The sequence below is a fragment of the Bubalus kerabau genome, chromosome 10 (genome assembly GCF_029407905.1).
Source record: "Bubalus kerabau isolate K-KA32 ecotype Philippines breed swamp buffalo chromosome 10, PCC_UOA_SB_1v2, whole genome shotgun sequence".
NCBI classification, from domain to species: Eukaryota; Metazoa; Chordata; class Mammalia; order Artiodactyla; family Bovidae; genus Bubalus; species Bubalus kerabau.
The window spans coordinates 107560307-107827369 of NC_073633.1; the positions used below are offsets into that span (position 1 = coordinate 107560307).

General features: G+C 44.2%; 2 protein-coding genes and 2 long non-coding RNA genes across 14 annotated transcripts; 3 read left to right on the top strand and 1 right to left on the bottom strand.

Annotated features, from left to right (window-relative positions):
• Positions 1 to 3302: 3302 nt before the first annotated feature.
• On the top strand, positions 3303 to 6545 carry LOC129620707 (uncharacterized). 6 transcript variants are annotated; one of them, XR_008698689.1, is made up of 3 exons: positions 3303 to 3483; positions 4047 to 4131; positions 6309 to 6545. It is a non-coding gene; the product is annotated as an uncharacterized LOC129620707 (long non-coding RNA). The 6 variants fall into 6 exon arrangements; XR_008698687.1 differs by lacking the exon at positions 6309 to 6545 and adding an exon at positions 4573 to 5340; XR_008698686.1 differs by lacking the exon at positions 3303 to 3483 and adding an exon at positions 3554 to 3716.
• Positions 6546 to 32017: 25472 nt separating this feature from the next.
• Positions 32018 to 33235, top strand: LOC129620708 (nuclear distribution protein nudE homolog 1-like). Its single transcript, XM_055536459.1, is given in 2 exon segments — positions 32018 to 32981; positions 32983 to 33235. Coding segments are annotated over 2 exon segments (1038 nt in total). The 5' UTR covers positions 32018 to 32091; the 3' UTR covers positions 33131 to 33235.
• A 3261-nt stretch (positions 33236 to 36496) lies between these two features.
• On the bottom strand, positions 36497 to 232033 carry RPS6KA5 (ribosomal protein S6 kinase A5). Of its 6 annotated transcripts, none has more exons than XM_055538921.1 (17): positions 231784 to 232029; positions 169021 to 169092; positions 150125 to 150343; positions 123839 to 123954; positions 120886 to 120993; positions 81244 to 81327; positions 78994 to 79097; positions 63471 to 63621; positions 59167 to 59328; positions 56888 to 57013; positions 56371 to 56504; positions 55632 to 55725; positions 51949 to 52119; positions 48340 to 48531; positions 42220 to 42379; positions 40568 to 40731; positions 36497 to 37213 (listed from the first exon to the last, which is right to left on the bottom strand). In XM_055538921.1, the coding sequence occupies exons 1-17, from the start codon at positions 231857 to 231859 to the stop codon at positions 37190 to 37192; spliced, it is 2157 nt and encodes a 718-aa protein (XP_055394896.1). In that variant the 5' UTR covers positions 231860 to 232029; the 3' UTR covers positions 36497 to 37189. The 6 variants fall into 6 exon arrangements, with proteins under 6 accessions (XP_055394896.1, XP_055394895.1, XP_055394899.1 ...); XM_055538920.1 differs by having other exon boundaries at positions 36497 to 38350; positions 231784 to 232026; XM_055538924.1 differs by lacking the exon at positions 231784 to 232029 and adding an exon at positions 217923 to 218074 and having other exon boundaries at positions 36497 to 38350.
• Positions 112814 to 132551, top strand: LOC129621916 (uncharacterized). Its single transcript, XR_008699814.1, has 3 exons — positions 112814 to 113003; positions 125986 to 126196; positions 132437 to 132551. It is a non-coding gene; the product is annotated as an uncharacterized LOC129621916 (long non-coding RNA).
• Positions 232034 to 267063: the final 35030 nt, after the last annotated feature.

Below are 267063 nucleotides of genomic sequence, written 5' to 3' on the forward strand. Positions count from 1 at the left end.
CATAGGTTCTGTCCCTGGGTTGGGAAGATGCCCTGGAGAAGGAAATGGCAACCCACTCCAGTATTCTTGTCTGGAGAATCCCATGGACAGAGCCTGGTGGGCTGCAGTTCACGGGGTTGCACGGGCTGGACACGACTGAGCAACTTAACAAAATATCCATGTTTTAACAAGTCCTCCCAATGGTTATGATGCACCCTCAAGTTTGAGAACTGATTTACTACTATGATTTCTTTTTTTTTTTTAACTCTTTACCTAATTTTTTTAAAATTATATATTTTAATTGAAGTATAATTGCTTTACAATATTGGTTTGATTTGTGCCATGCATCAACATGAATTAGGTGTACATATGTCCCCTCCCTGAGAACTGACTTTAATCAGCTCATCATGACCCTCGAGATGGTCTCAGAACAATCTGGAGAGCTGCTATACAATCCACTTGCTCCCATGGTCTCAGAACGTTAGGGCTAGGTGGGCCCGTGGTCCGGTCCTTCTGGGGGAGATAATTCTGGAACATCTCCCCTGCTCTCACCCTGAAACTCCTGGGCTCCTCACCAGTGCTCCTCACAGCTCCAGTGGTTTTGGCTCTGAGTAACTAGACCACCTGACCGGCCTCTTGAGAAACCTGTATGCAGGTCAGGAAGCCACAGTTAGAACTGGACATGGAACAACAGACTGGTTCCAAATAGGAAAAGGAGTACGTCAAGGCTGTATATTGTCACCCTGCTTATTTAACTTCTATGCAGAGTACATCATGAGGAACGCTGGGCTGGAAGAAGCACAAGCTGGAATCAAGATTGCCCGGAGAAATATCAGTAACCTCAGATATGCAGATGACACCACCCTTACGGCAGAAAGTGAAGAAGAACTAAAAAGCCTCTTGATGAAAGTGAAAGAGGAGAGTGGAAAAGTTGGCTTAAAGCTCAACATTCAGAAAACAAAGATCATGGCATCTGGTCCCATCACTTCATGGGAAATAGATGGGGAAACAGTGTCAGAGTATTTTGGGGGGCTCCAAAATCACTGCAGATGGTGATTGCAGCCATGAAATTAAAAGACACTTACTCCTTGGGAGGAAAGTTATGGCAAACCTAGATAGCATATTCAAAAGCAGAGACATTACTTTGCCAACAAAGGTCCGTCTAGTCAAGGCTATGGTTTTTCCAGTAGTCATGTATGGATGTGAGAGTGGGACTGGGAAGAAAGCTGAGCACTGAAGAATTGATGCTTTTGAACTGTGGTGTTGGAGAAGACTCTTGAGAGTCCCTTGGACTGCAAAGAGATCCAACCAGTCCATTCTAAAGGATATCAGTCCTGGGTGTTCTTTGGAAGGAATGATGCTAAAGCTGAAACTCCAGTACTTCCCACCTCACGCAAAGAATTGACTCATTGGAAAAGACTCTGATGCTGGGAGGGATTGAGGGCAGCAGGAGAAGGGGACAACAGAGGATGAGATGGCTGGATGACATCACCAACTCGATGGACATGAGTTTGAGTGAACTCCGGGAGATGGTGATGGACAGACAGGGAGGCCTGGGGTGCTGCAATTCATGGGTCGAAAAGAGTCAGACACGACTGAGCAACTGAACTGAACTGGACCAGAGATGCACCGGTGAGAGTCCTTTCCTAGAAGAGGCTGAGGTGGCTTCTATGTGTGCCCACATGCCGAGGGTGAACCTGGTACCCAGGGCAGCCTTGTCCTGCCCCACGGCCTGGGGAGCAGAGGAAGCTGGTCTGCAGGAGGACTGAGGCAGACACAGGTCCCGGGATGGGAGGCGGGAAGGGAACACGCCCGAGGCCCTTCTGGCCCTGCACTCCCTGCCCCTGCCTCCCTCCCACTGGCACTGCTCACGGGACTCTGTGAGCTAAAGAGAGGATCACTTGCACAGCCTACCTGGGACCCTGCTGCCTTCCAGCCCCCGGAGAGTCCCAGCCTGACTTCTCTAATAACAGAGACTGGCTCTGTTTTGCTATAAAATCCTCCCGGCTAACCTGTGTGGATTCCTCAGATTTGCCACCAAGGACTCTTGAGGGATTCAACTTTGTTTTACAGGCAGGGAAGCAGCCTCAGGGACCTGCCCAGGGTTCTGTGAGCCCTGAGCTTGCGGGCCACTGCTGCAGGAGACTCACCCTCATGACCTTGGGTCACAGCCCAGGGCTCTCCCCGCAGCAAGGCAGTCAACCCCAGGCCTTTCTTCCTCCTCTTGTAAGCTTTTAATAAATCAGTTTCATTTTCAAACTACTGCCCAGAATAGTCTGTGATCAGTAAAAAGATGCTGACAGCGCTGTCTATTCTAGGAAGTTATTTTATTTTCTGATGAACTGTCGTGGGAATGGATGGTTTGAATGTTTCTGTCACTGAAGGAGCCTGACAGATGTTACTCTGGTCCTCACCCCACCCAGATTTCTTTTGTAAGAAAGATGATATCATTTCACCATGATATGATCCAGTAATTCCACTCCTGGGTATTTATCTGAAGAAAATGGAAACACTAATTAAAAAGGATATATCCACCCATGTTCACTGTAGCGTTATTTCCAATAATAACTAAGACATGGAAACAGCTTAAGTGTCCACACACAGATGAGTGGATAAAGAAAATTTTAAAATGCAAGATATAATGTGTGTTATATATTATAATATATATATTACTCAGCCATAAAAAATTATGAAATTTTGCCATTTGAAACAACATGGATGTACCTCAAGGGCATTATGCTAATTGAAATGTCAGACATAGAAAGATAAATACCATATGATGATCTCACTACTACATGGACTCTAAAACAAAACAAAGCTCACAAACAGATGGGTGATTGCAGGGCTGGGGATTGGGTGACACCGGGAAGGGGTTTGAGGTAAATTTCCAGTTAGATAAGTAAGCCATGGGATGTAATGTATGATACGGTGACTATGGTTAATATTGTTTGTGTATTTCCAAGTGGCTATGAGAGTAAATCTTAAAAGTTCTCATCATAAGAAAACAGTTCTCATCAGTACTTTGCCTGAGTAACTGTTATCAAACTCAGAGATCGTGCTGGTCAGAGAAGGCAGGGAGCAAAAAGAAGAGAATTACTAGCTGCCCTTGCTCCTGGGAGGCAGAACTGCTACTCTGCGTGCCTTTTGGCCACCTGGACCTTTCTGTGCCTTCCTGTATTGGGGGACCCCCGCCCACCATGAGGTGGAACTGTCCTCCGACCGGCGAGGCTGAAGATGGCCAGGCTCTCACGGTGCCAGACTCCCCCGCGACTGCAGTGAAGGGGGTCACCCAGCTCTGCCGGCCGACGCCCCGCGGAGCTCAGGGGCGTCCTGACTCCGCGCGGTTGCTCCGGCAGCGGTTGCGGGGCGGGTCCCGGGGCACCTGGCGCCCACACCCGGCGGCGCAGCCACGCCTCCTCCTTGCCAAATGGGTCCTGGGGAGGACTGCCAGCCTCTGCCGCTAGGGCCCCGCTTCCCAGCCTGGTCTGCATCTTCCCAGAGATTGTGAGCCACCTGAGATTAATTCCATTTCTGCCTAAATAAGCCAGGGTTGGGCTCTGTGGCTTCTAACAAAGATCAGGCCTGAGGGGTGAAGCTTCCCAAAGGACGGCGGGTCCTGGTGGCGCTAGACGAGGGGCAGGTGCCCAGGTGGAAGAAGGGCACTGGGGCAGGAAGGGGGCCCGCGCACGTGGGCCTTCAGGCCGGGTCTCCGCGCGGAGGAAAGAGCCCCGCACAGGGTTAGCAGGGATCAGAGCAACGGCCTGGAGGGTTTCCTGCGAGTCTGGCTTCTTTCCTGTGCTGCTTTCTGAGCTTTTCGCTTAAGAATGCTGGGCTTTTCCTTTGTGGAAGCGGAGGGCGGGTCCGGAGGGGAGGTGAGGCTTTCAGAGCTCTGCATGGGCAGCTTCTCGGGAGCCTCAGGGCGCCCCTGCTTCCAGCCCCAAGAGCCCAAAAGTTTAGCCCTGCACCTGACGTGTCATTTAACTGTGGATGGGTTTCCTTTCTTTCTTTCTATCACGTTCGTTTCAGGGGTACAGCATAATGATTCCAGGGTTTTTTTTTCTTTGCAGATTGTATTCCATTATGGGTTATTACAAGACACTAGATATAATTCCCTGTGGTATGCAGTAAATCCTGTCTGCTTATCTATTTTAGGTATGGTGGCTTGTATCTGTTAATCCCATACTCCTAATTTGTCTCTCCCCACCTCCCTTTCCCTTTCAACAACCATAATTTTGTTTTCTGTCTTTGCGAGTCTCTTTCTGTTTTGTATATAGATTCATTTGTATTATTTTTTAGATTCTACGTGTAAGTGATATCATATAGTATTTCTCTTTGTCCGATTTATTTCACTCAGCATAATATTCTTAGGTTCATCCATGTTGTTGTAAATGATATTTTATTCTCTTTTATGCTGGGTAATATTCCATTGTACATACATATATCTTTTTTATTGTGCTTATTCTTTTTGAATTTATTTTTGATCGATATATAGTTGAATCACAGTGTTGTGTTACTTACTGCTGTAAAGAATGTGATTCAGTTATACATGCAGATGTCCCTTTTCACATTCTTTTCCATGACGGTTTATCACAGGCTACTGAGCAGTTTCCTGTGCTCACAGGAGGACCTCGCTGCTCATCCATCCAAGCAGGATACACCAGTTTGCGCCTGCTCATCCCAAACAACTAACCCAACCCTCTCCCACCCCCCTTACCCTTGGCAACCGCCAGTCTCTTCACTACGTCCCTGATTCCGTTTCTGTTTCATAAACAGGTTCCTTTGTGTCGTATTTCAGATTCCACATATAAGTGATGTCATGCAGTATTTGTCTCTCTGACTTACTTCACTTAGGATGATAATCTCTAGCTCCATCCATGTTGCTGCAAATGGCATTATTTTATTCCTTTTTATGGCTGAGTAGTATTCCATTTTATATATGTGCCACATCTTTTTTATCCATTCATCTGTCAATAAACATTTAGGTTATTTCCATTAGACGATTCCAGGAATCTAAGCTACTGTGAATAGTGCTCTGAAGAACATAGGGGTGCATGGATCTTTTTGAATTATAATTTTGTCCTGATATATGCCCAGGAGTTGGGGTGCTGGATCATATGGTAATTCCACGTCGAGTTTTCTGAGGAACCTCCATACTGGTTTACACAGTAGATGCACCAACTTACATTCCCACCAACAGTGTAAGAGGGGTCCCTTTTTTCCACACCTTCTCCAGCACTTGTTATTTGTAGACTTTTTAATGATGGCCATTCTGACTGGTATGAGATGGTACCTCATTGTATTTTTGATTTGCATTTCTCTAATAATTAGTGATGCTGACCATCTTCTCCTGTGTCTACTGGTCATCTGTATATCTTCTTTCAAGAAATGGCTATTAAAATCTGCCCATTTAAAAAAATTTTTATTTTCTGTAGCATTGCCTGAGCTGTTTGGAGAGTAAGTCCTTGTCAGTCACATCATTTGCAGGCATTTTCTCACATCCTGTGGTTGCCTTTTTTCAGTTTTCTGTTTTTCCCAATGGTTTCCTTTGCTGTGCAAAAGCTTGTACGTTTGATGAAGTCCCATTTGTTTTATTTTTGCTTTGGGAGACTGATCTAAGAAAATATTGCCAGAATTTCTGTCACATCATGTTTTTTCACCTATGCTCTCTTCTAGGAGTTATTTGGTGTCATGTCTCAATTTAGGCCTTTAAACCACTTTGTGTTCATTTTCGTATGCCGTGTGAGGCAATGGTCTCATTTCACTGATTACACGCAGCTGACTATGAACCCAGCTGGAGCCCAGGCCCTCACCCAGGAGCCGACACCACCCGGAGAACCTGTGGGCCCGGCTGCCCCTTCCACAAACATATCGGTGCTCCTTGCACAGAGACTGCAGCTCAGGCTCCCTCGTTCCCTTACAAGCAGGGGAGCGTGAAGCCTGCTCTGCGTCCCAAGCTTCCTGGGCTCCTGGAGGTGCCTTCATCTGGCCTTCTGTGGTCGGAGACCCAGGACCCCAGAGCACACAGGGTTGTTTCTGGGCCGGCCGGGAGGCAGAAGTACCACTTTTGTCCAGGCTTCTGTCCGCCTGTCGCAATGCAGGAAAGCTGCAAAGCCCCCTCCTGACAAGGGTGGGTGCCGCGGTCAGCATGGACCAGCTTCACGGAGCCAAAGGATGCGCCACTGGGGCCTGTTAACAGACGGAATCAGCCCCAGGCCACCCTTCATCCAGAAGCTGAGCTCTAAGTCACCCATGCTCCCCTCTGTGGCATATTCATTTGGGATGTCTGTATATAAGGCTGGGAATGAGGTCTGTCTGTTTCTCTCTCTTAGGAAAATTTCTAAACAAAAAGCCGAACATCAACAACAACAACAACAAACCAAGATGATGTCCAGGGCAGCCCTGGCCCTGAGCATCTTTCTACCAGACTACGCAAGTCAGTTGATCTTTCTGAGCCTGTTTCCTTGTAAATATTTCCTGACCCCAAAGTACCTCAGAGTGGAAGGGTCCAGACCCCCCTTTCTGCTCAGCAGCCAGCTGCACAGTGTCCAGAAACTCAGCTGCATTGAGACTGGGAGCCTCCCCTGCCATCTGGTAGGTTCCACGTGGAGGGGCTGGCTGCCTCCGTGACATCACAGAGAAGCTCAGACCCCAGCCTAAAACGTCAGGAAACATTCATTTATCAAAGGACAGTCATCAGGGAATAGGGTATTGTTCGTTTGTTTGAAGTGTGTGGTTTTTTTAAAATGCCTTTGAAAAGAAAGCTATAAACTGCACGATGACTCAGGAGTTTGCCAATTATCCTTTCATGCTCCTGACAATAGTCTGAGTTTGATCTTTAGCTGTTTCACACATAAGAGGCAGACCGTGTTTATAAGTTCAAGCAGTGGCCTTGATTTCACAGAGAAACTAGGAAAACTTGCTAGCTCACACATGGCCCACGTTGAGTGGATCAGCTCGCTCCTGTGATGCTGGGTCTCCTGGGAGAGGGCTCCTCAGGGAGCCTGCATGCACTCCTAATTACAGCAGCTACGTGATCACTGCTCCCGAAGTGCAGCGCACAAATGGCTGGGAGATGGGATGAGACCTTTGAGGCAGTGAGTCATGTTCTTTCAAGTTGGGAAGGCGAAGACCCATGGGTTTGAGCGTCAGTAGACTGGTGAATCAACAGGACTTGGCCGTAGCTTGCATTCCTTTCTTTCTAAAGGATGGAAATTAATATCTGGTGCCTATGGGGCCTTTTTTCAATCTCTTCTCAGAATAAAACCCTCATTGTTGGATTCCTCGTCTTGACGGTCATTCTGCACCGCCACAGACAGTCACCCAACCGGGGGTGGGGTGGGGCGAAGGTGCGGGGAGTAAGAAGGAGCTTCAGAAGACAAAGCCAGCTTGAGAGCCTCACTCCTCGCCACTTTCCCTCAGTACAAAGAAGGTGCTTCGCAAAGATCTGCTCTCCCCTCCTCCCCGCATGTTAGCAGGGCCGCCGCCACGGTGGGACTCCCCGCTCAGAGGGGCCTGGGGATGGAGTCAGGCCACAGGTCACGGCTGCAGGCCCCCGACCCCCAGAGGCCTGCTGGCCCTCGAGGGCACACACAGCTCCTCAACGAACTCGGTGCCCGCTGCTCACTCCCCGTTGGGGTCTGGGGTAACAACGCCATCCTGGGGGCCTCCACTCACCTCCGTCATGCTCAGGGCAGACTGTCTGCCTTTCCAGTTGTTCAGGGAACGTTTTGAATCTAGTTCTAAGGAAGCGTGGGCGTGCCAGTCTGCTGTCCTGGCGCTCCTCTCACGGCAGCTCTGTCCCTCTCTGCCTGGTTATGACATCCGGATTGAACTCATGGGAGGGATAAATTGGGAGACTGGGACTGACATATGCATACTGCTATATACCTATATATACCCACGCATACCGCTGTATACCACACATACCGCTATATACCCATGCATACTGCTGTATAAATACAAATACTGCTATATACCTACACATACCCCTAGATACCTACGCATACTGCTATATACCTATATATACTGCTATATACTATATATACCACTATATACCCACGCATACCACTGTATACCTACGCATACCACTATATACCTATATATACTGCTATATACCTATACATACCACTATATACCTACGCATACTGCCATATACCTATAGATAACGCTATATACCTACGCATACCGCTATATACCTACGCATACCGCTATATACCTAAGCATACCACTATATACATATACATACTACTATATACATATAATAACTAATAAGGACCTACTGTATAGCACAGGGGCTTCCCTTGTGGCTCAGCTGATAAAGAATCCGCCTGCAATGCGGGAGACCTTGGTTCGATCACTGGAGAAGGGAATGGCTACCCACTCCAGTATTCTGACCTGGAGAGTTCCCTGGACTGTATAGTCATGGGGTCGCAAAGGGTCGGACACGACTGAGTGACTTAAACAGGGAACTCAATACTCTGTAATGACCTATATGGGAAAAGAATCTAAAAAATAGTGGATTTATGTGTATCTGGCTTTCCCTAGTGGCTTAGACAGTAAAGAATCTGCCTGCAATGCAGGAGGCCCGGGTTCAATCCCTGGGTCGGGAAGATCCCTTGGAGAAGGAAGTGGCACCCTACTGCAGTATTCCTGCCTGGATAATTCCTTGGACAGAGGAGTCTGGTGGGCTACAGTCCATGGGGTTGCAAAGAGTCAGGCACGACTGAGTAACTCACACACACACACACACACACACACACACGGCTTTTAATAGATGATAGAGAAATAGGTAGATATGTGTGTATATATTTATGGAAACATCAGAGTTTGTGCGTGTGTGTGTTCACCTGTATTCGTAGATGTATGTGTAACTGGTTCACTTTGCTGTACAGCAGAAACTAACATGACATTGTAAATCAAGTATACTGCAATAAAAATTGAAAGCAAAGAAACAAAGCAAGATGCAAGCAACTCTGCAGTACAAATATATCTTTAAATAAGAATGGACTGTACTTTGCTGGTGGGACTGGGTCTATGATGTTCTTTAAAAAGTCATTAAGGAATATTTCTGATATGTAAAAAGGCACAGGGAATGCCACAGTGAGCACCTGTGTGCTGCGACTAAACTCCAAAAAGAAAACATCAGAAACACCACTGCAGCCTCCTGCTTAAAGAGCCCCAAACGCTAAAGCAGAGCTTTGCCATTTGCTCCCTAGCTGAGGTCAACAGCAGTTTGTGGGGTCACAGTGAAACACAGCTTCTGAATTGGATCTGGTAGGACACCGCAGAGCTGCTCTGGGCCTAGGAGGCTGCTAACAATCATGATCTCCATCATTGCATCTTTCTGCATCCAAAATGGGGCCCCGGTTGCAAGATCGACACGGGGAGGCCTGTGTGGCCTTGGGATCCTGACTTCAGCCCACCAAGCCCCCTTTTCACCCTAATTATAACTATGCCTCGAGGTGGGGGCTGTTGTCAGGCCCGAATGGTGACATGTCGCCCAGGCCCACAAGCTTCCTCTTTGCCCAGACCTCCGTCCGCGCCACCTGCCCAGACTTCAGGTCAAGCTGGCTCTTCTCCCTCTAGACTCCCCTTCAAGAGCGTGGTATACTGTTGACCCAGCCTCTCCTTCAGTGGTCAGCGCCTATTAAGAACTGCCATAAATTTTGAGCACCTCAACTGCATCAGATATTGTGAATAGGCTTTACAGCATAAAGAACTGTCCCCAGTCTTCTGTGATGAAAGGATAACCTTAGCGTTACACTCATTTGCAGGAGAGGAAGCTGAGGCCTGGACAGCGTGGGCCTTGCAGCGGTCGGAACACGGGCAGTGCTGAGGGGCCACAGCAAACATGCTAAGAGGGTGGGATTTGGGGCACAGATCGTCCCCAGACCGTCCACCACAGGCTGACTGTTTTCCCGCCAGGCTGGTCCGTCCATTTATTTGCTTGTCTTTTAGCCACTTGTGGTCAGACCACACTGTTCAGCGGAGGGACCCAGGGGAGGCCCTCATAGGGGTTTCCTGTGGGTTCCACAGCAGCGCGAGCTGCAGCCTCCAAGCACCACAAGGTACAACCTTGGGGAAGCGCTGCTGCGTTTGCTGTATCACCCGTGAGATGAAAGTCTGATGGAATAAACACATTTACTAGAAACATCCATGGATGCTTTTGTGCTGTGTGCTCAGTCAATAAGTCATTTCCAACTCTTTGTGACCCCATGGACTGTAGCCCGCCAGGCTCCTGTGTCCGTGGGATTTTCCAGGCAAGAATACTGGAGTGGGTTGCCATGTCCTTCTCCAGGGGATCTTCCTGACCCAGGGATCGAACCTGCGTCTCTTGCATCTCCTGTAACAGTAGGCAAATTCCACCTGGGAAGCCCATGGATGCCTTACATACATTATTATCCACCTGGCATTTCACCTTTAATCTTTTGTTAGTAAACTTCCCTTTCACAAAAAAAAAAAATAATAATAATAATAAACTTGACTTGGCCCCTGCTTTGGCTCAGGATTGTCTGCAGTCAAACCTCCTGGGAGGTGATCACGCAGACAAGGACGGCAGCCAGCCTGAGCCGCCGTCTGGGCCGTTGGGTGGCCTCAGGGCTCCCCTCCGCCCCACAGCGCTTCCTGGCAGCTTAGTCCCCAGCCTTTGGCATCACTCACCTGGGGATTACTTCTTCTTTGTCTTATAAACAGCCAATCACATGCCTAGGTTAGTTATTAACCCCGAGGCTGGCTCTGACATTTCAGAACCTTGTCTTCCTCAGATTGAGCACACAAAGCAGAGCTGACCAAAGAAACACACACACACACAGACACACACACATGCACGCACACACTCACATACACACAGACACACAGAGACACACACGCACACACAGACACGCACGCACACACACAGACACACACAGACACACGCGCACACACAGACACACACACATGCACGCATACACACACATGCACGCACTCACACACGCGTGCGTGCACACACACACTCATACACACAGAATGTGAAGCGCAATCTAGTTTTGAAAGTGTGGCTGGATTTGAGAACTGGTCAACGAGGGAAGTGTGCTGAGACCAGCCCTCACCACGCAATCCTGTTCACGTGTGTGCGCGTATGCTCAGCCGTGTCTGGCTCTTTGCACCCCCATGGATTGTAACCGCCAGGCTCCTCTGTCTATGAAATTTTCCCGGCAAGAATACTGGAGTGGGTTACCATTTCCTTGTCCAGGAGATCTTTCTGACACACAGAATCCTGTTTATATTATCCTGTATAATATACAGCTCTTTTTAATACCCCTCCCGCAGTGGAAGCCTTCACCGCTCTCTGCTCCCTAGTAATTCTTTGTGATGAAAGGAAACTGCTTCCATTTGGTGAGGGGGGTTTCAGTGCCCAGATAAAGAGAGCAGAAGGAGATAGGAATGGAGAACAGGGCTCAGAGCAGGAGGGTGGGCTGCAGTTTATTTCCAAGAAATAAAAAAGGATTAAGGTACAGAAAGAGCGGCGCCCCCGAGTCAGGAACACTGATAAGAACGTTCCTTCTCTACGCTCTTTTTTATTTTTTCTGCAACCAGTTTAAAACAAAACCTTAGGAAAAAGTTCCTACAGTTTTCAACTTGATGCAAATTATAAACAAATACTATACTGGACACAGCCCAGCTGCAGGGAATCCAAAAGTCAGCTGTAAACAAATGAAGCTTTACTCTTGGGCCTAATAAGAACCCAGGCTTCTAAGCTGAGGACACCTTGATTTCACTTGTAAATTTTGGTTTTAGCTGGCTGAGCTCAAGAGCAGAAGGTCCTGAGAAAAGCCTCCAGGGCTTGTCCCAGGCTGAGCCCTTCCGGGAGGCTGGTGGGAAGGGGAGCGCTTCGTCCCCTCTGCGGGTGCTGCCCTGCCTTGTCCGTGGTTTTTAAAGGAGTTTCCTGTGTACTGGGTTCATTTGGTGTAAAGGAAAGCTTGTCTCACCCAAGCTAAGGAAAAAGACACCCCTCCAAGAGGCTGTGCGTCACCCAGGAGCCAGAGGCAGACGCTGGGAGAGCATGCCCTCAGGAGGGAGACGGAGCAGAGAGGTCACGGCCGAGACCGCGCGGCTGGAGGAGCCATTCAGTCCTGCTGCTGCTGCGGCAGCCGGCACGGACACGGCGGCTCAAAGTGACGCAAGTTTACTTTTCGTTGGTTCTTTTTAAAAACGGATTTATTGAGATACAATCACAGATCATACAATTCACCCACTGAAGGCGTACAACCCGGGCTTTCAGCAAAAACGCAGGCATGGACACTGTCAGCACAGACAATTACAGAACATTCTCGTCGCCTCAAAAAGAAGCCCCGTACCCTTTTCTCTCAGCCCCTTACAGCCCTAAACCCCTGCTCCCAGGCGAGCTAGAACCTAGTTCTGTCTGGGGTCGGGGACCGAGGCGGGCCTCCTTCAGAGCGAGGTGCGGCTCCGGGGCTGAGTGGGGTGGGGGTGCGGGGCGCGGGCTTCCGAGCCTCTGCAGCAGGGAACTCGGCCACAGGCGTCCAGCAAGACCAGGCCTGAAGCTCTCGTGCCCCAGGACCGCGGCGGAGCGCCCCCCAAACGGGGCGGAAGGAGGACCAGGCCCCAGCTCACATCTGCACGTGCCCAGAACGTGGCCTCGGCAACAGGGAGCTGGCGCGGGTGGAGAAAGGCTGCCTCCCTGCTTCTCCTGGGAAGACAGCCCCTGGAGCCGGGAGAGAGGGGGCCCTGTGCTCTTGGCCCCCGCGTGCTGGAGGGGGTCTCATCCTGCTGAGCGGGAGTCCTGAAGTCCAAAGTCAGTCTCGCTGGTCTAAGTCAGCGTCATCAGAGCTGGCTCTTCTTGGAGGCTCTGGGGAGAATCCATTTCCTTGTCCTTCTGGGGGCCACCCATGTCCTTAGGCCTGTGGGCCCTTTCTCCATCTTCAGCGCCAGCAGCATAGGGTCTTCTCTGCTCTCTGAGCTCCTGCCTCTCCCATGGGGACCCTTGTGGTGACATAGGCCCACCTGGACCATCCAGGTTGCTCTCCATTTCAAGACCAGGAAGCTTCCTTTTGCCGCATAAGGCACCATATTCTGAAAGTGAAAGTCGCTCAGTAGTGTCTGACTCTGTGACCCCAGGGACTATAGCCCGCCAGGCTCCTCTGTCCATGGGATTCTCTTGATCAGAATACTGGGTGGGTAGCTGTTCCCCTCTCCAGGGGATCTTCCAAAAGCAGGGATCAAACCCAGGTCTCCGGCGTTGCAGGCGGATTCTTTACCGTCTGAGCCACCAGGGAAGCCCCATTCTGAGACTGGACGTGGCCAGGGTCCTATTGCAGGATGAGCAGTGGGAGGAGGATGAAATGGGCCCCACTCAGAAGCCGCTCTGGAACCCTGGGCCCAGCGTGGCTCCTGCGCTGACCAGCGGGGGCAGCCCCTTGCGCTGTGGGACTCCCAGGGAGCGCCTTTCCCGAGCACTCACTTAGCACCACGGCGGGGGCCCATCCTACCTGGACCCTCAGCAGAGACTGGCCCTGGCCTTCTCCCCGAGCCCGGGGAACAGTGACTGCCACTCACGGGCCACCTGCAGGGCCTCAGGCATGGTTTGAATCTGTATGTGACCCTTTGAGGAGACGGTTTTGTTCTCATTTTAAAGACGAAGAAACTAAGGCTTCAGGAGGTAACTCATCCAACATCACTTAGTGAAAGAGGGGAGATTTTAAAATATGTCCACAAATTCTTTAGTACTTCCCTTCAAAAGGGGAGTCTAATTCTCCTGCCCTTAAGAGTGGCTGTACTTGGCTGCCAGCTTCTAGAGAATGTGATGTCTGACATTCGACACCAAGACCCCAAAGGAACCATGACTCCCTCCTTGCTCTCTCATAGGTACTGAGCTGAGGGGGACCCAGTTGGCATAGCATAGGGACACTCAAGAGGCCCTGATGAGAGCCCAAGTGAGCCGTCCTGGGAAAGATCAGCCAGCCCTGGTTTAATTAACAATCAGAGGACAGCAGCCCAGACACCATCCTCCCGCCTGAAGGAGGGGCTCTGGTCTATCAGAACCACCCAGTAAGCTACTCCTGAATTTCTGACCCATAGGGACTGGGAAATGATAAACAGTGGTTGTTTTTAGGCCACTGGGTTTTGGGGTTATTTGTTATGCAGCAACACTAGCCAACACAGCAGCTGAACTTACACTCATTCCATCATATGCTGCTGCCTCCAAGAGAGTCTAGTTAAGGAACTACTGATATTTCTTTGGAAGACTGTGTGGAGCTGGCCTTGAGGGGTGGCAGGCGGGTGCGTTTCAGAGGATAAAAGGGAGGGGTCAGGGGCCGAGGGGGCAGGGGAGAGTCGCAGAAGGTTGGGCGGGAGGCGGCCAGGGAGGCAGGGAACCCGCCGCCAAGGGCCGTGGTAGCGAAGCCCCAGGCGTTCTCTCCCCGAGATCTATCAGGGGCTGGTCTCTCCTGGAGTCTTTGGATCATGACTGCCGGACCAGACCTTTAGAGAACTGCGTGCCTCGGAAGCTTCCCCCGCTGTCAAGGGGCGCCAAGCGGCGCGGCCAAGTGCAGGAGGACAGCGGGTGCCGCACACCCTCTGAGCACAGCAAGTCCACCCGAGTCGCTCCCCTGAGACGTGGACTCCTGCCAGCTCCGGCGGGGTTGCTTTAATAGCCCCAGTTCTCGAACCAGCACGCTGTATATGGACCACGCGGTCTGCCGCAAGCCACCCCACACACCCAAATCCGGAATCCTGTGTCCACACGCTCACAGGTTTACTTTTTTCTTAAAGTTGAACAAATAATCTTTACACACACACAAGTTGACAGAAAGTAAGCCTTACTGCTTTGTTAAAAACAAAACCCACATATAAAAACCTTGAGGCCAAACTCCCAAGGCAAGACGATGCCGTATTTCCACGCTGGGCTCACTTTTTGATTCCTGTGTGTCTTCCAGCGACAACTCATTCAGATCTGCCTGAACAAAGGGGAGATGAGCTGAGAGACGAGGGGGTTAAAAAAGCACACGCCTCTTACACAAGCAGTATGGGGTTCTGAAAATTCTCCGTCAATAGCTCTTAGTATACAAATTCTTAACTCCTTATATTTTACCTTTAATCAATAGCAATACCAGTTATCACTGTTATAAAGCATTCAAATAACATTCAAATAACTATGAATATTCATAGCAACAAAAGAAACGTGTAATGCTTAGTTCTTCTAAATTAATACTTGAAGATTCTAGCCCAGCTAGAATTAATCAATTAAAAAAATCCTACCATGAAGTATTATATGGGATTCAGGAAAACAGCTATAGAAAAGCTGCTACACACTTACTGTGGGAGACAGCCAACCACTCCCTTTGGGGAGGACTAATACTAGATTAATACTAATAAAAAAATTAAAAATGGCACAAAGGCACATATAAGAGAAACGCTGATCCTTGATGTGAGGATAATTTTATTTCTTGCATTGTCAGAATGTCTTAAGTTCTTCTAGAGTCCTAGGAAAAAAATCATGCAAATAAAATTGTAATTGCATGCCAGTTAAGTAACTATGTCAAAGGTTTGCCCTGGAAGGGCTTTTTCAAAGAGGTTAAAAACCCGTTATAATTGCCATCCAAATTGAGGTTTACAACCCAAAGAAGAAATTATCTAATCCCAAAGCAAACCCTATTTATAGATTTCACATAAAAGGACTTTTTGCTTCTTTCTAGCATAAAACAGGAATTTTTAATATTGGAAAATTGGGATAAAGGTGAGAGAGAGAGAAAAAGAGACAGATATGCAGGTAAAGAACCTCATTAAGGCAAGCAGACCATGACAAAGATCAAGCAAAGAAAAACACAAGCAGACATCTGCAAATAGAGCAGCTCCCCTCTTTGATGATACATGAGTCGCTGGTCCCAGCTGGAGAGGCTGCGGGCTGCCTGGGGTCTGAGTGGAACAGCTGCTCCTCCGCGTTCAGGGGAGGGTGACTCAGCCGCTGCTTATCAGGCAGTCACAGAGCCAGCAACAAAAGGCTGCAACGGCACCCTCAGAAGCGACCCTTTCGAAGTGGCAACCAAAGTTTTGACCAGGGATGAACATGCCCCCATATGTCTGAAAAGAGAAGTTTTTTTGAAGGAGGTCATTAACTACAGGTCTTTTATTTTAGAAGCACACCCACTCTGGCTGGCGATTCTTCCGCCTGAAGGGCCACCTTAGACGGCTGCATAGCTGATGTGATTGGATGGCAAATAGTTGTTTAAAAGTGTCTCAAAGAGTTAACTTGGTGGCTACCCACTGATAAGCTCTGTAGAGGGTCTGGAGCCCGAGGCTGCTGAGCTGGTGACCTGGAGGCCAGTAAGAACAAGAACAGCTTCCTTCAGAAAGGTGGGAGAAAGCAGAGGGATCCCGCGGGGAGAGCGAGAAGGAGAGTGTGAAAGGAGAGAGAGGAGCAGAAGTGAAACCAAATGAAAAGATACGACTAAAGTGATTTACTTTACTGATGCACATTTGCGCCAGAGTGCAAAACAAAGGTACTGTCATTTCCCAAAGATGGGACAAACGGGAGGATTTAAATATCAAAACTAGGTATGTCCTAAGCCTGACCTGTGAAAGCAAGATGGACACACCATCTCAGGCTGCCCTACCTGGCAGCTGGTGCTACACTGGAATGCCTCGCCTCTGCCACGTGTCTCTGTCTTTGGAAGCGTGCTCCGGAGAAGGAGCCTTGGCTGCAGGGCGCTGGGACACTCTACTCTGAGGTCCGCTCAGCTCCCCTTCCCCAGAGTGCCTGACGCTGCTTCCCAGGCACTGCCCTCAAAGGCACGGCTTCTAGTTTTGAAGGACCTTTTAAAATAAGAGGTGCTTATCAACTCAACTGCCGCAGGAAGCCAAGGACAGAAGTCAGGGGTTTAGCCCATTCAAAAACCAGACATCCCTTCCCTCCTTGCTCACCATAAACGCCAAGTGGAAGAAGATACAAATAAAAGGGGAAGAATATATGGTCAAATTATTAAGAAAATGGAGAAAACCACCCAATCAACGATGAAACCAGGTCGAAAACAATGGGGAAAACCACGGTGAAAACAAAAATGAAAGAAAACCCAGAAAATGATGCCAACCCGGGCCCTTTAAATAGGGACGGTGTTCAATACAAGATTGTAAATGCTTGCATTGTACTGGAACACACGACTAGTTCCAAAGTTTTAGGGAATTCTTGAACAAAAGGGGCACATGGAAGCAGCGAGGAGGCAGCACAGCCCTCCTGCCCCAAACCGTTTCAGGAAGGGGCTGCGCCAGCGGGCAGCAGCGAGGTCACTGGGACGGAGCGCGGCTTCCAGCAGGAAACTGCACGGGATGGGCGCCAAGGTTCCTAGATTCTAAGGTTCCGGGATATGCTGAAAATACTGCTATGACGATGGTCTGACTGATCAACTGTGCAGGCGTCTGAAATAACCAAGCCAGCTCAAACAGCAAGGCAGTCTACAAATTAGCTGGGTGTAGTGTTATGTTCTAAACCCACACTTGGATCTATAGCATACACTCGAAATTTCCCCCAATACTACTATTTGATGACCTTAAGTACCGGGGTCCAGCCTGGCTGGATTCAGGGATTCCCTCGGGAGGACGGCGTTGGCGAAATGATAGATAAAAGGAGAAAGAGACAGGGAAAGAATTTTGCAGTTAAGAAAATAGAGGAGAGAAAAGAGGCTGATATTCTTTGGTTTACGCAGAAAGCCAATAAAGCCCCAGCACGGGACTTGCTCTGTTCACGTAGGCCGCAGGTGCCCTCTCGAATCACGGAAGGTACCCCACCTTAGGCACCTTCTCCAGTGGGTCTTAGAAGCCCAGGCAGGAAAGTGAACGCAGAGAGCCCCTGCCCTCTAGGGAGATCAGCCTGAATAGGAAAAGGAAAGAGAAAGAACGACATGGGGAGACCAAGCTTCGGTGAGCAAGGCCCACACTTTATTTTCCAAAGCATATATTTTTTATACCTTAAGTTGTGCATAGAGGATAATGGGGGAAGGGGTAGAGTCATGCAAGGACAGCAGTCCCTGATCCTTATCGAAGACAGGCTTTCTTCCTGCAAACTTATCATATGCAAAAGTTTTAGGTGATTTACATCATCTTCTGGCCATGAAGCCTGTTAACATTTTATGACCCTTTCCTCAGAAAACTTATTTTTCTCTAAAGGTGATTATTCTAAAGTCAGGCGCCACCCTCCAAAAGCGTTAGATAAAGTTGCATTCATATAGGGCAAAAGTGTGGTGGGCTATAACAAGCAAAGAATTAACTCAGGGGTCCAAGGTTGCAAACATTAAAGCTACTACTTACATTTCTATACACCAACTGTATTAATCAATACACTCCCAGGGACACAGTAGGTAAGGGATATGGAAACTTGGCAGCAAGCATTAGCTCAACAAAGAAATCCTCTACTAGTTCTATTTTAACTATTTTAACTCTCTGAGAAGCTCTGCATTGTTAGAATATCTTAAGCTTCCTGTGCCTCTCGTGGTTGGGAGGCTGTGAATCTGAACAAACCTGTCAGGCAAGCTAGAAAGTCATCAGAGGGGTTTGAATTGAAACACTCCTATTATGCCCAGGAGACTTATTAACTAGAGTTTTAAGTTGATTTTCTTACAGAGAAAGGTGGTCGGGGATAGGCCCCCGTTAATGTCAGAAGAGTTGGTGAAAGTCGTGAAATAGTAAAACAGACAGATTTTGGTTTTGGGGTAGATGTTCAGGGAGGCCCAGAGGGGCACCCCTCGAGTTCTGGCTCGCCTTGCCCACCAGAACTCTCCGCACCAGAACTCTCCGCATGACCTTTGCCATGGGTGGGAACTCCCATGCTGGCTCCCGGCATTTAAGTATTAAAAATCTATGTAATTAAAAAAACTCCCTATTATCAATTTCCACTTCAAAATGCTAACTGATATTCACTATACAGAATCAAGCAAAGACACAACTAAATTGCTATGTAACAAAGTCGTCATTATTAAATAACAGCTACATCTATATTCTGTCCATCTTTGGGATCAATGCACCTTGGATTTTTTCCTCTACTTTAATTGATCTTTCACTGTGCTGCTGAGGCAGGGGAGGACAAGTATAGTTATTCTCATTTTACAGAAGGAGGAGGAGGCACACAGGGGCTGAGGGTCTGGCCGTCTGGAAGTCCAGTACTTAATTGCCTTCCCACCTGTTTTTGCAAACTCATCAGCAGTACTCATAGAGAGTCAAATGTAATCCATTTTACTCTTCAGTTAAAGCCAACGGTTCAGGAAAGAGCGAAAGAAAAAAGAGAAAGTGAGCTCTTTTCTGGTAACCCTGTTTTCCTTTAAAGGACAAATGTGCCTAAGATGCGAAAAGTGTAATTATTAAAAACTGACACTGGGAAACAAAGCCGGGCCCTGACTAAGCTGCGCACAAATGACGGGCTCTGCGCTTCATCACTCACAGCTTCCTGAGGCTTCGGTTCTCCCAGGAGGCTCAGTGGAAAACAGTCAACTTTGCAGCCAGCTTCAACACAGTGTTCCTAATCACCTCAGAGCTCTTTTGAACAAAAAGAGCTAATTTAATAACATGTTGGTCAATATTAATAAATTATTATTATTTGGTAAGAGTCTTAGAATATAGAAACATAGTATTATACCTAAGCAATTCATCTACAAAAAAAGAATGGAAATTTCATCTATAATGGTTCCTTAAATCTATGGCTCATAACCAAACCATTAATTTCCAATGTCTAAATACCTTAAAAGGAAAAAAATATTCATGTATTACTCCTATCATATGGAATCTGCCCAAATAAGATTCGAGAATGCTCAATGTACAGTGCTAAGTTTAATGAAAAACTATAATTTTATAGTTTTTCATATATAACTAAAATGCAAGCTGTTAGTATGGTTGGTGATGGAGCAATGATAATTTAGAGTTGCCATATGAGAGGCATATGTGCAGCTTTTATGTTCTCCACATTAAAAATATTTCTTTAAATACAAATAAATTCCAGCCAGCCTCTTATCAGAAAGGAACATTATTAAGTTTGCAAAACAGTGACAATGAAAAGAATCCCAGAATATTAGCAAAAACTGCCAAATATGTTTGCCTTTCTATACATAAGATTCACTGTGAAAAAAAAGAATTCACTATGATGCTCTGCTTAATTTGCCTACCTCCCAACATAGGCTTTGAAAAACTCCTCTAAAGCCACAACTTTATAAGGGACATGTATAGTTTCATGATATTTCTGCTGCAGAAACTCCTTAGGTTATCACCTCACCCACAAGAAACCCCCAAACCAACCAACCAACCAAACAAAAAATTCAAAAAAAAAAATTCAAATACCCAAAACTCAGTGGAAAGAGTTGACTAACCAAACTAAAATTTCCCATGAAGGCACCAACAATGAAATAGCTTAAAAAAAAAAATCACATTTATAAAGTCTAGATAAAAATCAACCAAGTAAACAAAATGTATTCTTTACTTAATCGTCAAAAAATAAATACCTATCTCTGGGTGTTTTAAACACCAAAGTTTAGGACTCTGAAGTTGTTGTATTAAATCCAAATTCTAGCCATCTTTAAAGCTATGTTAAAATAATCCCAGAACTCTAGAATGCTATTACCTGTTATAGCTCTATGAGTTTTTTTTTAATATTTATTTTTATTTATTTATTCGGCTGTATTGGGTCTTGGTTGTGGCATACAGGCTGTTTATTTGCAGTGCATGGGCTTAATTGCCCCGCATGGGATCTTAGTTCCCTGACCAGGGATCGAACCCATGTCCCCTGCATCGCAAGGCAGACTTTTAACCACTGGACCACCATGGAAGTCCCTATATTAGTTCTTTAGGAAACCAAGCTGGTGTTACTAGTTTTAACTATGTGTAGCCTTCTCTTTCATGTACTAAGAAACAAACACTGCACAGGTATCTCATACTCGATGGTTGCTTTGATCACTGGTATCAGAGAGTACTTCAGCATAGGCTAGGATCCCAGCAAAGCACAGAGTCCATTTAAGGAACGAGTCTTATTAATTAGGTGTTACAAGCTCCAAATATATTTCACTGAACTATTCAGTAACTAGCGACAAGTGAATTGTTAAGTAACTAGACAATAGAATAGTATTTTTCCCCTCCAAACTAAGGTATCTATTTAGACTATTAATACAGACTAATTTTTAAGTACTTATAATGCAAGTATGAAGATTTGACATTATACTTTATAATTTAATGATCCCTAAATATGCCACCAGATTTAAAACAAAACCCTTTACTATAGCCACTGTGATCTGCTAATGTTTGAAAAACTTAACATAAAACCACTGCAGAAACTAACTTAAAGAGCCTACATAAGGAAGATTATGCAGTCCATGGGGTCGCAAAGAGTCGGACACGACTGAGCAGCTGAAATGAACTGAACTGAACTGAATGAAGATTATACATTAAGGAGAATAGTCACAAATAGTTAGCTTTTTAGCTTTCATAACATACATATCGGAGAAGGCAATGGCACCCCACTCCAGCACTCTTGCCTGGCAAGTCCCATGGGCGGAGGAGCCTGGTAGGCTATGGTCCATGGGGTCGCTAAGAGTCGGACACGACTGAGCAACTTCACTTTCACTTTTCACTTTCATGCATTGGAGAAGGAAATGGCAACCCACTCCTGTGTTCTTGCCTGGAGAATCCCAGGGACAGAGGAGCCTGGTCGGCCACCTTCTCTGAGGTCGCACAGAGTCGGACATGACTGAAGCGACTTAGCAGCAGCAGCAGCAACATACATATGGCTCAAATGAGTCAATTTAAACACTAATTAGAATTTTGAAAGATTTGAGTTTTTCACTGTATGTATTTACCATGAGAAAAACTTTTATGAATTGTTAGGGGAGTAGGGTTTTTCTGACATTAGAAAGCCAATAAGAGTCTCAAAAGCAAGGGCACCAAAAATTAAAAAAAAATCTGGACTGCCTTGCCAGTAGACTTTACTCAAATATCTAAGACAGAATTACTCAGTAAAACAGTGTACTTATTACAAATAATTTTTATCTTCCCAGCCTACTTTTGTTTTAAAACATATATACAATTAGATTAATGATAAAACAAAATAGTTATACTATACATACTACATTATAGATGTGCTTTATTCTATTAAAAATATTTTAAGAAAAAAATTTTAATGTACCATTCAAAAATACTTTCAAAACATTCACCAAAGTTTATAAAAAGTACTGATTTTATTGTGCTGCAATATATATTCTTCCCATGAAAATTATATGTAAAACAATTTGTGGTTTGAAACACCTTTATTTGCATTTGCTATAAAAGCATTTTGACACTTTTAAAGTTGAATTAATTTTCTTCAAAATAGTTCATATCTTTGCTCGGAAAAAAGAAAATTTCTTGTGCTGTCTCAATTGGTGAATAAAAAGGTTCACTCTCATGTTGATAAAATCTTTGCATTTTATGAGTATAAATAAATTGGTAAGGTTAAATATATTTTAAATGCATACAGTGGAGTTGAGACAGTATAACCTCTGACAATAGTAGACCTTTGAACAACAGGGGGTTTAAGGGTGCCCACGCTCCATGCAGACAAAAACCTGCGTGTAACTGCTGGCTGACCCTCCTTTAGAGGAGGATCTCGTGTCCTGATTTAAGCAGCTAGGGCAGCGCAGTACTGCAGTGTGTGAAAGTGAAGCCGCTCAGTCGTGCCCGACTCTCTGTAACCCCACGTTCTATGCAGTCCATGGAATTCTCCAGGCCAGAACACTGGAGTGGGTAGCCGTTCCCTTCTCCAGGGGATCTTCCCAACCCAGAGATTGAACCCAGGTCTCCTGCCTTGCAGGCAGATTCTTTGCCAGCTGAGCCACAAGGGAAGCCCGCATATAAGTGGACCCGTGCAGTTCAAACCAGTGTTATTCAAGAGTCAACTGTACTTTCAGTAAAAAGGCACAGTCTTGAGTAGCATGATTTTCTGGTGCTTCAATGGAATTGTGTTTGAGAAAAAAATAACTGCTTCAAATGACTTCATGATGCAAGAAAATACTTTGCTGCACAAATGAATCTGCTTCTGAGAGAAAGCTAACATAGGTAGGATTAGATATCTGAGAAAAGCACTCACCAAAGAAAAATGTATGTAAAACACAGAGCTGGTGGTCCCTTTATGACGAGGCCAAAAGTGAGGGATTCACTTCAGAGCAGATAAAGTACAGTAACGAGCAGCTGTATGTAATTGCTGGTAAAACGTAGGGCACATCAGTATCCATCCAACACTACCCAGCGCTGGGAAAACAGGGTCCGAAGGAGGTGCCCTCTGTCAGGCTGGGTTTTTGAGGTTTTCCGCAAGAAGCACATTCACTTTGAACCCAAGGACTTAAGTTCTGTTCTAAGAGGCTTTCCAAACATAGTATCAATTGTGTTTCAAATAGAGTTGCTGCTGAAATAACGAAGGCCGGGAAGGGTATTCTCTGAACAGCAAGGTGTTAGAACTGGCTTTCTCAAAATAACTGTTTCCTCTCTGGCTGGTAGTTCTTCTAGGTGTATGTGATTTTGAAAAAATTAAGATAACATTCATAGAACATAAAATTCACCATCTAAACACATTATTGACTGAGGGAGTTTTGCAGAAACTAATGTCTGTGGCCATCATACATCTCCGGTCAATACTGTGCTGAGCGGACAATCCGGTGGTCTCTAGTATGGTCACAATGCTGTGCGACCATTACCACTAATTCCAAACGTCCTCACCATCCCCAGACCTTACCACCCACACACAGGCAGTCACTCCCATTTCCCACCCCACCATCCCCGGGAACCACTGATCTGTGTCTATGGATATGCCTATTTGGAACATTTCATATAATTGGAATTATACAACATGTGGCTTTTTGTGTCTGGCTTCAACTTTTTTAAAAACCTTTTTATTTTATATTGGGGTACTGGGGCTTCCCAGGTGGCGCTAGTGGTAAAGAACCGCCTGCCAAAGCGGGAGACGTGAGATGAGGGTTCGATCCCCAGGTGGGGAAGACCCCCTGGCGGAGGGCCTGGCCACCCACTGCAGTGTTCTTGCCTGGAGAATCCCATGGACAGAGGGGCCTGGCGGGTTAGTGTCCATGGGGTTGCACAGAGTCGGACACGCCTGAGCGACTGAGCATGCACAGCGGATTAACAGCATTGCGGTCATTTCAGATGAACAGCAGAGGGACTTGGGCTTCTCCTCCTCTTAACTGGTGGTTCTTAGACCATTCCAAAAGGGCGGTGATTCCAAGGACACTAAGCCAAGGTGCTGAGGACTTGTGGCCTGTCCTGACCGCACTTTACTTTCTGGGTCTTAGCCTATCTTCTCTGGTGATGATGTTCTAGCTCTTCGACTGCCTCTGATCACGTGAAAATGGACTGTAGTTGGAGGAACAAAGGGTCATCTCTGGAACATGTCTTTGGGATAGAAAATAATCCATTAGGTAAAATTTCTAAAGTGGGAAAGAACAGCAAAGGACAGAAGAGTAAACTTTTTTATTTGACCATAATATCTTAACAGTGCTATGCGCCCAGGTTAAATTTTTCTCAGTGACATTTTAGCTATTCTGGAAGACTGAGAACACCAGGCCGTTTTTCAGCCTCTCAGAGCATTTGGTGAGTGCTCTGCAGCATGTGAAAACTGAAGTGAGGAACGACAGGCGGCTGGTTCTTTACCAGACTCACGGTAACACTCATGGAAAGATTTAATCTCAGAGTTAAATTTGTTCTCCATAAGTCAGTTCCTGGAGCTTCAGCTCAAACTGTCATATAATCGTGTTTCAAACTGAGTTTTTTACATGTTTATTTTGTCTGCATGATGTGAAAACTCCCAGGTAGAGAATTAAGCACGAGGTCCTAGCTTTGCAGAGGCGGAACGCTGGCGTACTGCGTGTGCGCCGTGAACTGAGTCCACCTCAGCGGGACGTTTTAAAGGGCTAAAAACATTTGTATAAAATAGGAAGGTGCTGTCATCCAAAAGGTCTTAGTCTATCTTCCTCTCACCTACGGGTAAGCAAGGTCTTTAATTAGTACAAGCATGACACAGAAGCCATTAAGTAGCCTTTATTTAAAACAATAGGCAGAGATCTTATCTAATTTACTCTTATATTACTTGTTTCTAAAATAGTACCTAGCCTGAAGCAGGAGCTCAAAAAATGTCTAGTGCATGAAGGAAAAATGAACACACGTGACCCTGTGACAACCGAGTTCTCACAGCAGGAGCCACTGTGGGGAAGCGACAACAGGGATTCAAAACGACCATTACCCGTCTCTGCTTCGGCCACAGTGGAGGAGCCAGTGACCGGGACGAGCTCTCCCAGTGAAAACAACTACGAAAGCTGGATAACACAGGCAATCTGCTTACGGACGTCACGGAGCAAGCCAGTGACGGCAGGTCCCAGGAGCCGTGGGCCCTGAAAGAAGCAAGCACACGGGGGTGAGCTCCTATTCATTCTGCCTCCTCTGGAGAAACTGAAAATTCAGACAGAGAGCAAAGCTGAGCAGAGAGCAGCCCGCCTGCCCACGCGGAACACGCAGGTCTGACCCCTGGGGTGGGATGGCTCCCTGGAGGAGGACCACCCACTTCAGTATCTCTTCATGTATATATACAACATACGTTCTATAAATAATAGATATGGTGGTATATGTGCATGAAAAGATACAAAAAAAAATCTACAGAATTATAAAGTGAATTTAGTAAGGCTGCTGGATGCAAAGACAATACAAAAATTAATTTTATTTCTACATGCTAACAAAAAGAATTAGATAATAAAATACAAACATCAAACATCTAGAAATTAAAAAAAAAACTAAAAATAAGTCTAACCTCTACACGTAAATCTTAAAACATTGCTGAGACAAATTCAAGACGACAAGTAATTAGAGGGATATACCATGTTTATGGATTGCCAAACTCAAAATTGAGAAGATATAAATTCTCCTGAAATTGATCTAATTTTTAATGCAGTTTCAATTAAACCCTAAGGTACATCTACACGGTCCCTTAGGGAAACTGAGATGCTGTTACTAAAATGTGTCTGAAAGTTCAAAGGGTCAAGAGTAGCTAAGACCATCCGGAAGAAGATCAGAGGTGTCAGAAGTCTTACATTATCATATGCGAAGACTTAACAGTTCCAACTGCGATGCACCGAGCTGTTCAGTATATTGGGCTGGGTCAAGTGAATACTCGTACAGAAGTAAATGAACTTTGGCTGTTTCCTCACCACATACAAATACCAGCACTAGGGTAACCATATGCCCAATGTGAGTGATAAAACAAGCTTTTAAAAAAATTTAAGAATATTTTCATAAGATTGGTGTAAAGCTTTATTAAACAGGACACAAAAATCATTAACCATAAGAGAAAAGATTGGTATATTGGACCTCATAAAAATTAGTGCTTTCTGATCATCAAAGGTCACCATTTGGAAAGTGGAAAAGCAAACCAAAGAGAAGGTATTTATAATAATATATCAGACCAAAACCTCATTATCACTAAAACATAAAGAACCCCAGCAAATCAGTAGGAAAAAGACAGACAACCCAATAAATATGAAAAAGTAACTTGAACAGGCACTTAACAAGAGACAATTTCCAAACCGCTAACAAAGATATTAAAAGGTATTCCATGATACTGCATTAAAAGATGTTAAAACTGCGATCGCTACTTATGTAGTCAGCGCTCCATCTTGACTGATCCTTTTGGCCACAGAATGTCAGGGGTCTGAACAAAAGGCAGTAGGAAAAGTCTGGAAGGACGGAGGTAGGGAAACAGAGGAAAAAGTTATCAACGGGCCCTCTAAAGGAAAACAGCCACCTTACAAAGCCTGTACCCAACAGGTTAAATAAGTTTATCCACACAGTAGACAAAATTATTAAAAGGTGTTTATCCATATGGTCATTGAAATATCGAGAGCACTGCTATGCAGTAGCCCTCTCCACGTTCATACCAAATGTTTGCATCTCAGAGTTGTTCGGCTGCTCACTTTCTCATGTAGCATTATCATTTCCCTATTCCTTTACAATTTCCATCCTCAAATTTACTTCTCTGCCCCAATCAAGTCTTTATGTCTTTGATCTTAATTATAACCTATAAATGTTAGTCAAAACATATTAAGAAATAGTAAGTGAAACACCAGTGTTCAGTTCAGTCACTCAGTCATGTCCAACTCTGTGACCCTATGGACTGCAGCATGCCAGGCCTCCCTGTCCATCACCAGCTCCCAGAGTTCACTCAAACCCATGTCCATTGAGTCAGTGATGCCCTCCAGTCATCTCATCCTCTGTCATCCCCTTCTCCTCCTGCCCTCAATCTTTCCCAGCATCAGGGTCTTTTCAAATGAGTCAGCTCTTCGCATGAGGTGGCCAAAGTACTGCAGTTTCAGCTTTAGCATCATTCCTTCCAAAGAAATCCCAGGGCTGATCTCCTTCAGAATGGACTGGTTGGATCTCCTTGCAGTCAAGGGACTCTCAAGAGTCTTCTCCAGCACCACAGTTCAAAAGCATCAATCCTTTGGTGCTCATCTTTTTCTACAGTTCGACTCTCACATCCAAATATGACCACTGGAAAAACCATAGCTTTGACTAGACGGACCTTTGTTGGCAAAGTAATGTCTCTGCTTTTTAATATGGTGTCTATGTTGGTCATAACTCTCCTTCCAAGGAGCAAGCGTCTTTTAATTTCATGGCTGCAGTCACCATCTGCAGTGATTTTAGAGCCCCCCAAAATAAAGTCTGACACTGTTTCCACTGTTTCCCCATCTATTTGCCATGAAGTGATGGGACCAGATGCCATGATCTTCGTTTTCTGAATGTTGAGTTTTAAGCCAGCTTTTTAACTCTCCTCTTTCACTTTCATCAAGAGGCTCTTTAATTCTTCTTCACTTTCTGCCATAAGGGTGGCAGATCTGCGTATCTGAGGTTATTGACAATTCTCCTGGCAATCTTGATTCCAGCTTGTGCGTCTTCCAGCCCAGCATTTCTCATGATGTACTCTGCATAGAAGTTAAATAAGCAGGGTGACAATATACAGCCTTGACATACTCCTTTCCCTATTTGGAACCAGTCTGTTGTTCCATGTCCAGTTCTAACTGTTGCTTCCTGACCTGCATACAGATTCCTCAAGAGGCCGGTCAAGTGGTCTTGTATTCCCATCTCTTTCAGAATTTTCCAGTTTGTTGTGGTCCACACAATCAAAGGCTTTGGCATAGTCAATAAAGCAGAAGTAGATATTTTTTTGGAACTCTCTTGCTTTTTCGATGATCCAGTGGATGTTGGCAATTTGATCTCTGGTTCCTCTGCCTTTTCTAAATCCAGCTTGAATGTCTGGAAGTTCATGATTCACATACTGTTGAAGCCTGGTTTGGAGAATTTTGAGCATTAGTTTACTAGCATGTGAGATGAGTGCAGTTCAGTTATGTCTGACTCTTTGCAACCCCATCGACTGCAGCACTCCAGGTCTCCCTGTCCATCACCAAGTCCTGGAGCTTGCTCAGACTCATGTCCATTGAGTCGGTGATGCCATCCAACCATCTCATCCTCTGTCATCCGCTTCTCCTCCTGCCTTCAGTCTTTCCCGGCATCAGGGTCTTTTCCAATGAGTCGGTTCTTTGCATCAGGTGGCCAAAATACTGGAGCTTCAGCTTCAGCATCAGTCCTTCTAATGAATATTCAGGACTGATTTCCTTTAGGATGGACTGGTTTGATCTCCTTGCTGTCCAAGGGACTCTTGAGAGTTTTCTCCAACACTACCGTTCAAAAGCATAAATTCTTCGGTGCTCAGTTATAGTCAAACTCTCATATCCATACATGACTACTGGAAAAACCATAGCCTTGACTAGATGGACCTTTGCTGTCAAAGTAATGTCTCTGCTTTATTAATAAATGCTGTCTAGGTTGGTCATAGCTTTTCTTCCAAGGAGCAAGACTCTCTTAATTTCATGGCTGCAGTCACCATCTGCAGTGATTTTGGAGCCTAAGAAAATAAACACCAGTGTAGGGATACGTTAATGTGTATCCGTAGTCTCGGAACTGGAGAACAAAACCAGTGCAAGGGAAGCACAAGTGCTGCAGTGCGCGAAGACAGTGGAGGCCGCGGTGGACGCCAACGGCCTCCCTGTGAGCCGTGGCTTGCTAATGCTTTTACTCTTAGCTGTCCACATAGAACTGAGGGGGAAAAATGTTTTTCATCTTTTTCTTTCATTTACTTTCTAGGGACAAAAAGTCTTATCTTTATGTAAAGTTGTGGAAGAATTTACATAGTTACATAGATTACTGCAGTTTAGGTTACTTCAACACGTGTTCAGTTCCACACCTAGAGATGCATCACCATTTTAGGCCGCGGCTGCTGCTAAGTCACTTCAGTCGTGTCCGACTCTGTGAGACCCGATAGACGGCAGCCCACCAGGCTCCCCCGTCCCTGGGATTCTCCAGGCAAGAACACTGGAGTGGGTTGCCATTCCCTTCTCCAATGCATGAAAGTGAAAAGTGAACGTGAAGTCGCTCAGTCGTGTCTGACCCTCAGCGACCCCGTGGACTGCAGCCCACCAGGCTCCTCCATCCATGGGATTTTCCAGGCAAGAGTACTGGAGTGGGGTGCCATTACCATTTTAGGCAGAAGTACACAATTAAAATACGCTTGCTCCTTGGAAAGACCAACCTAGATAGCATATTAAAGCTTGCTCCTTGGAAATGACCAACCTAGATAGCATATTAAAAAGCAGAGACATTACTTTGCCAACAAAGGTCCATCTAGTCAAGGCTATGGTTTTTCCAGTAGTCATGTATGGATGTGAGAGTTGGACTGTGAAGAAAACTGAGCACCAAAGAATTAATGCTTTTGAACTGTGATGTTGGAGAAGACTTTTCAGAGTCGCTTGGACTGCAAGGAGGTCCAACCAGTCCATTCTAAAGGAGATCAGTCCTGGGTGTTCTTTGGAAGGAATGATGCTGAAGCTGAAACTCCAGTACTTTGGCCACCTCATGCAAAGAGTTGACTCATTGGAAAAGACTCCAATGCTGGGAGGGATTGGGGGCAGGAGGAGAAGGGGACAACAGAGGATGAGATGGCTGGATGGCATCACCGACTCGATGGAAGTGAATTTGAGTGAACTCTGGGAGCTGGTGATGGACAGGGAGGCCTGGTGTGCTGCAGTCCATGGGGTCACAGAGTCGGACACGACTGAGCAACTGAACCGAACTGAACTGATACAAGTTATAAATTAAAATGCCAGCCTTTACAAAATTCCTTTATGTATGAGTAAATGTGGTTTCGTCTTTTTTAAAATTCATGCAATCAAGTTTTTAAGGGTATTTTTCAAAATTTTAGTACTAAAGCAGTACCTTTATATGTGACATAGCACCTTTATATTCCTCTTTTTAGCCATCAGAAGTATGAGAATTATTGTGCATTTAATCTTTCCTTTTACCAATATTTGGGGCTTTCATTGTATCTCAGCTGGTAAAGAATCCGCCTGTCATGCAGGAGACCCTGGTTCAATCCCTGGGTGGGGAAGATCCTCTGGAGAAGGGATAGGCTACCCACTCCAGTATTCTTGGGCTTCCCTGGTGGCTCAGCTGGTAAAGAATCCACCTGCAATGTGGATTCGATCCCTGAGTTGGGGAGATCCCTTGGAGATGGGAAGAGCTACCCACTCCAGTGTCCTGGCCTGGAGAATTCCAAGGACTGTATATCCATGGGGTCACAAAGAGTCGGATACGACTGAGCATCTTTCACTTTCACAGTTATTTATAATCTGAGCAGACGGGGTAGCACTACAGGACCTAAAATACACTGTCACGATGATCAAATGTCTACCACGGCAACAGGTCTTTAAGGAGGATTGTTATCACACATCCATTCCTACTCAACAGCGCCCATTTAGACAATCAGGCTCTTACAAAGTTAAAAATAAAGCCGCAGTTAAGAATGCCAAGTTCCTCAACCATGCTGAATTTTAAAACAAATAAAACATGAGCAACAATGATTTTCCAAACTATCTATAAGCAGAAATGCCAGGAAGTAAACCTGAGCATTTTGTGCATACAACTTAAATTTCCTTTTCTAAGTCATGACATTTTGGAGGGTCGTTCTTTTGTTTTATTCTTCTTTTTCTACATAGGAGGACTTCAAAACCTGAAAGATCAAAACTGTTTTTGTTTGTACGGAAAGGAACAAGAATGAAAATGGAATTTTAATTTTTTAAGTGAAGAGACAAATTTTATAAAACTGTATAAATTAACAATGCAACGTTAAAGGCTAATGGAAACCACGTAATGCTAAGAATTATCCCCGTTTCCTGTGCTCTGGGGAAAAACTGCTGCATTAAACACTGCGTGACCAATGTGAAGTATTAACTCCTTATGACAGCCTACACACTATTGTATTAATTAAGTAGAAAAATATTACACAATGTCCTTCTACCTATTCTGTCAGAAATGCACCAGGAAAATTAAGCCTGATGAATAAATACCAAGATTCCTGTCTTTTAATTCAAGTCTCCTTCTAGATACAAAACAGCAAGGTTTCACCATGTGTTCAGAGGAATAATGGGAAGGAAATGGCTGACAATGAGCAGTACCTGTTTTGCACTAATATGAAGAAGCCAAGACAGGCAGACTGGGGAATCACTTTAACTTTGGTCTGCTGCTGCTAAGTCGCTTCAGTCGTGTCTGACTCTGTGCGACCCCATAGATGGCAGCCCACCAGGCTCCCCCGTCCCTGGGATTCTCCAGGCAAGAGTACTGGAGTGGGTTGCCATTGCCTTCTCCATAACTTTGGTCTAATAGTAGGTAAATATAAAATACAGATACCTGCTTAACTCACAAATTCATGAACTAAAAAGTGGACAAGCGCCTTGGGGAATGAAAGCATCAATCACCTAATCACATAACGGGGAACTGGGCACACAAAGGAGGGGCTCAGGAGGAACACCGTGAAAGTGCAAAAGCAAGAAATGAGACAGAACAAATGCTTTTAAGATGAAAAATGCTGGGGTGGGGGCGGGGGCCGGAGGCCCGGGGCTGCACCGGCCCCAGCCCCAGCCGCCGCAGCCCCAGCCGCCGCCGCTGGTCCGCAGAGCCGGAGCCGACATTATGCACCAAGAGGAGTGAACTCTTCCCCCCATTTCCACAATGGCAGACTCGGGCAAGACCTTCAGCTCCGAGGAGGAAGAGGCCAACTATTGGAAAGACCTGGCTATGACCTACAAGCAGAGGGCAGAGAACACCCAAGAGGAGCTCCGGGAATTCCAGGAGGAAAGCCGGGAATACGAGGCGGAACTGGAGACACAGCTGCAACAAACTGAGAGCAAAAACAGGGACCTGTTGATGGAAAACAACCACCTTCGCATGGAGCTGGAGACCATCAAGGAGAAGTTTAAAACACAGCATTCTGAAGGCTACCGGCAGATCTCAGCCTTAGAGGATGACCTTGCCCAGACAAAAGCCATAAAAGATAAACTGCAGAAGTACATCAGAGAGCTGGAGCAAGCCAACGATGACCTGGAAAGAGCCAAACGGGCCACAATCATGTCACTGGAGGACTTTGAACAGCGTTTGAATCAAGCCATAGAAAGAAATGCCTTCCTGGAGAGCGAACTGGATGAGAAGGAGAATCTCCTTGAATCTGTTCAGCAACTAAAGGATGAAGCCAGAGACTTGTGGCAGGAATTGGCTGTGCAGCAAAAGCAGGAGAAACCCAGGACGCCCATGCCCAGCTCGGTGGATGCTGAGAGGACAGACACAGCGGTGCAGGCCACTGGCTCCGTGCCGTCCACCCCCATAGCTCATCGAGGACCCAGCTCGAGTTTAAACATTCCTGGGACCTTCAGACGTGGCCTGGACGACTCCACTGGGGGGACCCCCCTCACACCCGCAGCCCGGATATCAGCCCTCAACATCGTGGGAGACCTGCTGCGGAAAGTGGGGGCCCTGGAGTCCAAACTTGCTTCCTGCCGGAACTTCGTGTACGATCAGTCCCCAGGCCGAGCCAGTGGCCCAGCCTCGGGGCGGGGGAGCAAAAACAGACGGCGTGGACAGGCGGCCCGGCGGCAGCAACGTGCCTCTCGGCGACAAAGGGTTGGGAAAACGCCTGGAGTTTGGGAAGCCGTCGTCGAATGTTTCCTCACTGTCGCTGCCGTCAGCCCAGGGTGTAGTCAAGATGTTGCTTTAGGAAAGCCACGGAAGCCGAGGCGAGCCCTTCCCCTCCTTCCCTCCTTAAACTAGGTTTTGGGTGTTTTTGGGTTTTTTTAAGTTAGTTTGAGAAATACGAGCAAGCAGTCACGCAAAGCCAAGTGACCAAGGCCATCGCCGGTGGCCCTGGGTTGTTGGCTGCAGGAAATGCAGTCCCTTAACCCCCAGCCTCCGTGTTGGCGTGTACAGCCGGGGGATGGGACCAACCTGACCCTCTGGAAAGGGCGACGTGGGTGCCAAGGCCACCCTATCCTTGTCAGCTGAGCTGAGTCCCAGTTGGTCTTGAGAGGTGTTTTTAATGACTGGAGACACCTGTGAAGTGGAGCCTGAGCCCATCCTAGGCGCACCCTGCCCCACAGCTGGTGCTTCTTCCAGAACAACATCTCCAGTGCGCCATGGCACGACAGGGGTCCTGCCCTGAAATCACTCCTGGGGTGAAGAATAGAACAGGCACGTACCTTTTATTTAAACTGTGGTGTGGTATACCTCCAAGAGCTTTTTTTTCTCCCCAAAGTGGAGTATAATTGCTTTACAGTGTTGTTTAGTTTCTGCTGTACAGCAGAGTGAATCAGCGACGTGTATACATGTATCCCACCCCTCTAGGTCGTCACAGAGCACCGAGCTGAGCTCCCTGGGCTACACAGCAGCTTCCCACTGGCTGTTTTATACACATGTGCCTCCAAGACTTTTTAATCTGCCTGTCGCTGAGGCTTTTAGAGGCATGCTTGAGTTTCAGTGTGAATTTTGTGGGGACCAGGTCAGTGGAAAATCTGTGTCCTCTTTAGACCTATCCTTGTCCTGAGCCTCCCACCCTGGTCTGGGAGTGACCTCTGCTTCTGAGGGTTTCTGGGGGGTGATGGCCTTAGCGATGCAGCCCCTGAGAACAGGACTTCATTCAAAGCCTTGATGAAATAATCAAGCTGACCTTCAGATAAGATGAAGCCAAAGGGTTGCATTGGGAGCATCCTTATTAAAGAAGAAATGAACCCAGGATTTCCATGCAGACAGCATGTGGCTCCTCCCTGCTGGTTTGGAACAGCCGCCTCACACTTTGGACACAAGTAAAAAGAACATGGGAATTCAGGCATATGCATGCAGCCTAACAGCCTTCTGTTACTAAGTTATTTTTCCAAAAGAACAGCAAAAATATCCAGTTGAAAACAGAACTTTTCAAGTGCTACTGAAATTCAGCAGAGAATTAAACTCCAGTGCTCACCTCATTACCATGGCAACACTCTAACCTGTATCTCAGAAGAACAATAAAATCAAGAGAAACTGAAAAAAAAAAAGATGAAAAATGCTGCCTCCTTGAAAATACACTTTTCCCCCATATAGAAAAAATTTTAATAACTACCCTTTAGGAAAACATTCTAAGAAATAGCACAATTTGGAGTTACTTAACATGATAGCAAATAAACCTTCATGCCGCTGAAGCAGCTCTTTGGACAGATCATACTTAGAAACTTTCTTGCATCTGTTATTTTATGACTACTTTTACTTTCTTTGAGTTTGACAATAACTTGAATTTAAATTCTCAATTTCATTAAAGCCTGACACATAACATTTTCATGCCAGATAAAGGTATTAAATAAAGGTTGACTCCTGCATGGTGTAAATAAATTAAAGGCCAGAAATTGGGATGTTCTAGTGTAAGATATTTGAGGGTCCAAAACTCAAAACAATTTAAAGATATTTCACTATATTACAGTAAATCATCTATAATTATACTGCTCTGGTGTAAGCAGCATATCTGAATTTAACTTATTTACTTAGATCTTAATATTAAAAGCATGATCACACAATCACCAAATCATGTTCTTATTACTGATCATTAGGAGAACACACAAAGTAATCAGGTGGTCTCACACACCTGTAAGTTCAACAGTGTAGAAATGTTCACCATTTTGGAACCCTGTTCTTAACATATGACAATAACAGGTGTTTGGAATGAGGGTAAGGTAGGTAAGTAGTCAACTTGTATACTTGTATAAAGCATTTGAAAACATACTTAAAAAAACTGAGATACAAAAGGAATTCTCTTATTAAAAAAAAAGTCACAGCTACCCTAGTAGGTGTTTTTTTTTTTAAATAACTTACCTTATACAAAGCCATTTACACAGTTATTTAAGTTCTCAGCATATCACAGATATTTAAGAAATCAGCAGTAGTACAAAAAAATAAATAGAAGGCGGTCTTTCATGGGTAAGTGAATCTGCAATTCCAAGAGAGATCAGAATATTGAAATTAACTCTGGAGACTTGATTTTCTGTTCCAGTGGTTCAGTGGTTTATTATTTTATAAAGGGTTGGAAGAATTAATGAATTTTAAAACAGCTAATTTAACTCATTCAGCACAGGATCCGGCACAACAGTTAGAGACCGGCTTTTCAATGTGTCTTTCCTCTACTGCTTCTGCTTTCTTATCCCTGCCTCTCAGCCACGGACAGTTACAGATACAAGAATCAGAGCGTATAATGGCATGAAAACTGCACACCGTGACCAATGAAGGAAGCTGGGAAGCAGTGATTTGGTTCTATCTCCAAAACCATTACGTAGAGAATTTAATGTTCACATTTGTCTTAAAGCTACTTCTCTTCTTCTCCTCATACCAAAGAGGAGTCCTTTCATTTAACGTTTTCCTATAAAAAGTATTTTTAAGGTTTTTTGATGTGACTGCATGAGAGCTTCGTGAATTTTACAGCGTCGTTCATGGACACCGATGGCCTGCGGCGTGCGGGTGGGGACGGGCCCTGTGGGCCCTGCTTCGAGCGCTCCTCAAGCCCACTCGAGGTTCCGAAGGAAAGCCCAGCAGCTGATGGACCGGCTTTCTCTTTCCTTCCTCGTGCGCTGCCCATTTTACCATTTCATTTTGTCAAGTCCTCCAAGGTGGCAAAGGTAATAAATGTAGGTGAAACCCATGAATTTCCAAAATTCACAATGCATCACTTATGCCATCAATCATGAGGGTATACCCACTATCTTTCTGGATCATTTTCCCTTTGCAACAAAGCCTCTATAGTTTATGCTTTATTAGTATTTTCTCCTAGAATGCATAGTTTTAAAAATGTATGGCGCTAACTCACACATTTCTAGATATAGTCGACCTTCCTATAGATATAAGTGGACATTTTCTTGGTTATTTTAACTCTGTGCCTGATGGAATCCCAGTCTGTGAATTAGCTTGAGTTCGGTAACAATGTACCTCAGATTTACGACCATTGCTAAGAAGGACCAAAAGCTAGAAGCACAAAATTTTCATTGACTCAAGAATTATGCAGCCATCTGGGCCACTGAAAAGTATAAGTTATTTCTGATAATCACTGTGAACAAAAATGTGGACAGGATAATACATTTTGAAAATAGTTTAATATTTGCCATTTTTGTTGCCTGTGCTATTAATATATACATTGGTTCAGTAATAAATATGCTATTACATTGAGTGCAATATTTTTAGTATTCATAACTGGTTGAAATTAATGCTGTATTATCTCAAGAAAGGAATAAATAAATATCATGCCCGATTCCAAACTAACACTCAAGAGGTTATTGTTAACAAAACTGACAACATAGACATACTGGGCATTACCTTTTTAAACATGATTCCTGTAAACACAGCAGAAAATCACTTTTCTCAGTCCTGACATTTTGTGTGATGGCTTAAAAAAAATATAACACACAAATCCTACCACTTCCTCTCTTGCATAGGGAATGAATTAATCATATTTCAAAATGCAGTGATCATTCAGTGAAATGTCTTCAGCACACAACGCTTGTTTTCGGTTATGAACTCAGAACTTTTGAGCTATACAAGTGCTCTGCATAAGTTTATAAAATATGCTTTCTGGATTTAAAATTGAACAGAAAAACTTCCAAACAAGTCATAGATATGATTCTAAAATATTATGTACATAATATCTGACTACAGGAGGAAAAGCCTCACCGCAGCACAGCACAGTGTGGCCACGAGCCCAGTGTTCAGCCGGATCCCACTCAGGCTCTCCTCTCGTCAGTGCCGCAGGGGCCAGTGACGACGCCATACCTCACAGCCCCTTCCATGGTGCATCCTAAGCAGAAGGGGGTGTGAGGGTAAGTTTAAAGTAGATAATGGGGGGAAAAAAGGCAAAAGTACAGTACATATGCTTTAAAGAGTGCACTTTATAAAACAGATTGCTTTATTCCTATTTTTTTTTATAAAGTGCAATATTACTTAAAACAGAGACATGTACCTTAATATTCTGCAGTAACCATGAAAACAAACTGCCAGGAAAGAGCAGTGCAAAACTAAAAACATATGTAGCTTAGCATGCATCTCAGTGAGGCCCCAGTACACAGCGTGGGACCTGCGTGTGCCTTTTATTTGACTTTATAGAAAAAGATTAATAATCGTAGGTTATCGTCATAGGTAACCATATTTTAACTAAAATAAAAACAATAAGTTAAAGTCCTCTCTCAAGAAATAAGTATACACCACACATAAAATTCATGACAGAATCTTTTGGAAAACAGTTAGACCTTTTTTTTTTTTTGCTGATAAATCACTGTTCAAAGGACGCGTATCTCTTAAAAACCCACAATACCCACAAGGTGAAGCAACAGGTATCCTCACAGTCCTGGGAACTCTTGCTGGCGGACCTCTGACGACCCTGTGACTTACTGTCAGCGGCTCAAACCTCACCGGTCGCCACTCAGATGACAGAAAGCGGTGCCCTATCAGGAGCAGTCGCGCGGGTGTCACCTAGGTCACTAACAGCATCCCGTGCGCTCTGCTCACAGTCCCAGTCTCCGCCCGGTGCTTCTGGACGAGGATAACCAATTGGGTTTTCCTGGAAAAATTCCCTACGGGGCAGATGCCAACGGATCCAGCGGGGTGCGGCTTCTGAGACACAGAGCCCGGCCTCCAGGCAGGCCGAGGGCGCTGAAGGGTTGGCGTAGCCTGGCTCGGTCCCCAGGCCCCCAGGCGCTCAGTCCTGGAACTGGAAGAGGCTTTCGGGGGCGCCGCCGTCGGCGGGGTTGCCGGGCTGCAGCGCCCTTGTGGGCGTGCTCTTGCCGTGCGAGTGGGAGGATGAGGAGTGCGAGCTCTCGCTGGAGCTGCTGCGCGTCTCCGTGCTCGTGCTCGTCTTCTTCATCCTCCGCCTCTTCGCCAGGGGGGCCTTATCCACGTTCTGGAGGCAGAACCCCTCTCTCTTGTACTTGTTGAAGGCCTAGGGGAGAACAGCAAGGTCAACACTCACTGGAGGGACTGATGCTGAAGCTTTGGCCACCTGATGCGAAAAGCCGACTCCCTGGCTAAGACCCTGATGCTGGGAAAGATTGAAGGCGGGAGGAGAAGGGGACGACAGAGGATGAGATGGTTGGAGGGCATCACCAACTCGAAGGATATGCTGCTGCTGCTGCTGCTAAGTCGCGTCAGTTGCGTCCGACTCTGTGCAACCCCATAGATGGCAGCCCACCAGGCTCCCCCATCCCTGGGATTCTCCAGGCAGAACACTGGAGTGGGTTGCCATTTCCTTCTCCACAATAGACATGAGTTTGAGCAAACTCTGGAAGGCAGTGGAGGACAGGGAGGCCTGGCATGGTGCAGTTCATACGGTTATAAAGAGGTGGACACGACTGAGAGACTAAATAAGAAGGGAAGAAAAAAGTAAGGGGAATGCCACAAAAGTGAAAGGGCTGAAGCTCCTCGCAGTGTGACTGACAGAGGACAGGCGGTCGGCAACCACAGCTCCAGCTCGTCCTAGGAAAGTGAAAGTTGTTCAGTTGTGTGTGGCTCTGCGACCCCATGGACTATACAGTCCATGTAATTCTCCAGGCCAGAATACTGGAGTGGGTAGCCTTTCCCTTCTCCAGGGGATCTTCCCAACCCAGAGATCAAACCCAGGTCTCCCGCATTGTGGGTGGATTCTTTACTGAGTATGAGGTAAGCCACAAGGGAAGCCCTAAGAACATGGTCCTTAAACCACTGTATCTAAAGCTCCAGGAGGGGTACAGAAATCAATGGGGAAGGGCTTCTGAGGGCCCTCTTGAAACCCACCAGCGAGGGTGTCCAGGAGTCCCAATTCTAGTCAATCTTTTGAAGAGGGGAGTGCTACCTCTCAATTAAAGGAACCACCGACTGACTGGAAATTCCTGGAGAATGTCAGCAATCTCACTCCCTTCCCCTCATTACCTGACTCATCCTGAACTTTAAGATTCCAACCACAAAGTCCCAGCACAGAGCCCCTGACCTCCACGCCCACGTCAGTGCAGTCTGGGTACGTCCTGGACATGATAATATGCAGAGATGAGCTCCAGAGACCTCAGTCTGGCTTCCTCCTCACAGCAGCCCATCTCTACTTTTCTCAGATTCAGGCATAGGCATTGCTGAGGTGACAACCTTGCCTCATATGCCACTGAGAAGATCTGGATCATCTGCAAATGCCTGCAGTTAATCTCTTCACGCCTCACCAGATCCCAGTTCATTAGTTTTTTAATCCATTTCTGCAGCCAAGAGGAAATGCTATCCTGTCTCCTTCCTCAAGATAATCCTCTCAGAAGTAATGTTATTTCTAACTCCTCTGCTCCTTATACAATTATCTTAATGTACTTGCATCTGTTTGGCACGAGTGTGCCAGAATCTACATTTATTACTATGTAGTCTCAGCCTTTCAAGTATACAATATTTACTTAATACTAATTAATTTACTTTTTATCCCTTAGGTTCTAGAACAATAAAATTATGCACAAAATGACTGTTGAAGGGACGGACTTTGACACGTGCCTAATTTCTAGTGCTTATTTATAGTTTCTACAGACAGCGGTTTGGCTGATTTGAGAGAGAAACGCGCTAGTACAGGCGCATGGTTGCCAAGAGGGAAGGAGGGAGGGGCAGGGGCGGACTGGAGTTTCGGTTTATAGAAGCCAGCTGCTATACATACAGAATTCAGTCAGCAACAAGCTCCTGCTGTGCAGCACAGAAACTACATTCACTATCCTGTGGCAAACCACAATAGAGCAGAGCGTGAGCGCGAACGTACAGGGTGTGTTTACACACGTGTGACGGAATCAGTCTGCTGCACAGCAGAAATTAATACAACATTGTAAAATCAACTAACCTTCAACAAAATAACGTTTTTTAAAAAACTCTAATAATATGCATATTGCTTTCCTTAGCAACTGAAAAACTTCAACTATTCAAATATCAGACCACTGCCTCATCTCAAATGTCAAATAAATATTTTGTGGGTTTGTGGTGACTCTGGTCCCTATGCCCTTTCTGTTTAGAAATGTGTTTATGTCATGAAGGGATTTATAAAAGCATATCTAAAATTAAAAGAACCCATTTTAAAAACTGTCTGCCTAAGAGTGTGCCTCTGAGGTTACAGAGTAAGGACGTGCAGTCCCTTCTCAAACCGCTCAGGAGTGCACAGCTGGAGCCTTACATGGAAGGTGGCTTTCACACACGTGTGCACCGCAGCTCCTGAAGAGCCCAGGATGTCTGGAGTCATCAGAGGATTTGAGGACAGCTGACTGCCGTCTTGAAGCCATTCATTGTATCTCAAGTCAGGCATTTTAAGCCTTTTGTTTGGATCGACTGTGAGAAGTCCTGTGGGAATAAATAAGATATTTTTATTTCATGAGCTGTCATTTCAAACATAGTTTAAAATCAACCTCAGAGATCTCAATTATGTTCACAAGACATGATGGTTTCTATATGGCATCAACCTCCTACAAGGATAATTACCTCCATTTTCATCTACACTGAGATTCCCTGGTGAATCTGGCTGCTCATAATAAAGCCCACAGCAGCCTGCTTCCAGAAGGCTGCAGGCTCATGGGGCTTCCCGTCTGGGGAAGACCACCACTTGAGACAAGGACTCCCACCAGGGGCCAGGAGAGCCCCTGCAAACAGAGCTCTGAGATCTACTTGACGCACTTACAAACATCTTCCGCAGGTTAGGGAACGTGCAGATGGAGGCTCCAGGAGGAGCTGTGTGCGAGGTCTTATCCCGTCTGAGGACACGTGCACAGCAGGCTCCAGGGAAGGGCTCCCCCCTGGGGGATGGGCACCCTGGGGGCTTCCAGGAGATGAGTCCTGGGGGATGAGCAGGGCTCGATGACAAAGTAAGCCCCAGGATTAGGATGAGCACGAGTAAAGGTGAACAAAATCTAAAAACTCAGCACATTTGAAGAACTCAGGTGCTCCACAGTGCCAGTCCATCCTAAGGAAATCAACCCTGAGTGTTCACTGGAAGGACTGATGCTGAAACTGAAGCTCCAGTCATCTGGCCACCTGATGTGAAAAGCCAACTCATTGGAAAAGACCCTGATGCTGGGAAAGATTGAAGGCAGGAGAAGGGGACGACAGAGGATGAGATGGTTGGATGGCATCACCGACTCAATGGACATGGGTTTGGGCAAACTCCGGGAGATGGTGAAGGACAGGGAGGCCTGGCGCGCTGCCCAACAACAGCTGCTGGAGTGAGGGTGCCAGGAAACAGAGGAAGGTACAACCGGGCCGTGAAGGCGCCACTGGGGGGTCTGATCCAAAGCTCACTGGTGTTCCTTGGAGAACTTTCAACAGAAAAAAGGCATGACTGCATTTGGATATTAGGAAGCTCACTGAGCCGATGGACGATAGACACACAAAGCCAGAGCAAGTAAGTAAGTTGAAAGCATGTTATGGATTTTAGGAGAGAGCTATGACCAGACCTCAGATGAGAGCCGTGAGAATGGGGAGGAGGGCAGCTGGCAGCGATGCTGAATCCCAGCACCCAGGGCCTGGCTGCAGGAGGCAAGGAAGGTGGTGGGGGTTGAGGGTCTTGGCCACGAAAACAAGAGGGAGAGAGGAGCACACATGTGCCTGGGGGAAAGGAGAGGAAAGAGAAAGCGGTTCTCTTTGAAGGTATGATTGTGAATGTGGATGAGATTGCCGACAGAGGGTGTCCTGATACTAAGCTGAAGCTGAACAGAGTAGCCTGAATCCTTAAACACACAGGGATTCTTGAATAATTCACAAACAAATATATGTATCTCGGGTATGGTTCCACTTCAATCGCTACACATCATATAAAATTTTTCATTAGATTCTTACCTTGGATCAAATCTTTAGCCTCTTGGGATACATTCTTCCAGGCTTCTCCTTCAAAGGAGAAATCTCCCTTTTTAATTTTCTTCATGATTTCCACTGCACTGGTGCATGTCAGACTTTTATCATGAGACTGAAATGGAACTTGCCCTGACAACATTGTATACTATCAAGAAAAAAAGAGCAAAACAGAATGTCTGCCAAAATCACCATCAAAGCCAATCTGGTAATTTCATTACTAACTTCATCAGCATAATTTCCCAAATATTACAATTAACATTAGTAAGTTTAAAAGATTACATGACTTTGATCACTGAAAGAATCAAAGCATTGCAGACTCGTATATGAAAAGATATGGCTTATTATGATATCAAGATTTAAAACCATTTTTATAGCCGTATTCAGGACAAGAAGAATAAAAAAGGGATAATATAATCATTTCAACAGGTGACATTAACAGGGGAATGTGCATATCCCAGAGGAGCCACGGGCCTTGGCTAAAATGGCCCCGGAGGGGTCAGGGACACAGAACAGAATGGATCCTGAAGATGCTGAACTAGGGTGGGCCAGTGGGGCATGAGACCTGATGGAGAAATTATTGCCACGGAAACACTCATCTGAAACTCAAGACTCAACATCCTGGCAAGGATGCCTGGAGCCAGTGAGCGTAGTCAGCTGAAATGCTTCCTGAAGCTCGGACGAGCCGACGCCCTGACTCCTAAAGCTGCTGCTGCGGCCACTGCGCCATGCCGCACGCTCAGAATTGACCTGAGGAGGCCCAGAGGTGCTGCAAGTTAGCGCATGGGTGCATGTCACCTCTCTGGTGCACCGAGGCCTCTTCCTTAACTCACACTGATGACCTCCTTGAGGTGGGATCCCAGTGATCAGCTGATGAGAGAAGAAAGGAAATCGGGCCTGCTTGTCAGATGGACTGGCATTCTTTCACCTGGGCAGTGTCAGAATATGAAAAGCTCGGTGAAGACACCAGCTCAGGATGAGACCCTGTGGGGCTGGAGCTCTGTCCCTGAGGACCGTGCTGAATCAGTGGCGACCCATCGGGGCTGCGCTCCCCACATCTAGGTTCTGCAGGCCCAGGACTCACAGATCACGTTTCCTGTTCCTGCAGCCGCATGGCCTGCGGTTAGAGGTCTGTTCTGTGGGCACACCTGCTCAGCTCCACCTGGTGCCAGCAGGTGGCGACTCACGGTGCGCCCGCTGTCCGCCTCTTCCCTGCGTCCCTCCTGCCTCCCTGGGATTCCGGTCCTTAGTGAAAGTGAAAGTCGCTCAGTCGTGTCCGACTCTTTGTGACCCCATGGACTATACAGTTCAGGGAATTCTCCAGGCCAGAATACTGGAGTGGGTAGCGTTCCCTTCTCCAGGGGACCTTCCCAACCCAGGGATGAACCCAGGTCTCCCACATTGCGGGGGGATTCTTCACCAGCTGAGCCACCAGCGAAGCCTAAGAATACTGGAGTGGGCAGCGTTCCCTTCTCCAGGGGACCTTCCCAACCCAGGGATGAACCCAGGTCTCCTGCACTGCAGGCAGGTTCTTCACCAGCTGAGCCCCCAGGTCTGGTCCTTGGGAACAAGAGAAAACGTGCGCTTCCACTTCAGGCTCTGCTTTCCGGGGGAACCCAGACTATAATGCCTTTCTCTTGCTGATGAGCATTTGACTTGTTTCCAGTTTGGGGTGCCCTGAAGCCTGCTGCTCTGTATGTGTCTCTGCGCACATCTCCTCTGGTACACAGAAACAGGCCTTTCTGTCGGCTGCCTCCCTGAGATGGAGACTGCTGGGCCATTTGGTCTGTGTGTTCAGTAGATACTGCCAAACAGTGTTTGAAAATCTGCTCCCCTTCTTAATCTTACCCCACTTCCTAACACATACATTGATGACTAAATATAAAAAAGTATCCTTTATATTAGCGTTTTCTTGCTGTGCTGTGTAATAATTCAACAAGCTGTTGGGTGGAAAGATAAATTCACCATCTTTGGAAATATTTAAAGGAGAGTGGTGATAGGGACTTTATAGAAAGATCCCTTTTCTGGAAGAGTTAGAATTAGACTTTAGGCTCCTCTCAACTCCAAGATCTTAGAATTTAGTTGATTATCCAGGAATCAGCTTCTGTTAAGACTAATTCTGTGTCTGCAAACTGTTGGCAAAGGTTATGATAAGAGAGTATCTATATACATAAAGATATATGTGTGGAATTGGGGAGAAAGCAAAAGTAAATGTGGCAACATGCTAAACGTTCACTGTGTTATTCTCCCCAATTTTCTCTAGGTCTGAAATTTTCAAAACAAAATTTTGAGAAGAACGTGAAAAAATAAAAAATCCTGAATAAAGTGAAAAAATATGAAATCCCAAATAAAACACTTGGAAGAAATATGTTTTAACTGTTATTATATTCCATCCCATGGGTATTCTATATATACCTATGGAATAGCATATAATCCTATGCTACATTTTCTAAACACTGTCTGTTAAGCTCTGAATTACTGTGTGCCTTAAAAATTCATGTGCTGAAAAGTCACACCCACCCCAACATGGCTGACTTGAGGACAGGACCTTTATGCAGGTAAAGGTGATGGGGACCTGGGGGCCTTCACCCACGAGGGTGCCCTTACAGAGATGCCAGGGAGCTGGCCCGGTCTCTCTCTGAGCTCATGTGAGGAGAGGCCATGTGAGGTCGCCGTGAACAGGTGGCTGTCTGCAACCAAAGGGGAGAGCCCTCACCAGATTCCAACCTGCTGGCACCCTGGGACTGGACCTCCCAGCCTCCAGAACTGTGAAATAAATGTCTGCTGTCCAAGTCGCCCAGTCTGTGGTATTTCATTATGGTGATCCTGAGCAGACTAATCACCGTGTAACTTCTATTTTAATCAGAGTCCTGAATGTGTCCAATGAACTGCTCATCCATGAGGTAAACTGAGTTGTAATCAAAGCCACATGTATGATGCGATGCATCTTTCTCAAGTATTTGTTTTACCCAGTGACAATAACGTAAATTATCTTCATATTAAAGCATCCATGTTCGTGGATGGGCACCGTGACACAGGCAGCGTGTCCCAGGGTCGCAGGTTCTAAGGCAAAAGCTCCAAGTGCATCTTGTGCCGACTATGGGACAGCTCAAATCCAGATCCTCTGGAGAGAAGCACGCATTTATATGGAAAAGTTTACAAGGCATCCTTTTTTTTTCTTGGACAGTTTAATGCAGGCGCTAACTTAGCTTTCATATGTAAGTATTGGAGTGGCCAAAGACTTCGTTAGGGTTTTCCATGGGCTGTAACAGAAAAACTCAAATGAAATTTTTGGCCAACCCAGTATTTCATTTTGTATCTCTAAAAGGCAAGGATTTGTAAAATCCCACAACAACCTATGATTGCACTTAAAAACAATTAGCAGCAATGTCTTTGTATCATCCAATATCCAGTCAATAATCAAATTTCCCCAATTGTGTACACACTGTATAATATTATAATCACGTCTGTATGACAGAGTTTGAATTTAACAAATAGAGTTAAAATTAGGACCTGTCTGAATTAAAGCACAGTGACTTCGTTTCCTAAGTGTCTTTTATCTATGGGCCCCAGCCTAGTTTTTCTCGAAACTTATTTGGTGGAGTCACCAGGTTGCTTGTCCTGTAGAACTCCCGCAGTGTGGACATTCTGATGATACTCGTGGTATCGTTTAATCTGTTGTTTCCTGTTCCTGTTTAAGAGTTGACAATTACATCTAGAGAGAAGCCTGGCTTCTCTCCATGCCATTATACGAGGTTATTTCCATAGATAGGGCATTTGGAGGCTCTAAAGTACCTGTCTACATGTCTAGGAATGCCTTCTGAAACCTTAAAGAGCATGGTGATGACACCTGGCCTGTATCTGAGCAAAGGCTCTTCTACAAGGGCGCGCTGCTGTGGAGGAGGCTCTGTTCATCTGATGAGGGCTGTAGGAGCGCGCTACTGTAAGCACTTTAAGTTGAAGAGAACTCAAGTCTACAGAAGTTAGCTGCTTATTTTTATTTAAAATCATACTCATAAATATGTAATTTGATTTGCAAATTGTAAGTGATGACTTAAAACTGCTGAAGTAAAAACCTATAGCTTAAAAATAAAAGAACCATCCTGCAAGGACAACTGGCTGCCATCGGGGGAAAACAAACCAACACCAAAATAAACCCCAGATGGAGTGCACAAGCCCAAGAATAAAATACAATCCTGGAGGAAAATTTAAGAGAATATTTTTATAATCTTGGGCTGGGGGTGGAGTGCCAATCTGACATCAAAGCCAGAATACCATAAAGGAAAAGACCGACATATCTTGTGTGAAGTCTCTGCAGTCGTGTCCGACTCTGTGACCGTATGGGCCGTAGCCTGCTAGGCTCCTCTGTCCACGGGATTCTCCAGCAGCAATACTAGAGTGGGCTGCCATGCCCTCCTCCAGGGCATCTTCCCACCACGGACCGACCCGTGTCTCTTATGTCTCCTGCTGGCAGGTGGGTTCCTCACCACTAGTGCCGCCGGGGAAGCCCGACATACTTGAATTTTGCTTTTAGACGAGTTTAATAGATATGTTTTTTCATTTTTATGTTGTCACATAAAATTTTTTTAAATTTCTCCATTAAAACATAAGCATTTAAAAAGTTTATTTAAATCTCTCTAAAAACAAAATCAAAACCTCATATAACTGTGAACAAAGTTTTCAAAAACATGACAGACCAGAAAAGGCGTTTCGAGTGTTGGTGTCTGACGAAGGGTTAGAGCCCTGGAGAGGGCTGTGTCAGTGTGAGGCTCCCCTGGAAGCGGCCAAGCTCAGAGACCGCGGCTCACAGAAGAGGGACTAAATGCATGACAAGACGCGCACACGGAGTACGCATCACGGAAAAGGCACGCAAATTATAATGACCATAGCAATTAATTTAGATTGAAATGGCTAGTATCCAATGTATTCACATACAGCTGATGAGAACACGATCTGGAAACCTTCTAGAAGGAAATACAGGCATGTATGTCAAAGTAAGGACGTATATACCCTTCTCCCAGGAGTCTAGTCTAAGGAAATAGTGAGATCAATGCGAGTACATATATCAAAAATATTCATTTGTGTAGCTTATAATTAGTGAGAGGCTAGAAAATGCTAACTGCTCATTAGTAAAGAAATGTTAAACTCTGGAGACTCAAACTACATATCACATAATCTCATTTGTTAAAAAAGCCTGAATATATATACAAACACATAGGAAAATGTGTAGAAAGATACACAGCATGCGTAACATGGGGGAGGGTGGATGGAGGGGAAGAGGTCAGACAGCATCGCCTCTGTGTGATGAGACTCTGAGTCATTCCACCTTGTTCCTTGTTTCTTTCTCTGTTGTCTGAAAACTTCTCCCTATGATTATGCATTACAAATTGTATGCAGAAAAAATAAAGCTATTTTGAGGAAAAAAAAAAAAAACACACACACTGAGATTTTTCTAGCTCATGTTCTGTTTCTGATCCTGGCTGCCAAGGAGATATTGTGAAAAGCATGCTTACCATGATTACTGTAAGTTACTATAAATATTTTAAATTTTATTTATTAATTTGTTAATTTATCCTAAGTGATATTCAATTGCTTTTTGGGTTGAAAATCTCAGAGAATATACTTTTAAATATTTTTGATTAATGAGTCACTTTGCTAGTTTCATATTATATCTAATATGCATAGCTTATGAAAATAGACTATTGCTTCTTTAAAAATACATATATATAACTGTAATTCACATAAAACAGTTGCCTTAAATATTCCAAATAAACCAAAATAAAAATTCCTACATTTTCTCCAATATAAACTTTAAGAAAGGGAAATAGTCTTCAGTCAGGCCTTTTACTGTTTGTACAGAAAAGAAACCAATTTGCCAATTTTTTTCATGAATTTAAGAAAAACCTAGAGGGGTGGGATGGAGGTGTGAGAGGGAGGGGTGATGTATGTACACATGTAGCTGATTCACCTCATTGTATAGCAGAAACTAGCATGACATTGTAAAGCAATTATATTCCAGTAAAAAAAAAAAGACAGACAACAAAGGGAGAGACGCAGAGGACAGAGAGGACTGACTGGGTTGAATGGAGTGGCTGATAACGAACTCACCAAAATGACGCCCAAGCTCCAGAGGTCGCAGGACTCATCATAGCCGCTGTGATTCAAGAGCTCTGGGGCAGCGTAGTGAAGAGTGAAACAAGGTGTCTTCAGAGGCTGATTATCAGGGGGCTTCAAGCGTGCAAACCCAAAATCAATGACTTTAATTTCCAAATTGTCATTTTCATCAGTGAACAGTAAATTCTGCAAGATACAAAGTTTCTCATTAGTTTCTCATTAAAATGTCAGGGGCCTTGGAGAGGCATTTTGCAACATTATCTATTAACATTTACATTGGACTCAGACACAGAGATCTGACGCGGAGGTTGGGAGCGGGATCCTAGCATCCACGGCTCTCTGCTCTAGCTTTCTGGACCACCTTGGGTTTACAAGGTCACGAGGGACACTCCCGATGGTGTCACGCCCCTTCTGCGTCTTCTGCTGTGTCTGTCTTCTACTTATCCCACCAACCTCCCTTCCAACCCGGCTCTCAGGCCTCTAATCCTACTTTAGAGATGTCACCAAACTGAAGGTGGAAGCTATTGTATTTACTTCTAGCTTTTACTGTTCTTTTCTGGCATTTATCAGCTCTGCTGATAAATTAGACCACAATTCCATGAGGCCAACAACTGTGTCTATCTTACTCATGACTTTTTCATGTAGCAAGTGGTTTGGTAAATATTTGTCAGTTGAATGAAATCAAATAAAATAGTTAAATAATATCTAGCAAAACAGTTAACAGTATTTAGTAAAACCTATTAAAGAATACATGGTGGAGCCATGCATTTCAGAAATATTTTTTCCAAAACAGTTAATACTTGAACGTTTTTTGATGCTTATGGAGATTATCCCTCTATTATTCAGAAAATGTTACTTTGAATCATTTTCCAAGCCTTCTCAATCGCTAAGGTTTTACTGATTATTTGTTTTTTATCTGCACCATGCAGCATGCAAGATCTTAGTTCCTCAACCAGGGATCGAACCCATGCTCCCTGCACTGGGAGTCCCCTCTTGACCACTGGGCTGCCCGAGTAGTCCCTGATTACTTGTGTATTTATCACTTGTTTAAACAGTCTAACTGTACTGGTGTGCAAATCATCATTTTTATTAGTACATCAAACTAGTACCCCCAGTAAATGAAGCTGATTATACTGTCTTTAGCCATCCTAATAACATCTAGTATGCCTTTTTGATCATTAAATTATTCCCCCAGCTCTAGAACATCATTTGCTTTTTAATATTATTCAAAGTGAAAGAAAATATATCATAGAAGGCTTCATTGATATAAAGAAGAAAAATCTTCTAGGCCCCCTTTCAAAAGTTAAAAATGAATGAAGTGGGAGGAAAGAAATAAAAAAAAAATTAGCTGAAAGTGTTTCTTAAATTTTCTATCATACTAAATGCTTAGTCCTGAATTTTTGATGGAATTTAAATGTAAATGTAATTCAATGGAAGGCCTCGCCACAGCTGAAGTCATGCTGGAGTTCAGGCAGGAGAACTTGGAGAGGGCCCAGCAGATGGCCCCGGGCTCTCCTGTGGCAGGAGGCGCTGGGCTGCAGCACAGCCGGCCTGCCCCCACTGAGCCTGCTAGTCTCTGGAAAGGACTTCAGTGTCTCCTATACCAGGACTGGCTAAGGACTCCCTTGTTTGCAGATCTTGAAACGGAGGAGGTGTGGCATTCCCCTCTTCACTCCTCTCCCAATTCTCAAAGTGGAGCTGGGCGTACATGGTCAGGAGTGGCAGGAAGTCAACACTCAAACCACTTACATCCTTGTCTCAAGCTGTGCCAGGAACTAATTCGATAAAATTTCTCAATCTTTCAAGAATACGGGGATCAGTTTGAAAAATACAAAGCAGCCTACTAAAGAATGTCAGCCAGCTTCTAAATTTATTTGATTCTCACCACCTAGAAATTATCTTGCCTGTGTAGAATATGAATACCACATAAATATCTATCAAAAGAGACATAAACAGATCTTAAAATGCTGTCAAGGTGAAAGGGATTAAACTTTTAGCTTGAAAATAATATAATCAGCCACTTAAAAGTCAAAGTGAAAGCCATTCTATTATGACAGTGTTAGTGCAAAGGTACACTTTCACGCCTCCAAAACACACGCTGCTTAGGCCTGGCACAGTAGCAGGACGTCCTATATAAGGAGACAGTGCTTTTCAAACGCCTAGTTGAAACAAAATCTTTTTAACAGATAAGAACAAAGCTATGTGAGTGTTTTTTCAACCAGTAAAATCGGAAGGCAAATTTAAATTTTGTTGCAGAGGACAGTTGCCATCGTTTGAGACTCATGACGGGACAGATGGCCAGTTATCAAAGAATAAAACATGTGAAAATGAATTCCAGACAGTCATGGAACAGATCTTTTCAATTAAAAAAATTACATGCTTGTTCCTTGTCTATCAAAAAAAGCATTTAAGTGGTATGTGTTCATATTTAAAAATAGACAGCTAATCTCCAATGTACGGAGCGCCATATTTTCAGTGGGCGTTGTGTGGGAGACTGAGAACTGTGATGCAGGAAGCAGAAGGGCAGCTATCATAGCTGCCAGCTCATAAAACACAATTTGCTTTTGATTAATTACGAGTAATAGGAATAACAATAATAGAAAGTACACAGAAGTTTAAATCCTTTAGGAATCAGTCAGTTATATCCAAAGACAGAGAATTCCATTTTCAAAACATCCTCTTCCTACCAGTAACCTAAGGTACTTAACCAAAAGGCATAAATGGTGCTTTTTGAGAGATTTTTTTTGTAGTCTAACACAAAAATAAACACCAAATTATTATTTAAAATACACTTGAAAATCCATTACAATCACATAGCAATTAAAACTGAAATTCTATTTTAGAGAGTAAATATATATAATTTTGCCTATGGTAAAGGATGATTCATTGTTATCCTTTTATAAAGTATTGGGTTTTGTTTTTCAATTTGCATTATTATTTTGATGATTTTCTAAAAGGGAGGAATTTTCATATTTTTGATACTAAAAAGGGATTATTCTAGAGTTAGAACCTTCTTTCTTAACCTTTTGAAAGAAAAAGTATATTAAAAGCTGCTACTTCTGCACTGCTACACAGTTCTATAAATACTGCAGCACATGAGCAAAGAAAAGCACATGTAAAGATCACATAACTAATTAAACCAAGACAATGCTGTAGATATTCAAAACAGGATTATATACGTTCCTATTCATGAGCTAATCAATTTGATTATGAAAGCAAAAGATAAGCTTTCAAAATACACCATTAAAAAAAAAAATCCCTCTAAAATGGTATACATATAGGAGGGATATTATTTTCTGCTACAAAAATTTCCATTGCTATTTTTAGTCCACAACTGTTGCATAAAGTATTTCTTCCATAAAAGGCTCTCACACTTACAAATATAACCTCAAGATGATCAGCTGGCAAAAAAAAGAAAAGACAGATTTATTTTAGACTGAAACAGAAACGGAAAAAAATCCAAGGAACATGGTATTTGCAAGTAATTTATTTAGAAAAAAGCTCTGAAAATAAAAACCAACCTCCCCCCCCCAAAAAAAAAAGCCCACACGTGTCTAGGAGACATTTAATAATGATGCCAGATTGTGTCAAAGGATTTTATACCTCGGGTTTCAGATCTCTGTGTACCACTCCGACGTCATGCATGTGGCTTACAGCTGAAACCAGCTTCCGCATGATGTAGCTGGCTTCCGTCTCACTAAAATGCTTCTTTCTCTTAATGCGTTCAAACAGCTCTCCCCCATTCAGAAGTTCCATCACGAGAAATGTGTGAAGCTAGAAAAGAAAGAACAATGTGGAGGGCCTTATTGAAGAGGAGGAGAGGCTGATCCATGCAGAAAACATTTACAGAAAGAGCAATGTGGAGGGCCTTACTGAAGAGGAGGAGAGGCTGATCAACGCAGAAAACATTTACTGACTATGAACTGTAACCGATAAATTTAAATAGTCCCTTGTTAAAATAATCAGCGGTGATCCTTGCATTTTAGAGCAAAGAGTTGAAGGATAATGTGTCTTTTTTAGAGTTCTATTTCGGTAATGGAAAATTTCAAGCACTGCAGTGAAATCCTTATGTCTCCTTTCCTCGACGAATTTTTTCAGCTGAATTGCATTCCAACCCTCTCTACCGAGTTTACATATGTTTCTTTTTAAAGTGTGACCTCGTACCGATAATAATGTGAAATTGGCTGCTTTAAATAATATAGACAATTACTGATGGAACACGCTGCCCATGAGAGGCCTGACACACACATTTAATGGCAAATTTACCTTTTAAAAAAAGGCATTATTGGATGATGTCACTTTAAATCTTCTCTTAGGGCTCAACAGATTAGTTTCAGGGTTCCTGTTAATTCCCACGGCAAACACCCATAACTCACTATGGGCTTTTTAAAGACAAAATTGCTTTTGATCCCAAAGGCATTATCTTAATTAAATGGTATCAAAAGTTACATACTTACTATATTTTGCCTACATTTCCATAAAGAATAACATAGAAGCTATTGAAAAACAAAGGAATTATATCCACTCTCCAATGAACACAAATGGTTTAAAAAAGTTATCAATAATCAGATTCAAATGCTATGCCTTATCACACCAATGTCACTCAACAAACAAAACAAAGTATGCTTCCCTTTGAATTAGCAAAGTCTGGAAAAACGGCATCATAAAAAAGATGGTTATAAATACATTCTCCTGCACACAATGGGCATACTCTAGAAGGTGAATAACCCTTTTTATAAAAAAGAGAATTGCTCCCAGGCTACTGGAGACATGCTAACTTGAATTTCTACATCAGCCAAATTAGGTCAAAGCTAAATGCTACAGTGTATGCCAGCAAGCTTTCAACAAAGGAGAGGCAATGCCTAGAGTGATTTAAGAAACAGGCTTTAGAGTCCAGTCTGCATCTGAATGCCATTTCTGTGACTTACTTATGACCCAGTGGATGTTACTTTACCTGCATGAACTTTAGCACCCTTACCAATAAAAATGTAGATAATGGAGAAAAATGTGAATAATGGTCCTTCGAAGATGTCTACATCCCAACCCCTAGAACCTAAAGATGCGACCTTGTGTGATAACGGGGTCTCTCAGATGTGATTAAGGGTGCTGAGGTGAACAGCAGACGCTTGGAGGGGGCGCGATGCAGGCAGCTGTGTCAGCATTATGGGGGAGAAAGACAACCCGAGCACCAACACCGCGGATTAGAGCAGCCTGCACCTACACCGGTGTGTGCAGGTTTACATCGTGAGACGGCGTCCTGGCCGTGCTGGGTCTCCACTTGGGTGTGAAGGTCTCTCTCGCTGCGGCACGTGGGCTCAGCAGCTCTGAGCAGGTGGGATCTTAGCGCCCCAACCAGAGACTGAACCCTCATCCCCCACACTGGAAGGCGGGGTCTCAACCACTGTATGCCAGGAGAGTTCCCCATGAGATGGTGTCTATTCTAGGAACTCTTGAATATAACAGCAGGAGATGATGAAGTTAATTTGTCACATAAATACAATACTAGGGGTATAATTCCCGAGATGCGATGGTGGCCTGAAGGTCAGGGATCCAAAGTCTTGGGTGGGGAGGAGTAGCCCAGAGCACAGCTGCGACCACGGAGGGGCATGTCAAGGTCATCCACCAAGCCCTCTCTGGACATGTGAACCGTCTCCAACAGGAAGCCGTCCCGTCTCCTCCTAAGCACCCCCAGGGGACAGGGACTCACCTCCTGCACTGCGGCTGAGTACCCCAAAGAGGGGGAGGCTGCGAGGGAGCAGGGAGACCAGCTCCCGCACCCCTTGATTCAGAGGTCTTCCTTTTCTGATTAGAAGCACCAGGCAGCAGGTAGACAGTGTTGTTTTGTGGGTGCTCACTCACCTGACATGAAAACCAGATGGTGCGTCCGCCTCCCCCGAGGCAGGGGGACATGGTAATCAAACGCATGCTTTGAAGCTGGACTGTGTAGGTTCAGAAGTACCACTCAGAGATGGGGAAGCCCGATTACTTAATTTCTGTGAGTTTTGCTTTTCCCACTTCAGAGTCATAGTAAGGACTGAGTAAGATGATGCATGTAGAATGAGAGCTACGACACCCGGAGCAGGCAAGGTGCGTGGTAACAAGCAGCAGCTATCGCAGCCACGCTGCTCCTCCGCCACCGGTCTCCCTGCCGCGGGTCCTGCGAGCCATCGGTGCTCTGGGGAGTTCAGTGTGGCAGAGAGCTGGGCCACAGCTTCCCCCCAACGTGCACGTCTGAGCAGCACATTCGAGGGAGCCCAGAACCAGAGACCAGCTCTCCAGCGGGATTTTCACTGACTTGCTATGTGACTTTGGTTGGATAAGTCTCATGATTCTTTTTTTCCCCCCGTGGGAAAACCCTCGTGACCCTTCTGAACCTCAGTTTCTTCATTGGTAAAGTCGGGGCCAACCACACCCAGGGCTGGTTTTGGCTCTGCTGCCTGGCATGCTGTCTTGTGTGCAACTGTGCCACCCTGCCCAGGCCCGGAGGAGAGACGACTGCGGAGTGACGTCTGCGGAGGAGGAGGCATGGACCTGGCACAGCAGCATCCCTCCCGTGTCCAAAGTGACAGCCCTGAGTGAGGGTCCTGACGGAAAGCGGGACTGGTGAGGGGACAGCAGTGGGGAGTGTGAGCCCCTGGAATGAGAAGAGGGAAGGGGGGGCGTCCTTGCTCTTCTGTTCCTATTTGCTCTTTACCTTGCACTAACGGGGATTCCCTGGTGGCTCAGTGGTAAAGAATCGCCTGCCAATGCAGGAGACCCAGGTTTGATCCCTGCGTCAGGAAGATCCCCTGGAGAAGGGCATGGCTACCCACTCCAGTATTCGTGCCTGGGAAATTCCATGGACAGAGAGGCTACAGTCCACGGGGTCACAAAAGAGTCAGACACAACTTAGCAACTAAACAAAAACAACAACAATGAGGCTTCAGGCTAAGGTCCACTCTCAAACTCACAGCATCTGGCTGAAGGCGAATATAAGTGAGCTCTGAGAGGCAGGCAGGGACGAGCTGGGGGGCGGCAGCCAGACCACAGAGCGCGCAGGGGGCGGGGCTTTCACGCCGCGCTCCCACACCCTCTGTCCACGCCCTGCATGGCCACGACTGAGTGAGAGAAGAGGAGGAGGCACTGACTGGGGTGGGTGAGAGTGTGCGGAGTGGGTTTTCACCTCTCGAGTGGCTGCGTCACGTCCCATATCCCTGACTCTGCGCCAGAAGTACTGACAAAACTGGTGAAAAGTAGAACCTTGCATATGAATTAGTATGCTGAGTAAAGAAAAAAAGGCAGAGTACCTGATCATGAAAAACCTCATGTAATTTCACAATATTGGGATGTCCTTCGCAGAGTCTCAGTGCTGTTACCTCTTTCTGAGTGCTGGCTTCCATCCTGAAAGATGAAGCGGTCAGTGTCCACACTCCTGTTCACCAAGCTTTAGGAAGTACAGCCCCAGCCCTAATTTTTTTTTTATTTACAGCACATTCAGAATGTGAGTGTCAAAGTATCAGAAGGAGGCTTTCATGAAAGCAGTGAGTCATACACCCACCAGAACAAGTAAAGCATTATTCTTGAGAAAAATGATTATTTCCAAGCCAGGAAAGTGCTTAATCATATGAAGAAATGGATGCCCTATGTGCCCGACAATTTGGTCATAAGAATAAACCATCATGGAGGTAACAGTTACCAAAACAACTAGTTCTTAAAGCTACCTGTGGACTGCTAAATGTTAATAATTTCAGGAGAAATATTTCAAATATAACACTTAATAGGAATGGCAACAGCTGCTGAACTCACTAAGCAAGTCTGTTTAACACCGCCAACAAGAAAGTCTTCTCGTAATAACCTCAAAAGCATATCACACTATGATTCATGTCTAAAGTGGATTACTGTCTCAGAGCTAGAAGCATAACAGATCAACTGATGAGCTGAATGGCTAAAGCCTTGGTTAGAACTTCCAACACACTGTCCCTTTCCTTTCGGTAAAGAGCTTAGAGAGTCCACCCACTGGAACAGGTACATGGGGAAAGGGCGCACCTTTTGCTGATTATTTTGACTGCAAATGCTTGGTTACTTTTTTTGTGTATGCACTTTCGACAGATTGAAAAGCTTCCTTCTCCCAGTGGTGTGTCCTTCAGATCCAGGTCATAGTGCTGATAGAATGGAGAGTCCTGATGAGAAACCAACATCATTTAACTTAAGAAAATGTCAGTCATACACAGGGACAGATAAAATTCCTGAGTAACAGAACATTATGAATGTTAATAAGCAGGACTGGACTACGTTTTATAATCTTTAAAAATTCATCATTAGCTCGTGTCTAACATCTCTATCACTTACTTAAATGCACCATTTTCTACTGCTGTAAAACAGGAGCTCCTTCAAATGCATATTGGTAATTTTCTGGGGCAAATATCGCTATTTCCATTTATTCACTTTTTAAAATTAGGTTTGAGTCAAATGGAAAGTCCACTCCATTTACGGGACTTCAGAAAGGCAACTAGCACTGGTATTTAAACGACGAGCAGGTCACGTGACCACCGCGCAGCTGTACCTTCAGCATCGCGCTCCTCGCAACATGCGTCACCCCGGGGCGGTCAACTCCCATGTGAAACTGAAGAGGATCCATTACGGCTGCGTTACGCTTGAAGAGAATGGAAGGGGCAACAAAGGAATAGCCCTTAAAAAAAAGAAAAGTAAACAAAATAAGTCATCATTTTCTCTCCTTTGACTCGATGCTTTCAGTGCCAAGGCTGTGGGTTCCATCACTGGCTGAAGAACTAAGGTCCCACATGCCATGTGGCATGGCCAATGAAAAATGTTCAGATTTTTGTTAAGACAAATCTAGTTTTACTTTATTTGCAATCCAAAACACAAGGTCATTTCAAATCAATAGAATAATGCTTTTCAGAAGGCGATAATGCCATCTTCTGGTAGAACTCAACCGATTCAAAATGAAAGGCAGAAAAATACTTTTTCCCTATAGCTATAATTCTTTTGCACTGCTGATAAAAATTTGCTTCTAAACACAACTAACTTCTCAAAAAAGGTATAGTTAAGGAACTAATTGTGATTGAAATGCTACTGGTTTTCAAACTAGCAAAACAGCAAGTTTCATTCCAGTCTTCAGGCAAGAATATTGGAATGGGTTGCCATTCCTTCTCCAGGGGGCCCTCCTGACCCAGGGATCGAACCCATATCTCCTGTATCTCCTGGATTGCAGGCGGATTCTTTACCTGCTGAGCTACTGGGGAAGCAATCTGAAATTGAAACAATAAAATCAAACGGCAGAATGATGTGCTGAACCAAAAGTGGTACAGATCTTCTATGACTCACACTGGGGTTCTGTCCTGATAAACTCGCCATACATTTAAAATATTACAAGTTGAAAATGCATTTGACACATATAACCTACCTAACATCACAGCTTAGGCTGGCCTACTTTAGCCGTGCTCAGAACACTCACGTAACCTAGTTGGGTAAAATCATCAAACACAAAGTCTGCTTTGCAGTAACTGCTACCTGTCTCATGTCAGTTACTGACTGCTGCGCTGAGTGTGAAACACAACGCTGTGTGTCCGGAGCGACTGCACTGGCTGGTCTCAGGGGGCTGTGTCGCTTGACACTGGGTGGTCTCAGGGGGCTGTGTCAGTGGACGCTGGCTGGTCTCAGGAGGCTGTGTCAGTGGACGCTGGCTGGTCTCAGGGGGCTGTGTCGCTGGACGCTGGCTGGTCTCAGGGGGCTGTGTCGCTGGACGCTGGCTGGTCTCAGGGGGCTGTGTCGCTGGACGCTGGCTGGTCTCAGGGGGCTGTGTCGCTGGACGCTGGCTGGTCTCAGGGGGCTGTGTCACTGGACGCTGGCTGGTCTCAGGGCGCTCTCTCACTGGACACTGGCTGCACTCGCTGGTCGCTGCAGGACCATGTGGCTGCCTGTGAACCAGGGCTCACCGCAGCCCCCAGCACTGAGAACGGATCCCACTGCGCACCCTCATTCCAGGAAAGAGCAAAGTTCAAGGTGTGCTTTGTATCTAATGTGGATCACTTGCACCACCATGAAGTCAAAGAATCCTAAGCTGAACCACTGTAAACTGGGGACCACGTGTATAATCATGGACGATGATTTGTTCAAACGAGAACACTCAAGAAACATTTCCTCCATGTGCTATGAGCCCAGCCAAGGGCAGCCTATGTCCAGAGACAGTTAAACCTTTCTATTGGGATGCTTCTGGGAGTCAAAGAAATGAAGCTACAATGCCATTTAATAGTAGGAATATTTTATCTTAAGTCTGAGAAGTCTGAGAAAACTAAGTATAAAATCCTTTCTAAATCTTTTTTAAGAGTTGGGAAACAGTTCATATTATTCACTGGAGATAAAAAAATCAGATAACACTATTTATACAATATTAAGAATACTTAGTTTGAACAGAGGTAAAGTACTGCATTTTCTACAAAAGAGCCTGAACAGAAATAAAACTTCAGGTGTTACCTCTAACAGTTATTTACATAAAAAATAAACACACAGATTTCCTCAGTGGTCCAGTTAAGACTCCAGTGCAGGGGGTGTGGGAATTAAGATCCCACATGCTGTGCAGTGCAGCCAAAAATAATTAAATATATAAAGAGAACTCTTAAAAAATAAAACACGTAAATAATGTCTGCTATTTAACAAACCACAAGCTTCAGTTAACGATTTGTCATATCTCTGTATTTAATCATTTTAAAGAAATTAGAGAGTCCTGTTTTTCAAGATGCCAAAAAGATTTCATATGAGAAAATCAATCTTTTCTTTGAAAGCACCTGTGGCCAAGCAACACGGTGCACCCTTCGCGATTACCTGGAACAGCCTCTCGGAACTCTGGGGCAGAGCTGCAGGAGAGTAGGTGGGGTCCATTTCTGTGAATTCTTCTGCAAAGTTACTCACATCTAATTCATCTCGGATGACTGGCTTAAAAGGTGCGGGCACTTTCTTGGCAGCTAAATCATCCCAGTTTATTTTCTAAAACAGAAATAAAATTGGTACAAAGTAGAAATCAACAAAGTTGAAATACATTTTTGAAAAATAACAAAGGTAGGTAATTTTCATGGAGCAAGAGAGAGAAAAGCACATATTTCCAACCAACAATTAAAAACAATTTCTTCTTTACAAACAGGAGCATATTTTTGGGGGGGGGGGGTGGTTTCATACATGTGATCAGTTTGTGGAAATTATTATATTATCGTTACAAAGCATTTGGACGTCTCAAGGCTGACTGATTCAGATCCGATACTGACTAGCTCAGTTGTTTTTTGACTGCAGTTTATAGCTCCAGCCGATGCCAGGACTGGAAGGTGAGGCCGCTTTCCATCCCACTGCCGTGGGGTCTCGTTCTGGCCACTAGGGGGCACCAGGAGACCCCAGTTCACCCAGTGGACATCGAGAGTTACTGTCATGTGCCCCGAGAAAGGCGTTTAAGCCAAACCAAAACAAAACCAAACCTAGCCTGTAATAAAGGGCTTTAAAATGGGTATGACTATTAACTCTAAAGGAACAGCCCTATTTTCAAGAGGCAGTGTTAACTAGCTTTCCTTCTGGCCATCTAGACAGATTAGATAATAAACTGTAATTCATGCATTGGTTTATATCTGTAAGTCTAACTGATGTAACCATTCTTTTCTCATTCAACTGTATTCAAGGGTTTCAACATGGCCTCTTCTCTCCCCCAGGGCATAATCCAGGCCTCCTTCCCACCCATGTCAGTCACTGTCTGATAAACTGCTCTCTTATATGATCCAAATTCAACCCTCTGTTCTTTTTTGTTGTTCTCCTTCTGTCACTTAAAACAGTCTCTGATAATACTTATTGAACTGAATCCCACAATATGTATATATATAGTATCAATGTATTTGATATTACAAATATATAATATCAATATATTTCTCCTATAATCTAAGATGCCATCCTTGATAGTAAGATACACCCTTACTTTACATACCATTAAGAAAGAAAAAGCATGACCAATTAGAATAGCAAAATTCTGCCCACTGTAAGCTGCATACTGATTTCGGAGACGGTAAAACATGAAACTTGCACTTTGTTGATGACACTCAGTAAGTACAATCAACATAAACTGTTTTTATTGTGCCCTCTTGTGGAGGCGATGGAGGTACAATCACTAAATTACAGATCTTCAAACTTTTCAGCTGGAACAGGTTTTAAAGGTCATTTAGCTCATCCTCTTTATTTGATCCAGATGGAAACTGAAGCCTGGGAGTCAGAGCGATCCTTTTCACTGAAACATTCGCTAGTGGAAGGGCCAGTTCTTGACTTGCTAGTGTGTGCTCTCCCCTCTCTGCAGCTGTAGAGCTCCATTACGAACATATGATTTGTGCTTGGCTACTGTACATGTATTAAGAGGAACTTCTCGAGTAAAGGGGTAACTTAAAGACATCTGTTGTTAGCAGGACAACATTTAGTATGTAGAAAGCTGAATACTATCACAATCCTCTCCACCTCCACTCCATTTGGGCCTTTGCAAGTAGAATTTTGGTCTTTCCTGAAGTGTCCCTTGGAGAAGGAAATGGCACTCCACTCCAGTACTCTTGCCTGCAAACTCCCATGGACGGAGGAGCCTGGTAGGCTACGGTCCATGGGGTCACTAAGGGTCAGACACGACTGAGCAACTTCACTTTCACTTTTCACTTTCATGCATTGGAGAAGGAAACAACAACCCACCCCAGTGTTCTTGCCTGGAGAATCCCAGGGACGGGGGAGCCTGGTGGGCTACCGTCTATGGGGTTGCACTGAGTCGGACACGACTGAAGCGATTTAGCAGCAGCAGCAGCAGCAGCAGAAGTGTCCCTGTCATTTACAAAGTCAAGGCAATTAAATAACCTAAAATTACTATTCTAAACTATAGAAAATTGCTCAAATATGAAAGCTATATTGCAATATTCATAAGTACAGGGAACTGTGGAGGAAAAGATTCCAGGAAAATATGATTTGGGCTATTTTGCTTTAGTTGTTGTTCAGTGGCTCAGTTGTGTCTGACTCTTCACAACCCCAGGCACCGCAGCACACCAGGCCTCTGTGTCCTTCACTATCTCCTGGAGTTTGCTCAAATTCAGGTCCATCGAGTTGGTGATGCCATCCAACCATCTCATCCTCTGTCATCCCCTTCTCCTCCTGTCTTCAATCTTTCCCAGCATCAGGGTTTTTTCCAATGAGTCAATTCTTCAGATCAGGTGGCCAAAGTATAGGAGCTTCAGTATCAGTCCTTCCAATGAATATTCAGGGTTGAGTTCCTTTAGGATTGGCTGGTTGGATCTCCTTGCAGTCCAGGGGACTCCCAAAAGTCTTCTCCAACACCACAGTTCAAAAGCATCAATTCTGCAGCACTCAGCCTTCTTTATGGTCCAACTCTCACATCCATACATGACTACTGGAAAAACCATAGCTTTGACTACATAGACCTTTGCTGGCAAAGTGATCTCTCTGCTTTTTAATATGCTGTCTAGGTTGGTCACAGCTTTTCTTCCAAGGAGCAAGTATCTTTTTATTTCCTGGCTGCAGTCACCGTCTGCAGTGATTTTGGAGCCCAAGAAAATACTGTTTCCATTGTTTCCCCATCTATTTGCCATGAAGTGATGGGACCGGATGCCATGATCTTATTTTTTTTAATGTTGAGTTTTAAGCCAGTGTTTTCCCTCTCCTCTTTCACCTTCATCTTTAGTCCCTCTTTGCTTTCTGTCATAAGGTTGTGTCATCTGCATTTCTGAGGTTATTGATATTTTTCCTGGAAATCTTGATTCCAGCTTGAGCTTTACCCAGCCAAGCATTTTGCATGATGTACTCTGCATAGAAGTTAAACAAGCAGGGTGACAATATACAGTCTTGACGTACTCCTTTCCAAATTTTGAACAAGTCCATTGTTCTATGGCTGGTTCTATCTATGCTTCTTGACCTGCATACAGATTTCTCAGGAGGCAGGTAAGGTGGTCTGGTATTTCCATCTCTTTAAGAATTTTCCACAGTTTGTTGTTAATTTTTGAGCCAAATTTCTGAACAAGATATCTGAAATAGTTTGTTCAAATGTTAACCTTTTAATCTAAGAAATGTACATACGGAGAATTTTATTCTAAATGTATTTCTCACTATGCTACTGAACCTCTATAAGAAGTACAGTAATACTTTTTAAAATGGCTAAAACTGAAATAAATGTGTCCTTTTTTTCGCATTTAAGATTCTTATTTTCAACTACTATCTGTTTTTCTCTATTAAGCATGAAAGCTTACTCTACAGTAGTTTTTTCTTTGTTTTGGTATGATATTTTCATTCATTTTCGTGATAATGTGAAAGATCACAGTTTGCAAAATAAAACTGATGGTCCCTCTAGACATAAATATTTAGGTCATGTTTCTTGATACTATTAAATTATTTAAAAGTCATAAACTCAGAGTTTTAGAAATCAAGGTCATTATATTTCAGATTGACTATTTAGATTGAAATAACTAGCCAACTCAGTCTATTTTTTTCCCAGTTATCGAAAACTATGGTTTTGTTTTTTTTTTCCTACACTGAGCAAACTGAGGTGAGCAGACATGTTGGTGCTCTGCAGATGGTCTCATTAGGCTTTTGCAGAACAAGAAAAGCACCGTCTCAAGTACAGTGAAAATTAATGAATAATTCTTCACATATTATAGATATTCAACTGAGAAGGAGGCCGATTTTGAATTGCCTAAGATTTCTCCTGGGAAAGAAGAGATGAAATGACCATCTAAAGAGCGTAACACAGTGGCAGTGGCAGCTCATGAAGTGAGCCTAAAAAATTCAGTACAAGTCTCCTCAGTCTATATGCCTGCACATCCAGATCACAGGTGGGACCAACACTTAGAAACTCTAATCAATTAATATATAGAAAAACAATTGTTAATAGGATCCTCCCCATTCTCACTTCATTTAAAGAGAAAAAAGGACTATAGAGGTCCTTACAAGTAGAATTCGAATCCTTCTTAAAGGGTTCTGTCATTTGAAAAAGGGATAACACCATGGAAGCGGAGAGAAAATGACTCTGAAATGCCCATGTTCACTCATTTCACCAAGAACGCCAAGTACCCTGAAAACAGCAGGGCATAGAAAACCATCTGCTCAGTATGTTTCACCTGAAAAAAGGGATGTTCTTTGATTTCATCTGCGTCGCGTGGACCACATCCCAGTCTTTTCTTGGGATCTTTCATCAGGAGACGCTGGATCAGGTCTTTGGCTACAGCACTCATTTCCTGGGGATACGGAGGCTCGCTCTTTAATATTCTCCTGTAGGCAGATAAAACTTGCTTTTAAAATAAACAGAGGGTGAAGTTATAGTGACCATATTCTTTGCAGAAACAATTATGGTGTGACACACTCTGAAATTTAACTATATGTGAAAAATGGAGATAAAAATATTTAAATTGAGATACTATGAAATCAAATCTCTGAAACTCAAAGAAGCAGAAACAAAAAGTACTGGATTATTTCCAGTATGTCAATCCTAATGGGAAGTGTTAGTCGCTCAGTCGTGTCCGACTCTTTGGGACCCCGTGGACTGCAGCCCACCAGGCTCCTCTGTCCATGCAATCTCCAGGCGAGAAGATGGGAGTGGGTAGCCAATCTGTTCTCCAGGGGATCTTCCTGATTCAGGGATTGAATCTGGGTCTCCTGCAATGTAGGCAGATTCTTTACCGTCTGAGCACAAAGTAAGTCCATAATGGGAAACTACTATTCAAATATTTAATTAGGGGGAAAATAAAAAAGGCTTGGAATTGAGTTAGATCTCCTATCTATGGACTAGACTCTATGATGAAAGCTTTCACAATGGAAACAACTTTAATAAATTTCAGAGAAGAGAAAATCGGCACTCAGGTTTGCAAGGACGAGTGAAACCCCAACCACCCCGTCTCGTTTCCCCTGCCCTATGTGCCAGTGAACAGAAGGTGCCAGCGGGATGCGGAGGGCAGGAGCTCCAGACAGGGAGCAGAGCCACCTGGAGGAGGCTTGGCCTTGGTGTCTGAAAGGGGGCATCAGAGCTGGGGGCTCGTCAGGGACGAGAACATCCTCCTCGTGATCGGCGACGATGAAACAGACCAGGGAGCCCTGGAAGGTGCGTGGTGCTCCAGGACGGAGTGGGCTCTGCTCGTTACCGACAGTACGGCCAAGTAAAAAATTAACATGATCATATTCTTCTAAGGTCACAGAAGAAACCAATTCAATCCTAATGTACCTCTGTCCCTCTTAAGAGCCGGAACAACAGTTAAATGAGAAAAATATAATGGAAGGGGTTGATGGAAATTAGGAAGCTTAACACAGTACATGTGGAGATAAACAGTTTCTCAATTATTTGGGCTGGAAAAAGATCCCCTGTTGTGCATCAGAATAGTAACACTGTTTTGGAACAAAAAGATAATTAAGAGACAGCTACAGTGTGATACGAGCAGGAATTCTGGAGCCCGTCTGGATCAGGTTCAAGGTAACACTGGCCGTGTGACCTTGGGAAAGTTCATCAAAGTTCTCATACCAGAGCTTCCACAACTGTTTTCTCAACAGCAGGACCTGCCTAAAACGGGCATCACTGCTGACACGAGCATGGACCTGGTGCGTGGTGCTTGGCACAGCCCCAGAACGAAGCAGACGCCAGACAGACGCGAGCTCCTCCCTGCCCCCTCCCTCACCTAAGGAGCCCTGAGAAATAGGTGGCCTGCAGCACTGGGCTCGGGGAGTGACGGGGAGACGGTCACTTCCAACTAAGCATTCCAGCAGCGCTGTTCATTTCAAAGCTCGCTCTACGTCTAACACTCCAACCTGGGAACCTAAATCATTGCTGAAAGAACAAGCAAAACACGAGCAAGCAGAGCACAGCAGAGGGATTCCTGAGGTCCAGTGGTTAGGGGTGCTCTTAATGCAGGGGTGCAGGTTTGATCTCTGGTCGGGGAAGTAAGATCCCACACGCTGCAGAGCAATGGCCCAGCCCGCCGGCCGCCACAGAGAGAGCCTGTAAGCTGCAACCGAGACCCGACACAGCCAAATAAAATTTAAGAAGCCCAGCAGCACCCCCTTTTCTTATGGCCCCCTGTCCGTCAGGGCTGCAGCATGAGAGAGGGTCCCCTCGAAGGACACACGGCGTGGGCAGCCTGTCCCTCAGGGAAGGCAAGCCTAGCCTGCCCGTTTCTCCACCCTGCTTTCTGCAGCCACAAGTTTCTCGTGTGGAAGGACGAGGCTCCAGATTCCCTGCTGATGAGTGAACCAGGTGCAGCAGAAAGCAGCTTGCTAACTCCTTCTGAGGATCCTGACTCTGTACTAGTACTTCTTATACTGGAGTCACCCACTTTTACTGGAAGTCTGTTCCATACCAGGTGCTGGGGGAAGGAATGGTCAGTCTTGTTGACCGTGCTGGGTTCACAGGGAAAGAGGGTTGGCGAGAGGGGAGTGAGCCCTGAAGACAGGCACGGCCCCACCGAGATGCCCAGCCTGTGAGGAGGAGCAGGAGGCGCGTGCACACTTCAGGGCAGCGGTCTGGACACGCAAACAGCAGCACGGTGTGCGACCGAGACAGGTGGGGGGCCGGGGGTCCACACGCAGGGAAGGAGCAGGCTAGATGTGGGTGAGAAGGGCATCAGATCGGGAAGAAATGAGTAGAAATCTGCAGGAATTCCTGCCAAAGACAGAGCTAATGAGGGAACACGCAGAACACACAGCCATTGCTCTGAACCCTCCCTTTTCCCGAGTGAGGACAGCGGCTCGGGAAGCAGCAGGAGCAAGCCACCGGGCGAGGAGCGGGGGCCAGCGGGGGCCTCCTGGAGGCGGCGGAGGACCACTCCTGCGGGCAGCGCAGTGGGACGGGCTCCTCAGCAAGGCGGGGACGCTGTGAGGGCCAGAAACGGGGGCGGGCAGGGAAGGAGACGGCAGGCTCAACCCTGCACCTGTGAGAGGGTGACCTCGGGCTTACCTTCCTCTAACACAGTTTCCCTGGAATGCTCAGGTCAAGACGGACGTGAAGCATCAGGTGTGTGGTTGCTGTGAAGTCACCCCTGAGACGTGAACTGCACCTGCCTGACTGGTGAAGCACACCGGTCCTGGGGCATCTCAACTGGTTAGTAACCCAGGACTCTTTTCTCTTGCTTCTAAATGAATCTTAGAGCCCTCTGGAAAATCAGAACCAGCTCTGAATCAACATAGCACGTCAAACACGTCAGGTGTAGTGTATTATCATTTCATCCATGCAACAATCCTATCAAAAGGTTCTTATTATCCTTGTTTTTCAAATGAGGAAAGAAAAAATATACCTATGAATTAAAATTTCAACCAGATATTTTAGAGTCTGGATAATATTAATATTTATTTGCAAGAATAAGTGATAACACAGCTAAGAAAATTTTGAAAAATAGTGTGAGAATTTGCCTAACTACATGTTAAAATGTATTATGAAAATGAAACGGTGGTAAAATAAATTAATAGCCATATCGAGTGAACAGAAGATACCACTTGAAAAATAGGCATATACAAAAGGGGTTACATTGTTTTTTTTTCTTACATTGTTTTTAAAAAATGACCAATCAACACAGGAAAGGTGGGCATGATTTGACACACGTCCCAGGGAACCAGCTTTTTGGGAAGGAGATGAACAAAGCAAGGGCCTCGCCTTGTAAACTCCGAATGGATAGAGAAATTACATGTAAACACCAAATGAAGTAACATTAAAATCTATAATAATATATAAACGAATATAAAATTTGTTCTGATTATGGATGTTTACGTTTCTGAAAACCCCTATGGTAAAAAAAAAATCCATAACCAATTAGCCAAAGAATTAACGGAGTAAAGGGTGAGAACATCAAGATTAAAATTAAACCTGTAATGGAGGAAGAGGTGGGTAGATATGTAATAAGCAAGGATGGTAAAATATTCATGGTAGAATCATGGCAGTGGGTACGTGGGTGTCCACTGCAGCAAATATTTGAAACTTCCCGTAATAAAACGTGGTGGAAGCAGTAAAACTATGAAGCTTGGCAGATGTGTTTTGTATGTTCACTAAAACATGACAACAAAGAACTATCCCAATTAAAAGTTCTCAGTGGCCGGCAGGACAGCGGTTTGTGCTCATCCCCATCACCCCCATCCATAAGACTGCTGCTTTTCCCACACCCTAACTTCCCCTTTATCTTTCCTCATGGACTTTACAGACTATCACATGTCTGTCTGTTAGCTCTCTCTCCCAATAACATGTAAGTGCAACACGAGTAGGCACTGTCTCTCTTTTTTTACAGAAAGCAGTCTTACTCCTTTATTCTGTGGAGCCAAGAGCACTGCTCTGGCCCATAGCAAGTCCTGCACAAACATTCACTGAAGCAACAGACGTCTAACTGTTCTCCACTTCCTAAACCAGGAGCTTTCTTCCTCAGTCTCTATCAGTGCGCACGTGCGTAGTCAAGTCCGACTCTGCGACCCCATGGGCTGTAGCCCACCAGCCTCTTCTGTCCATGGGATTTCGCAGGCAAGAATACTGGAGTGGGTTGCCATTTCCTCCTCCAGGGGGATCTTCCCAAACCAGGATCAAACCTGATTCTTCACCACTTGAGCCATGCTTGCAGATAACTTTTTAACTGTTTTTGCAGAAGGCAAAAGATGGCTTGATTATTTCTATTTGCTGTCTGTAAGTTCGCGGTCTTCCCCATGTCATCACTGACTTTCACTTTCTGGTTCTCCAGTGGTCCCAAAATGACAGAATCACTTACGTGCCTACCTGAGTTAGAAAGACTTTTCGCTACACTTCACTCACTCTAAATTGCTGTTCAACATGAGCGGAACAGTAAAGCATCTACTCAATGGTATGACACATAGCCAGTACCAAATCATGTTTATGAAGAGTCTGTCACTAGAGATGCTCATAAATGTACACAAAAACTGCAAAATGGGAAGTCGTCTTTCTAGTATGAGCACAACATTATTCAGGTGAAGATGATGAACAGGAAATATTTTAGCCGTGTTCACCTCTGGGTATTCTTATCCCTGTTTTCCCCTTATGCATGCTTTAAACCGTAGTGGCACTCCTTTTAGACTAGGGTTAATAAAACGAACTTCATTTACAGGCTCACGGGCTCGCAGACAGCCGTCCACAGGCTGGCGAGGACTCCATGGAGCCTCCAGGCTCTGGCCTGTCCCCTCATCCATGCTCCAGGCCATCCCGCGGCTCCATCAGAAGGGCATCCCTGATGCTCCCAAACCCCAAGGCCCTGTGCCCCTGGATTCCCACAGCACTCCTCTTACCACTCGGCCATCAGTCAACACCGTCTCTCATTATCAACTGTCATCTAATTATTCCATATCTTCCCAAATAACAGGTAAGTTTTCTTAGGGCAAGAACTATGTCCTTCTATTTCTTTTCCTCTCAGGAGTTAAAAATCACTCACTAAACACTCCAGAGATGAATGAAATCAATCCCACTGCCATCTACAGGCCAGCCCTTCCCAATCCTTCACCTGAAATAAGCATCTGCCTCACCAGGAAAGAACACAGCCTCAGGGAACCAAGTGCTACCCTGGAGAGAGCAAAAAGCCACTTCTGGTCACTCTGCAGTCAGCCCCAGTCCACCTCCCTGCAGCTCCTCATCTGTAGGACAGCACATGCTGCAATGCTGTAAGGATTCAAGGACGTGACGCAGGTGACTGGGCACAGAGGCTGGCATCGGGGGCCCTCAGCCCACTACTCCACAGGAGCACACCTTCACTGAGCCACGGAGCTGGATGAGCCGGGGGGACCATCCCACACCACCACTTGCTTCTGCCTGTTACGGAGTTCTTTCTTGACCCGCCTACCCTGTATCTCCTGAGGCCACGTCTGCTGGATAATTAAGAATAATGCATGAAGGACTTCCCTGGTGCTCTCAAAGCAGGGGCCCGGCTCCATCCCTGGTCAGGGAACTAGACTGCACATGCCGCATCTGAGGCTTCACATGTCACAACTGAAAAGAAAAAAAAGACCCCACCCGACCACAGACCCCGTATTCCACGATAAAGACTGAAGACCCCGTGTGCAGCAACCAAGACTCGGTGCAGCCAAATAAACAAATATTAAAAGAAAAGAATAACAAGATGAGATTCTTTGGCTGGTACCCTTGCCCCGGCTCCAACACTCATTGGAAGGACAAATAAATTTTTACCTAAACCAGGGATCTTTGAACTTTTTTGTAAGAGGCACATGGTGGGGAGGCGCCCGAGATCCCCACAATCGCTCTTCTCCGAGTATTCACAGCCTCGTGTGGGCTGGAGCTGGAGGCTTTGTTATAACCACAAATATACAGGAAAGATGAGAAGACGGTGCATTCATCATCAGGTAACAGAACGTCCCACCTTCCCAGCAGACTCTCTGTTGCATGCTCTGATGAAGAAGCTGCCATGCTGCAGGGGCCCCCACCACAAGAAACTGAGGCTCACAGTCCTACAACCCAGAGGAACCGAATCCGGGAACAACCACCTGTGCTTGGAAGCAGACCCTTTCCCGGGTGAGCCCTGAGATACTGAGAGCCCAGCCAACACTCTGACTGCAGCCTGTGAGAGACCCTGATGTGCAGGACTCAGCTAAACTGTGCCCAGATTTCTGATCCACAGACACCCTGAGGTTATAAATGTTTGCTGTCTTAAGCCACCAAGTTTTGAGGTCATTTGTTACTGAGCAATGGATACTAGATAAGTAATAACAAGGCCAGACAGTACGTTCTTCAGGCTCCGGAAGCTGCATGGCTTCTGGGGCAACTACTCAGTGCTACTCCAGAGCAAAAGCAGCCAGACAGGACACGTAAATGGACGCCCATGCCGTGTTCTCATAAAACTTTACTGATGGACACCAAACTCAGACTTCACATCATTTTCACATGTCACAAAATATTGTTCACCTTTTCATTTTTTCTTAGCTTACAGGCCACACAAAAGCAGGGAGCTGAATGGATTTGACCTGCAGGCTATAGTTTGCCAAGCCCTGGCTTAAACAACACAACTAGAGTCTGTTTAAACCATGATTTTGATAACTCTCAGACCTGAATTTATATAACAATATGTGTATAACAGCACAATGAAACATGAATAAAATACACTTTACTGATGGATAATAAAATTCCACATAAACATCTCTCAGCATATATTTTGTAAATGTCCAAGTCAGAGACAGTGAGATAGAAACAACCCTGCGGAGATGACGGAAGAGCTGCCGACTGAACCTCTACATCCTGATACCCAGGAGAGGCAAAGCTAATGATCCTGATTTACGCGGCTCCAGGCAAGTGAGAGGCTCCTTGGAGGGGAGGCAGAAAAGCTGCCAGGAGACTGGTGGCTGAGGGGAGACCCGTGGGGCAGCAACACACACCCTGAAGGAGGAAGCGCTACACAGAGGCTGGACAGGCGGGTGGGAAACATACATGTGAGAAACGCACAGACGTGAGACAGAAAGAAGAAACAGACTCAAAGAAAAGCCAAAGAGCGATCATCCTGATCTGGATGTTGAAAACTTAATTTTTATTCTAAATGGTACCAAGGGATGAAGAATCTAGAAATGATTTCACATGAACAGTTAAGAGAACGAGAAGACCTGCCCTAGATAAAACTATCGTCCAAGGCCTAACGCAAGGTATGGAAGAAATAACAGAATTACTTTGTTCTTTAGTGGACGGGGCCCAGGACTAGGATTTACGTGCAGAGGTTGCTGCTGCTGCTAAGTCGCTTCAGTCGTATCCTACTCTGTGCGACCCCATAGATGGCAGCCCACCAGGCTCCCCCATCCCTGGGATTCTCCAGGCAAGAACACTGGAGTGGGTTGCCATTTGCTTCTCCAATGCGTGAAAGTGAAAACTGAACGAGAAGTCACTCAGTCGTGTCCAACTCTTAGAGACCCCATGGACTGCAGCCCACCAGGCTCCTCCTTCCATGGGATTTTCCAGGCAAGAGTACTGGAGTGGGGTGCCATTGCCTTCTCCAACGTGCAGAGGTTAGAGGAAGCTAATTTCAACTTCTTTTTAAGGGGGGAGAAATTCTACCTGCTAAAGTTCAAAAATGGAAGGGGATTCCTTGAAAATATCTTATACAACAGTGCTATCTGTTCACTGATGGCTTAGACAGAAAAGAGATGACCATCTGGGTAACTGGTGAAGGGATTCTTATACCAAGGGGAAAGCTCTCATCTCATTCTAAACCCTTATCCCAGTTTGAAATCTAATAACAAGAAAAACACATTTGTCTTGACTTTAGGCTACCTGTAGATAACAACAGGCAAACAGATAATTTGGATAATACATTATTTTGAAGCATCTCAAATAAAAACTAAAGGAATAATGCAGAGATTGGGGAAGAGTGCAATAATTAAGGAATGGAGGAATTCAACAATCAGAAAAAGCACCGGCTAATTAAGACATATGGAGACAAGATAATGATACATTTATCTGAATGGTGCATATCTTGTGAAGAATAGACTATTTATGAAAGATTTTACACCAGGAACGACAGCCAGAATGATTGTCTTGGGAGGAAAGAGTAATGCCGGGTGGCTCAGCTGCTACACTGCTTATGATGAGACGAGCAGCCCGCCACAGTTAGCGCCGCGCTTTAAATAACTATGAACAACAGGACAACGTGAATGCTTGATGCATTAAAGGGCAGGGGTCCTACTTAAATTCTTGAGAAATCTACTCTAGTTTCAAGAGTTTAGATAATCTGATTCAGACTCTTTCTCTTGCTAAAATCAGAATGCCAACTAACTGATCTAAGGGCTACAAAACAATTTAAATTTGAACATCATCTGGTTCAGAATACTCCTGCCATCGAGACCAGCAACATACTGTCTCTAGAGGCAGAGCTGTGGTGGAAAGGAGAACTGTGCGAGAAGACTGACTGTGTGCAGAATAAAAAAGAGGGGACCAGTCAGGGGAGCTGCTGCTAACCCTTGTCAGGTAGGTGCACCCTTTCATCTTTCACCGTGGCAGGGATGACCCTGCACGGGACCTACATTCTCCAGACTGTGGTCAAGGTTTCCTGTACTTCGGATGCATTTTCAAACTGTCCAAAAGCACATTTAAAATCAGCAAAGTCATGTCAAGAATTTTAATAATAGGCACGATTTAAATTTGATTTTAACAAGAAATATTTCTCATCACTTAGTTCTGATATTAAATAAGCCAGAATAGTGAGAAATTATTTAATTCTTAATCTATCCTGTAAAAGGCACATTCTAAAAAATTTAGCAGTTTTGCTGAAGTAAAACTGAGGTACAATAAACTCAACATGTCAAGTGCACAATCTGATAAATGCAGTCTCTCTCACACACACACACAGCTGTGAACCCACACGCACCGTCCAGGGCATGGCCGCCCCCATCACCTGCGAGGCTCCTGTGACCCTGTCACTGCTCCTGCCCTCCCCCGTCCAGCCCCTCAGTCAATTCCCAGACTCGAGCCAGTTACACGCCTACAGCCTCTTGAGTAGAGGGGAGCGTGGGTCCCCGTGGAAGCACCCTGAGAGCTGACTGCGCATCTTCCTCCCAGCGCTCCCCAGAGGGACCTCCAGCCTCTCAGCAGAGTAACCGCTCCGGGGGCTAAGGGGGTCATCGGACCTTCAGGGGCCTCTGGCCTCTGGTTCTGAACCGACACGAATTCTAGGAGACCCATCGGCCAGAGAGGGGCTCGAGGAGGCCCAGTTCCAGCGCAGGTTCATCTCCACAGTGGATGCAGCCGTCCCTGACCCCGTCCTGGGATTCCCACCCCAGGGCCAGACGCGAACTCGGGACAGAATTTGGCAGCTGGCAGGAGCCCGCACCGGCGCCCCGACCTGAGGAGTGAGGGCGGCTCCGGCAGGGAGGGCCAAGGGGAGGCCATCGGAACCGCCTCCGCCTGGGAAATGGCGAGTCAGAAAGTGGCGGGGGATCTCCGGGGCTGCTGAGGCTCAATCCACCAGCGAGGACAAGAAAGCGGCAGGAGTGCAGCTTCCCACCGCAGCGCCCTTAAGCTCGCCCGCCTGACCCGAGCAGAAGACAGTGGATCATTATAGATTTAGGCAGGCGGGAGCTCCAGGTGCAGCTGCTGGACCAGACGTGGTTTCATTGCTTGAATAAATGAATACAAACTCTGGTTTTTCTCCACCCTGTCCATCAGTCCCACCAAAAGGAGCTCCTCTCAGCTGGCAAGGCCAGCCATGTACCCTCACTGTCCTGCCTCCAGGGTTATCCGTTCTCCAGCCCTATGTCGTAATTCAGTTCACAAAGCTCTTGATTGCCTTTCTTCTTCAGACAACCACACTGGTCCGCTGCATTGGTGGCTTTAGGCTGACTGGACCTGGTGAGCAAGTAGTCGTCATGACTCGAGACTCACTGGTGAGACCCTGTGTGACACAGGGTGGGGACGGATCTGCCCCAAATCCAGGGGCCTCCACCCTAGTGGGTTTCTAGGAGTCCAGTGGTGCAGGGCACTCGAGACAGCTCTCCCAAGGTGAAGGGTATGTTGGTGCAGCTTGCCTCTCCCACCACCAAAACAAGGGGCATGATGCCCAGCTGGCCTCAGGACGTGGGAAGCGGGTGTGTTACTCCGGCCAGTTTACCAAGCGACTTGAAAAGCTGCTGTTAAGTGGAGTCCAGAACAAGAGAAGGGTCCAGGCCACTGTGAAGCTGCTCTCTCACTTGGTCCCTCTGATTCAGCAGATCCAGGGGCACTGGACATGGCAGACAGGTGCTGTTTGGAGCCTTGGGCAGCCCTGAGTGGTGACCTAGAGCACTCAGGTTCTGGAGCAAATCCCTGCCATCTTCTGAGGATAACCACTCCCCTTTTGAGAAAGAGCTCTTGGTCTGCTGCTTGGCCTGAACATTTAACTCTGGGCTCCCAAGTTACATGCCACCGAGATGCCCACTTATCTGGTCCATCAAGCTGTGGAGTTGGAAGTGCACAGCAATACTCCACCATCAAGTGGAAACAGCAAACACGAGACTGGACTGAGCAGGCGCTGAAGATGCCACGAGGTGCGTGGAGACGCGGCCTAAATGCTCACGGTCCCCTTTCCGGCTCTGCCGCCCTCTCTCCACCAGTCTGCATCTATGGATGGCCACACCAGGAGACCCTGCCGTGGCTGAAAGAGGGACAGAAGACTCAGGTTTGGCTCACAAACAGCTCTGCACGATGTGCAAAGTTGAGCACAAACCTTCCCAGTGGGCAGAATGCTGAGCGGTGCACCTAGTCATTCTCTGCTCTTGGAAGGACAAACGGCCAGTCATGTAATTTTATATTCATTAATGGGTTGTGGCCAACAATTTGGTTGGCCAGGGACTTGGAATATGAGTGGAAAGTTGGTGACAAGGAAATCTACTTGACAGAGGTATCTGGGGGAAATCTTTGTTGACAGACCTCTCTGGGCAAAAATGTGAGGTATTTGTGTTCTATGTGAGTGCTCACTGCAGGATGACCTGAGCAGAGCAGGGTTTTAACAGTCAAATGCATATGCTGGTCTGTCAGCCTCTCTCCAGCGAACCCTGTCATCAGCCAGCGGACTCATGGGCAAGGTGGCCATGGAGGCAAGGCTGGAGCAGAGGTCTGGACTCAGCAGCATGATTTCCACTCACCAAGGCTCATCTGGCTTCAGGGCACTGCGTGGAGACCAACACTGAGTACCGTATCTGGCACCGACTCCCAGGGTCATCAGCCAGCCTCTGGTGGCAGGCTGATGACACCAGAGTGTTGTCATTGTAGAAGGGACAGACTTTCACTCTAACTAGAGCAGGCACTACGGATATGGACTGCTTTTCCTACAAGCAATATTTCTGCCAAAACTGTGATCCACAGGCTTAAAAATTCCCTATGCACTGTTTCTGATCAAGGAACTCACTTCATCGCAAAAGAAGTACAGCAATAGACCATGCTCATGGAATTCACTGGTCTTAACCATGTTCTGCAACCTTCTGAGGCAGCTGGCTTGATATCATGGTGGAATGATCATTTGAAGATTCAGTTATCATGCAAGTTAGGGTGGCAAGTTTCTCCAGAAGGCGAAAACCCTCAGAATCTCCATCCAGTATATGGTGCTGTTTCTCTCATAGCCAGGATTCACGGGTCCAGAAATCAAGCAGCAGATACGGGAGTGGGGCTAAGTTACTCTTACCCATAGTGATTCACTAGAAAATGTTTGCTTTCTGTTCCCATGACTTTATGGTCTGCTGGCCTAAAGGTCTTGGCTCCAGGGGAAGTCATGCTTCCTCCAAGAGATTTAACAGTGGCTCCACTGAACTGGAGATTAAGATGGCCACCGAGCCACTTCCTCACGCCTCTGAAGCGAGAGGCGGCAGGAGCTGTGACAGCGGCCGGGATGAGCGGCCCTTACTACCAGGGGACGCTGCACTGCTGCTCCACCAGCGAGGCAAGGGAGAGCACGCCCGGGATACAGGAGACGCTTAGGGGCGTCTGCTGCTATCACCATGCCCTGTGATGGGCAACTGAAAACAGCAGCAGCTCAGCGCAGGCAGGGCCCACCGGCCCAGATTCTCCGGGAACGAAGGCTGCGGTCACCCCCCGGTCTGAGGTACTTGCTGAAGGCCAAGGGAATACAAAGTGGGTGGTGGAAGAAGGCAGTTACAGATACCAGCTATGACCCCGGGTTACAGACTCCACAGACTGGTGACAGAGATCCCGTTTCTATGTAACCATTTACAGAAATGGGGACTTCACTGACAGGAGTATTTCTTCCCTGTTTTGTTATGAATATGTGTGTGTATAAATAGATGTTTGTTTTTTTCCCTGTCTTATTCCTTCACATATACAATAAGATGTGCTGACTTCATACCATAGTATTTAAGTATTTTAAATTTATACTATAGTATTTAAGTTATGGGATTTCAAAGGGAAGAGAGAACATGACCATACCCTTCAAGGACTTTACGTTCTCTTCTGGGGGAGGGGTTAATTGGTTGGCGGTAGAGCCGTATTATGTTAGGCGGAATTACAATCTTGTTATTATCTTTACTTGGAGACCAAGTATAGTTTAAGGAGATGCAAATGGCGGTCAAGGCGATGGGGATGGGCTTGTGATGGTTAACTTCAAGTGTCACTTGACTGGGTCACGGGTTGAGAGTAAACATTATTTCTGGGTGTGTCTGAGAAAGTATGTCTGGACAGGACTGGTATTTGAATCCCCTTCCCAATGTGGTGGCACCAGCCGATCCATAGGTGCCTGAACAGAAACAAAAGCAGAGAAGAGGGTCTCGCCCCTTCCGGCCTGCCTGCTCAACCTGGGACACTCGTTTTCTGTGATTCACACCACTGGCTCCTCTCGTTCTAAGGCCGTCACGCTTGGACTAGACTTGCTGCAGCTCCCACAGACCTCCAGCTCTCAGAGGCAGGTCACGGGCCTCTCAGCTGACATAACTGGGTGAGCTAACTCCTTATGATAAATCTTTTACTTATGTGTATGTATATCCCATTGGTACTCTTTCCCTGGAGAGCCCTAATATGGTCAGTAGCTTTATTTTTAGTCATTCCAGGGAGCTTACAGAGCTATCGCATTGAGGTTGGATTTGCATTTCCCTGAAGACTAATGATGTTTTTTATGTGCTCATCTGCCACTCATATATCTTCTTTGGCAGACTGTTCAAACTTTTTGCCCTTTTAAAAACAATGGAGGGTTTTTCCCTTGAGTTTTGAGAGCTCTTCATGTATTCTGGATACCAGTTCTTTATCAATAGACATAATTTGTAACCCTATCATAGTCTGTGGTTTGTCTTTCCAGCCTCTTCAAAGTTTCACTGGAAAAGCAGAAGCTCTTAATTTTGATAAAGTCTAATTTATCAAATGTGTGCTTTTACAGATTGCATGTTTTGTGCCTTTGCCTAACCCAAGGCCACAAAAATTTTTCTTTCAGAAGTTTTTATAATTTTAGGCCTGTGATCCATTTAAAATTTTTCTATAGCAAGAAGTATTTAGCAGAGATCATTTTTTCCCCCATACAATAGCCAATGGTTCCAGCATCATTTGTTGAAAACCTATCTTTTCTTCACCAAACTGATACTGAACTTCATAAAAGAAAAAATCAGTTACCTAAATTTGTGTGGTTCTACTTCTGGACTCTCTATTCTACTTCATCAGTGATTTGTCTACCTTGATATAAACACTACAGTGTCTTAGTTGCCGTAGCTTATAAGTCTTCAAATCAAATTTGGTCTACTTTTTCAAAGGTGATTTGGCTCTTCTAGGTCCTATGCATTTAGACCCAAGTTGTCAATTTCAACTAAAAAAAAAAAAGCCTGTTGGGATTCTAATTGTGTTGAATCTGTTAGATCAATTTGAAGAGAAATAACATCTTAGGTAAGTAAAGTGAGTAGTTTCCTTCTACATGTCCTTCTCAGTGCTTAACTAATACTTGAAGGATTCCTCCCACAGAGCTCCGGACTTCTCTTTCTGCAGCCTCTTCCTCTCCAGCACTCTGCTCTGCGGACTCCAGCCTCACCGGCCTTGCTGAGTCGTCATTTCCGTCACAGCTCCACGGCGTTTCCCCGCTGAACTGCAGCCTGCATCCTCTCTTGAGGCCTAAACTCGGAAGTCACAGGGGCTCACCTCGTTTATTTCCCATCTCTCAGCGTTCACTGGGCTTCACTGCTGGAGTTCAAAGTCTTCAATACTGTTGTTTCATATATTTTTGCTCATTTAAAAAACTGTTTCAGGAAGGGAAGTAAACCTGGTCCCTGTTATTCCATCATGGTAATTGGTGGAAGTCTCAATGGTTAATGTCAAATCTGTTCTCAAAGTTACAAAATTCAAGTAAAAACTGGACAAAAACATAACAAGTAATCAGTATACTGCTTTATCATGCTTCATTTATTTGTTCATTAACTCATTTCATTCCGAAAACATTCACTGAATTCTGCGTGGTGAGCCCTCCAAGCGCACATGGTGAGGACCAAAGCCAGAGTCGCCCCGGCTCTCAGAGCTCACAATCCAGTGGGAGAGACACACTCGTCAAATAATACAAACAAAAATGCAGCGCTGCGCTTGTGCTAACTGCTCTGAAGGAAAGGAACAGAATAAGCTATGATAACCTACAAGACGCTGACCTCAGCGTATTGGTTTCTACTGGGCTTCTATCCATGATCCGAAAAATAGCTACTGCTTCTTTATGTTGAAGTCACAAAGAAATTACATGATGTATACACTGGGAAAAAGTACCCAGCAAATAAACACTAAGTTGTGTTCTCTGGTGGCTCAGAGGGTAAAGCGTCTGCCTGCAATGCGGGAGACCCGGCTTCAATCTCCTGGAGAAGGAAATGGCACCCCACTCCAGTACTCTTGCCTGGAGAATCCCATGGACGGAGGAGCCTGGTAGGCTACAGTCCACAGGGTCGCAAAGAGCTGGACATGACTGAGCGACTTCACTTTCCTTTTTTTCTTAAGACAATATGGTAAATGCTTTGGAGCACACAAAGTTACAACACTATGAAAAGTAAGATCTAACTGGGCATCTAAAATATAAAGAGATATAAAGGTTATAAAGCTACATCCTATGGAAATATAATTGGCAATTTACTGTTATACACCATTTTTGTCTATGCCATTAAAAAAATTATATTTTCTATCAGCCACATTGCAGAAGTTTGATCAGGTCCTTAGAGAAAACAACACATTTATTTTATTTTGTCAGGTCTTACCTAGATATCTCAGCTTGGGAGTTCTTCTCGCCATCAACAGTGAACGGAGATGCTCCAGTTAGTAATTCATACATTAGAACACCTAAACTCCACCAGTCAACTGCCTATAAAATAACAGACATTTCGTTTTCTTGAATATTAACTAATTATATCTTATAAAAAAGAAAAATGAACAAAATAAAGCTATATAAAGTTACTCAGTTATATATATATATGTGTGTGTATATACACACACACACACATATATACACATTCTTTCCAACACTCTTTTCCATTTCCGTCTATCACAGGGCCGCACTGCACGCAGTTCCCTGTGCTGTGCGGGAGGACGTTGCTGTTATCCAGTCTACACGTGCCAGTTGGCATCTGCTAACCCCAAACTCCCAATCTGTCCTCTCCGTCTCCCTCAAAAATTTTCTTAAAAGTGAAATTTAAAAATTTTAACTAAGCAAAATCTTTAGACTTTTGATAATAGGACGAAAAAGTATTAATCAGCATTTTTGTTGATTATTCAGTTCTGATAAATATGAAATTTCTTAAAGTCAAAGAATGAAAATGAAAATAACCCATCAAAAGGAGTTACTTTTTCATAACCACCTAAATCAATTCCTCTTACGGGACACATCACATAAATCTAACAGTCTTTAGTTTGTGGGAGGAATGGAAAGGCTGAAAATAATATAAAATGTGGTCTACTTTAGAAAACAATTTATAAAACCAGTTAACTGAGAGCATAACAAATTATATATTTAATTTACATATAGCAATTTATATATATATTTACTAAATTTAAAGAATCTTGATATATTGAAAATTAGTTCTTTGACAATTAGGCAAATCAAGCTCAATAACTGCTGAATATATGAGCTGACACCAATGAGAAATTAACTGAAGCTAAAATTTTAAACTCTGCTTCCAAATTTCAGGGCCAAGGTTTCAGAGAGATGATGTAAAACTGGTGAGCCCAGAGTTATTTTAAAAAAAATATGTAACAATAACATATAAACCAAATCTCAGTTGTTTTATTTAGACAAGCAGTTTTACTGTCATCTGAGTCAGGATCCATGCTTTTAAATACATGACAGGTCATTAGCAAGGTGACCACTGATTCTCCACCCTTAAGACATTCCCACCGTATATGTGAGATTTTGAAAGGGAATGAGGAAGATGGGGAGATGAGGAGTGAAAAATACAGAATTCTTTATTTTGAGAATGTTATTAATAAAGCAAAAGTGTTACGAAGGAACTGAACAAATGTAACAAATCTGTACCCTTTAATCCAAGACTTTGTGCTTATTCGTGTCCGACTCTTTGCGACCCTCTGGACTGCAGCCTGCCAGGCTCCCCTGTCCATGAGACTTTTCAGGCAAAATGCTGGAGTGGGTTGCCATTACAGGAAGAAAAAATATCTGACCTAGATTTTAAAACTACTCAGAATGCCTCATCTACAGTTTTCACTCTGCACATTCAAAGGGAAGCGAGGAGGGTAAAAAAAACCAAGCCTTTTCTTAGATGGCTTAGGAAAACAAACTTAGACCATCCTGAATGCAAAGCTGCATGACTCCAGCGGAACAGGAGGGACTGTTTGGGCGCCCATGACCCCCTGCACTGCGCTGTGGCTCAGCTGTGCCCTAGAAGGCCAGATCACGTGCAACCAAAGTGATTGTTATTTTAATCAGGGTTACAACTGATGCTTTGCTCAAGACATGACACAATGGAAATAACAGAGAAATTATTATTTCAAGAATTAGTCAATTTTGTGGTTTCCCTTAACAAGAGTATTACTCTCTAAAACAAAAAATTATCCTCATCAACAAAACTTGGAAATAAAGGGAAATCTAGAATGTCTTAAACTTTCTATTATCTTTTTCCTCCAAAATTCTAGATATCATAATATGCTTGTGTATGTAAAGGAAAGGGAAAAAAAAGGAAACACCAGAAGAGCCCAAGTTACTAAGTAGGTTCTTTTTGTATGTGTGTGTGCAGCAGAGTTTTCCTGAAGTATAAAAAGGACAGAGAAAGCCTCTGACACAGACATCAGAAGAGAGAGTGCCCCACTCACTGGCCTTATGTACTTGTTATCTTAAGACAATATTGTGGGCATGGATCTGGTAAGACCTTCCAATTGTTAGTCCTAATCTTGTCAACTGAAGACATCTGTTGTGGGAGTGGGTCTAGTATAAGTATAAGTAGGATTCTTATTATACATTTTATGGAGATACATCAGGAAGTGTCAAAAACAGAACATACCTTGTCATGTCCTGAGTCTCCCCCTCTGACAATATCTGGTGCCATGTATTCAATGGTTCCACAAAAGGAATATGCTCTTTCAGCCTTAAAACAATCAAAGAAAAAGATATTTAATTTTAAGCTAGTATGAAAACTGACAAAAAGAGTTAACACCACATGGCAATGCCAAGACATGCCACAGCAGCAGAGCAGCGGCAGAACCTACCGACAGACTCTTCTCACCAGGACACGCCGGTGTGCACACATCTGTACACTGGGTTGGCCAAAAGCTCGTTCAGGTTTTTGGGTTACTCTCTTACAGAAAAATCCAAACAAACGTTTTGGCCACCCCAACGGTACGGGGTCAATGGGTAACCCTTTTAAACCCTGAAACCCTGCTATCATTCATTAATCCACCCAACCATGAAGCCACTCACTCACTCTTCTTGTCTGTACATGTATATATTCCAATCACTGATTTTTTACAACTGTTCTCATAAGAAGACAAAAAGCCCTAGAAGGGGAACTGTATGGACGTAGCTATATGCTCAGACACTGTCATGTCCGACTCTTTGCGACCCTGTGGACTACAGCCCACCAGGCTTCTCTGTTCGTGGGATTCTCCAGGCAAGGATACTGAAGTGGTTTGCCATTTCCTTCTCCAGGGGATCTTCTCGACCCAGGGGCTGAACCCATGTCTCTTATGTCTCCTACATTGGAAGGCCGATTCTTCACCATTAACACCAAAACTTTTAGTATGAATGACTTTATTTCCAGATCAGCAAGACTGGAAAAACACTGGGAACCTTAAGGGAAAAGGAAGATCAAATGCTAAGAAGGGAAAACGGGAACCCAAAGATGGAAAAGGGTGTAAAGAAGTTTTCAGATCTTATCATCATGTTTCAGTCTGGCACTGTCAACGCTGGGTTCAGTGCTGATGAGCAGAGCTGTCCTAAAAGAATCAGATCAGATCAGATCAGTCGCTCAGTCGTGTCCGACTCTTTGTGACCCCATGAATCGCAGCATGCCAGGCCTCCCTGTCCATCACCAACTCCCGGAGTTCACTGAGACTCATGCCCATCAAGTCAGTGATGCCATCCAGCCATCTCATCCTCTGTCGTCCCCTTCTCATCCTGCCCCCAATCCCTCCCAGCATCAGAGTCTTTGCCAATGAGTCAACTCTGCATGAGGTGGCCAAAGTACTGGAGTTTCAGCTTTAGCATCATTCCTTCCAAAGAAATCCCAGGGTTGATCTCCTTCAGAATGGACTGGTTGGATCTCCTTGCAGTCCAAGAGACTCTCAAGAGTCTTCTCCAGCACCACAGTTCAAAAGCATCAATTCTTCAGTGCTCAGCCTTCTTCACAGTCCAACTCTCACGTCCAAACATGACCACAGGAAAAACCATAGCCTTGACTAGATGAACCTTTGTTGGCAAAGTAATGTCTCTGCTTTTGAATATGCTATCTAGGTTGGTCATAACTTTCCTTCCAAGGAATCAGTGTCTTTTAATTTCATGGCTGCAGTCACCATCTGTAGTGATTTTGGAGCCCAGAAAAATAAAGTCTGACACTGTTTCCACTGTTTCCCCATCTATTTCCCATGAAGTGGTGGGATCGGATGCCATGATCTTCATTTTCTGAATGTTGAGCTTTAAGCCAACTTTTTCTCTCTCCACTTTCACTTTCATCAAGAGGCTTTTTAGTTCCTCTTCACTTTCTGCCATAAGGGTGGTGTCATCTGCATATCTGAGGTTATTGATATTTCTCCCGGCAATCTTGATTCCGGCTTGTGTTTCTTCCAGTCCAGCGTTTCTCATGATGTACTCTGCATATAAGTATACTGTCTCTTAAAGGCAGTTGTTTCTCTTTTGTAGGGCTAATTTAATATATCAACTTGAATATAAATTTTTAAAAAATCAAGTAATTAAAAAAATGACCAACTGGATCATATCTTAGTGTAATAAAGGAGAAAAATATCTGAATTCTTATGCAGATATATTACATAGGGGAAAAATAATTCTTCTTTAATAATATACATTCATTTAGCTACATCTGAAATTTTAAAGGCACTTCAGTTCAGTTCAGTTTAGTCGCTCAGTCATGTCCAACTCTCTACCACCCCACGGCCCACCATGCTCCTCCGTCCATGGGATTTTCCAGGCAAGAGTACTCGAGTGGGTTGCCACTGCCTTCTCTGCAGGCCTCCCTATCCATCACCAACTCCCGGAGTTTACTCAAACTCATGTCCATTGAGTCAGTGATGCCATCCAACCATCTCATTCTCTGTCATCCCCTTTTCCTCCTGCCTTCAATCTTTCCCAGCAGCAGGGTCTTTTCTAATGAGTCGGTTCTTTGCATCAGGTGTCCAAAGTACTGAGAGTTTCAGCTTCAACGTCAGTCTTTCCAATGAATATTCAGGACTGATTTCCTTTAGGATGGACTGGTTGGATCTCCTTGCTGTCCAAGGGACTCACAAGAGTCTTCTCTAACACCACTGTTTAAAAGCATCAATTCTTTGGCACTCTGCTTTCTTTATAGTCCAACTCTCACATCCATACATGACTATTGGAAAAACCATAGCTTTGACTAGACGGACCTTTGTTGGCAAAGTAATGTCTCTGCTTTTTAATATTCTGTCTAGGTTGGTCATAACTTTCCTTCCAAGGAGCAACCGTCTTTTAATTTCATGGCTGCAGTCACCATTTGCAGTGATTTTGGAGCCCCAAAAAATAAAGTCAGCCACTGTTTCCAATGCTTCCCCATCTATTTGCCATGAAGTGATGGGACTGGATGCCATGATCTTAGTTTTCTGAATGTTGAGTTTTAAGCCAACTTTTTCACTCTCCTCTTTCACTGTCATCAAGCGGCTCTTTAGTTCTTCACTTTTTGCCATAAGGGTGGTGTCATCTGCATATCTGAGATTACTGATATTTCTCCCAGCAATTTTGATTCCAGTTTGTGTTTCATCCAGCCCAGCGTTTCTTATGATGTACTCTGCATGTAAGTTAAATAAGCAGGGTGACAATATACAGCCTTGACATATTCCTTCCCTGATTTGGAACCAGTCTGATGTTCCATGTCCAGTTCTAACTGTTGTTACCAGGGTTACACGTGGGAGTCATTAAAATACATTACAAAACCATTTTAGAGAAAGTTTTCCAATTTACACTCTATTTTTCTACCACCAGCAAGGTTCCGTCTTCTTACTTACCAATTTTAAATGTAAAGAACACTATCCTAGTAATATGATGGAAGTGGCTCTTGTTGTTTAGTTGCTGAGTCATGTCCAACTCTTTGCAAGCCCATGGGCTGCAGCCCACCAGGTTCTCTGTCCATGGGATTTCCCAGGCAAGAATCTGGAGTGGGTTGCCATTTCCTTCTCCAGGGGATTTTCCTGACCCAGGGATTGAACCTGCATCTCCTGCATTGCAGGAGGACTGTTTACTACTGAGACATCTGGGAAGCTCCCATACAGAAGTGGTAGAAATTCCCAATTTTATTGGCTGAACAATTAAGCTCAGAGATAATGACTGTAATGAATTTATTTAAACCGTGTGATAACAAATGTATTGAAACTACTTAATTATGATACATATAGGTCAATAATTTTATATAAATAAAAATAATTGTATAATTTTATATGGTTTATGGCTCATTTCTTTTTATGTAATACATATACTGAAAGATTACTATTCCCCAAAAAACTAAAAGAAATAATTCAGTTATACTTAGATGTGGAGAAGATTTTCTTGTTAGCTGGCAGAATAAAATCTCACTGAACAGCTAATATAAACCAGACATCAAATGTCATTATCTCTCTGCTTCATCACTTCAGTACCAAATACTAATTTCATAACAAACTACTAGAAAGATTAAAGAGTAAAGCTAGACAAAACTGATTTCATATAAATTTGAGTATAAACAGTGATGAATTGGAAACATTTTGTTAGATATGCTTAGACTGGAGAAAGTTTGCATTAGGAGGCATTCGTCTCCTCACTGAATTATTAAAAACCAAATACTACAAAATTACTTTTAAAAAAACCCCAAACTTCATAAAAATAAATACAGTGTTTCCATTGATAGTTTGCTGTTGTTCAGTTGCTCAGTCATGTCCAACTCTTTGCAACCCCATGGACTGTGGCACCCCAGACCTCCCTGTCCCTCACGATCTCCTGGAGTTTGCCCAAGTTCATGTCCACTGCATTGGTGATGCCATCCAACCATCTCATCCTCTGTCACCCCCTTCTCCTGCCTTCAACCTTTCCCAGCATCAGGGTCTTTTCCAATGAGTCGGCTCTGTGCATCAGGTGGTCAAAGTATTGGAGTTTCAGCTTCAGCATCTGTTCTTCCAATGAAAATTCAGGGTTGATTTCCTTTAGGATTGACTGGTTTGATCTCCTTGCTATCCAAGGGACTGTCAAGAGTCTTTTCCAGCACCACAATTTGGAAGCATTAATTCTTTGGCACTCAGTCTTCTTTATGGTCCAACTCTCACATCTGCACATGACTACTGGAAAAACCATAGCTTTGAGTATATGGACCTTTGTCAGCAAAGTGACATCTTTACTTTTTAATATGCTGTCTAGATTTGTCATAGCTTTCCTTCCAAGAAGCAAGTATCTTCTAATTTCATGACTGCAATCAGTATCTGCAGTGATTTTGGAGCCCAAGAAGGGAAAATCTGTCACTACTTCCACTTTTTCCCCTTCTATTTGCCATGAAGTAATGGGACCGGATGCTACGATCTTAGTTTTTTGAATGCTGAGTTTTAAGTCGGCCTCTTCACTCTCATCAAGAAGCTCTTTAGTTCCTTTTCGCTTCTGGCCATTAGGGTGACATCATTTATATATCTGAGGTTGTTGATATTTCTATAATATATATGAATATATATTTATACAATAATATATTATTAAATAGGTAATATATTATTTATTATGCAATAGCCCTTTTGGAATATTAAGCAAAAATCATCATATAGCTGACAAAAATAAACAAGTAAAAACTACTAAGTCAGAGTATTTATCATTTAATCTCATCTCTTGTTTTGCAAATTCCAGTAAACTGTTTAATTAATTACTTTTTAAGTTGAAGTTAGTTGGTCCGCAATGTTTCAGGTGTACAGCAAAGTACATATATTCGTATATATATGGGTTTCTCTGGTGGCTCCCTGGTAAAGATTCTGACTGCCAATGCAGGCAATGTAGGTTCAACCCCTGGGTTGGGAAGATCCCCTGGAGAAGGAAATGGCAACCCATTCCAGTATTCTTGCCTGGGAAATCCCATGGACAGAAGAGCCTGTGAGGTACAGTCCATGGGGTCGCAAGAGTCGGTCACAGCTTAGGGACTAGATGATAACACTCATGTTACAAACCATTCTGGAACTATGTATATTTTAAGTATGCGATAATGTTTACATTTTACAACTTAAAGTTATAGAAATCTGTACTCTTCTACAAAATGCTAGATATTCATCAGTTTCATGTAAAATGAGTGTGAAACATATGGATCTTATGATTACTGTGGGAAAGATCTGATAGTCACCACCACTTTCCATGTCTGTTTTTTTTCCTTCTTTATCTGACAATGAGAACTATACCATAATGTAGCTCAGTTCTCCAATGTCTTGACATACAGGAATCTCAGAACCACATTAAACCCTCAAAGGTATTTCTTCTATCTTCTTCATTAGATTTCTGAGCTCTTTTAAAATTCACTTTAGCTATTTTTGAGGGGGTGGGGGATGTAGGTAGTGTCTACACTAATAATTAAGAGATAATTATTTATTTTATAAAAATTCAAAGAGACATAAAAATTAAGCTTAAGTAATGAGAACTTCCAGTCCCTGAGGAATAACGGTAAACAAAGATAAAACATTTCTTAAGTCTCTCTGTTACTTTGAAACATTGCCATTTTAGCCCTTGCAATTCTGTATCTGCTTTCTCTTTGTCTGTTCCAAATGGAAGTCTTACTCCCTCCAGGTTCAAGCTTCTAATGTGTCAGTCTGAATTTCCTAAGACTATCTTTCATTGTAAAAAAAAAAAGAAAAAAAAAGCCCCAATTTTACTTTTGAATTTGTCTTTATCTACCTAGGAAGGTGCTTATTATATATGCCCAGAAATTAAACTGATGAAGTGTGATAGGGGAATGTCTCTGGTAGGGGCAAAAAGATTTCAAGGTAATATGTTGTGAACTATTTTATAAAAAGGCTAGGATAGTATAGCTAAATTGTATTAAGATTACTGTTTATTTACTTAAAAATCAACATTTTTCTCAAGGAGAAAGGCAATCAGCCTATCCAGCATTTAAGTTCACACTACTTTATAAGCAACTTTAGTATGAAAGCTACTACAGGGTTAAGACTGTGAAGGCGAATTTAACTGACGTGAGAACACCAAGCAGTGTGGGCACCACCCTGCACATAACACGGAGCATTGCTGGGTTTCAATAACAGCTGATCAAGGAGGCTTCACTGTGCCTGAGAGAAGGATCAGATGACACTGGACAAAGACTGGTTTCCTTCTAAGGAAGACTCCAACAGGGACTCAACTGTCAGATTCTCAGGTATTTCTCAGTAAACAGTAGATGAAATCCTGCCTAGTTTTTATTTGCCAATGTTTTATCTTGATCTTATCTGCTTATAATAGATAAATTCGTGAGTTAAATATACAGTTACCAGAGAAAATCTTATTCCCCCATGCTCTCTTTTTTTCCCATCTGAATTTCGATACATCTCCTCACAAGGAGTATATGTAGAAATGTTGCACTTTTAAGAAGAAACATTGCATTGCTAATCCTCCAAGTCTCTGCTCACAAGACAGACAGGGGAAGCCCCAGTGCCAGCCACGACTGCGGGTGCTGAGAGCCAAGGGCAGCGCAGGAGGCGGGCTGCAGCAGCAGAGGGAGGGACGGGAGGCGTTCCAGACCTCCAGTCAGATGCCTGAACTTCAGTACTTTTATGCGGACAAAAGAGGAGGCCGTTGGCTCAGATGAAATGGACTGCAATCACCACTCCTGTGTAAACCTTGGAATTTAAGAAAGCTGAAACCTCAGTGCAAGCAAAGTCTAGAAAAAAATAAATTCATCCAGCAGCACAGGTTTGTTTCTGTCTGAGCCCTAAGTTTAAAAACAAACAAATAAGTGTTCTTCTGCTGAAATCCTGAGGCTTGTGCTTCTTATAGATTTGGGACCTATATTTATTCTTTCCCCCTAGAACGGGAAATAGATTCAAGGGATTAGATGTGACAGAGTGCCTGAAGAACTATGGACAGAGGTTGATGGCATTGTACAGGAGGCAGGAATCAAGACCATCCCCAAGAAAAAGAAATGCAAAAAGGCAAAATGGTTGTCTGAGAAGGCCTTACAAATAGCTCTGAAAAGAAGAGAAGCGCAAAGGAAAGATATATCCATTTGAATGCAGAGTTCAAAAGAATAGCAAGGAGAGATAAGAAAGCCTTCCTCTATGACCAGTGCAAAGAAATAGAGGAAAACAACAGAATGGGAAAGACTAGAAATCTCTTCAAGACAATCAGAGATACCAAGGGAACATTTCATGCAAAGATGGCTCAATAAAGGACAGAAACAGTATGGACCTAACAGAAGCAGAAGATATTAAGAAGAAGTGGCAAGAATACACAGAAGAACTATACAAAAATGATCTTTATGACCCAGATAACCACGATGGTGTGATCACTCACCTAGAGCCAGACATCCTGGAATGTGAAGTCAAGTGGCCTTAGGAAGCATCACTATGAGCAAAGCTAGTGGAGATGATGGAATTCCAGTTGAGCTATTTCAAATCCTAAAAGATGATGTTGTGAAAATGCCGCACTCAATATGCCAGCAAATTTGGAAAACTCAGCAGTGGCCACAGGACCGGAAAAGGTCAGTTTTCATTCCAATCCCAAAGAAAGGCAATGCCAAACAATGTTCAAACTATTATACAACTGCACTCATCTCACACCCTAGCAAAGTAATGCTCAAAATTCTCCAACCCAGGCTTCAACAGTACATGAACCGAGAACTTCCAGATGTTCAAGCTGGATTTAGAAATGCAGAACCACCAGAGATCAAATTGCCAACATCCGTTGGATCATCGAAAAAGCAAGAGAGTTCCAAAAAAACATCTACTTCTGCTTTATTGATTATGCCAAAGCCTTTGACTGTGTGGATCACAACAAACTGTGGCAAATTCTTAAAGAGATGGGAATACCAGACCACCTGACCTGCCTCCTGAGGAATCTGTATGCAGGTCAGGAAGTAACAGTTAGAACTGGACATGGAACAACAGACTGGTTCCAAATAGGAAAAGGAGTACGTCAAGGCTGTATATTGTCATCCTGCTTATTTAACTTATATGGAGAGTACATCATGTGAAAGTCCAGGCTGGATGAAGCACAAGCTAGAATCAAGATTGCTGGGAGAAATATCAATAACCTCAGATATGCAGATGACACCACCCTTATGGCAGAAAGTGAAGAGGAACTAAAAAGCCTCTTGATGAAAGTGAAAGAGGAGTGTGAAAAAGTTAGCTTAAAACTCAGCATTAAGAAAACTAAGATAATGACATCTGGTCCCATCACTCTATGGTAAATAGATGGGGAAACAACGGAAATGGTGAGAGACTTTATTTATTTGGGCTCCAAAATCACTGCAGATGGTGACTGCAGCCATGAAATTTCCTTGGAACAAAAGTTACGACCAACCTAGACAGCATATTAAAAAGCAGAGACGTTACTTTGCCAACAAAGGTCCGTCTAGTCAAGGCTATGGTTTTTCCAGTGGTCATGTATGGATGTAAGGGTTGGACCATAAAGAAAGCTGAGTGCTGAAGAATTGATGCTTTTGAACTGAGGTGTTGGAGAAGACTCTTGAGAGTGTCTTGGACTGCAAGGAGATCCAACCAGTGCAACCTAAAGGAAATCAGTCCTGAATATTCATTGGAAGGACTGATGCTGAAGCTGAATTCACCTCCAATACTTTGGCCACCTGATGCAAAGAACTGACTCATTAGAAAAGACCCTGATGCTAGGAAAGATTGAAGGCGGGAGGAGAAGGGGACGACAGAGGATGAGATGACTGGATGGCATCACCGACTCAATGGACACGAGTTTGAGTAAACTCTGGGAGTTGGCGATGGACAGGGAGGCCTGGTGTGCTGCAGTCCATGGGGTCACAAAGAGTCAGACACGACTGAGTGACTGAACTGAACTGACTGAACTGAACTGAGGACAGAAAAGTGCGGAATATGGTCCCGTGTGGTGATGCTCTAGAAAACATGACAGAACCAGAGGAATCCCCACAACTTAGCTGCCTCTGGACTCACATAAATAAAGCCCTGGAATGTCTCAAAGCTACATATTAGTGAACTACTAGACTGTGTAAATAAAACATAAGGGTTACTTGAAACACTAGAATAATAATCTAGAAAACACCAGTAATGTAGTAAAAGATGAAAGACATAAGGAAAGGAAAGTATCTGTAAAACAATACAGCAGCACAGAAAAAACTAGAAACATGTGAAAACTAACACAGTAGATGCACAGCCGGAAAATACAATAAAAACAGACAGACTGAACAGAGGAGACAAAGTGCAAGAGAGTCTGTAAAGTAGAGACATATTTGAGAAAATTATCCTGAATGCTGCAAGAGTCCCAAGCAGACTAAATAAAAATACATACACGGGTGGCAAATTTCTATCCTGAGTGGTGGTTATAAGAGGGTTTGCCTTATAATAATAATAGTTCACTAAGCTATACTTTTGTTGTTTTGGTATGTATTTTATTTTACAATAAAAAGTTACCAAAAACAGAAACCTAGTCTATTTTTAGTATGTTTATATTCAGCTAAATTATCACTCAATATGCAGGGCAAAATAAAGGCATTTTGATTGAACTGACTTAGCAGCAGCAGCGAGACAAAGACAGAGTTCACTATTTAGTCATCCTTGTTAAAAAGACATTTAAGGATGGGCTTCAGAACTAAACTGAACTCACAAGAAGAGTAAAATGTAAAAAGCAACAGTGAGCAGAAACAATGGGTAAAAAATGTGAGAAAATCTAAACAAGTTTTGAATTTATAAAAAGAAAATAATAATTATACAAATAATAATTATTAACAAAAGGAAATAATTAGCATGGGGAAATATAACACAGGAGAGACTAAAGTAGTAAGTAACAATATGTAAAATCATATGGATAACTGAAGCTACAACATTCTAATGTTCTTGTAGTGGTCGTGACCATCACAGACACAATGGCTCCTTTCAGACTGTAAGTCAGCACACAAGCACGCTTTGTTTTACTGTGCTTTGCTTTTCTGTGTCTCAGAGACACTGGGCTTCTTACAGAGTGAAGCCTGTGGTACCCTGGACATGCCAGGCCGTTGGCCTCGTTTTTCCAACAGCAGGTGGCTCACTTCTCATCTCTGTGTCACAGTTTGGTAATTCTTGCGATATTTCCAACTTTTTCATTATCGTTACGTTTCTTACGGTAGTCTGTGATCAGTGAGTGATCTTTGATGATGTTACTCTTGTAATTGTTTTGGGGTGCCAAGAACTGGGCTCATATAAAACAGCAAACTTAATCAATAAATGTTATATGTGATCTGACGCCAACTGGCTGTTCCCAGATCTCTCATCTTTATCTCAGACCCTTCATTCCCTGAGACACAACAATATTGAAATTAGGCCAATTAGTAATTGTGCAGTGTCCTCTAAGGGTTCAAGTGAAAGGAAAAGTCATGAGGCTCTCACTTTAAATGAAAAGCCAGAAATAATTAAGCTCAGCAAGGAAGGCATGTCAAAGGCCTAGAAGGTCAAAACACAGGCCTCTTGCATGAAATAGTTGGCCAAGTTGTGAATGCAAAGGAAAAGTTCTTGAAGGAAATTAAGAGTGCTGCTCCAGGGAACACACAAATGATAAGAAAGCGAGATAGTCTTATTGATGATATAGAGAAAGTTTCAGAGGTTGGGATAGATCAGACCAGCTACACAGAACACTCTCTAAAGGCAAAATCTAATCCAGAGCCAAGCCCTAACTCTTCAATTCTCTGACGCTCTGAGAGAGGCAAGGAAGCTGCAAAAGAAAAGTGGGGATAGCAAAGGCTGGCTCAGGAGGTTTAAGGAAAGAAGCTGTAGCAGCCAAGTGTTGATACAAAAGTTGCAGCAGGGTATCCAGAAGATCTAGCTAACATAATAATGAAGGTGTCTACAAAAAAAAGAAATTTTCAGTGTAGACAAAACAGTCTTCTGTTGGGAAGAAGAAGATGTGGCTACACTGCTGCACTTTTATAATATTTTAACAGGCGGTGAACTGTTTCTTAATAGACAGGCAAAGAAAGTGGTTTCTTGAAATCTACTCCAGGAGAGGATCTGTGAATGAATATTGTTGAAATAACAATAAAGGATTTAGAATGTTACATCAGTTGAGTTCACTCGCTCAGTCGTGTCCGACTCTTTGCAACCCCATGAACTGCAGCACACCAGGCCTCCCTGTCCATCACCAACTCCTGGAGTCCACCCAAACCCACGTCCATTGAGTCAGTGATGCCATCCAACCATCTTATCCTCTGTCGTCCCCTTCTCCTCCTGCCCTCAATCTTGCCCAGCATCAGGGTCTTTTCCAATGAGTCAGTTCTTCCTATCAGGTGGCCAAAGTATTGGAGTTTCAGCTTCGCCATCAGTCCTTCCAATGAACACCCAGGACTAATCTCCTTTAGGATGGACTGGCTGGATCTCCTTGCAGGATTTGAGAGGTTCTCAGTTTTGAAAGTAGTTTTATTCTGGGTAAAATGCTACTAAACAGCATTGCATGTTACAGAGAAATCATTTGTGAAATGAAGGGTCAATTGCTGCAACAAACTTCACTGCTCTCTTATTAAGACTCACAGTAAAGCCCAACTCCAGCAACCACCACGCTGATCAGTGAGCAGCCGTCAACACTGAGGCAAGAGCCTCTACCAGCCGTGAAACGACGATTCACTGCAGGCTTAGGTAGCAACTGGCGTTTTTAACAGTAAAGTATTTTTAAATAAAGATTGTACTTTTTTGACATAATGGCATTTCTGGCACCCTTGCCAGGCTACAGTGTGATGCAGACATAGCCTTTACGTGCACTAGAAAACCAAAGCGCTCCTGGGGCTGACTGTGCTGTGGTGGTCTGCAGCGAACTCAAGATATCTCCAAGGTACTCTTGTGTAAGTTAAAAATTTCTGGGTAACAGCCCTTCAAAGAATAGATATAAAATATATATAACTCTTAGACCACTGGAAAAATGAAATGAGGAAATCTAAATCATTTAAATAGAAGACAGGGAAGAAGGGGAAAAAGTAAAGAGAAATTATGACAGAAATACACAGCAAGAAAAGAGAAATAAAACTATATCAGCACTCATAATTACAGATTTAAGTCACCACTTAAAAGACAGAAACTCTCTGGATCAAAAACAAAATCCAGTTATAAATTATTTACAAAAGACACATATGAAACATAATGACAAAGAAATATTGAAAGATGGAAAAAGATAAATCAGACCAACATTAACCAACAGAAAGCTGAAGTATCCTTATCAATAGCAGCAAAATTAACTTTAAGGCTAAAAAAATAATTAAAATTAGGCACAGTCACTATAAAATAATGGGCTTCCCTGGTGGCACTAGTGGTAAAGAACATGCATCAATGCAGGAGACAAAAGAGATGTGGGTCTGATCCCTGGGTCAGGAAACTCCCCTGGAGAAGGGAATGGCAGCCCACTCCAGGATTCTTAACTGGAGAATCCCATGGACAGAGGAGCCTGGTGGGCTACAGTCTATGGGGTCACAAAGAGTCAGACACAATTGAAGTGATTTAGCACACATGTGCATACCACATAATAATAAAAGGAATATTTCACTAGGAAATAACACTAATCCAAGACTAATATACTCCACTCAAAAAATTTTGAAGTGCCTTAAATTACATAAAACGAAAATGCTGAGAGCTTCAAGAAGAAATGGACAAATTCACAATCATGATGGGCACTTTAATGTATCTCTTTTATAGCTGACTGATCAAGCAGGAAAATAACTGGTGAAGCTATGGAAGATAAGCATGCTGTTCATGAAAATAAATAAAACCTGACATCTAACACTAAAGAGAATGATTACATAGTCTTTACAGGTATCTGAGGCAAATTTACAGAAATTAACCAAATAATAGGTCACAAAGCAAATCTCAAAAGCCACAGAAATAAAGCCATATATGTTTTCTTGTCCTAACAGAAAGCAATAAAACTAAAAATCATTTACAAAAAGAAAACTCAAAAATTCTATACACATGAAAACTTAAGAACCCATTTCTAAATAATTCATGGCCCAAGGGAAAAAGCACAATGAAGTAAAAATGCTATCTATTGTAACTTATGAGATACATCTAAAGCTGTTCTTCAAAATTCAGTTTTACTTCCCTAAAATGGGAAAGGAAATAGCCACCCAAGTCCAAGAAATCCAGAGAGTCCCAAACAGGATAAACCCAAGGCGAAACACCCTAAGACACATATCAATCAAATTAACGAAGATCAAACACAAAGTACAAATATTAAAAGCAGCAAGGGAAAAACAACAAATAACACACAAGGGGATTCCCATAAGGATAACAGCTGATCTTTAATAGAAACTCTTCAGGCCAGAAGGGAATGGCAGAACATACTTAAAATGATCAAAGAGAAAAACCTACAACCCAGATTACTGTACCCAGCAAGGATCTCACTCAAATATGAAGAAGAAATCAAAAGCTTTACAGACAAGCAAAAGCTGAGACAATTCAGCACCACCAAACCAGCTCTTCAACAAATGCTCAAGGATCTGCTCTAGGCAGGAAACACAGAAAAGGTTTATAAACTCAAACCCAAAACAACAAAGTAAGTGGCAACAGGATACGTATCAATAATTACCTTAAACGTAAATGGGTTGAATGCCCCAACCAAAAGATAAAGACTGGTTGAATGGACGCAAAAACAAGACCCCTCTATATGTTGTCTACCAGAGACCCACATCAAAACAAGGGACACATACAGACTGAAAGTGAAGGGCTGGAAAAAGATATTTCACGCAAATTGGGACCAGAAGAAAGCAGGAGTAGCAATACTCATATCAGATGAAATAGACTTTAAACTAAAGGCTGTGAAAAGAGACAAAGAAGGACACTACATAATGATCAAAGGATCAATCCAAAAAGAAGATATAATAATTATAAATACATATACACCTGACCTGCCTCTTGAGAAACCTATATGCAGGTCAGGAAGCAACAGTTAGAACTGGACATGGAACAGCAACTGGTTCCAAATAGGAAAAGGAGTATGTCAAGGCTGTATATTGTCACCCTGCTTATTTAACTTATTGCAGAGTACATCATGAGAAACGCTGGACTGGAAGAAGCACAAGCTGGAATCAAGATTGCAGGGAGAAATATTAATAACCTCAGATATGCAGATGACACCACCCTTATGGCAGAAAGTGAAAAGGAACTAAAAAGCCTGTTGATGATAGTGAAAGAGGAGAGTGAAAAAGTTGGCTTAAAGCTCAACATTCAGAAAACGAAGATCATGGCATCTGGTCCCATCACTTCATGGCAGATAGATGGGGAAACAGTGGAAACAGTGTCAGACTTTATTTTTTGGGGCTCCAAAAATCACTGCAGATGGTGACTGAAGCCATGAAATTAAAAGACGCTTACTCCTTGGAAGGAAAGTTATGACCAACCTAGATAGCATATTGAAAAACAGAGATATTACTTTGCCAACAGAGGTCCGTCTAGTCAAGGCTGTGGTTTATCCAGTGGTCATGTATGGATGTGAGAGTTGGACTGTGAAGAAAGCTGAGTGCCGAAGAATTGATGCTTTTGAACTGTGGTGTTGGAGAAGACTCTTGAGAGTCCCTTGGACTGCAAGGAGATCCAACCAGTCCATCCTAAAGGAGATCAGTCCTGGGTGCTCATTGGAAAGACTGGTGCTGAGGCTGAAACTCCAATACTTTGGCCACCTCATGCGAAGAGCTGACTCATTGGAAAAGACTCTGATGCTGGGAGGGATTGGGGGCAGGAGGAGAAGGGGACGACAGAGGATGAGATGGCTGGATGGCATCACCGACTCGATGAACATGAGTCTGAGTGAACTCTGGGAGTTGGTCATGGACAGGGAGGCCTGGCATGCTGCGGTTCATGGGGTCACAAAGAGTCAGACACGCGACTGAACTTAGCTGAACATAGGAGCACTGCAGTATGTAAGACAAATGCTAACAAGTATGAAAGGGGAAATTAACAGTAACACAATAATAGAGGGAGACGTTAATACCCCACTCCCACCTATGGACAGATCAACTAAACAGAAAATTAGCAAGGAAACACAAACTTTAAATGATACAATGGACTAGTTAGACCTAATTGATATCTATAGGACATTTCACCCCAAAGAAAGAATTTCACCTTTTTCTCAAGTGCACACAGAACCTGCTCCAGGATGGATTACATCCTGGGCCATAAATCTAGCCTTGGTAATTCAAAAAAATTGAAATCATTCCAAGCATCTTTTCTGATCACAATGCGGTAAGATTAGATGTCTACAGGAAACAAACTATTAAAAATAAAAACATATGGAGGCTAAACAACATGCTTCTGAATAACATCATAGAAGAAATAAAAAAATGCATAGAAACAAATGAAAATGAAAATACAACAACCCAAAACCTATGGGACTCAGTAAAAGCAGTGCTAAGGGGAAGATTCATAGCAATACAAGCTTACCTCAAGAAACAAGAGAAAAGTCAAATAAATAACCTAACTCTACACCTAAAGCAACTAGAAAAGGAAGAAATGAAGAACCCCAGGGTTAATAGAAGGAAAGAAATCTTAAAAATTAGGGCAGAAATAAATGAAAAAGTAACAAAGGACACCACAGCAAAAATCAACAAAGCTAAAAGCTGGTTCTTTGAGAAGATAAACAAAATAGACAAACCATTAGCCAGTATCATCAAGAAAATAAGGGAGAAGAATCAAATCAACAAAACTAGAAATGAATATGGAGAAATCACAACAGACAACACAGAAATACAAAGGATCATAAGAGATGACTATCAGCAACTATATGCCAATAAAATGGACAACTTGGAAGAAATGGACAAATTCTTAGAAAAGTACAACTTTCCAAAACTGAACCAGGAAGAAATAGAAAATCTTAACAAACCAATCACAAGCACGAAATTGAAACTGTAATCATAAATCTTCCAGCAAACAAAAGCCCAAGACCAGACGGCTTCACAGCTGAATTCTACCAAAAATTTAAAAAAGAGCTAACACCTATCCTTCTCAAACTCTTCCAGAAAATTGCAGAGGAAGGTAAACTTCCAAACTTATTCTATGAGCCCACCATAAACCTAATACCAAAACCAGACAAAGATGCCACAAAAAAAGAAAACTACAGGCTAATATCACTGATGACCATAGATGCAAAAATACGTAAGAAAATTCTAGCAAACAGAATCCAATAACATATTTAAAACATCATACATCATGACCAGGTGGGCTTTATCCCAGGGATGCAAGGATTCTTCAATATCCACAAATCAATGTGATACACCACATTAACAAATTGAAAGATAAAAATCATATGGTTATCTCAATAGATGCAGAGAAAGCCTTTGACAAATTTCAATATCCATTTATGATAAAAACCCTCCAGAAAACAGGAATAGAAGGAACATACCTCAACAAAATAAAAGCCATATACGATAAACTCACAGCAAACATTATCCTCGATGGTGAAAAACTGAAAGCATTTCCCCTAAAGTCAGGAACAAGACAAGGGTGCCCAGTCTCACCACTACTATTCAACATAGTTTTGGAAGTTTTAGCCACAGCAATCAGAGAAGAAAAAGAAATAAAAGGAATCCAGATTGGAAAACAAGAAGTAAAACTCTCATTGTTTTCAGATGACATGATCGTCTACATAGAAAACCCTAAGGACTCCACCATAAAATTACTAGAGCTAATGAATGAATACAGTAAAGTTTCAGGATATAAAATTAACACACAGAAATCCCTTGCATTCCCATACACTAATAATGACAAAACAGAAAGAGAAATTAAGGAAACAATTCCATTCACCACTGCAATCAAAAGAATAAAATACTTAGGAACACATTTACCTAAAGAAACAAAGACCTATAAGGCTGTATATTGTCACCCTGTTTATTTAACTTATATGCAGAGTACATCATGAGAAACGCTGGACTGGAACAAACACAAGCTGGAATCAAGATTGCCGGGAGAAATATCAATAACCTCAGATATGCACATGACACCACCCTTATGGCAGAAAGTGAAGAGGAACTAAAAAGCCTCTTGATGAAGGTGAAAGTGGAGAGTGAAAAAGTTGGCTTCAAGCTCAACATTCAGAAAACGAAGATCGTGGCATCCAGTTCCATCACTTCATGGGAAATAGATGGGGAAACAGTGGAAACAGTGTCAGACTTTATTTTTCTGGGCTCCAAAATCACTGCAGATGGTGACTGCAGCCATGAAATTAAAAGACGCTTGCTCCTTGGAAGGAAAGTTATGACCAACCTAGATAGCACATTCAAAAGCAGAGACATTACTTTGCCAACAAAGGTCCGTCTAGTCAAGGCTATGGTTTTCCTGTGGTCATGTATGGATATGAGAGTTGGACTGTGAAGAAGGCTGAGTGCCAAAGAAGTGATGCTTTTGAACTGTGGTGTTGGAGAAGACTCTTGAGAGTCCCTTGGACTGCAAGGAGATCCAACCAGTCCATTCTAAAGGAGATCAGCCCTGGGATTTCTTTGGAAGGAATGATGCTAAAGCTGAAACGCCAGTACTTTGGCCACCTGATGCAAAGAGCTGACTCATTGGAAAAGACTCTGATGCTGGGAGGGATTGGGGGCAAGCGGAGAAGGGGACGACGGAGGATGAGACAGCTGGATGGCATCACTGACTTGATGGACGTGAGTCTGAGTGAACTCCGGGAGTTGGTGATGGATAGGGAGGCCTGGCCTGCTGCGATTCATGGGGTCGTAAAGAGTCAGACACGACTGAGTGACTGATCTGATCTGATCTGATGTATAGAAAACTATAAAACAATGATGAAAGAAATCTGAGAGGACACAAATAGATGGAGAAATATACCATGTTCATGGATCAGAAGAATCAATATAGTGAAAACGAGTATACTACCCAAAGCAATCTACAGATTCAATGCAATCCCTATCAAGCTACCAGCAGTATTTTTCAGGGAACTAAAACAAATAATTTCACAATCTGTATGGAAATACAAAAAAACCTCAAATAGCCAAAGCAATCTTGAGAAAGAAGAATGGAGCTAGAAGAATCTACCTGCCTGACTTCAGGCTATACTACAAAGCTAAAGTGATCAAGATAGTATGGTACTGGCACAAAGACAGAAATACAGATCAATGAAACAAAATAGAAAGCCCAGTGATAAGTCCACGCACCTATGGACACCTTATCTTTGACAAAGGAGGCAAGACTATACAATGGAGAAAAGACAATCTCTTTAACAAATGGTGCTGGGAAAACTGGTCAACCACTTGTAAAAGAATGAAACTAGAACACTTTCTAACACCATACACAAAAATAAACTCAAAATGGATTAAAGATTTAAACGTAAGACCAGAAACTATAAACCTCCTAGAGGAAAACATAGGCAAAACACTTTCTGACATAAATCACAGAAGGATCCTCTATGACCCACCTCCCAGAGTAATGGAAATAAAAGCAAAAATAAACAAATGGGACCTAATTATACTTAAAAGCTTTTGCACAATGAAGGAAAGTATAAGCAAGGTGAAAAGACAGCCTTCAGAATGGGAGAAAATAATAGCAAATGAAGCAACAGACAAAGAATTAATCTCAAAAATATACAAGCAGCTCCTGCAGCTCAATTCCAGAAAAATAAATGACCCAATCAAAAAAATGGGCCAAAGAACTAAGCAGACATTTCTCCAAAGAAAACATACAGATGGCTAAGAAACATATGAAAAGATGCTCAACATCACTGATTATCAGAGAAATGCAAATCAAAACCACAATGAGGTACCATCTCATGCCAGTCAGAATGGCTGCTATCAAAAAGTCTACAAACAATAAATGCTGGAGAGGGTATGGAGAAAAGGGAACCCTCTTACACTGTTGGTGGGAGTGCAAACTAGCACAGCCACTATGGATAACAGTGTGGAGATTCCTTAAAAAACTGGAAATAGAACTGCCATACAACCCAGCAATCCCACTGCTGGGCATACACCCCGAGGGAACCAGAATTGAAAGAGACATGTGTACCCCAGTGTTCACTGCAGCACTGTTTACAAAAGCCAGGACATGGAAGCAATCTAGTTGTCCATCAGCAGACAAATTGATAAGAAAGTTGTGGTACATATACATAATGGAATATTACTCAGCCATTAAAAATAATGCATTTGAAATCAGTTCTAATGAGGTAGATGAAACTGGAGTGTATTATACAGAGTGAAATAAGTCAGAAAGAAAAACACCAATACAGTATACTAACGCATATATATGGAATATAGAAAGATAGTAATGATGACCCTATATGAGACACAGCAAAATAGACACAAATGTAAAGAACAGTCTTTTGGACTCTGTGGAAGAAGACAACAGTGGGATGATTTGAGAGGGTAGTGTTGAAACATGTATATTATCATATGTGAAACGGATAGCCAGTCCAGGTTCGATGCATGAGACAGGGTGCTGAGGGCGGGTGCACTGGGATGACCCTGAGGGATGGACTGATGAGGGAGGTGGGAGGGGGGTTCAGGATGGGGAACACATGTACACCCATGGCTGATTCATGTCAATGTACGGCAAAAACCATTAAAATATTGTAAAGTAATTAGCCTCCAAATAAACTAAATAAATTAATGAAAAAACATAGAAAATCTAATACATGTAAAAAGAGGTGGCAAGAATACACAGAAGAACTGTACAAAAAAGATCTTCACAACCCAGATAATCATGATGGTGTGATCACTGACCTAGAGCCAGACATCCTGGAATGTGAAGTCAAGAGGGCCTTAGAAAGCATCACTACAAACAAAGCTACTGGAGGTGATGGAGTTCCAGTGGAGCTATTTCAAATCCTGAAAGATGATGTTGTGAAAGTGCTGTACTCAATATGCCAGCAAATTTGGTAAACTCAGTAGTGGCCACAGGACTGGAAAAGGGCAGTTTTCATTCCCATCCCTAAGAAAGGCAATGCCAAAGAATGCTCAAACTACTGCATAATTGCACTCATCTCACATGCTAGCAAAGTAATGCTCAAAATTCTCCAAGCCAGGCTTCAATAATAGTGAACCGTGAACTTCCAGATGTTCAAGCTGGTTTTAGAAAAGGCAGAGGAACCAGAGATCAAATTGCCAACATCTGCTGGATCATGGAAAAAGCAAGAGAGTTCCAGAAAAACATCTATTTCTGCTTTATTGACTATGCCAAAGCCTTTGACTGTGTGGATCACAATAAACTGTGGAAAATTCTGAAAGACGTGGGAATACCAGACCACCTGACCTACCTCTTGAGAAACCTTTATCCAGGTCAGGAAGCAACAGTTAGAACTGGACATGGAACAGACTGGTTCCAAATAGGAAAAGGAGTACGTCAAGGCTGTATATTGTCACCCTGCTTATTTAACTTCTATGCAGAGTACATCATGAGAAACGCTGGACTGGAACAAACACAAGCTGGAATCAAGATTGCCGGGAGAAATATCAATAACCTCAGATATGCACATGACACCACCCTTATGGCAGAAAGTGAAGAGGAACTAAAAAGCCTCTTGATGAAGGTGAAAGTGGAGAGTGAAAAAGTTGGCTTCAAGCTCAACATTCAGAAAACGAAGATCATGGCATCTGGTCCCATCACTTCATGGCAGATAGATGGGGAAACAGTGGAAACAGTGTCAGACTATTTTTTCGGGCTCCAAAATCACTGCAGATGGTGACTGCAGGCATGAAATTTAAAGATGCTTACACCTTGGAAGGAAAGTTATGACCAACCTAGATAGCACATTCAAAAGCAGAGACATTACTTTGCCAACAAAGGTCTGTCTAGTCAAGGCTATGGTTTTTCCAGTGGTCATGTACGGACGTGAGAGTTGGACTGTGAAGAAGGCTGAGCGCTGAAGAACTGATGCTTTTGAACTGTGGTGTTGGAGAAGACTCTTGAGAGTCCCTTGGACTGCAAGGAGATCCAACCAGTCCATTCTGAAGGAGATCAGCCCTGGGATTTCTTTGGAAGGAATGATGCTAAAGCTGAAACTCCAGTACTTTGGCTACCTCATGCGAAGAGTTGACTCATTGGCAAAGACTCTGATGCTGGGAGGGATTGGGGGCAGGAGGAGAAGGGGACGACGGAGGATGAGATGCCTGGGTAGCATCACTGACTCGATGTACGTGAGTGTGAGTGAACTCCGGGAGTTGGTGATGGATAGGGAGGCCTGGCATGCTGCGATTCATGGGGTCGCAAAGAGTCAGACACGACTGAGCAACTGAAGTGAAGTGTAGTGAAGTGAAGTCACTCAGTCGTGTCCAACTCTTTGTGACCCAATGGACTGTAGCCCACCAGGCTCCTCTGTCCATGGGATTCTCTAGGCAAGAATACTGGAGTGGGTTGCCATTTCCTTCTCCAGGGGATCTTCCCGACACAGGAATCGAACCCCGGTCTCCCACATTGTGGGCAGACACTTTATCCTCTGAGCCACCAGGAAAGCCCCTGAACTGAACTGAATACATGTATAAATTTATCTCAAAATCAGAAAATATTATTGAAAGAAAAATAATGAAATAAATGGAAAAGATGAATATTTATGCAAATTCATATTGGAAGATTTGATATCCAAAGATCACAGTTTTCTCCATATTAATTTATAAGTTTAATTCACATGGAGGAACAAAAGACCAAGAATGGAGAAGACAGTGGTGAGGGAAGAGGGAAGTCAGGAGTAAGAAACAGAGAAACACAGGATAAGCGTAAAGAGAAGAAAGATCTCACCTTCCCAGATGAAAGATGTACCTACCATAAAGCTATGGTCCTTTGGATTTTTTGGTTTTGACTCAGGGAGAGACAAGCAGACAAATGGAATATTAATTAGCCTAGAAACAGACTCACAAGCATGCACAGGAGTTTGGCATATGACAAAAGTTGCATTTCAAATCAGTAGGAAAAGGATTAACTGACTATTAAATGAATAGTTTAGTCAACTGGGTTATCTATTTAAAAAGAGATAAAAATACGACCCCCACCTCACAAATATATATAAATTAATTCCTAAAGTAGGGAAAACCACTAGACCATTCAGGTATGACCTAAATCAAATCCCTTATGATTATACAGTAGAAGTGAGAAATAGATTTAAGGGCCTAGATCTGATAGATAGAGTGCCTGATGAACTATGGAATGAGGTTCGTGACACTGTACAGGAGACAGGGATCAAGACCATCCCCATGGAAAAGAAATGCAAAAAAGCAAAATGGCTGTCTGGGGAGGCCTTACAAATAGCTGTGAAAAGAAGAGAAGCAAAAGGCAAAGGAGAAAAGGAAAGATATAAGCATCTGAATGCAGAGTTCCAAAGAATAGCAAGAAGAGATAACAAAGCCTTCCTCAGTGATCAGTGCAAAGAAATCGAGGAAAACAACAGAATGGGAAAGACTAGAGATCTCTTTAAGAAAATTAGAGATACCAAGGGCACATTTCATACAAAGATCGGCTCGATAAAGGACAGAAATGGTATGGACCTAACAGAAGCAGAAGATATTAAGAAGAGACTGCAAGAATACACAGAAGAACTGTACAAAAAAGATCTTCAGGACCCAGATAATCACGATGCTGTGATCACTGACCTAGAGTCAGACATCCTGGAACATGAGGTCAAGTGGGCCTTAGAAAGCATCACTACGAACAAAGCTAGTGGAGGTGATGGAATTCCAGTTGAGCTATTTCACATCCTGAAAGATGATGCTGTGAAAGTGCCAGGAGCCAGCATGAGGAACTCCACCAGTGGCAAAGGGCATGAGGAAGGAGGCTCAGCACACGCAAAGGCAGGATCGAGCCTCAAGAGTCCCCCTGGAAATTCTCGAGCATCTACCCCCAAAACCAGAGTCTGCCTACTTTACTGCTTTGTGCTCTCATGTACACCTCTGACTTTACGGGGGGCTGTCCCCCACCACCTCTCTCTGAAAAAGAGTTAACTTACAGCTCCAGTTGATAAAGTTGCTGGGCGTGATACGAGTGTTTTAACCTACAAACTCCTCTGAAGGTTATTCCAGCCACGTGATTGTTCACAGCCTCCCAATCGTGAGAGGCACGAGATGTTCTAAACTGTCTAAATACAGATTCCTTTGAGCAGTTAAAAGATTGATTAGAAATTGTATTGGTGAAGGGTTTTTCACTTGTTGGGCCAATGTTTGCTGCTAAGTTTCCATATCCCTTACCTGCTGTGTCCCTGGCAGTGTATTGATTAATATAATTGGTGTATAGGAATGTAAGTAGTACCTTTAATGTTTGTAACCTTGGACCCTTGAGTTAATTCTTTTTCTTGTTATAGCCCACCACACCTTTGCCCTATAGGAATGCAACTTTATCTAATGCTTTTGGAGGGTGGCGCCTGACTAATCACCTTTAGAGAAAAATAAGTTTTCTGAAGAACGGGTCTTAAAATGTTAACAGGTCTCTGGGCCAGAAGATGATGCAAATCACCTGAACTTTTGCATATGATAAGTTTGCAGGAAGAAAGCCTGGCTTACTGCATGACTCTACCCCTTCCCCCATTATCCTCTATGCATAACTTAAGGTATAAAAACTACTTTGGAAAATAAAGTGCGGGGCTTGTTCACCGAGCCATGTCGTTCTTTCTCTCACCTTCCGGCTGAATCCCATCTTGAACGTGGAGGCTCGTCAAGCCTACTAATTATGCCTGGGCTTCTAAGATCTGACCAGGGAGGCCTTAGTGTCTCCTCTCCTTCGGGAGAATGGGAGGACGCCTGAGGCCTACATAGGTGACGTATATTCCTTATTTTGGAATTTTATTGGCGTTCCACGTAAACCATGTTATTCAGCCTCTTTTCTCCACTGAATTTTCGCACTGAACTATCCTTATTTAACCATTCTTTATATCTTTAATTCTATCGTATCCTGATTGCCGAAGCCATCTCCCCTTTGAATTCCCTGGATCCACCGGGGCTAGACTCCGGCATGAAAGTGCTGCACTCAATATGCCAGCAAATTTGGAAAACTCAGTAGTGGCCACAGGACTGGAAAAGGTCAGTTTTCATCCCAATCCCAAAGAAAGGCAATGCCAAAGAATGCTCAAACTACTGCACAATTGCACTCATCTCACATGCTAGTAAAGTCGTGCTCAAAACTCTCCAAGCCAGGCTTCAGCAATACGTGAACCGTGAACTTCCTGATGTTCAAGCTGGTTTTAGAAAAGGCAGAGGAACCAGAGATCAAATTGCCAACATCCGCTGGATCATGGAAAAAGCAAGAGTTCCAGAAAAGCATCTATTTCTGCTTTATTGACTATGCCAAAGCCTTTGACTGTGTGGATCACAATAAACTGTGGGAAATTCTGAAAGAGATGGGAATACCAGACCACCTGATCTGCCTCTTGAGAAATCTGTATGCAGGTCAGGAAGCAACAGTTAGAACTGGACATGGAACACCAGACTGGTTCCAAATAGGAAAAGGAGTACGTCAAGGCTGTATACTGTCACCCTGCTCATTTAACTTCTATGCAGAGTACATCATGAGAAACGCTGGACTGGGAGACGCACAAGCTGGAATCAAGATTGCCGGGAGAAATATCAATAACCTCAGATATGCGGATGACACCACCCTTATGGCAGAAAGTGAAGAGGAACTCAAAAGCCTCTTGATGAAGGTGAAAGTGGACAGTGAAAAAGTTGGCTTCAAGCTCAACATTCAGAAAATGAAGATCATGGCATCCGGTCCCATCACTTCATGGGAGATAGATGGGGAAACAGTGGAAACAGTGTCAGACTTTATTTTTCTGGGCTCCAAAATCACTGCAGATGGTGACTGCAGCCATGAAATTTAAAGACGCTTACTCCTTGGAAGGAAAGTTATGACCAACCTAGACAGAATATTGAAAAGCAGAGACATGACTTTGCCAACAAAGGTCCGTCTAGTCAAGGCTATGGTTTTTCCTGTGGTCAAGTGTGGGTGTGAGAGTTGGAGTATGAAGAAGGCTGAGTGCCGAAGAATTGATGCTTTTGAACTGTGGTGTTGGAGAAGACTCTTAAGAGTCCCTTGGACTGCAAGGAGATCCAACCAGTCCATTCTGAAGGAGATCAGCCCTGGGATTTCTTTGGAAGGAATGATGCTAAAGCTGAAACTCCAGTACTTTGGGTCACCTCATGTGAAGAGCTGACTCACTGGAAAAGACCCTGATGCTGGGAGGGATTGGGGGCAGGAGGAGAAGGGGACGACAGAGGATGAGATGGTTGGATGGCATCACTGACTCGATGGATGTGAGTCTGAGTGAACTCTGGGAGTTGGTGATGGACAGGGAGGCCTGGTGTGCTGTGATTCATGGGGTCGCAGAGTCAGACACGACTGAGCGACTGAACTAACTAAAAGAAAACAAAAGATAATATCTTAGTGCATTGAGACAGGAATAGGTTTCATTTTGAAAGATTCAAAGAAATCATCAGCCTAATTTAAACCCAAAGGAACTAGGAAAAGAACAAACTGAACCAAAAGTTAGCAGAAGGAAAAAATAATAACAAAGACTAAAGCAGAAATAAATGAAACAGAAGAACAACAAAAAAATTAACAAAACTTTTTTAGAATTAGTTTTCTGAAAATATCAACAAACTGACAAACTCTCAGATTAAGAAAAAATGAGAGAAGATTCAGCTAAAGTCAGAAACTAAAGAGAAGGCCTTATGAGAAACTAAATCATACACCAACAAGTTGAATAATTTTAGAATGGATAAATTTCTAGAAATATACAATCTACCAGTACTGAATTATGAAGAAATAGAGAATCTGAACAGACCCATAATCAGTAAGGACACTGAATCAAAAATCTCCCAACACAGAAAAGCACAGCCACCCGCAAGGTGGCTTAAGTGGGCAATTCTTAAAAAGCATCTAGGAGAGTACTGGGATCATTCCTCCTCACACTGTCCCTAAAAAAACTGAAAAGAACACTTTCAAATTAATTTTATGAGTTAAGCATTACCCTGAAACCAAAGCCAGAGAAAGATACTACCAAAATAAAAGAAAATTATAGTCCAATATTTCTGATGGAAACTGATATAAACTCAACAAAATGCTAGCAAACTGAATTCAGCAGCACATAAAAAGGATTATACACCATTATCAAGTAAGATTTTAGAATGCAAGAATGGTTCAAGATTCAAAAATCAATCCATGTAATACACCACATTAACAGAAGGAAGGACAAAAACCACATGATCATCTCAACTGATACAGAAAAAGTATTTGATAAAATTCAATAACCTTTCATGATTTCAAAAAAAAAAAACAACCCATTAACAACACGCTAGGAATAGAAGGAAACCACTTCAACATAATAAAGCCACGTAAGAGCCCACAGCAAATATCACACGCAACGGTGAAAACCCGAAGGCTTTCCTCTCATATCGGAAACAAGGCAAGGCTGCTTCCTCTCAGCACTTCTATTCAACACAGCACCGAAAGTCTGACCCAGAGCAGTCAGGCAAGAAAAAGAAATTAAAGACATCTAAATTGGAAAGGAAGAAGTAGAACTGTATCTGCTTCCGGATAATATGATCTTATATGGAAAAAACCCTAAAGACTGCACACACAAAAATCCCATTAGAATAAGAGAAGCCAGCAATATTACAGTGTACAAAGATCAACACACAGAAATCAGTTATGTTTCTATGTGCTAACAATGAAGTTTTCCAAAAGGAAACTGGAGGGGATCTCATTATAATGAGCATCTAAAATAATAAAATACTTAGAAATTAACTTGACCAAGGGGTCAAAAGACTTGGATCATTAAAGTTACAAAACATTATGAAAGAAATGTAAAAAGACACAAATAAATGGAAAGATACTTCATCCTGGCAGACTGGAAGGCAATGTTGTTAAAATATCCACAGTACCCCATAGAGTCAACATAATCCCCATCAAAATCCCGATAACATTTTTGCATAAATATTAAGATTTAAATTAAAAATATTAAATATTAAGTATTGATTAAATATTAATATTAAACATTAAGGTTTAAATATTAAGATCTAAAAAATCTTAAAATTCATATGTAATCTCAGAGGACCCTTAAAAGCCAAAACAATCTTGAAAAAGAAGGAACAAACTTGGAGGTCTCATACTTCTTGATTTCAAAACACATTACAAAACTACAGCAATCAAAGCATTTTTGACTTAAATAAAGACAAACATACAGACCAATGGAACAGAAGAGAGAGCCCAGAAATAAATCTTTAGGCACATGGTCAAATGATCTTTGCAAGGATGCCTATGGGAAAAGGACAGTCTCTTCAACAAATGATGCTGGGCAAACTGGGTGTTCATAAACACAGAAAAAGGAAGTTGGATCCTCCCTCAATCTAGATACCAAAACTAACTCAAAATGAATTTAAGATCAAAATGTAAAACCTAAAATTATAAAGCTCCTAGAAGAAAACAGAGGCAAGGCCTCATGATGTTGGATGTGGCAGTGATTTCCTGGATCTGACATCAAAAGCACAAGCAGCAAAGGCAAAAACAGACAAATTGGGCTGACATTAAAATAGAAAACCTCCTTGCATCAAAGGAAACAAGCAAAGTGAAAACGACAACCTACGGAATAGAAGAAAAAATTTGCAAATCATGTATCTGATAGGGTGTTAATATCCAGAATATATAAATAACTCTGACAACTCAACAACAAAAAAGTAAATAAATCTGATTAAAAAGTAGGCAAAGGACTTCAACAGACATTCATTCAATGATATACAAATGGCTAAGAGCATATGTAAAGATGCCACTAATTATTATAGAAATGCATTAAATCTACAATGAGATATCTATTCATATTCATGAGGAGGGCCAGGATCAAAAGGCAGAAATAACAAGTACAGGTGAGAATGTGGAGAAGCTGGACCCTTGTGCGCTACAGATAGGAATGCAAAATGGTGCAGCTGCAGTGGAAAACAGCATGCAGGGTCCTCAAAAGACTGAAAAGAGAACCGTCACAAGAGCCAGCGCTCCACGTCTGGGCACACACGCAGAGGAACTGAGAGCACGATGTCAGTGAGATACCTGCACACCACGTGCACTGCAGAGCCACCCACAGCAGCCAGTGAGTGCAAGCGACTCGTGTCCATCAGACGGTGAATGGATAAGCAAAATATGGTACATACATAGAATGACATATTATTCAGTCTTAACAAGGAAGGAAAATCTGTCACACGCCACAACATGGATGAACACTGAGGACATTACCCTAACTGAAGTCAGCTAGTCACAAAAGATAAATACTGAATGATCCCACTTTTATCAGGCATCTAAAATAGTCAAACTCAGAGAGAGAGAAAGACGAATGGTGGTGGCTGTTGGAGATTAGGAGGAGGGGAAAACGGGGAGTTGTTCAATGGGTACAGAATTCAGTTCTGCAAGATGAAAAAGTTCTAGGGATCTGTTGCATAAAATGTGAACAGTCAACACACTGACCTGTACACTTAAAAGTGGCTAAGATGGCATATTTTTTAAATTTTTAAATTGGAGGATAATTGCTTTACAGGACTCTGTGGTGTTCTGTCAGACATCAACAAGAATCAGCCACAGGCACACCCATGTCCCCTCCCTCCCGGACCCCCTCCCATCTTCTCCCACCCCAGCCTGCAGCCTGAGCTTCCGGAGTCGTACAGCAGGTTCCCATTCTATCTGTTTCACACACGGGCCTGTACATTTCCACGTTACTCCCTCCTCCCATGTCCGTAGGTCTGTTCTCTATGTCTGTTTCTCCACTGCTGCCCTGAAAATAAATTCATCAGTGCCATCTTTTTAGATTCCATATACTACTACTACTACTACTAAGTCGCTCAGTCGTGTCCGACTCTGTGCGGCCCCATAGATGCCAGCCCACCAGGCTCCCTCATTCCTGGGATTGTCCGGGCAAGAACACTGGAGTGGGTTGCCATTTCCTTCTCCAATGCATGAAAGGGAAAAGTGAAAGTGAAGTCGCTCAGTCGTGTCCGACTCTTCGTGACCCCATGGACTGCAGCTACCAGGCTCCTCTCCATGGGATTTTCCAGGCAAGAGTACTGGAGTGGGTGCCATTGTCCTCTCCGAGATTCCATATATGTCAGTATATGATATTTATATCTCTCTTTCTGTAAGATGGTAATTTTTATGTTATGTGTATTTTGCCACAATTTTAAATCTTTTTAAAGATTCAAAACATGTAAATCTTAAGAGATGGGTAAATTTGGTTATATTAAAATGTCAAATCTGATAATGGCAAAAACATCATCAACCACAGTTTAAGACAAGTAAAAACTCTGAAAGAAATTCACAAAATACATAATTATCAAGGATGAGTAGTTAGAATAGTTAAAGGACTCCAACAAACCAGTAACATTAGAAAATCACTGCAACACTGTGTTAGAGAACACACAGAAACCTAAACTTGTCTCAGAGGCAGAATGGATAAATAACTAGATAATTCATATAAAAGAACATTACACAGCAACTAAAATATATGAAACAGATTCTTATTTATCAACTTGTATAAATTTTAAAAACAAGTCAAGTAAAAACAATTCACAGTACTACATGCCTTTTATGCACACTTTAGAAACACAAGCTAATAGTACATACTGTTCAGTGTAACACAGTATACAAAGCGAGGGCGCTAAACAAGCATCAATTCAGTCCACCATCCACTCTTTGCCTGTACCTGTTCTGCTAAGTGTGGTTTTTAAAAAACTCTTTTTTTCCGCATTTGTGGCTGACAGTATGTCTACTCCCAGCCTCTTCCCCCTTGGGTTTAAACTGAGCCAGTGTTCCATCTTCAGTTCTGTCTCACTTGATCTAACAACAGGATTTGATCTGGCTGGTCATTTTCATCCCTGAAACACTTTTTCACTTAGCTTCTGAGACAATGCACATGCCTGTTTTCTTCCCAAATTCCTCGTCCCTTTTTCTCTGTCTTCTTTGCTCATTCCTCTTGCACTTATGACTCTCTTAACGATGTAACAGCTCAGAGTTTAAACCTTTGTTGTTTTTTTTTCTATTTATACTGACACTATAGGCATTCTCATTCTTTTCATGATTCTAAATACTACTTATATATTGCCAAATCCCAAATTCGTATCTTTAGATGAGACTTCTCTCCCAAATTCCAGATTCATATGCCCTGGTGGTGGTGGTGGTTTAGTCGCTAAGTCGTGTCTGACTCTTGTGACCCCATGGACTGTAAGCCCACCAGGCTCGCCTGTCCATGAGATTCTCCAGGCAAGAATACTGGAGTGGGTTGCCATTTCCTTCTCCATCATATGCCCTACTGTCTATTAAACATCTCTGTAGGTCTAACAGACATCTCAGACTCAGCTGGTTCAACTGCACTCTACCCACCCAACACCTCTCCATCGGCATACTGAAAGTGAAAGTTACTCAGTCATATCCAACTCTTTGTGACCCCATGGACTATACAGTCCATGGGATTCTCCAGGCCAGAATAATGGAGTGGGTAGCCTCTCTCTATTCCAGCAGATCTTCCTGACCCAGGAATCGAACTGGGGTCTCCTACATTGCAGGTGGATTCCTCACCAGCTGAGCCACCAGGGAAGTCTTCATCGGTGTATCAGTTGATGGCAACTTCACCCTTCCAGTGATTCTGGCCAAAAACCCTGGCACGACCTTAGATTCTTCCTGCTCTCACACACTCTACTTCCAGGCCATCAAGAAATCTCAGCACTAATATCAAACTAGACTGTAAAATCTGACTACATCATACAACCTACTCTGCTACCCTATGGTCTAAATCAATGCCATCTCTTGCTGGGGTTAATGCAACAGCTTCCTAACTGATCTCCATGTTTCTAGGGACTTGTCCCACCACAGGATTATCATGCTTGGCAAACAGAATTACCTTTCTCAGAGAACTCAGGCCATGTCATCTTCCACTCAAAGCTCCCAGTGACACGTGCTTCACTGGGAGGAGCCACAGTCCTTGCAACAGGCCCCCGTGCCAGGCACGACCTGCACAGCCACAGCCCTTCCTCCAGATGACCGTCCCATGTCCTCCTTTCCCACGACTCTTTCCTCACTCACTCGACACACCCACACACACCTCCTCCTGTTCACAAACAACCCAGGCATATACCCACCTGAGGGTCTTACCACTGGCTGATCCCATTACCTGGAGATCTCTTTCCTGGGTATCGATATAGCTCACGTTCCCACTTCCTTCCCCTCTGACTCCACTGCCACCTTCTCAGCGAGGCCTCTCCTGATTCACCTGAAAGTCCAGGCTCCGCTCACCCTGCTCCTTCCTGCTTCTCCTGCTGCACTTGTCCTCCTGTAACTTACCACTATTTAATGCATCCATACATATTCTACTTGTTTACTTGTTGTCATCTGCCTCCCTAAGGGAGAAGTTTTTGCCTATTTTGCTAATTTGCTGGATTCCAACACCTAGATAGAACAGTGCCTGGATCTCAGAAGATCGTCAATCAATACTTGCTGAGTGAGTGGGAAAAAAAAAAATATATATATATATTAAAAATGTCCATAACTGCATATGTGAATAGTTGGTGCACAGATTCTGCTGTATCATCTTTTGTATTTTTATTACATTTTAAATATTATATAGTATAAAAATTTTTTACTGAAATTTGAAAAATACAAATATTTATTAATCACATTTATGCAATGTTAGTATTCCAGGGTGTCTTTTGCTAAATTCCCCTTAGGGGTTTGAAAGTCCCTGACATTTAGAAAATAGATGAAAATAACTTATTTATAGATATATAGATGTATGTTATATCTATAGATTAATATAGCCTACACTAATGCAGGATAATAATCTGATAAACAGTTCTCAAGTACATGAAGGGCGGGGATGGGACCCAGGCCTCCCGCCCTGCAGGCGGTGCACCATTTGAGTCACCAGGGAAGCATGTTTCAACACAGGCTGAACAAACAGAATATACAAGAGAAGTTTCTCTGAAAAGAATCTCAACTCAAAAGCTGTCCCCACTAGCCCTGTGATGTGATTTTACACAAAGCCTGTCTACTCAAGCTGCGCACCGAACCTGCCTTAAGATAAGAAACAGACTGTGAATAAATCTCACCTGAGCCAATAGACTTCCACGTAAGAAAAGTTATTAAGGGGCCTGGGAGGCAGACACCTGAGGAAAAAGCCGTCTGTGTCTCCCTCCCTCTTCTCCCGTCTGAGGGCAGGGGACCTGCTCTGACATCTGATGGAAAAAAACCTTTACAAAGGTTTGCTTTACAAACCTGTAAAAAACCTTCACAGAGCTAAAGCTTGCATTTTCATATCTGAATACTGTGTACTATTGTTTGACCAGAGGAAACATTGGGGCCACAAAAACACTCCGGTTTATAGGTCTCCTATTTTCCCAGCACATCCATCTCAATATTTACCTTAAAATAACTAAAATTATCCAAGAGTCACAGAGGTTGGCAAATGACTACAGGACTCACTGACAGAGACTTAACAGGCTCCTTGGGAGCACACGCAGAGGGAAGGAGTCATGGGTGAACGCCGCTGCAGGCCTGTCGGGAGGGGACACTAAATCCCGCCTGGGGAGCTGCCCGTCTGCCCTTCACGCAGAGTGGCTCCTGATGAACCTCACCCAGGCATTCCGGGATCTGCACGGTGTAACAGCAGAATTCCGCAAGTGACATAATTAACTAGGTGCTTATCAGAGAAAGACGTCATTTAAAACTTTCCTACAAATAAGGATATTGAGGGAGAATAATGTACAATTCTCATTCGTATGTTTTGATTTTGCTCACAGTAATCGGAAATCTGAATATGTACGTGCCTCTTTAAGTGGAAACTGGTATTTATATCGTGGTTTACACTTTAGAAAGTATTTCCATGAGCATCACCTCACTGTGTCCAGATGAAAACCATATATATTACATATGACAAATACTATTTTATAGACGAAGAAACGAAGACTGAGGGGGGCTACTGACTGACCTGACGTGACAGAGCCGGAAAGCAGAGCCCAAGAAAGATCCTTGGACTGAAATATGCACTCTTTCCACCATACTAAAAATGCCTCTTCTATGTTCAAAGAATTAATTAATGAATAACATTATCTGAACTGGGCAAAGATTACATTTTTCTGTTTTCCGGAAAGAAAAAAAAAATCTATAGAACTTTTTAATAGCTACCATGGTTCAGTTCAGTTCAGTTCAGTCGTTCAGTCGTGTCTGACTCTTTGTGACCCCATGAATCGCAGCATGCCAGGCCTCCCTATCCATCACCAACTCCCGGAGTTCACTCAGACTCATGTCCGTCGAGTCAGTGATGCCATCCAGCCATCTCATCCTCTGTCATCCCCTTCTCCTCTTGCCCCCAATCCCTCCCAGCATCAGAGTCTTTTCCAATGAGTCAACTCTTCGAATGAGGTGGCCAAGGTACTGAAGTTTCAGCTTTAGCATCATTCCTTCCAAAGAAATCCCAGGGCTGATCTCCTTCGGAATGGACTGGTTGGATCTCCCTGCAGTCCAAGGGACTCTCAGGAGTCTTCTCCGACACCACAGTTCAAAAGCATCAATTCTGTGGCGCTCAGCTTTCTTCACAGTCGAACTCTCACATCCATACATGACCACAGGAAAAACCATAGCCTTGACTAGACGGACCTTTGTTGGCAAAGTCATGTCTCTGCTTTTCAATATGCTATCTAGGTTGGTCATAACTTTCCTTCCAAGGAGTAAGCGTCTTTTAATTTCATGGCTGCAGTCACCATCTGCAGTGATTTTGGAGCCCAGAAAAATAAAGTCTGACACTGTTTCCACTGTTTCCCCATCTATTTCCCATGAAGTGATGGGACCAGATGCCATGATCTTAGTTTTCTGAGTTGAGTTCTAAGCCAATTTTTTCACTCTCCTCTTTCACTTTCATCAAGAGGCTTTTGAGTTCCTCTTCACTTTCTGCTCTAAGGGTGGAGTCATCTGTATATCTGAGGTTATTGATATTTCTCCTGGCAATCTTGATTCCAGCTTGTGCTTCTTCCAGCTCAGCGTTTCTCATGATGTACTCTGCATATAAGTTAAAGAAGCAGGGTGACAGTATACAGCCTTGACGTACTCCTTTTCCTATTTGGAACCAGTCTGTTGTTCCATGTCCAGCTACCATGGTAGTGAGTTATAATTAACTTAGATACTTCTGTTTTAAATGTCAGGATGTCATTTTTCTTCCAGTTTTATTTATCTACCTGAGGATTCATGTTAATAATCTGTTGTGAATCTTTCAAATGCTCAATGTTAAATTATGAAAACATAGAATGCATATACCATATTTAAGTATAGTGTAATTAATACACATGAATATATTGCCTTGACATTATTTTGTTATAAACAGGTAAGAACAGATGCCCTTTTTAGAAAAATGCCTTTAAAGTCTTCAATGTTAAAAACCATGTATTCACTACCTAGCAGACTGACTCACAGCAAGAACTGGAAAAATGTTTGCTGAACTGCATCCTTAAAAAAATCCTATGATAAGCATATATTAACACGCAGATATTTAGAAATATCTTTTTTTTCTTTTCAGATTTTCAAGGGATTTATCAAATTCTGTGTTGAGAAAACATATCAGAAAAGAACCAAGTTTGTAAATTGCTCATTATCATATGAAATATTGTTAAGGCTTCTAAAATAAATCAATTTTATCCACTATACAATTTAGTTAGCAACCTGCAATCTAGAAATAATTATACGACGTAGTGATGAACACCTCTAAAATCTAGGCTCACGAGGGCAGGAATCTGTTATGTTCACTACTGTACTTCTCGAGTTCAGCACAATGCCTGGCACACAGCAGTACTCACCAAATACTTGTTGAATATTAACTTAATAAACACACAAGGATTCCCCAGCAGTCCAGTGTTTAAGACTCGGTGCTACCACTGCAGAGGGTTCAATCCCTGGTGGGGGAACTAAGATCCCCCACGCCACACGGCGCAGCCAGCAACAAACAGAAAACAACTATACAGACAGGTCAGTAGCACGCCACGAACAGAAACTTCAAACATGTCTAAACAGTGACTTCCTGGGTGGGAGGTGGGAGGGAGGTTCCAGAGGGAGGGACATGAGAATTCCTACGGCTGACTCATGTTGATGTATGGCAGAAACCAATACAATTTTGTGAAGCAATTATCTTCCAATCAAAAATAAAATCAAGAAATAAAAAGACTTGTCAAACAAAGTAAAATCCTGAAAATTAAACAGAAAAATACATTTCCTAGATCCAGTGAAAGCAGAATTTGTAATACATGAAACTGTGATAAACTAAAAGAGAAGTAGGTTTGGGTAGGGGAATGGTGATTCAGTTTTAGAAATGCTGAGCTTATGCGATCTAGGAGAGAGTCAGGGGAGACACACCAGCAGCAGGTCATGTATACTGAGGAAGCAAGGCGGGGAGCGCGGGGTCGCAGCAGCCAGGCTGAGAGGCGATGTCCAGCTCCACACCACCAGGCAGTCAAGTCAGCTGAGGACTTGACAATACCCAGAATGGAGGTCAGCACCGGCCGAGGCAAGAACAGGCTCAGTCAACCGGTGGGAGGTGCGAATCACACTGGAGTAGGGAGTGAGTGACAGGCAGGCGTTTGTACAAATACTGACAAAGGAAAACACAAGACCAGAGCTGAAAGGGAATGTGTGATTCTGGGACTGTTCGCCATTTGCCACTCAGTCCTCTCCCTTTTAAAAAACTTAAGACAGGAGAGACTAGGCTTAAATGGTGATGGGAACCATCCAAGTGGAAGAAGAAAAAGGGAGAAAAGGAGAGGGGTCAGTCAGAGACAAAGATGCATAACCTCTCTCTGTAAACTGGTAACCAAGGAGGAAACCCTTCAAAGTGAAGCTTATGCTGAAAACCAAGGAGGTAGCAGAGGAACACGCAAAACAGCAGCTCACTCCAAGAAAGATGGCACTTTGACACGTCAGGCTGACACATGAGAGCAAAAAGGAACGCTAGCTAACTGAACAGAAAGTGCTGGATGGGAATGTTGGCGCACCGTAAAAGGCCCAGACAGGGAACCCTGCTGGGCAGATGCAGGTGGAATCCGGAGAACACAGGGGTATTACATGCAGTTTTAATAGGCTCATGCGATTGAGGTTTCGGGGACTCAGAAAAAGAAGCTTCCTCCTTGAGCCCTGAGAATTAAACCTAAAGCCTAGCAGAGTCGTATCGTCCTCTTCGGCTAAGAGCAAGAGTAAGCTGGTCGTCTGAGGGGAAAAGACAATAACACATAACTACACAAAATGCAGCTAGGCTGCATTCGGTGAATAACCAGAGAATCCATAAATTACTTCTCCACTTCAGACTGAATCCCATTATTTCATTTTTGGACCTAAACAACCAAAGCTTCAAACACTGACATCCAGTAAGAATTCCCTTCATTCCCTTGAGGAGTAGCTGTTGACACGTCCAGCAAAAAACATAGCCTCCCTTGTGAAAAGTGACACAGCTGATTCAGTTACTCAGCAGCTCTGACTCATCTGTATTAAAGCCCAGTAACTCTGATCATGCTTGATTTTTATTTATTTTTGCTTTGGTTTCTAACAAAAAGGGCCAAAGTCTGTTTCTGCCATCTGCCAAATGACCAGAAGCACAGAAGCACATGTCCAGAAACACAGGATTCACTTTCATCGTTGTTATCACCAGAACCTAGCCTGAAGACTAGCAGATAGAAGGCTCTCAACAAATAGATGGAGTCAATGAGTAAATACATGAACGGTTCCACGAAGAGAGGAAAGAGTGATCACCAGATCTCTCTGTGGGGGGAGAGGGGGGTCCTCCATCTTCACATGCCAGGATCCTCTGCCGGTCTACTGAAGTCACCAGAGCCCTTCTCAGAATGTTTCTGAATATACGGTAGGACAGAGCAAACTAAGACAAACACCGAAACCAAAACAGAAAGACAAAGTGCGACACCGTCTGGAACATGCTTCTGTGGCCGAGGCTGTGGTCAAGCCTCAGGTGTCACTCGGGAGGTCTGGCCGGACCACCTCACGGGCAGAACCCCAGGCTCCAGCACCTGCAGACTGCTGTTCTCAGAGAGGGGTCCTGCCCACTCTTGTCTCAGAGTGCAGGGGCAGCAGAGGCCACAGCAGTCCCACGGTGAGGGTCCGTCCTCCAGCTGCCTCCTGGAGTCGCCGGTGTCCTCGCCCTCCCCCGTGGCCCTTGTCCCCGAGTCCACAGTCTGCCCGTTCAGCCTTCGCAGCTCTCCACGAGGGTCAGGAGGGCAAGGCTTTCTGTGCAGTAGTGCAGACACGGGGTCTTGGAGGGGAGGTATCTGTTTCTTACAGTAGATCCTCTTGTGTCCTGCACGCCTGTGATGAGGACTAACCCCTGAGCCCTTCTGGGGGTTAGAGGTGCAGATCGGCCTGCTTTGGGGCTTCTCCTTGTCATTGGCTTAGGACTCAGATGCTTCAGGGGTGGAAACTGATGACAACTAGTGTTTCTGCCGTCCACTTCCCAGAATCTGGTTGCTGTTTTCCTCCCTCCTCCTCCCACATTTTTTTCTTCTACAAAAGAGGGTTTATTGGGAATCAACAAAGAATTGCAATTTGGGATCCACATCTATAGTGAGCCACAAGAAAATCCTCAGGGAGAGTGTAGAACAGACCGTGTTCATTGAGGGAAAAGGCAGTTTTGAGGGCTACGGAGAACCCAGTGTCCATAGCTTTTCACTGGCTGGATCACGAGCCTTTCACTGGCTGAGTTCTTGCTAAGAAAACAGACGCATCTCCTCCTTCCCCTTGGTCTTTGTTTAGAACTCCCCCTTCTGGCCTCCTAACAGGACTTAACTGAGGTTCTTGGTTTGTTTGTTTTTTTCCCCCAAGATTTCCCCCTTTTGAGTCAGACCTTTCCCTGAAAGCACCACTGATCGTCAGGTTTTCGTTTCAGTGATCCTCTCTCCTTTCTGCATGCACGCCCATTTCACTCCTTTTCTTTTACTTGTAGGGGAGCCTGGTGGGCTGCCGTCTATGGGGTCGCACAGAGTCGGACACGACTGAAGCGACTTAGCAGCAGCAGCAGGGTTTAGTGAGGAAACAACCATGAACATATTTCATCCGTCACATTTTTTAAGTTGCTTCTAAAATTTTAAACAAAGAAGAAAAATTTGAAAAACCAAACTTTGAAGTAAATTCCTCAAAAGTTCATCTCATCTGCTTTATAACTATGATTTTCCTATCAAAGATAACGAATATATTGTTATATCCTCAGGTTCATGAAGGTAGAGACCATTTCCCCTTAATCTGTCACTGTATTATCCAATACCTAGCATAGTAGAGGAGGTCAAGAAAACTTTATTCATAAGTGATTGAATGAGATAGATATGATTAAAAAAAAAACTGGGATCCTTTATTTTCATACTTTTAGTACTTATCTAATTCACCTAAGACTGTTTTGGAAATATTCTAAAAAGTAAACAATCAGAAATGGATACACCTAATCTAGAATCCAAGAATGTGTTTCACAACACAAAGTCCTTTACTACAAAAATTTTACTATAATTGCGTATATTATAACAAAGTTTCTTGGACAGACAAGAACTGGCATTCAAGTTTACTTAGCTCTCTTGAAAGACTAGTAGTATAAAACGTACTTTTAATTTATAATTGCTACATAAATAGTATTTAATTACAACTAAAAATGCATAATTTTAAATGTTATTAAATAATCTGTGATGTTTTAATCAATACTGACAATGCAGAGTCCTCCGTATTTAAAATCTGTCCATCAGTTATTACATTTTAATTTGTATGAGCAAAACATCCCAGCAAGTTTATTAAAAGCTTAGGTCTAGTAAGTAGATCCTTGCTATTTTTGTCAAATGAGCTTAAAGGGCCGTAAGACAGGCCCCACTTTGTATGTAAACCATGTGTGCTTTGTTCTGTAATTCTCTGTTTTGGCCACAGCGTGGGCATGCGCCTCTCAGTTCCCAAAACAGGGATCAAACTGCATCCCCTGCACTGGAAGCAGGAGTCTTAACAACTGGACCACCAAGAAAGTCCCCGTTTTGTAATTTTTCATTGGCTATTATCTAAGCTATGATTCTCCTAAAAGGCCCAAAGCGTTATTTAAAAATTTCAGTCATATTTTATGGAGAAAGTTAAATGTGTAATTTGGTTTTGTAATTCTAATACATCCATGAAAGGGTTACTTCTAACAGGATGCTTCCACGGTAATTTCAAACTAAAAACCTTACAGTCATTCATATCAAAATGTTCCTCTGGGCAAACTTGTACAAAAGTCCACAATTTGTTTATTACTATCCCATTAAATGCTCCTTCTACAGCCAATTTTCATCATTGTTTACATCCCGCTTTACTGACTTCAAGGTAAAACAGATACTCACTCTGTCAGCCACAAACTCCTTACTCAGACCGAAATCTGTCAGCGTCACGTGGCCATTAGAATCGAGCAGGATATTCTCAAGCTTAATGTCACGGTATATAATCCCCAACTGTAAAAACAAACAAAGATGCATTTTAAAATACCAATTTTCAAAAAATAAACTAGGAAAGTCTTTATTATGAACCTTGAAAACAAACCAAAAAAGGCATTCCCCCGCTCAGGGTGCTGTGATGACTCTTGTCACAGGCAGAGCAGACCTAAGTTCCTCCATCTCCCTGCTCATCTGCTGGGCTCCTTGGGCCTCTGGACGCACGTTGCCCGTAACGAGGGAACACTTCTGTCGGACTAGCTTCTCTGGGGTCTACTTTGACGACTGCTCCTTCCTGGGTTACTCTTCGTGATGGATTTCATCCTCCCTCCAGAGGATCTTCAGGGGCTTTCTTAGCCAATTCATGTCTATCATTTCTTAACGGCTTCAGAAGGCCTTCCTGGTTAACCAGTTCCTGCACTGGCCTTTTTTTTCTTCCCATAGAGCACCTATAATTACACTGTACTTTTCTAACTATCCCTCTATTTTGTTTTGTATATAAGTTTTATTGTAAAACATCTTAATTATATGACATAAATAAATCTACCCAAGTTATACAAGCAGTACCTGACAAACATGAACTCCACGTTTCATGTTATGTCAGCCTGGATTAAATGTTTTTAAACTTTTTAAACTTTTAAAATGTTTTTAATGCTCTACTGAGCATTAGCAAACCTAAGACTGTGTGCTTTCATCAACACTAAGTATATGAAAAAGAAGATACTTCTTGATACTTTCTTAAAATCAAAAGATTATACAAGGAAAAACACTAGGCATTTTCTTTCAAGAACCCTTTCCCCCCGGCTATTGTAAAACATGACTATTTATTGTGAATGCACTGTCTGCTGAAGAGATATTTGACTTGAAGCCCACAAGCACCTAACAACCAGTATGACTTTTTTTCCAACCTACCTCTTTGGAAAAGATTTTAGGAATAAGTCATTTACCACCTGCTTTACCACATCAGTTCCAAGTAAACTCCCCGTTTTTGTCACTCCTGAGAAATCAGTGTTAGTAGACATACCAAAATTAACATTTCTGGCTTTGTGCTATATTTCTTTGTATTTCTCTTTTTACAAGGTAAGGTTAAGAGAAACTGAACGAAGATCTAATCTGTATACACTTTCCATATTAATTACATTTATATCTGGTATCATCATATTCTCTACCTCTCTGTTTCTGATTACCCTGTTTTAATAATAATGAAAGTTGGTGGATTTTCCCTTTAATAAACAGAATTAACAGTTTTCATACAAATTAAAAGCTGAATTTACTAGTTTATTTGTTGGAGCTTTGCATTTTGTATTTACATTTATATTTATGGTGATTTCCACCATCATTTTTATGTTATAAAAATTACATCTGATTCCTCTAAGCATAAAACAAAGCTTTTCAGCCTATTACTAGGCCCAATCTGATGCATGTATTTTATATATATATATATATATATATATATACACACACACACATATATATATATACACACACACACACAGTAACATGTGTGTGTGTATATACATCCCACAAAAATAACTAAAGGCATAAAGCTCACCTCCACACCATGGATTCTATCAGAAGGAACACGGATGCCTCTCCCCACACTTCAGTTAAGCACTTAAGCACCCACCTGAGGCTCCCCTTGCTTTATGGCCCTGCAGCCCTGCGCCCCAGAGCCACTTTCACTTCCCTTCCTGTTCATCTCCCTTTCCTTCACTCTCCTTAGGCCTCTTGTTCCGACCCTGTCCCCACCTCCCTGCCCGGTTATGCTTCTGTCTGGCCCAGACTCACCCATCTCTTCATCCTTTCCTTCCCGTATCTTCTAATCTTTCCTCACAGCCTCTCCTATCCATTGCTTCCATGCTGCAATCCCAATCTCCCTGCCCTTTTAAAAGTTTCATCTTTTCCCCTCATTTCTCTCCATTCTTTTTTGTGCTGTATACTCAGCTCTTTCATCTCTTTTTATCTGTAATCTAGTTTAGAACATGAACATATAACAAAGAAAAATAGTGACTTTATGACGTACTCATATTATCCAAATGTAGTGATTCGGGTCATGCTCCTTGTGGTCTCACACAATTATAAAAAATATTCTAGCACTTTCTATTTCTTAGGCAACACACAAACCTAATCCACATAATGACTGTTTGCTTCTACAATAATGTGTCCTCATTAAAAAGTTTTTAGTCAAAATATCTTGGATCAAGATTAACAGTATCTGAAATAATATTTTTTTTAAGTTTAAGCTGATTTTACAGAATTCAAACAGCATCACATACATACATGAATACCACTTAAAGTTTTTAGTAACTGAGCTCATGTCAATGAAGGTCATGGAGCGGGAGGGATGGAGGGGAGCAAGAGAGGACCTTGGGGCAAAATAAACTGAAAAGAGAGCCAGAGTTGGCAGGGGGATGGCTGGGTCTGTAGGTAAGTGCTTCTTTCAATTATCTCAAGCTAACAGGGAAACATACCTTGAAGAAATACAGGCAGAGTCTGCAGTGGAGTAAGTCACAATTAAGGAAGTACATATTATGACTTGTGGTTTCATCTTAAAGGTTACTTTAAGAATAATTTTTTTTTTTAATTCTAATGATACTGTGTAATAAGCATTAGGATTTTTCATGAACAAAACCAAAAAAAAAAAGTGCTCAGGTTCTACTTTTTTAATCTGCATCCCGGGAACTACAAAAGGAAAGAAAGACTTTTAAAGAGGGAAGGCTGAAACTGAAACACTGCTTGTGGTCTGTAAAATGCCTCCACCACCTCCACTAAGACAACGACACATCAACACGTTAGCTCTCTTCATTCCATCATCACCTGTTAACAGAGTTTTCAAAAGACAAACCCCGGAAGCGGAGCGTCTTACCTTGTGGAGGTGTCCGAGGGCAAGCACGATCTCTCCGACATAGATCTGCACCTCGCGCTCTGTGAAACGCTCCCTCTGAGAAAGATGAGTAAAAAGCTCTCCACCATTTATATAATCTAAAAACGAAATATAGTTTTTCTGTCTTTGACTTGTATTCATAAACTAAAGGAAGTATTTCCTTTTAATCACTTTGGATTAACCATAAGGCACTAATTTTAATATATTATTTTTGCAGAATCCTTAGTATATAGTTTCATATAGAAAATATTACTAAATTTATATAAATACAGTTTTATAAGTTAATGACTACCCTAAAATGCAATCAAATGAATTAGCACAGAATACTGCTATTAAAACTATTATGTGAAATCTGCATATATTTGAACAGTTTTCCCAAATGCAGCAAATCAGAAACCTGTGCCATCACCATACAACCTTAACTTGCTGTGAGGTACCAAATCACCAACCACTACAGTAACCAAAGTAAAACGAATGGAGTAAAACAAAGCAAACAGAAATCCCAGCCATTGCTCTGTAGTAATGGCCAGTCACTTTTTTTAAGCAGATTCCCTGTTTTTCAGAATTGTCTGGAAAGTCCTTCCAAAACTGTGTATTAAGTAGCAGGTAATCTTCTTATTGAGCCATGTAACTCAAAAGTAAAAGCAGGAGAACACAGCTGAATCAAAACCTGAAATGAAAAGAGGTGCATTTCCCTTTCAATTTGCCCTTTTTATCCCGCGAGGAATAATGAAATAAGAGACAAAAAAGCTACAGCGAAAAATAAATAAGGAGCTGAATAATAGCTGAATAATAATAAGCCGCAACAGAGTCCATAATTGGCTCTAAGACGGCACTTACTGATAAACTGCTAATAGTTTGATCAGCAACTGACCATGACTTCCACAGACAGCACTTGTGTGTGAGAAGCAACGCACACCTAGGAAACAGTCGCAGGCGGGGGTCACGAACGCGAAAAGACACGCCTGAGAAAGCACACATCCCGGGGATAGTCATCTGTCACGTTTACCACAATCTGATCAAAGACCAAAGGAAAATCTTCACAAACTCACAGATTTTTATCTTGCTCATTTAAATTCCAAACAGCAGATTCCACAGAATGAAAGAGCTCTAAAAGCTAGTTGGGTTGCAACGTATTTTACAAAAGCACAAGAGAGCAAAAAGCACTGCCCTTCTAAGACTTCTGCATTTTGCCAGATACTTCCGGATTTCTGCACTTAATTATATCCTAACACAAAACTAATTATTAAAAAGGTGTAAAGGAACACAGCACTCCTGCAAACTAACAATGAATACTTTCTGCCTTTAAGCAGTTACTTAGTTAACCTGGCTGCCACAGTTTCTCATGGCCCAGAAGCAGGCATTCACAGGTCAGCTGACTGAATGACAGACTCCCATGCACCCCTGAATGTCCTATTCAATTCTCTCTTCAATCACCACTCCAGCAGAGTGGATTAGTCCCTCCTATGTTACCCACTGTACTTATTTAGACTTACACCACATCCATTATCTTGCTGCACTGAAAATATCTGCACACTTTCTTTCTCTGCTACGTTCTGAGCCTTTTAAAGTCACGATCAACATTTTCATCTTAAAAAATCCAACAAGTGCTTCCATGCAGTATGCACTCAACACATGCTTAGTGCTTTATGAACTGAACACAAATCCTTTATACTGGAATAAATACTGGAGTCTGAAAACATCACTCTGAAACTCAAAGGCAAGTGGGTTGTGGGGAAAAAAAAATCCAATGTACTCCTGTCTTTGAGGCAACTTGATATAATCCAAAGAACTTAGGCTTTATAATCAAGAGACTTGAACTAGGTCACAGAGTCAGACAAGCAAGTGGCTGACACATAGACAATGGCTCCACTGTGTCCTGACCTGAGCAAATGAAGCCTCTCTCGGTGCCAGTTCTTAATAAAACGGGAATCAGAACCACCAGAGATTACTGTTGCTCAGAGCACAAAATAAGTGTTTTACTTTCATTTACTGGGGAGACTAAGAAAAATTAACTACAGGTCTAAGAAGACAAACCTAAAACAACATTAAGTAGCTTTCCTACTTGTAGAACAGGCCAACGGCCCAAGGAGCAGACCTGACATTCATAACATATGCCTCATTTGCAGGCACAGGGCTGCACATGGTATCAGGTGAACCACCAACTCTATCCGGTGGTCCAGGCTCCAACACCGGGAAGGCAGATAGAGAAGCAGCCAAAGGACTACAACAGCAGGAGCTATGACGTCTGGACTCCCGCTACAGGACAGATGCCCTCATCTACGGCAGGGACGTGAGCTTAGCATGAGTCTCTAATAAGATCAGCATCCGGTACCCTCAGTAGGTATAATTCTAGTAGGTCTGTTTGGTGGGTAGTGGTGTGTCATTATGATTTTAATTTGCATTTTCCTGAGTGACAACATTATTTAGTATCTTTCCATGGCTTACTGGATATTTCTATATCTTCTTTTGTGAAACATTTATTAAGGGTTTTTTGTCTTGCCCCTTTTGGTTTTTTCTATTTTGATTAAAGTATAATTCACATACTGTGAAGTCCACCAGTTTGAAGTGTAAGATTCAATGGTTTTTCACATATGAAGACTTGTACAATCATCATTATAGATTCAAATTTAAAATATTTTTACACACTCCCTCCCAGAAATCCCAATTTATCTGTTTTTCTTTAGCTGCTTTTGCTTTTGATGTCACATTTAAGAAATCACTGCCAAAACCAATGTCAAAAAATGTACCCCTATGTTTTCCCCTAAGAGACTTACAGGCTTAGTTCTTACTTTTCACCTTTGACCCATTTTAAGTTATGTTTTGTATATGCTGTGAGTTATGGTAGGTCTGGTGTGTCATGGTGTGTCACGATGGTTTTAATTTGCATTTTTCTGGATAAAAACATTATTTAGTATCTTTCTACAGCTTACTGCGTGGAACACATGAAATACGTTTGCATATGGTTACCCAGCTGTCCCAGCACCATTAGTTTAAAAGACTGTTCTTTACTCACTGGCATCCTAGTCAAAAAATTGATTGACCATAAATGTGAGGATTTATTTCTAGACTCTCAATTCTATTCTATTATTTCTATGTCTATCTTTATTCCAGTGCCACACTTTCTTGATTATTGTAGCTTTGTAGCAAGTTTTAAAAGTGTTAGTCTTGGAATTTAATTCTTCCTTTTCAAAACTGTTTTAGCTATTCTAAGGTTCCTTAATTTTTCCATATAAATTTTAGAACGACTGTCAGTTTTCCTAAGAAAATAAGCTGGGATTTTGAGAGAGGTTTGCTAAATCTACAGATCTATTTGGGGAGTACTGCTATCTTAATAATATAAAGGCCTTCAATCCATAAACATAGGACCTTCTATCGCTGTGAAGTGACCCTTTTTTATTTTTACTAACACTTTTTTGTTAAGTATATTTTGTCTGTTATTAGCACAGCCACTCCTGCTTTCTTGTGGTTGCTGTTTGCATGACTTACCTTTTCCCATCCTTTTTTTTTTTTTAACCTATTTATACCTCTGAATCGGAAGCTCCACATGCGGAGCTACGGGAGAGACTGAAGGCAGGAGGAGAAGGGGACAACATAGGATGAGATGGTCGAATGCTATCACCGACTCCATGGACACGAGTTTGAATAGACTCCAGGAGATGGTGAAGGACAGGGAAACCTGGCGTGCTGCAGTCCATGGGGTCACAAAGAGTTGCACACAACTGAGCAATCGAACAACAACACACCTCTGAATCTACTGTGTATCCACTATAAACACTGTATGGTTGGATCTTTCCCCTCATCTGACAGTCTCTTGTCTTTTGACTGTACCTATTAATCCATTCACATTGAATGTTATTACTGGTACAATTGGATTTGATGTTGTTGTTCATTCACTCAGTCATGTCCACTCAGTCTTTGCAACTCCATGGACTGCAGCATGCCAGGCTTCACTGCCCTTCACCAACTCCCGGAGTTTACCCAAACTCATGTCCATCGAATTGGTGATGCCATCCAACCATCTCATCCTCTGTCATCCCCTTCTCCTCCTGCCTTCAATCTTGCCCACCATCAGGGTCTTTTCTAATGAGTTGGCTCTTTGCATCAAGAGGCCAAAGTACTGGAGCTTCAACTTCATCATCAATTCTTCCAATGAGTATTCAGGATCGATTAACTTTAGCACTGACTGGTTTGATCTCCTTGCAGTCCAAGGGACTCTCAAGAGTCTTCTCCAATATCACAGTTCAAATGCATCAATTCTTCGACACTCAGCATTCTTTATGGTCTAGCTCTCACATCCATACGTGACTACCGGAAAAGCCAGTATGAGCCACGAGGGCTTCCCTTGTGGCTCAGCTGGTAAAGAATCCCACCGTGATTCAGGAGACCTGGGTTCAATCCCTGGGTTGGAAAGATCCCCTGGAGAAGGGAATGGCTACCCGCTCCAGTATTCTGGCCTGAAGAAGTCCATGGACTATACAGTCCATAGGGTCACAAAGAGTTGGACACGACTGAGCGGCTTTCACTTCACTTTCACTGGAAGAACCATAGCTTTGACCTTTGTTGGCAAAGTAATATCTCTGCTTCTTAACATGTTCTCTAGGTTTGTCATAGCTTTTCTTCCAAGGATCAAGCTTCTTTTAATTTCATGGCTGCAGTCACCATCTGCAGTGATTTTGAAGCCCAAGAAAATAAAAGTCTCTCACCATTGCCATTGTTTCCCCATCTATTTGCCATGAAATGATGGGACCGGATGCCATGATCTTAGTTTTTTGAATGCTGAGTTTTAAGGCCAGCTTTTTCACTCTCCTCTTTCACTTTCAACAAGAGGCTTAGTTCCTTTGTGCTTTCTGCCATAAGGGTGGTGTCATCTGCATATCTGAGGTTATTGGTATTTCTCCTGGCAATCGTGATTTCAGCTTCTACTTTATCCAGCCCAGCACTTCACATGATGTACTCTGCATGTAATTTAAAAAAACAGGGTGACAATATACAGCCTTGATGTACTCCTTTTCCGATTTGGAACCAGTCCATTGTTCCATATCCAATTCTAACTGATGCTTCTTGACATGCACACAGGTTTCTCAGGAGGCAGGCAAGGTGGTCTGGTATTTCCCATCTCTTGAAGGATTTGCCACAGTTTGTTGTGATCCACACAGTCAAAGGCATTAGCATAGTCAATGAAGCAGAAATAAATGTTTTTCTGGAATTCTCTTTCTTTTTTGATGATCCAGTGGATGTTGGCAGTTTGATCTCTGGTTCCTCTGCCTTTTCTGAATCCAGCTTGAACATCTGGAAGTTCTCGGTTCACGTACTGTTGAAGTCTAGTTTGGACAATTTTGAGCATTACTTTGCTAGGCTATAAGATGAGTGCAATTGTGTGGTAGTTTGAACATTCTTTGGCATTGCCTTTCTCTGGGATTTGGACAAGGAAGTGGCAACCCATTCCAGTATTCTTGCCTGGAGAATCCCATGGACGGAAGAGCCTGGTGGGCTACAGTCCACGGGGTCGCAAAGAGTCGGACACGACTGAGCAACTTCACTTTCATTTCTTTGAGATTGGAATGAAAACTCACATTTTCCAGTCCTGTGGCCACTGCTGAGTTTTCCAAATCTGCTGGCATGTTGAGTGCAGCACTTTAACAGCATCATCTTTTAGAATTTAAAATAGCTCAGCTGGAATTCCATCACCTCCATTAAGCTTTGTTCAGAGTGATGCTTCCTAAGGCCCACTTGACTTTGCACTCCAGGATGTCTGGCTCTAGGTGACTGATCACACCATCATGGTTACCTGGGTCATTAAGATCTTTTTTGTATTGTTCTTCTTACATCTGCTATTTTACTTTTTTATTTTCTATATATTTTATATCTTTGTTCCTCTATTCCTCCTTACTTCTTTTTCATCAAGTAAACATTTTTAAGTTATTTTCTTAGTGGTTACACTATGGCTTACCATATATTATCACAAACAGTGTGAGATTCATACCGACTTGAGAGAGCCCTTCTGGAATCCTTTCAGGAAGGTGGTGGGTGGCTTAGTCACCCCATCATGTCAGACTCTTGCAACTCCATGGAGTGTAGCCTGCCAGCCTCCTCTGTCCAATAGCATTCTCCAGGCAAGAATACTGGAGTGGGTTGCCGAAGAGAAAGGCAAATTTCAGATCATTAAGAGGAAGCTCCATGTAAATTCCTTGAAATTATGCACAATTTTTTCAAGTATATGTAAGCGTTTGTGCATTCTACTGAGGAGGGAGGGGCCACAGATTTTATTAGATTCTACAAGGAGTTACAAGCCAAAACAGTTCTCAGAACATCACTCTTAAGACAGCATTATAAATCTGAATGGAAACACGCCAATCAAGTTTATTTATAAACAAACCAAAATATGGACTGCCAGCACAAGGGACACATCTGAGAGGCGTGTCCCCCAGCTCACCAGCAACAAACACCTCATCGTCACAGTGCAGACACCCAGCACCACTGCTTCTGAGCATTCAGATCGCTCATCCCTGACTTCTAGCCTTGCTTGGCATTAGCTGTCCTGGAGCTTCTTGTACTTGGAATTGGACTGATGAGGCTCAGAGCTTACGAAAGTGAAGTGGAGCATGGGTTTTCATTGTCAACAGGATCTCTGACTTCTGAGGGTGTGCTGGAACTGCACTCTGGTGTCTTTATACCTCTGTGTTTATCCAGAGAGCCAGCAACTCTGGAGAGGGGAATGCTGACGCTTGCTCTTGAGACTAAAAACAGCTTAGCCAGGCAGTGAGACAACATATAAAACAAACTTTAGAAAAGACTACAAAGATTATTATTAAATTGAATTGAATTATAAAGTTTTTATTCTCTTAGAACAATGGAATCAGGAATGCAGGCAGACTCTGGGAGAGTCAGCAGTGGTGGGAATACAGTCAGAGATATCATGAAAACCCAAATTGTTACTGACATCTGAGAGGAAGATTCTTCTCAGCTTTATAACTCAAGGAGCCCCCATTCCCCTCCTCCACTCCCACCCCTTGCCAACTGGGCATAAATTACATTCCTCCATAAAAAAAAAAAAAAAAAAGTACTGAAAAGCTCAGATGGAATAAAGCACCTGAGTGGAAACTGTCTACTATCAGAGTTGTTTAAGATCTACTCTGCCTGGTGGGCCTTGGTCCATGCCAACTTATCTACCTTGAATAACTTTCCTTTCAAAATTATGCATTCATTAGAACTCTAGAAATTAGATTTCTCAGGTGTCTGCCAATTTCTTCCACAACGAACTGCAAGCATGACGGCTGGTTTTTGTTTAAGCCAATGCTGACAGTTTTTATCCTCTTTATGGGAACAAACAGCATGAGAATGTTCGGTTTTTACTGATATTCCTGAGGCTTTTTGCCTCTGTGGACAAACAATGAAAATGGACTAAGTGGTGCTGGCTCGATCTACACTGCTGGCCACTGCTGTTTGTGTAGAAGCAGAGTCTTAGGAACCCCAGTTCGTCACGGTAAGTGGGCAAGGGCTCCTGGCAGATAAGAACTAAAGTGATGTAAAACAGAGTTTTGGCTGACTTCCTTTAAAATGTGTATCTTAACACAGCTCACTGCTTTTAAGACTAGACAATGACATAGTAACAACTAGAGATACTGGGCACTTTCATTGTGCCTGTTCTATTTAGATACGATAACAAATCTGATGCTCAAAAACAATGCTATGAAGCTGGTGCTATTAAATACTAGTATAATTCCCAGAGAAAGTAAGTTAATCTCTAGAAAACAGTGAAACTCAGAGAGGTTAAAATATTACCCAGAGCTGCATAATCTTTTAAGTGAAAGAATAAAGATTATGAACATGGGCAGACTAACTCTAAAAACAGTAATTTTAAAAAATTTATTTTTTAATTGAAGGATAATTGCCTCACAGAATTTTGTTGTTTTCTGTCAACCCTCAACATGACTCAGCCATAGATTTACATGTGTCCCCTCCCTTTTGAAGCCCCCTCCCATCTCCCTCCCCTCTAGGTTGGTGCAGAGCCCCTGATTGAGTTTCCTGAGCCATACAGCACATTCCTGTTGACTATCTACTTTACACACGGTCACATAAGTTTCCATGTTACTCTCTCCATGCATCTCACCCTCTCCTCCCCTCTCCCCATGTCCATAAGTCTATTCTTTACATCTAAAAACAGGAATGTTTTTAAATGCTACATAGAGCTGCCCTTTTCCCCCCGATATGGTTTTTACTGTCATTTGTTAGGGAGAGCCCCATTGGACAACTGGCATTGCTAATCACTGTGAGAAAAACAGCCTTAAATCACTTATTCTGTGCTTCAGATATCTAAAAGGTTTGGGGTCCCATAATTCTATATATTTGGTCATAAAATGTCTCCATTTTACATGCTTTTCATGGTTAAATTTTGGAGGGCTCATGAGAATGTCACAGTGCTCAAAAGGAGACATTCCTAGGGGTCTGTAGTAGGACTGCTTTTCAATGGCCACAGTAAACAATGACTTTCAACCTTTTTTGAGAATGTGCCAAGCTAAGATTATCACTGACATACTTCTGACACAGAACTTAAGAAAGTCAATTTCTATCTTGTAGGACTGGACCCCGGAGAAGGCAATGGCACCCCACTCCAGTGCTCTTGCCTGGAGAGTCCCAGGGCCGGGGGTCGCACAGAGTCGGACACGACTGAAGCCACGCAGCAGCAGTAGCAGCAGCAGGACCAGACTCAGGCCTGTCTTCTCCAAAAGCTGCTTGGCCTTCCTTGCCTGCAGTTACCATCTCAACTCATTTGCCAGTTAAAGCAGATGGATCTGAATTTGGCAACAAAGAGCTACATTCTAGGTTCTTGCCAGAGGGTAGAACCTCCAACTGTGTGCAGTCCAAATCTCACCATATGTTCAATTGTGAGAAATTATACACACAGGACAATAAATGTAATCCATATGTCTTTCTCATTATACTATAATGACTTGAGACAAAGAGCAAACTTCGCAGCAAACAAAGGTATAAACTTGGATAATGCTGTTTGGAAAAATTATTCTCTAATCTTGTTCCACAGGCTTATATCATAAGGAGGAGTGGCACAAAACTTGGAATTACATTCTTGCTCAAGGAAGGCTGGTGAAGATCGTCCATTATATCTGGGCCTGACTTATAAAGCTTTTCCTAGACCATAATGCCTTCCCTGTGGGTTTTATTTTTTAAATATTTTGATACAATTTCAAACTTACAAAAAATACTTGCAAGAACAGCAAAAGGAATCCCTATATATCCATTATGCAAATTCATCGATTGTTTACATTTTGCTTATTTGCTTTAGTATTCTCTCAGTTTTTATACATGCACATAATGTCCCTGAACCAACTGAGAATAAGTTGGAGATATCACGCTCCTAAATCCTTCAATGTGCAAATACTTAAAAAAAAAAAAAAAAAAAGAACGCTCCTTCATATAGCCACAGGACAATTATCAATATCAGAAACTTAATGATAAAAATACTATTATCTAATCTATACTCTCTATTCAAAATTTGTACCTTGCCCCACTAATGCTCTTTGTAACTACTCTTCCTCAGCTCAGGATCTGGCTTCTGATCACATAAATATTAGATAACAGAGCGCTTTAGTCTCTGACCCTAAGTCAAAACATACATACCTATTAATTTTAATAACTGCTGCCATTGTTATAGGTAGTTTCCTCAGAAAGGTTATTTATATTCCCCACCAACACTGAATGGACACCTTAGAAAACAAAGTTCTCGTCAACTCTTTTTGTTAAAACTGACATTTATTTAAAAAAGAAAATTTAAACACTATTTTATTATTACTTTTGGCTGCGTGGCATGTGGGATCTTAGTTCCCTGACCAAGGATCGAGCCCACGTCCCCTGCACTGGCAGCGTGGCGTCTTAACCACTGGACCACGAGGGAAGTCCCTCCCCAACTCTTGATATTACCATTATTTTTAATTTCTACCAATTTGACAGGCATACTCCAAGATACAGAAGTCCTGAAGGTACAGAAGAAAGGAGAGGGGAAGAAAACCTGAGCATCTGCAGCAGCCAGCCCTGATCCCTGTTGGCGTCAGTCAGACAGGGGGGCAGCGGCAGGGGCTGCAGGGCTGAGAGGCAGGAGAGGTGAGGAGACTCACAGGAGAGGCGTGCGACCCCGGCGGACCCTCGTGGGAGTCTGTTGAGACTCCAGCAAGAAGTTCATGCCAGGCCCCACTGACACATTTTGGAGACACATGAGGAAAGCTTAGAAAGCTGGTACTGGGAAAAAATCTGCAGAGTAATTAAAGTAACTTCCACCTCAGGCCAGGAGGAAGGTTAACTCAGCAAGTGATGCCGGTGTGCCAGACCAGGCAGATCTCAGGCCAGTAAGGAACGCACCCACCACCCAAAGGCGGTGCCGGAAAACGGGCAGGAAAGACTCAGGGGAAGGCAGAGTCAATGAGAACTGGAGAACAGACTCAGGGAGTGTGAGAAAAGAGAGGAATGGAAGATTACGGTCAAGGAACACATCGGACTGTGAGGTCTTAGAAGCGGGACTGGCTTGAGTGATACAGCCCAATGTGTGGCTAGGCTTCTAGTGGCTAAGAATCCACCTTGCAGCGCAAGGGACACTGGTTCAATCCCTGGTCCGGAAAGATCCCACATGCTGTGGGACAACTGAGCCCGCAAGCCCCAACTCAAGAGTAGCCCCCACTTGTTGCAACTGGAGACAGTGTGCATGAAAGACCAGCACAGCAAAAACAAGTATGTTTGTTAGAAAGAGCTTTGGCATGGTGTAGAACTGATTATCAACATGGTTACTAAAACCGTGGAGAGGATGGAAGGAAGCTGGAGGAAAGAAAAGCTAAACCTGATGAATAAATCCCTGGAAACGGCAAGCATGTGTCCGGGAGCCAGTTAACTTTTAAATGACGTCTGACTATCATCACTTTGTTGAGTATTAAGGACTAGAATGGGGAAGTGGATGGTCTTCTGTGAAAGGGCCTGCTGGAGAAGTACCATCCTCCAAGGACAGGAGGTTTGATTTTAGATAAATAAGGCACACTTAGTTAAGATTTAGGGAGCGTGTGCACACGGGATTATTCATAGAGCACAATGGAGGGATTAGTAGAGGAAGATAAGGGAAAGAATGAGGTTGAAGTAGGGGAAGAATAATTCTAAAATCCTAAATACAACAACAAAAAAACCCTCCAAAGCCTCTAAAACAGTAGACTCATACAAACTTAAGCTTTATAGAGAGCATGGTCCACAAATAGATTCATACTTCTCTAATCAAGAGCACAAGCTGGAATCAAGATTGCCAGGAGAAATATCAATAACTGTTGGGGGTCAGAGTGAGGCACTCGGCCCGTGGCAAAGGTCATGAGGAAGGAGGCTCGACATACGCAAAGGCGGGATCGAGCCTCAGGAGTCCCCCTGGAAATCCTCAAGCATCTACCCCCATAACCAGAGCCTGCCTGCTTTACTACTTTGTGCTCCCACCTATACCTCTGACTTTACGGGGGGCTGTCCCCCACCACCTCTTTCGGAGAAGGAGTTAACCTAGAGCTCCAGTTAATAAAAACTCCTGGGCGTGACAAGAGTGTTTTAACCTACAAACTCCTCTGAAGGTTCTCTAGCCTGCCTGACAGGCTTGTCCGGCCACATGTGATTGCCCACAGCCTCCCAATCGTGAGAGGCACGAGATGCTTTAAACCTTCTAAAAACAGGCTCCTTAGAAAAGTTAGAAAACCATTAGTATAAGTATAGTGGGCTGACTAGAAATTGTATTGGTGAAGGGTTTTTCATTTGTTGAGCCAATGTTTGTTGCTAAGTCTCCACATCCCCTGCCCTTACACACATTAATGAATATATAGAAGAAATAAGTATTAACCTTTGATATTAATCACGTTAGACCCTAGGCTAAGTAAATTCTTTCCTTAACTAAAACCCACTACACCCTCACCCTATAGGAATGTAACTTTATCTGGTACCTTTGGAAGGTGGAGTCTTTTTTAAGAATAATCACCCCTGGAGAAATAAGTGTCCTGGTTGACTGACCGCTGTCACAAGGAGAGGGTCATAAATTGTCAGCAGGCCCCCTGGCCAGAAGATAATGTAACACCCCTAAGACCTCTGTATACATTTGTATGAAGCACCTGACTTTGAAAAAAGTCAGGACTGCTGATCCCGCGTGACTTTTGAATAACATCTCAGTGTATAAAAGTAGACCATGGAAAATAAAGAATTGGGATCAGTTCCTCGAAATACTGGTCTCCCCATGTTGTTCTCTCTCTCAAACTCTGGCTGAGTCTTCATCTGGAGCGCGGAGCCCACCATGCTTACTAACTTTGCCTGAGCTTCTAAGACCCGACCGGGGAGGCCTCAGTGTCTCCTCTCCTTCGGGAGAACGGAAGGACGCCTGCGGCATACGTAAGCGGTGCAAACTTCTTGTCTCGAAGTTTTATTGGTCTCCCGCGTAAACCAAGCTACTCAGCCTCTTTTCTCCACTGAATTTTCCTACTGAGCTATCCTCATTCTATTACTCTTTATATCTCTAATTAATATCTAATTGAAGCTATTGTATCCTGATCCTTGCCAACGCTGTCCCCGCTTCGAATACCCTGGATCAGCTGGGGCTGGACCCCAGAAAATAACCTCAGATACACTGATGACACCACCCTTATGGCAGAAAGTGAGGAACTAAAGAGCCTCTTGGTGAAAGTGAAAGTGGAGAGTGAAAAAGTTGGCTTAAAGCTCAACATTCAGAAAACGAAGATCATGGCATCTGGTCCCATCACTTCATGGCAAATAGATGGGGAAACAGTGGAAACAGTGTCAGACTTTATTTTTTTGGGGGGGCTCCCAAATCACTGCAGATGGTGACTGCAGCCATGAAATTAAAAGATGCTTACTCCCTGGAAGGAAAGTTATGACCAACCTGGATAGCACATTCAAAAGCAGAGACGTTACTTTGCCAACAAAGGTCCGTCTAGTCAAGGCTATGGTTTTTCCAGTAGTCACGTATGGATGTGAGAGTTAGACTGTGAAGAAAGCTGAGCGCCAAAGAATTGATGCTTTTGAACTGTGGTGTTGGAGAAGACTCTTGAGAGTCCCTTGGACTGCAAGGAGATCCAACCAGTCCATTCTGAAGGACATCAGCCCTGGGTGTTCTTTGGAAGGAATGATGCTGAAGCTGAAACTCCAATACTTTGCCACCTCATGCGAAGAGTTGACTCATTGGAAAAGACTCTGATACTGGGAGGGATTGGGGGCAGGAGGAGAAGGGGACGACAGAGGATGAGATGGCTGGATGGCGTCACTGATTTGATGGACGTGAGTCTGAGTGAACTCCGGGAGTTGGTGATGGACAGGGAAGCTTGGCGTGCTGCGATTCATGGGGTCGCAAAGAGTCAGACACGACTGAGAGACTAAACCGAACTGAATCATGAGTTTTACTTCTCATTCTAGAAGCTAATTTCAATGTATCCTAACAGAAACCAAAGTTGCAACCTAGTATCAATGAGACAGGTCAAAGTCCCAGGGTAATTTTCCCACTGCCAGGCACAGGGCCAGACACCAGCAAATGTCAAGTATTCATTAATATTGGTTGCATGAACTGAATAAACATGCAATACTCTGCTTACTGGCTGCTGTAGCCACACAGGAGAATGAGGGTTGATTTTTCATCTTGAGTTTATTAACAGGAAAAGTAGAAAGAAAGAAAAAGTTACATGTTGTAATAGCTAAAAACTGCAGTTTAGATGGACCAGTGGACAGGACCACTGTCCTGGAAAAGGAAAACGGAACCAATAATAACTTTACAGGGTTTCCCTGGTGGCTTAGGGGCAAAGAATCCACCTGTCAACCCAGGAGATACCAGAGACTCAGGTTCGATCCCTGGGTCGGAAGATCCCCTAAAGAAGGAAATGGCAACCCACTCCAGCATTCTTGCCTGGGAAATACCGTGGACAGAGGAGTCTGGCGGGCTTACAGCCCATGGGGTCCCAAAAGAGAGACATGACTTAGCAACTAAACAACAACAATCATATGGTAAAAACACCTTTCCTGATGAATCTCTCTTTAAATTCTGATCTCTTCCCTCCTAGAAATGTTCAGAATAAGTCTCAAAATACATTCTGTTCATAACAGAAGAAAAGAAGGAGACCATCAACAGCATGTCTTCGTGACAATAATTATAAATAAACCAGTGAATAAGTATGATATGTTCTCTGGAGCGGTGAGGCACATTTCATCAAGGTGACTTTTATAAAACATTTACCAACTTAACATTATACTGAGATTTATTTACAGCCCATACAATGGAACACCTTGTATGATGCTTGTACAGACTACTGGTTCCTTGATTAAACTAAAGGCAACTTCCTATATGAAAACGATTACATTTCAATTCATTTGTAGTTGCTAAGTGATGATCTTTATATGCAGAATGGCTCATACTCTGTATCTATAAAATATGAATACAAATAATTCCATCACACATAAGACTGCCATGGGGATTAAATGAGCTATTTAGAGTTAAACTTGGGCCAAACATACAGTGAGCATTTTTTTTAAATGACTATTAACTACTGTTATTATTTATAGATATGTTACAATTTATAGAACTAAAAAACAATGACATATTTAATTATAATAATTTTAAAATAAAATTCAAATATATGGTGTCCTGACATCTACTCTCTCAATGTAAGCATAATTTCAAAGCTTATAAATGTTTAACATATATTTCTAGAAAGTACCACAGGGTCTAATTAGTTTTAGTCAGTATTAAGCAAAAGAGAAGTTTTCTTAAATAATTGATATTTTAGTGCAATCCTCAAGTTTTAAAATTGCAGAGATAGCTTGCTTTTATTCAAATGCAAATACATTGCTTTAAAGATTTTTATGTGACAGTAGCTGGAGTGTGTTTCTAAGAAGCATAAAAGTAACAACAAAAATCACATAAATAATGTGAAAATTCAAAGTCACAAAATCTCACCCACTTTAAAACACGAGCATCCTCCCTAAATCCCGCATATCCCGTCTTCCCTTTCCTTTTCCTCTCCCAGCAAAAGTTCTTTACAGAGTGGTCTACATGTCTGATTCGCTCCTTGCTTACTCTCTGCTCTCCTTCCACTGCAGCTATAACAAATTACTAGTCTTGGTGGTCTAAAATAAGACCCATTTATTATTTTATGTTGTAGATTAGAAGTCTGGTGTGGGTATCATTGGGCTAAAATCAAGGTGCTTGCAGAGCTGCATTTATTCTGGGAGTTCAGGGGCAAGTCTGCTTCCTTGCCTTTTCCAGCACCGAAGAAGTGGCTCGTGTGCCTTGACTCACCGCCCCTTCCCTCCATCGCCCAAGCTAGCAAGGCTGCAAATCACGTCTCACCCCAAATCACGTCACTCTAACCCCTCCTGCAGGCACATCTCCACCTGACTCCTCTTCTCCCTTCCTCTCCACTTTTATGGACCCTGTGCTTACACTGGGCCCACCCGGATGATGCAGGATAATCTCCTTATTCTAAGGTCAGCTGACTAATAACTTTAATCCATCTGCAACCTTTCTTCTCTTAATTGTTTGTCATGTAACCCAACATGCTCACAAGTTCTGAAGAAGAGAATCTCAGCATCTTGGGATGGCTGTCATCCTGCCTAACAGAGCCTCCACTCACTTATGGACAGAGCAGTGCAACTTCCACCCCACAGCAGCACAGCCTAGGGTTTAAAACAACCTTATGTTACTAAAGTAAACAGACACTTTTCAGTTTGCAAACCAAGAGAAAGGATATTGCAAGAAGAGCAAAGTGAGACTAGCACAGTGAACACCTCAGTGGTCCAGCCTAGAGGGAGTCCCCGCAAACGGCTATGTCAAAGCCATTTAATTTGGGGTAGTGTTATGTGGAAAAGACCAATAGATACATCAGTAATTTGTATATCATGCTCGTAACCAAGTGACTTGCTCAAGATGTCACAGTTATTAAGAGATGAAGCTGAAATTTAAATCCAAGTCCATTTGGGTCTAGTATCTAAAGACCCTGTATAACCTGCCTTGCAGGCATGCGTGCCTGGTTGCTGAGTTGTATCTGACTCTACGTGACCCCATGGACTATAGCCTGCCAGGCTCCTCTGTCCTTGGGATTCTCCAGGCAAGAATACTGGACTGGGTTGCCATGCCCTCCTCCAGAGGATCTTCCTGACATTAAACCCATGTCTCTTATGTCTTCTGCATTGGCAGGCAGGTTCTTTACTATTAGTACCACCTGGGAAGCCCTATATACATATACCAAATTGGGTACTTTAACATAACATGTCAAATATCTGTTCAGTTCAGTCGCTCAGTTGTGTCCAACTAACTGTTTGAGACCCCACGGACTGCAGCATACCAGGCTTCCCTGTTTTTCACTAACTCCCAGAGCTTGCTCAAACTCATGTCCATTGTGTAGGTGATACCACTGAACCATCTCATCCTCTGTCGTCCCCTTCTCCTTCTGCCTTCAATCTTTCCCAGCATCAGGGTCTTCTCCAATGAGTCAGTTCTTTGAATCAGGGGCCAAAGTGTTGGAGCTTCAGCTTTAGCATCAGTCCTTCCAATGAACATTCAGGACTGATTTCCTTTAGGATTGACTGTTTTGATCTCTTTGCAGTCCAAAGGACTAAAGCAACTATATCTTATGGAATTAACATTAGGACAAACAACATCTGTTTTCAATCAAAATTACTGATTTTAGAATACATATTATTTATATTTCAAAACAAAAAAAATTAAGTGTTCAACGTCACCTCTAAATATTTGCAACAAGTTTTTCTAATCACACTATTAACATCACTGTATCAGGGCATTAAGAACATGGAAAAATTCACTTTGTTGAGAAGAAACATACATTGTTAGTTAGCTGAGGATAGTTCCAGCTACTTAAGACCTCTGCGTATCTAACTTGACTTCATGTTCAACCTCTCTACTGGTCATGGTTCTGTTTTTTTAATGTATTTATTTTTGGTTGCTCTGGGTCTTAGCTGTGGTGAATGGTGGCTCCTCCTGCCGCGGCCCATGGGCCCCAGGCTCAGGCCTCAGTGGTTGCGGCCTGCGCGGTCGGTGGATATGGCACAGGGGCCACGTGGCTGTGGCGCGGGGAATCTTCCTGGACCAGGGATGCACCCGTCCCCTGCACAGGCAGGCAGACTCTTAACCCCCAGACCAACAGGGAAGCCCTACTGTCAGAGTTACACATGCTTCTGTTAACAGATGGAGAAACTGGAGTCCACTGGAGACACTGAGCCTTGGAGCATCACTGAAAACTGCAGACACGACCTGACGGCATCATTCTCCACTGAGGATGCAGGGCAACCATGCAAGGACCTGGCCCGCTTTCTACGTGACGGCATCATTCTCCGATGAGGATGCAGGGCAACCACGCAAGGACATGGCCCGCTTTCCAAGGCTCCACCTTGTTCACGCAAACGCATGGAAATCTGATGGCAGGAGAGGAAGTGGCCACTAAACCGACAGAAAGAAGGGCTAAATCCTGGGTCTCCTGCGTCCAAAGAAAGCTTCTTTGCTTCACTTTCACCCTCCAAACACCTACTTAAATCTAGTAACGCTCTGACCCATCTCCAGTCATTTAGCCTTTTCATCTCAAATTCTCTTCAGAACTTCTCTGGTTCATATTTCTTATGGTGGCAATTTCCAAAGAGCTAACTGCCATTATTCCACATCCCCCATCATTCAGGACCGCCTCATCCCCAGCCAGGTCCTGCTCTCCATCTTATTCTTCCTTCCTACAGCTTCTCCTCCTCCTTTGGGACCCCTCGCGTCCATCAACCCCACGTGTCCGGTCCGCACTCCGCAGTGCTTCCTCCCCGCACGGTGCCTGATTGCTCCTTTCACTCCTCCTGAATCTCAGCAGCAGGCGGCACGCCATGTATCACACACACCTGAAGGCAATTTCTTTTTAATGTCATGCCGGAGTCATCTCAATTTTTCTTCTGGTTTTAGCTCAACATTCTAATGGTACCTCTTGCAAATGCATTCCAGGGCATCAGAATCATCAGAAAGTTCTGACTGAGGCATAGCTATGTATCAGTGCTATAAGTCAGTCATGTCTAGTGAGGAAGCTCCTTCAGTCACGGTCTGTCTTGCTTGCGCTATAGACGGATCACGGACCATTCTCACTGTCACCGCCTCAGCAAGTAGCCTCATCCCTGCAATTCCTGAGATGAAATTAACACTCGAAAGTGAAACTGTAATGTCTTAAATACCTTTGAGCTCTTGTTGAAAGGGTGACTCACAACGACAGAACTGTCTGGAAGGCGGGTGGGGGCCGTTCATTGCCAAGAGTGCTCCACGGCATCACCTTTATAAGGACCTTCGTGATTTGCTTCTTTAGTGTCTTCTGAATTCTACTGATTAATCTGACAGTTTACACAGTCACAGATCAGCTGGTGTTTTGACAAAATTATAACTTAGCGACAAAGAAAAATTGTTTTCCCAGATTATTTTCCACATAGAATTCCCTCCCACTGACAGCTGAAATGAATATGAGTGTTAAGAGAGAGAAGGAGAACAGATGAAAATGTTTATATTCCTTGCTGTAAGCAGGCAAAGAGAGGTAAAAAAAAAAAAAGTTATAAAAAGAGGAATGGGCTCCACGTTGTAAGATTTGGAGAGGCTAAAAAAAATATAAAGAAAAAAATCCATCAATCTATATGATGCCATTAGATATAAATTAAAACAAAGCCTAACTGATATTAATGATACAGAATTTAAAGAAAAAAACATAGATGTGACTTAGATGCATTTACTGCAAGGGTCAACAAATTACAGTCCAGAGACCAAACTGAGCCCGCCGCCGCTGGCCCCCGCTTTAGAGGACAGCACACAGAATACAAATGGACGGAGGCGATTCCAAGTACATAAAGCGCACTGTGGGAGACCAGCGCACAGCTCAGCTCTGAGGGAAATGCTGCGCACCACATCTGGCAAATGTCAAAGATGGCATCTGTCAAGATAACACTCACATGTAATAACCTTATCATTTGGAGAAGCCTGTGCCAAGCAGACAAATTTTATCCCAAAGGAACAAGCCTGGTAATCTCCAGTGAGCCATGAATCCTAGTAGAAGCATGATGGCAACCTGGACCTGAATTTCCATGTCTGCTCCCAAAACATCTTAAAGAACAGAAAGAATGACTGTAAATCTCCACGACCTACTCCCTCAGTAAAACTTCGAGCCTAAGAAAGCCCACACCCACCAAACGGCACGCTGCACGCAGGCTGAGAGACAGCGTGAGCACGGGCACAAATGCGGCTAAACACCAAGAGGGTGATGGACGCATGGAAACTAACAGCCAGAAGATTCAGTGGGAAAAAAGACCCTCCTGACAGCAGCAACAGTGGACTGACTATCTGAGACTGACTGAGGAAACGTGGATAGGAGAAAAACAATAAAACACTCCTGAAGGTGTCAGAAGCAGACTTCAACACATGAGAAGACATACCATGTTCTTGAACAGGAATAACCAATATCATACAAATACCAATTCTCCCGAAATTACTTTTTTAAAATTTAAGACAACTGCAATTAAAAACACCCGAACAAGTCCCCCTCCAAAACTAGACAATTTGATTCTAAAGTTCACATCCAAAGTAAACAAACATGACGGAACCCCCCGAAACTCTGAAAAATAATAGACATGAAAGACAAAGGGGGTCTAGCCTTTCTGAGTATTAAAACATATTGTAAAACTGATAAACTAGAACATGGTAATGGCATATGATTCAACAGAACAAGTCAGTCAGTCAGGAAAGACATGAATATATATGAGAATTTAAGATATGTAAAAGGCAGCACCTCAAATCAGTATAAACCTGGACTTTTTAGTGTGTGGTGTTGGGATGTTCTCCATGCAAAAAATAAAACCATACAAGCACTGGAAAAATACTGGTGAATTCCTTACAACCTCAGGAATGTGCGATCTTTCTAACTATGACTTAAACTCCCTAAGCCATAAAGATCTTTTTAAACAAATTCTATTCCATATAAATTTAATTAAGTTTTACATGGTAAAACATCATAAAGTCAAAAGAAAAGTGGAAAACAGGGAAGGATTTACTGTGACTATTACAAATGATTACTCTCAAAGCTCCTAGAAAACTGAGATGGAAACAAACGGGCAAAGGGGACAGACAGACAAGGTGCAGAGAAAGACTCAGGACCTTTTAAACGTGCGAAGATATGTCCAACCCCACAAAAAATTCAAATCAGCTCTACACTGAGACACCACCTATCTATGAGACAGACAAACATCCAGAAGTTTGACAGTATGCTTTGTGGAGAAACAGGTACTCTAACACAATTCTAGTGGGAGTGTAAAGGGCACAACCCCTGTGGAAAGGCATGTGTGAAGTTACAGATGCAAAAATACAGATCGAGCAACCTCTTCCCATGAATTAAGGCTAGCTTTTTTCCTACGCAAGTGGGAAATGACATTCACGAGTTGTGTACTCTGGATCAAAGGGTAAGACTGGAGACCACCCAAGGATCCACCCTAGAGGACTGATCGGGTGTGCTACGGAGTGGAATGGAAACCTGTGCAGAGACAAAAAAGAACAGGGAAGAGCTTTATAAACTAATAAAGCGTGAACCCAGGATACCCTGTGAAGTGAAAACAAGAAAGGCCAGAGCAGTGTACAGAGCAGGCCGCCTCTGGTTACAGCTGAAGACAACTGATTATCAGGGATCCTGAAACACAGCACCATTTGAATGTTCTTTAACTTCTTTCTTTGAATACTGGCAATTAAAGGGACTGCATCTGGTCTTTCCATTAGAAACTATATCTCAGGATCTCAGGGTAAACAAAAAATTACAGTGGATGAGACAAAGCCATACTTTTTCAGAAGAATGCCAACTAATAGATGTAGAAGAAATGACAGATTTAGAAAAATCACCCTTTAGTCAAAAGGTTCAAAATTCCAATTATAAAATAAATCAGTCATGGGGATATAATGTACAGCAGGGTGACTATAGTTAATAACACTGGATTGCATATTTGAAAGTTTCTGAGAGAGTAAGCCTTTAACATTCTCATCACAACAACAATTTTGTAACTCACAATGAAACAGCTGATTTAAGCAATGAATTATGAAGTGTTAAATGTTAAAACCATAAAGTATCAAAACATCACAGATTATTTTCACTTCCAAGGGAAAAAAAAACATAACTCTATTACAAACAGATCAGATGAGCACCTCTGTAATTTAGTCTGAGCATCACTAACAACCAGATCGTCGGTTTCTGCACTGTGATATGGTGTATTCCAGCAAAAATATCTAATGTCCATTTATGAAGACTTGAGGTCCAATTTCCCAAATACTGGAATTCAGCAGAGGAATAAGCTAAAGTCACTATATGTTTTCAGATCAATAAACCAAGGATATAAAAAAGGGAGCATTCCAGGTTGAGGGACTTCAAGCAGACAACCAAGTGAGTGCTCCTGGTTTGAACAAACCAGCTGCACAGGATTTTATGGGACAATGAGTGAAATGTGAGCACAAACTTGTGTGGTGGACGGCCACAAAGCCTTTGCAGTCGCCACATTATGAAGCAAGTCCACTGAGGATGCGGAGAGAAGGGACCCTTGTGTACGGTTGGTGGGAATGTGAACTGGCGCAGCCACGATGCAGAGCGGTATGGAGCTTCTTCAAAAAATTACAAACAGAGCCACCATACGATCCTGCAACCGGCTTCTGAGTGTTCATCTGAAGAAAACAAAAGCACTAACTTGAAAAGACACGTGGGCCCTCATGCTGACTGCAGCGTTACTTATAACGGGAGACAGAGACACACCCTAAGTGTCCATTAATGAACGAACGACCAAACAGAGAAAATGTGGGCTATGTGTGTGCATGTCTGTGTGCATTTCTACACACACATGAAGTGGAATATCATCTGGCCATAAACATGAAGTCTTGCCATTTACAACATCATGGATGAATCTTGAGGGCATTACGCTAAGTGAAATAAGGCAAACAGAAAGACAAGTACCATATGATCTCACTTATATGCAGAATCTAAGAGGAAGAAACAAAGAGTAGACAGCTCCAGAGGTGGGAGCTTGGGGCATGGATGAAATGTGTGAAGGCAGTCAAAAGGGCAAACCTCCAGGCATAAAACAAACCAGTTACGGGAATGGAACGCACAGCGCAGTGGCGATAGTTAATAACACTGGACTGCATATTTGAAAGTTCCTACAAGAGTAGACCCTCAAAGTTCTCATCACAACAACAACGAATAATTCTATAACTATGGGTGGTGATGGGTGTTAACCAGGCTTACTGCGGCGACTGTTCTGCAATACATACAAATATCAAATCATTATGTTGTACACCTGAAGTTAATTTACAGTCATATTGTATGCCAACTATAATATATAATGTTGTATGTCAATTATATATATATGTGTGTACAAAAATATTATTTTTAAAAAAGACATGACAAGAAGCCGAGCCTGCTTTCCTACTCATTAGACCTGGGCTGGTTCTGCACTGGAAGTGAGGCTGTGTGAGCTTCAGGGCCTCAGAGCGCCTCCTGACCCCTCCCTTCGCCCTCCTGGCTGTCTGCACAAGCCGCCCCGAGGCGGCCACGATGGGAAGAAGCTGATCTGCCGCACTGGGGGGTGAGAGCCACATGCAGAGGAAGAGAGGGTCTCAGCCAGAGCAGCAGCAACTTTCAGACATGGGAATGACACCAGCTCAGCCCTCAAGCCCAGCCAGCCCTCCACTCTCTACCACGTGAGCAAGTCCAGCCAACCCAGAGCATCACGAGAGAACACGTTATTGTTTAAGCAATGAAATTTTAAAGTTACGTGGCAACAGACAAATGAGTATCACCAGATATTAAGTGAAATGAAAACTCATTAACCAGGAAAGATAGACATCCTTAATATATCAAAAGAAAAAAAGCTGGTTACCAATCCCTGTACAGGACAACTTCATCGTAATAAAGTGCACACGCATGCAGACACACAGACGCGAAGGCCTGGAGGGACGCGCTGAGGCGGTGACAGAGAGGTGTCAGGAAGGAAACCCTCGTCCTGAAAATGCTTTCTTGTTTTTGTTTTGCTACAGTTTCTACATGCATGTATCTGCTTCTGCAGTAACAGTGAAGGTTTTTAAAGGGTCTATAATGTTTGTTTATTCATCAGAACAAAGGTCAGCCAGCTGGATCCCTGAAAAGCTTGCTTGACATATGAACTCTTGCTATTAATCTCTAACAGTACACAAAACCTAGATAAAGTTAATCAACACACCTTTAAAGACAGTTACGGGCTGAAACGGTCTCCCCCAAATGCACACGTTGAAGTCTTAGCCGCAGAACCTCAGAATGTGACTGTACTGGTGTCGGGCCTTTAAGGAGGCAACTAGGTTGTTAAAGTGAGGCCATCGGGGCAAGCTCTAATCCAGTCCTCACCAGAAGAGAAAACCTGAACACAAAAAGCAACACTGCAGAGGGTCAGCCATGTGCAGGGGTGGTCAGAGGGGCCTCTGCGAGCCGGGGCGAGGCTGGGCCAGGCCCTCCCTCACGGCCCGCACGGCAACCTCCCACTGGTGCCGTGGTGCGGGACGTCCAGGTACTGGAACCGAGAAGGAAGAAACTTCTGCTCAGTAAGCCACCCGGTCTTATATTTTGTCATGATGGCCCTGGCAGACTGAGACCGTATTTGGAAGACTGACCTAGCATGCGTTCCAAGCACTGCAAACAAACAACAGAACCAGAAAAAACAAAAATGAAAAAAGTTTAATAAAGTCCCATTCAAGATTTCTGAAAAGTTTTGTCTTTAAAGTCAAATAGCAACTACAAACACGCACAAAGAGGAGAGTAAAGGCATCTGTAGGGAGAGGAGGTAGAAGGCAGGCCTTCCAAATGCGCTGCCTGCCTCACCTACGAGGGACAAGGCCACGGTCCAGTCTACATTCTGCTCTTGAGCTGCCAGAAGAGATGGGCTCTCTCATTTGGGTTTGTATTCATTTATTTGTGGGCCACTGACAAAGAGCAAAAGTAACAAAGAAGCAACAACAAAAAGAGCAACATTATCAAGGACTGTTTTTTAATCAAAACCAAAATATTCCACTCATCTACTTTGAGGTTAATAGTGCAGCATTTACAATGAACAACTTGGAGCACAGCACGTCAGGGAGCAGAGGAGAGGCTGCGGGCGGGCAGCGGGCGCAGAGCCCAGGAGTCCGGCTCTCCCGCTCAGGGCTCGCGCTGGTTGTATGAGCTCAGGCATCTGATTTAACTGTCATGAGCCAGTTTATTGTAAAATCTTGTTCACTGAACAAGAAGATCATTTATAGCGAGTCTTCCTAGACTCCCTGAGGCTTCCATGTCAATTGTGACTGGGGGAGGACCAGAAATAAACTATAGGGTTTGTGCTTTGAGACTCAGACTCAAGCCCCGCTCCTCATTTCTATCTGTTTTCCAGTTGAAGGTTTGTGTTTGCACTTGAGGGAAGGGTTCGGCTGCTAAAAATGTTGAAACCATTGTATTACGATGCCCTGTCCACTACACGCTACTGGGGAAAAATACAGAAGGAATTTTATTTAAAAATCAGAAAACAGCAAAGCTGAACAGATACACACACACAGGAGGAGAATGAAGGCCTGAGACACCACGCAGATGGTCGCTGGAGTCGGGACCCTGACCAGACAGGGAGACTATGGCCTGCGGGTACAGTAGATTTGGGATGGTTTAGGGGATGCTAAACACTGCAAACTGGGCCTCAAAAAATGAATGCAATTATAGACAGCATTAATAAAAGTATAATTTTCAAAATGAGAGCATTTGATAAAGTTGCCAAATATATATTAAAAAGTCTATTTGTATCACTAATAATTGGAGAAAACAAGGGGCACTGTTAGACAGACTTCACGATTCAGATCTGAGTTCAGATCTTTATTCTCAAGCTTATACAAGATAAGTGACTGCAGGAAATGCAGCTTCCAGCACCTCAGCACCTCTAATGAGAGGCAGGGCTGCTGTGGGGGTTAGTGATAACTAGGACTCCACCAAGCAGAGGGCCAGCACACCGAAGGGACGAGAGCCGGCTATCCTCACAGAGCACTGTGTGTGAAATTCCACCTCACTTAATCCTCACAGGAGATCAGTACCAGGGTATTATAATACGTAAGTGCAAGTTCTCACAAGGATGGGACTACAAGGGTAGCAGAAGATATATTCTATGATGGAGGAGAGTAACTCTAGCAGTACTGCCATTTACTTCCAGCAGGAAGAGAGGACGGTACAACTTTTCTGAAAAGAAATCTGGCCAGATTTCAAATCTGCACAGGGGACATTTCTGAAGTCCACATACTCACAGCAGTCCAACTCTATCTGACAGGACTTCCCTGGTGGCTCAAGTGGTAAAGAATCTGCCTGCAATGCAGGAGACCAGGGTTTGATCACCTGGTTTGGGAAGATCCCCTGGAGAAGGGAATGGCAACCCACTCCAGTATTCTTGCCTGGAAAGTTCCACAGACATAGGAGCCTGGCGGGCTGCAGTCCATAAAGGAAAGGATTCAGACAGCGTCTGTGGGTGGGAACGGGAGTGGGCAGAGTACTGATGACTTGTGGGGCTCTCCCTTAAAACCAGGCTTTTCACTAGAAAAGCAAAGCATCTCTAAGAAAAATCTTTTCTTTTTCCTAATTACTGATTTCCATAAATATACCCTTGTTGGCCCACACCTGTACGTTCCTGAGAGCTGTGGCCCACTTTCCCATTCAGCTCCTCACATTTGAATAGAATTTACCGCCCAGGGAGGCAGCCACCCAAATGACTCCCGTGTTCAAGATTAAAAAGGAGTGTGAAAAAGAGGCCCACAAATTTCTTCAGGCCAGGAGGTCCCAAATCCAGAGCAATTCCGGATGTTCAAGGAAATGCCACCATGGAGAGAAGAACGGAAGTCAAAAGATTTCATCTCTTCTTTTGTTTTTTGAAGATTTTTTTGTTTTGATGTGGACCATTTTTAAAGCTTGTGTTGAACGTGTCACCATATCGCTTCTGTTGCTCACGTTCTTGTTTTTTTGGCCGTGAGGCATGTGGGGTCTCAGTTCCCCGAGCAGGGGTCAAACCCTCACTCCCTGTTTGGAAGGCAAAGTCCTAACCACTGGACCACCAGGAAGTCCCAAGACTCCTCTTCTAAGTCTGAAGTGTGCCACCCTTTGGGCAGGTTACAACTCAGGGCCCAGAGTGTGCGTGGCAAGCCGGAGTGAGCCGAGGAGCGGCACTCACCTAAGATGAGGTGGAGCTTGGTCTCCGTCTGGAAGGCGTAGTGCAGCGTCACCAGGAAGGGCGACTGCCGGATGTGCTCCAGCACCTGCCGCTCCGTCCGCGTGTGCTCTGCGCTCTTGGCCTTCTGCACTATGGTGGCCTTCTTCAGAACTTTCATGGCATACAGCTTTCCAGCATCGTGGCCACTTACTTTACGCACAAGAAACACCTTTCCGTAAGCTGAAAATGAAAAGAAAAAAATCAGAAGATTATTAAAAGGGTACCCAGGCAGAGTGGTAACTGAGTGCAGACTGAAGGTTAACAGTGCACAGAGGAACATTCTCTGGATGAAAAAGGACCCTTAGTGCCGTTTCTGATAGTTCTTTTACACCTTTCTTCAAGTTTATGCCAGACATCTCTAGGTCTAACCCTCAGACGCAGGTATCTCACTCCTGCTGACGAAGGGAGGCTTTCACCCTTTTACCGCTCTTCTCGCCTCAGGGTGCTCAGCTGTAGGAAACAACTGTTATCATGGCCAATTAACCACAGTCCAATTCTGAGCAACCAGGACATTGCAGACGTTACATAAAACCTCTAGGTTTTGCTACTGCTGTAAACAAATACAAATAGTTCTTAACAAGAATCTAAAAAAAAAAAAGTCTCATACACACATATGAATCAAGTATCTCAAGTACTCCTCTATACTTATTTTAAAAAGTCTAAAGCAACATAAGCTGACCTTGTACAAACAAAAGAGATCTTCAGATCCTGACCCAAGGATCAAACCTGGGTGTCTCTCCCCTGCATTGCAGGCAGATTCTTTAGCGTCTGAGCCACCAGGGAAGCCTGTAAAAGACTCTAAATAGCAAGCAATACCAACAGAATCCCCTTTACAGCTCTGAACAGCAGTTCAGAAGTTAGTAGGTGAACCTTGCCACATGTTCCCTAAGTTTGGGCTCAGCTGGGAAAATCCTGTGTACAGGGCCACTCCGCTCTATGTGGAGGCATTGGGGCCATACTGGATCCTGTGCCCAGAGCAGATATCTGTGCTTATTCACCTAGAGAAGCAGGGAAAGGTCAGGAGGAAGGAGGAGGAAGAAGGCAGACCAAAAAACTGATAAAGGGAAGGAGTAGGTCCCCAGTTCACCCCTACAGGGTATAAAGTTTATTCCCTTCTCAAAATGCAAACACCTCCTGGGATGGTTGAGACCAGTCCCACTCTGAAGTGCTTTCATCAAGACCATTTCTGGAGCTGGTCTAAGTTCTGATCCAGACCCGTGCTTCCTCAGACTCTGCCCACACCTCAACAGTGTTTAGCATATAATCCTGTTCTAACCTACCCACAAATAAGGCAGTTTTAAGGGAAGGGCCTAAATATGCATTGGAAGGATTGATGCTGAAGCTGAGGCTCCAATGCTCTGGCCACTTGATGCTTTGAGCCAATTCACTGAAAAAGACCCTGATGCTGGGAAAGACAGAAGGCAGGAGGAGAAGGGGACGACAGGATGAGATGGTTGGATGGCATCACCGACTCAATGGACATGAGTTTGAGCAAGCTCTGGGAGATGGTGAAAGACAGGGAGGCCTGGCGTGCTGCAGTCCATGGGTCACAGAGAGTCAGACACGACTGAGCGACTGAACAGCAACAGCAAAGGGATGGGCTCTTCGCCGGGGACGTCATTTGGTTCAGGACGTGAGGAAGTAAATGAGTGCTGACTCGTGATATATGATGGACAGAGAACGGTGGTAACATTCGTTAGAAGGGAGGGAAGACACTCACTAAGGACTAGGCGATGCAGGCTCTATGCTAAACACACTCCATACAGTGCCTCGCTCGCTCAACAGCCAGTGAGGTTGGTGCTTTCAGTAACCCCATTCTGCAGAGAGAAGTGCAAAATGGAATTACCGAAAGGATGTGGCCAGAGTACTTGGGTAAAAAGTGGCAGAGCTGATTCAAATGAAAGCACTACACAACTAACCGTTAAGTGCTCTCTTTTTAAAAACAGACATTCTTCATGAGTACTAGAAATTGGATGGTGCGGATTTTAATAAAATCTATACCATAAACAAACTGAACATACCCTGGACTATAGAAAAAGTTAACAAATGGGTTGTGTCTTGTATCGAAAATAAAATGATTACAGATTGAAAGTTTAGTAAGGCAGAAGTGAACCAAAAAATAAAAAGTCAAAGCATTGTTAGAACCTAACAATCCATTCAGAAGCAGTGAAATGAAGCTGGAGAATATTCTAATGAGTACTTACTACATCTTCCATGGAATAAGGTTCCACAGAAATCCGGAAGAAAGTCAAGTCCTCTAGAAGGACCATGTTTTTGTGTTCCCCTACACACACAAGGCACCTGCCCTAAATTTCTGTGCTGAGATTCCTGTCTCCAGACTGTTATGGTCCTTAGAAATTGCTACCCGTCTGTCTTCTCCAACAAAGAAAATCTTTCTACAACATCATGGGAAGATGGCCATGAACTCCTTCCCAGTGCTCGTGTGTCCTTCAGCCCAGGTGCTGCCGACATGGCAGACAGACGCAGGGTGTGAGCACCGACCTGCTGAGGGTCTGCTCTTCAGAGACTAACCCTGAGACTCCCACAGCACCCCCACGAAGGAGTGAGGGGGTGACCTCCACTTTAGAGGGTCTGCACTTCAGAGACAAACTCCTGAGACTCCTACAGCACCCTGAGAGGGTGAGGGGTGACCCCCACTTTACAGGTGAGGAAATGGAGCACGGAGAACTGGGCCCCTGGCTCAAGGTCACAGCTGCCCCTCTGGCCCGACTCCTAAGACCCCGTTTCGAGCAGCGCTCCAGCAACCTCCCTAAAGTGAATGAGCTCACAGACTAAGAAATGAGGAACCAGACATTAAATAGAAGCCACAATACAGGTCAGCTGTTTGCATGGTAGCAAAGACACAGTACTAATACTTCCAAGTGGAGGAAGTTTTGTAAAGTAGACCATTTTGTGGATGGGGGGGATCTAAATATTCAAAAATGTGCCTTACCTTGAGTGGAAAGAGGCCTTTCTACAATATTCATCAGTTAGTCCTTACACCTTCTGGACTTACAAAACAGAATATTATTCATCTTCTCTAATCTTTTAAATATTACAAATACAGTCACACCATCTCATCTAAGCAAAACGTCCTTACTCGCTAAGCCAATCTAAAAGCAAACGATGTTAAGAGTTTGTACCACTAGGAGGTTCCCTTGAGGTGCACTGTGCATTTGGAAATAACTCTTCTTTGATTTTTTTTTTGTATTCCTTTAAACAATGTCAAATTTCACTTCAAATGACAGTGAGATAGCATCGGATGCTAATGTAGGTGGGAAAATAATATAAAATCATCCTTAATGCCCGTTACACACTGCATGGTCAAATAATAAGCAGTCATCCTCCTTGCCGTGTGATGATAACCACAAGTTTTCCAATGCGTTAAAGACACATCCTGCCATTAGCATTATTTTTAATCTGTCAGGAAACTGTCAGGGGAAAAAAGTATGCTGATGCTCGCAAGTCTTCAGCTTTTACTTCTATAACTGCCATGATTAACTAAAGCTATGGTACTTCTATCACATGGTATGCCAATAGATGCTTACGGCAATAAAATTCAAGAAGTGCCTTACAATGTTTCAAACAACAAATATTTCAGGCAAACAAGATCTTATTTTTGAGTAGACTGCTTAAGAAAAAAAAGAGTTGCCTCCAAACAGCCCTGCTTTCTGAAGCGGCCATAAGGTTGCTGATCACATTGCAAAGGAGGAAGAAAACATTCACTGCTGGAGGGACCTTGAAGAAGCCACCTGTCCTGACTGAGCGGGTCTGCAGGTTAGTGCCGAGGAAGGAGGGAAGGAGTCCTCCCGCGGAAGAGTGCCATCCGGTCCAGAACCACCTACGGGTCTTCCAGTGTTTTAAGAGGGGCCCCTGCAACTGAACCTGGCGGTAATATCACTTCCTTTTAGTCTCCAGTGAGATGAATGGCTGCCCTGTGGTGAAGCCGACTCCTGGCTTTGCTCGCTGTGTGCTGATGGTGGTAAAGCCTATTTTGAAAGCATCTTTTGGAAAATGTAAAAAGCAACCAATGGTGAAAACTCTTCTGGCCAAAAAAGGTAAACAATAGCACTTGCTGCTCAGATGGAGCCCCTAAAACAGATGCTTGGCAACACAGCTGGGATCTGCAGCCTGGGTCAAGAGACAAAGCTTCAGGCTTCAGCATAACTCTAATCTCTGCATCAACATGAAATGGCTTCAGATGTACTGCCAGCAATCTTCACAGAAGCCTGTGCAGTGCTCTGATCTTATCAGTTTCTCCAGAGAAAGGGCCTTTCCAAGATACTCTGTCAACCATGTCAGCACAAGAAGACATGGAGTTCACTGGTTTTCCAGAGATCAAGTCTAGCAGCACTTGATGAGATGACGTTGAAGTTCTACATATTAGACCGAGGGAAAGCAAACTCTAAAAGGCCTTCTCTGGCGGCTCAGTCGGTACGTGGGAGAGCCAGGTTCGATCCCTGGGCTGGGAAGATCCCCTGGAGAATGGCTGCCCACTCCAGCATTCTTGCCTGGAGAATCCCAGGGACAGAAGAGCCTAGCGGGCTACAGTTCACGGGGTTTGCAAGGGTCTCATGACTGAGTGACCACACTAACTAACTACATTCAAAAAACAAATGACAACTAGGAATGGGAATTCCCTGGTGGTCTAATGGTTAGGACTTTGAGATTTCACTGCCGAGGCCCTGGGTTCAGCCTCAAGCTGCATGGTCAAAAAAAAAAAAAAAAACAAGGACAAGGATTAATTCCTGTCTTTGCTTGACAGATACCTATGACCATATGAATGAGGTATATCTTTCATTTTAAGGCTCGACAGACATTGCTGTGTGCTCCCATACCGACAGGTTATAGTAGCTGTTTCCAAGGAGAAGACTGGATCAAGACAACCACATAAGCTTTTTCCAAGCTGCAGGAGGAATTCCATAGGTTGGGGGCAAACTACAGATATATTATGAAAGTCATTTCTGCTCAAACTGAAATATGGATTCAGCATCCTATTCTACCAGACATAGACAGTACAATGTTGCAAACCTTGTTGACAATGGTCTCAATGGCTTGATGATAAAAGAAATCACGTAAGATGAGCTAAGCACAGTGTCCAGGGGAAACGTCTAGTTCCTCAGACTAGGTTTCAGTCTGCTTTTCCACGGGTGTGACTCTGACTCCATCGGCACAGTGGTCGTGATGAACCAGGCTTCTGGCGTGCGTCATGACCAACAGAAGTTAAAGCAGACTGATGGTTTTAGAACAAGATGACATGCATGCTGTCACATCGAAAGCTGCTGCACAAATTCAACTACTTTTTCAAGCTAAACAAAAGCAGCTTTCTTGCTGAAATTTATCTTGAGCACAATTAAACAGATCTCTTCACTTTATTTGTAAAATCTGAATTCATTAAAATTTTTCAGGAAGTACTGGCATTAAAATCTGATCAATTTGTTAAAAAAAAACAAACATTTTTATGGTCCGTCTATGGATGCAATCAGTTTACAATGCCGTATGATTAAATGCAAGGAGAATCTGTCTATGTTTACACGCATTGTTCTAGAGAAAACAGTTAAGAACTAGATGGCCTCTGGATTAACTCCTTCAGTCCCGTGCTCACCCAGAACACACTGTTCCCACTGGGATCTGAATGCTTACACTCAGTGAGATCACTGTTTTCTGCCACTCAAACTTTCATTAATGCTGCTTTAAACCCTATACATTGTACACTCTGGCTTACCAGTCATGCCACACTTTGGGTTTATTCCAATCTTGTAACTTCTGTACTGGAACTATCTCTTTAATACACACACACACACACACACACACACACACACATATTGCAGAAGCGCTCCTGGTGACTGCCACTTAAACAGCTCCCAACACTAGCGGCGCTCGCCTCTCCACCCGTAAGGCAGCGCGGCCGCCCGATGCCCTCAGCCAGCTCTCCCGCGCCGCCGTCTCCCCTGCTGCTCTGCTTCCCGAGAGCCACTGACAGGCACTGCCTTGCTGGCGTGTGCCTGCGGTGCATGCTGTTCTTACATAATTTAATTACATATTACGTAAGCCACAGAAATGTAAATGTGAAAGAAAAGAGAAAAAATGATGTTAAAAGCTTTAAAAGAACTAGAAAAAGCAAGACACTTGGGGGAAAAAAACAAAAGGAACTGTCACAAAAGTAGGCATGGGTGAAACAACCATAAAAGGCTCAGGGAAAAAGCTTTGTATCCAGATTACTTCAAATGTATCTGGTTCTCACTTTAAAGAACTGGAAATCTGATTTTAGATGATGTGTTACAAGTGTGGTTTATGCAAACCATTGTTTAAGAACTTACTTTCAAAGATTCTTGTGCCTACACGCAAAATGAATATGTATTTATATGTTTTAAGTGAAAAGTAGTATGTTCAAAGTACATATTTATATATCCTTTTAAAATGATTTTCCATTTGAACAAGCTTTTTCTGATTAACCGCAAGTACCAATGATGTAATCGCAGAGAGATTCCACTAACTCGGCGATCACAGTCAGTGTTCCTGGAGTTCACCCCGCTCTCCCCCTTCCAGAACACTGGAATCTTGTTAAACAGTGACTTAACCATCAACCATACTAACTCCTCCTCTAAGTCTGCATTCATCCTCATCTAGTAAACATACCTTTTGTGTTGTCATCTAAATTGCTGATTAAAAAAATAACCCTTCTGGCTCAAAACACTTGATTTCCCACGACTCCTAAGATAATGAGAATCCTTAATGTAGCCTAAACTACCTGCCTCTCCCTGCCTCTCTCCACTTCTCACCATCATTTACTCACTCCTTCAGACATAACAGCCTCTCCTGACTTCCCAGACTAACACAGCTCCTCTAATTTTATACTCTCCTAACACTCTGTCACAGAAATGGTCAGAAACAGGAGTTTTCATTTATTTGTGTGATTGCCTCACTGTGTGGCTTTCACTGGACTGCATATTCCACAAATCCATGGACTATGTCTGGTTTTACTCACTTTGTATCATTAGCAAATTCTGGAGCTGGTACATTGGAGAAACTCAATGTTGAATGTGTGAAAAACAAAAATAGAGAACAAACAAAGCAAAACCTCTGTAGCATACAGCCAAATACCCTTCTCCGTTGACAATCCTGACTTACAGGTGAAGAAGTCTTTAGGAAGAGAAACTAACAATGACAACCCAGCGCAGAGTGAGAGCGCACCAAGCCTTTCCCCTTCAGAGGGGACAGTGGGCTTTCATGCAGAAATCACTCTTAGGAAGTAAAGCAGTGTTAGTCACTCAGTCAAATCTGACTCTTTGCAACCCTGCACACTGTAGCCTGCCAGGCTCCTCCATGGAATTCTCCAGGCAAGAATATTGAGAGTGGGTTGCCGTGCCCCCCTCTAGGGAATCTTCCTGACTCAGGGATAGAACCTGGGTCTCCTCAATTGCAGGCAGATTGTTTACCATCTGTGGCTCAGCTGGTAAAGAATCCGCCTGTGATGCAGGAAACCTGGGTTCAATCCCTGGGTGGAGACGATCCCCTGGAGAAGGGAAAGGCTACCCACTCCAGTATTCTGGCCTGGAGAATCCCATGGCTGAATAGTCCATGGGGTCGCAAAGAGCTGGACACAACTGAGCGACTTTCACTTCACTTTCACTTTCTTTACCATCTGAGCCACCAGGGAAATCCCCAATCCTTCTAATGTGGGATTACATATGACGCCTGACAACATTCCCTAGGGACACTAGCTCAGGAAACTTAGCTGCCACCACTGTGGAAAAGGAAAGTATCTTAACTTGGTGTCGTCTCTCTCTGGCCACTGCTTTGTAACCTGCCTCAACTACGTAAGAACTGATTACAATGTCTGGCCACATCCCTTCCTCATATATGATTTAACTTGAGAAAAGATTTCTACCTTTCCACATGTGACATGTCCCAGACACTGACAATCAATCCACCTGCCTTCCCCACTCCAGTCTCTCTAGATCAGTTTTTTTCAACTGTGGGCTATGACCTGTTAGTGGACAAAAATACCAATTTATTGGGTTCAATGGGCATTTTGGAATGAAAGTACTAAAAAAAGAACTGAATATACTAAAAAGTGTTTCATGAACATGTGGAGGTATCAGTTCAGTTGCTCAGTTGTGTCTGACTTTTTGCAACCCCATGGACTGCAGCACACCAGGCCTCCCTGTCCATCACCAACTCCTGGAGTTTACTCAAACTCAGGTCCATCGAGTCGGTGATGCCATCCAACCATCTCACCCTCTGTCGTCCCCTTCTCCTCCTGCCTTCAATCTTCCCCAGCCATCAGGGTCTTTTCCAGTGAGTCAGTTTTTCGCATCAGGTGGCCAAAGTATTAAGAGCTTCAGCCTCAGCATCAGTCCCTCCAATAAATATTCAGGACTGATTTCCTTTAGGATGGACTGGTTGGATCTCCTTGCAGTCCAGGGACTCTCAAGAGCCTTCTCCAACACCAAAGTTCAAAAGCATCAATTCTTTGGTGCTCAGCTTTCTTTATAGTCCAACTCTCACATCCATACATGACTACTGGAAAAACCAAAGCTTTGACTAGACAGACCTTTGTCAGTAAAGTAATGTCTCTGCTTTTTAATATGCTGTCTAGGTTGGTCATAGCTTTTCTTTCAAGGAGCAAGCGTCTTAATTTTAAGGCTGCAGTCACCATCTGCAGTGATTTTGGAGCCCCAAGAAAATAAAGTCTCTCACGGTTTCCATTGTTTCCCCAACTATTTGCCATGAAGTGATGGGACCGGATGCCATGATCTTAGTTTTCTGAACGTTGAGCTTTAAGCCAACTTTTTCACTCTCCTCTTTCACTTTCATCAGGAGGCTCTTTAGTTCTTCTTCACTAAGGTATGAAATTGCTAGGATAAAAGGCAAAATTTCAGGTCTATGGGACAAATCCCTAAAATATGAGTTTATAGAACCTGACAAATTAGGAACATTATTTGGCTTTGCAGGGAAACCTTTCCAGAAACCCCAACAAATAATGCTGTTTCCTCTTAAATATAGAAATCCAGTCCTAGTTCACATCAGGCTTCACAAGTTTGTGTGTCTGTCTCTCCCCACCATTGCCATCTCTCTATTTTTCTATCTTTATCTCCATTTTAGAATACTCACACACACACACACTCATTCTTACACACACTCACACGTGCATAGTAAGCAACACCTGACATGGACCACGGTGCTATAGAATATGTCATTCCAGGATGACAAAAGTGTTCAGAACTTTTGTTTGCTTCCCTGGTAGCTCAGACAGTAAAGTGTCTGCCTACAATGCGGGAGACCTGGGTTCGATCCCTGGGTCAAGAAGATTCCCTGGAGAAGGGAAAGGCTACCCACTCCAGTATTCATGCCTGGAAAATCCCATGGACTGAGGAGCCTGGTGGGCTACAGTCCATGGGGTCGCAAAGAGTTGGACACGACTGAGCGACTTCACTTCACTTCACTTTCTGCCATAAGGGTGGTGTCATCTGCATATCTGAGGTTACTGTGTTAGGTATACATGTGTAGGTACACGTGAATGTAAAAAGTCTAAGCACATGAGAGAAAAAAAAGAGGGCAGTACAGAACAATGGTTAAGAACATAAGACTCTGATGCCTGACTGCCCAGCTTTGATTCCTAGATATGCTGTTCAATAACTGTGTGAAAGAAAGTGAAAGTTTATTCACTAAGTCATGTCTGACTCTTTGCTACCCCTGGTCTATAGCCTGCCAGGCTCCTCTGTCCATGGAATTTTCCAGGAAAGAATACTGGAGTGCGTAGTCATGCCCTTCTCCAGGGGATCTTCCCAATCCAGGGAGTGAACCCAGGTCTCCTGCACTGCAGGCAGATTCTTTACCGTCTGAGCCACCAGGGAAGTACAAACTGTGTATCCCCGGGCACAAGAGGTAACACAATTGTGCCTCGATCTCGTCATTAGGGACAGTAACAGTTCTTACATCATATGGTCTGGAGATTTCAGAAATTAAAGAAATTAACGTAAGGATTCAAAGGAAGGCCTGGCAGATAACAAATGCTGCACAAACGTTAGTGGGAGAAGCGTGTGTGTCTGTACATACTGTTTCTGTTTCATACATACATACATACATAAACACACATACTGAATTGCCGTACAAAAACATACCTATTTTGTCCTATGCATAATAGTACAAAAAGCTTGAAAGCTACAGCTCTACACGAACTTATATGCTTTTCCTCTAGGAAAAAAAATACAAATTATGTAGGCCAAAGAATTTTCCCTTTCTATCTATCTCTTAGTAACCTCAGGGTTAAATTTAAGACATAATTACAATGACTATCTCAGCCCAGATTTCTACATCATCTATTTCACTTTCCTGTTATCTGACTTTTGCTCTATTTTCATCTTTTTTTTTAAGTTCCTTATTTTTTTATTCTACCTTTGAAAATGCCCTTAAATCTGTATTTGAAAATTGGTACATTTTAAGATACATTTAAAATAAAATTCACTTAATTTTACATATTTATCAAACAGAAGCACAGATTCTAAATTCCTTTATAGAACAGATACCTTATTTGCACACTAAATTTCAAATCTTAAAAAACTACATAACTATATAAAACTTAAAACTTAATATTGCAACTATAAAACTTAGTATTTCAACATAATTTTAAAATAGAAACAGGGAATTTGAGCCATTAAATTCAATCATTTTTAAAGTTAGTGACTCTTGCCAGGATTTTTAAAATAAAAACAAAATGTCTAAGACTAATAAAGATAGACTGATTAAAACAGATTCTTCTTCTAACATACAAAGAGCTATAAACCCAAAACATGCCTGCATACATAAACAGATGCTAAAGGCACACATGAGACATGGTAAAAGCACATGAAATCATAGGCAGTAATTTTTTATGCAAGAGACTGAGATAGGCTATTTGTTTTAGGTATAAACCTGTATATCCTCTCTAGAAGACAAACAACACCGACGACCTGGAAGACAATAAAAGCACCAGCATTCTACATATAATCCAATTAATTTTTTAAACTAACCAGGGTCAAATGTGACTCATTTAGTTAATTATTTTAAATGGTCAAAAACGGTTGCTCAGCTGAAATCAAGACCACAAAACCAATGCATTTTCTCATGGATGGTGTTAGCTTCTTAAAAAAAAAAGATTTAATATGTGAGAAAGTTGACAGTAAAAAATAGTTTCAGGAATGACTATCTATGGATTCCATTTATGCATACTGGATTAGCTTGAATAATTAAAGACTGAGTGCATGATATCTGGTAGATCAGCACTTTTTAATTTCAGAGAAAGCACTCAACACCACGGGCACTAATCCTGCTAATAACTGCATGTGAGCATGTGGCGCGGCCATCTCCTGAAAATCTCCTACAGATGACCCGTGTAAACCACATGGCATTTCTTATCCCTTGTCCCAAATGACTTGAAAACCAAAGATCCATCAGGAAAGGAGAAAAAGCTGCAAAGGAAGCCATGTTCCACTGTGAGACGTAGACTAGAATTGATTACCCATGGAATGTGGTTACCAAAGAATCCACTAAAAGGAAAATACAGGAAATCACAACAAATGAGCTGTTTGGGTTTAAAATGCTTGCCTCCTCTCTCTTGCTCCAAAACTTCCCAGGTTCAGGCTGAACCCAGACCCGAGCCTCGGCCACACGCTGCTGAGGCTCCTCCTCTGCCCCTACCGCCCGCTTACTCTTCTCTGAGCATTCCTGCAGGAAGTCAATGCACTCCATTCTAGCTAACGTGACCTAGGACAGCATCAGTAATGAGTCAGACTAGATTTACACTAGGGAGATGATGTCAACCAACATCCTTAAGTGGAATCATCTTTTGATTTTAGAATAAAACATCACAAATATTTAACCTCTAAGATTTCCTTAAGCACTGCAGGCTTACATTGAAACATAAGGAACAGTGGGCACACACAGATGCAAAACTATAAACTTTTTTAAATGACGATTTTGACAATTTAACGAATACAGGCTTTTAAAAACATTATTTTGATAAAATACTTTCCAAACACCTAAAGGGAATTAAATGACAAACGATGACTAAGTCATTATTTTTGAAACAGTCTGTACATGACTCAATCAGGTATTTTTCCCTTGCATCATATGGCCAAAAAGTAGCTGTGTCTTCAAGCTGCCTGGTGCAATTCCTAGCACCATCTAGTGGCAACTTATCCAGAAGAAAAAGAAATGTAGTCTTATTTAATAAATGAGATGTGTTTCTGAAAAGTCTGCAATAAAAAAATATAAATACCTATATATTTTACAAGGCTATCCTGTTAGGGATGGCTTTCATGGAGTCTGGGTTTTGTTTTGTTGTTTTAGTTGCTAAGTCATGTCCAATTCTTTTGCAACACCATGGACTGTAGCCCGCCAGGCTCCTCTGTCCATGGGATTTCCCAGGCAAGAGCACTGGAATGGGTTGCCATTTCCTTCTTCCCAGGAAGAAGATCCCAGGGGATCTTCCCCACCCAGGGATCGCCACGTCTTTACTGGGAAGCAGATCCTTTACCACCGAGCCACCTGGGAAGCCCAGAGTCTGACACCAAAGAGCAAAGAACTCTCAGCGTGAACATCCGAGGACGGCACTGACGGCTGCGTAAACGGCGCAAGGCCGTCCCTCCTCTGGACGGCACTGACGGCTGCGTAAACGGCGCAAAGCCGTCCCTCCTCTGGACGGCACTGACGGCTGCGTAAACGGCGCAAAGCCCTCTCTCCACTGGATGGCTCCCGCAGGACAGCCTGTAGGACCTGCCGATTACATGGCCACCCCGACCCTCACCTCCAGAAAAGAAAGAGTAAAAGAAAAAAGCAACCTTCTTACAAGGGCACCAGGGACTGAGGAAGACAGAAATGGTTGCTGCTCATATTACTGGAGGCAAGGCATTTTGAATCTCTATACTCAATCAGCACTCATTTGAAGATCTTATAAACCCAGAAACAAACATTAAATGAAGATCACATTATTCAACTTGCAAGTCTGTGTGTAATATATCTTTTTTAAAAAATGCTCACCAGGGAGGCTCAAGAGGGACGGGATATATGTATACATATAGCTGATTCACTCTGATGTACAGCAGAAACTGACAACATTATAAAGCAATTACGTGCCAATTTAAAAAATGCTCACTACTCTTTTCCCAGCACCCAAAACAGTATCTGCTCCTTAACAAATGCATGTGAATGAATGAACCCCCAGAGCAATGGGAATGAAGTGAAAGGTTTTGAATATAAAAGTGACATGATCAAACTTACATTTAGGAATGAAGACTCTGGCTGTAGTCAGAGAAAGACTAGGAAGGCACAGCCTGAAACTTCAAGATCTTTTGGTGGTTACGTGTCCCTATTTATTGCTGGACATATTTTGGGTTTCACAATAAATTATTTGTTAAGAGATAACAATCACTTAGGTATCAAGCTAAAAATCTGAGACACTGATAATGCACTATACTAGCTCTTTTAAAATCTAGGCTTCTTTACCTTTCAGATACATATATAGTTTATATAGCATTTACTATGTATCAGGCAATCTAGATGTTTTATTACTCATTTTATGCATATTTTAATGCATATTTTGGGGCTTCCCAGGTAGTGCAGTGGCAAAGACTCTGCCTGCCAATCCAGGAGACGAAAGAGACTCAGGTTCGATCCCTGGGTCAGGAAGATCCCATGGAGTACGAAATAGCAACCACTCCAGTATTCTTGCCCGGAAAATTCCTTGGACAGAGGAGCCTGGTTGGCTACAGTTGATAGGGTCGCAAAGAGTCGGACATGACTGAGCAACTGAACACACGTGCATATTTTAACATAAGACTGTTAACCTAACATACAGAAGGTTGTTCAGAACCTAGAACGTTTGAAAAGTTAAAGAAGAAAACAAAGAAACACAATCTTCATTTGGCATGTTATTTTTAAGGAGACACAAGAAACATGGGTTCAATCCCTGGGTTGAGAAGATCCCCTGGAGTGGGAAATGGCACTCTATTTCAGTATTCTTGCTGGAAAATTCTATGAGCAGAGGAGCCTGGAGGGCTATAGTCCATGGGGCTCAAAGAGTCGGACACGACTTAAGCAAGTAAGTACATGTACCCCCAATACACAAATCAACTCTTTAGAAATGCTAATAAAATTTCAACTACCAATAACATTTATGAAATATTTGTTGTTAGATTTTTAGTATTAGAAATATAACTTTAGTTGGAATTACTCCCAGATATGCTAACAAAGTGACTGCAAGAAAGAACTAATAATCTGTCCTTACGAAGAAGTCCTAAATAATTGTTTTTCTAATTTAGGGTACAGCTTTACAGTAGAATCCCCTGTTGAATAAATAATCATAACTGGCAGTTATCTAGCAATTGGCGATTCATATCGATTGTCTCACTGATGTTGTAACGACATTGTGGTATCGGTACCATTAACTTTGGCCGATAGGGACCTAGGCTCACAGAGTTCATGTGATTTACCCAAGGAACGTAAGTGGGCAACGGTCAGGTCAAGATTCAAACCTGAGTCTTCCAAGTTATTGTTGATAGCCAAGTACCTCACAACTATGAATGCACCACAATTAGAAATCGACTCAAATGCACCCTTTATAGTTACATGACAAAATTTATCCTTTTTTGCTATAATGACAAAAAAAATCTCTGAAATACAGATCAACCATGATGAATAAAGAAAATTCAAAAAGAATACATGCTCCACTTCATTAAACACCAGAATGACTAACAATGCTCAGTGGTCCATTTAAAGACTTTCTTCTATACTTGGGTGGAGCAGAATGGTCAAAAGGAAGGCAGCAGGAAAGGTAAAAAGAAAAACTAGAACCACTACTCCCACAAGCAGTCCAAAATTTCATCATGAAACAAAGATACTTCCTGAATCTGGAAGCACCAATCTCCAGACGACACACAGGAACTGCGGAATTATTAGACTATTGCGAAACTCTACAGTTACCAACTGTGGGGAGGGAGCAGGGCAACAGGGTTGGAAACACATACAAAAACGACCTTAAGAGTCCACAATCCAGAAGAAAAACAGAAGCTGCGAACAAAATGCAGAGAACTGCTCAGGACCATGTTCCCTACCAAGGACTTCGAGGGCCACAGTTCAGAGAAGGAAGCTACTGCGCAGGTGGGAAAAGTATGACGGTGGGGAAGGAGATAACGCGGGGCCTCAGGGATGGGAGAGACACAGAACTGTAGGGGAGTAAAAACCAACCAGACTTGTAAGTAGGTGGAATATCGGGGTAACTGGAGAAAAAGACAAGGGAAAACAGAGCTAAGCCTGAAAGCAAGAAAAGAATTTGGACGTGAATAATTAACTAGAAAAAAAGGCACTAAAAGTTCTGAAACAGAAGAATAGCACAATAATGTTGAATTTTAATGAGGCTGCATATTATTTATAACAGGATATGTATAAAATGCATAAAATGGGAGAGAGAACTTGCAGAAAGTCCAGTTTAAAATAAAAAGAATCTTATCAACAATCCATGTTTAAGGTAATACAAGTCAGGGCAAAAGGTAAATCCAAGGGTCATGTTCAAAGAAAAATTACAGGATTTTTGTGAGAAATAAGAAATAAAAAAGTCAAAATAGAGAAGGATCAAGTATTATTTGCAAGTTTCTAGCTTAGGAAACTGATCAGGAGATTAGCAATAGATCAAAAGAAATAAGAAAGCTGAAAACAGAAATCAATACTCTAAATAAAAGTTTGTTTTTTTTTGTTTTTTTTTCCCCCATAAATATCACATGTATTTAAATATGAGATCAAAAAGTAACTCTTTCATTTTCCAATATTCCATGAAGTCTTCAAGATACTGAATGAATAGAATTTTTTCTGGTTCAAAGTACATAAAAATTAAATCATCAGAAGAGTTCTCAGTTCCACTTCCAAAGAAAGCCTGACAGGACACATTAAAAGCATCTGAGGAGGCTTTTCTATTATCCTAAGTAGTTCTGGGGAAAATTTATCTTAAAAAGGTAATGAAACTGAAAGATCAGTGGTAAAATTTTTGAATAAAAATTGAGATTTTATTATAATCATAATAAAAGTTTCCACCTACGCCATTTAGTCATCAAAACTGTGATTTTAAATACAGAAATACCTACAACGACACTTAGCAGTGATTCCATCTTCTCCCAAGAGCAGGATACCGTCAGCTGACAAAAGGGAAGCCCAGTAACAGGAAGAAGCATCAAGTGCAAGCGCAAGTAAAGCAGGACACTGAGCTCCTTTCTCACCTTTGCAGAATCATCTTAAAGACCTGTCTATGGTCAAGTTGCTCCAAAAAACTGAGGTAAATAATGAGACAAAGTGCTAAATATGTTGAAAGAAAATCCATCCAAAGTTTGTTTTAAAATCTGGCCTTCATACTCTGTGTGTTTTTGGAATCAAGGTAATGCTAGCCTTATACAATGAGTTGGAAGAAATAATTCCATTGTTTCTGTTCTCTGAATTTGTGAAAGGTCAGCATTATCTGTGCCTTGAGTGTTTGGCAGAACTCACTTTAGAAACCACCAGGTGACTCCCTGATGGTCCAGTGGCTAAGGATCTGCCAGCCTGTGCTGGAGACAGGGGTCCACTCCTGGTCTGGGAAGATTCCCACGTGCCACAGAGCAACCTGGCCTGTGCACCCCACCACTAAGCCTCAGCACCAGAGCCTGCGCTCGGCAACAGGAGGCCAATGGCCTGCATCCGAGAGGAGCCCACCTGCTGCAACTGGAGAGAGCAGTGAAGACCCACAGCAGCCACACAGAAGTGAACAAATATAAAAACTGTACCAAGTGTTTTCCCAGCACAAGGATTTTTACTCACTGACCAGTTTCTTCAAGGATTAAAGGACTATTCAGGCTTTCTATTCTTTTTTCAATCAATTTGGTGTTTTACACATTTCAAGATTCATGTGCATGTAAAAATTGGAGAAACACTACCTCAGACCACTAAATTCCTATCACTTCCCAAATTATGTGCCATTTTTGTTCAATATTTCAGTTTTCTGGTTGTTAACCCTACAAATTAAGACATTTTGACCATGGTTTTACGCAGTCAACACTGTTTAGATCTTTATTCACCAACAGTTTTTGCATCTCGGAATCTCTCCTGAGATCACTTTCCTTCTCCCTAAAATTGTATCTTTTAGTGAGGATGCCTTGGTGGAAAACACACTCAGCTTTCTTAAGTCTGAAAATGTCTATTTTGCCCTTACTTCTGTAAAACAGCTTTGCTGGGAACCCAGTTCTAAATTGACAGTTATTCCTCTGGGGACTGTTTGGACACTCGTCCACACGGCTACGGTGCTCACGTGGTTGCTGCTGAAAAGTCATTTGTTCATCCAGTCGCTGTTTCTCCAAAAGTAAGTCTTCCCTCTCCGGCAGTCTTTAGGGTGTTTCTCTGTCTCTGGCGTTCATCAGTTTCTCTCATGTATCTATGTAAGAATTCCTTTATAGTAATACTTGTCTGAGATTTTCTGCTTCCTAAATTTACAAATTCACATACTTAATCAATCCTAGAAAATGCTCAGCTATCGTCTCTTTGGATATTTACCTCTGCCCACTCTATTTGCTCCTTCTGGGATTCTGATTAGATAAATTTACATGCTGACAAGACTAGCCATGTAATTAGCAGGTTCAGTGCAAAATGAAAATGTGGGATGCCTTGTTCACAGATTATTTAGAATTTCAGAAGGGTGAAAGTAGAGCATGAAATCAAACACGAGGCTCTTCTAGTGTAGGGACCTCTGCACCTGCACAGGTCACATGCCCGAGAGGCCCTGACTTCAGATGAGCAAGGACAGTGATAGTAAAAGTCCTGAAGGCAGAAGGAGAAATCAGAAAACCAAGAAACATCTCCCACCCAGGGACAGCCACTCTCTCATCATTTTGATGCACGGATCAGAAATTTTTCTGTATATTTACATGTAGATATTCAGTCACACAATTTTTATATTATGGAAATGGTATATTATACGTTCTCTTCTATAGTCTTTTTTCAAATTTACTATATTATGGAGAGCTTTAAAAACTTTAGTAAATACAGATCACTTCTATCCTATTGTACAGATAATAGAACATACAGGTACATGGTCATTTAAGCAAATTCATATTGTTAGGTTTCTGAAGAGTCTTGAGTTTTTCATTTTTAAAAGTGATGAGCATGGGCTATCAATAAAGTTGAGTGTGGACTGAATGAATCAATCAGTATAAACCACACTTCACAGAGTACTTGGCAAGTAACAAACTCTCCATAAATGTTAGTGGTTTTATAAAATATTATGTCTTGTGTAAAAACTGAATTCATCTACACTCCCAACAGCAGGGTAAGAGAGATTTTTTTTTTTTTCTTGATCCTTACCAATTCTTTTAAATTTTGCCTTTTGTATTTCTTCTCTTTTTCAATTTAGTTTCTACTATAAAGTGAATCAGGCATACGTATACACACATCCCCTCTTCTTTGGAGTCCCTTCCCCTTTAGCTCACCATGGAGCACTGCGTAGGTTCCCTCAGCTACACGGTAGGCTCTCAGGAGTTACCTGCTTTACACACAGTGCCAATGGTATACACTTGCCCATCCCAATGCATCTCACCACGCCCTCTTTCCCCCTTTGGCGTCCATACGTTTTTTTCTCTACATCTGAGTCTCTATTTCTTTTTGCAAATAAGGTCATCCATACCGTGTATTTCTTCTAGGAATGCTCTGTTGACATTCTCTGACAGTTCTCCTAACGGATTCCTTATTGTTTTAAAATTTTAATGATTTCTGTGTTGGGGATGTCAATCCTTTGTCATAGGGGTATCAAGTGCTTTTTTTTTTTTTTTCTCTTAAAAAAAAGAATTAACTTAAAGACTTACCTCCAGTTCCTAAGACCTTCAGGAGCTCAAAATTTTCAATCCCCACCTTCTCTGCATGTCCTGTTAAATTAGCTAAAAAAAGAAAGAGAAAAAATAAACAATTAAGGGGATGAGTAACAGGAGACAGTCCACGGGGCTTCCGATGTACCGCAGTGTTTCATTTCTTGGAACGTTAAATAAGCATTCACTTGATCACTATTTGTTAAACAGCACAGCTATGCTTCATGTGATTTTCTGTATCTCATATATTACAACTTTTTTTTAGAATTTTGTTACTATATATCATTTGTATCGAAGGTTAACCATAAAGTGCTATATGACTTTCTACTGACCGAATAAACTGAAAATGAACACAAATTGTAGTATGTAGATATGCAAAAAGAAAACTGGACAGATTCAGAAGATGCATTCATTTATTCAACATTTACCGTCTGCAAAAGCCCCTCCAAGGCTCCAGGCTGTGCTCCACGCCCACTTCTGCCCCAAACGCACAGGCAGCCTACAGCAGCGCCTGACCCGCTGGGCCCCAGCTCCCTTGCCCCTGATGTGCAAGCGCTGATCTCAGTGAAGCCTAAGACCTCTGCCAGTCCAAAACTCTAGAACTATGCTGAAAAACAAAAACTCTTCAAAAACACATTCTGGAATAAACAAAATGAGGATACCTTATAATGAGTATCTTCCAGCGTACCCCACTGAATTCTGGTCCCACTCTACGAGAAGTTAAGAAGTGTGATGTTGGGGGAAGGTGGGGAGAAGTGCTCAGGCTGAATGAATCTGGAAATAGTCAGCTTAAAGTTTCACAAGTTTCTTTAATGCCAAACCTCACAGATACTACACCATGAAAATATGCATGTGGATCTTCAAGACTGAGATACTTACATCTGTCAAATTTATTGGACCACAAGTTACTTTTTATGGTAATACCTATCCATACTGTGTGAACCAGCAGATTAGAAAGACATGATTAAGAAAGGCTTAGTTCAAATCCTAGTTCTACCGCTTAAAAGCTCTGTAATCTTAAACAAATTACTTAACTTTTCTGTGTTTCAGATCCCTCTAGTGTAAAATGGGGAATAATAAAAAATGCCTGCCCTCAAAGCATATTGGTGCCTGCAATTTACGTTCAAACGTATTTTTAAAAAGATGGATTGATGGGAGAATACAGGTATGGACAGATACGTGATAAAGAAGGGCTTCCCAGTGGCTCAGTGACAGAGAATTCACCTGCAATGCAGGAGACGCAGGTTTGATTCCTGGGTCAGGAAGATCCCCTGGTGGAGGGCATGGCAACCCACTCCACTGTTCTTGCCTGGGGAATCCCATGGACCGAGAAGCCTCGTGGGATACAGTCCATGGGGTCGCAAAGAACCAGATGTGACTGAGCACGCACACGTGTGATGAAGAAGGTACAACAAAACGCTGACTGCAGAATCTAGATAGTGAGTAAAAGGGTGCTCAACATACAATTCTGTCAAATTCTCTGCATTATATTTGAAAATGTTCATAATAAAATGGCAAATGATAAAAGCAGGGCCTTGTGATGATTCTGTGAGCTTAATTCACACAGTATTCGCTGTGTTCAACTAAGACTATTAGTGTTTGTAAATAAACTTATGCTTTGGACTACTGGACTTCCCTGGTGGCTCAGCTGATAAAGAATTCGCCTGCAATGCAGAAGACCTGGGTTCAATCCCTGGGTTGGGAAGATCCCCTGGAGAAGGGAAAGGCTACCCACTCCAGTATTCTGGCCTGGAGAATCCATGGACTATAGTCCATGGGGTCACAAAGAGTTGGACATGACTGAACAACTTTCACTTTTGTGACTATAATTTTTTTTTTAATTAGACTAAGAACTTTTACTAGAATTAAAAGTTTCAGAGGGAAAAGCAATTTCAGCATCTTTCCAAAGGTTAACAAAATGCATTAACTTAAAAAAAATATTTTAAATTGTGGTCACAATTAACCACAGAACAAAGTTTACCATCTTAACCATTTTTAAGCATACAACACAGTACTACTGTGTTACCTCTAGGTACACGGTTGACAACAGAGCTCTAGAATTTTTTCACTGTGCAAAACAAATTTCATTGAACAATGACTCTTCTCCCTCTCTTCCAAACTTCCAGAAACCGCCATCCCATTTTCGGTTCCTAAGAGTTTGACTATTAACGCATACTTTCATAGTGAGAACAAATCAGTGTACATGGTCCATGCCTCAAGTTCGCACTGGCTTCAGTATAAATCTAAAATGAATACCCAAAATACAGGTAGTATCTTAAAATCAATACAAAAAAATAGCATACCCTCCTGTAGTATGTCACACAGACTATAGAAAAAGCAAGCTCACAGGAAACCATCACTTCTGAAATAATGAGTTGGCTCTAAATGAACAATAAAAGTTCTGTTATTTATTGCTGTAACTGAATGTTGCTGCTGCTGCTAAGTCACTTCAATCGTGACCGACTCTGTGCGACCCCATAGACGGCAGCCCACCAGGATCCCCAGTCCCTGGGATTCTCCAGGCAAGAACACTGGAGTGGGTTGCCATTTCCTTCTCCAATGCATGAAAGTGAAAAGTGAAAGCGAAGTCGCTCAGTCGTGTCTGACTCTTCGCAACCCCATGGACTGCAGCCCACCAGGCTCCTCCGTCCATGGGATTTTCCAGGCAAGAGTACTGGAGTGGAGTGCCATTGCCTTCTTGTTAAGTTCTGTTATTTTACTAAAAAAATTTTGAAGTTGAAGACATTATTAAAGAGTCACATGTTAAAAGTTACTACTCCTGATTCTATTAGACATCATCTTTTATTTATAAGGAGAAGTGTAATGGCCCAGCTTTCTGAAAGCACTGTCCATATGTTAGGGGAAGCACACCGACTGAAACCCCCAACCTGGCCAGGCACCAAAGTAACCATTTGCATGAGTTGTTTTACTACAGGAGGTCCTGGTAAGGAACATGGAACTAATAAGCCACCACCAACTGGAAGCGTTCGGGAAAGGTCAAAAGGCGACACCACATGTCCGACCACCTCCCAGAATCCTTCTCCCTGGCCTCCATCTTGGCTGAACAAGGCGTGTACCACCAGGAAGGACTCGGAGTCAGAATGATTGGCTAAAGACCGCGCGGAAACTAACCCCATCACCATAAAACCTGCAAGCCATGTGGCAGAGCGGTCCTCCTGGGCCCCCTCACCCTGCTGCTCTCCGCCTGGGTGCCCCTTTCCCAATAAAATTTCTTGCACGGTCAGCACATGTGTCTCCTCAGACAATTCATTTTCAAGTGTTAGACAAGAGCCTAGTTTCGGGCCCTGGAAGGGGTCCCCGTTCCTGCAAAACATATACTATTTCTCCCATATCTATATTTGCAGCTGGACTAAGGGCGATAAGGAACTATCTTCTGATACACAGTCACTTCAGCCTTTTTTCACTAACCACAGAATTTTTCTCATAGGAAACCAGAAGAGGTCATAGATTAATTACACTTGGTTCTACAAAGCATACCATCCAGGAAACCCTGATCTCTCACAGAGATGGTTCAGATAAGCTGTGAAGGCCTGTTTTCACGCGTAATCTACTCACTCTATTCTTTGGTTCCTGACACTTTGCCTGCAAAGAGGGCTCAAGGCTTCGCCAATCTCCAATCCTGGGGGAAAAGGAACTGACAGAGCTCAAGATGAACGAACAGCACAGATGCCTCTGTACCTGGGGAGGAGTGATCACTGTGGTAAAGCTTCCCCACGAGGCGGAGGTCAGCTCTGCTTGCTTCAAGGTGTGTTCTCTTCAGAATCTCCTCTCTGGGCTTTAGTTGCTGATAAGTTTATTTACTCTTTGTGCGCCTGGTGAGCTAAGGTGGAACCTGGGAGAGGGTCTTCCCTCCCTCACACCTCAAGCCCCAGGACCTAGAAAAACCCAACAATGCTGGGCTTGAAAAGCATTTAGCCCTAGGCTTATAATAACACTTTATCCACCTTAAGCTTCTCTGGGAATTTATCTTTCCTGGCCTTTCCTTAATTACGAATGCTCAGATTCCAGTGAACAAGCTTAGAGGTAGTACCTGCTTTAGAGACGAGTCCCCGTGGCCCAGGGGAGCTCACCCAGGTCAAGGATTCACTGTAATGACCAGAGATGAAGCTCATCAAAACGCTTTACTCTGTCCCGTCTTAACCTCCACGGGGGCCCAAGCAGATGCAACTGCAACAGGGTTTTTACCCAGCGTTCACAGCTCACACTAGGGCGCATGCTTGGTGTACGTTCATTCTGTGGCTTTGGACAAAGGCATCCACCATGTAGTGTGTAGTGTCCTTCAGAGCAGTTACTGCCCTAAACATCCTCTGTGCAGGTTTCTGTGTAGACACCAGACTTCAACTCCTGTGGGTAAACATATCAAGGAGCACAACTGCTGGGTCATGCTGTAAGCCTACCTTCAAGTTTTCTTTTTTTTTAATTCATCTGAATTTGTTACAACTTTTAAAGCAGAATGTGACTTGAGCATCACATTTCCTTTCACAATACTTGCCCTGAGTTACTTTTTCAAGGGCTTTACAACATGCCTGGACACGCTTATCATTCTGCTACTCTAAACACTGTTCTTTGAAAAACAAGTCCTATGTACAGACAACCCTGGTGGTAGAGATGGTAAAGAATCTGCCTGCAGTGCAGGAGACCTGGATTCAATCTCTGGGTCGGGAAGATCCCCTGGAGAAGAGAATGGCAACCCACCCCAATATTCTTGCCTGGAGAATCCCGTGGGCAGAGGAGCCTGGCAGACTACACCCCACAGGGTCACAAAGAGTCAGACACGACTGAGTGACTAACACTTTCACTTTGATGTATGGACAGGGACTCCCATCAAGGTGGTTCAGTTTAACACACTTCATTTCCAGAGGCCTGGCACATGCAGTCAGTAAGTACAGAGGATGAAAGGTTTAAAGAGTAGATCGCAGAAGATGAAAAGCTGCTTTAATGAGTGTTTCTTTTGAACACCAAGGTATACGCTTCAGAACACTTTAGTGGCAAAAGACTTGTTTTACTAAAGAATCTGTTTATAGCTAAACACTTCAGACCATGAAGCTAATATAGGCGGCATATGCCTTATAACAAATGCAGGTGCCTCCGTGTGTTAAAATGAGCCAACGTGAAACTAGAAAAGAACAAGCAGCTCCATCAGCAATGCCACAGTCACCCAAGAAACACCACGCTCGGCAGGAGACGGCACGCCCACAGGGAAGAAGTACATTTCGTATTAAAAGTAATTACCAAACCGTTTTCCAAAGCTGCTGTATCAGCTCTGCATGTACACCAACAGCAAATGAGAGTTCTTGTTGCTTTACATCTTCACTAACATTTGGTTTTCCTGGTGTTCTGAGATTTGGTCACTGTGATTGTGCAATGGCTGTCTCACTGTTGTTTTAATTGGCATTTCCTTGATGACACATGATGACATGTAACTTTTCATATGCTTATTTGCCATGGGTGTATTTTCATCAGTGAGATGTCTGTCAACGTTACTGGCCCATTGTTAAAAATCAGGTTGTTTATTTTCTTACTGTTGAGTTGTGAGAGGTTTCTGTATATTTCAGATAAGTCACTTATCAGATAATATCTTTTCTATATATTTTCCTCCCGTATGTGACTTGTCTTCTCAATCTCTTGACACTGTCTTTTGCAGAGCAAAATTTTTGAATTTTAAAAATTTTAATAAAGTCCAGCTTGTCAATTCTTGCTCTCACAGATCATGCCTTTGGAGTCGCACCTTAAAAGCCATTACCACACCCAAGGCCATCTAGGCTGTCTGTTATTTTCTAGGACTAAAAAGTTTTGTTTTACATTTAGGTCTATAATACACTTTAAGTTAATTTTTGTGAAGGATGTAAGGTATCTCACCAGATTCAATTTTCACATTGGATGTCCAGCTGTTCCAGCATCATCTGTTGCCAGGACTATCACTGCCCCACCGTACTGTCTTTACTCCACTGTCAAAGATCACTTGACTGTATCTATATAGGTCTATTTCTGGGCTCTCCAGCCTGTTCCATTGCTGTATCTGCTTATTCCATCCTCAATAACACACTGTCTTGCTTACTGTAAGCTTGACAGTAAGTCTTAAAAGTAGTGTGCCTGTCAGTCTCTTGACTGTCCTTCTCTTTTAATATTGTGTTGGCTATTCTGGGTCTTTTGCCTAACCACGGAAACTTTAGAATCAGTTTGCTGATCTACACAAAATAATGTATACTTGGATTTTGATAGCAACTGCACTGAATCTGAATGGAGAAGGCGATAGCACCCCACTCCAGTACTCTTGCCTGGAAAATCCCATGGAGGGAGGAGCCTGGTGGGCTGCAGTCCATGGGGTCGTGAAGAGTCAGACACAACTGAGCGACTTCACTTTCACTTTTCACTTTCATGAACTGGAGAAGGAAGTTCTTGCCTGGAGAATCCCAGGGACGGCGGAGCCTGGTGTGCTGCTGTCTATGGGGTTGCACAGAGTCGGACACGGCTGAAGTGACTTAGCAGCTTAGCAGCAGCACTGAATCTACAGACCAAGTTGGGAAGAACTGATATCTCAACAATATTGAGTCTTACTATCCATGAACATAGACTATCTCTCCATTTATTTAGTTCTTCTTTGGTATCCTTCAACAGTTTTGTAGTTTTCCTCACATAGATCTCATACATGTTTTGTTAGATTTATACCTAAGTGTTTCATTTTGGGGTGTGTGTGTGCAAATTTAAATGGCATTGTTTTAAATTTCAAATCCGACATGTTTATTGCTGGTAGGAAGCAGATGACTGTTGTATATTAATCCTGCGTCCTAAAACTGTAATAAAACTGCAACTGCTTATTAGTTTCGAGAGGGTTTTTTTGTTGCTGTTAACACTGATATTTTTCAAATTTTCCACATTCTTAACATGCTTTTAATTTGCATTTTCTTCATGACATGTTGAATATCTTTTCATGGATATACTGGTCATTTGTATTTTTTGTGTTTGTGAATTGTCCAAATCTTTTGCCCATTTTTTGTAGCACTATTTGTCCAACTGTTGAGTTGTTAAGAGCTCTTTACATATTTTAAGTAAAAGTGTTTTGCCAGACACACATTTTCCAAAGGTATTCTCCATTCTATAGTTTGGCTTTTTATTTAACTGTGTCTTTTTAAGAGCGAATTTTAAAACTTGATTAAGTTGTAAATTTTTTCTTTTATAGTCTATGCTTTCTGGATTCTAAAACATCTCTGCCTACTCAATGTCACAAAGATGTTCTTTAAAATGTTCTTCTGGAAATTTAATAGTTTTAGCTCTTACATTTAAGTCTATGATCCAATTTGAGTTAACTTTTTTGTCTAATGTGAGGTAAAGTTCAAGATTCGTTTTTTCTCATACAGATATCTAGTTGTTCTGGTACCATTTAAAAAAAAACAAACTTTTTTTTTTTTACTGTTGATTTATGTTGGTTCACTTGTCAAAACTCAGTTTGCCCTTTAAGTGTGGATTTATCTCAGCGCTCTGTTCTGCCCGATGCTCCACGTGCAGGCTTGCGCTAGTAGCTCGCTGCCTCGGTCACCATAAGACTTGAACCAGGCAATACAAACCCTCCAGTCTAGACAATGTTCAAGACTGTCCTGTGTTTTCTTATAAATTTTAGAATTAGGTTTTCAATTTCTACCCCAAAAAGCCTGCTAGGATTTTAACTAGAGTGTTTAATCTATAACACTTATTTTCATCTAAACTACTGGGTTAACAGTTTAATCTACTCACAATCTAATACACTTACTGATAGGGTTGGGTTTGGGTCTATCACTTTATTATTAATTTTTAACTTGTCACTTCTGTTGTATGGTTCAATTTTTCTATTTTCCTGACTTTTGAAAAAATTATTGAATGTTTTTTAGAATTTCAATGTTCACACTCACATTTTAGCTTTACTTCTCTGCATTATTTGTGTAGTTATTGCTCTAAGGAGTACATATCTCTAACTCTTCACATTTCTCTGACAATTGAAAACAGTGCCATTTCACATGAAATACAAAAACTTTTCAACATCCTTCCTGGTATAGCCATTACATATTATATAGGATTTATAATATCTTCCATGTATGTTATAAACTTCACAATGTTATGAGTTTTGCTTATATAATTTATAAAGAAATAAAGAATAATAAAAAATAAAGAATAACTTCTGTACTTCTCCAGATACTTATAGTTTCTGATGACGTTTCTTTTTCAAGGATTCAAAATTCTATCTGGTACCATGTTTCTTCAGCCTTGAAGAACATCCTTTGACATTTCTTGTAGGGCCAGTGATGAATTTTCTGAGTTTTACTTTATCTGAAAGAGACATTCTTTTACCTTGATTTAAATTTTTATTGAGACATAATTAACATACCATAAATTCACCCTTTTAAAGAATACAATTCAGTGGCTTTTAGTGCGTTCATACGGCTGTGCCATCATCACCACCAGACTCATCTTCATTCTTGATGGGTATTTTCCTTTGTTAGAGAATACTGCATTGCAGGCTTTTTTCCCTTTGCTTCCAGCACTTTAAACATGTCCTTCTGCTCTTCTGGTTTATAAAGTAAAAGTTAGTCATTACATGGATTATTGCTTCTCTGTCTGAAACATGTGACTTTTCTCTTACTGCTTTCAACACTGCTTTTTATCTTTGGCTTTCAACAGTTTTGCCATGATGTGTCCTTTTTTATGTTATTTTAATTTTTATTGGAACATAGTTAATTTGCAATGCTGTGCTACTTTCTGCTGTACCCAAAAGTGAATCAAATACACAAATACATATATCTACTCTTTTCTACCTCCTGAGAAATCTGTATGCAGGTCAAGAAACAACAGTTAGAAGTGGACATGGAACAACGGACTGGTTCCAAATTGGGAAAGGAGTACATCAAGACTGTATATTGTCACCCTGCTTATGTAACTTATATGCAGAGTACATCATGAGAAACTTCCAGCTGGGCTGGAAGAAGCACAAGCTGGAATCAAGACTGCTGGGAGAAATATCAATAACCTCAGATATACAGATGACGCCACCTTATGACAGAAAGCAAAGAAGAACTAAAGAGCCTCCTGATGAAAGTGAAAGAAGAGAGTGAAAAAGTTGGCTTAAATCACAACATAAAAACTAAGATCATGGCATCCGGTCCCATCACTTCTTGGCAAACAGATGGGGAAACAATGGAAACAGTGAGAGACTTTATTTTTTTGTGCTCCAAAATCACTGCAGATGGTGACTGCAGCCATGAAATTAAAAGATGCTTGCTCCTTGGAAGAAAAGCTAGGACAAACCTAGACAGCATATTCAAAAGCAGGAACATTACTTTGCCAACAAAGGTCCATCTAGTCAAAGCTATGGTTTTTCCAGTAGTCATGTATGGATGTGAGAGCCAGACTGTAAAGAAAGCTGAGAGCCGAAGAATTGATGCTTTTGAACTGTGGTGTTGGAAAAGACTCAAGAGAGTCCCTTGGACTGCAAGAAGATCAAACCAGTCCATCCTACAGGAAATTAGTCCTGAATATTCATTAGAAGGACTGACACTGAAGCTCCAATACTTTGTCCACCTGATGCGAAGAACTGACTCACTGGAAAAGACCCTGATGCTGGGAGAGACTGAAGGTGGGAAAAGAAGGGGATGACAGAGGATGAGATGGTTGGATGGCATCACCGATGCGATGGACATGAGATTGACCAAGGTCCGGGAGTTGGTGATGGACAGGGAAGCCTGGCATGCTGCAGTCCATGGGGTCACAAAGAGTCGGACATGACTGAGCAACTGAACTGAACTCAACTCTTTTCTAAGATTCTTTTCCCATAATGGTCATTACAGAGTACTGAATAGAGTTCCCTGTGCTATACACCAGGTCCTTATTAGTTATCTATTTTATATATGGTAGTCTGTGTATGTCAATCCCAATCTCCCAATTTATCCCTCCCCCTCTTGCCCCTAGTAACCATAAAAGTTTTTTCTACACCTGTAACTGTTTCTCTTTTATAAGTAACTTTATTTGTACCATTTTCTTAGATTTCACATACAAGTGGTATCATATACTATTTGTACTTCTCTGCCTGAAAAAATCTCTAGATCCATCATGTTGCTGCAAATGGCATTATTTCATTCTTTTTTATGACTGTGTAATACTCCATCATAAATATGCACGAAATCTTCTTTCTCCACTCTTCTGCTGATGGACATTTAGGCTGCTTGCAGACATGCTATGGCCTTCTTTGGGCTCATCTGGCCTGGCATCTACCAAGTATCTTAGATCTCTGAGTTCCTGTTTTTCATCCAATTTGAGAAGTTTCTGCCTTAATTTTTTCGAAATTTTTTTTATCCCATTCCTCTCTCCTCACTTTCTTAAGATTCCAACTGCACGTACGTTTGATTGTTTGATACTAAGAGGTCCCTGAGACTCTATTCATTTTTTTCTAATGTTTTCTCTGTTCTTCACATTAGTTCCCATTGTTCTATCTTCAAGTCCACTTTCACTTCCTTCCGATATCTCTATTCAACTGTTAAATCCATCCAATAGATTTTTACATTTCAAACATTTCATTTCTAGAAATTCCATGTGGTTCTTTTTCATTGTTTCTATTTATCAGATAAGATTTTTTATTTTTTCACTCACAGAGAACATGTTGCTTTATTTCATTGAGGATATTTTAAGAGCTGCTTTAAAATTCTTGTCTGCTACTGCCAATATCTCGTGCATCTCAGGCTGGGATTCAGTTGTTTTTATTTCCTCTTGGGATATGTTCCATTTCCTTGATCCCTCCTATGTAGGATAATTTTTGATTGTACTCTCAACATTAACCCTTAAATGCTAACTTGTGAAAATTCTAAGCTTGTTATTTTTCCCCAGCAAGAGTTTCTTTTGCTTTAGCCGGCAAATATCTTGGTTTTGCCTGGCCTGACTTGAATTACAAATCGGTTTCTTAGAAGGCAGCTCCAGGCCACTTCAGATCTATTATTTAAGGCAAGCTGTTCTGAGGCTGTTGTATCCATGCTTGCTTCAGAAGTAAATGCGCAAAGTTTTGTACACAAAATTTGAGGACTCTCCCTCTGCTGAGGCTCCTCTCTTTTAGGGATTCCTCCACTATCTTCAGTGGCCAAGGTTTCTCTGACTTTAGCCTCCCAGTTTCTCTGACCAGAGAGACCACTGTTTCTTCATCAGAGTCCAAAGAATATGACCTATGCTCAGCCTGAAACTACAGGTGAAAAGGCGCTGCTGCCTTCCCCACCCCTCCCACTGTGTGCCTGACAGCCTGCTCCTGTCCACTCTCAAGTGCCTTAAACACTGCTTCTTCTATTAAGTCCAGTGTTCACAGTTACTTTCTGCAAAGTAATTCTCTAGAAGGTGGTCTTTGACATTACAAGAAGTAATGGTCTTCCTAAGTCAACATTCAAATAAAATAGCAGTTTCTGCTTTTCACTTCAACTACTACCCTTGGAAATTAACTTCAAAGAGCAAATAAAATCTTAAAGGTGATACAATATAGGCCCATCTCAGGGATCATGAACTTAATACCCATATGATTCTTTCTTTTACATCGTATCTGTTAGACACGGTAAGTGAGCACACGTATGGAAGCAAATCTACAGGAGGCTCTATCACGTTTAGGCTTTGGGGAATACTGTTAATTAAAAAGATTTTTTTCACTGTGTTAATGACAAAACAGATAAAAGCAAACAAAAATATGATACTATACAGAACCCAAGCAATGAGAAACAGATATTCAAGCATGTGAGTCTAAGAGTATAAATGTTTCTCATTTCTCTGGTATTATTTTTCACTGTAATCAGAAGTCTTTGAGCATGAAAGTCTAAACTACATTTCTCTTAATTGTTAACCTAAGAGCAAGAGCTCAACCTTCCCAGCAATGCTACTAACATTCATTAGAACAAGATTTAAATATTTACACATTTTACTTCATCCTAGAGGCACAATAAATAGCAGCCCCTTAAAGGAACCTGTATTTCTGAGTCATCTACCTGCCTCGGCAAAGTCCAAAGTGACATGTCAGGTGACCTGCAGCCGCCTGGATGTCTGGGACCAGAGCACCAGAAACAGACCCGTGCCTGAGAGAGACAGAACGTCCGTTGCCTTTCCTCATGTACGAAAGGAGATGGTGGCTGCAGGAGCTCCTTTACCTGTGCCAGGCAAGCTTCTGCCCGACTCTCTGTCTAGCTCTTCCCGAAGATAAAAAGAAGCTACTCATTATTCAGGAGTCCAAAACTCTGAGGGGGACAGTCAGTAGCAAGCGGAGTCTCTGTGTTAAGAACAGTCTCCACCCAAGGCCTGTTCTTTTTCTTTTTTGCCTCAAACTTCTGGCCTGGCCTGATCTCTTGAGAAGGCCATTCTCTTGCATGCCTCCTTCCACTGTATATAATGGTTACTAAGTGGATGTGGAGGTTCCCTTGGGACCTGGTGTTCACTCATTGTGTGCTCTTTCTAAACCTGCAGGCTCACAGCTCAGCGTGCTGGTCTCAAGATTATGACTAGACAGGTGTGGGAGGGAGGCAGGAGTTCTCACTCTGGTAAACTACATGCGCCGACGCCGCTTTTAAGAAGAGCTCTGCACTGGCCCGTCGGAAGCTCGCTCAGCTTTTACAGACAATGTGGTACTGGGCCCCACCAGCTACGTTCCTTGCAGACAGTTCCCTCCTGACTCTTGAGGGGCAAGAGTAATATGACGGAGCAGACTTTGGGCATTTCTGGATTTCCAGCTATAATAGCTTAATTGCACCAAAATCGCATCCTCAGCTCCTAAATCCTATATAAAAGAATTAACTTCCCACAGAAACAATGCCTATGGAAACTCTTCACAAATACATAAAATAACAAACAATATCAACAAACTTTAAAAATGTAGTCTAGAGCTACTTAGTTGGCACATAGTATGATCATATCATTGCTTATTCAGCTCAGTTCAGTCTCTCAGTTGTGTCTGACTCTTTGCGACCCCATGAACCCCAGCACGCTAGGCCTCCATCTCCATCACCAACTCCTGGAGCCTGCTCAAACTCATGTCCATCGAGTCAGTGATGCCATCCAAACATCTCATCCTCTGTCGTCCCCTTCTCCTCCTGCCTTCAATCTTTCCCAGCATCAGGGTCTTTTCCAATGAGTCAGTTCTTCGCATCAGGTGGCCAAAGTATTGGAGTTTCAGCTTCAGCATCAGTCCTTCCAATGAATACTCAGGACTGGTTTCCTTTAGGATGGACTGGTTTGATCTCCTTGCAGTCCATTTTGAGGCCCACATCATATGAGTTATTAAATATTAGCAAACATCAACTAAAACAATAAACATTTCTGAACTTTTCAAGGTCTACTTTAGGCCTATCTCTATTATTAATCAGTTTAGGTAGCTCATCAAAAGAATTTGAAGATTTTTTACATTAATACAATATTAATCATTTAGAAAGGACAGGTGTGAATAATTTTAATGTTTCACAAAGCAATTTTAACTAATTTTTTTTTCTTATTAAAATATTCGGAACTCTCCCACTGAAAATCCCTTCCTGGGACTTCCTTGGTGGCCCAGGGGTTAAGAATCTGCCTTATAAATGCAGGGGACACAGTCTCAGTCCCAGTGGGGGACTAAGAGCCCACCTGCCTTGTGCCACAACTAAGGAATCTGCACCACAATGAAAGGTCCTGCATGACTCAGTGAAGATAAACTAAGTAAATTTATAAAGAGAAAATCCTTCCCTTCTTGATTAGTGTTATTCTCCTATAACTTATTCTTATTCGTTAGGAAATCACTTTTAATCCTATTAACCCTTTATAAGAAGTAAATGGATTTTTCAAAAATATGTTTGCTGCAACTCTAATAAATTTCAATTAATACAAAAACTCTCTTTAGAAAAGCCTGATGAACACTTCTTAAAGGAAAAATCTTATATTATACAATGACTATAAAATACTTCTTTACACTGTATGTGGACTCCTCCAGCTTCTCCTATAATATTAATGCAGATACGTGCACTGTGGGAAAATATGACTGACATGACTTTTAAAATAATAAATTAAGACTAAAAAGATCATTGTCTTTTCTCCCAAATTCAAAAAGCATTTTTGTTTTTTACTATAAAATAATCCACGTTCAAAGTTTGAGAAAACAAACAGTATAAATAGGCCTAAAGAGACCCTGAAAATCTCCCACAGTCCCACCACTCAAAGATAAGTATCATTAATCTTTGGCATTTTTTCCTAGGATTTTAGCCACAAACGGTTGATAAATGCTTCTTAACTTTCTAGGCAATTCTATTATCAAATGTAATTTGTAAAGCACATAATCTATAATTTTTTTTTTTTTTTTAGGTTGTGAGATATTTAACTTGGAACATCCCACTCTCACGGAGGAAAAGAATCAGTAACAACACATTTTTTTATTCTGTTGCCATAGTTTCTGCTAAGCTGCACACATGTAATTGCACAGAGCGTGTGCTGAAATCATTTTATTAGATCCAATGATTCACTTATGCTAAAGTGAAAGGCTTAATTTAAAAGCACTTTTACAATTACAGTAGAAATAAAGAGAACAATGCTTCTGAAGCCATTTCAAGTAGGTTTCTTGGTATACAACTAAGGCACTCATATACTAGATTTTATTCAGTGAATTACTTATTAAATTTGCAATAAGCTGTGAAAATGGAATTTAATAGAAAAGACTACAGAGTCTGTAGATATTAAAGGGAATATCAGCATCATGTGAAGCTACCAGACAGCCTTATTGAGAACTACTGGTCCTCATTCACTCGTTTAAGAAACATTTACCAAGTGCTTCCTAACACCTGAACCAAGTGTTAGGTCTGTAGCCAACAAGTACAGGATTTAAACTAGCCAAGACGAGAGAATGGCTGGGAGATTTCAGACCAGAAGGGTTGGAACAAAAGCATAAGTAGGAATAAGTATTTTCCTACCAGAGAATATTAGCTCTTATAGCTAACATGTGGGAAAAACAGTAAAAGCATGACATAAAATAGATACAAGAAATGAACTGATTCCAAACCTAGAATACCAGACTAGTTTTAATTGAATCAAAACTACTGAATCCACAAGTAACAGCAGCTACGGCTTCAGGAGAATTACCCCAGCAGTAGCATGCTGCCGTGTGGACACAGCAAGGGGGACGAGTGCGAAAAGCTGGGAGGTCACTGCAACAGACTAGATGAGTGCTGACGAGGACCTAGTCCACGCACGGACAGAAACTGAAAGGAGGGGAAACAATGGAGCCAAGACTCCCTGAGACAGGGCTTCCCTGGTGGCTCAGTGGCAAAGAATCCACCTGCCAGTGCAGGAGACGTGGGTTCAACTCCTGGTCTGGGAGGGTCCCCCTGTCTCAGAGCAACTAAGCCTGGGAGCCACACCTCCTGAAGCCCTTGTGCTCGAGGTCCACAACCAGACAAACCACGGCAATGAGACGCTCACGCACTGTAACTAGAGAAAAGCCCACAGCAAGGAAGACCCAGCACAGTCAAAAACAAATAAATAAAATTGTGTGTGTGTGTGTGTGTGTGTATAAAGAATCACTGAAATACTCACTTCAAGAAGCATCTGCTGAACACCTGACTTGGGAGCTGAGACTACAAAAGCAACCAGGACAGGGCTCCCCACTTTCAGAGATACACTAACTGAACTTCTGCTCCATCTTCCCCCAGTGACCCCGTATCTAAAGTACAAGAAACTGTGGTGGATGGTAGCTACTGACAGCATCTTGCTGAAAGGGGAAGTTAAAAGGGAAAGCTGGAAGGGGAGGCTTGGGGTTTCAACACTGATTTTGAAGTTACGGCATGCCATCCCAAGGGCTATCATGTGGGGAGCTCTAGACAAGGAACCGCAGCTCTGCACAGACAGCACGTGGATGGGGTTCATGACATGCTACCCCAAAGTACAGTACCTTGGTAGAGTGAGTATTTTAAGCCGAAGGAATCTGAGAAACAGCGTATGCAAGGACTCTCTGACCTTCCCCTGAAGTCAGCCACAGACCCTCCTGTGCAAGGGCGCCCTCCCCCCACACCCAGAGGAAAGGAGCATCCTTCCCTTTCAAGTCAGGGACAGAGAGAGGAATCGGAACAAACAGGATCTGCCAAGTTTCCCCCAGTTCACGACCCACACCCTTTTCCCATGAGGCTCCATTTTTCATCAAACCTATTATTAAAAAGCTCAGGTTTAACCATTTCTCTAAGTCTTTATTTCCTCGTGAAGGCCGCGAAGTAACATAAAACTTACATGAAATCAATTTATATACTTTTCTGTTGTTAATTGTCTTCTGTGACAGGAATCCAAGTTGAGAATTCAAAAGAGTGAAGAAAAAAGTATTTTTCTTTCCTCCCCTACAATGCCCAAGGTTTTTAGAAGGGGACAAGGGCTAAAGTTTTAAGAAGAAAACTCTTCAGGAGATCACAAAAAGAGTGCAAGTCTTGATGATGACCAAGAGTTAAGACACAAGGAGAAAAAGGGCCAGAGAAAGGGCTAGAAAACGAACAATGTGTAGAATCCAAGGAAAGACAAATGTCAACTGAAAACTGATCATCGGGGTAGTCACTCTGTGATACACTGATAAATATATATATTTGGTCTTAGTCCTAAAAGCTTAGGAATCTCCTGAGAGTGATAAGAGTCTCTTGTAAGTTACTGAGGGAGGGGGCGGTGCCAGACACCAGGGACTCTCGACCTACCCCCTCTGCCCGCTTTCCCACCCCAGGGGAGAGGAGTGGGGCTGGACAGTGAGTTAATCACCAACGGCCATTATTCAATCCAGCATGCCTGTACAGAAACGTCCATGAAGACCCCTAAACAACAGGGCCTGGGAGTCAGAGAGCTTCTGGGTTGAAGCACACACACAGAGGCTGGGACAACAGTCTTCCCTGAGAGTTCTAGAAAGTTCCACACTTCCCAGCACCTCCCGCATCCCAAATACCCAGCCCAACGAATCTCTTCCCTGTGATCCTGAGTTCCCGCTGTATGAATAAATGAAAGTTGTATGAATAAATTAAATAAATCGAGCCTCCAATCTACACAGGGAGGTCAAGGTACAAAGGTGGGGGTGGGAAAACAAAATAATATCCTGAAAAGTAATGGATACAGATAGTTTTCAAGAAATGGAGATTAAAGGGAAGGAATTGAGGAAATGGGAAAGAATCCTATGAAACTTTTTTCCAGCTTGGAAGGCAGATGAACTAGAAAGCCCAAGGACAAAGGGAATACGAGAAAGGCTGGGAGGTGTTTTAGGGAGCAGATCCCTCAGAAAGTGATAAACAATGGGATGCTGGTTAGAAAGGGCCAGAGAGAAGGACCGAAGGACAGAGGTGAAGACAAGGGCGTGTTCAGGCCCTGTGGCTGGAAAAAGGATTCTGTATAGCCTTTCTAATGGGCGCAGATGGTCTCTGCCAGAGAAGCAGTGCCCTGAAACAAGAGTCAAACGCCTCAGAAATCAGCTAAAACACACAACGGACAATGAAGTGAGCTCTACAGCAAGGGAGAAGGATCTGAAGGCTTCTCCACTGGCTCAGAGGGAAAGAGTCCACCTGCAAAGCAGGATATGTGAGAGAGGCAGGTTCAGTCCCCGGGTCAGGAAGATCCCCTGGAGGACGAAACGGCAAGCCACCCCAGTATTCTTGCTGGGAAGATCCCACGGGCAGAGCCTGGCAAGCTGTAGTCCATAGGGTGGCAAAACAGTTGGGCACAACTGAACACAGCACACGACAATCAAAAGGACTAAAATATTTAAAGAATGGACAACAAAGACAGACTGAAAAAAGAGACTGGACAAAATGAAAACTAAAAAACGGTGCCCGATCGGGCAGTGGTCTCTAGCATTTTCCTGTGAAGAAACTACTCAACAGCTTGGAACACCAGGTTCCCAAGGAAGGAACTCCCTATCCTCAGGCTGGCTGTGCTGCACTCTTGAGCTTTTCTGTCTTCAGCTATTAGAACACACCACCTTCCCCCTTTTTCCTAACTCCATGCTCCCCCAAGCAAACCAATCCTCATTTGATACCTTTAACCCAAAAAGAAAAATGCACTAATTAAGGACACAGAGGTATTCCACGCACTTGTTGATTTGTATTGCCCGCTGTAAGCTGGTAAAATGTCAGCGGGGTTTACATCACCTTCTGTGATTAAAACCACAACTAGGTGCACGAAATTGAAGAATGAAGAAAACACACAGCAGCATGATGACCCAACCTTGAATCCTATCTGCCCCAACAAGGAACACTTAATTAACAGCCATACATACAAGACACAGCAGTAGTATACCATGCCCCTGTCAATGGTTTTCCAACTTTTTCTCATTTCAGAAGAAAAGAGAACAATTATAAAAAACAACGTTGAGATTTACTTGTGAATGCAAAAGTAAGCAGAGAAATTTCTAGTCTATTGCAGATGAAACAAAGAATGAAGCTATAATTTATTATAAATCTATGATCTACAGAATACTATCAACTTCTACAACTTTTAAACACAGTCAACACAAAACTTTGCCAATTTTCAGATACTTAACTGATTTTTTTTTTCTTGAGACATTAACTCATCAATTTAAAAGAGAGAGAGAAACAAAAACTAACAAGTTAATGAAAAAGTTCCTGTTTTTGGTAAAGAAAGGAGTTTCAGACCTGGCCCAATTCCCTATTCCTCAATAATTAGTTTCAGCTTCCCCTTTCCAGCACCTTCAGTAGTAAACACATCAACACTAATCTCTAATTTCCAAGTGCCAGTGTGAGCAAGATCACATCACGACATCGTGGGCACCTTCCTCTTTTTAAAACTTTTCTTTTATTAGGACCTGTGACAGAAAAAGGCTCAGGGATGGGACGACTGTAATCCCACCATCCTAATACTAGCTAGCCACATTTTGTGTTCATTTCTGCTCTTTTGCTGATATGGTGGATCCCTGTTACCAGCAGGGAGCCAGCTCCCAAGAGAATCTAGACTGACGGGCCCGAGTCCTGCAGACCCTCAGCCTGTGCAAGTCAGACGCCCCCCCAGCCCAGGGCTCCATGAGGTCCTCAGCAGACACCCTCAGCTCCCTCCAAGGCACTGAGGGTCATCACGGTTCTGTACTGCAACCAACCAAGCACGGTTTGGGTCCTTCTCTGCATTTTATAAGAGACAAAAGTGAAAGTGAAGTCGCTCAGTCGTGTCTGATTCTTTGAGACCCCATGGACTGCAGCCCACCAGGCTCCTACATCCATGGGATTTTCCAGGCAAGAATACAGGAGTGGGTTGCCATTTCCTTCTCCAGAAGATCTTCCCGACCCAGGGACTGAACCCAGGTCTCCCGCATTGTGGGCAGATGCTTTACCATCTGAGCCACCAGGGAACGGAAGACAAAAACAAAATCCAAACACATGCAAAAAGCCTTCCTCAGCGCAAGAGACTTGAGCGAAGACTTTGGGGAAGGCAGAGGGCAGCAAGCATGGCAGCAACAGACAGGGAACTGGAAGCGGGAACACCCTGGATCCCACCCTCCACCCCTCGGGAGGCTGTCATCTCACCCGTTTCCTGGTCTCACATCAGCTTTCTGACTTCTCTCCTTTTCTCCCTCCTTCCTCATCAGGAACAAAACCAGCAGATCTGGTCCCTTGTTTCTTATCAAGCGGCTTCCTCCACTCTGAACCCCTCAGTGCCGGTTAACACCCGGACTCACAGCCCTGGAGGGCCCGACCAGAAGGCGACCTCAGGGCACTCACTGCCATACCAGGGGCGCTGGTGTCCACTGCGGCCGCAAGACCTGTCTCTTCTCCTTGCTTATTCAAGGCTGTCACGTAGGCGCCGTTCTCTATGAGACTGTGCGTCCTAAGTCGCTTCAGTCGTGTCCGGCTCTTTGTGACCCCATGCCAGGCTCTTCTGTCCATGGGATGCTTCAGGCAAGAACACTGGAGTGGGTTGCCATGCCCTGCTCCAGGGGATCTCACAGTCTGCTAACTGAAGAAACACTCTGAAGGCTTACTTGGAGCCGATCCTGTACAAAGCCCTGGCGAGCAGACCCACTCTGAAATCAAGGAGCACAGGGTCCGGGGGGCCACTCGGACAGGTGGAGCAGCCCAGGGTGCCAGCAACAGCAGGGTAGAAAGAAGCAGGGAGAAGAGCCTGAGGGAGCACCTCCCCAGCTCAACGTCCGCGGAGGCCAGGCACGGAAGGGCAGCACACAGCCTACCAGAAGGCGGAGAACATGCCCTGTGTGGGGACCTGCAGACCCCGTGCACCGCAGCACGCCAGGCCTCCCTGTCCACCACCAACTCCTGGAGTCCACCCAAACGCACATCCACTGAGTCAGTGATGCCATCCAGCCATCTCACCCTCTGTCGTCCCCTTCTCCTGCTGCCCTCAATCTTTCCCAGCCTCAGGGTCTCTTCTAATGAGTCAGCTCTTAGCATCCGGTGGCCAGAGTACTGGAGTTTCAGCTTTAGCATCAATCCTTCCAAAGAACACCCAGGACTGATCTCCTTTAGGATGGACTGGTTGGATCTCCTTGCAGTCCAAGGGACTCTCAAGAGTCTTCTCCAACACCACAGTTCAAAAGCATCAATTCTTTGGTGCTCAGCTTTCTTCACAGTCCAACTCTCACATCCATACATGACCACTGGAAAAACCATAGCCTTGACTAGACAGACCTTTGTTGACAAAGTAATGTCTCTGCTTTTGAATATGCTGTCTAGGTTGGTCACAATTTTCCTTCCAAGGAGTAAGCGTCTTTTAATTCCATGGCTGCAGTCACCATCTGCAGTGATTTTGGAACAATAAATTGGAACCAAATATTTGGAACCAATATTCCAAACCAATATTTGGAATCAAATAAAGTCTGCCACTGTTTCCCCACCTATTTGCCATGAAGTGATGGGACTGGATGCCATGATCTTCGTTTTCTCAATGTTGAGCTTTAAGCCAACTTTTTCACTCTCCTCTCTCACTTTCATCAAGAGGCTCTTTAGTTCTTCTTCACTTTCTGCCGTAAGGGTGGTGTCATCTGCATATCTGAGGTTATTGATATTTCTCCCGGCAATCTTGATTTCAGCTTGTGCTTCATCCAGCCCAGCATTTCTCATGATGTACTTTGCATACAAGTTAAATAAGTAGGGTGACAATATACAGCCTTGACATACTCCTTTCCCGATTTGGAACCAGTCTGTTGTTCCATGTCCAGTTCTAACCGTTGCTTCTTGACCTGCATACAGATTTCTCAGGAGGCAGGTCAGGTGGTCGGGTGTTCTCATCACTTCAAGAATTTTCCACAGTTTATTGTGATCCACACAGTCAAAGGCTTTGGTGTAGTCAATAAAGCAGAAAGAGATGTTTTTCTGGAACTCTCTTGCTTTTTCGATGATGCAACAGATGTTGGCAATTTGATCTCTGGTTCCTCTGCCTTTTCTAAATCCAGCTTGAACATCTGGAAGTTCATGGTTCATGTACTGTTGAAACCTGGCTTGGTGAATTTTTAGCATTACTTTACTAGCGTGTGAGATGAGTGCAATTGTGCGGTAGTTTGACCATTCTGTGGCATTGCCTTTCTTTGGAATTGGAATGAAAACTGACCTTTTCCAGTCCTGTGGCCACTGCTGAGTTTTCCAAATTTGTTGGCATACTGAGTGCAGCACTTTCACAGCATCATCTTTTAGGATTTGAAACAGCTCAGCTGAATTCTATCACCTCCATTAGCTTTGTTTGTAGTGATGCTTCCTAAGGCTCACTTGACTTCACATTCCAGGATGTCTGGCTCTAGGTGAATAATCACACCATCATGATTATCTGGGTCATGAAGATCTTTTTTGTATAGTTCTTCTGTGTATTCTTGCCACCTCTTCTTAGTATCTTCTGCTTCTGTTAGGTCCATGCCATTTCTGTCCTTTATTGTGCCCATCTTTGCATGAAATGTTCCCTTGGTATCTCTAATTTTCTTGACGTGATCTCTAGTCCTTCCCATTCTATTGTTTTCCTCTATTGCTTTGCACTGATCACTGAGGAAGGCTTTCTTATCTCTCCTTGCTATTCTCTGGAACTCTGTATTCAAATGGGTTTATCTTTCCTTTTCTCCTTTGCCTTTAGCTTCTCTTCTCTTCACAGCTATTTGTAAGGCCTCCTCAGACAGCCATTTTCCCTTTTTGCATTTCTTTTTCTTGGGGATGGTCTTGATCCCTGCCTCCTGTACAATGTCATGAACCTCCGTCCATAGTTCTTCTGGCACTCTATCAGATCTAATACCCTGAATCTATTTCTCACTTCCACTGTATAATCGTAAGGGATTTGATTTAGGTCATACCTGAATGATCTAATGGTTTCCCCTACCTTCTTCAATTTCAGTCTGAATTTGGGGATAAGGAGCTCATGATCTGAGCCACAGTCGGCTCCCGGTCTTGTTTCTGCTGGCTGTATCAAGCTTCTGCATCTTTGACGACGTCTACTGTCATCTCTGCATTTAATTCTATTGTGAGAAAGGACTTTATCAACACCCTTTCCTTTTTCTATTTTCCAGACTACATGCTAAGAGTGCCAATCTCGTTTCCATTAGCACTTAAAATGCGGCAGCCGTGAATCACGTATCAGACTGCAGGAATCTGTGCTTACAGCTATAAACTTTCACAGGGCTGCTGCCAACTCGTTTTTCAAGCACAATCCCACCGTCTAAAAATGTTAATTTTAATTCATGATGAACTATCTAATTTAATGCCATGAATGCTGGAGATCAAAGAAACTAAAGTCATCCTGCCTTGGCCCAGCCTCTCTCCATTTCAGCTTTCACTGTGTTTTCTTCTACGCAGCCATGCTCTGACCCCACTTCTGTGATGTGGAAGAGAGGTCCCGGAGGGCTCTAGAGGGACTCATAGACACCACAGCTCGAGAGCAGGTGCGCCCCTGCGTCCCCTCTTTTTGTTTCAAAGATGAAGTGGGTATCCCATTTTCCTGATGCCAAGGTGAGCAATTATGAGCACAATTACGTTGCCATGAAAAAGGTACAGATTGTCTGTGCCTCTTAATAATGTACCCTATCATTTAAATTTTTCTTTTTATTTTAAAGTGGTTTCAAAATCCAAAGCTGCAAAAACAGCCAATTCCCATATTCGTAATCATTAATTTTTAACATTCTGCTACATTTATCTTCTGTCTTACTCATACATTCATACACACACACACATTACTTATAATCTACTTCAGAGTCGTTTGCACACATCATGCATCCTACCCTTTAGCAGTTCAGAATGAAAAGTATAAGTGTTAGTCGCTCACTCATGTCCGACTCTCTGTGACCCCCATGGGCTGTGGCCCACCAGGCTCCTCTGTCCACCAGATTCTCCAGGCAAGAATACTGGAGCGGGTTGCCATGCCCTCCTCCAAGGGATCTTCCAAACCCAAGGATAAAACTCAGGTCACCCGTACTGTAGGCAGATTCTTTACTGTCTGAGCCACCAGGGAAACCCTAGTAGTTCAGAGTGCTTTTCCTAAAAATTCTCTTAAGTAACCTCAGTATAGTTATCAAATTCAGAAAGTTTGATATTGATAAAATAATCTACAGTCCATTTGGGCTTCCCAGATGGCTCAGGGGTAAAGATCACCTACTAACGTCGGAGACATGGGTTCAATACCTGGGTTGGGAAGATCCGCTGGAGGAGGAAATGGCTCTCCATTCCAGTATTCTTGCCTGGAGAAGCCCACGAACAGGGTAGCCTGTCGGGCTGCAGTGAGTCCATAGGGTCATAAAAGAGTCAGACATGACTGAGTGACTGAGCATGCACGCATGGTCCCTTTTCTGATGTGTCAACCGTTTTGATGTCCTTTGTGATGGCTAATTTTACGTGTCAACTTGCCTGGACCACAGAGTGCCCAGATATTAAGTCAAACACTCTTCTAAGTCTGTCTGTGATGGTGCTGTGGGATAAGATTACTGTTTAAATCGGTGAACTCTGGGTAAAGCAGTTTGTTCTCCATAAAGTTACGAGCGCACGGCAACACTCCATCATCAGAAGGAAGTGACAAGCGTGTGACTGGGACTGAGCAGGTGCTGAAGGCGCAGCTCCGCTCTGTGCGGAGGCGGCTCACACGCCCGAGCCCCTCCTGCTCCACCGCCCCCTCTCTCAGCCTGCAGCAGTGGCCCACGAGGAGCCCCTAAGACCGGCAGACAGAGAAGACGAGACTCGGGCCTGCTTTAGACGGCTCTGTGCCATACAGACAGCCACAAAAGCACTGCGACTCCTTTCTGGGACATGGCTGAAGGCAGTGGTGATGAGGCCACGTGACCAGCTACAGAAACGAAGACTGTAATCGTCAGTCTTGTTTTGTTCTGTGATTAGTAATATGCTATTTCTTCCTTGTTTTGTTCCCCTACTAATAATATGTTTGTGGGGAAGTGTGTGTGTATAAAACAAGTATCTTTATTCTCTTCCCTCTTAACCCCTTTATATCACATGATGTATTAAATTTATTTCACAGTATTTAAGTTACAGGGTGACAAGGAGTAGAATAAACACCACTCAGGAACTGTGAATCCTCTTCTAAGGAAAGGTTGATTGTGTTTTGCATCGTACACAGGATAGTTGTAAAATAGTAGCTGCAAGTATGACCTTGCTATTGTTTTTATTTGGGGTTTAAGTATGGTTTAAGGAGATGCATACTGATGTCCAGATATTTGGCCATTCGGACGTTATTCTGGGTGTCTCTATGAAGATGTTTTTGATTAACATTTCAATCTATGGGCTTTGAGTAAAGCAGACTGCCCTCCATAATGTGGATGGGTCTTATTCAATCAATTGAAAGCCCAAATAGAACAAAACAGACCAGCCTCCCGTAAGGAAGAGAGAATTCTCTGATCGGAACAGAGCCTCTTCTGGATGTCAAGCCTGCTGGCCTACCCTGTGGACTTTAGATTTGCCTCCACGTCACATGAGCCAATTGCTTATGATAAATCTCTTTCTCTGTGTATACATACTCTATTGGCTCTGTTTCTTGGAGAACCCTAACACATCCTTTAATAGCATTTTTTTCTTGCATACAAAGTCCAGTTTATAATCACATATTGTATTTATCTCTTTTAATCTCATTTAATCTTTAATCTTGAAGATGTCCTCAACCTTTGTCTTTTATAACTGATGTTTTTTGAAGAACAGAGGTGTTTGTTTAAGTAGAACCTTCTGTTTGACTAACAGTTCCTCATGATTCAAGTCCTGTGTGACAACTAGAACACTACTTAAATCATGTGTGCTTCTCAGGTGTCACGACCGGAAGACGTGAGGTCAGCCGGCTGCTCATTGGTGACGTTCGTGTGCTCCCTTAGTCAAGGAGCTGCCAGCTCCTCCATTATGCAGGCACCGGTTGGGGCATTAAGGTGCCCTCAGTTCAGTTCAGCTCAGCCGCTTAGTCGTGTCTGCTCTTTGCAACCCCATGGAGGGCAGCACGCCAGGCCTCCCTGTCCATCACCAGCTCCTGGAGCTTGCTTAAACCCACGTCCATCGAGTCAGTGATGCCATCCAACCATCTCATCCTCTGTCGTCCCCTTCTCCTGCTGCCCTCAATCTTTCCCAGCATCAGGGTCTTTTCAAGTGAGTCAACTCTTTGCATCAGGTGGCCAAAATATTGGGGTTTCAGCTTCAACATCAGTCCCTCCAATGAACACCCAGGACTGATCTCCTTTAGGATGGACAGGTTGGATCTCCTTGCAGTCCAAGGGACTCTCAAGAGTCTTCTCCAACACCACAGTTCAAAAGCATCAATTCGTTGGCACTCAGCTTTCTTTATGGTCCAACTCTCACATCCATACATGACTACTGGAAAAACCATAGCCTTGACTAGACGGACCTTTGTTGGCAAAGTAATGTCTCTGTTTTTTAATATGCTGTCTAGGTTGGTCTTAGCTTTTGTTCTAAGGAGCAAGCGTCTTTTAATTTCATGGCTGCAATCACCATCTGCAGTGATTTTGGAGCCCAGAAAAATAAAGTCTGACACCGTTTCCCCATCTATCTGCCGTGAAGTGATGGGACCGGATGCCATGATCTTCGTTTTCTGAATGTTGAGCTTTAAGCCAACTTTTTCACTCTCCTCTTTCACTTTCATCAAGAGGCTCTTTAGTTCTTCTTTACTTTCTGCCATAAGGATGGTGTCATCTGCATATCTGAAGTTATTGATATTTCTCCTGGCCATCTTGATTCCAGCTTGTGCTTCTTCCAGCCCAGCGTTTCTCATGATGAACTCTGCATATAAGTTAAATAAGCAGGGTGACAATATACAGCCTTGACGTACTCCTTATCCTATTTGGAACCAGTCTGTTCCATGTCCAGTTCTAACTGTTGCTTCCTGACCTGTATACTATCGTCATTACAAAATAATAATTTTTCACCCTTCCACTCCTTCCACACTTATCAGTCAGCACCAGACTGAGAAGAATCCTCCCTTCTTCCTATCTATCACCAGACTCTTCATGGATTACCTTTTTTTCAATGAGTTAAAATTCATTCTTGCCCTGTTGACCCACATTTGGTCAGTGGAAACAGCTTCAGGCTGGCTTCTTTACCCTTCAGACAGAACTCCTTCATTTTCTCTCTTTCCTTTCTAAGCACTTCCTTGCTTTCTCTTAATTGGCCTTGATTCCTTTTAATGGGAAATGGTATTAGAAACCAAGACTGGGTGTCAGTTGTGCTCAGCATATCTTGCCTTCTAGGCTCTTTCATGGACAGAACTAGGAAATAAATGCTTATATCATTTTATATATAGCTATGCACACACATACTTAAATCTGCTATGCAAATACTTGCATTGTATAAGAACTTATACTGTACAAAGACATGTTTTACACATCTGTGACATGTGTGTTTCAAAATATTGTCAGGGATTCTTCATTCAACTGGTGTATGATCATTTCCTTACAATCTCCGACTGCAAGAATTATTTGTGTGTGAAATTATTTGAGCTTATTTCTTATTCACTAGTTTCAGTCAGTCAGTTCAGTCGCTCAGTCGTGTCCATCTCTTTGCGACCCCATGGACTGCACCATGCCAGGCCTCCCTGTCCATCACCAACTCCCGAAGCTTGCTCAAACTCATGTCCATTGAGTCAGTGATGCCATCCAACCATCTTATCCTCTGTTGTCCCCTTCTCCTCCCGCCTTCAATCTTTCCCAGCCTCAGGGTCTTTTCCAACGAGTCTGTTCTTCACAACAGGTGGCCAAAGTATTGAAGCTTCAGCTTCAGCATCAGTCCTTCCAGTGAATATTCAGGACTGATTTCCTTTAGAATGGACTGGTTGGATCTCCTTGCAGTCCAAGGGACTCTCATGAGTCTTCTCTAACACCACAGTTCAAAAGCTAGTTTAAGTCACCACAAATGAACTAAAAAGCATACAGTCAATTTACAGGAAGTACAAGAGTAACGATCTAACTCTGAATGATGAAACCCAAATGTTACAGCGTTGAACGGATGGAATGGGAAGCACATCAACAATGCCCATGTCCCCAGATGATTGACATGCCATCACTAAGCCACCTGTCCTCAAACAACCTGAGAACTCACCTCCCTGTGTCCTCCAAAAAGTATCAGGATGTCAGCAACTACAGGATACCTGGTGGCAGCTGAAGCAGAAAAGAGGCTAAGAAATTTAAGGAATCAGGTCCTATACCACTTTCCTACCACCTTTTACGACTGGAAGTAAAGGCTGGGATTGGAGAATGTTTCCACGGTGTGAGGGGTTCTGAGTTCTGCTACAGCTCAAAGAACTGTATTTTTACTGTGACCGCAAGTAAAATTGAAATCGAATCTAAAATTGGGAACAAACATGTATACATACTTATGGTCTAAGCCTACTTATGCAATATAAATTACAAGTAGTTACATAAACAATATAATTTAAGGCTTACAAACCATTCTATCCGTGGCTCCCATTTTTTATTCAGTCTGAGCTCTGTAACTAAATATTAAGTGCTCATTATTCAGAGCTTTTTCCACCTCTTTAGATGAAACTCACTGTCCAGCACATTCCTCAGGAAGACTTCCTATGTAAGGTACTTTCTGAGTTCCTGAATACTCAAAACTTTTCTGTAGTTTTAATCTTAAAGCTGAATATAATTCTTGACTCACACCTTCTTTCCTTAAGCTCCTTTAAAAGTGAAAAAAGTCGCTCCAGTGCTGCCCTGATGCCACTTTTGAGAAGCCTGACAGCAGCTAATACTCCTGCCATTGTACGATTTAGTTCATCTTTTGGACGGAAGCTCTGAGCATGTCTCTTTAAAGTGTAATAGCATTACTAGGATATGTCTCAGAGCTGATTAGTTTTTCCCAGTACCCAGTGGTCATTTCCACGTGTAGACTCAAGTCTGCTTTTATTTTTGGAATTATATTTCTTAGATGGTTTAGTTTTATCTTTAAGAACGCCAGTTGTACACGTGACAACTTTGTCTTTCACGTCAACTACTTTCCCTCAGGCCTCTTTTTCTTTCTGTATCTAACTGGAAAAAATTTGCTTCCTTGCTTTTCTTTAATACTTAATAAATTTTCATTTTGATCTATTCTTCCTTCAGGACTTGGTTATTTAGTCTTCATTTCTGACATGATTCTGTCTTTTTCTTCATTTTTCCCCCTGAGTTCAATCAACTCTCACTGCACTTCATCCTGTTTTCTGGTCCATTTCTTTCTTAATTTTTGAATATTTGATTCAAGGTATTTTTTCAACATTACCAAGGCTTCTTTTTTTTGGCTATGCTGTGCGGCATGTGGGATCTTAGTTCCCCCAGTCAGGGGCTGAAGCTGGCCCCATGCAGTGGAAGCAGGAATGGTAGCCACTGGACCACCGGGGAGTCCCCCTGCTGCTTTTCTAAAGATATTTCCTCAGTTGGGAGCACTCATTCCAGCTTTCCTTCTGCATAATGTGGATTCAGGGGAGACTCTGCACCACCTGGAACATGAATTTGCATTCTGTTTTATTTTCACAGAAGCTCTGTATTCCTTTTTTCTGCTCCTGTGCATGTGAGGTACAGGTTTCCTCAGTCACCTTAGTGAGGATCACTCTGTTTCGTGGCTGATGGGGAGGGACTGTGGGCAACTTTTGCTTCCGCAAGATCTGTAATTTTCTCCGTTTCTTTTTTCTCTTCCCTGGCCACATTCCCAAGGTGACTAACCTTTCCATATTTATTCTCCTCTAGAAGCAAAGCTTCTTTAACACTGCCCTTCTGATCCTGCTCACTTTCAAGCCCTTTTCCTAAGCCAGAGCCAGGGCCTATCAAGTCTCGGTGCAAAGCAGTATTTTTGCACATGCTGTTGACACCTTCTCTTTCTGAGGGCTACCTGTGGCCTGTGTTTTGTCTGTTCTCTGTTCCTCTGTCTTTCTCTTTCAAGAGTCTCTCCAGATGGCCTTCCCCCACTCCATCCCCTCGGGACTGCGGCAACAGGCACTCCACTGGGACGCGCTGCTTCTTCCAGCCTGAGGATGACAGCTTCTCCACCTCCCAGCAAAGTTGGAGGTGCAGTCACAGGTGGTTCTATTTGAGCTTCTTGCTGATATGGGGGTTGGCAGGGGTGGAGGGGGGGTATATGGAGATTTGGAATCAGGCAACTGTCATTACCAGACAGAGAATATCTATTCTTGTTCACTGTTAAAAGTATCATTTCTGGAGTTTCCAAAAAAAACAACAAAAAATCCTCAAGGCAAACAAAGTTTCCAGCTTGGTCTGCAAGTCTCTCAGAGGATGTTACGTAAGTTTAAAACCCTTCAACCCCACCTCCACCTGACAGGCAATGGAAAGTTAAATGCCACTACCCTATCTTAAAAAGTGATGGATTATTTGCTGCTTCACAGTCTTAAAATTTTCTGAGGTAAGACTTTCCCTAAAGTAAATTTTATCACTCAATCATCTAAATTATATCACAGCAACGTATCACCCTAGTGGCTGAAAACAACAGTTTCTCACTTCTCCTGCATGGCCATTGTGGGTCGCCCAGGGTTCTGTTCCACCTCTTCTTTATTACAGTGCCCAGCATCACAGAGAAACCACTGTCCAAAGTACCAAGAGCTGAGGAAACAGAGGGATAAAGAATTTGAAGGGCGTCACACTGGCAGTTAAATGCACAAGTTAAATGCCTTACACGGAACCGCTGATCAATTTTGTTGGCCAAAACTAGTCAAATGATTCTACCCAAGCACAAATGGACCTACCTTGTGCCAGAGGAGAACCAGAAATCTGTGTAACAGAAGCTTCATCTTAAACCTGAAATATTCCTAAATATTTCTGCTAACTGCAATAAGCAAATGTACTTCTTAGCATGTGAAAACTAGATTGACTCAATATTAAAATCAAAGAAATCACATTCTAATGAAATTCAAATAACAGGTAGTAAATCTAAATAAGATCTGTCAAATATATGCAATATTTTAGTTGGCTAAATGACAGCAACTAAAATGCCTTAATTAGAGCTCTCATCAAACAAACTTAGCTGTGGCCAAAGCAAGTTATTGCCAACTTTAAATTATGGAAGATGACTGTGTCCATAATACCCTTATGAACAGAATCGGCCCGGATTTTAGTAAGTAAAAGTGTTAGTCACTCAATCATGTTTGACTCTTTGCAACCCCATGGACTGTAGCCCATCATGCTCCTCTGTCCATGGAATTCTTCAGGCAAAAATACTGGGGTGGGTAGCCATTCCCTTTTCCAGGGGGTCTTCCTGACCCAGGGATCAAATCTGGTCTGGCACACTGCAGGCAGATTACCATCTGAGCCACAAGGAAAGCCTGGATTTTTATTAATAAAAGGAACAACAAATATGTGCACACTTAGGCTTATGTTTATATACTCAGATGTTTCTGTAAATCAGGTCTCCCACACTGCAGGTGGATTTTTTACAAGGCTGAGCCATCAGGGAAGTTCAAATATATATTTAGATGTTGTTAATTTACCTTCTGTCTTAGCATGAAAACATCAGCACAGCTGATGGGGTGGTAAATACAAAGTAGGGTATGTGTCTAACTTGTACTTATCACAGCTCTCTAACTTGGCTTATACACCTGGAAGATAAAAGGGCAAGTTTTAAAGTAGCTACAGTATCTGAACAACAGTACACTGATAAGCATAATCATTTTTTAAAAATTCAAGGACATCCATAGTGAAAGATTAACCGTAGAAAAGACTTACTTGTTCTTTGTTGTATGCCTGTAAGAGGACCTTTTAAAGGAATATTACAAGAATAAAAAATTGAACACCCATATGTTCCTCATGGGAAATGACATAAAAAATTCAATTTTGTTTTCCCATTATTTGCTTTATTATTGCCTTCCATTTTCTATAACCATTAAAATATGGCTAAAACATACTAGCTTTTAAAAAGTAGGTTTCCACTTTATGAAGCTGTCCTCATTTATTATATTGAAATTGTCTCTGAAAATAATGGGAAAATAAAAAATATTAAAATTTCACAAAGAAAAGAAGTAGTCAACAGCTAAGCAAGAAAGTATATCTTTTAAAATACATTTTAATTTAAAATATGAAAACCCAGAGTGTACTTTAAAATGTTTATTCTACAAATATCTAACCAGTTCTAATTACACATAGGCACTGCATAGAGCTACCTAGAACAGCAGTGGCCTAGAATTTCACTGTGTAGGTTAGAATCCAGGCACCATCTCCAGCTGTGCATTCTCAGACAAGCTGCCTAACTTCTCTCTCTGTACCCCTGTACCTACATCTGTAAAGTGAGGACATTAACAGTACTGGCCCTACAGGATCTGCTCTGGGGATAAAAAGGGTTAAAAAAATTCAAAATCCTTAGGAAACGCAGTGTTTGGTTCAAATGAGATACTGTACAGATTAAACAAGACATGAATGTATACCACTTAGAATGATGCCACGCAGGGTTTCCCTGGCGGCTCAGTGGTACAGAATCCACCTGCAATGCAGGAGATGCAGGTTCGTTCTCCCGGGTCACAAATATTCCCTGGAGAAGGAAATGGCAGCCCACTCCAGTATTCCTGCCTGGAGAATTCCATGGACAGAGGAGCCTGGCAGGCTACAGTCCATGAAGTCTCAAAAGAGTCAGACACGACCGAGCAACTAAACAACACAGACAGGAAGTGCACAATGGGCACTAACCGCTGCTAAGAGTCACTGGAAGGAAGTCATCTACTGATTTCCAAATTCAAGAGAGTGCAAGTGCTCCTACATCCTAGTCTTCCAAAATAAAAACATGCTCCCAAACAGTAAGGTAAACAAGTAATGCTATCACACATATGAGAACATAATCAAGACATCTGAAGATCAAAAAAATCTTTAAGGTAAAGCCACAAGATCTAGGGAAAAAAAGGATTAAGCACATCAGTCTCAAGATGACAGTGAAGGCAAGTCCCACAACGACAATCACACAGTAGCTGAGAGTAACTAGTCCACATGGATAAGGACAGAGGGCTCAGAAGAAAAGTCTCCAGGAAAAAGGGTTGTCTCATCTACAGAAAATCACACGGAAAAGGAATTCACAGAGCTGCTAAAACAGGTGGGGGCACTTAGAGACTCAAAGAAAAGTAACTGAATGGAAAGACTGAGGTAATTTAACTCTGGGGAAAAAATTTATACAAAGAAGGAAACAAAAACAAAAAACAAATACTTGGCTCAGCTATGAATATTTAGACAGCAATTAAAGACTGAATATGGATTCAACCAGAACTGTAACTTCATTAAGTGAAAATGAAAGTGTTGGTCGCTTAGTCGGGTCCGACTCTTTGCTAACCCATGGACTGCAGCCCACAAGGCTCCTCTGTCCATGGGATTCTTTAGGTAAGAATACTGGAGCGGGCTGTCATTTCCTTATCCAGGGGATCTTCCTGACCCAGGGATAGAATGCGGGTCTCCTGCATTGCAGGCAGATTCTTTACCACCTGAGCCGCCAGGGAAGCCTGTTAAACAGGTGAACAAATAAATAAAGGAGGTCTAAAACTGCCGACTGAAGAGCTGCACAGTGCCATTTCTCAATTGGCAGACCATGTTACAATAGAAGAAAGCAGAAACTAGAGATGGAACTGCAGACGAGGGTCAGGGGCTGCGGATCTTACTTTGTAGTATTATCTGACTAAGTACATACATGGATTACTTTTGATAAAATTTTTCAAATTAAATAAAGAGTATTCATCAAGTCCTCTTTATGGCAGATACTATATACAGGTCTACTCACCACCATTCTCAATCACCATTTCCCTTGTCTTGAGAGGCTGAGAATACATATTCCATTTCACAGCCGCCCTTGCAAAAGGATGGCCACGTGACGCTGCATAGCCAAAGCCAAAAACACACAAAAATGTCTCCTGAGGAGGATTTCAAATCCTACATAGGAAGCAAACACCTCGCAGACGGAAAGTCTCTTCCTCTTGCCCCACATTCCTGTCTGAGTCTGGACGGTCGACGTCAGCACAGAGCACAGAGGTCACACGCTGAGGCCAGCGGAGCAGCCAGCAGGAGCCTGGACGCCCAGGGGCGCGGGGAGGCCTCGCCACATGCTGTCTTCTTTTCAACCTTCTTTACTTAAACCACTGACGCTGAGTCTTCTCTTACCAGTTATTATAAGAGGACCTGGGAACCAGTCTTCTCATGCTAAAACCAAGACGAAGAAAACAACTCCCCCAAAGCTTATTATCTAACAGAGTAAACTTTGCCAAAGAAGAACCATAACACCCAGTAAAATGCACCGCTGTCGAAATGTGGGGACGTCAGAGGAAGGAGAGATTACGTCTAGCCGAAACACATGGGACAGCTTCCACGGGCTGCCATGGGGCCTGCAGAACTGAGCGAGTTTTAACAAAAATGTCCCTTCCACATTAAAGAACTACCACACAAAACAAAAAAAAATAAAGAACTACCACACAAAACAGAAACAGACTCTACAGATGAGGAAAACAAACTCGCCGTCACCGAAGGAGCAAGGGAAGGAAGGAGGGACACATTAAGGGTATGGGATTAACTGATACGGGCTTCCCTGGTGGCTCAGCAGCAAAAAATCCGCCTGCCAACGAGGGAGACACAGACTTGACCCCGGTCAGGAAGGCGCCCAGGGGAAGGACACGGCAACCCCTCCAGAACCCTTGCCTGGGACATCCCGTGGTCAGAGGAGCTGTGGGCTAAGTCCATGAGGTCTCGACGAGTCAGACGTGACTTAGTGACTAAACAACACCAACACGAACAGATACAGACTACTGTGTATAAAGCAGATACGCAGTGAGGATACACCGCAGAGCACAGGGAAGTATGTCCTAGTATCTCAGAGTCACCTATGAAGGAACATAAACTGTAAAAATGACTGAATCCTATGCTGTACACCTGAACCTATCACAACAGTGTAAAGCAACTGTACTTCAATTTAAAAAAGAGAAGTAGTACAAGCAAATATGAAGGGAAAGTACTGAGAAGTTTCAAGTAAAGCAAGTGCTCCTGAGCTAAAAAGACCTGTTTTCTAATCTCAACCACATGAACTACCAGACTTGTGACCTTGGGGAAGATACTGTATTGAGTTGGCCAAAATGTTCCTTCAGGTTTTTTCTGCAACATCTTATGAAAACCCAAACAGACTTTTTGGCCAACCCAGTATCTGTGATAGAAAGACAGAGAGATTCTCGGATCACTGTTGTAGCATTATTCCTGATACTTTACATACACTTTTACATTTTCTAGTCTATTCCATAGTTTAAATAATTTTTTTAACCACACAGGGATCAGATTCATCCTTTAACACAGTACAAAAAAAAAAAAAAAAAACCCAGAAAAGACAAAAACAGGCAGATAATTTGAGGCAGAAAGAAAGTAATTGAAACAAATATAAAATAATCTTATTAATCTTTTTAAGTCAACTAACTGGGCTTGCTACTAAAAAAATAAAGACAGTGGAATTCACTCCACTGTGCATTCCCTCAAATATCTGAGTATCTATCATGTTCCAGACTACTCTAGGTGATCAGATTCAATTGTGAGGAACAGACAGAATCTCTGTCCTCATAGAATTTTAATGCCAAAGCAACAGGGGAATAAAAAAATGTTTCAGACTAGCCAGTGGGAACATTAAAACCTTAACAAGCAATGTTAAGCACAGTGGCTGCTACTGCTAAGTCGCTTCAGTCGTGTCCAACTCTGTGCAACCCCATAGACGGCAGCCCACCAGGCTTCCCCGTCCCTGGGATTCTCCAGGCAAGAACACTGGAGTGGGTTGCCATTTCCTTCTCCAGTGCATGAAAGTGAAAAGTGAAAGTGAAGTTGCTCAGTCGTGTCCGACTCTTAGCGACCCCATGGACTGCAGCCTACCAGGCTCCTCCATCCATGGGATTTTCTAGGCAAAAGTACTGGAGTAGAGGCCCAACCAAACACATAAACGTCTGAAAGATTTCCATACTGTTCTAGCAACACTGAGAAACCCAAAAGAGAAAAAAAATTTTACTCTGAAAAGTTGTAATCTAGAATTTTAAAAGATAATTTTTTCATGTGGATTTACAGTAATACATGCCAGTCTCAAAAGCTTATCATTTCTGCTAAGACAGAGCCTTGCTCACACTAACCCAGAAGTCACTGTTCAGCACATGCACTCACCCAGAGTCCAAGTCCAAGCCCACATACAACTGGGACTAACCTCAGGGGCCTCCCCAGATATGAAGAAAGCAGCTCATCACAGCACATTCACTTCCCAAAGACAACACAATTCTTGGAACCTCACCCAGATAATTTTATCTAAAACCAGACAGCAGAGGAGCCACGAAATGCACTGGAAGCATCAAGAAGGGAAACAAGAGAAGAAAAGAAGCGAGGGAAGAAAAAGAAAGTGCTTACAAAAGTAAACAGTAATTCTAAAAGGCACAGCAGTCCAGCCACTGAAGACCAGATCACCAACAGTCTCACATACCTTCTGCACTGCTATCTAAACAGCACAATAATGTTGTTCAGTCATTTTTAAAAGGGTTAAATTATATCCAAAATGCTGTCTAAGAAGTTAGGGACACAGAGCATGTAATCACAGGAAATGGGCTCCTTTCAAACAAAGAAAAGCAATCCAATTAAAAAAAAAAATTTTAAGTAAGGTGGTAAATGACAGGGCAGTTTCACAAAAGAGGGAAACCAAATGGTCAACAAATCTTATATATTTTTGTTTTGCCTCATTTTTATTTACATTTTTCAAGAATTCTATTAAGCCTATCAGTATTCAGGGAAATGACACTGCAAAAAGAGAGACTATTTTACCCCCATCAAATCAATTTAAAAATGTAAAACCAAGAGGCGACAAGTAAAGTGAACTCTCGCGTCCTGCTGGTGGGACTATGAGCCAGTACAATCAATCTGGAAAGCAGTTTGGCAACACTGAATAAAAGAAAAGCTGTGCAGACCCACAGAGCAGTGATTCTATTCCTAGGTATACACTATAGAGAAACTCTTGCACATATGTAAGTGGACACATAAACAATGCCACAGACAAGATCGCTGCATGACAGAAAAAATTAAAACGCTGAATATCCATTAACAGGACAATGAATAAAGACATTATGATACAATCATACAGTGGAACATCATAGAGTAACAAAAATAAATTGATAAAAGTTATAGATGGCCATACAAACAACTCTCACTTTTAATGCAGCAATGAAGGATACACATAATAGGCCTGCATATGTTTGCTAAGGATGTGTATATTATATGATGTCGTATTTATGTAAAGAGATCCCTCGAAGAGGAAACGGCAACCCACTCCAGCATTCTTGCTGGGAAAATCCCATGGACAGAGGAGCCTGGTGGGCTATGGCCCGCGGGATCACAATGAGTTGGACACGACAGAGACTGACCGCACCACACACGTAAAGAGAAAGACACGCAAAATATTATTATGCACTGTAATTTATGCACATATGCTTACATTGTAAAAGTATAAAAACACAACTGGGATGACAAAAACTACATTCAGGATAATGGTTACATAAGGTTTCAACTGAACTAGTAACAACTTCGGAGAAGGCAATGGCAACCCACTCCAGTACTCTTGCCTGGAAAATCCCATGGACGGAGGAGACTGGTGGGCTGCAGTCCATGGGGTCGCGTAGAGTCGGACACGGCTGAGCGACTTCACTCTCACTTTTCACTTTCCTGCACTGGAGAAGGAAATGGCAACCCACTCCAGTGCTCTTGCCTGGAGAATCCCAGGGACGGGGGAGCCTCATGGGCTGACGTCTATGGGGTCACACAGAGTCGGACACGACTGAAGTGACTTAGCAGCAGCAGCAGTTAACAACTTCTTGAAAAAGACAGACATGGGGGCTTCCTAGTGGTCGAGGGGCTGAGACCCCACACTCCCAGTGCAGGGAGCCGGGGTGCGGTCCCAGTGGGGGCAGGAGCGCCAACACGCGGCATGCCAGAGTGCGCGCGGCTCGGCTAAAGGCCCACACGCTGCACTGAAGACCCTTCACGCCACAAGGAAGACAGAGATCCCTCATGCCTCAACTAAGACCTGGCACAGCTAAGTAGGCAAATAAACAAATGATACATACATTAAAAAAAGAAAACCAGATACGAACCCAACATCACAAAATAGTAAGATCAGATAGCACTAGCGGGCAGGTTCACGAGTGTCTGCTCTCCACACACCCCAGAAAAAGACCCGTGCTTTTAAAACTGGCCTCTTTAACAACTACAGAATCCAACAGTTCCTGAAAACAACCCTCACCATCATCGCCCTTGTCCTTCCACCCCCACGATGGGAAATAAAGAAATGAGTACATCAAGGCACGCTCTTCTCAGGCAGGGTGAAAAATCAGTCATAAAGACACAAAGATTTAGGCAGGGCAGTTGCTGGAGTGCAAATATCTAGGTTCACAGCCAGTTTTGCCACCTGCAAGACATGTGAGCTAGCGCGAAGCCCCTAACCCTGGTCTCCTCTCAGTCTGCGGCACATACAGGGTCGCTGGCGGTTTAACAGAACATACAGGTAAAACACCCACCGAACTCATACCACTGCTAACAGTGATCACAACTGAGTTAAAGCATAGAAGTCTCAGGACCAGCCTCAAGATCGAAGTGGTCTGCTCACAAATCTTTAAAAAAAATTTTTAATAAGATGGATATTTATTTATTTACATTTTTTAATTAAGGCATAATTGATTTAATTTAGAGTGCACAACACAGTGATTCAAAATTTTCTAGATTATACTCCAGGTTCGCTTGTTATTAAATACTACTAATACATGCACTGTGCTGCACAATACGCCCTTGCAGCTTATGTATTTTATACACAGTAGTTTGTGCCTCTTAAGCTGATATCCATCTCCTGCCCCTCCCCGTCCCTCTTTCCACTGGGAACCACTGGTTTGTTCTCCGTATCTGCGCTCACAATCTTTTGAATGGCTTACAGGGAACATTGCTAAGAATAGTAGGGTCAAATGTCTTCTTGTAATGTCCACCTGAAACCAAAATGTTTCCAAAGAAAGTACTCCATAGTTCTAGTGCCATGTGGCTTGCATACCATTTCTTTTGAAAAGAGCAAATACATAGTCAAAATACAGACTAGCACAATTCAAAAATTATCACACAATTAGAAGAACTAAAGAAAATGATCTTGCAATTAAAAAAACACTGGAAAGAATACTATTCCTTATGGCACACAAATATCAGATGACTATCCATTATGTTCCCTTTGTCTTTTTTCCTTTTTAGTTTCAGAATATAAAAACCAACAAATCCACTTTCTGAACAAACTCATTTACAGAGGCAAATTTCCCATCTGACCTGTACATGAGTGAGCCGATGCACTATGCCTGTTTACAACACCTCTCTATAGAGAATTCTGAATGAGATAGGGGTTGTTTGGAATTCCTACAATGCAGTCCTATAGATCTCTTTTTAAATCTTCAAAATCCTACTTGATTTTTGTATCTAATAATCATGGCCGATACTACCAAATGTAGAACAAATGGGTTAAGTGGACCTCTTGGTCTGAGAAGAAATAGCCCTCATTATAAAAATGTTTACAGTTGGACAGGAAAAAAGAACAAACTTGCATCAGTAGAATACTTACTAATTATTAGATAAAGGGTCTTCATTTTCACATACCTAGTTTTCTTAAGGATGTACATCCATATTGTCAAATTCTTTATTTCAAAACCAATTCAAAAAAAGCACAGATAAATTATCCCTCAATTAAAAATAAATAATTTTTTTTTAAAGCAAAAGCAAGATCTTTACACGGTGCTAAAAACTGAGCAGAAGATGAATTTTGACACTCCTATTTCCAAACTCAGTCAGGTAACCCAGCGCTGTGCACTTAAGAATCCAATTTTGTCTTTTCCGCTGGTATGTGGAATTTCAGCCACATGGCACCCAAACACATCTTGTATAGCAAAAAGGTAGAAAGTCACTTGAACATTAAAATGATACATCAAAAACTGTAATTTGGGGTCAACTATATTCTTCTACTTCTCTGTATATTCATTTTACTAATTTTTGAGAGTTCGATATTGAAACTCCAACTAAAAATCTTAACTTATATACTTAAAGAAATAATGGTAATATATAGTTGAGCTCGGAGAAGGCAATGGCACTCCACTCCAGTACTCTTGCCTGGAAAATCCCATGGATGGAGGAGCCTGATAGGCTGCAGTCCATGGGGTCGCTAAGAGTTGGACACAACTGGGCGACTTCGCTTTCACTTTTCACTTTCCTGCATTGGAGAAGGAAATGGCAGCCCACTCCAGTGTTCTTGCCTGGAGAATCCCAGGGACGGGGGAGCCTGGTGGCTGCCGTCTATGGGGTCACACAGAGTCGGACACGACTGAAGTGACTTAGCATAGCATAGCATAGCATAGTTGAACTATATGGAATCTTGTTCTGTATTTTCCAAGCCTCCTATAAATGTACTATCATAGTTTCATAATTTAAAAAAATTAAAAAATTTTAAAACCCAGTAATTTTGCAGAATCTTTTCATAGATATTCTTTTTTTAAAAAAAGAAACCATGAATCATTTCAGATTCTAGACTTTTAACTATTCAGCAATATTAGAAAAAGTATTTATTAAAGATATTTCTATTTTCAAAAGTCAATCAATTAACCTTCTAAGCTCTGTGGGAAAAAGTGGTAATGTTATTATCTTAAACTTTAGTATTATGATGACAGAGGATGAGAAGGTTGGATGGCATCACTGACTTGATGGACATGAGTTTGAGCAACCTCTGGAAGTTGGTGATGGACAGGGAGGCCTGGCGTGCTGTAGTCCACGGGGTCACAAAGAGTCACACATGACTGAGCGACTGAACTGATTATGATATAAACCTGATCATTATTCATAGTTTTTTACTTATCTTCTTTTAAAACTGAAGTTCACTATGATCCAAAAATATTCACATTATTCATAGCGGATAGAGCTGACTTCCATCCACTGACTGTGCTTCTAGTCTGTTTTAAGTAAATTAATCCAATTAGTGGGTGCCACTATGTATCACAAAAAAGAAATAAAAGGTTTGCTGCCAAGAGACAGTCAAAATTTGATGGGGGAGGGGAGACAAGTATATAATTGCAATGCAATAAAACACGTGCAATTAGAGAGGCAGAAGGTCAGGAACACAAGGAAGCAGCAATACCAGAGCCTGGGAACCGGAAAACGTCAAGGAAGAGAAGGTGGTGGAGCCTGAGCTGAGTCTGTAAAGAACGGAGAAACTTCTGGGTTAAGGGGAATGAAGGCACCAGATTCCAAATTTTCTCATATACCCTCAAAAGTAAATAAACAAAGAAGAGAAAGCAGGGCCCTCCCTCGCGGTCCAGCGGCCAAGACTCGGCCTTCCAGCGCGAGCAGTGCTGGTGTGACCCTGGCTGTGCAGCCAGGAGCCCACAGGCCTGGCAGCCAGAATGCCAACACACAGAAGGGAAGCAAGACTGCAACAAATTCAAAAAGACTTTAAAAACAGTCCACAGAAAGAAATAAACAAAATACACAGCACCATAAAACCAACAAAGACGGAGTGAAACCACACATGACCCACGCCTGGAGCAGTAGCAGGAGACAGAACTCTACAAGCTTCCAATGACCGGTGACCGAAAAACGGACCCCATTGAGCAGAGTTCCCACCAACCCCACAGAAAGTCTGCAGGTTTAAAGACAGGGAGGGACACTTGAGAGCCACTGAAAAAGAGCAGGGGGAGACAAAGCAGAAGCATGCCCAGAAAGGCCCAAGGATAAGACTGGAATGCTGCACACTTTGCAAGGGCCGGCTCGGAAAGAGGCTCGAGAGCCAGTGGATCCGACGGAAATCAGGCACGCACAGCTCCGGAGGACAGACCAACGGGGGAAGGGGAGGCGCCTAGGAAACTGGCAGTCAAGGGAAAGGACTGAGAGGAGGGAAGGCGAGGGTCGCACCAGGGAACAGGCACACCCTCCCCGCCCCAGCACCTCCCAACAAGTGCAGAGGGCGGAACTATGGAATTCTCTAAGAAGGGGTGAGCAGATATGCAAAAACGCAAAAAGCAGGCCACGGACACAGAAAACCACTGTTTAAAACAAAATCAGAAACTGCTAATAAAAGCATCGCCACTGACGAACCCGTCCCCCTCCAAAAGAAAAGCCACAAAGCTGAAGAAAACAGTAACACAACACTCTGAACTGAATTTAAAATCTTCACACAAGTATTCGAGATATGAGGAGGAAAAAAAAGTACTGAAGCAGAAACACAAAAACGAAGAACAGAAATGAGCAAACAACCAAAAAAGGATCAAAGGCAACAAGAGGTGATTGAACTCAGAAAAGAAGCAAAAACGAAACACTTTCTGTAACAGACTGTGAGGGGAGCGCCCCCAGAGTGAGGTACAGGGAAAGGAGGGCTCACTGCAGAGGGGGGGCACACTCCCGGCACCCTGCAGACTGGGGTCTCTCTAAGGGCTGGGCGCGCTCCCGGCACCCTGCAGACTGGGGTCTCTCTAAGGGCTGGGCGCGCTCCCGGCACCCTGCAGACGGGGGTCTCTCTAAGGCCCGGGCACGCTCCCGGGACCCTGCAGATAGGGGTCTCTCTAAGGGCTGGGCGCGCTCCCGGGACCCTGCAGACGGGGGTTTCTCTAAGGGCTGGGCGCGCTCCCGGCACGCCGTAGACAGGGGTCTCTCAAAGACCTCTGCGTGCTGGCAGGGGGGCTAGCTCCCGCAGGAAGAGGCTGGACAAGCCCCCTGAGGCCCACTGATGGCATCTGCAGAGGGGAAAGGCGGTACATCAAGGGAGAAGAGACCTGCTCTGGCTTCAGATGAACTCAGAACTCCAGCTCCACCACTGACCAGAGCTGAGCTGAGCAACTATCTTTACCATTCTGGGACTGGGTGACGGATGGACGGATGAACAGGTAGGTAGACCGATGGCTGGCTAGACACACAGACACACACACCCCAACAAAACAGCTGCACTTATCTGACCCTGCTGCTGCTGCTGCTAAGTCGCTTCAGTTGTGTCTGACTCTGTGCGACCCCATAGACAGCAACCCACCAGGCTCCCCCGTCCCTGGGATGCTCCAGGCAAGAACACTGGAGTGGGTGTCTGACCCTAAGCGCCTCCCAAAAGGAGAGCATCTGCAAAGACCTGTCAACAGGCCATGTCATCAGAAGGAGAAGAAACGGAGCTAAAAGGCTGAGACCGGGAAGGGGCAGGACAAGGCAAGCCGACCGTCCTGACACGCTCACCACCATGGGGATGCTGACACGCTCACCAGGCAGAGACACTGACATGCTCACCACCATGGGGACACTGACATTGACAAGCTCACCACTGCCGGGACACGGACATGCTCACCACTGCGGGGATACTGACACGCTTACCACTGTAGGGACACGGACACGCTCACCGCCATGGGGACACTGACATGCTCACCACCACGGGGACACAGACATGGGCACACTCACCACCAGGGGGACACGGACACGGACTCGCTCTCCACCACTGGGCGACTGAGCTCCGTGGCACCAAAACTCAGGGACGACTGGAAACCACTGGGCCCCTTCTGTGCAAAGCCAGGAGAAGCGCTTCTCCTCGGGGTCCTGCCCCCTTCTTCGGTTAGGGCCGCCTCGGGGAGCACTAACTTCCGGCTAAAGCAGCTGTGGTGCCCTCCTACTTGTATCTCCCGCAGGGTGGACCCTGGAGAAGCCCTGGAGCCAAAAGGAAGCGATGCATACTAGAGGAAACGGGGGCACGCTGAGGCAGACCCTGCCCAGTGAAGGCAGTCAAGGCCGGGACAGGAGAGCCGGGAGAGGCTGTGCAGGGATGCTTCAAGGGCCGCTGACGGGACGCTCAGACGCCTCCTGCTGCCGTTAAATCGGCCACCGAATGGCGACATGCGGATCGAATCGTCACGTGCGCACCTGGAACACACACCGTGTTATTCGGCAGCTACATCCCAGTGAAGCTGGAGAATAAGTAAATGGGTCACTGGGTCTTCAAGAAGGAGCTAGCGCGGCTGCTGCCTAACAGTGGCAGGGGAGACTTTACTCTGAGCTTGAGGGCTAACTGGGAGTGTTCCTGCTGCTGCCCATCTAGGGAACGGAACTAAAGAGGCGTCTGCAGCAGCAACTGCCCAGCAGGGCAAGGCAGCCGAAGGCGGAGCTCCCTCAGAGACGACGGCCTATATCACACAAGGCCAATGCCGTCCTGGTGGGCGGTCCATCACTCTGCTCCATCCCAGGGCTGGGTGAGCCAGGGCACCCTGAATGCCACTCTGGCCCCCGGTGGTAATTACACCCACCTCGCCCTGTGACACTGTTACACGGTGACACTGTGTGGCTCGTGTTCTACCAGAGCCCCCCGTTTTCATGGATACAAGGAAACCCAGGTCCATGGAGGCTCTCCTATGACACTCAGGCAGTTTCCTCTCACCTGGGCATTCTGAATTACCCGAGAGAATGAGACACTTTGTTTGGACCCTTCTAAAGGAGAAAAAGGCAATGGCACCCCACTCCAGTACTCTTTGCCTGGAAAATCCCATGGATGGAGAAGCCTGGAAGGCTGAAGTCCATGGGGTCGCTAAGAGTCGGACATGACTGAGCGACTTCCCTTTCACTTTTCACTTTCCTGCATTGGAGAAGGAAATGGCAACCCACTCCAGTGTTCTTGCCTGGAGAATCCCAGGGACGGGGAAGCCTGGTGGGCTGCTGTCTATGGGGTCGCACAGAGTCGGACACGACTGAAGCGACTTAGCAGCAGCAGCAGCAGCAAAGGAGAAAAGGAAAGATATAAACATCTGAATGCCGAGTTCCAAAGAATAGCAAGAAGAGATAAGAAAGCCTTCCTCAGCGATCAATGCAAAGAAAGAGAGGAAAACGACAGAATGGGAAAGACTAGAGATCTCTTCAAGAAAATTAGAGATACCAAGGGAACATTTCATGCAAAGATGGGCTCGATCAAGGACAGAAATGGTATGGACCTAACAGAAGCAGAAGATATTAAGAACAGGTGGCAAGAATACACAGAAGAATTGTACAAAAAAGCTCTTCATGACCAAGATAATCACGATGGTGTGATCACTCACCTAGAGCCAGACATCCTGGAATGCGAAGTCAAGTGAGCCTTAGAAAGCATCACTATGAACAAAGCTAGTGGAGGTGATGGAATTCCAGTGGAGCTACTTCAAATCCTGAAAGATGATGCTGTGAAAGTGCTGCACTCAATATGCCAGCAAATTTGGAAAACTCAGCAGTGGCCACAGGACTAGAAAAGGGCCGTTTTCATTCCAATCCCAAAGAAAGACAATGCCAAAGAATGCTCAAACTACCGCACAATTGCACTCATCTCACACACTAGTAAAGTAATGCTCAAAATTCTCCAAGCCAGCCTTCAGCAATACGTGAACTGTGAACTTCCAGATGTTCAAGCTGGTTTTAGAAAAGGCAGAAGAACCAGAGATCAAATTGCCAACATCTGCTGGATCATCGAAAAAGCAAGAGAGTTCGAGAAAAACATCTATTTCTGCTTTATTGACTATGCCAAAGCCTTTGACTGTGTGGATCACAATAAACTGTGGAAAATTCTGAAAGACATGGGAATACCAGACCACCTGACCTGCCTCTTGAGAAACCTATATGCAGGTCAGGAAGCAACAGTTAGAACTGGACATGGAACAACAGACTGGTTCCAAATAGGAAAAGGAGTACATCAAGGCTGTATATTGTCACCCTGCTTATTTAACTTATATGCAGAGTACATCATGAGAAACGCTGGGCTGGAAGAAGCACAAGCTGGAATCAAGATTGCCAGGAGAAATATCAATAACCTCAGATATGCAGATGACACCACCCTTAGGGCAGAAAGTGAAGAGGAACTAAAAAGCCTCTTGATGAAAGTGAAAGAGGAGAGTGAAAAAGTTGGCTTAAAGCTCAACATTCAGAAAACGAAGATCATGGCATCCGGTCCCATCACTTCCAGGGAAATAGATGGGGAAACAGTGGAAACAGTGTCAGACTTTATTTTTCTGGGCTCCAAAATCACTGCAGATGGTGATTGCAGCCATGAAATTAAAAGACGCTCCTTGGAAGGAAAGTTATGACCAACCTAGATAGCATATTCAAAAGCAAAGACATGACTTTGCCAACAAAGGTCTGTCTAGTCAAGGCTATGGTTTTTCCAGTAGTCATGTATGGATGTGAGAGTTGGACTGTGAAGAAAGCTGAGCACCAAAGAATTGATGCTTTTGAACTGTGGTGCTGGAGAAGACTCTTGAGAGTCCCTTGGACTGCAAGGAGATCCAACCAGTCCATTCTAAAGGAGATCAGTCCTGGGTGTTCTTTGGAAGGAAATGATGCTAAAGCTAAAACTCCAGTACTGTGGCCACCTCATGCGAAGAGTTGACTCACTGGAAAAGACCCTGATACTGGGAGGGACTGGAGGCAGGAGGAGAAGGGGACGACAGAGGATGAGATGGCTGGATGGCATTACCGACTCGATGGACATGAGTTTGAGTGAACTCTGGGAGTTGGTGATGGACAGGGAGGCCTGGCGTGCTGCAATTCATGGGACTGCAAAGAGTCGGACACAACTGAGTGACTGAACTGAACTGAAGGATCCAAAAGTCAAAAAGTGTGTTCTCCAGCCTCATAGAATAAATGCACTCCAACACGCTCTTCTCTGAGACTTCTGGTCTCAATACTCTGCCAAGGCAGTTCCTGCTTATTTACCTACTCTTTGTAGGTCACAGTCACGTCCAGACTCCTAGAACCATCCCAGAAGCATGTTAGGAGGAGGCTGCCAGGATGTTAAGTCCTGAATTGTGACCAGAGCACCCAGGTTAGTGAATTCTCCCCTCTCTAGCCTTACTACTCTGCCACGCCCGCTCCAACCCCTTCAAGATCCCCAGCCCCCCGGCACCCCCCCACCACCCCCATGGGTGCACACTAGCCAGGCCCCGGGCTACCTGCCTGAGTGTCCTCTCCCTGAGTAGACCATACCACGAGTGTGTCTAGCTTCTGTTCCGGGGACAGTATGAGAGGTGTCCACCTCAGAGGGACCAGCGCACGAGCTCTGGGCGAGCAGGCTGCTTCCTGCCTGCCTGTCCCGAGGACGCGGGCTCCTGGGCACGACACTCTCAGGCTCCTGCACTCGATGCCCCATCTGAGGGCTCTCTGCTCACGGGGCCTGGACCTCAATTCTGAACACCTACCAAGGGTGTGCAGGAGAGGCTGACCCCTGAACCGTAAAGAGTAAGGAGTTTACACGGGGGGCTGACCTCGCACAGCTTTGAGAAGCAAACAGTCCATGTGAGCCTGCTGCGCCTGCACGTGGAGCTGGGCCTGAGGACAGCCGGGCAGGCCGCTGGAAGGAAGAATGGGCGCGAACGGGGAGAAGCCAAGAAACTGGAGTCCCAGAGACACGCCGGGGCTCCCGAGCACACGGGCGCCTATGACATCAGCTCCGCCCGCTCTAGCGCGGGCTGCCCGGCGGGGCACTCCGCCTCTCACCTCTGGGATCCGCATGCTCACCCAGCCAGCTCCCACCAGGCTGCTGAAACGTGAGCAGGAGTCAGAAGCCTGGGGCAGAAACTGAAAACGTGCAGCATCCGTGCCTGAAATTAGGCGCCACCAACTCAAAGGGCATCGAGGCCCACAGGAACTGTTTTTCACCGCTACACTGGACTCCAGCGAGGGGCAGACAATGGGAGCGAGAGGGCCAGAGAGGCCAGACACGGTCCCAACCACACACACAGTGTGAGAGCCAAATGAGACGCGCAAGACGCTCAGCAAAGGACCCAACACAGAAAGCTCGGTAAACGACAGCCATCACCTTCGGTCAGACACTGAACTAAGATCCCGGCAGTGGCAACGCTGAGCCAGAAACGAAGGCGCCCTTTCAGAGACAGAGCTGACACACTGGGGGAAGGAACCGGTAGGTGGGCAGGACCCAAGGCAGAGGACGTCCAGGATGCATCTAGCTGGGGTCCGGGCAGGTGGGAAATGTCCCTAAATAAACCACGGCCAGCTCTGGAGGAAGAGGCAGCCTTCGAGCTGAGCGTGAGTGGGCCCCGAGGGCTGCCCAGCTGCCTCTCGCTCGGCGGGTACTTGGGAGTAACTGGTAAGGAACCCCAGAAAGAGATCCAAGCGGAAGAGAGAGACTCAGATGGTAGTTCAAGCTGTGATACTTGATTTCCCAGAAAGACCGTGCAGAGTTAGAAGAAAGAGGGCTGATGGCAGATTAGCAACATTTAAGGGGCAAGCAGAGGAGGCCAGGGGGAGAGGGCGGCGAGGTGGTCAGGGATGGGCGGGACCGGGGAGAGCAAGGCCACAGCGAGCCCACACTCGTGTGCCGACGGCCCTAATGGGCCGAGGAGGATTAAACGGAAGCTCTTCCCAGATGAGGAGAACAGGGGGACGTGAGTAGCTGCAGCGCGCGCTTCTGGGGCATCGAAGACGAACAGGAGATAAGCCACAGCAACAGCTGGTATAAACTGCTCTTTCAACATCCGGCGGGAAAGGGAAAGACAGCAAAAACTAGAGGGCCACAGAGGAACTTTTTTCCCCTGATAAGACGGTTCAACTATGTGGGAAGAGGAGCCTGAAGACCAGGGAAAGTGGGGAAAATGGGGCAAATTCTCTGAGGAAGTGGAATATCTCAAACAGAGGTGTGAGAGCGCCACATGACTCAATCATCCTTATTTAATACGCCTGGGTCTGTTCTTAATCTACCAACTGGGAAGTACAGATTTAGCATCTATTTTACTGCGACCAGACCAACGAGGTTGTAACAGAACTTGTCTTGTAAAACCTTGCCTTTTCTTACTCAACGCTGCAGAAACATAAGCTTCTTGGACTAATTTAGCTTCAGTCAAAAGGTGACAGCTGCAGTGAGAAGGCGCGCTCTCTATTTCGGTTCTTGTTCTCCTTTGTGTTACGGGGAAATAAATTATTTATACAACAATTTACAAGATAAACTCTAAATCTGGGGGTGTCCAGCATGTACAAAACCCTGAAACCTAAACATCTTGACCCCTCGTCTGCAGAGTCGAGTAGTCTGATCCCGGGGACGACGTGAGAGCCGGCGGCTAAGCTGAAGAGCCAGCACACTAGGTTCCTTTTAAGCGCCAGGTGGTAAGCTGTTCTGAGGCTGTTTAGATTTGTGGTTGGCCCTCAAACCATCTCTCTGGACAACATTCTGCTGGAGGCAGAACAAAGTTATATTTAATATCTGTGTACTTTAAAACAATGCTGCCCACTTTTCTCTTATTGACGGGGTCACTTACCCTCAAGACTCACTGTGCTTTCAGTGTCTAAAACAGCAGTGTTTACTTATCCAGCTGATTCTGGAATTACATGATGGAGCCAATGTGAAAACTGAGTCAATAAGAAAACAAATGCTCGTAAAGCAGTAACAAACAGCCTTTTTTCCCCCAATACATGTACCAAATAAATTTAACTTAGAAGAACGGAACTAAATATAACACTTCAAAAATAAGAAGAACATTATGCTTACAAAGAATTTTGGCATGATCCAGAAACCACGTCCAGAGAACGACCTCTGTGGAGAGCACAGAGCGCGTCTGGCCGCATCCAAAGCCTCTCTGTACGTCCTTCACCTGTCTGTATGTCCTTCTGCAACGCTCTCCTATAAACTTCCGTCTGAAGCGTGTGAATTCTGTCTACTTTTTGCATGGTTCTCCATATCTAAGAATTTTTAAAGACCAGAAGAACAATTTTTAAAACAATAAAACTATTTTTCTCTTCTTGAATAAAGAACTGCCCTTCTTCACAATTCATAGAGAAGGGGGGAAAAAAAGCATGGCCTGGAAACTCCCATATCTTCCTGCCACCAAATCTATAAAAGAATCTGTATCCGTTCCCACTTCTCATCATAACATAAGCGATGAGGGCGCTTCCCTGGTGGTTCAGTGGCTAAGACTGTGCTCCCAGAGCAGGGGGCGCAGGGTCAATCCCTGGTCAGGGAACTAGAGCCCACACATGGAAACTGAAGACCCCGTGTGCTGCAACAGAGACCGTGGGTGCCGCGACTGAGACCCAGCACTGCCAAATAAAGAAAGAAATTGTGTTCAAAAAAAAAGAAGCAACGGGCCTTCTCAATGCCTTCAGTTATCCCCTCTTTCTGTGTATCTTCAGTAGTGCTCTCTCTCTTTCTCCCTATAATGGACTCACACTAAACGTATTCTAGCATCACTCCTCTTAAAATAACAAAACATAGCTGCCCTGCCCCAGCGGAACCCCTGGCAAAGTCTCTCTCTTTAATCCCCTCTGGAACCAAGCCTCTTCAAAGTTTCCACTTGCAGACTTCCCTGGCGGCACAGTGGATAAGAATCCGCCTGCCAATGAGGGGACACAGGTGTGATCCCGGCCCGGGCAGAGCCCACGTGTGACGGAGAAGTGAAGCCTGTGCCTCACAGCTGCTGAGCCCGTGCTCTAGAAGCCTGTGCATCGAGGGAAAGCCCAGCCAGCACTGCCAAATATAAATTAAATCAATAAAAAAAGCAGTGTTGTACATGTAAAAAAAGTAATTTTTGTAAGTACTCACTTGCATCCACTCCTCAGTCCATTGCAATCTGGCCTCCCCCTCAAACCTCCACTAAAATTGCTCTTGATAAGGTCATCAGCTGCTCAGTCGGCTCTGACAGGCCCTCTGAAGCACCTTCTCTCCTTGCTTTCCCGGCATCACAGCTCTCCGAGGCCTCTCCCACCCCCACCCGCTCCCGGCCGTTCCTCCTTTGCATTCCTTCTTAGCTACTCCTTTCTTACCCATCGTCTAAATTCTAGAGTTCTTCGAAGCTCAGTTCTGAGTCCCCTTCTTCTCTCCGTTCTACAAGCTTTCCTGAGATGATCTCATCCTCAACTGGGCTTCCAAAGCCATCTACATCCCAGTGATGCTAGAATTTTCACCTGCAGCCCAGACACCTTCGCTGAGCTCCAGGCCCACATCCCACTGATGAAAGAAAGCACAACAGTTCAGGTGAGCCTGGGAGGCCAGACCACTCAGGTTTCAAAACTAATTTTTATATTTACTTCCTGGGTAATCCTAAGCAAGTCAGTGACCTCTCTAAGAGACTCAGTTTCCCCATCTGTAAAATTGGAATAATAAAAATGGTACTGACTTCATAAGGTTACCGCGTGGACTAAATGAGCTGATACAAGCACCAGCTCGGCAGCACACAGCAAGCTTTCATCACCCACGACTGCTATCACCACGTGTGTCTACTAGAGTATGTCAGAGGCATCTCAAGCTTTGATCTGTACACATCTGGGTTCTATCCTTTCTGCCCACCCCATGGGCATCACCCCTGGCTCACCTTCTGTGAGCTCTAAGGAAGAATCCCAACGCGGCCTCCGTCCAAGGTGGCCTCCATGGCCTCTGTGCGGCCCCTGCCGAGCACCTGAGCACGAGGAGACGCCACTCTTGGGAGACAGGGATTTTGCTGCTCACCAAATCAGTTGATCTCACGATAGGAAGATTGTTCAGGTAGGTTGGACCTAATTACACAAAGCCTAGAGATAACAGAAGATCCGGACGTCAGAGCGCAGGAGCTGGGAAGCATGTCACCAGCTCAGAGGCCTGAAGACGGGGGGCCAGGTGAGTGGGTGCAGACGGCCTCTGCAGCCGACAGAGGCCCCACTGGCGCCACTGAGGACGCTGCGGCCGCAGACTGAAGACGTTGGGAGGAGAGTCTGCTGGCCATGGCAACGAGCTTCCAAGTGCATTTCTTCCCAGAGCCGCCAGACAAGAACTCTGGCTGGCTACCATCTTTTTCTTTTACGATTTCTGATGTGGGCCATTTCTGAAGTCTTTATTGAATTCGTTATACTATTGCTTCTGTTCTGTTTTAGTATTTTTGGCAGCGAGGCATGTGGGATCTCAGCCCCTGAACCAGGGACTGGACCTGCACCCCCTGCATGAGAAGGCGGAGTCGTAACCACTGCACCACTGGGAAGTCCCATCTGCCTACCATCTTGACGTTAACCTTGCCGTGGAGAATTCTAACCTACCCAACTGTAAGCTAATGAACAAGTCTATTACAAGCCACTAAGTTTGTGGTAATTTGTCATGCAGCAACTGAAAATTAATACACCATCTGAACAAACCGTACCTTCAAACATATGTTTGTTCCAGCCCGAAAATCTCATATCACTACCACACCAAGTTCCGCTGATATATTCTGCTAAATATATCTCAAATACTTTCACAATTCTTAATTTCTAATCGTTACCCAATCCCAACTTGTATTTGCACCTAAACTTCCACAAGAGCCTCCGAACTGGCCTCCCCTCAGACACTCTTTCCTACCATGCCCCTCACACGAGGAAGCCGTTTTTTTAACAGTGCAAAACTAATCTCTGAAAAATCCTTCAGCAGCTTCACCCTGCACGCAGGGTGACACCTGAACAACCCACAGAGCCCGCCCACCGGCTAGGCTACCTTCTCAGCGCATTTCCTGCGGCTCTCCTGCTTGGACACAAGCTCGGGCCACAAAGGCCTCCCATCCGGTACCTGGGCTGCAAGCCCTCCCCGCTCCAGGACCATCTGCCGCTGCCTCTGGCAGAAACACCTCGCTGCCCGCCCCCAACACGGCACCCCACGACAGCAGGGCTGGCGGACACTCCGCCATACAGATGCTCCCCCATTTCCTCTGGAGGCCGGCCACCCTCAGACTCTCTCACAGCGTCTGCACGACCCCACGGCCTATCACAACTGCAATCCTATGGTCAACTGTGTGGTTACGAAGGGCTCTTTCTCTTTAGATGTGTTCAACGAGGGGAGAAGCCGTGTCTAATTTGTTCCCTGCAAAAATCCAGCATCTGTTACAGTGCCAGACACACAAGAATCAACAAGTCCTTAATAGATGAATCGAACCATGGCTCTTTTGCCCAATTTATACAATGACAAAATTACATCAGTTATGTGTTTGATTTGTGTGTACCCGTTAGATCTGTCCTACTCTAGCCAATTATGATGTTTCCTTACAAACAAGGACATTGGTATAAAGGAAAAACAGGGGCACATTCACGGGGAAGGGCTAGTGCAGATCCACTTCTGAGATTCAGTGCTCACATCCTTTCAATGCAACATCATTCATTTAGATATGAAGAACAACATTTCCTTATTACATGTTTTAAATAGTTTTTTTCTATAGGAAAAACATGTCATTCCAATCCAGTATTGATGTGGTTAGAGGACAGACTGCTTCAGTGGCCTGAATTTTCCCATTACTGAGGGGATATTCCACTAACACAGAAAAGAGAGGCCTGTGTACAACCTCCATCATTTTGCCAATAAAATTTGTTTCTTAAAGTATGCCTCAATTTTACTGATTTCTCACTATATACTTTTTAAAAACTCTAAAATGCCATTAATTAATCAGAGACCTACTTTTTCCCTCTTAGGAGAAAGATAAAAATAGCACGAACACCACATGACAAAGATTTAAGAAACAAAATCCTGGATAGAAAGTCAAACGTCTTTCCACACTGTCTGTATTATTCATGGTTTGTATATAAATGCATTTATTTAATGAGATATTTACCTAATTCCTGCTTGGTCTAGAAAAGACTTAGGACAAATTATTGAAATTAACTAAAGTGTAAGGAAGGAAGAAAGGCTGAGGGCAGAAGATGACGCCAGGAAGAGGCCTCAAGGTGCACGCTAGGCCACAGGTGTACGTGGTGTAGCCCTGAGACGTGACGCTTTCTAGCCACCAACTTGGTACAAGAGGCCTGCCCCGGGGGTCTACCTCACAGCATTCCTATGAAAACCAGAACCGCTGGTCACAGCAGCTCAGCCAGGCTGCGTACTAAGATCAGAAAGGAATGTCTTGGAGATTCCCTAGAAAGAACACCATCCTATTTCTTCTAAGCAGCAGACATTTGTTACCAGTTTCTACTAAATGGTTGTTTAAATGACTGATTGCTTCACACTGTTATCCTACTCAGTTACCCAAGCCTGGGGCAAAATTATCTCTTGGTTCATCCAGTCTTAAGCAAGATGTGTTGGTTTCCTATTGCTGCTGTAAAAGATTACATAAACTTCATGGTTTATGAACAACATGCTGCTAAGTTGCTGCTAAGTCGCTTCAGTCATGTCCAACTCTGTGCGACCCCATAGATGGCAGCCCACCAGGCTCCCCCGTCCCTGGGATTCTCCAGGCAAGAACACTGGAGTGGGTTGCCATTTCCTTCTCCAACGCATGAAAGTGAAAATTGAAAGTGAAGCTGCTCAGTCGTGTCCAACTCCTAGCGACCCCATGGACTGCAGCCCACCAGGCTCCTCCGTCCATGGGATTTTCCAGGCAAGAGTACTGGAGTGGGGTGCCACTGCCAACATACATGTGTCTTATTATAGTTCTAGAGCTCAGAAGTCTCAGGCTGGGTTCCACAGAGCAGACAAGTAACAGAGCTGCACTCCTCTTGGGCAGGCCAGGGGCCTGGCTGTCCTCCGCCGTGAGAGCCCGCTGCTCCTCGGCTCGGGGCCCCTCTCCAGCAGGGGCGTCGCTCCAATTTCTGCTGCCACTGTTGCACCTCCTCCTCCCCGTCTGTTTCCACTCGTGTAACACCTTCTCTCGGATCCACCTACTTCCCTCTCACAAGGACCTCTGCTTACACTGCGCCCATGTCAGAATTCCCCACCCTTAAGTCTGCAAGGTCTCTTTGTCATGTGAGGAACCATATTTACAGGTTAGGGGGAGGAGGTGTATTAACTCAGTCTACCACACAAGACTCCATCAATTTACTTGTTCGCAGCTACTGGCAATTTACACATTGTAGTGATGGTGTCAGAAAAATAACATTATAAGACCAAATTTACATAGGCACAGTAAAGCCACAAATGGAAAACTCAAAAGTGTTTTCTTTAATTTCAAGAGTTAATCATTTTAAGTACTATTTTAGTACTTAAAAAGAATTATTTTAAGTACTAAGTTCACCTATCTTCCAAAGAATTTGATATATAAAAATATTATTTACACAATTTTTTTTGTCAGGAACACACTAATTATATAAAAAGAGGCACACCTACACCAAAACCTGAGTGTGAAATTTAAAAATTGCAATACCGAGTCCTGGGCTAAAATCTGGGAACTTTACCTCCCTATTCTCCTGCTGCCACGGGGCAGGATGCCTACTGAGTATTTAAAAAAAAAAAAGTGAGCCAGCCAGCTCACTCAAAACTTTAGGTAGTATAAAGTCCAGAGAACTTCCTTGATTTTTGGAAGAACAGCTACAGCTGAACCCAGAGGGGCGCTGTGACAGACAAACATGGCAAGCATGCGGTTCTCCTTTAGACTCAACTCATGTGCCCTGAGGATAAGGCGATGGCACCCACTCCAGCACTCTTGCCTGGAAAATCCCATGGATGCAGGAGCCTGGTAGGCTGCAGTCCGTGGGGTCTCGAAGAGTCGGACACGACTGAGCGACTTCATTTTCACTTTTCGCTTTCCTGCATTGGAGAAGAAAATGGCAACCCACTCCAGTGTTCTTGCCTGGAGAATCCCCGGGACAGGGGAGCCTGGCGCGCTGCCGTCTATGGGGTTGCACAGAGTCGGACACGACTGACGCGACTTAGCAGCAGCAGCAGCAGCGTCTTCCCTGAAAACAAGAGCAATGCAGGAGCGCTTCTACCTCTGAGGTGCACCAAGCTCTGAAAATTGTTCCAGGAGCTCAAAGGAGAAAGCTGTGACGACCCCTCCCTCCCACTGCAGTTTGGGGTTGACATCTCTCAAAAGCGTGTTTAATTGTGACACTTCAGTCAACACATGATGTTACCATGCCAGATGTCCCCCAGAGGAATGTTTGCCAAGCATCAGCTTCTTTTTCAGGGGAGGAATTCAATCCCGCCCACCAGATCACTTGTGTCTCCAGGAATCTGAGGTTTCAGGATTCTTTTTTGCTTTGCAGTATAGAGGTTAATGGCAGGTCTTATACAACAGCTGACTTGCCACCTAAGAAGGTTTTCCCTGACTATGGACCGAAAATACAAAATACACTGGAATCCCCCCAGACTTAAGGGCTGAGATTCCACTTCCTTTGCCCAAATAGATCATTTTCTTAGTCTCTAAAACTTGTGATAGAAACTTAAGAACTTAAGATTTTCTTTTAAGGTCTAAGCTCCAGGGAATTAAGTTAGGGTACTATCAATATCCTATTTATACTTTTGACCTTCCCAATGTATCCCTATAAAGCTAAAGATAGAACACAAGTTATGCCTACCCTTCTTAAGGTGAGGAAACTAAAAAAAAAAAGGGGGGGGAATACTATAAAAAATATATGGATACACAAACACAATATACAGCTACACACGTATAATACAGAAAGAAGAGCCGCACTGTTCTCACAGATAACCAAGACTGTCAAATTTTTTAAAGTATCTTGTTGTAGATAATCATTATGTTCCTACAAAGCTAAGTATAAATTAAATCATTATAAATGGAGACATATTTAAAGAGCATCAGAGAATTATTTTTCAATGGGATTCAATCATGGATCCTCTGGCAAAACAGAATTATCTTTTAAAGTAAATCACCACTCCTGACTTTTGTCTATACCAACATTTCCATAGAAATTCCATAGAACACTTTTACTCGACCTCTCTTAGCCTTTCTTAGAAGGCTCTAAGTATGAATGACAGCAACCAAATAGGTAAAATCTTTAATGGGTGGCAGAAATCAATCAAACACATTTTGGGGAAACCAGAGAGAGACATCGCGCTCTCTTTCTCTCTCACACACACACACACACAGAGACAAATACCTCTTGTGAATATAGACACAAAAATCCTCTACAAAACACTAGCAAACTGAATCCAGCGTGGTACATAAAAAGAATTATACACATTAACCAAGTGGGATTTATCCCAGGAATACAAGGTTGGCTTAACACCCCAAAATTAATATAATACACCTTGATAAAACAAAATAAAAACACATGATTATCTCCATAAATGCAAAAAAAGATGCCTTTTCATGATTAAAAATACCCAAACACAGAACACTGTAAAGTAACTATACTCCAATAAAAGTTCATTAAAAAAAAAAAATTGTTTTAAAGCTACCTTGGGAAAGAGGAAAAACACACCCAAACTAGGAAAAGAAGAGAATTTCCTCAATCTGACAAAAAGTATCTATGAAAATCCCACAGCTAACTTCATACTTAATGGTGAAAGACTAAAGCTAATATACTAGCTTAGCAACGTCGCAGGATACAAGATTAATAAAAATAAGTTGTATCTCTATATGTTTTCAGTGAACAATCCAAAACTTAAACTAAGAAAATAATTTTTACAGTAGCACAAAAAAGAATAAAGTATGTGGGAATAAATTTAACAAAAGAAGTGTAAATATACACTCTGAAAACTATAAAATGTTGTTAAAAAAACAATGAAAGATCTAAATGAATGGAAAAACATTTCATGTTCATGGATCACAAGATTTAATATGCTAAGGTGGCTGCTGCTGCTAAGTCGCTTCAGTCGTGTCCGACTCTATGCGACCCCATAGACGGCAGCCCACCAGGCTCCCCCATCCCTGGGATTCTCCAGGCAAGAACACTGGAGTGGGTTGCCATTTCCTTCTCCAATGCATGAAAGTGAAAAGTGAACGTGGAGTCGCTCAGTCGTGTCCGACTCTTAGCGACCCCATGGACTGCAGCCCACCAGGCTCCTCCGTCCATGGGATTTTCCAGGCAAGAGTACTGGAGTGGGGTGCCATCGCCTTCTCCGGCTAAGGTGGCAATACTCCCAAAATTGATCTACAGATTCCAGGCAATCCCTACCAGAATTACTGTTGGCTTCTTTATGGAAATTGACAAGCTAATTCTTAAATTCATATGGAAACTCAAGGGACCCAAATAGCCAAAATAATTCTGAAAAAGAACAAGGTTGGAAAACTGACCATTTCCGATTTCAAAACTTAGCAAACAGTTATAGTCGTCAAGACAGTGTGGTGATGGCTTAAGAACAGACACAAAAAATCATCTGAACTAAATGGAGAGCCTAAAAAGAAATCCATACATCGACAGTTGATTAATTTTTGACAAGGGTGCCGAGAAAATAAAATGGAAAAGAACAGCCTTTCAACAAATAGATCAGAAATCTAAATATAATAGCTAAAATCATAAAACCCTTTGTAACCTTAAATTAGTCAATGATTTTTTAGATACAACACCAAAAGCACAAGAAACAAAGTAAAAAAGTTGGATTTCACCAAAATTAAGAAACTGTACTACCTCTAAGGGTATCACAAAAAGATAATTTTCTCCTATAAACTGGGAGAAAATATTTCAAACTATACTAATAAGGGATCTATATCTACAAAACATAAAGAATCTGTATCTCAATAATAAATTAACCAATTTAAAAATGGGCAAAGGATCTGGACAGACATCTCTCCAAACATATACAAAGCACTCATAAGCACATGAAACGATGGCCAACATCATTAGTCATCAGGAAACACAAATCAAAACTACAGGGAGACACCACTCCATACTCACAGGAATGGCTACAAGCAAAGAGAGAAACAAGTGCTGGCGAGGGTGTGGAGAAATCAGAACCTTTGTTCGTTGATGGCGGGACTAGAGAACAGTGAAGCCACGCTGAAAAACTCAACAGTTTAACATAGACTTACCCCGTGATCCAGTAAGTTTACTCTTAATATCTACCCAAGAAAACTTTGTACACAAATGTACATAGCAGCATTATTCACAATGGCCAAAAGGTCGGAACAACCCAAATGTCGATCAAGTGATGAATGGACAAACAAAACACGGTATATCCATACCATGGAATATTATCTGTCAATTTAAAAAATGAAGTGCTGACACACACTAGAAATTGATGGATCTTGAAAACATCACGTTTAGTGAAAGAAACTAGTCATAAAAGATCACACACCAGGCGACCCTAGTGGTCCAGTGGCTAAGATTCCGCCTGCCAGCTCAGAGGACACGGCTTGATCCCTGGTCCAGGAAGGTCCTATTGCCACAAGGCCACAAGCCCACTTGCCACAACCCCTGAGCCTGTCCGTTAGAGCCTGGGAGCCGCAACCTCTGAGCCCGCATGCCCTAGAACCAGAGCTCTGCAACAAAAGAAGGCACTGCAACCAGAAGCCCATGCTCTCCGCAACTAGAGGAAAGACGGAGCAGCTACGAAGATCCAACACAGCCAAATAGAAGCAAATACACATTAAAAAAAAAAAAAAAAAGACCACATTTTATGACGTTCCATAATATAAAATGTCCCTAGGCAAATACACAGACAAAAAGCAGAATTAGCAGATGCCCAGGACTGAGGAATGGGTGGTGAGAATGTGGAGTGACCGATAAAAATGGGTAAGAAGTTTCTTTTTAGAGTGATGGAAAGTTCTAAAATTAGATTGTGGTGATGGCTGTATAACTATAAATATACTTAAAATGATTGAATTGTACACTAAAAACAAGTAGACTTTATAGTATGTAAACTGTATCTCAAAAAAAGCTGTTTAACAACAACGAAGACACTGCAGCTTCCACACCAGTCCTGCCTTCGATCACCTGTCCCAGGGGAGCCGGCTGTCACGCCAGCAGGACACTCAGGCAGCTGCACGGAGGGCCACAGAGCGAGGACCTGAAGCGTCCTGCCCACAACACGCGAGTAAGCTGTCTTGAAAGGGCATCTCCTGCCCCAGACAAGTCTTCAGGTGAATGCAGTCCTGGCCAAAACCTTGACTACAACCTCATGAGAGACCCTGAGTCAACACCACCAGGCTAAGCAACTCCTGAATTCCTGAGCCGCAGGAACCACGGTGCTTTAAGTCACTAAGTTTGCGATCATTTACTGCACAGCAACAGATAACTAATACCCGTCTCCTGACTCTATCCTCAGCGTGAGGCTCTCTCTCCTAATGACGGACATCTAAGGAAATGTGTACCCACCAATCCGTCCTCTTTTAAGAGTCTGGTCTCACCCCCATCTGTAGGTTCTCCAGAGTAGTTCTCATGCTAGCAGAACAGGATGCCACTCTCTGGCCTTAGCTGAACAATCCGAAAGTAGGCAGCTGACCAAAGCCAGGCTACTAAAGTCCTTCCCCAAGATTTGCATACCTAAAGCTGATCTAGTACCCAGAGCTGTAAGACCTAAAAGTCAGGGTCTGTCAGCAGCTGAGTTCCTGTCCATGTGGGAAAACGAAGGAGGCCGTCACAGAGACAAGCGAAGATTCAAGGTGGAGACAACAGAGACGACACCAGTCCCTGGTTCCAGCGATGTCTGATGCAACCCTGTCATTTCGGGGGAAGACCACACATGTCCTGCAACCCCAGTATATAATGTGGAACTCAGTACATAAGAGGTAATGAAATATGGAATAAATCAGATAACCCAATATCCTTCCAATAATAATCCATTTTGCTGCTGTTGTTCGACAGTTAGATTTGATTATTTGAAACCTAAAATCCCTAAACTTCATCTTTGCTATCTTTACACTCTGTGCACCCTTCTCTTATAGTCTGACAATATACCCTAACTACTGGTTTACACTGCCTCCTCCCCAGCCAGCAGAGGCCAAGATATTTTCTCTTTTGTGTCATTAGCACCATTTGGCCTAGAAAACAGAGTGTCAAGAAATGTGCATTTAACTGATCTAATCAATCCCTTTCTCTTCATTTTTAGCTTTCATGGTCACTGGTATCCACTAATCAACCACCTAACATCTACAAGATACTGGGACTACAATAAACTTAGATTTTGTCCTGGATTTTCATGCACGCAGTGAATTCACCCAACATTTGAGTACTTACTATATGCCAGGGGCTGAAAATGGATAAAGGACATGGCAGCACCTTACAGTCCAGCATAGACAAGTAAATTATTACAGCTCTGTGTGTTAAATGCTGTTGAAGAGACACATACAGACTGCTAAGCGGTGGGGATCACGGGGGTTTACACTCGGCTTCAGAAGGCAAGACATACGCAGAAAGAGATGACAGCGGAGCAGCACAACACAGGGCAAGCGCCGAATGAGGACCCTGGCGCTGGAGTAACCTGCACGCTCCAAGAAAAGATGCTGTTACTGGGTGATCTTCAGACCTACACGAACCAACAGCTCCTGAGAGCTATTATGCACCAAGCAAACTGCTTAGCACTTTTCCAACAGTCTCCTTCAGTTTTCATATTCTGTAGGTGAGAGAAGTGAGTCTGAAAGAGTGAAGTGACCTGCCCAAGTCTACACAGCTAGTAACTGGCAGAGCTTGGATTTAGAACAAAGTCTAGAATCTGCCTGCAGTGCAGGAGTCGCAGGAGACTTGAGTTTGATCCGGGTCAGGAAGATCCCCTGGAGGAGGAAATGGCAACCCACTCTCAGTATTCTTGCCTGGAAAATCCCATGGACAGAGGAGCCTGGTGGGCTACAGTCCATGGGGTCCCAAAGAGTCGGCACAACTGAGCACACAGTTTTTCCCATTCGATTCCACATCCAGGCACGCTATGCTACTTGGTCTACACCACTGGGACCCTGTCCGTGTCTTTCCACGTAACTTGTATTGCCTTTTTGTTCATCCTACAGCAGACAATACAGTGTTGAGCACAATCGAGGAATCACCGACTGCTGACCTGATATGACTATATGTGTGTCCACATATTGGGAAGCAAGGGACCACGTCAGATCAAGTTACTGCAGCGCCTTTTACAGCCGCGTATGCTGACAGGAGCCCAGCTGGCTGAAGATGACTGAATCTCTCAAGTTGTATTTTAAGTGTTTTTGACCACCGTATCCGGTCAGTTGTTTCAGTGTTCAGCAATAAATCAAAGTGACTGTTCTGTTCCTTTGACAGTTAACAGTACTAATGAATTCAGTATAATTTCACCATCTATCAGAAAAATCTCTAAAAATGCAAACTTGAAGCTGATGATTCACATGGTTAGTAGAGAAGGGAAAATAAAGCAGTACTCATTGTTTTCTACAAAACTAGCATTGTTTGCAAAACCCAGAAACTGAGCAGTTGGTTGACTACTAATCAAGCAGGTTGCTCCTTGGTCATTCAGCAAAAAGCTGCTTACTGCACCATGGTCAGTGGCTGAGGACACATGACTTCAAGCAGCTTTTGCTGTACAGCACGAGTCTACATATATGAATCAGTGAATCGTTACGTAAGAAAAAGAAAAAGAAATTCAAAATCTCCACACCAAAAAGCGCCTGACACTGAGCCTGGCCCAAATCAGACATTAATACAAAAGAAATGCTTATGGAATAAAGTATTGAATAGCCCTTTGAAAACATCAGTTGTCTGTTAAGCTGAGAGAGGAAAATCAAACCAAACAAGTCCACACAAGTTACATTAGGAACTCCAAAAAATTATGGAGTAACTGGCTCAAGATACATAACAAACTCATATTGACCCCCCCAAAAAAAACTGTTTTAAGCCAATGTTAATGTTGAAATAAGTAAGCATGCATTTGACACCCCTCTTAAGTCATCACACTGGCGCTCAATGCCAACCAGCAATAACAAAAACTTAAAGAACAAGTGACAGATATAACTTTGCAATCTGTTCAAAATTATAACAAGGTGTGCTAGGCACACACCTGAAACCTACATAAGCTCTGTCCCTACACAATAAAAGAATATCCCAAGATGCCAAAGAAGCTGAATCAAAATTCTTAACACTCACAGAAATATTTAATAGTAAATAATGAACAACTCGTTAAAATTATCTGTTCGGAAATGAAAAAGGATCTCTAACAGGGAACTGGACTCCACAAATATAAACCCATTCTATACTGATTAGTCGGAAGAAGCGTTTCCCATAAGGAACATCCCAGACCCACAAGGAATAAAGTAACAAGTATAAAGCCTGAGTCGACTGGAGAGACCCCAAAATCAGCGCGTGAGCGCCGTAAGGGGGCTCATCAGCCGGGTTTACCTGGAGCTTTGAATTTACTGAGCCTCCTCAAAAGACCTTTGAAAGAGACTCAAGGCCAAGTACGGTACTTCACTGTGATGGCTCGTAAAGCCCTCAGTGCCTGCAGTTCTGAGGCTGGACTCCACACGGCCGGCGGACAGCCGCCCCTTCCCCGCGCCCAGGACGCCGGCACCCCAGGAGCTTCCAGGGAGGCGAGAGCGGGGGAGCCGCGCTCCGAGCTAAGCGTCGCTCCCCCCACAGCGAGCAAGGCGCGCCTCACAGACGCGTGAGGGGCAGGTGCGTCCCCGGGCGGGACGGGGCGCGAACACACCTGGGTCAGGCAGTGCCGCGGCCCTAGCCCGGCCCGCCGCTCACTCCCGGGAAACTTCGGGCCAGCCGCCGGGGACCCCCGGGACCCCCGCCCCGCCCCGCGCACCCCCGCGCCGAGCCCGGCCGGCAGGGGGCGGGCCGCTCACCCGTCCGCAGCTCGTGCTTCACGACGCGGAGCTGCTCTCCGCCGGCGTCCCCGCCGCTGCCGCCCTTCTCCTCCATCTTCCCCTCGCCCGAGCCCGCGGGCTGCTCTGGGGCGCCCGGCCCCTCAGCTCCCGCCGCGGCCCCTGGAGCCGGGGCGCGGCCGCTCGGCTGCCCGGACGCCGGGGCGAGCCGCTTTCCCGCTCCCGCCGCCTCCCCTCGGCGGGCGCCGCTAGTACCGCGCAGCCACTCCGCCCCGCTCCCCGCCTCCCCCGGAGCCGCCCCGCCCACAGCCAGCAGGGTCGGCGGCCTTGCGAGTCGCCGTCGCCGATTGGGCGCGGGCCGCGCGCTGCCGCCAGCGCCGGGCCCCGTTGGGCAGCGCTTTCTGACGCGAGGCGAGCCGCCCCGCCCCGCGGCTCGAACTGTTGTTGCTCGGCGGGCGGCAGGCGAGGGAGGAGCGCGAGCAATCCGATTGGTGAGCCTGGCTTTTGCTCCGCCCACCTGCGCTGCTGCGCACGCGCGGTCGGAGCCTTCCCGTCCCCGACATTCCCAGGACGGCCACGCCCCTTATCCCCCAGCTCCGATCTGTTGTTAGTAAACAGTCTAGTAGTCTGGAGGCGCTCGGGGCCTGTGATTGGCTGTTGCCGAAAGAGGCGGGGAGGGCTGATTGGACGGTTTGGTCCGCCAATCACCATGGACAAAGGAGGAGCCTGGAAGCAAGCGCCTCTCACGCTCGCGTTTGCAGGTGTTCGAACCTCAAGGCCCCAAGCATTCCAAGGTGTGCGCCCGCTGGACGACGGTATGTCTCTAAAAGATGTTGCTCGTCCTAGTGAGTCCTAAACAAAGTAAAGTGGAGTTCGTGCTTGAGTACAGATAGTTCTTAGACATTTCAAAAATTCACAATCCCAGCTCTCCTTGAGGACTTTTGCAGTGGATAAACATTTTCATTTTGTACTCGTTCAGATGGTAAAGAATCTGTCTGCAATGCAGGAGACCTGGGTTCATTCCCTGGGTCAGGAAGATCCGCCTGGAGAAGGGCATGGCAACCCAGTCCAGTATTCATGCATGAGAATACCATGGACAGAGGAGTCTGGCGGGCCACAGCCGTGGGGTTGCACAAAGTCCCCAACACGACTGAGCGACTAACACTTTTTCTTTTCAGGCGCCAAAAGGCTACATAAATTAATAAAATAGAATACAAATCCTGCCTCTTAGCAGCTTTCAGTAGGACATGAGAAACAATCTGTGTGTATACACAGGAAACTTTAAAGCAGGATTTGAAATAAAACAGTTATACAACCCTAGAGAATTGCACAGATGCCAATAATTGTTCTCAGTAGAGGAGCTGAGGACGGCTTTTAGGGCACTGAGGCACTTGAGATAACCGACTTAAAGCATGGATGAAATAGAAGCACCAGCTGCAGATATTTCATACAGAGATAGTAACTGTGAGCTAGGCTTGGAAGTAGAGAAGACAGGGGTGGGTCATGACTGCTAATGCTGGGTGGAGATATGATGTTAGGAACATAGTTGAAAAGATAAGCCTTGGCAAGATAATGGAGAATCTTGACTCCAATATTAGGCAGTACAGATTTTGTTTAGGACAGGATGAGGAACCTCAGGGAGTATCGGTGATGTCAGAGCTCTTCTCTTGGATGTTAGCTTCGGTCGTAGTGAGAAGATAGCCTGAGGGAGGAGGAGAAATGCGGCACAGCAAGAATACTGTCGAAAGGTTCGAGCTTACCAGGATTTCTGGCCGTGGGCATGAGAATGGGAAAAGGAAGGAATTAAAGATGGACACTTAGATAGCATTCGCATAAAAGTGGATTTTTAAACCAAGCAGGAATTAGATTAGGAGGTCAGCAAACTTTTTCTATAAAGAGCCAAATAGTAAATAGTTATTTTAGGCTTTGCTGGCCACAGTCTCTTTCACAGCTGTTCATCTCTGCTCTTTCAGTGTGAAAGCAGCCAGAAACAAGCACACTAATGGATGTGACTGTGTTCCAATGGAACTTTATGGACACTGTAAGTAAATCTACATAATCTTCACATGATTATATATTCTTTTAATTCTTTTCAAACATCCAAAAATATAAAAACAATTCTTGGCTCTTGGGCCATTAAAAACAAAACAGGTAGGAAATCAGATTTGCCTGCAGGCCATAGTTTGCAGACTTGTGGCTTAAAGTGCCATTGAAAAGAAGCCAAGATGCTGCAGGAGCTCGTTCGGGTGGTTGCCTCAGTTCCTGGGCTTACCTGCATGGAACATTCCTCCCACTAAACCAGGACTGTCTACTTACTTGTCTTTCTCTTCCACAAGTAGTATGCTCTCTGGAGCAAGGAAATGACTGTGTGCAATTGTTCATTTGTTCACTCAGCGACTTTTATGCCAGTTATGAACCAAGTTTTGTGATGGATGCTAGAGACACAAGGGGAGCCAAACAGATGTAGTCTTTGCTCTTATAGAGCAGATAGTCTCAAAATGGAAATGAGCATTAAATGATCACTTAAAGGAATGTAAACTTTCCAATTCAATCATGCTATAAAGGAAAATTATAGCATGCTACAATAGAGGACATTGGGGGGACCTATTTAGGTTAGAGGAGCTTGGAGGCCTGTATAAGGAAGTATCTTTTAAACTGATTCTTTAAAGATGAGTAGATTTTAACCAGGATGTGGCAGAGACTGGCCTGATGCTCACCAATCTCGTTTCCTCTTCCTAGACACACAGGAAAAGTGTGTTTTTTCCCCTTTGCAGTTAGGCTAGGGTCATGTGACTATGATCTTGCCAGTGGGGTGTGGGCAGATATGATGTGTGCCATTCCAGGCCTGGCCCCATCCAGAGTCGTTCATGCTCTGTTCTCTTTACACAGCAACTGAACTGTGGGCATTCCACAATTTAGACCAGCCCGGAACCCCTGAGTCTCCACGTGAAGAAGAGCCGTCCTGACCTCCATCAGACTGAGATGTGAGCAATAAGGAAATCTTTTTAGGCATCACCTATTGAGATGATGGGGTTGTTTGCTACCAAAGCAGAAGCCAACCTACCCTGACAATTTCAGAAGGGAATTGCTGCGGGGAGAGAACTCTAAGGAAGATGCAGATGCAAAGTTCTGAGACTGACAAAGAGCCAGTTGTATTCTAGAGCTTGAGAGAAGCAAATGGGGCTGGCTTAACATGGTAAGCAAGAGATGAGGTGAAGGAGGCAGAAAGAGACTTGATGGTAAAGTTTGTGGCAAGCCTATTGATAATTTGGGAGTTTTTCCTATGTGAAGTCAAAAGGGGGAATGATAGAGTTGAGGAAGTATTTCCACAAGGTACTGTGCGGTTAGTATTTGGAGAGTGGGCTGGAGGGAGCAGGAGGGATACAGGGAGACCAGTTAGGAAGTTATCACAGTAGTCGGGGTGAAAGATGATAGCAGGTGCTATGGATACGGAAAAGAAAGGGAAGGCGTCCAGGTACATATCTTAGACTTCATGGAGGATTGATTTCATTGATGAGGATAGAAGGAATGTCTGAAATGACATCAAAGTTTCTAGCAGGTGCAACTGCGTGGATGGGAGAGAAAGGTGGCACTGTGTAAGGTGGGGGGCGGTGAACTAAAGGAAAAGCACATCGCACACAGAATACTGAGTTTAATTTTGAAAGCAACCATACTGCAAATAAAAATTAGTTAAGATCAGTCCTGGGTGTTCATTAGAAGGACTGATGCTAAAGCTGAAACTCCAGAACTTTGGCCACTTCATGCGAAGCGTTGACTCATTGGAAAAGACTCTGATGCTGGGAGGGATTGGGGGCAGGAGGAGAAGGGGACGACAGAGGATGAGATGGCTGGATGGCATCACCGACTCGATGAACGTGAGTCTGGGTGAACTCCGGGAGTTGGTGATGGACAGGGAGGCCTGGCGTGCTGCGATTCATGGGGCTACAAGGAGTCGGACACGACTGAGCGACTGAACGGAACTGAACTGAATGAAGATAAGGAGACTCTGACACAGGCTACAGCATGCATGAGCCCTGAAGATGCGACGCTGAGGGAGGTGAGCCGCCGCCAAGGGAGGTGAGCCGCCGCAGAAGAGCAAATGCCGCATGGCTCTATCTATCTGAGGCACTGAGACAGAAAGTAGACTCGTGGTTGCCAGGCTGCGCTGAGAGGACTAGGACGTTATTGTTGAGTGGGTACAGAGCTTCAGTTTTGCAAGATGAAAAGAGTTCTGGAGATGGAAGGTGGGGATGGTTACACGACAATGTGAATGTACTTAGTGCAACTGAACTGTACACCTAAAATAGTTAGAATGGTAAATTTTATGTTAGGTGTATTTTACCACAATTTAAAAAATAAAGAATTCTAATAAAAAGAGTTTGAGACACTCAATGCCTATAGTACATAGCTATGTGTCTGTATGAGTCTGGATCTCTGCAGAGAGGTCTAGGGTAGAGGTAGAAATTTAGGAATCACTGACCTGTAGATGGTATTTGAGGCCAGAGGCATCAATAAGATTAAGCGGGGAGAGAATGTGAAGGAAAGAGAAGAGGAGCCCAGGACTGAAGTCTAGGAATTTCAACAATGACATTGAAAAGCTGAGTCGGAAGTGCAGAAGGAAAACCCGGAAAGTTTTCTATCTTGGAAGCCAAGGTGTTTCAAGAAGGAGGGAGTGGTCAGGTGGGTTCCATGCCCTGAGTGGTCACGTAGATGAAAGCTTTCATAAATTTGCCAGCTTGAGTGCCACTGGTGACAATTTCCTATGCAGTTTTGGTAAAGCAGGTGGGAGGTGAAGGAGCGGAAACTGCGCACGAGGAACATGTTTCTCAAGGAATCTGCTTCTGAAGGGAAATAAAGAAGGGAGGCCCTAGCTGGTGGGGTCCAGGGAGCTTATTTGTGTTTTTTTAACTTTTTAGTTTCAGATAATTTTTACATTGCAAATCACTTGTCGGGAAGATCCGCTGGAGAAGGGATAGGCTACCCACTCTGGTTATTCTCGGGGGCCTGCAGTGCAGGAGACCTGGGTTCAATCCCTGGGGTGGAAGATCCCCCTGAGAAAGGAACAGCACTCCAGTATTCTGGCCTGGAGAATTCCATGGACTGTATAGTCCATGGGGTCACAAAGAGTCGGACACTACTGAGCGACTTTCACTTTCACTTCTTTGCAAAAAAAAATATATTACAAAGTTTCCAAATACCCTCCATCTAGCTTTTCCTGAGGTTAATATGTTACATACTATAATTTAGCTGTCAAAACTGAGAATTAACCTTGGTACAATATTGTTAAATACATTATAGACTCTACAGATTTCATTTTTTTCATAAAAATGGTTTCCATATTTTTTAATGATTGAAAAAGAACTAAAATAAGAAGGGACCCATGACATAGGAAGATTATGTGAGATTTAAATTTCAATGTGCCAGAATCCAATCCATTTTCCTACACTACATTTGGTGGTCCTGGCTCTTTAGTCTTCTCCAATCTGTTCAGTTCAGTTCAGTCGCTCAGCCACGTCCAACTCTTTGCAACCCCATGGACTACAGCACGCCAAGCCTCCCTGTCCATCACCAACTCCCGGAGTTTACTCAAGCTCATGTCCATTGAGTCGGTGATGCCAACTAACCGTCTAATCCTCTGCCATCCCCTTCTCCTCCCACCTTCAATCTTTCCCAGCATCAGGGTCTTTTCCAGTGAGTCAGTTCTTCGCATCAAGTGGCCAAAGTATTGGAGTTTCAGCTTCAGTATCGGTCCTTCCAATGAATATTCAGGACTGATTTCCTTTAGGATGGACTGGTTGGATCTCCTTGCTGTCCAAGTGACTCTTTAGTCTTTTCTTGCCTTTCATGACCTTGACTGTTTTGAAAACTACTGGTTACGTATTTTTGCAGTATGTCCTTCCATTTGGATTTGTCTGATGTTTTGTTTATAGTTGAATTGAGGTTGTGCATTTTTGGCAAGAGCCCCACCGAGGTGGACATGCTGTGTCAATTCATCATATCAGGGGTACCCAGGGATTGAACTTGAGTTTCCTGCATTGCTGACAGATTCTTTACCATCTGAGCCACCAAGGAAGCCCAATCAGGGGTACAAGAACTTTATATTCTTATTACTTGTGACGTCACCCTTGAACACTTGGTTAAGGGTGGTGTTGCCAGATTTCTCTGAAGTTATTCTTTTCCCGTTGTAATTAATAAATATTGGGAGGGCGAGTGAGATACTTTTAGACTATGCAAATATCCAGTTTCTCTTTAAACTTCTGCCCACTGATTTTAGCATCTTTTGGTAGGCATTGCTTACAGCAAATGACTATGATATTCTGTTGGTAATTTTCTATTCAGTTGTATTTTAAGATGAAAAGTACTGGAACATGTTTGGATGGTGGTGGGACGGTCATGGAGGAGAGGTTGGAGAACCAATAAAGAAAACCTCTCCAAGAGTGGACGGGGTTTGGAGCCTGAGCTCTCTGTGAGGTTTGCCTTTGATGGGAGGAGGTGTCGCATCCCTCACTGTGGCAGGCAGAGGGAAGCGGGGCTAGAGGCAGGCCTGGACCAGCTTGTGGATGTGAGGGCATCTCGGTCCTCTCATCTCAGCGTCCCTGGCATCTCACATTCGCTGAAACCCAGCAGAGGCTTTCAGTGAATGTTTGTTAAGTGAATGGAAGAGAAAGCAGGAAGCATGCCTCTAAAGAGTAGGCACACTGTGGCCGATTCGTGCTGACGTTTGGCAGAAAACAGCAAAATTCCATAAAGCAGTTATCTTTCAATTAAAAATAAATAAATTTTAAAAATAAAGAGTAGGTATAAAAAGGCTCGCTAATTGTGGATATAATCTCAGTAAAGCAGGAATAGGCTCTGTGAGCTGATCCCACCTGTAAATAGCTAAAAACTATACAAATGTGCACACACGTAGCAAAAATTTCAGATAGACAATTCAGACAGTCCAGCCCTGTGCTGAGGGGTAGGGGAGACGGGATAAGATGGATTTGGATTTAAGGATAGTGGAAACAGTTTGGAACAGTCTCTGTAGAAAACAGATACTGTGGGACAGCTTGGGTGACAGCTGACTAGCCCAGGCAGCTCAGGCAGGGTTTGGAGATAGGCAGCTGGGCGACAACCTGGTTGAGATGAGTGGCCCTGGGGCCCAAGCTGGTTGAGAGGGCAGTGCAGCCAGCCCTGAACTGCTCACCTGGGACCCCAGAGTCTAGATCAGGAGTCGGAGCTGATGGAGACGAGTGAGACAGCACTTCCCAGTCTTGGCTGCACACTGGAGTCAGCTGGGATACTTAAAAATGTATATGTATTTCCATCCCTGAAAAGTGTGAATTAGTTGGTCTGAAGCAGAGCCTGGACTTTACTATTATTTTTTTTATAAGCTCCCGAATGATTATAATGTAGAAGCAATTTTGCAATGTGCAACTCTAACCTGCAACCGTTAGAGTAGAGGATGGTAAGTAAGAATGAGTTAAAGTTTGGAAACAATGGCAACTTTTCAGAGGTAGCGATGATGCTAGATAGAGTAGGAAGGAAAATTAAAAGTCAGTGGTTGAAAATGCCAAATAAAGTGGGTGTGCGGGGCTTACCTGACGAGGCAGTGACGTGAGAGGCTTCACCGGCGGCTCAGTGGTAAGGAATCCACCTGCCAGTGCAGGAGACACAGGAGACTCGGGTTCAATCCCTGGGTCTGGAAGATGCCCCAGAGGAGGAAATGGCAACCCACTCCAGTATTCTCGCCTGGCAAATCCCATAGACAGAGGAGCCTGGTGGGCTACAGTCCATAGGGTCGTAGAGTCAGACACAACTGAGCGACCAAGCGTACACACATGGTGAGCGGATGGTTGGAGTCCAAGGAGGAAGCGTGTTGAGGAGGAGTGAGAGGGTGGACAGGGCTCTGGGTGTAGCTCTCCCTCCTGCCCTGAGAGATGGACAAGTAGGGAAAGCAGATCTGTGCACGACAGGGCTGGGAAGGACAGGGCATCCAGGAGAAAGCCAGGTTTCTGCCAAGGCTGGGAAGAGTGACAGAGGAATAAGCTTGAAAATAGGATTGCTCCCCCTAGGAATGGCCTTCCACCAGGCTTGCTGGTACTCGGTACTGGAACGGGGCTCCCCGCTCAGCCCGTCGTCTTGTGGGCCTGCGTCCATGGCATCCTGCCGTGCGGGCCTCTTGCCCTTAGACGGGGCTCTGGGGAGGGCTGAAGCACAGCGGCGGCGGAGAGCCTGCCTTGTGTAAGCCCTCAAGACCCAGCGAGCCCGTTTTCACGCAGTGTGAGCTGCAAGCTCGTCATCTTTGACTTTGTAAGAACTGGGAATCTCCAATCTCACCACCTCACCCCTTTACGACCCCATGGGCTGTACCCCGCCAGGATCCTCTGTCCATGGATGTTTCCAGGCAAGAACACTAGAGTGGCTTGCAATTTCCTTCTCCAGGGGATCTTCCCAACCCAGGGATCAAACCCACGTCTCTTGGACCTCCTGCATGGGCAGGTGGATTCTTAACCACTGCACCATCTGGGAAGAACCTCTTTACAAAAACAAAAAATGACGTTGTCATCCTCTTGATTCTGTTTTTGGCTCTGTCAGAACCTCCCTGTGTGACATAGACTCAGGACACTTAAGGGGCTCTCTGTAGGCACAGAGGCCGACAGAGTCAGGCAGTGTGACGTTCATACTCTCAGAAGTCAGCCATCCACCACAGGATGGATATGTTGCCACTGTTCTCAGCAAGGAGGTTGGGAAGCCACACACACCTGGAGGTCACAGCTAGGAAGGAAATCCTGTGATGGGGGAAGAGCGTTTAGACAGTTTCTCGTTCTACTTCTGGGTGTCCCATATTGAACCCTTCAAATGAGGCCACTACGGAGCCCTTGACTTAATCTGAAGATTGGGTCTGAGATCCAACTGTGTGGACCTGTGCCAACCCGTGCACAGCTGGGAGAGGCCGTAGAGGCATGCACGTCACAAACAGATCCAGTTAAAGTTAGCCAAGACATTTCACTCCCTTCCTGCTCACACACACCCCCCCAAATCCGGAAGCAATGAACAGCAAAGCAAAGCAAAAACACAGAAAAAGCCCCACTTTTAATGAAACAAGGAAACTCTCAAAACCTCAAACCACAAACCATGAAGTGTGCCTGCCAAACACTGTAAAATTCTGCACTGAAATTGGTGAAATGTGGAGAGCCAACGTACACTGCCTCCAGCCTTGAGCCGGAAACACCTTTTCTTAGATGTTGGTGTCATACTCCCAAGGGACCAAATCATCAATCCTTGAACTGGAGTGGGATTTCCCAAAGGCAAGGGGGATCTTCTGTTACTGGGGGAACAGGAGGTAAGTCTAGGAGACACATGGAGAGTCATTGAATTATATCAAATAGTGCAATGAAAAGGTGATCCATTTGGAGCTAGGTTTCACTTGTGATTACATCAAGAAGACAGTCTTGGTTTGGTGCCAAAGGCCATTAACTTATTTCTCATTTATACTAATCTCTCTTTCTAACTAGAAAAATGCAGACCTCAGACAAGTGCGTCTAGCTAGAACTTACTGTCTGCTGTGTTTTCATTGCCTTATAATAGTTACTTCCTATTTACAGCCAGTGATACTGGCTTTTCATTTATGATAATGATATGCTTCCATTTTAAATAAGTAAGAATTTGGAATTGGTTCAAAAAAGAATGTTTATTGTAACAGAGGTGATATGCAGATGAGGCAAAAATTTAGAAGTGGTACCCAAATGACTGAAATTTAGATTTGAGTAACAAGATCCAATGGACAGAGGAGCCTGGTAGGCTATAGTCCATGGGGTCACAAAGAGTTGGACACTACTGAGCAACTTCAGTTTCTTTCTTTTCTTTCAACAAGACCCAGGGGCCCCACAATAAACAGGTAGTATTCTTACAGAAACAGAAACAGGATGAGAGCACAGAAGGTTGACATTAAGGAGAAACCAGGGTGACATTTACTTATTTCTATTATATGTGACCTGGCCTCCAAGCCAAAGAAATCTCCTGGAGGCCAGAAGGTGAAGGCAATGGAGAGGGAATTGCTAGATCATTGCCAAGAGTCTAGATGAAGAGGGCCTTGCTGAGGGTCTCAGGAACCTCTACAGCACCCAAACCTGAGGACCCAAGAGACATTCTTTATGGATAGGAAATGAACAGACTTGGAATCACACCAAAGTAAAGCTACCAAATGTCTCTATGGCCTTCTTCTACCTCTTCCCATGCTATTGAGAAGTGCTGGTCACTCAGTCATGTCCAACTCCTTGTGACCCCATGGACTGTAGCCCACCAGGCTACTCTGTCCATAGAATTTCCCAGGCAAGAGTACTGGAATGGGTAACCATTTCCTTCTCCAGGGGATCTTCCCAACACATGGATCGAACCTGCATTTCCCACGTTGCAGGCAGATTCTGTACCCTCCCATGCTATTCTTTAACCAGTACTTCTCCATCTCATTGGAGAAATTACAGAATTTTTTAGAAGTCCCAAAGAGGAGGTTCTGAGGTACAAATAAGGAATTATATAGCAACTAAAGAGGATAAAACCAAGTGGCAGAACTCAAGAAAGCAAAGAGTGGAAAGCCGCTTTAGAATCAACCAAAAATAAAATGAACAAGTAAAAGCACAGTAGAACAATATGAGAAAGGACAGAGAAGTGTTTTACATTATTCAGAAACTTGATAGTTACAGAAAATAAACAGTGGAGACCCAATCTATGAATAATTGGCATGCCTGGAGAAGCACTCAGAATAAATGGAGCAATAGAAGAAATTTAACTGGAAGGAAGGACTGAGTCAGCACGTAGACAGCTCACACTGTGTCACCGAGTGATCAGCGGCTGCACATGTCAGGTTAAAAAAATCAAAAGCAACACCTGTTAAATGACAACAAAGCAAGCCTACAAAAGTCAGGAGAGTAAGGATGTGACTCATGAATTTCATATTCTGCCAAGTCCTCCTTTAAGTATAAAGCCTATTGGCAGTCATTCTTGCACAGTAAAGACTCAGGCATTGCACATTCTTGAAAGTTCTTTATACTTAAACCCAGTTAACCGAAAAAATGAATCAAAACAAATCGAGAACTGAGGATAGAGAAAAAACTGCTGAAGATGAGTTTTGAATGGTTTTAAATGTGGAGTTGTTTCAACAGCTATGGGGTTGAAGGTTAAGGGAAAAATGTAAATTTTACAAACTCTTACAGTGTAAAAATAACTATATACCTAAAAAAATGTGACAAAAGGCAGTAGGAGAACTTATAAGTATGTAAGTTCAGTCATTTGTAATGGCAAGGAAATAGTCACTCTAGAAAATGGAATGCATGAACTGCAGCCTTTTAAGCAAGCATGATTCCAACTTCTTGGTGGTTTTTATATTAATGTTTCTTATCTTTCAAGGGGATACTTCAAGAATGTGGTTCAGAAACATTTAGCCGAAGTTCAGCAATTCCTTCCCTTTTATTTCAGTTTTTTTTTTAGAAAATTAATTTTCATCATTTTACTTAAAAGTAATTTGCAGGGTAAAATCCCGGTGCTGTCTGTTGTTCTTTCTCCTCCATTTCTGAGCACATAGACCCGTTGAGGTAATATATTCCAAATGTTGATGGCTGTTTCTAGGAAGTGAGATTTGGGGCATGTTTTTTTTTAAAAAAACTTCCTCTTTGTACTTTTGCATTATTTTTATCAGAAAACACATGACATATAAAAGTAATAGTCACACTCCGAGTAGTGTGGTAGAACAGTAAAACGGCCCTGGGGCCTTTGTCCTCAGGTGTGACTCCCGTGGTTAGCGTGTGTTACGTGGCAAGAAAGGGTTTCACAGGTGTGATTACAGTTACTAATCAGTCAACTTTAACTTTGGGAAATGAGCAGGGTGGGCCTAACCTAGTTGTGTGAGCACGGAAATGCTGGGAGTGTTCTCTAGCTGGTAGCAGAAGAGACAAGATTCAAAGCATGAAAAGGCCTCAATACCAATAGGTACCCTGATGCTGGCTTTAAGATGGAGATGGGCACCTGGAAAGGCCCTGCCTTGAATCAGCCTCCCGGAGCTGATAGCAACGCTTGCCAACCACAACCAAGAAAAGCAGGCCCTCGGACTGCAAGGACCTGAGCTCTGCCCATAGCGTGAATGAACTCTGAAGTAGGTGTTTTGCCGGAGCCCCTGGGCAGAAGCCCAGCTTGGCCTGCACCTTGATTTCAGCCTTGTGAGACCCTAACCCATGTGATCTGGCAAGTGCTGACCTGCAGAACCATAAGGGAATAGCTGCTGCTGGTCTGTGGTCATCTGTTGCTCAGTGAGAAAGAAACTGGTGTCACTGCCTTGTGTAGAACATCGCTCGGGTCCTGCAGGGAGCTCAGCTTGGTGCTCAGCGGTGACCTGGATGGATGGAATCGGGGATGCGGGGTGGGAGAGAGGTCCAAGAGGAAGGGGATATATATGTATATACTTACAGCTGATTCAGTTCACTGTACAGCCAAAACCAACACAGCATTTTAAAGCAGCTATGCATGCGTCTGTGTGCACACTCAGTCAAATCTGTCTCTCTGTGACCCCATGGACTGTAGCCCGCCAGGCTCCTCTGTCCATGGGATTTTCCGCACAAGAATACTGGAGCCGGTTGCCATTTCCTCCTCCAGGGGATCTTCCAGACTCAGGGATCGAACCTGCATGTCCTGCATTGGCGGAGGGATTCCTTACCACTGAGCCACCTGGGGAACCCAAAGCAGCTATACTCCCTATTAAAAAGCGAAACAAAACAAATGAAAGTAGTGCACGTTTTTCTCCACGCCAGACATAGAGTCGGAGTCCCCATCCTTAGCTCCCCATCCTTAGCCCCAGCCATCCCCATGCCATGCTCACTCTGTTGCAGGCCTTCCTTTGCATCTGCAGAGCTCAGGGGACCTCTGGAAGCCCACATGAGCTGTGAGAAATGGACCGTTTTGTACGATGGCCAGAAGACTCCAGTTTGGGATTAGATGTTTGTGGAGGCATTGGATCAGATTATGCCTTTTGCACCAGTTGACTTGAAAACAACAAACAAAAATTTGGTTTTACATGGATAAATAGACACGTCTGAGTCAGGAAGCTGGAGGTGAAGGGGAGGGATTAGGAACACACAGGGTGGTGGGTAGGAAAGCAGCATGGTGGGAGGCCAGGTAGACAAGAACCAGAAAATACCCCGCCCCACCCAATCTTTTTCTCCCAGTTCCATCCCTCGGAAACAATCATTTAAGCTCTTTAAGATACTTCTTCTGGGGTTATCTCTATAGCTGTAAATAATATGCTTGTGTCACTATGATTGGTTTCATATATTATTTTTTTCCTTATGATAAATAGAGATTTGGGTCATTTTTCGGAGAAGGCGATGGCACCCCACTCCAGTACTCTTGCCTGGAAAATCCCATGGACGCAGGATTCCTGGTAGGCTGCAGTCCATGGGGTCGCTAAGAGTCAGACATGACTGAGCGACTTGACTTTCACTTTTCGCTTTCATGCATTGGAGAAGAAAATGGCAAGCCACTCCAGTGTTCTTGCCTGGAGAGCCCCAGGGACAGGGGAGCTTGGTGGGCTGCAGTCTATGGGGTCGTACAGAGTTGGACACGACTGAAGCGACTTAGCAGCAGCAGCAGCAGCAGGTCATTTTCACCAGGACCCCCTTCTCTTTGTACAATTATGTGACTCCTTTGTTTTTCTATAGGTTACCTGTGTTACCCAGTGTTAGGCCTTTATTTCCTGCTTCATTAACGAGGGTTGTGTCTCCTGACTGCTCACTTTCTAAGATGAAGGTCACAGCATCTCTACACTTCACTTCCACATCTACCTCCCAACTTCTGCCATTTACAGTTTTAAGGATAAGAACAGATACGTTCTACTCTTAATTACAACTAACTCTCCCACAAACCAATCCTAAAAAATGAAAATCACTTAATAGCATTTATATTGTTACTCAGTACATATTGTTCTCTGAAGAAGCAGAATGTTTATGAAGCTTGCCCTTGCTTTTATGATGCAGTTTTTTCCCATGAATTTTCTATTTGCCTCTCTTTCATCTCGTTACATTTTTCTTTACCATGGCTCTTTTTCCCCCAGCGATTTCATCCAAGCAGGTATTCTGTTGAGCTTTTAAGCCCTCCCCTCTGAGGCCGGATATCCTCCTGCAGCAGACAGCACAGCTGATGGGATGGGATTTTCCTCCATGGTTGCCTCCATGGGTTTCCAGGCTTTCTAAGATCCACGTTCCCCCATTTCTTAGATGATGCCTTTCTTTTCCTGCAGCTCCCTAAGAGATGAGGTATGAGGGGTCCTGTTTATCCCAAAAGGTCTTTATCCTGCACTCCCACTGGGGTGTCAGTTTGGCTGGGACAACACTGTAGGCTGAAGATCATTTTCTTCCAGATTACTGAAGGCATCACACTCTTGCCTCTTTTATTCTTTTTGCCCTCAACTGTGTGGCTTATGGGACCCTAGTTCCCCAACCAGGGATTGAACCCAGACCCTCGACGGTGGAAGCGTGGAGTCATACCACTGGACCACCAGGGAATCCCCCACACTCTTACCTTCTAACATTCAGTGCTGCTAATGAGAAGTCTGTTTTATTTTCATTATTACTTTCACTCCTCTATCAATTACCTTTTTTTTAATTGCAAGTTTTTTAATTGTTCTCTTTTTCTTTGGTATTTAAAATCAGAGCATGTGACTGGGTGGGTCTTTTTTCAGACTCTGCATTTGCCCCTCGGTGGACGCCCTGTCCAGAGCCGTGTGGCCGCCGGTGCTGCACACCTCTCGTGCCATTTCCCTGACACTGTCCTCTCCACTGCTACTTCTTCCTCTCTCTTTCTATGTCTACTATTAATTGGATGTTAAAACTTCTCTATTTTCTACATATTATTTTCCACTTTTTAAAAATTCTCTTTGCTTTTTGGTTCTACTTTCAGACAGAGTGCCATAATTTTTTTATCTTCCAAATTTTGTGTTGATCGTTTTATAACTCTGTTGTGTTTTTAACTTAGAAGAGCTGATCTTGTATCCTTTGTCAGAGCATCCTATTCTTCTTTTATGGATGAAATCTCTTCTTGAGTCTTTCTGAATAAATTAATTGGACCATTTTCATTTAGTTTGCTTTTACTTTGGGTTCTCTTCCTCAAAATAACTATTTCCTCCAGGCCTGGGGTTTTTTTTCCCGTTTACTTTAGTCTCTCTCTTTTATTGTAAGTCTTCTCTTGAAGCACCCAGAGACTCTTCATTGTCCATCTCTAATTAAAAGTGAAGCCCAGAAACATGACTAGGAGCTCTGTGTGCTGGGCTGACTGGCCGGAAGGAAGGCATGGGTGCCTGGGGGCTGAGCACTAGGTTGTGCCGACTCCCCACTCTGCAGATACTTTTTGTTAATGTTTATTTTTACTCACTTCTGGCTGTGCTGGGTCTCTGTTGCAGCAGGGCTGCTCTTTGCAGAGCATGGCTCCAGAGCATAAGCCCATTGGTTGAGGTGCAGTTCTTTGCCCTTGGGCCTGTGGTATCTTCCCGGACCAGGGATTGAACCTGCATCTCCTGCATTAGTGGGCAGATTCCCTACCACAGGGAGATCCTTTTTTTTTTTTTTTTTTTTTGAGCGTGGAGTCTGACTACTTTCCTGGGTGCTAGAGTCCTTACTTGAGGGGTGGGGTGAGATGGTAGGACCATGTTCCATATGCAGACTCTCAGTTAACTGCCCTCTTCTTCTCCTGTGTGCGCTCCAGACTGCGGCCCGAGCCTCCTGTGCCTCTGTGGTTAGTTGCACGCATCCAGACCCTGACTTTTTCTTCCCTGGTGTCACAGAGCTAATGAATGCAGAGCCTGAACTCAAACCCTCTCTGGAATTCCAAAGCCGAGGTCCCTGGACTCACAACAGCATCCTAGCAACTGTGTGGTTAGGGTCGATCAGGAAGGAAGAGAGGAACTTCCCTGGCGGTCCAGCGGCTAAGACTCCGAGCTCCCCACGTGGGGGACCTGGGTTCCATCCCTGATTAGGGAACTAGATCCCACAGGCGCCAAGCAAGGTCCTGTGCCGCTAGATAAATATCTAAAGGAAAGAAAGAGGATGAGAAACCTGGGCCTGTTTTTCAACAGACGTGATAGATTTGTTCGCTGTTAAGTGCTTATAGTATCTGAGGAGCATATTTGTTTCTTCGAAGGTTGCCAGCTCAAATGCTTAACATAAGCTAGAGAAATAAAGTAGGCGGGGGCGGAGGGGGACCCACACCTTGTTCGAGGTGGCGGCCACTCCTCAGCTGCAGCCAGTTGCTGCCACACAAGCATGCTCGCCAGCCTTAGCTTCACCTTCCAATTTTCCAAGAAACATCACAATTCAGATTACTGAGTTATAGGTATTATTGGGAAATGAGGTAAAATGTTGGCAAATAATTCAGCTGTGACTGTGGACCAGCTGCAGTGACCAACATCGCACTTGGAGAGAAAACCTGAAACAACGTCTGGAAGGAGCAGAAAGTGAGAGCCGGCCAGGGCCCCGCGGGTCGCAGAGGCCACCTCAGAGCACGCGGGCGCCGGGCCTCCTCTGAGCCCGGGTGCGCCAGGGGGCTGGCCCAGCCGCAGCTCCCACTCCTCAATGCTCGCAGCCCCACGGCCTCTCTTAGAGCCCAAGCCAGCTACTTTCTCTCCTTTTTTTTTCTCGAGTCATTTTGCTCAAAGGAATCTTCCTCCTTTTGGATGACAGAGCCCACAGCACAGCAGAAAGGTTCATGAACACTTGATATGGGCATTGGCGAAGGGGGTGGGAGGTGGGGCCGAGTTCCCAAACCCCGAGGACTAGTGACAAGGGGCAGGCTTAGCCAGAGGCCTTCCTGGAGCCTGGGACGTGGCCCAGAAACCATTTAACATCATTGAGCCAGAGCTTCTGCCTCTATAAAACTGAGATAACAAAAACAGTTTTTGTACTTCATAGTATTGTTCCAAGAACCAAGTGAAGTAATGTGCAGGGGGGTGGCATTGTGACTGCAAATAAACTATCGCCTCTGCTGGAGAAATTAAGGATGTATTCGAATAGTAGGTACCAGGTAGGGACTGGAAATAAGCCTTAGAAATATCCCAAGGTCACTCTGTGGTGAAATTGCCTGCCAGTCATTTTGGGGTTGATGTCATTCCATCTGATGCAATGGACTGCAGTTTATTTTGTTTCATTAAACATATTTAAATAACAAGACACCTAAAATATGAAGGAACACTAAGACAGGAGGTGAGCCCAGGTATGTGGTGATGACTCCTCTCTCCTGACTCCGTCATCCTCCCAGGATGACCTGAAGAAACAATTCCAGAAGACATGGATCCTCGTTAGTTTTCAGGAACTCCATTTATGTGCTGGTCAGAAAAACCCCCTTTAGGCCATACGATCTCTTGGGAAACCGATGGAGACCTGTGGCTTCGAGGTTACACCAGAGTTCTAATTCAACTGCACTGTCTGAAGAGCAGGAACCTCTAAGTTTCTTTCAGTTGAGGGATTATGGCCTCCTCCCCAGGCAGGGTCGGCTTTATCACTGTTTCCTGATTCCTGTGTACATTTCATACTGAATGGTTCAAAGGAAGGTTCCTGTGCAAATACGATAGAAGCAATTTTTATAAGAGCAAACTCTTTGAAAATGACGTATTTGCTTAACAATAGAATGGTTAAATAAATCATGTTTTTATGATGCAGGATTGTGCAGCTATTATGAGTTCGTTTGCAGAGTGATTCGCACTGGGGAATGGCAACGGCACAGATGTGGTGGTACTAACCTGGACCGAGGGCGTACCCGCTTCTCCCAGGGCAAGCCAGCTGAAACCAGATGGGAGCGTGACTTTGAACCTTGCGGCACAGCTGTGCGGGGCTGGCTGCTCACAGCGGCAGGCACAGCTGCCGCCTTCGAGGGGAAGTGGACGCCACAGACGCTGCCTAACCCTCGCACACCTGCACTTGGGAAAATCCCAGAAGCCACTGGTGCGTGTTTTCCGAGAAGACTTCATGTGGGGATGTTGTCCCCGTTCATGACTGTCATCTCAAGTGAGAAGAACCAGGTCACCGTGGAATGAAATCCAGGAGGAGCTCAGCTCTATGTGTCAGTGGAAGCCGAGTTCTGTGAGCTTGAGTTTAAGATGTCCTTTAATGCAAACAAAAGTTGAGTTGAGTCATTGATTTTATTCTTGACCCTGGGACTTGTCGTGGGGCCAGGGCAGGGGGAGGTCTTACCACAAATCAGAGTTAATGGGCTGGATCGTCTCAACAGAGGACTGTTTTCAGGGCCAGCTAAAGAGCCTTTGGGAGTGCAGATCCCAGGAGAAGCAGCAGCCCAGCCAGGCACAAAGAGATTTCCCTGATAAGAATGTCAGGGTCATCTGAGAAGCTGAGCAGTTCTGACGCTGGTCTCCTGGCTGGAGCCTTGAGGCATTTTCTGGCTTGGCCCCCAGTGATGTCCTCCCTGAACTCTACAGGGCGGAGGCTGACGTGAGAGGATTCGTTTTACCAGAAACGCGCTTCCATATGGGGCCAGACGTGGACGGCTTTGGCGCTCGGCTAACAGTGAACTGTGGATGGGACAAGGCGATCTCCCTCCCAGGTCATCCAGACGACTGACCAAACCACTCTGATCACGGGTGGGATCTGGACCCAGGGCATCAGTGAGAGGCCATGGTGCCTGGCTAGACAATGGGGGTGCCCAGCATGACCCCAGAAGCTGCTGAGGGAAGTTTTGATAGGAAATACTTTGGCCACCTGATGCAAAGAGCCAACTCACTGGAAAAGACCCTGATGCTGGGAAAGATTGAAGACAGGAGAAGGGGACTGCAGAGGATGAGATGATTGGATGGCATCACTGATTCAATGGACATGAGTTTGGGTGAACTCCAGGAGTTGGTGATGGACAGGGAGCCCTGGCATGCTGCAGTCCATGGGTTGCAGAGTCGGATACAACTTAGCGACTGAACAGCAGCAACAACAAGGGCCCTATTTGAGAAGGTAGGGGCGAACACTAGGGAAACTGGTGACTCTGTCTCTGCCCGTAGCATGTTGAGACTTGAAAACCAGTTTACATCCAGCGGGGGAAACTGAGCCAGAGAGATTAAATCAGTTGCCCAAAAGCATACAACTGTAAGGTGAAGGAAGCCACATTTGAACCCAGATCTTCTATATTCCTGCTTGTTCTACTTTTTCATAAGACCTTTCAGGAGAAACCAGAAAATGTCCAAGGAATGCTGGTAATCCAGTTGGATAGAAAATAAAAATGACCGCTGTGCTGTGCTTAGTCGCTCAGTCGTGTCCGACTCTTTGCGACCCATGGACTGCAGCACGCCAGGCCTCCCTGTCCATCACCAACTCCCGGAGTTCCCTCAAACTCATCTCCATAGAGTCGATGATGCCACCCAACCATCTCATCCTCTGTCGTCCCCTTCTCCCACCTTCAATCTTTCCCAGCATCAGAGGCTTTTCCAATGAGTCAGCTCTTCCGGCGCCAAAGTATTGAAGCTTCAGCATCAATCCTTCCAATGAATATTCAGGGTTGATGCCCTTTAGGATGGACTGGTTTGATCTCCTTGCTGTCCAAGGGACTCTCAAGAGTCTTCTCCAGCACAGGGTTTGAAAGCATCAATTCTTCGGCAGTCAGCCTTTTTAGGTTTAGAACCTGATGGAGGAAAAACCAGGCAAGTGCCTGCAGGGAGGGGTAGGGAGGGCGACACTTGGGTTGGGATTGAAAGATGAGGAGGCAGGGGTGGAGGAGGCACTCCAGGGAAAGGCAGCCTTGAGGGAAAAGCAGAGGAGCAACAGAGCAGCCTGAGGCTTTTGCAAACACCCGGAGCCAGCAAGGCTGCAGGCAGGGAGGAAGTCACGCGCTAGGCCACAGGACCAGTGTGACCCCCCCGGAGCTGGGAAATTACAGATGGCAGAGTAAAATAAATTTCTTTTTCGTAACATCCTGCCAAACCGAGCCTGTTTCTAGTGTCTTTCTGGTTACAGTAAACATTGGCGAGCCTTGAAACACTAAGCTTATTTTGTTTAAACTAATTTTAAAGGTAATATCAATGTCAATAAAAGCTACTTTAAGGATATGCTAATGAGCAATTAAATTCAGTTCCCCTTGAAAACTGAATTTAATAACGCTGACCTACATTTACTTTCAAGGGACTTGGTTGTCTGCTTTTATCCTGAACATGAAAACAAGCATTTTAGAACCTAATTTTTTATGGTGAGGCCGCAGTGGGGAGAATGAAACAGCTTGCCCTGTCTCCCACCAACCCCTGCCAGCCCTGTGGGTCTCTTCCTCTGAGTCCTTTTCTCTGACAATCCTTTTCATCCATTCATTCCCTGAACTGGTCAGTCTGCCTTTCTGCCAAGAAACAGATGCCTCTTTTTGAAAACACTAGATTGACCTCAACGGCTAGGATTCGAGTAGCAGTTGTTAGGAAAGGAGGTCAGCTACACCCTGGAGGGTGTGACAGCCCTAAATAAGCAAGAACTGGGCCCCACTGAAGTTCTGGGGCTTCAACATTTGGGGGTTCGGGGATTTGGTCTTCAAAGTAAAGCATGTTCTCTGAAGAACACTGGCTAGTACAGAGAAGTAATAAAGAAGTGGGGGGAAATAACCTTGTATCCAGCCATCCAAGGGCAGCCTCTGCTACTATTTTGGAATAATTTCTCCTAGTGTTTTTCTCCTATGTTTATTTCTGACATACTTGGGGGAGCCCAGGGAAGTTCGTGTTCAGTATAGGCTTCTTTGTCCCCAGCACAGGCCTTCAGTGGGTCGGTTAGAGGGACGGGTTGTGCTTATTTGAAAAGATCAGCAGGCTTTGCCCGCCCTGCCCCCGCTTTCGACCAAACCTCCGAGTGAGGAGCAGAACAGGGCAGAGGGCCTTCCTCGGGGGCTACCCCAAGCACATTAACACCTTCACCACACGCAGGCTTGTGGTCTGCCTCACCCGTACAAAGCAAAAAGAGAAGGACCGGAACACAGTGAGCGTCCAGGCCCCACCCGGATACCCTACTGTGGGCAAGCAAGAGTGGAAGGAGCGGTGCTACATACCACACGTTCCTGGACGTTCCTGCCCGAGGAACGGAAATGCTTCCTTGCTTTTATGTCGTCAAAAGCACGGGAGTGCCAGCCATGTTTGTCTGTGTGTGTTCCGCTTTAATATGTGAGAAATATGTGTTGCTACCTGCCTGTCTCCAGGTCTTCCCCTGGCTTGCTCCCACTCGGGGTGCAGCTCAGCTGTCATTTCTAGGAATCACTGCCACGACCCCGAGCCCTCCTCCACCCGCCCCAGCACCTCACTGCATCTCCTCACCTCTCGATCGTCTGCCTCGCCTGAGCCACTGTCTGACATGATCATGTTCATACACTTGCTTGCTTGCTTACGGCCCGTCTCCCCCTCTGGAGTGCACACTCCACGAAGCAGGGCGCTCCCCTCCGCTTCCTGCGTGTGTCCCCGCTGCTCAGCACAGTCTGCGGGCGCGCAGGGAGCTGATGCCACGTGCTGGACGAGCGCCGAGCCCTGCGCCCCTCACCCCTCAGGGCCGAGCCCGCCGCCCTCCGTTTTTCCCCCGGCTGTAACCACCTCTGCCTCTCCGCCCTCCCTCGCCGCTGCCCCAGCGTTCAGCTCCTGAGACAACTGCAGGATCCCCACGGCTGTCTGCTGCCGAGGGTCCCTCCCGCGCCGCACCCTGCTGCTCCCCCGTTTATAACCCACCTTCATTCCCCTCCCTGCAAATCTACGGGCTGATTTCCGGTGTGGTGGAAGAGAAGGGGCACCCCTGGAGTTACCTTGGAATTGGGGGTGAGAGGGGAAGCTCAGACTGAAAGCAAAGCAATGGTTTTCCCACCAGCTTTGCTCTGTTCCGTACTCAAAATACTTCATTTTTCCTATCAAGTACTATGTAGGGAGGGCCTGAGGTTCTGTGTTTATCGAGGAGGTGAGGGTGCGGCCTTTAAAAGTCGAGAGAGGCGTGAGTAGATCTTTCTCCCAGATGGGCCACGGATCGCCCTCCTCTGTGTCTCCCCGGGTGGATGCGCCTTCCCGACCTCCCAGTCCTCTCCACAGGCCAGGTCCAAGGCCACTCCTGTGACCGCTGCCCACCTTTCTCCTCTTCAGCACAGAGCGAACTGCCCACCCCTGAAGCCCCATAGAGCGTGTCCACAGCTCTGATGGGTCATTACTTTGTACTGGTTCAGATTTCCATCAGACTGTAGGGCGCATGAGGGCAAGGCACTCAGAATCCTAGTCAACCCAGGCTGTCGTAGCAGAGCGCCACAGTAGATGGATTAAACAATAGACATTTCTTTTCTGGGGTTCCCCTGGCAGTCCCGGGAGTGGCTCCGAGCCCGCGCTTCCTTCCAGAGCAGGGGCCACTGGCTCAGTCCTCGGTTGGGGAACTGAGAGCCCATCTGCCATGTGGTACGGCCAAAAACCCAGACGCTTATTTTCTCTCCTTTCTGAAGCTGGAAGTCTGAGACCAGGGTGCCAGCAGGTCTGGGATCGGGTGGGGGCTCCGCTCCTGGCTTGCAGTGGCTGCTTTCTGCAGTGTCCCACATGCTGGAGAGAGAGGCGGAAAGCTCTCTTCTTGTGAGGACACTGATCACGTCAGACCAGGGGCCCAACCTCCTGGTTATTTCCCCGCAGCACAGTCTCCAACTTATGAATCCAGGGGTGAGGTAGGGCACAAACATTCAGTTTGTAGAACTCAGCGAACGTCTTGCAGCATCTACTGGGCTGCGCTGGGTGCCAGCCGCCGCACGCGGGTCTTCCGTGCGCCGTGTGGACGCCCCAGCGGCGCAGTGCGGGCTCAGCGGCTGCAGCCCCTGCTCTCAGCTCTCCGTGGCCTGTGAGAGCTTAGCTCCCAGCCGGGGCTGAACCCACGTCCCCTGCGTTGCAAAGTGGGTTTTTAACCACTGGGTCACCAGGGAAGTCCCCCTCAGTAAACATTTTTTAAACAAGTCATAAACCTAGGCTTCCTTCAATTCCCCATGACCAGGGGCAGGATTGGTCCCAGGGTCCCGGGCAGGGCCATACCCAGAGGGGGCTGCAGTTCCTGGGAGCCACCTTTGAAAGTCAGAGGCGCTGAGGGGCTCCAGCAATTTGCAACAGTGTTAACACAAGCCGGTCTTGTTACCTGAGTCCTTTTCACGGGTCAAGAAGGTTACGCCCCAAAGAAGTTCAAGGGACTTGGTCGGTGTCTCATTCATCTGATCTGCGCCTGGAACATTGCTTACAAAATCATCTTCATCCATTCAGAAAGTGTTTATTGATCTGTGCTGGCCTGCAGATGCCGCCTACCCAGAGTGGGGAGACCTGTACCCGCAATGAGACCCGTGCCTCCTGCCAGCTCAGGCAGAGCCTCTGACACAGCCTGGTGGTCCAAGGGGGCGACCTGGGTAGAGGGGACCACTGAGTGGCTTCCAAGGACGAGGAGGAGGTGGGCAAACGAGGGGCCTGGGAGGAGACGGCGAGCGGGAAGCCAGGGAGGCCAGGCCCCGCTGGGAGCTGCTGGTAATGACCCAGGGACGTGCGTGCGCGCCGAGTGCCGCTCCCAGCTCCAGGGCTCCAGCAAAGCAGGAAACAGGGACCCTGCCCACGAGGAATTCACAGTAAAAGATCCGCAAAAAGTGCAGAAACACAATCTGGGCGTTGTGTTCCGACTGACTTGGGTGGGGTTCAGTTCAGTTCAGTTGCTCAGTCATGTCCGACTCTTTGCGACCCCGTGGAGTGGGCAGGCACTTCATAAAATGACAGTCTGGTCTCCTTCTGAGCCCCAGCCCATTGCTTTTAGGGTGCATTTCTTCCCTGTGGGGGGTCTCCTTCCACAACAAGCCCACAACCCCAGCGCCTTGCGGGTCCCTGGGAGCTGCGGTGACTCTGCCGCTCCAGAGAAAACCAGGGCGGCTGGAGCCCCAGGGGCTTGTGTCCCCGCTGTGGCCAGCGGGCAGCGCCTCGGGCACGTGGGCACTTGGGGCAGGGCCCCTCCGAGGCAGACTGCACGTCCGGCGCACAGGGGAGGGTCGCCCGGGACGGGGGGCAGGCCTGCTCCACGGGGTCACCGTGGTCACAGTGGACCTCAGCCCCGTGAATACAGACACATGCATGTGGGCGCACACCCAGGCAGGGGCTCCTCATCCAAGGTCACGTGCACTCTGGGACCCCCGCCCTCCGAACCCCTCATCTCCAGGGCCACCCCCACCCCTGGTGAATGACACCCCATCATGGGAACTGAGGGGAATGACAGGTGTAACCCGGGGACTCTGCTCATCCTGCTCATGCCCACCAATCGGTGAAGGCGGGAGTCCCCCCGGGGGTGCAGGGGGGCCGTGGAGATGGGGGCCCCCAGAGGCTCTTCCTCCCTCCCCGCTGCGGACAGCACTCACTCAGCTTGGAGAGGGAAGCTCTAAGTCCAGCGCCTTCTGAAATCACTTGTGGGGGTAGGGGACCTCGCAGATCAGGAACTAGACTGGTTCTGCCCGAGCCGTATGTCCTGGGAAAGACCACAAACTCCCTCTGGACCCCGGTTCCCGTGACCGCAGATGCTGAGGGGCAGGAGCCGGCGGGAGACCACGCAGTCCTCCCCAGGCCTCGGCCCTCCGTTTCGGATGCTGCCGTCCCCTGAGCCACCACCTGCCTTGCCCTTCTGAAACCTTGCCTCCCAGCTTCCTTGGACCATCAGCTCTGACTTCTCGTCCGAGCCGAGGGTGGCGAGGAGGTCCTGAAGGGCAGGCGGCGGCTCCTGCCTGGACTCTGGGGGAGGCCTGTCCTAATTAGGAGACAGGGAGCCACCGGCAGGGCTGTTGACTGCAGAGAGTCCGCGGGTACTGGGTGCATGACTCAGCCCTGAGACCACGTCTGCTGTCACTGGGGAATTGCCTAGGTCAGCCCTCGGGGACAGTGGGCATGAGGGAGATCCCGGGAGGTGCCCATGCCCTCCTGATGGAGCCAGGCTGTCCCCACCAGAATCCCAGGAGTGTACGCGCTGGGGGTGTGCGCCCATCTTCCAGGGTCACGGAGGGCGGGCTGTCAGGGACTGGTGCAGCTGAGCCCCGCGGCTGCGCCCTCTGGTGTAGTCACACCAGTGACTCCGGCTTCGCTAAGCGGCCCAGCGTCTTAGTCCTCTACCCTTTGCCTCAACAAGCCTGGGAGGAAGGTGGGGCCAGTGTGGACTTTTCCACACAAAGGGCTTTTGCTTTAAGGAGTATTGAGTGTGGGAAGACATCTGTTAAACCGGCTTGGTAAATTTCCAGTCCGCTTGTCCATTTCCAGAGGGCAGAGGCCTTTTCCTGAACCTGGAAATCGTGCATAAAGTTCTGACAACTTGGCAAAGGTCCACAGCCTGCCTGGACAATTCAGATTTGCATTTCCAGGGCAGAAGATAAAGACACCCAGCTTCTGTCGTGAGAGACCGCTCTCAGTTTAGACCTCTGTTCCATCCTGGGTGGGGCCCCTGTAGTGACTGCAGAGTGGAGTAAATGCCCTTGCGTCCCCGGGCTCCAGGCTCTCTGGCCTCAGCCAGGCTGAGTTTCCTTGGACACAGCTTTCATTCAACGCTCTTCTGCTCTGAAGCTTGAGTGGCTTTGGCCCCATCAGGCGCCCTTGCAACTCTGCTGCCCTGTCCTCTGACCGACGACCATGTCTCCCAAGTCAAGGGCTTCCCCTATGGCTCAGCTGGTAAAGAATCCACCTGCAATGCGGGGGACCTGCACTCTGGCTGCCAGGCAGGTCGATAGCCGTCATCCTGCCCTCCTCATTCATTCCTGCCTCTACCTGCCTGGAGTCCCCTGCCCCTTTCTAACTTGCTAACCTTCAAGACAGACTCTTCCTTGAAGCTTTCCTGAGGACTTCTGTCCACATTGATTTCATTTATTATCCATGTGACTAATTTAATGATCAATTTCATGTGGACACATTTTTTTAAATAATTTTATTTAATTATTTAGCCAATTTTGGCTTCAGTGGGGTCTTGTTGCTGCCCGAGGGCCTTCTCTGGCTGTGGCCAGTGGGAGCTACTCCAGCTGCAGTGTGGGGTCTTCTCCCTTCGGCGGCTCCCCTTGCGGTGGCGCCCAGGCTCAGGAGTCCTGGCACACGTGCTTAGTTCCTCCATGGCATGCGGGATCTTCAGGACCAGGGATTGAACCCATGTCCCCTACACTGCAAAGCAGGCTCGACCACTGGACTGCCAGGGAGCCCTGGTGTGGACACTCTTTACGGCTACACTGGCCCACAGGTCTAATCTTCCCAGATCCAGTAGTTTCTCAGCTACAGAAAATGCCTTCTGTGCGTTCATATCCCCACTCCCCCATCGTGGTGCTTAGGATAGGACCAAACTCACTGTATGAATTCCATAAACTCTTGTTAATGGTTCGATTTCCACACTGAGATGAAACGCTTTGGCTTCTGTTAGCTTTGCTGTCAGTGGTTTCTAATCTTCTCCACAACAGTGCCACATGAAGGGAGTGATGTGCTGAGTATTGTTAGGTCAGGAAGACACAGGATGAGGAAAGGCTTTTGCATGACCTACCTTTTGTTTCGCCTCTTGATGAAAGTGAAAGAGGAGACTGAAAAAGTTGCCTTAAAACTCAACATTCAGAAAACTAAGATCAAGGCATCGGTCCCATCACTTCATGGCAAATAGATGAGGAAGCAATGGAAACAGTGACAGACTTTATTTTGGGGGGGCTCCAAAATCACTGCAGATGGTGACTGGAGCCATGAAATTAAAAGATACTTGCTCCTTGGAAGAAAAGCTAAGACCAACCTAGACAGCATATTAAAAAGCAGAGACATTACTTTCCCAACAAATATTTGTCTAGTCAAAGCTATGGTTTTTCCAGTAGTCATGTATGGATATGACAGTTGGACTATAAAGAAAGCTGAGCGCCAAAGAATTGATGCCTTTGAACTGTAGTGTTGGAGAAGACTCAAGAGAATCCCCTGGACTGCAAGGAGATCCAACCAGTCCATCCCAAAGGAAATCAGTCCTGAATATCCATTGGAAAGACTGATGCTGAAGCTCAAACTCTAATACTTTGGCCGCCTGATGCGAAGAGCTGACTCATTTGAAAAGACCCTGATGCTGGGAAAGATTGAAGGCGGGAGGAAAAGGGGATGACAGAGGATGAGATGGTTGGATGGCATCACCAACTCAATGGACGTGGGTTTGAGTAAACTCCAGGATCTGGTGATGGACAGGGAAGTCTGGCGTGCTGCGGTCCATGGGGTTGCAAAGAGTCAGACATGACTGAGAACTGAACTGAACTGAACTGAACTGAACTTTTTGTTCATTCCAACAACTACACACATTTGAGAAACAGCCACGCCTACCTGTTCGGGAGAGTGAGTGGCCACTGAGTGCTGGAGAATGCTTGCAGCAGATACAGCTCAGAAACTCCTGGCTGTGACTCTGTAGCACAGACCCCATGGCTTCATGGCACCCAGGTTGGGAGCCTCTGAGGCATGTGTTCTACACAGTCCTTGCAAGTACCTAACCCAGGCATCTTCTCTGTGCTGCCGTGAAGCCCCGATTGCATTAAAGGTATTTTGTAAAACAAATGGCTGGATACAACAGAAAAGAGCTTAGAGGAATTCATATGGTCATGATGATAATATTAATAACATGCTATTGAGCACTAATTGCTGGGTGCCTTTGGTCACTTTATCTACTGTGCATGATTTAACCTTCACAGAATGCTGTGAACCGGCTTTAGTCCCACGAGGAGACTGTGAGTGGGGTTGTTTGGAAATGCGGAAAGGGGCCGAGCTTTGCGTTTGGGCAGATGAAATTTAAAGCGGCAACTGCCCATAAACAAAATGTGCTCTCTCTGTGCAGTGGAAGATTACTCAGCCATAAAAAGGAAGGAAGGCCATGCTACAACAGGAGGGACCTCGCAGTAAGACGCTAAGTGGAAGAAGCCAGGCACGGAAGGCCGCAGCGCGCGTTTCCACTCACGTGAAACAGCCAGCAGAGGCACATCTGTGGAGACAGAGCACAGACCGGCGTTGGCCAGGTGCTACGAGGAGGGGGATGAAGTGCTTTTCTTGCTGCTATTGAAGTACAGTTGATCCACAATGCTGTGTTAGTTTCAACTGTACAGCAAAGTGATTTGGTTATACATGCACATCTATTTTTTCTCTGATTCTTTTCCAGGAGAGGTTATTTAAGACGTTGAGTAGAGTTCCCTACGCTATACATTAGGTCCTTGTTGCTCACTTACTTTATATTTAGCAGTGTGTATGTGAAGTGCTTCTTAATAACGACAAAGTTTTCATTTGGAGTGATGGCGAGGTCTGAAACTAGGCAGTGCTGGTGGTTGAACGACCCTGCCTACACTTAATGCCACTGAAGTTATAAACCTTAAGAATGGTAAATTTTACGCTATGAATGTTTTGTTGTTGTTGTCTAGTCACTGAGTCATTTCTGACTCTTTGCGACCCTAGGGACTGTAGCCAGGCTCCTCTGTCCATGGAATTTCCCAGGGATGAACACTGGAGTGGGCTGCCATTTCCTTCTCCAGGGCATCTTCCCAACCCAGGGATTGAGCCCGGGTCTCCTGCACGGGCAGGTGGATTCTTTACTGCTGAGCCACCTTTTCTACAATTTTAAAAAGTAGAAGCAACAGCCCATGACCAGGATCCCAGACATGGGAGCGACCATTTGGAAAGAGCCGTTTGGAAGCTTACAGACACAGTTGAGAGTGCTTTGGAATTTCTTCAGGCTGGTAGTGAGAGCTCAAGCCGTGATCTCAGGAGACTGGGCTGTCATCTGGGCGTGATATAAAGGATGTGTAATTTTGTAAAAGCACCCACCACAAGTTGTAGTGAATGAAACCCCCTCACTCTGAGCCTCCATCGCTGGTCACGTCTCGTCTCACAAAACTCAAGTCACCTTTTCCCCTCCCCTCCCCCTCCCCCACACCCCCCTCTCCTCCCCGATGGCCCCACGAGATCCCCTCCAGTCCTTTCAGGATGGCCTTGGCCCTGACGGCACCCAGTACATGTGCTCACTGGGCAGCCAAGAGCAGATGTCATTCCTTGGTGGGCCTGCCTTCCTAAGCAATCCATCCACTGCTGCCAGAGGAGCCTCCAAGAAACGCGGGTGGGAAATGCTGTTTCCTGCGGGGAGAGGAGGAGGTGGGCTGCTTCTCAGGTCCTGTGGGCTGAGCTCACCAGAGCATGCCTAGCCTCCCCTCCCCGGGACAAGGCAAGAGTGGGCTCGCGGCCCTCTCTCCGCATGAAGGAAACGGACTGTTAGACACACTCCACACTCTTTCTTTCTCCAGGGAGTTATCATTTTTTTTCCTAATGAAATCAAGCCTCTCATCAAAAATACACAGGGTTCAATCATTTTCTTTTGTGGATTTCAAAAGAGAGGCTTTACTCAGTTCAGAAATATGGCAACAGCTGGAGAATAAAGGCAAAGAACAAAGCCTGGCAATTATTCGTAGAGTGGGAAGGGCGGGTGTGGAGATGGCAGAAACTGGGGGCTGAAGGGACCGGGGCGGGGTGGGGGAGCAAATGCACCCCGATATTTCCTCACATGCTGGGCCCTTTCCTTTCTGGATCTCATCAGTGGGACCCCCCCGCCATTGATTCACACTGCCCTCCCCAGCTTCTCATCTGGGCCCATGTTTCCCCCAAACATATCCTCTTCTCTTTTTTCTTAATATTTACTTATTCATTTTCCATTTGTCTGCACTAGGTCTTCAGTGTGTCGTGCAGGATCCAGTTCCCTGACCAGGGATGGAACCTGGGCCCCTGAGTTGGGGTGCAGACTCTTAGCCAGTGGACCACCAGGCAAGTCCCACGTCCTCTTATCTTCATAACCTAGAACTGTCACTGCCTCTGCAACCCAAACCTCAGGTCCCAGTGGCCCATGGATGCAGGATCCGGCTCTGCCTCCCAACCTAGAATCTTGCTGGCCTGAGACCCTGACCCGGGCCACTGTATCCGCAGGCATGGCTGTCCTGCTGCACTCAGGCCCTCCCCACAAGAGCCTCACCTGAGCCATCCGGAAATAACGTCATAACTCAGGGAAATGATGGGGATTTCAGATGCTTGATATGCTGGTGCGTGCTAAGCTGCCTCAGTCGTGTCCAGCTCTTTGCGACGCTATAGACTATAGCCGCCAGGCTCCTCTGTCCACGGGATTCTCCAGGCAAGAACACTGGAGTGGGTTGCCTTTTCCTCCTCCAGGGCATCTTCCTGATCCAGGGATCGAACCCACGTCTCTTATGTCTCCTGCATTGGCAGGTGGGTTCTTTACCACTAGTTCTGCCTGGGAGGCCTGTGTTCTTTCTACACACCTATAAATACAATCCATTACAGCTTGGTGATAGGCGGGTGGCGAGCACACTGTGAGACAGTGAGGTCTTCACCATGCCTTCTAGCTAAACTGCACGAGGAGCGCGTGGAAGCAGTGGGGCAGCGCACTGTTGAAACCTGAAGAGTGAGCCCCTCGCTCCCTTCCCCTGGGACCCCCAGTCAGCGTCCAGGCTGTGCTCCCTCAGTGGTCTGGGCTTTCTCAGAAGTGCCTGGGGACTGAGCACAGCGCCCCTGAGAATCCTGTCTGCCCTTGGAAAGCTCTGGGTCTCCAGCCTGAGGGCTCTGCTGGGGTGGGCACTCCCTCTGGCTCGTGTCTCTGAATTCCTCAGCCACCAGGATCACAGCTTACAGCTTCAGCCTGGGGCCGGCTCTGATGACACCTTCGCTTACGGGGGAATTTGCCTCCTTACTCCTTCTGGGAAACCAACCGGCCCACGGGGAAGGGAAGGGTTAGCAATGGTCAAGTGACTGTTTTACTGAGCTCATCCTCCGAAAATCGGATACGTTTCTGGACTGGCACAGAGCATGCTACCTGGGAAACACTCTGAGATTAACTCACAATTTCTGGTTTCACGAGTTAACCTAAAAAAGAAACAGCCTCAAACCTGTAGATGTTTTCATCATAAAATGATTAGGAAGTGATGAACTTTGACTATGTACCACCTTTGTCCTTGATGTAATTTGTTTAATTGTAAGTATATGTAATTTTATTTTTTAAAGATTATAACTGTACAATATTTAGATGCGTAGAACAAAATACAATCACTGGAGGACAATTGGTCTACCGTAGCGCATCAGCCTCTGCCGCACGTCAGCACAAATCAGCCGCAGGCATACAAACGAACCCTCCCTCCTGAAGCCCCCTCCCAGTGTTCACGGCAGCACTCCGTACAATAGCTAGGACATGGAAGCAACCTAGATGTCCACCGACAGATGAATGGATGCAGAAATAGTGGTACACATATATAATTTAATTTTAATAATGGCGGTGTTTAACTACTGGCACACGAGATCCCTGAAAACTGATCAATCAGTTCCTGTAAGCTTGAACGAGCCAACTCCAGCTGTCTTACCCTGACTATGCCTGTCCTCTTGCTGAAAAGACATAATTACTTAGAAGGCAGCTTGGACATTCTCCAGGGCAGGGAGAGCACCCAGCTTGTGGTCATCAAATGGCCCGTGTGGCCCGGTGGCCCCGGACACCAGCTGTGCTCAGTACGAGCTCGTTGACGAGCAGCAGAGAGCCTCGTCTGTAACACAGCAGCAACTCAAGAATGCTTGGCAAACAACAGGTTTCTGAAAACACTGGCTGTTTGGGATCAGAGAAAATGGAATAAGACAAAATTTAATGCAAACAGGTTTTTGGCTTATTCATCTTTATAAGTTTAATAAAAGTAAAAGTCGTCTGTTCTATCGTGGGCCCCAAACAAGTGCCTTCTGCATGTGGGGTGTAATGTGAGAGGCGAATGAAGGAAAATGGGGAGTAGGGGGCGGCCCTGGTGGTCCAGTGGCTAAGAATCCACCTTCCAATGCAGGGGACACGGGTTCGATCCCTGGTTGGGGAACTAAGAGCCCGCATGCCACAGAAAACCACATCTAGAGAGCCCACACACAGCAACAAGGATGAACACAGCCCCAAACATGGAATTAAGGCAAAGGAACCAATCTACCTTCTGACTTAGGAAAGAGAAAAAGTGAACTGAGGAGGGAGGCGATGGGGTGTGGCCTCAGTGTTTCCAAATGTACTCTAACACGCATCCTTCCCTGATAAGCCTAAGACTCTCCCAGCGTTTGGGCTGTGTGAGCCGGGGTCTTACTGCTGCTTTCTGCCCTCTTCTCCGGGGGGCAAAGGCCGCGGAGACGAGCCCAGGGCGCTGTGCAGCCCACCGGCTTCGTCGGCACCCACGACTTGCACTCCTCTCTGAAGGGGCTCGGGTTCCTCACCTTCACCTGGAAAGGAGACGGTCTGGAAGTCTCTTCTCAGATCTAGCATTCTATCAACCCGAGTTCATTCCCCACCTGACCTAGATTTTAAAGATAATGTACTTAAAATATTACAGAATGTGAAAGTGATCAGTTATCTCCTCCACTTGGAAATGTCATCCCTGGGAGTCATTGGTGGGTGTTTGGGGTTATTTTGGTGCCTGGATTTTCAGAAGAGGAGGAAGAGAGGGTGGACAGATTACCGAGTCAGTCACCTTCTCCGACTCCTGAGGCCCAGTCTCTGCTTGTCTTGGGTGTCTGATGTGCTGTGGAGGTGTGTCAGAAGGCTGATAAAAAATAGCTGCTGCTTGCCTTTCCCGAGGGCCTCCTTGGAGCCTTGGACTTGACGTGATTTCTGTCCAGTTTTCAAAACAAGCTCTCAGTGTGTACAGCACGGTTCCCATTTTACACGTGAGCAGTAACGTAACCTGCCCAGGCTTCCACAGCCGGATGGGGCCAGGATTTAACTCACAGGTTTAACACCAACGCCTGTCTTCTTCCTCTAGTGCGCGTGCGCAGTCCTGTCCGACTCTGCGACCCTAGGGACTGGAGGCTCCCGGTCCCTGGGATTCTCCAGGCAAGAACACTGGAGTGGGTTGCCATTTCCTTCTCCAGGGGAATCTTCCCAACCCAGGGTTTGAACCCATGTCTCTTGAGTCTCCTGCATTGGCAGGTGGCTTCTTTACCGCTGAGCCACGGGGGGAGCCCAGTGGGCACAAAGTGTGGCGCTGGAGCCAGCAGTCTCCGCATCCGCTGGAAGCTCAGAAATGCAAGTTCCCTGGGCCTAGGGAGTCGGAAGCTCTGGAGGTGGGCCCAGTAATCTGTGGGTTTTTAAAATATCTGTTTAACTGTTTATTTGGCTGCCCCAGTCTTAGCTGCAGGACACAGGATCTTCAATTGCAGCATGTGGGAACTGGTTCTCTGACCAGAGATGGAACCCGGGTCCCCTGCACAGGGAATGTGGAGTCCTAACCACTGGACCACCAGGGAAGTCCCCAGCCATCTAATTTAAAGCCCTCGCAGAGATTCCGATGCACACTCACGTTTGAGAACCTCGTTAGATGTTAGGATGCTTCTTGGCAGTAGCTTGGTCAGCTGTCACCGTGGGATCCCCCGAAAGTCAATGTTTCTGATGTTCATATCACATGTCACAATGATACATTTCCACCAGGATGTTGAAAACCACCCACCCTCTGGCAAGGCAGTAACATCCTAAGAACTTAGGGAGATTCCAAATGCCACGCAAATTGTAAAGTTGGCTCATTGAAGCATTCTTGAGTCAAGTCAAAATAAACCACTTCTCTGCGGCCGGGCAAGAGAAGCCGCTCCGCGCCCGAGCTCTTGGTCTGCAGGTGCACAGACTCTCCCAGCCTTCCCTGCAGTGGAGGAAGAACCACCCTGTTCCTGCGCCCGCCCGCTCCGTGCTGTCCCCCACAGACGACTTCTGCAGAAAATCCTGACACCACGCAGCTGGCTTCATCTCAGATTCCTGGCCTCAGACTGCAGACGCGCTCACACCGCGCCCAGCACGCTCCCTGCCTCCCTTGAGCTGCTTCCCCTCATCCTCTGCCCACCCAAATGCACACACCTTCCTACGGCTGCTTGGGCAGCAGGCCTCTGTCTGCTCCGAAGGCTGGAGTGTCTCTACTCCTTTCCAAGGCAAACCCTGCAACTTGTGATCTGGATTCTATTCCTTTTATGCTTGTCCCAGAAAATCACATCTACTATTCTCTCTGTCTCTCTCCTTCATCCACGAGATTTTCACTCTCCTGGATCCATGCCATCAACCTATATATATATATGCATATGTATATACAGAAATATATATATACACACATACATACATAATGAGTTTAAACTTTCTTATATATATATGTGTGTGTGTGTATATGAATGTATATTTATACATACATTAATATGGGACTTCCCAGGTGGCGCTAGTGGTAAGGAATCCACCTGCCAGTGCAGGAGACTAAGAGATGCGAGTTCGATCCCTGGGTCGGGAAGATCGCTGGAGGAGGGCATGGCAGTGCACTCCAGGATTCCTGCCTAGAGAATTCCGTGGACAGAGAAGACTGGTGGGCTATGGTCCATAGGGTCACACAGAGTTGGACATGACTAAAGTGACTTAGCGAACGCATACATTGATATAGATACAGCTATATCCCATATATATATAGATATGAGTTTTAAAGCAGCAAGCGTCTCCCTGGCCCTGCCCACCACCTGCAGCCCCGACCCCACTCTGGCTCTCGCCCCCTCCCCTCCCATTATCTCCTCTAATTACTTCAGTGCCTTCTGCCCCCACCATTCTCAAAGCAGGAGTTCCCAACCAGGAGCACTTTTTTCCCGAGGAGACACGTGTCAGTGTCTGGAAACATTCTTGGTTGTCACTACCCAGGGGAGGGGCATCTAGCAGATGGGGGCTGTGGCTGCCACAGAACGTTCTGCAGGGCCTGGGACAGCCCCCTGCAACACAGAACGTCTCAGCCAATGTCAGTGTGCAGCAGCTGAGAAACCTGCCTGAGGGCCTCTTCTTGTCAAAGTCACCAGGCGCTCCCGCGACGCCACGTGTGAGAGACTGTCTCACGGGCCGATCACACGGGGTCCTCTGGGCTCCCAGACTCCTCTCGCTCTTGCTCTGCCCCTGTGCTGTGGGCCACTCATGCCCCATCCTTGCTATCTGACTCAGTCCTGGCCTTTCTTCACCCAGCAGCTCAGATCGTTGCCAAGCTGACTCTGGAGTCTGTCTAACGGGAGTACCAGCTCTCAGCCTTCCAACTAGGGTCCACAGCAACCATTTCTTTTCTATTCCTTGGCAGCCTCAGTTTCTTCTTCAGTCACATGGGGCTGATAAAAATAGCACTTTCCTGCTCAGGGTTGTAATAGCTAAATGAGGAAATCCAAATACATGCACGACAGAGAGTTTAATTCATGTTAGCTATTACTATTTTTACTTATGACTCTAAGTCATAAAAATTGCATTTTTTTTAACTTTTTATCAGAGAGCTTAA

What these genes read in the sequence shown, in the direction of transcription:
- RPS6KA5 (XM_055538920.1), bottom strand. Translation starts at nt 231,859, where the DNA reads ATGGAGGAGAAGGGCGGCAGCGGCGGGGACGCCGGCGGAGAGCAGCTC. An exon ending in GAAGGTCTTAGGAACTGGAG is followed by an intron (nt 150,344 to 169,020) that starts GTAAGTCTTTAA and finishes TTTCATTTTCAG; the next exon opens with CTTACGGAAAGGTGTTTCTT. An exon ending in TCCCAAGCTGAGATATCTAG is followed by an intron (nt 63,622 to 78,993) that starts GTAAGACCTGAC and finishes ATCTGCCTACAG; the next exon opens with GAGAATATTAAAGAGCGAGC.